General features: G+C 43.6%; 5 protein-coding genes across 6 annotated transcripts; all 5 read left to right on the forward strand.

Moving 5' to 3' along the window:
- Positions 1 to 34,253: 34,253 nt before the first annotated feature.
- Positions 34,254 to 128,786, forward strand: ZMIZ2 (zinc finger MIZ-type containing 2). Of its 2 annotated transcripts, none has more exons than XM_087706253.1 (19): positions 34,254 to 34,630; positions 88,255 to 88,397; positions 89,672 to 89,786; positions 92,142 to 92,344; positions 95,635 to 95,827; positions 97,833 to 98,078; positions 100,068 to 100,247; positions 102,328 to 102,408; positions 104,555 to 104,759; positions 105,679 to 105,820; positions 107,035 to 107,245; positions 108,259 to 108,364; positions 109,735 to 109,892; positions 110,176 to 110,243; positions 110,947 to 111,015; positions 114,237 to 114,484; positions 115,125 to 115,276; positions 121,275 to 121,622; positions 126,782 to 128,786. In XM_087706253.1, the coding sequence occupies exons 2-19, from the start codon at positions 88,348 to 88,350 to the stop codon at positions 126,785 to 126,787; spliced, it is 2,781 nt and encodes a 926-aa protein (XP_087562379.1). In that variant the 5' UTR covers positions 34,254 to 34,630; positions 88,255 to 88,347; the 3' UTR covers positions 126,788 to 128,786. The 2 variants fall into 2 exon arrangements, with proteins under 2 accessions (XP_087562379.1, XP_087562378.1); XM_087706252.1 differs by lacking the exon at positions 126,782 to 128,786 and adding an exon at positions 123,830 to 125,657.
- A 10,366-nt stretch (positions 128,787 to 139,152) lies between these two features.
- On the forward strand, positions 139,153 to 141,945 carry PPIA (peptidylprolyl isomerase A). Its single transcript, XM_014074379.2, has 5 exons — positions 139,153 to 139,354; positions 140,848 to 140,878; positions 140,961 to 141,049; positions 141,260 to 141,432; positions 141,629 to 141,945. The coding sequence occupies exons 1-5, from the start codon at positions 139,286 to 139,288 to the stop codon at positions 141,762 to 141,764; spliced, it is 498 nt and encodes a 165-aa protein (XP_013929854.1). The 5' UTR covers positions 139,153 to 139,285; the 3' UTR covers positions 141,765 to 141,945.
- An 11,121-nt stretch (positions 141,946 to 153,066) lies between these two features.
- Positions 153,067 to 165,119, forward strand: PGAM2 (phosphoglycerate mutase 2). Its single transcript, XM_087706254.1, has 3 exons — positions 153,067 to 153,575; positions 158,027 to 158,207; positions 164,898 to 165,119. The coding sequence occupies exons 1-3, from the start codon at positions 153,162 to 153,164 to the stop codon at positions 165,065 to 165,067; spliced, it is 765 nt and encodes a 254-aa protein (XP_087562380.1). The 5' UTR covers positions 153,067 to 153,161; the 3' UTR covers positions 165,068 to 165,119.
- A 2,552-nt stretch (positions 165,120 to 167,671) lies between these two features.
- On the forward strand, positions 167,672 to 177,402 carry LOC106545144 (melanin-concentrating hormone receptor 1). The gene is made up of 4 exons (XM_014061603.2): positions 167,672 to 167,984; positions 170,468 to 171,243; positions 174,344 to 174,886; positions 176,418 to 177,402. Exons 2-4 carry the CDS (start codon positions 170,732 to 170,734, stop codon positions 176,632 to 176,634), a joined length of 1,272 nt encoding a protein of 423 aa, XP_013917078.2. The 5' UTR covers positions 167,672 to 167,984; positions 170,468 to 170,731; the 3' UTR covers positions 176,635 to 177,402.
- Positions 177,403 to 178,958: 1,556 nt separating this feature from the next.
- On the forward strand, positions 178,959 to 234,161 carry NUDCD3 (NudC domain containing 3). The gene is made up of 6 exons (XM_087706255.1): positions 178,959 to 179,330; positions 180,396 to 180,709; positions 203,688 to 203,820; positions 216,390 to 216,533; positions 231,776 to 231,964; positions 233,635 to 234,161. Exons 1-6 carry the CDS (start codon positions 179,133 to 179,135, stop codon positions 233,743 to 233,745), a joined length of 1,089 nt encoding a protein of 362 aa, XP_087562381.1. The 5' UTR covers positions 178,959 to 179,132; the 3' UTR covers positions 233,746 to 234,161.
- The last annotated feature ends 9,915 nt before the right edge of the window (positions 234,162 to 244,076 follow it).

The raw sequence follows: 244,076 nt of genomic DNA on the forward strand, positions 1-244,076 counted from the left end.
CTAAGGCACATGGCAGGAACCCCAATTTTAGAATTGGGGTTAAATACATGAGCAAGCATTGCAGATGGTTTCTTAACCAGTGGTAGATCTGCACAAATGACTCAGTGTATCGACAATCTGATTTTAACTGATGCTTATATGTACAGCCAGAACATTTTTTTTCTTTCAGGATGACACACATTTGGAGTTCGACCAGCCTTGGCGCCTTCATATAATGCTCACAAAGTAGCAATTATACAATACAGGATGTAGATTAAATTGAGTGGATGGAGTCTTCCCTGGCTGTAGTAGAGCACTAAATTCTTTCAGTTGTCATTCTGGGCAGTAGGTAAAGGATCACGGGCAGCAGTCCAAAATCTCTGGTGAGATTGACCCAGGCATTGTAGAACGCCCATTTTCCAGGGACATTTGTGAGAGTTTCCTCCTTCCTCTGGTGATAGCATTAGTGGCATATCAGGAAGCTTTCAGAGGTCATAGGAAAGTTCTGGCTCTTCCCTTGATGGACTCTCTCTTTTTCTCTTGAAATAACTTTACTCCAAATAGAAACAAAAATTAATAATTTAGATAGAAAAAAAGGGGGAAAGTGAAGAATTTAAAAAAAGAAAAACCCACAGTCCAGAAAGCAAAAGGAATGATTTCCATCTTTCTTTTACAACAGATATAAGTATTTGTACTAAGCTCTTAACCTATGTTTACACCATTATTAGTTTTTTTCCCCTATTACCTACTATGTTTTCCTAGTCCTCAAATCTGTATGTTACCATTTTCACTTTTTTCTGTTCACACAAAAAGCCCTTCCAGAAAGAGCTTACAGTCAACATTAAAATTAGTCAATGTCTTCAATCAAAGCTGTCAATTTCACCATCTTGCTGACTTCATTGACTTCCATTCTTTCTCTGTAATGCCAGATGGGTTGCTTTCTCAAGTGAGGATTGAGAAGCAACTCCAGATCATTTAACTGGAGTTTTCCTGACTATCGGTGAAACTTCCAAAGGCATCCTTGAGGCTCCAGCCAACTTTGGTGCCTAGACTCTTTCCATCTTCGTTACATCTGGGGAATGTTTTAAGGTGGCACCAGGATTGTCTTTCCCAAATTTGAACAAGAGCCTTTTATGATGGTGGTAGCACTGGTTAGAATGCAGTATTGCAAGCTAATTGTGCTGACTGCCGACTGCCAGCATTTTGGCAGTTAGATTCTCACCAGCTCAAGGTTGACTCAGCTTTCCATCCTTCTGAAGTTGGTAAAATGAGGACCTGGATTGTTGGGGACAATAAACTGATTCTGTAAACTGCTTAGAGAGAGCTGTAAATCACTGTGAAATGGTATAGGCCGTAAGTCTAAGTGCTCTGTTTCTCTGTTAACAACCTCTCCAGTACAAAAACTGAAGGTGACTCTCGTACTATCACTCCTCCAATGTTAACCAGCAAAAATCAATGGTAATTAATATAATGTAACGTAAGTTCAATGAAGCCAAGTGGAGACAGATTGAAAAGCTGGAGGTCAATTCAAGGAGCAACTCAAAGACAATAGAGACAATGCTGCAGAGCCAAAGAAATCCCAGAGCCAGGATGCCCTCCGAGAGAAGTCATGATCTCTGGTGATCCTTTGAGTTGCCTCTGAAGGCATTGGGAAGGCTGACACAAGCACACGTCTCAACTCTGACAACACATCAGCGTCTTCTTTTATCACTGACCCATCTGGAACTGTCCCCTCAAGTTTATCATCCGTGAACACTGTGGGCAATGTGACAGCTGGGATATGATTCTGAGGTGCAAAAGGGCAACAGACAGCTTCCCAGGTAAGAGAAGGACAATATGTAAGTTCCTTCCCTACTATTTCACAGCCGTTGGGATCTTCACCAGCTGCACCAAGTGGAGAAACTGGTTGGATGGGGGGGGGGAGGGCAGCCAGAGATTCAACATCCTTAAAGCTGTCAGTTTGGGAACCTGGCACATCCAAGGATAAAGAAAGGTGGTGCAGTAACCCTGTGGTTGCCACGGCAACAGTTCTCCAGCCTGCCTGCCAGAAAGGAAGCAGCAGACTTGTGGCCCGAAGGACAGCACTCCTCTCTTCTCCAACACTGAAAAGAGACCAGTTTCCTCTATTGTTTCTGGGGACACAGGGTTTGCTATCAGTTACCCCAGTGACCATAATCCACCTTCTCAAGTCTCCAACTCCTCAACTCTTTCAAGCTCATGAGAGAGTTGCAGCTTTTGATACATAGGCAGAAGTACTTGTCTGGTCTCTAGCAGGTTCCGGCTGGAAAACCATCACGTCAACCACTCTGGAGATTTGTTACCAGCTGGTTTTAAATTAAACTGGAAGAATGGCTGTGCAAAATAGTCAAGGGTGATTTACTTCAACTTAATCTACCGTACCTGTTCTGACCCCCCTCCTCCTCCGTCCAGGAACGAAAGCCGAGACAAACGTAAATGAGAATGTTTTTTAATAAGTCCACACTCTCATTAGCTGAAAGCCAAATCAACAAAGAGATAAGCACTTTGGCAGCAAGTCCTACAAACCTTGGCAGCAATGCAAACAAACTTTGGCAGCAATCCAGCCTGCCAAGTTTGTTTCTCATTAGTCCCTAACGTTGGCTTCTGCAAGAAGGGCGTGGCACAAGCAGTCTCTTTTATAATCTGGACAGGAGCTTAATGAGCATCAGCTGAGCATAATTACCTCCTGTAATTATGTAGTTGTTCGAGTAGCCCTTCGATGGCGTGCATCCCGGAACAACTCACAGGTGGTTTCTGGATCACTCTCTCTTGTCTCCTCCCCACTGATCCAAGGCTCAGGTGCCACCTGGTGGCCAACCAGTCTCTCTGCGCCCTGCTCGGAGTCGGAACCCTGTCCAGGGTCCTCCACATCCTCCAGGGCCGACTCATAAGGCCCCTCGCTGTCAGAGTCTGGTGGCAGCTCCAACGGCTCCTGCTGGGCCACAACACGTACCTAAGGTTACTAAGGAGCCGTGGTAGTGCAGTGGTTGAAAGCAGGCTAACTCTGCATTCCTATTGCCAGGATTTCAATCCTGAGGGGCTCAAGGATGACTCAGACTTCCCTCCTTCCAAGGTGGGCAAAATGAGGACCCAGATTGTTGGGAGCAATATGCTGACTCTGTAAATTGCTTAGAGAGGGCTGTAAAAGCACTATGAAGCGGGTATATAAGTCTAAGCGTGACCCGTCAAAACCGCGGAGGACAAAATCGCGCTCGACGAAAGCGCGCATGTGACGTCATCACAGCGTGACGAAAAAAATTAAAAATTGAAATAAAATTAAAATTAAAGCAAGCCGATTCACATAGAGGTAAGGGTTAGGGTTAGGGTTAGGGTTAGGGTTAGGTTAAGGGTTAGCGTTAGGTTTAGCGTTACGTTAACGGTTAGGTTTAGGGTTAGATTTAGGGTTAGGTTAAGGGTTAGGTTTAGGGTTAGGTTTAGGGTTAGGTTTGGGGGGGTTAGGGTAAGGTTTTCGCTTTATTTTTACATTTTTCGATCACAGCGCGATGTTTTCGTCGCGCTGTGATGACGTCAAATGTGCGCTTTCGTCGAGCGCGATTTTGTACTCCGCGGTTTTGTGATGGAACCAGTCTAAGTGCCATTGCTATTAATCAATCCAAGCTTTCTGCAGGGATGTCAAAAATTAGGGAGGGCAGCAAGGGTGAAAGACCTTTAATGGTCACCCTGGTGCCTTCAGCATTTGCACAACTTAATAACCCCATTTTTCAAGGAGAAAAGGTTGTATATTTTTGCCCCCACCCACTTTGTGAAGCACAAAAATGGAGGCTGGCAAATCAGGCTTTGACATTTCTGGCCCACTATGACATGTGAAGCAAGTCGTAATATTCCTGTGCTGCTTCCCTATGTTCATTTATAAATATGTTCCTTTTTCCATAGAAAGGATCACAGTGGCTCACAGCCAAATCATCCTCAGTGTTTTCAAGAAGAGAGGGGAGGTACTTTAAAAAATCCAGCTGTACTCAAAGTTGAGTTCATCTGCTATGGTAGGCGTGGGGGAAAATCTCTGTCTCAACTTTTTAGATGCAATTTTGTACCAACTTGAGTTACTTAGACAAAGCTACTTTTTGTACTTGCTCAAAAGCTTTGGGTTTTCTTTCTTTGTTGATCCCCTGAGAATGTAATGGGAAGTATTTCAGAAGAATATGACACATAGCTAATAACTGGGAGCAATTGTTTAGAAAGAGAGGCAATTTCCGTTCAGCATGGGCTGCAATGTAAAGTAGCCACATGGTAGTTCACAGGTTCATTGTGATTCCTTTTGTCCAACGTGTCAGAGAAGGTTCTTCCTTTCAAGGTGATCTTGAGAAAAAATGATCCACCACTGCACTTATGGAAAAAGCAAAGGTAAGCCAACTCCTATTCCTTTTAAGCTTAAAGTAGGGGGGTGTCCAACCGTGGCAACTTTAAGACTTGTGAACTTCAACTCCTAGAATGGACAGCTGGTGAATTCTGGAAGTTGAAATCCACAAGTCTTAATTTTGCCAAGGTAGGGCACCCTAGCTTAGAGCAGTGTTTTTCAACCTTTTTTGTGCAAAGGCACACTTTTTTCATGAAAAAAATCACGAGGCACACCACCATTAGAAAATGTTAAAAAAATTTAACTCTGTGCCTATATTGACTATATATAAAGTATTTTTCCCACGGCACACCTTATACTATGTCACGGCACACTAGTGTGCCACGGCACAGTGGTTGAAAAACACTGGCTTAGAGCACCTAACCTGATGGATCTCCCTCCAGCACCATATTGTCAAGCCCTTCCTATCTTTTGAGGGAAAACTGTTCCTGACTCGGTGCATGCCAGATATGGTGGACTTTGGCTCCCATTATCCCTGGTCAGCCCAGGCAGATGGTATTCCTCACTTGCTTTTAGCACCAGCATGGTTTAGGTGTTGGACTTCACTCTGGAAGACCAAGGTGAAGTCCCTAGTAGGCCATACAGATGGTTAGGTCATCTGGAGGCAGCCTCTCTCAGTCAAACCCAACTCCCAACATTGCTTCTATGGAACTACACTGAGTAGAGAATCTTCCCTGTAGCTCCCCAGAGCTCTGAGAATGTGTGTATGCTTGTGTGTCTGTGCATACACATGTACACCATGAATTAAAAAAAAATAAAGACAAGATAAGGACTCTGTGGATCTCTGTAACTGGCCTCTCCCAGCATTTTTCATCACTTGTCCCACATGCTGGGCTACTGAAGATTGTAATCCAGCAGCTTCTAGAAGGCAATAAACTCACCATTCCTGCTTGAATACCCAGATAAAATTCAGGATGAGTCTGGAAGCATCTTTTTTGATTAACAAATAATATTACAAGGGATAATCTTGTGCTTTCTATTGAAACAAATTAGTCAAAAGGGACTGGATTTTGTTTACCATGGGCTACACGACTGTCCTCCTACAGTAATAGTAAGCTACTGTTCTTAGTTCAAACTGCACTAAGAGTTGGAGTATCTGCACACTATTAAATGGAGTTATAAGTATAATCTTTATTGCCAATTGTACTTAAATACAACGAAATTGGTTATATCTAGGGAATTTAGGTTTATTTGAAAAAGGACCAGCTCAGCATCCTCTTTCTGATGGTGGCAAGCAGATACCCATCAGAAGCTTCGAAGCAAAGCAGGAAGTTAAAAGTTTTCTTTTCATTTCAGAGAAGTTGGTATTTAGAAACTCCTAGAGATCCTACATGGCTATTACAATTGCAACCCACTAAGAGATTCCTCCTCCTTCTCTTCCTCCCTTTAATGTGTCTCCTTCTTTCAAGAAACCAAAGCTAGCAGCTCTCATTTCTTGCAGGCTAGTAGGCACCAGATGGCCCCAGCTGAGTTCCTGCTGTCACTGCTGGGGGCAGCTAGAGCAGCTGTCAGCATACGGGGGAAGCAGCTTTGGAAGGATACTCCTTCAGAAGGTAGCTTCAAGATGACTAAGAGCCCTTGCTTCTGCCTACACGTGGGCTAGGCTTTGATTCAGCCCCTCTGAGTAGATAATGTTTTGCTTTCTCAAGTGGAACAAGTTAACGCAGAGCTGTAGGAGGTGAGAAGAATCAGTGGCAATTAAGACCCATTGCTTGTGTAACTAATGGCCTCTCTTGCTTCCCTGAGGCATGTGAATTGCTTTCACTGTAGAAGGGATTCCTAGTAGCCAACCACAAGAGCAGCCGTGTTCACAAGTGGCATATTGTCCAGGTCCCAGGTCAACCTACTCTGAAAAGGTGGCTTTAATAAGCATGGGAAATGGAGATTTTAAATCAGCCAAGACATATTCCTATAGCACCACAGTAAAGGAATTGAGGACCCCATGTGCATAACAAACCAATAAAGAATATTGGACACTTGAGATACTGTAAAAATCCCATTCAAGTCCACCCTCCACCATGGGTACTCAGGGGGCAATCTTGAGCCAGCACTCTCACTCCAACCTATCCCACATCAGGATAACAAGTAGAGAATGTAGAGTGAGCAGAGCAGAGCAAGCTTTGGGGCCTCAGTCCAATCCATTTACTAGCAGTGGCATCTACATTTTCTTCAGATTAATATATATAGTAGCAATGGCATCTATATTGTCTTCAAAGTAACATATGTAGCAGAAAACATGTTATTTTCAGGATAACAAATAGTATCACTATCTAGGCATCTATATTTTCTTCAGAGTAACAAATTTGTTGCAGTGGCATCATAACAAATAGTATCACTACTTAGGCATTTCTCTGCGTTCCCTATTGTCTCTTTGTATGCTTACTGGGTTTGTCTATATCCTGGGATATAGGACTGAGGGTAGGAAGGATCAAATTCGACTATTAGCTATCCAGCTGCCTCTTCCAGCTGGGATAATACATTGGGGAAACTGAGGGAGATTTGTTTTCCTCCAAAATCCTAGCAATAGCAATAGCAGTTAGACTTATATACCGCTTCATAGGGCTTTCAGCCCTCTCTAAGCGGTTTACAGAGTCAGCATATTGCCCCCAACAACAATCCGGGTCCTCATTTTACCCACCTCGGAAGGATGGAAGGCTGAGTCAACCTTGAGCCGGTGAGATTTGAACAGCCGAACTGCAGTCAGCTGAAGTAGCCTGCAGTGCTGCATTTAACCACTGCGCCACCTCGGCCAGATCTGGTCTATTTTCAAACTTAATTTGCTTTTTCTTCCTCTCCAAAGATTTAAATTGGTCTCATTTAGTTCATATTTATAGGATCATTATGCTGATAGATAGAATCCTGATCCTTTCATATAACTTATATTTATCATTCCATTAGACTGGAAAGAAAAAAGATGAAGGGAAATTCCACCCTGATAAACTACTTTTGAATTCTTGGAGGACAGGTAATAAATAAGACTATCAAACCAGTGAAAAATATCCAGGGGATGTCAGGTAGGGGCTCAAAAGTATTTTTTTTTCAAAAGGCAACTGGACTTTCTTCATTTTTCCTTGAAGACATTTTGCTTTTCACTCAAGAAACTTATTCTGAAGAACTGAAAAGCCTTTTGGATGAGAAGTGAAACAGCTTCAAGGAAAAGTCAAATTTCTCTTGAAAAAGTATATTTGGGAAAACCATGACCTGGATGACTGAGAATCTCCATAAACATCAAGGTTTGGGCTCTTTCAAATATTGGCAAGTGGGTTACCCAAGTAGTTCTGAAACACTCTAATCGGTTCCACCACAAAACCGCGGATGACAAAATCGCGGTCGACGAAAGCACGTATGTGACGTCATCACAGCGCGACGAAAAAGATCGAAAAATGTAAAAATAAAGCTAAAACCTTCCCCTAACCCCCCCAAACCTAACCCTAACCCTAACCCTAAACCTAACCCTTAACCTAACGAAAAACCTAACGCTAACCCTTAACCTAACGCTAAACATAACGCTAACGCTCTAAACCTAACCCTAACCCTTAACCTAACCCTAACCCTAACCCTTAACCTAACGCTTACCTTTATGTGAATCGGCTTGCTGTAATTTAATTTTTATTTCAATTTTTCGATCTTTTTCGTCGCGTTGTGATGACGTCACATACGCGATTTCGTCGACCGCGCTTTTGTGGAACGCGGTTTTGACGGGTTACGCTCTAATCGAGGTTATTATTTTATTTACCACATTCTAAAAAATGATCTTGGAACGCAAAAGAGAGAAATCTCAGAAGAGCAGTTGTGTTTGTACAATATACCCATGCTTAACTTAATTATGGTTTACTCAGTTAATATAATTATCAGGGTTTCACCTAAGATAGTGAACCCATAATCCCATCCTGCACATGAGATTGCACAATACAGTAATCTAAAATGAGGTTGGCTAACTTTGTTAAATAAGAGAGCCAGTTCGGTAGAGTCAAGGATAAAGTGCTGGATTAGAAACTGGGAGATTGTTAGTGGTGCTTTAGGCATGGGAGCTGGCTGGGTGACTTTGAGCCAGTTACTCTCTCTCATTCCTTGGAAGAAGGCAGTGGGAAACCATTTCTAAAAACCTTGCTAAGAAAACTGCTCAGACCTGTCCCTGTAATCTGCAGGAATCAGGGTTGACTTGATGGGCTGTAGTAACAAGAAGGAGTTGTGTTCAGCCAGTAATATGTAGGTGTAATTAGAACTAAATCCTACTGACTTCCACAGTATATATTAGCATGCACAGCTAATGTGCAAGCATAAGTGTATAAGAGTTTTAGATTCCTCTTCCAGTTGTGAATTTCACAGCAGAAAAACCTTAAAGAGATTTTAACATGGGTATTATCATCATCTGTGGCATTTCTGTCCATGCACTGGTTACCGATCAGTCTCCGGATACGCTTCAAGGTGCTAGTTGTAACTTATAAAGCCCTTCATGGTATTGGATCTGGGTACTTGAGAGACCGCCTGCTGCCAATTACCTCCCACAGACCCATTAGATCTCACAGGGTTGGCCTCCTCCGGGTGCCATCTACCAGCCAATGCCACCTGGCTATTACCCGGGGGAGGGCCTTCTCTGTGGCAGCTCCGGCCCTCTGGAATGAACTCCCCACAGGGATTCGGACCCTCACCTCTCTCCAGGCCTTCCGAAAAGCCGTCAAAACCTGGCTTTGCCGGCAGGCCTGGGGGTGATGAGTTCCCTCCCCTCTCGACATGTATGGTTGTGCGACTGTTGTTTACTTTTATTATTTGTATTTTGTCTTTTATGTTCCCCCTTTTTTTCCCCTTTGAATTGTTCGCTGCCCTGAGTCCTCCCGGAGAAGGGCGCCATACAAATAATAAAATACCTAATACCTAATACCTAATTTTTTTCTCACCTCACTATTTACAGTTCTCTTGAGTCTTCTTAACTGTGGGTGTAATTCAGGATTTGTATTTTATCAATTAACAAAGTTGGCTGTAATCTGTAACAATTTATATGCCAATACATTGGTTAATCTTTAAAATTATTCTTTATATTGCCTAAAGTTCATCTGTGCATTTCTTCAGTCATTGGGACCAGAGGTTTTGTCTTCTAAGCTTTTGGACTCGTGCTGGTGCACATCCTCCAGGAACTCTCTGCTGGAATGTGTACAGAGAAGTTCCCAGAGGATGGGCTCCAACAAAAGTCCAGAAGCTCAGAAGGTTAAACCTCTGGTTCAGTGGTGGGTTTCAAAATTTTTTAGAACATCTTCTGTAGGTGTGGCCTGCTTTGTGGGAGTGGTTTGCCAGCCATGTGACTGGGTGGGAGTGGCTTGCCAGCCATGTGACTGGGTGGGCATGGTGAACTTGTAAAATGTGATGAAACTCACTTAACAACACTCTTGCTTAGCAGCCAAAATGTTGGCTCAGAAACTGGCATTTGAAGCACGCAAGTCTTAAAGCTGTCAAGTTACAAGACCCTTGTACCCCTAACCCTTTAGAAAAAAAAACCCAGGGTGTTTAAACTTGACAGCTTTAAGACTTGTGGACTTCAACTCCCAGAATTCCTCCTCTCGCTCTTCATCTTGATGATGTGCGTTCGGGCAAGGGGAGGGAGCTGGAACCAGTTCTAAACAGCACTGTAGATTTGTGGAACCTCTTCTATAGAAGAGGTTAGAACTAGCAGGAAGCCATCCCTGCTCTGGTCCCAATGACCAACCCAGATTAGATTCTTTAACCACTGCTTTATACCACTAAGGTTTCTTTTTATTTACACTTATTGTAACTTGAATATATTTTCATTTAGTTACTTCTAGATTTACTTTCTGGTAAGGGCTAGAAGGAGTAATACGGGAAGATTTTAGCAAGAAATGCCAAATCAAGCAGCGACAAGGGTCAAATCTGAACAAGCAGTAGAGGTTTTTGGTTTTGCTTAGCTCTAATACTTTTTAATTTTTTTTCTCTCTAACAGAGGCTCTTATGTCTAACAACTACCTAACATGTAGAAAATATGCCTATTCTTTCTCGGCTAGCCTTCAAAAACCCACTTTTGGGGAAAGCTAATCTCTATCAAATATTTGGAGGTTGTGAAAATTGAAAGTCATGGTTATTTAGTTTAAGAGACTGTATACAGTATTTGGGTGCCGCAGTTTAGAGCAGATAGGCTATATGTGTGGTTCTGATGTAAGAAATGTCATTCTGGGTTCAGCTCCAAGTAGGGGAAAAAGACACTGAAGACATGGAGGCTGCTTGGAAAGATGATTTATTGGCGGACAGGACCACACGGCTTGAGTCCTGAACAGAAAAGGTGATCACATGCTTCAATGTTGGTGGAGAAGAGAGAAGGGCAGGACTGAGATGCTGAGTCCCTGGTTTTATGCCCTCTCTGGCCTTTGATCTTGAGCTTGTATTCTGATTGGTTGTCAGACTCCCATGGGGCCATTCAGGGGCAACTCTCTAGGCTGCATTTTGAACCCAGGTTTGGTTGAGTTCTCAGATGCCTTGTGGCGAGTTGGGTAAAGGGCCAATATTATCGTGCCTTAATCCCATCTCCCTGGAGCTGAAGGGGAGAACTCTTTATTATGTAAGGTGAACTAGCTTGGCTTTCTTAATGGCCCATTGACAAAGTGGGGATGGGCAGGAAGCTTACAGGGAGCTATTCTGTCTTTTAAAACATGTTTCTTCCTTTTCACACCCAGATAAATATTCTGCCTTTTCAATATTTCCTAGGATATTTCATTTTTCTGGGAGAGGGCTGGGTGATAACTTCCTACAGGTCAAAAGCATAATTGATAGTAATCCAGTTAAAACTAGTTGTTACCATAAATATATGTGATCTCTTATCTTCATGACAAGCCTGTGAAAGTGGTGCAACACACCCTTTGTGTTTCAAGAGAGTACGCTTCTTTTCCCTTAGGGATTTACAGCATCATTCAGGCACAGTTACTATTTTCAAATAAATGACAATTATTTTGGCACCACAATACAAAATCCTTTAAGGACTTAGTGGGGAAACTATCAATATCTAAAACAGAGGTCCATGAAGCTGATCACCCAGCGATCCTTGTGTCTCTGTGTGGAATTATTGTAGCTCAATGTAATTTATTCTTGTCTCTAAATGATAAACAAGCTGGCAAAGGCGACTTGAGAGGGAGAAGGCCCTGAATGTAAAATAATCCTCACCTGGCAAAAAAAGGAAGATTAGACAGCAGCGCAAGCCACTCCTCTGCTGATTTTTCTGCATTTTCTATGTACTTAAAATAACCTTCTCTTTTTAAAAGGTGAATTATCTTGGGGGGAAATCCACCCTTCCTTTTGAGCATTGTTCTGTGTGATGACACTGTAATTGTTATTTTAAAAGGGGGACACCTCCCAGCAAAGAGACAACATTTTAAGGAAGAAAAACTGCAAGTAATGGTTTGGAAAGGCTGATCTCAGATCTCAGATGTGGACAGAACTGTGTTATGGGGCAGAATTTGTGTACGTTCTTCATTTAAAAAACAACAACAGGTACATATGCCAATTGAAGGGGCCTACGCACATTTTTCTTTGCTCTCTACTTCATTTATTTTATTTTATTATATTTTGTTTGTACAAACTTCACATCTTTGCAACACTTTACATTTTTTACATCTTTTTTTTACATCTTTTACATTACATTTTCTTGTAATCATCAGTCCCTCTGGTGTAATCCATCTAAACATTACATTGTACCTTATTAATTTTTGTGTAAGGAACTGACACTGCCTTCTTTGATCTCTCACTATTTTCGGGATTTGTCTCAGAATTTGTATCTCTCTTCCTTTATATATGTTATTTGTTCTTTTCTCACATTCTTATATACTTCATCTCTTACCGATTTTCGAGTAAAGCGTACGTGGATTTCTTTTGGGAGCCTTTGTCTCCTAGCATAATTTGCGTGGATTCAGTACACCTCATCTATGTTCTTTCTTGTTTCTTGTTTGTTTTTTTGTAATATGTTCGCAACATTCTCTGTAATTGTTTCCCCTAAATCCTCCTCCTTTTCTTCTACTATATTTTGAAAGTGCAGAAAGAAGCCAGCTTTTTCTAATTCCAAAAGTACTATTTCCCCCCCAATTGTCTGTTTAGTGTAGCTTTTCATCTACTATATTCTCTTCTTCATTTTTTCTACATTTGTTTCTACTTTTTGAATTTTTTGTTCACTTTTTTATTTTACTTTGTATTTTCCCTGTTCTATCAACTGTTCTTCTAATCTTTGCTCTCTACTTCAAATTGAGGGGTCCTTGCTGCTCTCTGAGCTTGGTTGTTTTCTTGCAGATGTTTCATTACTCCAACTAGGTAATGGACAATAAAACATCTTCAAAAAAACAACAAAGCTCTCATTTAATTCCTGAATTACAAATATTTTCCTTTATTGGTATTTTTAACATCATTATGTGCATTTATACACATTAATTATATTATACAGGAGCCGTGGTGGTGTAGTGGTTAAAATGCAGTATTGAAAGCTAATTCTGCCAACTGCCATGGGCTGACCAGCTCAAGGTTGACTCAGCCTTCCAACCTTCCGAGGCCGATAAAATTAGGACCCAGATTGTTGGGGGCAAGAGGCTCACTCTGTAAATCACTTAGAGAGGAATGTAAAGCACTGTGAAGTTGTATATAAGTCTAAGTGCTATTGCTATATATTTTATATGAGGGCCAACACAATTCTTCCTCACTCAATGGGATCCAGGCAAGCCAAACAGTTGGACATGCCTGACTAAATCATACTCTCTTGTATCAGTGCACTAATGATGTTTCCTAGTTTGGGTAATGAAATGTCCGCAAGAAAATCACCAAGGTCAGAGAGCACCAAGGACCCCTCAGTTCAACCCCAAGCTACAAACATACTCCTTTCTTGCTACAATACTTCAAAGTGGCAGGAAACTGTGCTGATTCTTTTAAGTGATCAGCTTCACAGTCATCCCTTTGGACTACATTTGCCCATTCCCTTAGGGCAGTGTTTCCCAACTTTGGCAAATTTAAATGATGTGGACTTCAACTCCCAGAATTCCATAATACAGCCTTAGGGGAAAGAAAGGGAAGTCCAACACATTGCAATGTATGGAGATACTTTTGCTCAACCCCCCCCCCCAACAACCCTTGTTAGAGTAAGTCCCTGTTATCAAACTGCCAAAGTTCTACCTTATCCAGCATCCAAAGGTGTCCACAGGGAGGAGGCAAAAAAATGTTAAGATAGTAGTCCTCAATCATGGAATTGAACATTTTCTCTCTCTTTTTTTAAAAAAAATGCATTGCATAGTCAAATTTTCATTCTGACAGGGAAGCTATCAGATAGAAGATAGCTCGGCCCACATCAGGAAAATGCACATGGCAAACACTGGGAAACATTTCAGAAGGGACCCTCCCTCCTTGTTTTGTGACCTATAAAGGGGATGGGGAGAGAAAGTAGCATTTGTTCATCTGCACCAGGCTAGAAGCCGGGGGTTTGTGGGGTCTAGTCTTGCCTTAGGGCATGAAAGCCTAAGTGACTTTGGTTGACTTTGGGCCAAATCACCAGGAGCTGTGAGTTGTAGTCTCACCTTAGGTATGAAAGCCAGCTGACTGATTTTGGGCCAATCCCTCCCTCCCTCTCTCTTTCAGAGCTGCCTACTTCACAGGGTTGCTGTTGAGAGGAAAATAGAAAGAGGAAGGGATAGTAGGTATGTTCGCTGCCTTGAGTTATTTATAAAAATAATAAAGGCAGGATAAAAGTAAATCAATAAAGCTGGGTGTGCTTTTTGCAAGGTTGACAGAGAAAGAGATAAAACCTCTCATGGCTGTTCAAGGGGGCTGAAATGAAGAAATGCGGAGGACAAGCAATTACACAAATGCCAATATTTGCATATTGTCTGAACACAAGTGGAGTTCTGTGTTGTCATCAGGCACCTATTATCATTTGAACTTCATTATATCCATGCTGTGGATGCTGCTGAAAGTTTCTTCTCTGTATTTCTTTTCGCAATGGATCATTTTAGAAACCTCTTATCATTTTTCCTTTCTATCATGAGATTGGAGTTGGTTGAATTTAGGCTTCGCTCTTTGGAATAGTACTGGGCAGGAAAGGCTGCTAATGTAGGATATTAGCACCCACCCCTCTCCTAGAATAGTGAATAGTGAACTATTCTAGGAAATATTAAAAAGGCGGAATATTATACCTCCCTGGATGAGAAAAGGAGAAACATGCTCTTGGAAATCAGCCCCCACCTTTATTAATAGCCCCACAAAGACTGGGCCATCCTATCTACAAGACAAAAGGCCTTCAGCACCAGGCTGATAGGATTAGCCCTTATTCAAGATCCAGACCAGGACAAAGCCATTAAGCCACAATAGGAATTGCCCAACACCCTTTCAGACAAAACCCTTTATATTACATCACCCAGCAAGATTAAATGAAGCCTGGAACGCAGACAGCCTACAAGGTTAGCCCCCTGGGAGTCTGGCAACCAATAATACACATTTCTTGCAAGGCCCTGATGAGAGAAATGTCCTTCTGGGTTCGGCTCCAAGTGGGGAAGAAGACACTGGAGACATGGAGGCTGCTAGGAAAGATGGTTTATTGTTGGACAGGGCCACATGGCTTGAGCCCTGACCAGAAAAGGTGATCACATGCTTCAAGGTTGGTGGAGAAGAAGAGAAGGGCTGAGGGAGGGGCTTGCTAGGCTTTTTATAATCTGTTCAGTCCCACCTCTCTGTTTCCTGTTCCTGTGTAAGGAATGTATTCTGATTGGTTGTCAGATTCCCATGGGGCCATGCAGGGGCAACTGATTAGGTTGTGCTTTGAGTCCAAGTTTGAGTTTCCAGATGCCATGTGGTGAGTTTCTGTGGAAGGCTAATCCTTCCTTTGTTATGTAAAGTAGACTAGCTCAGGCTTTAATGGCTCATTGACAAAGGGGAAGGGCAGGAAGCTGCAGGGAGCTACTCTGTCTTTAAAAACATGTTTCTCCCTTTTCACATGTAATATAATATATGTTATATAATATTCTGCCTTTTCAACATTTCCTAGGATATTTCCATTTTTCTAGAAATGAGGGGTGTGTGTGCTAACTTCCTACAGTTGTAGGCAACTTTGGAGGAGCATTGCATATTCTGCCTGGAGCTGCACAAAACAGGGTATGATATAACCCTAACAATAACATCATTACTGGGGCTGTGATGCCATCAAGCCCCCTTTGATGGAGTAATTAAAAGGGGCCCCAAATGCAGCAAGTTAGAGTTACAACAGACTGAAATCAGTGAAGTAAACACAAATCACCATCTTGAGGGAAGCACCACCCAACCTCAGAGTCTAAAATTTCCTAACTGCATCACATTCCCTTGAACCCAGAGGGACGTTAAGCCTGAGGACATACAGTATACACAGGGCAGCCAATTACATTTGCTTTCTCCTGTTGAAAGAAATGTCCTTCTGGGTTCAGCTCCAAGTGGGGAAGAAGACACTGGAGACATGGAGGCTGCTTGGAAAGATGGTTTATTGTTGGACAGGGCCACATGGCTTGAGCCCTGTACAGAAAAGGTGATCACATGTTTCAATGTTGGTGGAGAAGAAGAGAGAAGGGCTGAAGAAGGGGCTTGCTAGGCTTTTTATACCGTTTAGTCCCACCTCTCTGTTTCCTGTTCCTGTGTAAGAAATGTATTCTGACTGGTTGTCAGACTCCCATGGTGCCATGCAGGGGGCTACTCTCTAGGCTGTGATGAGTTCTCAGTTGCCTTGTGGTCAGTTGAGTAATATCCCTTCCCCCTACAGCTGCAGTGAGGAGAAGTCTTTATTATGTAAAGTGGGCTAGCCTGGCCATCTTAATGGCCCATTAGCTGGGGATGGGCAGAAAGCTATAGGCAACTATTCTGTCTTTTGAAACATGTTTCTTTTCACATCCAGAGAAATATTCTGCCTTTTCAATATTCCCTAGGATATTTCATTTTTCTGGGAGAGGGCTGGATGGTAACTTCCCACACTCCTTCCTGCCACGCAATGCTCTAGGCTCTGCTGACCCAAAGATTGTCCCTGTGAAGCTGGGGCAAAGAGGCTCAGCTGTAGAGCCTCTGAAGTCACATGTGGCCCTGTAGAATATAAATTTAACATATGCATTAAAAAGAATTGCAGCTCTCAGATGCCCAACAACTAGCCTTGATTTATACTTAGCATCACTAAGACCTCTTCAGCAAAGGAGGGGGGGGGAGACCAACCAGCTGCAGGGTCACATGTGACTTCACCTAGCATTTGTGGATTTGATTAGGCTGGCCATCTGCACTAGAGATGTTTTGATCCGTTGCTGATTTTTAAAAAAAAACATGGAAGGATGCTGTGAGCCTTCTCCCAGAAATCACGTTTTGATTTTTACCTCCCTAGAGAGTCTGACTGTGGATTATGGGAATTGCAACTGAAGTCCCTGCGAGACTCCGGGCACACTGTCTCCGAAGAGTCCCTGGAGGCTGCCTGTGAGCATTCGCCTCTCCCATCCCACCCATGTGAGCTGGCACGATGTTCTGACTGAAGAAACCAAATCAAGGAGAATTGCTGCCGAGTCACATTTCTCTGACAACAGGGAGAGGAAGGTCAGCCAAGGTGAAAGCTGGCTGCTTCTGCATGCCCTCCCTTTGAATGCCTGAGAAGCCTGCCATGGAAGAGCACATCTGCAGAGAGGTTCATCTCTTCTTTTGCAAACTGCAGATTTTCCCACTCTCAGCCAAAAAGGAGAGGGAGAGACTCCGGGGCTGGAAAGGCACATTGTCTTTAACTTATAGCAGTTCATTTAGTGACAACAGCACTGGGAAAAGTGACTTATGACTGGTTTTCACAAATGCACTTATGACAGTTGCGGGATCTCAGGGTCATATCATCCCCTTTTGCGATCTTTCTGTTGAAAGAAATGTCCTTCTGGGTTCGGCTCCAAGTGGGGAAAACGACACTGGAGACACGGAGGCTGCTTGGAAAGATGGTTTTAATGGTGGACAGGACCACATGGCTTGAGTCCTGAACAGAAAAGGTGATCACATGCTTCAATGTTGGTGGAGAAGAAGAGAAGGAAGGACTGAGATGCTGAGTCCCTGGTTTTATCCCCCTCTAGCCTTTGATCTTGAGTTTGTTTTCTGATTGGTTGTCAGGCTCCCATGGGGCCATGCAGGGGCAACTCTCTAGGCTGCGTTTTGAATCCAGGTTTGGTTGAGTTCTCAGATGCCATGTGGGGAGTTGGGTAAAGGGCCAATATTATCATACCTTAATCCCCCATCACTCTGGAGTTGAAGGGGAGAACTCTTTATTATGTAAAGTGGACTAGCTCAGGCTTTAATGGCCCATTGACAAAAGGGGGGATGGGCAGGAAGCTGCAGGCAGCTATTCTGTCTTTTAAAATATGTTTCTTCCTTTTCACATCCAGAGAAATATTCTGTCCTTTTCAATATTTCCTAGGATATTTCATTTTTCTGGGAGAGGGCTGAGTGATAACTTCCTACATTCCGACAAGCAAAATCAATGGGGAAGCCAGATTCATTTAACAACCAGGTTTCAAACTTATCAATTACAGTGATTCACTTAACAACTGAGGCAAGAAAGGTCATAAAATGGGACAAAAATTACTTTAATGTCTCACTTAACAACAGAAATTTTGGGCTCCCTTCTGGTTGTAAGTCGAGGACTAACTGTACAACTGTGATATACAACTACATAAAAATACAACTATTTTTCACACCTGAGCAGTAACTGGTTTGGCCCTCCTCCCAAAGCTAGGATGGTTTCAGCTTAAGGCCACATGTGAATCTAGCTGTGGCTTGTACATTAGCATGTTGCTCAAGAGTGGCTTATCTAAGAAGCCATGGTTAAGAGCGTGTGAACCAGGTCAGTGCGGTACGATTTATTTCTTCACAAGGCCACACAGATGCCAAATTACTTGCTTTCTCTCTTGCCACTCTCCACTTTCAGCAGCTTTCTCCACCCTGACTCACCGGATCAAGCAGCAGCAATGCCATGTTTCCTTCTCTTTCCTTGGTTCTGCTCTTAGCTCCAGTATCCAAGTCTATGAACACTATCTTGGTATTATTGATCTCCCTTGGTTTTATTGGGACTCTATAGAACAGTTCTTCAGTTGATGGTTTGTGCAAGAGAATTTTAAAGAACCCTCTGAACTGTGAAATCCTCTATGCAGTGGACCATTCCCAGTGGACCAACTGTAACACAGTTTTCAGTCAGACTGACAGAGGGGCCCAGTGAAACCAAAAAAGCATGGAAAAGTCCATAACATTGTCATTTGCAGAGAGCTTGAATCCATGGGGATGTAATACTTCAGCAGTTTCTATGCCTGAAATCTGCTGCCTGTATGAATTTGGAATGCCAGCCTGTAATCTGATCAGGTGATGGGTCCTCACTTTTGGAAGTCATAGGACTGCCAGGAGGTGGTTTCTACCATACAGATCTCTTTACATCTCCTCAATTATGATGGGACAACTTGCCACTTAGGAAAGAGATGGAGAATCTGAAGTCTTCAAGAGGTGATTACGACTTCCCACATCCTCCTATCGCTGGTCATGCCGGTGAGGGTTGATATTCAGTTCTTCTACTGAGAGGCCACCTCGCATTCTGCTTTTGTAAACCATGATTGATTGTTTTGAGAGACCGCCTGCTGCCAATTACCTCCACCAGACCGATTAGATCCCACAGACTAGGCCTCCTCCGAATTCCATCCGCCTGCCTGTGTCGACTGGCGACTACCCGGAGGAGAGCCTTCTCTGTGGCTGCTCCGACCCTCTGGAACGAACTCCCTGTGGAGATTCGCACCCTCACCACCCTCCAGGCCTTCCGCAAAGCCCTTAAAACCTGGCTGTTCCGACAGGCCTGGGGCTAAAGAACCGTTGCTCCTATCTCGAATGGTATGATTGTTGCGTGTTTTTAAATTATGTATTGTTTTGTGTTGTTGTTAATTTGTCTGTATCCCCTTTCCCTGGTTTGAGTTGTGAGCCGCCCTGAGTCCCCCTTCGGGGGGAAAAGGGCGGCATACAAATGAAATAAACATTCAAACATTAAACATTTTGCACATTCAAATCTAACTCAGTGGATCTGATCCATAGCTCAGCATAATCTGCAAAGTAGGTCAGTTTTTTTATTCTATGTCTTATGAGTGGTTTAAGTTTTGCAAATTGCAATACATACGTATTCTATGCCACCCATTTCATGAGCTGCAAGGTGTCTCAGATTTGGACAAGGTGTGGCTTCTTGGCAAAAACACACATTTACTGCTCCTTGTACCTGAAAGGATTAAGGAACATGGACTGAGAAATCCTAGAATCCAGACAAGCTGGATTCCCTTAGAAAAACATTGGGGATCACAACTGTTCAACAAGAAGTTAGAAAATAATATCACATCGCGAGTAATAAACTCCCCCCATGCCGCAAAATCTGACATGGGGAGTACTCACACATTATTCAAAACCCTGTTGTGATTTGTTTGAGATAGATTTAGTGTGCTAGGATGAAGGCAGTCACTGTGACATCTAAATATGTTCCATGAACATAGCCAAGATTCAGGTTTTTTTCCAGCATTGTTATAGTGCACTACATGAGAGTATATGCAGCACAGAATTTAGGCATTTAGAGGACTGATTTTGTTAATAAGAATAAGAAGTGCAAACTTGAGGAGGTAACGAAATCATTGTGAAACAGAAATATCTGAGTGCACACTCAGCTCAGAAATTGCTTTCAAGAAGAAGAACTAGAATTGTGCACAAATCTCTTCACCCAGGGCTATTTTTAAGAAGCAGAAAGGAGGACTTTTCTTTAACTCTATGAAACTCTTGGGAGTTGGGATTTTTTGCTTATAAATTGCAGAAAGATGTTCCTCTTATTCTTGAGGTCCATTCTATCAACATTTTCTTAGCTGCTCATTCATACATTTTCTTAGGAATTCATATTCGCAGCACAAAAGCAGTGTGGATCTAGGACTGGTTCCTAGTCTATTGCAGTGTTTTTCAACCTTGGCAACTTGAAGATGTCCGGACTTCAACTCCCAGAATTCCCCAGCCAGCGAATGCTGGCTGGGGAATTCTGGGAGTTGAAGTCCGGACATCTTCAAGTTGCCAAGGTTGAAAAACACTGGTCTATTGTATGTTTTTTGCGGGCAAAAGCTGAGGTTTATGAATGTTCAGGTCTTGAGTGGAAAACACGCCTTCCAGATAACTTACAAAATAGCATACCTTTTATTTATATTTATAAAAATGCATTGATATTTATCTTCTTTGAGGAGAACGAAGTAATGATCACTTGCTTGCAAACCTTTGTGTTCACATAAAAGCTGCCAATGAACACTAAGCCGAGCCGAGGTGGCGCAGTGGTTAATTGCAGCACTGCAGGCTACTTCAGCTGACTGCAGTTCAGCAGTTCGGCTGTTCAAATCCCACCAGGCTCAAGGTTGACTCAGCCTTCCATCCTTCCGAGGTGGGTAAAATGAGGACCCGGATTGTTGTTGGGGGCAATATGCTGACTCTGTAAACCGCTTAGAGAGGGCTGAAAGCCCTATGAAGCGGTATATAAGTCTAACTGCTATTGCTACTATTGCTAAGGTTGGAGTGAATTGGAATTGTGTGGAGATCATTTGGGGTTCTTCTGAACAAGTTTGAAATGGCAGATGTCTTCTGATTCAAACATCTCTAAGAAGCAAAAGAAGTGCAATAGATGTGACCACAAGGAAGAGGGGGGGGAGTCCAAATTATTTCCCCAAAACACCAGAATTCAAGAAACAATGTTTGAAAAACTAATCAAGGAGAGGGAAGCAACCTGGAATTAAGGAGAGGCTTCCTAACAGTGTGGACAATTAACAGTGTGGAACAACTTGCCTTCGGAAGTTGTAGGTGCTTTATCAGTGGAGTTTTTAAAGAAAAGACTGGACAGCTACCTATCTGAAATGGTATAGGGTCTCTTGCTTGAGCAGAGGGGTGGACTAGAACAGGGCTGGATGCATCACAAGCCATGCCCACGCCCGGTTTAGCGAAAGGGGGGGAATGTCATGATACATCACATAATGCTGCCATGATGATGCAAGTTTGACATCCCTGGACTAGAAGATCTCCCAAGGTCCCTTTTGGGGGGCAAGGATAGTTGATGCGCAAAATATACATTGCAACGCTTATTGCAACGCTTATTGCAAAGCCTCTCAACTATCAAACGACAACCCGGCCTTCACGTGGTGCCCCCCGTTCCCACCAATCGGGCTCTGTCGATCCTTGGGACTGGCGCCCCCTTGGGTATATCCAGCCGAAACAGCTTCCATGGATCGCCATATCCATTCCTTTTTAGGGCTAAACAATATCGGTTGCCTCAATGTGCAAACATTGCTACAAACAGGGAAGCAGGCCCTTCTCGCTAAATTCGTCTAACCACTCTGCGTCACTTCAAACGGAAAGCCGAAGATATAGTCATGCGCCCATTCAATCTTAGCCGAAAATCATATAATAGCGACTGGCTGCACCACCTGACAACCCTAGCCCAGGACCAAAAACAGTGGCGTCAAATTTCCATGGAAGTCGCCTATACCCACGATGGGTGAAGAGGCGTCAAGTACAAGTACAAGTACAAGGTCCCTTTGAGCTGTATTCTGATTGATTGAAGCTGCCAAACAAGGGAGCTAAGTAAGTAATCCCATTCACTGATTTGCAGTCAAGATTGTCTGTTGGACCAACATTTCCTTTGAGTGGGCCTCTGCTAATGTTGCTTGGAAAACCAGTGGGCGGGCATGGTTTCAAAGGAAGAATGTGCAGCCTGCAGTTTCAATGCCATGTTGCCTTTTTGGGGTAGTGCCAAGACACTTCACATCCCTTCCATTTTTGCCCGGGGGAAGATTCATTGGCGAAGCAATGCCTTTATTTTGGAACTGCGGCTTTACATGGCTGGGGTTTTCCGCTGTATGGAAGGAAGAAGAAAAGGCCATGCTTGTTTGAAAGGGGAAAATGCTCTCTGTTCTACAACCAGTTTTTCTGGAATCCAAGAAAAAAAAAATGGGTCACATATTAAGTCATCAAAGTGGCTTGGAAATCCAGACGAACCAGAAAGTCTGTTCCAGATTCTCTGATTTGGAGAGGCAGGTTCATTCCTTCTCTGGGGTGGCCCCCAAACTATGAAGCTGAGCTTCAGTCTGACCTGCAAAGTTTCAGTTCAGCCATGCCCACTACTTTACAGCGGCAAGATGATTCACCTGGGGATTCTAGGCTTCACACAGGAGGGCACCACACAATTTTGTGTACACTGTTGGCTTCAGATTTTGAAGAATTGGGTGAAAAACTCAGATAACTAATCTCTCAAACATGCCCAGCTGAATCTGTACCTGTGGTACATTTGATATTTCCCTCTGTGCCCACTGGGCATCATTATCCTAAGGGAAAGGCAAGGGACACACAGGAGGCAATGCGCTTGTCAACTCTGAAGCTGGCTTGACGGAGGCCATCTTGGAGGCTTCAGCATTGCCACACTGGTGATGAGGGATAGGGAGGGAGGAATAGAAATAGTTGGGGTTTTGTAGCCAAAACAAAATAGTTTTCCCTGAGAACCAAGGACATTCCCACAAGTAGCTGAAGAGAGGAGGAGTGAAGTTTCCAAGCAACCGGACAGCACTTTGATTGGGCCATGTGACTGATTGGTTGGGAGAGGGAGGAAAACGTTTACTTTTAATTAGGTGAAAACCGCGGAAACCTTTAGAGTTGGTTTTAACCAGTCTGTGCCAATATGATATATCCAATAAAACTGTTCTTTTGAGGAATCCACTTGCCTCGGAGTTCTGTTTGCTATGGGTATATTACTTGAAACGGTGACAGCACTTTCTGCAACAGCATCTGGAAAGGGCTTAGGAGATAGTTATATTATGGAGAAATGAGACTAGCAGGGATCTGCAACAAGACACTTATATTTTCACTTCTGCATGGGAACAGGCGCCTTGACTGATTATTGCTGTTACCTCTCTGCCCTTAGTACTAGCACTTAAGATTTATATACCACACACAGTGCTTTACAGCTCTAAGTGGTTTATAGAGACAGCCTATTGCCCCCAACAATCTGGGTCCTCATTTTACCTTGGAAGGATGGAAGGCTGAGTCAACCCTGAGCCAGTGAGAATCGAACTGCTGAACTGCAGGCAGCCGGAGCTAGAAGTAGCCTGCAATACTGCATTCTAACCCGTGCCACCGTTATCTTTAGGAAGATCTTTAGGAAAATCTCTTCTACTAAGGTCCCCCCAAAAGGAAATTAAGGTATGAATTTGCTGCTATTATTAGATTTTACTCTTTGTTACTGTTTAACTTACATTCATATTTGATGGTTACATTTGGCCAGGGGTGGGTTTCAATTTTTGTTTACTACTGGTTCTGTGGGTGTGGCCTAGTTGCGGGCATGGCCTGGCTGTCATGCGGCTGGGTGGGTGTGGCCAGCTTGTAAAATGTGGTGAAACTCACTTAACAAAGCTCTTGCTTAGCTACCAAAATGTTGGGCTCAATTGTGGTCACGTTCTTTCTTTTTCTCTCTTTCTTTCATCCCTCTTTCTTTTTCTTTCTTTGTCTCTCTCTTTTTCTCTCTCACTTCCTTCCTTCCTTTCTCTTTTCTTTCTTTCTCTCTCTCTCCCACACCCACACCCACATACACACACACATACACACGTACCTGGGCTGGGCACATAGACGGAGCCCTTCCTGGGGAGTTATCCTGCGTGGACACGCCTGGCAGCCGCGGCAAAGCACACCCTGCCATTCAGGGGCCCGTTCTCCTGGCCGGATCAACCACGGCAGCACCAATGGACAACAGAATATTCATTCATTCAGTGGCGGGAGAAGGAAGAAAGTGCCCTGGGAGAGCCGGCGGTGCACATGTGCAGCAGCCCCAGAACATCCGCTGGCACCTGCCCTCCTGGAGCACTTCCTTCCTTCTCCCACTGCCGAAACAAAGGATATCCTGCTGTCCTGGAACTGTGCCGTGCAGGACCAATAGGATGGCGGGATGTTCTTTCTTTCTTTCGGCAGCAGGAGAAGGAAGAAAGTGCTCCAGGAGGGCAAGCGGGGGAGGATGCTGCATAAAGGCTGCCTTCCACCTTGGCCCCTGTGCCAGCTACGGGCTCTGAAGCAGCCTACTGACTTCCCACCTGGCCACCTGCCTGCTCTCTTTGCAGATCAGCCCGTCTGAACCGCTGGCATTACTCTGGGAACTTGGCCCATGGAGTCTGGTGCTCCGGGGAAGGGGACTCAACTGCTGCGGCACTGGTGGGTGGGTCGGTGGAGTCCCTCATTCAGGGAGCGGGCCATGCCACACCATGGCACCGCAGAGCCCGTGGCGCTTTTCCTTTGTCCTGGGCGGTGGTACTTCATCTTGCGCTACTCCGGAAACTCGGCTTGTGGAGTCCGGCGGTTCTGTAGCGATGCTCCAGGAGGGCAGCCGGACGTCTGCTGCCAGGCATGGAGGGAGAGAGGCGGGCAAGGCAGCCCTGGAGTGCCTGTTGCTGGGGAGGTGCGGTGATCGTTCGGTGGGGGCTGCATCAGCTTCTCCACTCGCACCATATCCCGCTCCAGCTGACCACACAACTACAAGTGCTGCGACCTCATTTTTACCTGAAGCGCCGCTGCCCAGGCTAAAGGGAAAGTGCCACGGGCTCTGCGGTGGCGTGGACGGGCCTGGCTTGCTCCCTGAGGGAGGCGCTGCCTCCCACCTGCCTTTGACCTCCGCATCTTGCTCCACTTCTTCACCGGCAGGAAGTCTCCTTCCTCTGGAGTGCCGGAATAGTGCCGGTGGTCGGATGGGGTGATCTGCAAAGAGAGCAGGCAGGCAGCCAGGTGGGAAGCCAGTGGGCTGCTTTGCAGCCCAAACCCCCGCAGACCCGGCACAAGAGACACATGGGCCTAGGTGGAAGGCAGCCTTTTCTGCAGCATCCCCCTCCCCTCTTTGAATCCTGCAGCAGGGGGGCTCTGCCTTTCAGAAACAGGACAGGCACATGTGCAGCAGCCCCGGGATGTCCGCTTGCCCTCCCACAGCATCACCATCACCACTGCGGCCCCTCTCATCCCCAGGCCGCGGGGAAGGAGGCGGGGCAGCTAGTTAAGCCACAACTGCCAGACAGATCAGGGGTGCAGCGCTTCAGGCAGGCAAGCTGCTCTGCAGCAGAGACTGGGCGGGGCGAGCAAGCAGTAACTACCGGTTCTGCGACCCAGGCCTACAAATCACTACCGCTTTGACCAAACCAGTCCGAACCGGTAGGAACCCACCTCTGCATTTGCCTTTCAGCAAAAACTCATCACAGCAAACAATGTGTTTGCTTAGAAACTAAATCTGTAATGGACAAGTTCCTTTATGGTCATAAGTCAAGGACTATCTATAGGAATCAGTAAACCTCATGCACCTTCCATTTGGTGAGATGTGAGCAATGGTATATTAGCTTGCATAGAATAGCATGAGCAGTAAAATTCAGTTTTGGGTGACATTTGTGACATATGGATTGAAATGAACTCAACCTGATCCATAGAGTCCTTACCATTAAGCAGAGAATGCTCCATCTGACACAGATACAAGGAAGTCTTGTAATCTCACCCAAATCTTCTTTGTGTTACTAAAAAGCATTATGTGAAAGCACCAAGTGATCAAATCCACAATAGGCACCTGTCAGGTCTAGCAGTCCATGGCAAATAGAAGACCGTGGCTTGGAATAATAAGTGGAAAACCGCATGGATTAACAAATGAAAGAAAGAAAAATTGATATATTGTCTCTCTCTGTGAATCCAAGTGAAAGGGAACATCGTAACTGATCTAAATGAAGATGGGTCTGATCTCGTGAAGTTTATGACTACATGACAGGAAATGAAAGTGCAGGTTTCATTATGAATGAAAGGGCTAAAATTAATGTCAGAAAATAAGAATTTGCTTTTTCGAGGTTGTCATGGAGGTAAATGAAAGTAGGAATCTATTTGTTGGTGATAGTTGCATGTTACACTTCAGTGAACGGTAAGGACGAATTGAACAATTATGCCACACTATAAATTAAAACAGTCAAGGGGGAAATATTTTGTTTGCTGATGTGAATGGATAGGTTAGAACAACACAAGATAGTATTTTAAAAAGTTACTTGGGCTATTGGGAGAACCCCAAAATGTGCAAGGATCTGCTTAATACATTATTTCTGAACATATGATTTAAACATAAACCTATTAACAAATACACATGGTGAAGAATTGAATATCAGTCTAAAAGCATATGACTGTTTATGTTGAATGACTGAAATAATTAGTGAAGGACAGAAAGATGATGAATGTGGACTGATTATTTTTGTAATGTCAAGAAAAGATCTTGGGGAAAACGCAGAAGGAAAAAATAAGGAAGAAACTAGAGAGTGACCACATGAAGACATAGTATGAATTGTATCTGAGAAAGCAGATAGACAATTTACAAACTGAACAGGGATTTAAGAAAAGAGAAGTTACTTGAAACAGAGTGAAATAAATTATGTTAGAGAGAGAGAGAGAGACAGAAATTGCAGAGTTATGCTAAGAGGAAAAATGTAAAGGACTGCTTAATGAAATGATAAAGAGAAAGAAGCTGTAGAAGATAATAATTAATTAGAATGTGAGAATATTGTATACAGTGTGTATGAGAAAAAGATACTTGCAAAGACCATTAGTCATAGAGAACAAGGAAGAGTTAAGATTAACAAACCCACAAAATGCAGGAATGCAAACTTGTGTTGCAAAACCAGAAGATAGTCAAGAATGAATGGCTTTTGGATGAATAAAAGACAAACACAAAAGTGATGGAATATGTTGAAAGCAATTTGGTCAGAAAGAAATATGGTGAAACAGAAAAAAAATATGTTGAAGGAATTTGGTCAGGCACAGAAGATGCATGAAGATTGAATTGCAGAACAAACATGTATCAGACGAGTGAACAGGCTGAGAAGAAGAAAACAGTCAGCGGATGGAGTGAATGACACCCTCAATAAAGGAGAGACAAATAAGTTTAAAGAGAAAAAGACAGTGAATGGTGGATTGTTTGCAAAGATAGAAAAATATGGAGATGCATACTGTAATGAAGATTGTCAGAAATCAGATTTAGAAGCTGGAAAGAAGCTTCTTCAAAATAGTCTCAGTCCTACTTGTGAAAGAGAAGATTTTGTTATAGTCCTACGTTTTATTTTCAGGCAACTAGAATAATAATTAAAAATGTCCAGCATGCAGATTAAACGAACATATTCCATAACACGCTGAACTCTAAACTGACCTGACTGTAAGCCTGTCATGTCATGCAAAACTCATCTGGTTTGATTACTTTATGGTTTGGCACATCATGTGAACTACTGGCTGAAGTAAACCAGGGCTAAGTTAATCGGTGATAAGAGCATGGCACACAATGCCACTGTTTGTCTTCCTAGGAGTGTGATTGAAAGGACAGGACGAGGCAATCTACACACTTAGTGGAAGAAAAGGGCTGCGAATGTGATTAATGGTGATATTTTTGGTGGCTTTGAGTTTGTAGGCATTTTGAGATACTCATCACAGTTGTACTGTTCCCCCACCCCTTTGGTGGTTTTAAGATAAGTCAATCATCCTAGCCTGTTGCACAAAGCAGTCTCAAGAGAATTCTAAGACTGGGAATTGGTTGAATATCCAGAAGGGAAAAATAATAATCTTATTTATCCCAAGCTTTCTTTACAGTATTTCAGGAATATAGATTAGGATCAGGGAATATTGTTCAGCAAGAGGTATAAGGCATATGACCTAAAGATCTACCAGTGGGGGTGGGCTACCTACTTCCTGCCCTTTCTTAGGCAAGTAAGTCTCCTTTTCTGATAACTCTCCCTTACAAAGGCCTTTGATCTCCAACCTCCCCTCCCTGCAAGCCCAGAGAGATTAAATCCTGGATCTTGGAGATAAGTATCAATCAGTAGTCTCACCCCATTGTGTACTTGGTTTCTGTGCCCCAGGGTAAGGGAAGGTTAGCTGCATCCATTCCTCCTTCTCTTCCTATCTTTCTATACAATTGCAGATAGTCCTCAACTTACAATGACACTGATAAAGTGACTTATGACCATTTTCTCACTTATGACCATTGCAGCATCTCCATGGTCACATGATCAGATGTTTGGCAGTTCATTCATATTTCTGATGGTTTCAGTGTCCCGGCGTCATGGGATCCCCTTTTGCGACTACTGTCAAGCAAAGTCAATGGGGGGGGGGAGCCAGATTTGCTGAACAATCGTGTTACTGATTTAACAACTGCAGCAATTCACTTACCAAATTTCTCACTTAACAACAGGAATGTTGGCCTCAATTGTGGTTGTAAGTTGAGGAATAGCTATATTTTCTCTAGTTATGCGCCAGCAGCTCACATATTTTTAGATTCGGCACGTAATCATTTTAAGAAGTCTTTCTCCTCAAGATGATGAAACATGCATAGATTTCCTTGTTGAATCTAGGGCTGCATTTGGAGAAAGCAAATCTGCTCCACAGAAGTATCTCTGCATATAAAACCACCAAACTGCTGCGATAGTACTAACTAGTATTTTGTTTCTATAGAAAAAAAATCCTGGTTCAAGTTTAAGAAATGAATAGCCAACTTATTGCTTACCCAACAGTTAACATGCTTGCCCTCAGTTGAAAAAGAAGCCACTTGATCTTTAGGCAGAAATGTCACTACATTGACTCTTGCCTCAATTTTCTATCAAGAGCGATTGAATTTACTTTACTAGCAAGCTAACCATAAAAAAGTGAGAGTTAGAATATTTTGGACGTGTGATGCAGCACCAGGAAAAACACACCATATTTCACTTAATCCTCCAGGGGAAGATTGAAAGCAAACAAGGTCCAGGCAGAAGAATATCATGGCTTCAAAAAATCTAAGGGACTGGTTTGGACAAAACTCAGCATTACTTTTTCATGTGGCTGTTGATAAAAATAGGATTGCCAACATGATCGCCAACGTTCCATGACAGATATGGCACAAGAAGAAGAAGAAGAGAAGCAAGCTGAGGTGGATGAGCCAAGCCTTGTTCAAGGGTTTAGAGCAGTGTTTTTCAATCTTTGCAACTTTAGCAATAGCAATAGCAGTTAGACTTATATACCGCTTCATAGGGCTTTCAGCCCTCTCTAAGCGGTTTACAGAGTCAGCATATTGCCCACAACAATCCGGGTCCTCATTTTACCCACCTCGGAAGGATGGAAGGCTGAGTCAACCCTGAGCCGGTGAGATTTGAACAGCCAAACTGCAGAACTGCAGTCAGCTGAAGTAGCCTGCAGTGCTGCATTTAACCACTACGCCATCTTGGCTCTCCAACTTTAAGATGTGCGGACTTCAACTCCCAAAATTCCACAGCCAAACAAACTTTTAAGATATGTAAATTTTGACTGGGAGTTTGCTGGCAAGTTTGAAAAATACTGGTTTAGAGAGTCCAAACAGAAAAACAGATAGAAAAAAGAAAAACATTATCATTTGCATGCTAGTTTAGATACCAAGTTTGCAATGGTATCTAAACCTCTGCTCATTATTCCAAGAAATTTACTTTCACTGGGTAAAAAAAAGTAGTAAGTTTCTCCAAACAGACATTTTGCCATTTGGAGGCAGGGTGGAATGCTGTTATGTGAGTTTCATGGGCACCTGCTAAATTATGCTGGTGATGCCACTAAACAGGGCCACTCCCTGCCACCCCAACCTCCAGGCTCCCATCACTTGTCTAGTTGCTTTTTCTTTTTTAATTGTTTTGTTCTTTTCCAGAGGGTGACTCATAAACTTTAAAATATCTTTCTAAATCATCATTTCCAAGACCAGACTTTTAATGCAGCATAGTTGTTCCCTGTACTCCTAATCCAAAGAACTTTTATAAATACATGTAAATTGGGTATCATTTTGTGACTGCAGCCTGGGGGATTATGGGACTTGAAGTCCGGTGCATCTGAATGGCAACTTTTTGGAGAAAAAAAAAAGTCTACTCTCTCCTTCTATGATGCTAGGCAACATTATTGATTGAGAATATGAGTAATCCTTGACGTATGAGCCCAAAATTTCTGTTGCTAAGTGAAACAGTTGTTAAGTGAGTTTGCCCCCTTTTATGAGTCTTCTTGCCACATTTGTTAAGTGAATCACTGCAGATGTTGTTAGTAACCTGGTTGTTAAGTGAATCTGGCTTCCCCATTAGAATAGAATAGAATAGAATTTTATTATTTGTATGCCGCCCTTCTCCGGGAGGACTCAGGGCGGCGAACAATTCAAGGGGAAAAAGGGGAACATAAAAACAAAATACAAATAATAAAAGTAAACAACAGTCGCACAACCATACATGTCGAGAGGGGAGGGAACTCATCACCCCCAGGCCTGCCGGCAAAGCCAGGTTTTGACAGCTTTTTGGAAGGCCTGGAGAGAGGTGAGGGTCCGAATCCCTGCGGGGAGTTCATTCCAGAGGGCCGGAGCTGCCACAGAGAAGGCCCTCCCCCGGGTAATAGCCAGGTGGCATTGGCTGGTAGATGGCACCCGGAGGAGGTCAACCCTGTGAGATCTAATGGGTCTGTGGGAGGTAATTGGCAGCAGGCGGTCTCTCAAGTACCCAGATCCAATACCATGAAGGGCTTTATAAGTTACGACTAGCACCTTGAAGCGTATCCGGAGACTGATCGGTAACCAGTGCAGCTCGCAGAGGATAGGTGTAACGTGGGTGTACCGAGGTGCACCCACAATCGCTCACGCAGCTGCGTTCTGGACGAGTTGAAGTCTCCGAATGCTCTTCAAGGGCTGCCCCATGTAGAGCGCATTGACTTTGCTTGCCAGAAGGTCTCAAAAGGGGACCCTAAGACGCTGCCACTGCCATAAATATGAGTCAGTTGCCAAACACCTGAAGTTTGATCGGATGATCATTGAGACACTGTGATGGTCATGTGAAAAACGGCCATCAGTCACTTTTTTCAGCACTCTTGTGTAGGAAGTTAGCACCCATCTCTCTCCTAGAAAATGAAATATTTTAGAAAATATTAAAAGGGCAGAATATTTCCCCCCAAAGGGAGGCAAAAACTCATTCCCCCCCACCTTTATCCATGAGGAGTCAGAGAAACACATTTTTTAGGCAGGAAAAACATGTTTCTCACTCTTAATAGCTCCCCCCCCCCACCTTTGTCAATGGGCCATTAAAAGGCCCGAGCCAGTCTACTCTACATAACGAAGATAAACCTCATTCAGGCAGACCCATCTGCAACAGAAACTCACCACATGGCATCTGGGAACTCAACCAAGCTTGGGACTCAAAAGACGCACAACCTATAAAATTAACTTAGACCTTCACCCCACCCCTGGGAGTCTGACAAGCAATCAGAGTTCATTTCTTACACAGGAACAGGAAACAGAGAGGTGGGGCCAAACAGAGTATAAAAAAACTCAGGAATTCTCAGCAAGCCCCTTTTCCCTTCTTTTTCTTCATTCAACATGACATGATCCCCCTTTTGACTAGGACTCAAGCCATGTGGTCCTGTCCACCGTTCAAACCATCTTTCCAAATAGCCTCCACGTTTCCAGTGTCTTTTTCCCCACTTGGAGCTGAACCCGGATGGACATTTCTTCCACCAGTTGTAACTTTGAAACGTCACTAAATGAACTGTTGTAACTCGAGGACTACCTGTAATACTTCACAGTGATCAGAATAGCTCTCCATTCCTGGATATAAAATAATAGTGTTCCTGGATAGGAAAGCATCAAGGAAATTTCTAAGCAGCTTCATGGTGCTATACTATTTCAATTCAATAGAATTTGGCTTCCTGAAGAAGTGAGGTAATGCATATTTCAGCCACTGTTGGAAGCTGGCTTTTGAGGACCCTTTGGCTTACTTCAGTGTTTTTCAACCTTGGCAACTTGAAGATGTCTGGACTTCAACTCCCAGAATTCCCCAGCCAGCAAATGCTGGCTGGGGAATTCTGGGAGTTGAAGTCCAGACATCTTCAAGTTGCCAAGGTTGAAAAACACTGGCTTACTTAATACAGCAAGACACCTGCATTCTGGCTTTTTTGGAGAATCACTACCATAATACGTAGGAGTTATGTCAGTCTATGGAAAGAAAGAAAAAACACCCCAGCCTAGTGGCATTTTTGTCAATGAACACGTTTTATTAAAAGCATCAGGTTTTATGTGCTTCACCAAATTCATCCAATGAAACTTACAAAATCTAGTGCTTTTTTAATAAATTCTATTAGTCAGAAAAAGGGATTTGTAACTTTTGACTCTTTCCCCCTTTTGTATAATGGCAACAAAGTTGAAAAAAAGTATTCCTAATGGTATGGATCCTACTGTCTTTTGTGCACTGTCTCTTATATTCTTCCAGTTTTGGAAAGTTTTGATCCCTTAGGTTCTCACACCAACTGCATCCCAGCTTATTGCAATGGGAGAACCTGGTTCTTCGTAAGACCAAATTAAAACCTGCCTTTAAAAAAAATTAAACCACCAATATGAAGCTTCCCAGAATAAGATCTCCCTGATTCTTATTCTGATCCTTTGGTAATATGAGGAATCCTCAGTTGTTACTGAAATTTAACTTGAAATCCTGAAACGATGGGGAAATATTTGTAGCTCTGCTGGGAGATGCTGGTGGCAGTTTGTTCTGCAAGTTTGCTGTTTAGCTTCCAAACATTTCCTTAACTAGGCTAGATAACATCTTCAGTGGTACTTTGGACAAGTGGCTTGTCACATTTTGTCCCACACATATACCGCAATCCTTTTCTAGGCCCCTTTGGCACAAATCAGTTTGTGGCTGAGAACTGTGGGCTGCCTTTCTATTGCAGTTCTGCAGGTCGGCTGTTCAAATCTCACCGGCTCAGGGTTGACTCAGCCTTCCATCCTTCCGAGGTGGGTAAAATGAGGACCCAGATTGTTGTTGAGGGCAATATGCTGACTCTGTAAACCGCTTAGAGAGGGCTGAAAGCCCTATGAAGCGGTATATAAGTCTAACTGCTATTGCTATTGCCTTCATCCTCAACATCAGGGGTGTCCAGCCTTGGCAACTTTAAGACCTGTGGAGTTCAACTCCAGAATTTTGGCTGGGGGATTTGGGGAGTTGAACTCCACAAAGTCTTAAAGTTGCCAAGGCTGAACACCCCTGCTCTACATTAATGGGCAGATTATGGGAGACTGGTACCGTGGGCGCCCGGTTGGAGAAGCACGCCTGATCTGGGTCATCCCTCCCTCCTGGCGGCTCTCTCACGGTAACCCTGCAAAGTCGGCAGATCCGATCCAGTTTAGCGCGCGGCAGGAGAACCTTTGCCGCATCCGAGGGTTGCACCGCGAGCTTTAGACCTCTCCGCTTCGGCCGCTTTACACCAAGGCAGCCAAGCTAGCCCCGTCCCTTCTCTTCCCGGCCCGCCTGGCTGGCTGCTTGCGACGCGAGACTTAAGTCCCTCCCGGGCCGCCTCCAGCCCTAGCACAACGCCCGGGGCTCGCAACGCGCTCCCGGCCAACCCCAAGCGGCCGAAGGGCGGAAGCAGCGCGCCCGGAGCTTCCACGCCCAGCCTGCCTCTTTGCGGAGTGGGGGCTGCAGAGGAAGGCAGGGCGGTAGCCGGCTCTCCTTCGCCCTTTGTCTGCTCTTTCCCTCCGCGCGGCCCGAAGGGAGGTGAGTTCCCGCGGGGGGGCTCCCCCCTCCCCGCCAGCATCTCACGTAGTCGCCGCCGCACGCACGCACGCACGTCACCTGCAATCCGATGCAATAGGTGCAGGGCACCAAGGGAAGCGCTCTCTCACCCCCCCCTCCCTTCCGTCCCTTTCCCTCCTCCTCCTTCTCCTCCCTCCTCCCTCCTCCTCCTCCTCTCGAGCCGGAGCGATAGGAGCTCCATTGCTCTAGTCTAAGCGTCGGCGGAGGGGGGGGGAGGGCGAGGGCGATGAATATTGATGAGGCTGCCCCGGCTCTATTGTGCAATTGGAGCGGCGAGGTGAAGGCGCAGGCAGAATGGAGGTGGGGAGGTGCGCGGTGCTCGTAGGGCTGGCGCTTCAGCCGCAGCAGTAGCCAGGCGCCGCCACCGCCGCCTGCACGGGGGGCTTTGTTTTCAGTCCCGCCCGGCCGTCGCCATCCACCTCGCCCTCCTTCTTCTCCCGTGCCTCGCAGCCAAGGCGGGCGGCCACCATGGAACCGGGACAGAAGCAGCTGTAAAGGGAGAAGCGGAGCCCCCCTCCCCAGCCTCCCGGGGAAGAAGACGACAGAGAGCTAGAGCGGCTCGCTCCCCCCACCCCACACACACCCCGAGGTTCCTCCTCGCTCCGCCACGCAGAGAGCCTCCCCCCCGCTCCGTGAGGTAATTGTCCAGGGCCATTTTAATGTGGCTGCCTGGCCGGACGTCCCCGGGGCTCTTGCGCTGAGGCGCTTGGAAAACGGGGGTGGCGGTCTGGCGAGCGCCAAGCGGGGCGAGACTGAGCGAATGGCCGGGTGGGTTCCCCCTCAGGGAGGGGGGGGAGGCGGTTTTTGTGCCCGCGGGGGGCGGTGCTCCGATTGGGCAGGAGGATCTCTCCCTCTTTTCCCTCATCCGGATTGCATTATTTCTCCTCTTTCCCACCACCGCCACCACCGGCCGCCTTTCTTTGGGTTTGCCCCTTCGGGGTTCCCGGGTGGGCGCTTGGACCGGGAACGGAGCGCCGGGTTTGGCGGCTGCTGCCTTGTCCCCAACCCCTGGCTGAGTTTTGGGGTGGGGGATTGTTTGTGCTGTTCCGGATCTTGTCCGTTGGTTTGGGGGCTTGGAAGCGAAGGTGTGTGCCCCGAAAGAGGCGGCGGCGGGGCGGGGGGGGGCGGGAGAAAGTGAGTCTCCATGGCAACCGAAGCTGCCACCTTGGGGCTGTGTGGTCAGGAAGTTCCCCCTGCCTTTTAACGACGGGGCCGCCCCCCGGCGCGGTTGGGAGGTGGGTGGGGTGGTTGCAAAAGGCACCAGCTGGTGGGCCAGGTGTGTGCCAGGGACCGACCCTTTGGTGGTTATCATTTTGATCTGGGACGGGGGTCATTGAGGGGGGAACATGAAGAGCGGTGTGGCTTGCATCTTCTCTTTTCGTCTAGGAAAGATGCTTTGCTTTGGTGTTGGCCATGGTGCCCCTGGAATGTTGTCTTTTGTTGGGCGAATTGCAATTGTCCTAGAACTGCCGAAAGCGAGCCTAACCGGGGAGAAATACTCAGCATCACCCCCCACCCCCCCTTGGAAGGGATGAAAGTCAAGTATTACTGAGCAGCTCTATCAGGTTGCATTAGCTTTCAAGTTGGTGGAAGGCTTGTGGAAGTCTTCTGCAAGGTTTCAGTCAAATCTGGGGCCTGAAAGCTGGAGTTTCCCAAGCTGAAAAGATGTCCCCTTTCTGAGTCCTGCCCACAACCCGAAGTTCCAGGCTAAAAGAGCATGGCAGGGCCCAAGATAAAGCCATGGGCTCCTTCTGTTCCATTATTTGCTCAATTTCATCTGTTCCGGCTAGTTGAATGCTATCTTGAGATCCTATTCAGAGGTTGTGTGTGTGTGTGTTGGGGGGAGTTCTTGGTGTACTTTTAATTGCATCTTTTTTTTTTTGTATATCCGTTGTACCTTCTCAGCTCTTGTTTTTGAACTTTTAAAATCTGTGTATATTGGTCAGGGTGGCTGAATGCTGCAAATGGAGAGAGAGCAGTTCCTTTTTGCAGCCCATTGCTAACTTGCTTTGTTACTCCTGCTGCCCCCTCTGATTCTAGTGATGCTGCCAGCCTTTTTGTCCTGGAGCTTTTCCAGAAGGTTTGTGGGATGAGCATCCAGTAAAACAACACACACACACACACACACACACACACACACACACAGAGAGAGAGAGAGAGAGAGAGAGGGAGAGAGAGAGAGAGAGAGAAAGAGAGAAAGGACACCTCCCAGGTTATATAAGATGGAGAGGGAGAGTTCCTTATTCTTTCAATTCATTTTACCAGCTTTAGTAGCCCACCTTGCTTCCTGTGTTAAACATCAGAGGTGACTAATCCTCAGGAAAAAAAAATTACTGAACTCAAATAAAATAAAAGCAGTAGTACTGGAACAGAAAAGCTAAAAAGAACGTTGAAAACACAATATCCACTGTCCTGTCCTGTGAACATTTAAGTTTCTCATATATGTGGCCCCTTTAAACTCAGTATTGACTGGGTTAGCCTATCAGCCACAAAGCCAAATTATTTTGGTTTTTTTTTTTTAGATAACCTGCTGTGCAACTTCAGAAATTTTGTTTTATTCACCAAGTCTTCCGACTGAGTGTTGTGTGTGAAGTCATGTAACTGAATCCTACCTAACAAATCATGAAGTAGAGCAGGAATAAACCTCTCAAATGCCTCATATTGACTCTCTTCTCAAGCCCTTTCGCAATCATATTACAGGCCTGGCCACAGATTTATTTGTTTTTAATCTTGCCTCTCTTTTTTTTTTGTGCTACTTTTCAGCCACAGAGATACAAATGGATACCTTAGGCCCCTGCTTAAAAAAAAAAAGCAATCCTTAGAAAACAAAGCAGTTGCAGGCTTCAAATTATCAGGGGTGCCCATCTCTACAATCTCATCAAGTCTCTGGGTGTGTCTCTTTTTGTGACCCCCCCTCCCCTCCCCCAAGATTTCCCATCTTTGAATTAAGGTGTGAAGCCGCTGTCATTCAGATGTGTGGCCTTTTCTGTTCCTTTTGGAAATATCAGGAATTGAACCCAGAGTCTTTTGTGTACAAACCATATGCATTCCCACAGGGTAACAGCCCCTCCTATGAGCAGGACATTGAAAGCAAGGCAGAATTTTCCATCTTCCCAGGTAGGTTGACCACAAAAGCTCTACATTTCTTGTGTAACTCACCAATCTTGGCTCAGATAGCAGTGGGGCATAGGACATGGCTTATTGCCAGGCTGATCTGACAATCTTTGTCTCTCTTTGTCTCTCTCTCTCTCTCTCTCCCCATTCCTCCCCCCTCCCTCCCCCCACTAAGAAAAGTATAAAGATGAAGTTACCCATGTCCTTTGGTGAACATTTGAATGAACAAGGACATTGCAAGGCTAAGAACACTCAGCGGGCTGGTTTGGTAGGTTGGGCAAAGCTTGTCCTGCCTTGTCTTTGAGTGTTTTCCTTGGGTGTATTGCTTTCTTTCAGCATGTTGTTCACTTCTCAAGTGTAATGCAGACCTACCAGGCACTTCTGGATGAGTTCATTCAGATTTCTGCTCCTAGAGAAGAAACCCTTGAGGAATCCAGTGTGCTTAAAACAACAAAGAAGATGGGTCCCCATGTCATGCTCAAAGTGAGGGTTCTGCTTGGTTTGGCACAATGTCTTGGGTTACAACTCACCCAATGCAGCATAGCGTTGGATTATACACGAAACTCTTAGTGTAGTATCAGTCCGTTCAGTTTGGACACCCAGAGAAAGCTAATGGTGGTTCTCTTCTTGTGGTGTGTGGAACAGGCAAGAGGCCTTCAAAAGTCCCCATAGAATAACACCCCTCCTGAAGTATAGGCAGCCCCAGTCTACCTTATGCTGAGGAAGGCAAGTTTAATTTGGTATTAATTACAGTAAGATTTTGGTCTTTAGGTTTGTTTGGGTCATTAAATAGAGCTGATTGTTGTTATTCTTACTTTAATTGTTCAATTTTTAATAGTGTATTGAACTAGAAGCAGTCCTTGGCTTACAACCCCAATTTAGTGCAAAATTTCTGTTGCTAAGCAAGACAGTTGTTAAGTGAATCACAACCCTAATTGAGTGCAAAATTTCTGTTGCTAAGCAAGGCAGTTGTTAAGTGAATCACTTACAACCCCAATTGAGTGCAAAATTTATGTTGCTAAGCAAGGCAGTTGTTGAGTGAATCACTTACAACCCCAATTGAGTGCAAAATTTCTGTTGCTATGCAAGACAGTTGTTGAGTGAATCACTGCAGGTATTAAATTAATAATATGATTGTTAAGTGAACCTGGCTTCCCCACTGCCTTTGCTTAGAAGGAGGTTGCAAAAGGTGATTGCGTGATCCCGGGACACTGCAACCGTCATAAATATGAGTCAGTGGCCAAGTGCCTGAATTTTGATCACATGGCCGTATGGATACTGCAACAGTGTTAAAGTGTGAAAAACAGTCATGAGTCACTTTTTTCAGTGCTGTTGTAACTTCAGGCAATCAGTAAATGAACTGTTGTTAAGTGGAGGGCTACCTGTATTTAGCCCCTGCAAATGGATACGGTGATAGTTTTTCTTTCTATTAGTCCTTCTAATTAGCTAGATATCCCTGATGTGGGTTGCAAAAATTTCCGAGTTTCTTTGATGCATGCCATGTAGTGAGTATTTGGTTGTTAACAGCCTAGGTCTGGTGAGCCTGACTCACGTATGGACTCTGTATGATGCTTTTAACTTTCAAACCTTAAAGAGTATTGTGACATCTCTCTTCTACAAAGTTTGGCCATCAAAACTGGCCCAGTCTGTCCATTTTGATGATTGTTGCTGCTACTAGTTTCATCTCAGCATAGTATGAATGACTTTGGTTGGGAAATATTAATAAGATAAATTCTTTTCAGTTGGATTTGAGCTTGGGAGTTTTCCTTATTTGCAAGTAAATCTTAGGCACTGTATGATGTCCTGGTTCAGATGTTGCTCTGATTTGTGTTTTGTCTTTTTGTTTTGTATGATATGGGAGCCTAGCATAATCCCAGTTTATGGCTGACTGTCCTGTGTGAACTGAAAGCATTTGGGTCCGAGTCTCTATAGTGTTTACAGAAGATTTCCTATTATGGCAAAGGTTTAAGCTTTAGGGTCATTTCTCCTAGATGGAAAGTCATTAATATGACTCCTTTGTTTCCTGACAATCCTCAAGCGATAACCTAAAAGGGTTTGAGATTGGAGATGGTGGAACTATTTCAGGATTGAAATCTGACATTTATTTGTCTTTTAATTATAATTATAAGCATCAGTGTCTTGGGATCAGATGAATGAAACTTCTGTGGCAATGTCTTTCTGTATCCTAACTTGACAACTTCTCCTGTTTTGGTAACTAGAGCTGTTAGGTTGAACAAACAATTGCCAGTGATGCGACAATCAAGCAAGGAGTTGCACACATGAATTTGTGATCCCTCATCCAGATTATTTTGGAAGTGTAAAGGAAGGGAAACTATGCATCCCATCATCTAGTCCATTATTAACAAAGCAGTAGTGTCTAAAAATGAGACCAAGCAAAGCAGTAGAGGTAGTCCTCAACTTACAACAGTTCATTTAGTGACTGTTCAAAGTTACAATGGCACAGAAAAAAAGTGACCATTTTCACAGCTACAGTTTTTGTAGCATCACCATGATCATGTGATGTTTGGCAAGTGATTCATTGTTATGACCATTGCTGTGTGCCAAGGTCATGTGATCACCTTTTGACAAGCAAGGTCAAAGTCAATGGGGAAGCCAGCTTTACTTAACAACTGGGTTGCTAACGTATTAACTGCAGTGATACAACATTTAACAACTGGCAAGAAAGGTTGTAGATTGGAGGAAATCTGACTTTAAAAATGTCTCACTTAAAAACAGAAATGTTGGACTCAGTTGTGGTCATATGTTGAAGACTGCCTGTATTCAGAAATCAAGGGGGGGAAACTAAAACTTATGAACCATGCTAGATAAGTCAACACAACTAAGCCATGATTTGGTTAACTATATTGCTGAATAGAGCATACATTGAGACTGGGTTGTATTGTATTGAGTACTGTATTTTTCTGAGTATAAGACACTTCGAAGTATAAGACGCACCTAGCTTTTGGGGAGGAAAACAAGGGAAAAATAACTGCCTCTGCCTCTCCTTGCAACAAACAGCATAGACAATATACAATATACACTGTTCATAGTGTTATAATTCAGACTATACTTGTACAGACATTGTTAAAATTGATGTGTTTTCTGGAAGTATAGTTATTCTCTGCTATTTAAAAGAATAGCACTTTTAAAACAATAGCTCTTCAGATCAAGCATTTATTTTAAAAAGCTTCATTTTGTTAAATTGTCTAGAATAATAAAGCAGTCTTTTAAAAATAAATTTAATAATTTGGACATTCTATAGGCATTGATCAGCCTATACCTCCTTGCAGCAAACAGCCTGATTAGCACAAAAATAATAATAATCTGCCTCTGCCTCCCAGCAATTTGCCTGGTGGAGCAAACAGCAAGTTTCACTTTCAATTTCTCCCGATCATCAGCTGTTTCAGGCTGCAGGGATTGCTATAGCCTATTGAAGCCTCAGCAAAGAGGTAAATTGCTGAGAGGCAGAGGCCAAAGGGTTGGAGCCAGTAGGTGGGCAGGGCTACATTCAGTGTATAAGACGCACCCAAATTTTCACCCTCTTTTAGGGGGAAAAGGTGCGTCTTATAATCTGAAAAATATGGTAATTGAAAATCAACCCATATTATAGATCGACATGATACAAAAAGCCAACCTTAGTCATACATGGAGTGAATCTGTTAAAATCAGTAAAAATTAAGACAATTGTTTTAATGGATTTGTTGATTAAATCTGAATCCAATACTGTCCATGGATTTGTGGTGATATTGAATCAACTTTCTTAACTAGAATTCCTAGGAATGTGTTGGATGACAAATCCCATAATTCCCAGTTAGCAAGATACTAGCTGATGAAAGTTGCACTGATATTTTGTCAATATGTTTATAATGTGATCAGTTAATGAATAGCCTCTAGAATTCTCGTCTTCAGCTTTGTGTGTGTGTGCGTATGTATGTATGTATGTATGTATGTATGTATGTATGTATATGCCTATTAGTGCCTATTAATCCAACACAAATATGCAACTTTAAATATATATAAAATTTAAAGAATCTTTAAAGAACCAACCTTGCAAGGATAGAATAAATAAGTATTATAGTCTGGAATGTTTGCTGCCCGGCATTAATGCTTTTAAACTTAAAGTTTGAAACCCTATGCTTGATCATGGTTTGATATAATTCAGATATAAAGGGCATTATAAGGCAAGTTATTTGCTGCTTAGTTGGTTCTTGCTTTCATCAACTAGTGGGAGCAGCTGAATAGGTTGATAAGATGTTACATTTGAATCCAGGGCCTTATTCCTTGGCATCTGAACAAGCTATGATAACAATCCAAGAATAAATTTTGGAGTATATGAAGCAATTGGGTTTAGTGAGCTTCCTTGACTATTTTGCCTTTTTACTGACCTCATAAGTAAAAGTGTAGCAATTACTTTAAAAGAATCTTCTGCAACCTGATGCATGTTTTTCATTATGGGTATCTAGTGATAAGGTGGTCTTTAAAAGTGTTTAATCATTTTCATAACACTTTCTATTATAACTCGGTAGATGACACTCTGAGAGGAAGCAAAATGTCTTTCTTGTTCTTAGTGTGATTAAGTGTTGTTCCATACTCCTTAACTTGTAAGAAGATCCTAAGCATATTTATCCAGTAATTTACTAACCACTGTATTCAACAATACTTACTTTCTTGTAAGTACTTTTATAGGCACAGATAAGTTTGCTTGAAAGCCTTTCAAGACAAAGAGGGGAATGTTGTGATCAAAAATGGCTGTTATTAAAGCTGTCATGTGGATTAATTTGCAAAGCATCAGAGACAATCTATTTGGTTAAAAGTCAGGGAAACTGTTTGTTGGAGGATTTGATCTTAGCCTTCTGAAACAAAAGTGTAACCTCTCCAAGTTGTATAGGCTTAGTGCCAAGGTAAACTGTCAACAGCATTTAAACCATGTATCTGTTTATTGGACTATACAACTTTAGTTTACCATAGAGAGATGGTACTTGGAAACCATCTTCTCAAGGGCTGGTCTCTCTTCCTCCCGCCCTCTGTGTGTGTGTGTGTAAGAGAGAGAGAGAGAGGGAGGGAGGGAGGGAGAGAGAAGAAGGGAAAGTAGAAAGCTGTCAAGTGCTGGATTGCTCATCTGACCATATATGGTTTGTTGATCATGTGGTACAGCAGTTGCAGAATGATCTGCTGTTGTTTTTCATAGGAGTTCTTTGGAATAATTAGTTTGTGTCTAGCAGGACTGAGTCAGAAGTCAGGGAGCAGGATTCAGGATTCTCAGAAGACTTGGAGAATGACCTGACTTGATTTCCATGTCTCTTCTTAACAGCAGCTCCTATGAAATTGAGCAAGTAAGTAAACAAGCGTGCTTAGCAGATCAAGCTTCTGTTAAGGACATAAAAGGAAGGCCAGTAAACAACACTGGCAGCTGAGCAGAATGTGTTTTGTTATCTTAATTATGGAGGCCTCCTGGGCCTGATCTGGCAGTCAGCTTTTCTTCTGCCTGTAGGAGAGTTTTCAAACCACCTTTTAAGCACAGCTGTCTTAGAGAAGAAACTTAGAATTTTGAGAAGCAACCTTATCTTAAGTAGCTTTTTTGTTCTTGGTGAACCTTAACTTGTTCGTTTTTGAAAAATCACTTTGGCAAAGTGGAGGTTTATACTTTCAAATATATAGTGAATTTGGCCTGTGAACCAATTTCACTGTATATTTCTGCTCAGTCCTTTTTGTTCCCCTGGAAAATTCTAATCTTTCTCTTTTACTGGACCTGATGGCTGAAACTATTTCTCAGAATGCCTGTTTTAGGCCAGCTGGTTTATGCTTTGAACCTATCTTCAAACCTCATTTTCTTCCACATTCTCTGGGACTACTTGCAGCCCTTTCAAATCTTGATGCTCTTCAGATGGCTTTCCAAGGCCTGTTCCTGGATTGTTATGGGAACCGAAATCTACATACTTCTGTTTTTGATGAACATAGGATGTAAGCTGTCCATCACAAAAGACTGCAAATTTTATACTCTATGACAGGGATGTCAAACTGGCGGCCCATGGGCTGGATGTGTCATACGCAGGCCACAGCCACCCCCGCTCCGCAAAGGTTAAAAAATGATATGTCACGATAAATCAGAGATGAGATCAAGTTTGGCACCAGTGCTCTATGATGATAATGCTATATTAGCAGTGAAATATTTTGGATGCTTCCAACTGAGACATTATTGGAAAGCAACCTTTTTTCCCCACTTGGAGTATATCTTCCATGTCCTACAAAGTTTTCTCAGGGCATCTTCCTTCTTTCTTCATTTTGCATAAAACAATTCATTAAAGAATGATAGACTGAAAGAAGTGAATAAAACTTGCAAAAAAGACAATCAACCAGCCCAAAGGATAAAAAGACTCCCATACTTCTCCACCAGTAATCTGTACTCAGATCAGGTCAACTTCGGACCAGCAATCAAGTAAACAATACCCCAATCAAGAAGAGCTATTAGAAAACAGCCCAACCAAAGAATCCTTAAGACCCCCACCCCCACACAGACAGGCAAGAGACCAGAATATAAACTGACAGCAAACAGCACTCTTTACTAGCATTGATGATGTTACCTAGTTAGGTAATGAAACATCTGCAAGAAAACAAGCAAGCTCAGAGAGCATCAAGGACCTGTCACGTTTTAAATAACTTGCCTATTTTAAAAGTACAGTTGGATGGATGTTATTCATTCCAAAACTATGCTAATGTAGAAATGTTGACAAGGGCATTTTGATGTCACGGACAAAGGATGTGCTCTAGTATTTGCAAGAACAGGGGCTGCAACACTTGCGTTATGATGAACATGTCATCATTTACCATGGACCAAATTGCTAATGGGGATGAGAATATGAGTAAAAGCCTCCCTGAAGCAAATGGGTTGGGGAAAGTAGACTCCGCAATCCATCACATTTCCCTGTGGCTTGAGTCACATATGCACTAAAATATAATCTGGTTTGTTTTATGTTGACCTAGCAATTGTAGATCTCTATTGCTCAACATTGTTGCAAGGTACCCTATGTGAGCATGGCTGTATGAAATTTGGGAGGCTTCCTGGCGGTGCATTGGATCACATCTTCCCACTGGAAAATGGCCAGTTTGATTTATCCAGAATTTACCTGGCCAGTTTGATTTACCCAGAAAAAAACTATAGCAGAGGCCTCTTTATGTAGATGAGGGGTTCTCAAGCTCAAATACACTGCTTCTCAGTGATACCCGTTACTACGGACTGACGTCCTAGAGAATATCCTCTTGATTCCCACCCTGATTGCCTTTTGGAAGCTAGTTAAAATGGAGTGACTTTAGAGCCTTGACCTCATCTAGTTTGGTTATAGTTTGGCTAATGTAAAATCTCAGGTAGTCCTTGACATATGACTATATTGGAACCTGTAAGTAAATTCTCATTTTCAACCTAAAATTCAGTTGTAAATTCCCTTTTTCCAATTGGTTGTAACTTCAGTCACTAAGCCACCAGTCGTAAGTTGAGGACTACATGTATTCTATGTTTTTCGTTGGTAGGTGTATACTTTTATGATTTAATATTTCTTATACATCTTTTGTTGATAGGAAAAAAAAACAGGTAAGAGGCAGGAAACCTTATCTCTTGTCTATCCACCCCCCGCAATTCCCTAGGAATTTGGTGGTGGTCTACCACTTTTGCTGCTACCAGTGATGGCTAAGCAAATCATGAGCGAAAAGCCCATGCTTTTCTCTTGACAAACTTTCCAATCCGTGCAGAGCTTAATAGCTGTTGAATGCTTTTTGCCGTTTCTTTATTTAATATTCCAGTCCTCTTGAAGTTAATTTCATAATGAAGTGCCCATCATAGCCATCTATTTATATGGCTGTCATTCATGCTGTGTTTGCCCATTCACCAGGCAAAATTAAGGGCCATACTGTCAGTGTGAACATTTGAAAAGAAACAATACGATGCTCAAAAAGTGTTGTGCCCAGCTACACCTCATGGCGATGCTCAGCTATTCATTCCAGTCCAGGCATATCCAGTTGCTCATTTTAGCTTATTTAATATGATTGTTGTGAAGAAGATAATGCAAATGGGGAAAAAAACTAAACCTATAATCTTGACCCGAGAGAAAAGACAGGACAAATACTCTGAGATGAATATAGGTTGTGCTGCTGCTGTCTCTTTTCCAGACTCTGCATTGGCCCTGTAGCCTTTTTCATTACTGAATGGAATTACTAGTCAACTCTAACCAAGTTGCTGCTAAAGGCAGAGATGTAGGGACTGATCGCTCAGTTAGCAGTCTCATCTGCCAAAGTTGGGGTATATTTAAAAGGGTTATTCTCTTCTACTCTCAAAGAGGGCCAGTTTGGAGTAGTGGTTGAGGCACCAGGCTAGAAACCAGGAGCCCATGAGTGCTCATGCTGCCTTAGGCATAAAGTCAGTTGGGTGTCCTTGGGCCAGTCACACACTCTCAAACCCAGGAAGAAGAAGGGGGAAAAAACCAGTTCTGAAATCCTGCTAAGAAAATTGCAGGGACTTTTCCAGGCAGTCGCCAAGAGTCAGCACTGACTTGAAGGCACAAACCCACACTCTCCTTTGTAGATGTGGTCTTATTTTCCATGATGTTAGGCATTGGAAGATGTTTTGTATTGCAGATTAATTAACATGGGGTGAGGGGGAAGGAGTGATTCTCTGAGTACTGCGGAGGAGCGCAGCTTTCTCCAATCTCCTGATCTTTTGCAGCTCCTAGAATTTCCTTTTTACAAGCCATGTGGTCAATAAAAGGTAGTCTTTGTACTTTGTTCAAACAAGCTTTCCTTTGCTTCCCTTCCAAGTACTCTAAATTTTGTATTTCTCTGTGTCCGTTATGTTGTTTGGCAAGTCACAAAATCTGTGGGGCCATCTATAGAAAAGTAATATGCCTTATATCTCTTTTCAACTTCTCAAAAATCAGAAATTGTCATCCTAGTACTTGGTAGCATAACTTTGGTCCTATTTGTGCAGGGAACATGAATGTATCTAGAAGATACACGTTGAATTGGCACTTCTGTAAGTATGCCCAGGTTTGCATACAATGAGACAGATTTCTTGAGACTTCCAAAGTAATTGTTTACTTCCTTAAGCTGGTAGGAATGTCTACATTAATTAGGAATTCAACATTCATTATATTGTACAGATTGAACTCTATGCCCCCTACTAATCAAGGAATTGTTAATTAAGAACAAATCTGGGATTGCGATTTGTGGCTTGCCAAGACCCCCAATTTAGATAGCACACAAACTCATTTTTGAATTCTTGGTTAATGAGCTCCTCCCAGTGTTGGAAAAAGATGGGCGGGAGCAAATGGTCACCAGGAACATTGATAGCTTATGAGTGATAAGTCAAAATTATTCATACTTTTGACTTATTTTTGCATGTAAGTAGCATGTTAAATCCCAGTGATAGAGGTACATTCTGTGGACTTGGAGGGGGGATGTGTATGGTTCATAGCCTCTGAGCATCATACTGACAGATATACTCTTGAAAATAGACTGGAATAAAACAAAAAGATGGATAGAAATGAAGTTGATTTAATTTAAATTTAATTAAAAACAAATTAATTACAGAAAGTATAATAACTGTCCATGTAATCCATTGCCTCCCCTTCTATCACAAGAATGATAAATAAGTTGCAACTTCAGGAACGCCCTGAGGGGCTGTACTTCTGCTTTAGATGGAGAGAATCACAGGCTACATCTGAAGCATCTGTAAGAAATTGCTGATTCATAATAATTGTTGTTTTTTTAAACGAAGAATTAAACATGTCCGTTTCCCTTTTTCTTGGGAGGCTGGTGCTGCTACTGCTGCTTGGGGTTTTCCATAGCATCTCTTCCAATGTCACCATTTAACATTGATTTCAATTATCTTCTCTGCTCTACCCATCCAGATATGTGCTTGTTTGGTGAAGATCTGTTTGTATTCAGGATTTTGTGTAGAAAGGTTTCTGGTTTGCAGTGAGCTAGCAGAGATGCTTTGCTAGGTAACATAGTAAAATAACAAGCATATTTTGCTGCCAAGTAACTTAGCACTGGGCAAGAATAAAAACAAAGAGTTTCCAGATAAAACCTGCAACTTATTGTTGATTGGCATCTTACAGGCACCTCTATGAATTATGGGTGGGTATTGTTACAAGTGTGTACCTTCCATTACACCCTTCAAAATCTCCCTCCCAACATTACATAAGTGAGTGAATGACTCTATAGTTCATTTGGTTAACTTGTGATCTTGTTTTGGGACAAATGCCATTGACATTTGTACCAGCTGCAGAACATAGTTGCCACTATGACAACACATCAGCTATTCACTGGGGAATTCTGGGAGTTGAAATTCCCACAGTTTAAACTTGCAAAAGTTGAGAAATACTGTACTACGGTTTTAGTAGAAGAGGGAGAACGTGTTTCTTTATGCACTTGGCAACCAAATCAAAGTGCAATCAGCAGAAGACCTGTGCTGTTACAGGGCAAGATTATTGCCCCAGTGGTGGTTTCACTTGTCCTGCCAAACCAAAATAAACAAACCACATTTTGGCATGTGTTTTGATTTATGACCAAAGAGGAATGTTTGATGGGCAATAACAAAGATATATTTCATTTATTTATCTATCAAATTTGAAAATTGTCTATCTTTCTCACACAGCAACATTGTGCAACTCTTTAGACTTCTTTTGTTAACTTGGGGGCTAAATGGGGTTCATCTTAATAACGAATGCAAATAAAAAAATGCTACCTGGACTTCAAAAGTAATCGGGTCTTGCCTAGTTAGTTATTAGATGAATGCAGGGAATAAAAGAGGTGACCCTCACAGAAATACGCAAGAACCATTCCCTAGGCAAAGGAAATGAAGCAATATTTGGAAGCTGTTCAGGCAGACACTGATTCACTGACGGAGAAGGTACAGCAGTACAATCAAACTTGCAAGATTCTATGTGGTTGTTTTCTTTCTTTTCAGTTCTGTCTGATTCTTGGAGACTGCCTGGAAAAGTCACTGGAGTTTTCTTGGCAAGATTTCAGAAGTCATTTGCCATTGCCTCCTTCCTAGGAATGAGAGAGAGCAGCTAGCCTAAGGTCACCCAACTAACCTCTGGGCCTAAGGCAGAACTTGCACTCATGGTCTCTTAGTTCCTAATCTGATGCCTTATCCCAATCCCTACACCCAACTGGCTCTTGTTGTTAGCACAGCCAATCTCAATAAAGTGTAGTTCTGTTCTGGCAGTGGCAGATCTCAATGAAAGACTGAATAATGTCGGAAGCTAAAGTAGGAAGTTGAGAAAACATCTTGGTGGCCAGATAGGTCTACAGGTTGTCCTGCAACCACAATTGAGCTCAAAATTTCCATTGCTAAGCAAGGCAGTTGTTAAATGAATTTTGCCCCATTTTATGACTTTTTTTAGGAGCACTGTAGCTTGTGTGGTTGAGACCCGAGTGCTGCCGTAGGCGAGGTGAGCTCCTGTCCTTCCCTCCAGCTCCTGCTGGAGACATGAAAGGAGCATCTTTCATGTCTCCAGCAGGGCATCCCCTCCCCCACCATCACAATGGTGATGTGACTGGCTAATCCTTTCAACCCAAAAGCACCTCAGACCTCCTGACATGGGTGTGATGCAAGGACCTTTTTTGCCACAGTTGTTAAGCAAATCACTGTAGTTGTTAAGTGACTCATGTGGTCATTAAGCGCATCTGGCTCCCCCCCCCATTATTGACTTTGCTTGTTGGAAGCCGACTAGGAAGGTTACAAATGGTGATCAGAGTGCCATTGTTTTAAATACATGCCAGTTGCCAAGCGCCTGAAATATAATCGCAAGGTGGCGCAGTGGTTAAATGCAGCACTGCAGGCTACTGCTAGATCAGCAGGTCAGCGGTTCAAATCTCACCGGCTCAGGGTTGACTCAGCCTTCCATCCTTCCGAGGTGGGTAAAATGAGGACCCAGACTGTGGGGGGGCGATATGCTGACTCTGTAAACCGCTTAGAGAGGGCTGAAAGGCCTATGAAGCGGTATATAAGTCTACTGCTATTGCTATTGCACGGCCATGGGTGTGAAAAATGGCCATGTCAGGTTTTTTTCAGTGCTCTTGTAACTCCCAACAGCCACTAAATGAAAGATCCTAAGTGGAGGACTACCTGTATATTGCTGCCAAGGAATCTACGTGGACTTTTCATGTAATCACTAGATCACATGTGAAAACACACACACACACAGACACACACACAGACACACACACACACACACTCTCTGTATCAGTGCTTGAAAGCAAGCAAATATTTCTGCCTTTTACTTCCATTCAGCTTGGGGCCAAAAAACCCCAAGCCTTTAATGGAGGAGGATTTGGCCTTTGAAGGCTTCAGGAATGCTTCCCATTGCGGAAGACAAAGAGCCTGAGGGTAAGGAGGGAGTAATTAGATAGAATTGACTGTGGGGAGAGGGGGGGGAGAGAACTGGCCCTTGCTTAAACCTGGTATTTCTTGCCTAGGGGGAAAAAAGGGACAAGACTTTGCTACCCATTTGGCAGGCGTGGATCAAAGGCGGAAAAGGAAAGAAGGTGGCAAGCAGAGTAAGAGAGGTCCTGCTCAGAACAGGCCAACAGTTAGTTCATCTAGCCTTGTGTTCTGTGTTTCACTGTGACCAGCAAAGTCCTGCAGAAAGGATTGGGTTTCTAGGCTATTTTTATCGTTCCTTTCCACCTTGCATCTGTGCAGAGAACCAGTGGTTGCAGCACACTTCTGCTATTGCTTTCCTGGCAGCTGGTGCCCCCCTTTCAGTTGTCTGCCTGCCATACTGAAGAAGAGAGTAAACAGCTCTCAGTGTTCGAGTAATAAACATAGAGAGCCCTCAAGGGTTGTCCCTTTTAAAGCCACCTAAATGGGTGACCGTCTAGGTCCGTGATGGCACGCAGCACCCTCTCTGTCGGCACGCAAGCTGTCGCCTCAGCTCTGCCGCACATGCGCGCACACCTCCTGTTGGCCAACTGGTTGTTGAGTCTCTGCTGCACATGCGTGGGGGTGGGATTTGTGCAGGGCCTCGTATGTGTGAGGGTTGCATGCGTGATGAGCATGTGCCTGTGGGGAGGCGGGGCGTATGCAGGGGCACATGGGCGCATGTGCAGGGGATGGGGTGAATGCATGGGGGCCATGCATTGCATTTTGGAGCGTCGGACGCACGGGTACGCATTCGCACCTGCATGCACGCATTTTGGGCACTCGGTCTGGAAAAGGTTAGCCATCACTGGTCTAAGGTGGATTCTGTTCTGTGTCTTGCCCAAAAACAAAGAGCTTTTTTTTCCTTTTACCACATCCAAATCTTCTGGATTTTAGATTCACTCGGCTGATCCTGAGTGGTTATGTAGCCAGAAAGGGAGAAAACCTTCTTTGTCTGCATTTTCTAAGCCACCCATGATCTTATATGTCTGTATCCTCTTTCCGCTTCCCTGTTTTTGCCCTCCGCTTAAAAAGTCCCAGACATGTTTTGTCTTTCTTAGCAAGGAGCTTTTCTGGTTGTAATCATTTTAGATGCTCCCTTCTGCCCCCTTTCCAGCCCTGTCCTATTAACTCACATGCAGAGAGATCCAACTAGTAACAAAGCAGGTCTAATACATATTGGCACTGTAGACTTCAGCAAGGCTCCTACTTAAATGCTAAACACTCTGGCAAAGACAGATTGTTCCCTTGTGTTAATCTTAATTTCTTTGATTTTCCTTCCCTAAGGGCCAGTCAGCCTCCCTCATTCCCCCATTTGCTAATATTAGAAGAAAAGTGTTTTGTTGACATCTTGGCTGTCTTTTGTCCTTCCGGTGTGTGTGGCGTTTGTGAGGTCTGTACTCAAACAGAGGCATCATCTCCAGATGCTTCTTAGTGAGTCCTTAATTATCAACCTCTCCTGGACAACTGCCCTCTTCCTTCTTTAAACTGTGTCATACTGAAACTTTTTGTTCTGGTTCCAGGGAACTTGAAAGCTTCTGATTCACTTAAGAACTACCTGACATGAAGTCATGAGTCACACTGGATTTTAAGCTCTTCCCTCTGCCAAATAATTGTGTGGATTTACATTGACTGAGACAGGAGGAAAGAGCGAGTTATCTTACTGTGGCTGAGTAACTTAGCTGAGACATCATCGCCCTGAAATATTTATCTCATCCCTCCAAAGAACTTGCAGTTCTCCTTCTTTATATAACATGTGTCTTCTACCTTCAAGGATCTCATTGTTCTTTCCTTTTTTCCCATTTTAGCCTCAGAACAGGCTTGTGACATTAGATTGACAATATTATGCCAGGCAGATGACGACTGAGTTCACACCTTACAGGAAGCCATAATGTGGTTTATTTGATTTGGAGCTCAATAGGAATCCATCTATTGTGGGCTAGTGAGTCATAGCTTAGTGCACTGCAACTGGCAGCCCGCGGTCCGGATGCGTCATGCACAGGCCACACCCATCCCGGCTCCGCAAAGGCAAAAAAGTTGTGATACATCACGATAGTCACGTGACACAATTGAGTTTGACACCTGTGGCTGTGTTGTTTGAACCCAGTACTGAGGGTTATGGCTGAATAGGAATTTGGAATGTAGGCAGGAAATCCATAACAGGTAGGACTAGGGAGAAGAATTCCTTAGCTATTCGAGCTGAGAAACCTCCTGTTTTAATCCTGGAAGTACCGTAATTCACTTCTAGGTCCATTATATCTCCATGGGTGCTGCTGAACTTTTCATACATTGTGTGATCATGCAAAGCTGTTGCTTAGAGCAGTGTTTTTCAACCACTGTGCCGTGGCACACTAGTGTGCCGTGACATAGTGTAAGGTGTGCCGTGGGAGAATTACTTTATATATAGTCAATATAGGCACAGAGTTAATTTTTTTTAACATTTTCTAATGGTGGTGTGCCTCGTGATTTTTTTCATGAAAAATGTGTGCCTTTGCACAAAAAAGGTTGAAAAACACTGGCTTAGAGGGCTTGGTATATTCAATGCCATCTTCATACAGGAGTCAAAATTCAAAAGCAGGTGTGCAACTCACTGCAGTTTTTGACAGTCTTTCCTTCTTAAGCTTTCTACAGAACATGGAGACTGTGCTGTTCAAAACATGATTCAAAAGAGATGGATTGGCCAAAATTACTACTACTACTACTACTACTACTACTACTACTACTACTACTACTAGCAATAGCAGTTAGACTTATACACCGCTTCATAGGGCTTTCAGCCCTCTCTAAGCGGTTTACAGAGTCAGAATATCGCCCCCAACAACAATCCGGGTCCTCATTTCACCCATCTCGGAAGGATGGAAGGCTGAGTCAACCTTGAGCCGGTGAGATTTGAACCGCCGAACTGCAGATAGCAGTCAGCTGAAGTGGCCTGCAGTACTGCACCCTAACCACTGCGCCACCTCGGCTCTAGGTAACAAGAATGTTTAGCTAATGTGAGACATCCTTATCTTTTTGACTAATCAGGGGAAAACTAATTGTTGATACACCAGAGGTTTCTATGCAGAAAAGCCAGCTCCATCTTCTGTTAATTCATGAGGACATATATGCCTCTTTGCCTCTGCATATGTCTTGCCCTTGATGTGTTTTGTTGGGGTTTCTTTGTTGGGTTTTCAGTTGTGGTTTTGTTTTTCTAAACAGCTTTGAACTTTACCAAAAAAGTTATTTTAGATATTCTGGGCTAAATAGAAGAAAACCTCCAAATACTGCCAGAGTTGTATGAAAACTTTGGAAGCACTGAAAACATGGCATTTTCGATATCTTGAAGTTGGTGGAGCAGCTTCATCTTATAACAGAATAACGGGAGTTGATCTTTGGAGGTCTTCTAATTCAACCCTCTACTCAGTCAGGAGACTATACTATTCTGGACAAATAGTTTGTCCAATCTCTTTTTAAAAACCTCCTGGAGCACTCACAACTTCTGGAGGCAAGTTGTTCCACTGATTTGTTTTCACTCTCAGGAAACTTCTTACTCCTAGGTTAGTTCTCTCCTTGATTAGTTTCCATCCATTGCTTCTTGTTCTGCCTCCAGGTGCTTTGGAGAATAGATTGACCCCCTCTTCTTGTCACTGTTGTGCACAAAGGACATCACAGTGGGGATCGTGACCCGATAAATGCGCGAACGACAAAACCGCAGCGCTAAAACCGCGATGTCAAAAGCGCGCCGACAGAAGTGCGATTTAAGTTAAGGTAAGGTTTAGGGTTAGGTTTAGGTTTAGGGTTTGGTTTAGGGTTTGGTTTAGGGTTAGGGTTACAGCGCACTTCTGTTGGCGCGCTTCTGTCGGCGCACTTCAGCGCTCATTCGTCCGCACGGTTTTGTCGGCGCGGTTTTGTCACCGCGGTTTAGTCAGGCGCGCTTTTGTCGTTCACGCATTTGTGGTGGAACCAGTGGGGATTAGATGTGGATGTTTCCAGTGCTGAGAAATCAGTATTTTGAAAAGTGACTGTGACTTTGGTAGAAATTGGAAAAGCTGTGCTGAATATATGATTTGGACAGCAGCTGTTATTTATTTGCCTACCTTCTTTGACATTGCATACTTCAAAATATTACAAAATCTTCTCTCTTTCAACTCCCTCCCCCCCCTTTTACTTGGAAGAAGAGTGCAGTACCCCATTCCTTGGGGGGATTTCCAAGGCAAAGATTTGTATCATTTCAGGAAGTTAACCACCACCACCCCCCGCCCACAACTTCTTCAAATGTGTCCTTCATGGGTTGCTATGTATGCTGTGGGGAACTTTGAAATCATCTAGTTGGTGGGTTTGTAGTTGATGAGTTTTGGGGGTTTTTTAGAAGCACTTTCAAGCCAATTCACAGGATCAGACACCCTTTCGGGTGGAGTTTTATTTGTTTTCTGACATTTAGGTGGCAAAGTCAACCAAGGAGTGGACCAGGGCTGGGTTTTCCCTCACCCCAGGCACACACTCAGAGCACTCAGTCACGCTCTTTCTTGGTCCCTGCTTACTCACAGACATACAACATGGATTGCAAGGGAATTGTGACATGCAAATGATGTTGACTAATTATTATGGAATTGCTGCAAGTTAGAAGGAAATAGATGTTCTCCCTCTTGGTGGGGGGAATTGACTTCACTCTCCTTCTTTATAAGTAGGAATTCTCTTTTGAGAAAGACGCCCGTTGTTTATCAAGTATTCCCAGCTTTCTAGCAATGGTATGGTGGTGTTTTTGGTTTAGTAACTTTTCTCTTGCCTTTTTTTTAAAAAAAGAAGCAGCATAGTTTACAGTGAGAACAATCAGGAAGAGCTGCTGATATTCTGGGAGAAAAGGGAGGGCAAAGAGTTGAGATGGGAGGCCAGAGATGGGCGGGGAGAAGCTGTGGAGTATCATCTGATCAATTGTGGACTGGGAGGTTTTTGAAAATCTGGGTCAGAGCAGCTCTGAATTCCTCCGGCTGGGGGAAGGGCCCTGCTAACCAGATTAGATTTTGCAGCCAAGATCCGGAACTACGGATTCTTCTCCTTTTAGCCTCCTGTCCTAGAAGAGAGATGGGAATATCCCACATATACAGGTAGTCCTCGACTCATGACCACAATTGAGGCCAAATTTTCTGTTGCTAAGTGCGACATTTGTTAAGTGAGCTTTGCCCCATTTTACAACCTTTCTTACCACCACTGTTAAGGAAATCTCTGCAGTTGTTAAGTTAGTAACATGGCTGCTAAGCCAACGTGGCTTCCCCATTGACTTTGCTTGTTCAGAAGGTCACAGAAGGGGATCTGCAATTGTCATAAATGTGAACCAGTTGCCAAGCGCCTGAATTTTGATTAAGTGACCAGGGGGTGTGCGATGGTCGTAAGAGTGAAAAACAGTTACACATCTCTTTTTCAATGCTGTTTAACTTCAAACAGTCTCTGAACGAATTCCTGTAAGCCGAGGATTACCTGTTATGTCTCTGCAGCACCGTGGCAGCTGATGGACTGCTCCATTGTCAAGAGGCTGTCTGGAAGCCTCTCTTGTCCCTCTCACCAGATCCGTAGCACTTCTTGAACAAATCCGGTCATAATGAAGCCCACAATAAGGTGCTGAAGGCCACCACCCCCTGCAACAGGCTGGGCCAGGACAGAGGAGCGAGATCTGGTCCAGAATTAAATCGATTCCATTCACCTTTCCAGAGGGATGGAAACCAAAGTCATTCAGTGTAGTTAATACGGTTACTCCCTTGTATTTAACCATTTTCACATTCCTCTAGAAGCAAATGTTCAGGGCAACTTTTATAAGTACAAAAGTACTAGATCTGCTTAGGCTTCAGGATCAGCCAAAGCCATGGTAGTGTTACCCTTTGCTGGGTGCTCCAGAAATACTGTAATATCTGTAATCTCAAAGGTAGTCCTTGATTTATAACAGTTCATTTAGTGACTGTTTGAACTTACAATGGCACTTATGACCATTTTTCACATTTACTACCATTGCAGCATCCCTATGGTCACATGATCAAAATTCAGCCGCTTGGGGGGCTGACTTGTATTTATAACGGTTCGCAGTATTCCGTGGTCATAGGATCCCCTTTTGCGACCTTCTGACAAGCACGTCAGTGGGGAAGCCAGATCCACTTAACAACCAAGTTACTAATTTAACAACTGCAGTGATTCACTTAACAATTTTTGCAAGAAAGGTCATATAATGGGGAGGAGGGGAATTCACTTAAGAAATGTCTCACTTTGCAAGAGAAATTTTAGGCTTAATTGGTTTGGGTAATTTGGGAACGATCTTCAGTCACTGACTGAGATGGGTGGCTATAGAAATTGATCAATCCATCCATCCTAACATCCTAATGCAGCCATGTTGGGGTAGGCTAGCTAGCATAAAAGAATGCATATCCTTTTGTGCACAGTTTTCCTGCTATCGTAAAGCCTTCTATTCTTTCCAATATCCATTTCAGTGACTGAATGGTACATTTTGGAGTATTTGGTGGATTGATGGCGCTTCCTCCCCAACCATCATCACAAGTTGACTGGTTTCAGTTTGGCCCATACATTATGCATCAATCAGCAATATGCAAGTCATTGCTCCTGGGTTCTTGCATCTTCCTTGCGTTGAAGGTGGGAAGTCTCAAGTCTCCCCTTTTCACAATTTAGAGGCCAGGTGCCGAAAATAATGTCAGCTCTTTTTAGGGGGAGAAAGGGGGATGGCTCACTCTTGGCATTCCTGAGGCTGATTAGCTTTAGCCCACTGGTCTGTGTCATCCTCTCCCCAGTTGAAAGGCATTGCAGCTGGGGGGGGAGGTTTTATTTGTGTGTGTGTGTGTGTGTGTGTGTGTGTGTGTGTGTGTACATACACATACAGAGGTGACAGTGACTGACAGGGATAAAATGCAAGTAGGCTAGAGTCCCATAAGCCAGTTCCCTTTGCACCCCATAAAATGCATTAAAGAGTGCAGCCAGATGGGTGGGTGGTTGATAGAATCAGTGCCATTCTGAGCAATTTGAGAGCATATTCCCTGGAAAAGAATTCTATAAAAGAGGAAAGCTATCAGGGGAGGCAGGATTGAGTCCTGCTTATCATTTAGGGCTGCTTTCCTTTGATGATGGAAAGGCAGTTAGCGTATGCTCAGAGATAATGGAGCAACACAGCAGCCATTTACCACCTGGAAATGCTACTGGTGCGAAAGCTGTTCGGTAACAATCTGACTCTGTTTCTCAAAGTTGGAATCTTGGTCTTTTCTTTACTTCAGATTCTTCTTCCCCCAACCCGACTTTCTTAGGAACATTCTTGAGAAATTCCTATGCTTATCATCAATTTGGGACAAGGACAATAGGCAAAAAGACGTAGTGCTAAACTATAACTGGGGATGGCAAACTGCTCTAGCTCTATTCACAAAGCTGGCTAGGCTGAATCCTAACAAAACTCTACAATGGCTCAGTAAGTTGCTTGAATTTCTCAGAAGATTCTGGGTGGAGGAAGGCATTTAGGGGTTTTAGCATGCTAAACTGGCCCTGTCACTCAGAAATGAACAGGTAGCAAAGGTGAGAGCAATAGCAATAGCAGTTAGACTTATATACCGCTTCATAGGGCTTTCAGCCCTCTCTAAGCGGTTTACAGAGTCAGCATATCGCGCCACAGTCTGGGTCCTCATTTCACCCACCTCGGAAGGGTGGAAGGCTGAGTCAACCTTGAGCCGGTGAGATTTGAACCGCCGAACTGCAGATAGCAGTCAGCTGAAGTGGCCTGCAGTACTGCACCCTAACCACTGCGCCACCTCGGCAAGGAGCATACACGTAATCCTTGACCTGACAGCCATTTTTTTAGTGACCATTTGAACTTTGACAGCACTGAAAAAAGTGACTGAAGACAGCTTTTCACACCACCGTTGCAGACTAATTAATTATTTTCATCTACTTCTTTATTGGTACAAAACCAATACAAGAGATGGATTAATGGAGCTAGTGTAAAGTGTTTCTAAGGTGTCCATGTTACACCCAACCTCTTTTGTAACTCCAGCCAATCCACCTCTTGTTCTGGCAGCTTTCATGGAGATCAAGGACTTCTTGGCTCCCTTAACCACCTAGTTCCTGTTGGGACAGGTTGAAGCTTGTTTTGGACAATGGGGGAGAACGATTGAAAAACTGTAATGTGAATATACACTGGCCCACAATGCCTTGATTGATTGCCAAGGTGTATCACAGGCAGATATTTTTTATAAGCAGGCTAGGCTGCCAACTATTTGGTACACCCCCCTGATTCGTTCATTCAATGTGTGTGTTTGGTGTGAGGTTTTTTTGGTTCAGGGCAATGATTCGTAATTAATTACTGCTTTGTGCTGATTACATAATGCTTGTTAGAAAAATAAAGAACAGGAATAACTTAATGTTATTAGGACAAGTGATGACTCCCCCTCCCCTTATCTTAACATTATCTTATTTTAAGTGCAAAGGAAATTAAGCAGCTTGAAGAGTGCGGGAAGAGGGAAGTTGGTTGGGAGTAAGGAATTCCAGCTTCTGGATCTTAACATATTTAAAAGAGAGAAAAGGTTAAAGAGATCCAAGTGCAGCTTGCTCAGATGGCAGCAAGAAAGACGGGTTGTAAGTTTGAAGAAACACTGGCTGTTTCTATGAGCAGATAAAAGCCAGCTGTTCTTCACATCTGCCTTCTGCTATCTACCACTTTCTTCCATGTCCCAAGTGCTACATATTTAGATATCCTCAGAATAAATAGAACTCCAATGAGCAGAACCAATGAAATTCAGTTTCACTCAATTTCTCACATACCCAAGCTTGAATTGGCTGCATCTCACTTCTTGCATTTCTTTCTTCTTAAAGCATCCATGAAAAGCCACAAGCATTTTCATAGATGTTTCTCTTAAGGCATACAGTTTAGTACAGTTTTCTTAATACTCCTATTTTTACAAGCCATTTCTCCTCATATAATGCACACCTGTATATAATTTCAGCAGCATCTTTGTTTTGGGTTACTCTTCTAAAGTGTACAATTTTTTGTTTGTATAGAAAAATTCATTTCAAAGTTTGGAAGCTTATAGGCATGGGATGGTAATTGCAGTTGGAAAAAAAATTAGATAAATTTTAGTCAAACCGTGAGTTGAATAAACAACCTTCCTTTTCTAGCACACAGGCAGAGTCTCAGTTACAATTAACCTGGGACTGATTTATAGCTACATCTATGTGAATACCATCCTAACTTCACATGAATATACTTAGCAAACAATGTTAGCAGCCTGGCCAACTTCTACTCACCACTAGCAGCCTGTTACTAGGGAGTTCCTGATTGCTTCCTGTCAGTTACACTCTTTGGACCCATCACTCTGAAAACTCTGCCAGAAGCAACCCTAAATCCAGCAAATTGTGTCTACTGAGCAACTGCCGTGTCTAATTTGCTAATTTCTTTCACAGGTGATCAGCATTTGATAATCTGAAGGATTGCAGGCCTACCTTTTCCATTTATTTCAAAGTCATTCAGAGCTAACTTCTCCCTGGTGAAAAGCCATGGACTCTAATCTGATTCACACATAATGAAGAGAAATGGCCTAATACTTGTTAAAAAGGAAGATAATGTGATGCAGACATAGGTTCTCTCTCTTGTGAGTTCTTGTTTGCTCTTATCTATTAAAAGTAAATACAAGAGAGTCTGATTAAATCAGATATGTACAAACTTTTGGCTTGCCTGGGCTGCACTGAGTGAAGAGGAATTGTCCTGAGCCTCGTATAAAATATACAATATAGTTAATGTATGTAAATGCACACATGATGTTAAAAATGATGTTAAATAAACCAATAAAGGAGAATATTTGTAGCTCAGGGTTGAAATGTGGGGTCTTTGGTGCTCTCTAAGCTTGGTTGTTTCCTTGCAGATGTTTTCATTACTAAACACTGATGATGTTACACAGTTTGCAAGAAAACAACCAAGCTCAGAGAGCACCAAGAACCTCTCAATCGATAAAAGTTTATAATCTTACGGGGCTGCACATTACTTGATGCCTGGGTTAAGCAGTTCAGAAAAAAATAGAATAAGCATTAGAAACACAGTGCAAGTCTAGAACGATATGTCCCCTTTATTTATTTAATTAGTGTTTACTTCGCCTTTATTACTTTATTAAATATTCAAGGCAGCAAGCATCCATAATATTCTTTCCTCTTCCTATTTTCCCCACAAAAAGTCCTGGGAGGTGAATTTAAAACATTAAACTATATTTTTTAGCACAATTCTCTTGAGTAAGCATTGGCATGTTAACTACTGATGGTCAATTAGTTCATCCAGCCCAATAGGTTGGTAGAAGAGGGTGCGATATTAGTCTGATATTGAAGCTAAACTAGCTGCTAGAAACTTAAACATATAGTTGCTTATCTCTTATTCCCTTCTTCCAATTGTGTAAGCCATACACGTTGCAGCCTAATATCAATTGTGACAGATGGAATTCTTCACTTTATTTTATGTCCATTCATGCTGGGCTTTAAGCAAGGCACCCTACTTGTCCATCTCACTTAACACATAACTCAGAAGTTGTAATATACTGTATGTCCATGTGCTCTCTATGTTTACATGAAATCCATGCAGAGTTGGAGTTTCATGTTGAACATTGAAACTCTCCCTTCCTCTGAAATACAGGGACATAAAACCTAGGGAAGGAGAGCTATTGGATGGGAAGAAGGTAAGACATTTTTTACAGATCCTCTACCCCATGTTTTATTGCATGTAATAATATATGCATGGCAGGTCACCCAAGTGTTACAATCCACAGATTCTGAGCTAATGAACGCCAGACAATTACCCTTGAGAACCTAGTCCTGAGAGTTAATATTTTCCTACGATTTGGCATATTAACTGTAGAATATTGACCTCATCAGGACCATCTTAGCCATGACCCTATGACATCAATAAAACTGAGGGAGGAAAATGTCTTTCTAAGTCATCATGTCATAAAATGAACCTGAATGTCAGAGGGAGAGGGAGAGGGAGGAAGAGAGAGACCCCCAATACTGTTCTGTTGAATGAAAGTTATAATATTGGAAGTGATGCAAAGGAAGAATGGCCTTTGTCTATATTCTTTCTTTCTGTCTGTCTGTCTTTCTTTCTTTCTTTCTTTCTTTCTTTCTTTCTTTCTTTCTTTCTTTCTTCCATTTTCTCTGCTACATTAAGAGCTTTCCACCTGTGTAATACTCTTTGTGTTCATAGAGTGAGGATTGAGGCCAATGTAAATGACCTTTTGCATAATAAGCTTGGAACATCAATATCCAAGTTTAGGGTAGACATTAGAACAACACATATAGAAAATTATGAGCAGTAGCTGGCAACTGAGTCTATTACAACTTGGCTTAATGGCAGATCTTAACATGTTAAACTTCTATGGCAGTCTTGGTATGAGTTGTTCCCCCAATGTACATGAGTGTAGGTTGCTGTGAAACCTGCCTATGTTACAGCCTGAGGCACTGACATTAAAGTAGTCTAGAATTCTTAGGCATGTTCACAGTAGATGTAGAAAGGAGGTCAAAGCTGCCCACTTGAGGACCCAAAAAACCATAGATTGGGGGGAAATTGTTGGGCTGGAAGGTGCTGAGCTAAACTTTTTGTTTTGAGGGTTAGGGTTGAGAAATAATAAGCTGGGGGCTTCCTTGCATTTCTTCATCTAAGATCATAGAATTCCAACACAGGAGCTGGCATCTTGTCTACTGGAAAGTTACCAGGATATTTATATGCTGCCATTTAGGTCAAATTTCCCACAATGCCACTGTTTTAAAGTACATTGGGGGATTTTAATTTTACGTTGTTTCCAAGGAAGCTTAAGCACCTTTGTTAAGGAAGGGAATACATCACGCACACACACACAGACACACACACACACACACAGACACAGAGGGGGGGAGGGAGAGGGAGAGAGAGAGAGAGTATTCTCTTCCATCATTTCAGCTTTTTAAAACAGGATGTTATGTTGGGCTTTTCTTTTTGTGCTATAGTAAGAGATTGAGGTTGCAAGACACTCAAAGTACAGGGAATTTGGTACTTTTCTCAGGGGTCTAGCTGAACAACGGCCTAATAAAAGTGGCGTCTCCGTTGAGTTCTGCATGGTGACAGTGGGTGTTGGTGGATCCCAACAACACATACATAGAAGGAGGGATGAAATTACAGGAAGCAGAAAGGAAGGTCAATCTCTATAGTCTTTGATTTTTCTAGGTGTTTAATATCTCAGTGGCTATCAGGGTTACCTCTGGCCTTACCTGTTAACAGGAAACCTCTGCTGTTAACTTACTTGTTTGGAGTACAGGTAGAATGCAGGATCCTATCTTCCATCCTACCCCAAGACAGCAGATGTAGGCAAATGCCTGAACAGAGTTGAGATTGATTGCTGAGCCATAGAAACATAATTAAGCTCCTAATTCAAATTTTTATTATGGGTGATTGTCTTGTGCCAGTCATTTGCTCGTTTTCTTTTGGAAGTCAGAGACTTTCCAGATGCCACTCAATTTGTGTGTGACCCTGAGCAGAATGCAGTGCATGTTGGGGCTTGTAGTTGCCAGAAGCTGGCATCTTGGTACAAAGTGCAGGGAGAACTTTGCAACCTGTTCTTTGTGCGGAGAAGCCACTGGCCACCCTTCTTGCTGGACATGGCAGTTCGCCAGCCGTGCCCTCAGCTGGAACTGGATGTGGCTGTGCCAAGACAAGGGTGACTCCTTGTTCCTGGGATCAGGTGACTTGGCTGCAGCTGTTGCCTGGCTGCCCATTACTGGCGTCATCATTGCTTGTTAAGATAAGGCTCTACTGTTGAGACCAGCCTCTCCACTTAGGAAGTAGAGCGGTGAGACAGGAAAAGACTGGTTGGACATTTGGAAGCATGAGCGTTCCTTCAATCCAGCCCTCCATGCTCATTCTTTGGGGAACAAGACCCGTCTCCTTTCTCCCAAGCTGCAGAGCCAGAGCGATGTTCCAAGTAGTCTTACCAGATTAAGAGGAGAGAAACCGGGAGTTCTGCTCCCACTGAGCCACCCAGGGTGACTTCGGTATTTGCATAGGCTGTTGCTGCTCTGCTCTCACCCAACCTGATGATCTACCTTGTGGATAGCGTTGTTGTTTCTGAGCAGGAGGGAAAAGGAGGAGAGTGAATCATTTATGCCACTCGGAGCTCCTGGGGGAGAAGGTGGAGACGAACATGTAATGCTTCCCTCTCGGCCAGAACTTGTTTGTCACACATTAGGCAGGTCTGGCAGGAAAAAGGCAAAGAGTATATATCCCCTTGCATCTCTGTAAAGACAGGGGCACTTGCAGTAGAAGTATAAAACGACCTTAAATCAAAAGGTTGGATTCTTTCTATTCCTTGCATGTCCGCTTCCTGTACCTTTTACACAATTCCAGATTTCCCAGCTAACCTGGGAGCTGCAGTCTCAATCCGTCCGCCGTGCAATTTTACATGAATTCAGTAATTAAACTCAGATCTAACTCTCTGCCTTTCCACGCTGATGCCTGATGGTGGGGGTGGGGTGGTAGTCCAGTGCGTCTGGAGGCACCGAGTCAGCAGAAAGCCTGCAATTCTTCCAGCAATCCCCCCCCCCTTTCTTCTTTTTTTTTTTTTTTTTGCTGATCCCAACTCTTCCCTATCAAATCCTCCATACTTTTAAAAGAAGTGTGTCATGGTTCCAGCAAGGGCGCAAGAGTTCCTTGATCCCTCGGGGGTTATTGGATCACACCCATTGCTATGAGCCCTCTTTGAAAAAATGTTATTCCCTCCTCTATACAATCATTCATTCCCAAACATGCACAGTGCTGCCCCCACAGCCTTGCTCTCCAGGGCGGAGGACCACCAGGGCCTGGCGCAGGAAGTGGCACCTCTAAGGCACTTCCTGGCCAGTTAACCCTTTCCTCTCATTTTCCCTTCAGGGTAGCGAGCACAGTTTCATACTCTTTTAGCCAGTTTCCCCCAGTAAATCGGTTTCTTGCAGGAGAGAGATGCCAGGGGCGTGTTTTGCCTGTACATGGAATATCCGTTTGCCAATTGCAGTCTGCCAGTGTCATCAAATGTTGCCGTAAAATATATCGGGGACCTTCATGTCTGCATTATAACTTGTTAAAAAGTTGGAAGCATTCTAAAGTAACTTTGTCTCTCAGCAGAACTTAATTACAGAAATCCCATGTACTCCCTTTACTTTGGTGTTCCCCCACAAACTTTGACAACTTTAAGAGATGTGGCCTTCAACAACACATGGTTGGCTTGGAATCTTAGGAGTCCACCTGTCTCAAAGTTGCTAAGTTGAGAAACACTCTTCTACTTAAAAAAAAAAAGGTAGGGAATATTGTCTACCATCAACCAACAATTCTTCAAGCAGAGCCTTGTAATAAAGTCTTGAAGGACTCCATGGAAGGCCAAAAGACGCAACCCTCAACATCCTTTTCAGTTTAGAATGTTGTTAACCCACATCAAGTCAAGGGTTTCATTTCACCAGCTAGGATTTCTTTAGCCAGGGCTCAGCGGGGGAAAAAAAACCACAGTTGGGTGCCTTGCTGACAAAGGTATCTGTCTCCTTGCATAGATGATGGCATCCAGCCTCATTGAGTACTTACTCCAAGCCTAAGCCATAAAAATTGGAAGGTGGTGCATTGCGATGCTGTAGACCCATCTGGCCAGATGGCGCTTTTCTAGCACAAAGGGACAGGGAAGATGGGGAGAAATGGGCTCTTGAAAAGGAGACTTGCTTTTCCTTCAGCCTTTACCCTGCAAAGCTTTCACATCGCCACTCTTGAGGTTAGCACAAACCCACCTTCCAGCAGAGGAAGTCACAGCGGTATTCAAAAAAGGTCTGGAAACTGAGACAAGAACCGGAAACCACCCTAACTCTTAAGAGCCCGTGGGGGTGGTGGGGAGCTGGCTTAAGAGGAGTAAATACAAATAGATGCTTGGAGTAGGAACACAGAGCAACAAGAGTAAGTTTTGTTCAGATCCAAGGCCATTTTGTCCTAGGGAAGAGTTTTTATTTGGAGGTCTTCTCTGCTCTACAAGAACATAATGGGTGGTGTTTATTTTTCGCCAGGCCAGTTTATATGCCCTTTTGTAAAAGTAGGCAGAAATCAAGCACAGGGTTTAGTTTTTCTTGGTTGGATTTAGCTTGGAAAGGATCTCTCTCCCTGTCCCTCTCCCTGTCCCTCTCCCTCCCTCCCTCCCTCTCTCTCTCTCTCTCTCTCTCTCTCTCTCTCTCTGTGTGATTAAATTGAGGAGATTCTTTGCTCCTGGGTACAAACCGCTGCTTAAGGAGCCCATCAACCCCAGCAGTGCTTAGGGACAGAACAGTCTGTTTTTCTTTCTCCACAGAACATATTCAGAGAGAGAGAGAAGGGGTGAGGGAGGCACTCAGCCTTCAGAGAATAAGCGTGAGTACTTGCTGTGTCACACACAGTGCGTTGGCACTAGGCAGGCGGGTGGGGGGCAAGTGCAGCTGGACCCATCACAGTCTTGATGTTTACTGCTAAAATCTGCATTGCTGGACCTCCTCGGCCTTCCCACTGGGCTGGATTAGGAGGGGATCCAACCAACCCAAGGATTCAAAGCAAGCCTAAGGAGAATTTGCTTTCTGATGAGATCTTCATTTAGTCATGTGAATCTGGGATGGTGCCCATGTCAGCCAGCATTAATCCAGCTCTGGCATTGGTAGAGTGAAATGGGTGGGCATTCAAACTATCAGATCTGATTCTTTGCTCAGTGGGAGAAGCCAAGTACAATAAAAGCATTTTTCAGAGATGTCCAGCATCTCCTTTCATAATTGGTTCCGTAATGAAACTGCTCTTATTATTAGGTAATTTATTCTAATATTCAGCCAGAATCTTCTTGTCGTTTAAGGCTGTTATTCTGTGTGTAGCAGTCAGGGACAATAGAGAGGAATCTTGGCTGTTTTACAAGCCGCCCTTTTAGATGCCTGAAATGTATTATTATATCTCCCTTAACCTTTCTATTCAAAGCTAAATATACCCAGTTTCTCAAACCCTCTTTATGGGACTCTTATTTTCTGCATTCTGTACCAGTTTTTCAGACTCCTGGATTTCTGGTGCCCAGTTCTGGTCATAATTCTCAAGGTAAGATCTAAGCAATATAAATGTTGGGAGGAACTGATTATCTTCTGCAATTTAGAAAGTATATTTTAGTTTCACAAATGAAATCCAGATTCCAGCATTGTTCTGCCTAGGCCATGCTTTCTCTGGGTGAGACCTACAGAAATACATGGTTCAGTTATGTTTCAGTCAACACTGCCTAAGTGTTTTGAACATAAGAGGAAGGAAATATGCAATGAGCTGGGCTAACAGGAAGGAATAAAACATTTAGGTCAACGGTAGGGAGTCAGTGGCCCTCCTGATGTTTCAGAACTACAATTCTCAACTGTTCCAGCTGACATGACCAATGGTGAGGGATACTGGGAGGTGTAGTTAGTCTTCCACTCCTAGCCTGGTTACACTTCCCCTTTGAATCATGCTGTATACAGCAGTTTTGAGCAATGAGCATATCCTAAGCCTTTGGGTTTCTTTTTCTTTCTCCTAGCTAGCATTATTCATAAAGAGGACTCATCAGTGTTGCCTCTGTGTCAACTACAGGAAGTCCTAGGCTTACAAAAGTTCATCTAGTGATCAAAGTTACAATGGCACTGAAAGAAGCGATTTATGACCATTTTTCACACTTATGACTGTTGCAGCACTCCATGGAGACATGGTCACATGATCAAAATTCAGAGGCTTGGCAACCGACTCATAGTTATGACGGTCGCAGGTCCCCAGGGATCATGGGATCCCCTTTTGTTGACCTTCTGGCAAGCAAAGTCAACGGGGAAGGCAGATTCACTGAACAGCTGTGTTACCAACTTAACAACAGCAGTGATTCACTTGACGGCTGTGGTGAGAAAGGTCATAAAATGGAGCAAAGCTCACTTAACAAATGTCTCACTTTAGCGACATAAATTTCGGTCTCAATTGCGGTGGTAAGTCGAGGACTACCTGTAGTTGATTTGACAGTTGCATTTTAGGGACAGGAAAGAGCCGAGGTGGCGCAGTGGTTAAATGCAGCACTGCAAGCTACTTCAGCTGACTGCAGTTCAGCAGTTCGGCGGTTCAAATCTCACTGGCTCAGGGTTGATTCAGCCTTCCATCCTTCCGAGGTGGGTAAAACGAGGACCCGGATTGTTGTTGGGGGCAACATGCTGACTCTGTAAACCGCTTAGAGAGGGCTGAAAGCCCTATGAAGCAGTATATAAGTCTAACTGCTATTGCTATTGCTAACTTGAGTTGGGAGATCTCAGGTATGCTTGTCCCTTTTCTTGAGTGATACAAAGAAGGGCAAAGGGGATCTGTCATTGCTGGGAACTAGTCAAACCTTTCATTGCAACATGCAATCCAAGTTTAGGCAAGTCTACCTACTCTAAATTTCCCCGAGGTAGAAGCCAAGCTTGCTGTAAGAAAACATGTGTGGATGGCCACTTTTTAATCAGAGGAATATAGAGTAAGGAATGTTTTTATTTCAGGAATGGGGATTTTTGGTGTTACTTATGGGACAGACCCTGTTTTTTAGATCCTCATCTTCTTAAGACATGGCCTCTGAGGTTTTATGGGACTCTCAAGTAAATGTGTTTTTTTTTCTTTTCTTGCTGGATCATTTCTGGGATCCTCCCTTGCAAAGGATGGGTTAGTCTGCCTCCCATTACTTCTCTGCTATTGCAGAGCCCTCCCCCTCTTTCCTAGAAAACCCTGCATACCAAGTCCAACAGTTTTCCCCAAACTCGGCCTCTCACACCCAACCCTTGCCAGTTGGAACGGATCCAATTAACCCACGAAGCCCTGGAATTGCTTTGTGCTGCTCTATAGGAAAGCTTTGTGGAAGATCTTACAGGACCTCAAAGAGGTCCCTTTGTTCAAATTGGAGCCATTCCATCCAACAAGCAGCCTCCCCAAACACGCAGAAGGCCCGGGGCGGGGGGGGGGGGGAGAAATCACAAATCAAGGACATCCCCCCCTTTCTGCTTATTTGACCAGTGCCAAAATCCAGAGAGCAGGCAATTAGAATTTAGTTGCATGCCATAACCAAGTCCAGATTTAGAAACCCACGTGGGTTTGTTTAGGTATTACCAAAACAGATCTTAATTCATATTTTCCTAAACGTTGTGCCAACCTACATAACAAATGGCAATGGAATCCCTTTTTTTTTTTAAATTTCTGAGAAGGGCCCTGTAGATTAGGTTAGGTTAGGACAGGAGAGAATAGAATAGAAACTTTATTGTCACTTTAAATGTACACTAATCAGCATACATTAAAATGAAATTTGGTGGCATTCAGCTCTCAAAAGACAACCAGTACTTTTGTACAACTGCAGGACTAACAAATTGGGGGCCTCATTGGCAATTTATTTGCCTAACCTTGTCAGGCTAATATTTTAAAATTCTCTTTTCCCGGCAGTTGCTCTAGGCCACTGATGGCAAAACTTCTTCACCTCGGATGCCAAAAGCACTTCCATGCCCACCCACATAATTTAATGCCCCCTGTGCTGTGCCCCCTTGCACGTACATGTGTGACACCCCCCCACTGCCCCACGCATGCGCACACGGCTTTTTTGGAGCCTGGGGAGGGCAAAAACCGCCTACCCTGCCCCCCCCCCCCGGAGGACCTCTGGAGGCTGGAAACGGACCATTTTCTGACTTACGGTGGCCCCGGCAGGTCTGATTTTCGCCCTTCCCAGGCTCAAGAGGCTTTCAAGGAACCTGGGGATGGCAAAAAACAGCCCAACTTACAAACCGGAAGTTCGGGAACTGACTTCCGGCTTGCTCGTTGGGCCCTTTTTCTCCCTCTGGAGGCTTCCCTAAAGAGGGCGAAAAATGGCCGAAAATCAAGGGCTCGCATGCCCTCAGAAATGGCTCTGTGTGCCCGTGGCACGACATAACCGCGAAAGTCAAAAGCGCGCCGACAACACCGCGGCGCTAAAACCGTGATGTCAAAAGCGCGCCGACAACACCGTGCCGACAACACCGCGCCGACTGAAGCGCGATTTAACTTAAGGTAAGGTTTAGGGTTAGGTTTAGGGTTATGTTACAGCGCGCTTCTGTCGGCGCGCTGTTGTCGCGCGGTTTTGACAGCACGGTTTTGTCACCGCGCTTTAGTGACACACGCTTTAGTCGACCGCGGTTTTGTGGTGGAACCCTGTGTGCCACCTGGCGCATATGTGCCATCTCTTTGCCATCATGATTCTAGGCATCTCATAAACATGTTAAAATAAGTCAGTCCAATTGTTATAATCAAAAGGTGAATTTTGAGGAGATTCTGACCCCAGGCAGTGACTGGGTTATTACATTGTCAGTTGTAATGTGTGGGGGTATTTATTTTTCAATCTAGCATGTTTTGTAAGCGATTTGTGTATTGCGATTTGTAAATTCACATTATATGTGAACCTAGCCTCTAGCTGCTTCTTTTGTTGTTGTTTGCTTCTTTGGTGGACCTTGGTTAAACAAAACATTGTTCAACAAGAAATGGGAACTTAGCCTGCGAACAGATATGAGTGGGTTCTGTTTTGACAGCACCATCCAGAAAATAGCTTGCTGCATTTTATCCAGTAATCCATGGTTAAGCCAACTGTGCCCAGTGCAGTGTGAGAATTCAGCCTATAAAACACAGCCCTTGCATTTTCTTGTACAGCTCCTGTGTACAACCCACCTAAACAACCTGTTAATTAGATGAGTCAGAACAGGAGGAGGTGGTGGTGGTAATTCTCACATTGCATTAAATTAATACTTACATGTATTTGTACTTTTGAGTGACCTGAAGAGTACATTGGCAAAGGATTTCAGAAAAGGGAAAAAGCTAAGAGTTTACAGAAGACAAGGAATATTTATCTAGGTGGGGAAAGACTGGGACTGACCCTGGGGAACAGTAGGGTATCATCTGGGACCTCTTCTGAAAACAAACAAAAATCTCTTTATTCCCTAGGTTGGAATCTATTATCCACCTTTGAATATACAATTCAGTTTTTTGCTTAGTGAGTTTCAGAGGCTTAGGATCATACAGTTTCTGCTTTTCCTGCCTGGCTTTTCACTGGTATTTTTTTTAGCAGGTGAGAAAATGAAATAAGGATTCTAAATATCTTCCTGTTGGGTGAATTTCCTCTAGCCAAGAATTAGGTGGTCTCTTCCAACATTTATTTTATAATAGAATTTTGGTTTGTATCTCATAAAAGGGGAGCAATCATAAAACCTGGTTACTAGTAAAGATAAGCTCTCTTGTGAGACACTGGGTGTGCCTAGATTTTTGTGGATTTTGGTCCAAACTGGAGGATCATTTCTGGAATACTGTAGACCTGATAGATCTTCTGTCTCCTATAAGACTTTATCTTGCCTCGCCTTCAACTTAATTAGAACCTAGAGGAGAGAGGCACCTCTAGGTTGCAAATGTCTTCTGGCTTCATTTCTGTTTGTCATCTGAGCCATGGAAGTTTATGAAATGGCTGAATAGATCCCTGAGATCGATAATATATTAGGTAGAAGACTTACCAACAGCAGCTGATCCAGATTGGTGGTATTGATGTTGGAGGAAGTAAGTATTTGGTTCTGGAAGTCTTCTGATGCATCTTGGAATCAAAGGAAATCTTTTAGATACATTGTTTATTCAATGACAGCTAACAAACGTGTTTCTTGACCAGACAGGGGAATTATAGCACTTGGACAAATGACCTTTCCTGGAGTAAGTGTTCTATAATATTAGGGTATCTCACACTCAGTTCAATATAATTGATTTCCAAGTATGTAAATGTGCGTGGGTTGCAACTGTAACAGTTATAAACTATGATCACTTTTGGGTAGGATAATTATCAGGCAGCTTGTAACCTGGACTGGAACTCCTATAGTCCATAAATATTGACCATACTGACTGGAGAACTGTGATCTGAAAGACGGAAAGACCTGAAGAGGGTTGGGTAACCTGCTATATAACATGTTTGGGTTCTAGACTTTATTTTATTAATGAATGAATCCAGGGAATGAGGAAAGTTAATTCATATTGGGATTATTGTCTTGGATGGATGGAGAAAAAAAGAGAGATGCACACATATGGTGGTGCCAGAAAGCTGGAATTTTGGGGAGGTGACAGCTACCTGTGAAAAGGAGTTTACATGGAGGCAGGTTTGTCACATGGGGCTGAGAAATTACATCTCCCCCCAAATTTCCTTCTTCTGCATTCATTCCAGTTGTCCAGATATTTCCTTGCTGTCTGTCTTGTATAGATTACCCAGGTTTTTTTTTAAACCGGTTTTAAGGCCCCATGAAAAGAATGTCTCCTAACTTTTTTCTAAATATTTTATGTCTTAAGATTCTCCATCCTGGAACTAACAGTTGCCAAGAATCCAGTAGTACATAAAACATAAATTTTAACCTAAGTAATTTTTCTTGCAGTGTTTATTCAATGACAGCTAACAAAAAAAGTTAGTTTCTCGACCAGACACGCCAGTTATAGCACTTGGATTTTTTTTCACTCATCCTCCCAAATACCTTTTTTCATTAGAGTCCATTAGGAAGCATTCGTCTGCAGTTTTGTCTAAGTAGTGACAAGAACCTCACCCATTTTTATATCTGTTCCATATGAAAAATCCACACAACTAGGGATAGTACAACAACTGTTTCACTTGCAGAAGTAGATAACCTCCTCCTCCCCCCCTCCTCTTCATAATTAATTTTGGAGTTATTGATACTTAAGGCAATATTTTTGCTGATCTTCTTATTTACTTAATCCACAGTGCCTCCAAGTAAGAGACGTTGGTTTTGGTTTATTGGATTTATATGCTGCCCTTCTCCCAAGGACTCAGGGTGGCGTACAACATTAAAAAACAACAACACATATTACAAAAGTTAAAAAAAATTAAATAGAATATCCCAAACAAACCCAATTAGGATTAACATTTTTTAAAAAAGAAATTCAATTAAAATTAACAATGATCAATAATTTATTTTGTTTTGTTCAGGCCAGGCTGGCTTGCTGGAAAAGTCAACTTTTTAGGGCACGTTGGAAGGACCGGAGGTCAGGGATTATGCGAAGCTCCGGGGGCAGCTCATTCCAGAGGGAAGGCGCTCCCACAGAGAAGGCTCTCCCTCTGGGGGTCGCTAGCCAACACTGGTTGGTTGACGGCACCCTGAGGAGGCCAATTCTGTGGGATCGCACTGGACGGTGGGAGGCTACCGGTGGCAGTAGGTGGTCTCGCAGGTATCCTGGGCCTAAGCCATGGAGCACTTTAAAGGTCATAATTAGTACCTTGACTTTGAGATGGTGGACAGCATTTAAGAATCCCCTGAGGCCATAATTTTTGCAATTCCATGCCAGGAGGTATAACTTGCTATGGATTTATTTAGAAATATTTCTTTAAAAAAACAAACACAGTTGCTGCTTGCAATGGATAAATCCTATGGTTGCACCATGCTTTGGACTACCGTGGAGAAATATGCTTTGGAGAGGTGTTTGTGTATCTACTGAATCTGTCAGAAACACTGTCAAGCAGTGGGATCATAGAATCTTCTTTCATATTTGAAATATTGTATGACCTAAGACAGTGTTTCCTAAACTTGGCAACTGTAAGATGTGTGAACTTCAACTCCCAGGATAGCTGGCTAGGGAATTCTGGGAAGTGAAGTCCACACATTTTATACACTTGCCAACTATAGAAACTCTGTTACTGTAGTAGATGACCTGTGGACGTTATAAGGGACCTGTTTTTTTTTTCCACTTCTTCTCCAGGTTTCAAAAGTCATAGTTTGAATCTCAGCTGCTGTTATGGATTCACTAAATAATTGTGATGGCAGGTTCCATTTTCTCAGCCCCTCCGCCTAAATCCACTATGCTTGCAGTATGGTGGATAGTAGCTTAGTTCACACAATTTACTTAAGAAGTTTGCTTTGTGGCTGAGCCTGTTGTGTGAATCCAGCCAGCTCTGTGGTTTATTCAGCAAACTCTGTTTAAGCATTCTTAGTATCATGGAAGCCCCAGTCAAATTGTCACTTTATAAGATAGTTTGTAGCTCATGGAGACTATGTAATTCTGTATAAAGACAATAGCAAAAATGATGGCAATGATCATATAAATGAAATGCTTTGCACCCCACTTAAAACATACATCTTAAGTGCTATTGCTTTGGATTCTTAAAAGCAAAGTGGTAATCCTGCCTGATGACTGTTCTTAAGTATCTGAAGAGCTGTCAATCAGGAGATTGCTCTTAGCTAATGCTGGAAGATGCTTCCTATTGGTAAGAATAGGAAGACTAGAATAGAATCCACCGAGTATAGAATTGGTGGGACAAATGACCTCAGTAAGAAAAGGCTGGGAGTGTTTCATAAGAAGAAGCTGGAGAGTAGTCTCTCTCCAGGGGCTGGAGGAAGTAGATTCCGAGGAAGGTCTATAGATGGATTTAAGCATGTTTTTCTCCCTCGGATCTGTGCTGGAACATCCATTAAAGCTAAGTGCAGGACGATTCAGAATCACCTGAAAGAAAAAAAAATATTTCCATGCTGCTTATATTCAGATATGAAATTCGCTGCCAGCAATAATGGAAATGCAAGCAAACATGGATGGTTGGTTCATGAAGAAACAGGCTCTCAGTAGCTGGTGAATGGTAGGTTGTTTAATACTTCTTGACTCATAGACAGCTTGATCCAGCAACATGATTCTGATGGTGTAAATTATCTTTGGGATCACAGTTCTTGTGCTGAGTTCTCCTTTCTTATTCCTTAATATTCGTGGCCAAAGAAAGTAACATCATGTATTTCCATCATTATTGTAAAGTAATAAGAATTATATATGTGCCTTCAGCAATGAATGAGCGATCTTAGCAATAAATAAGTTACTTCAGAGCAGAATAGAATACTTCATTGACCACAGAGTAGTCATACTGTATGAGTTGAGGTACAGTATGATTGTATATTATTTGTTTTTGTTTTGTTTTATTGCAAATTTATATGCCGCCCTTTTCCCTGAGGGGACTCAGGGCGGCTTACAACAATAAAGGGAAGGGGGTGCAAGACAAAAACTTAAAAAGAAAAAAAATCGTGATTAAAAGAAATTGGTCATAAAAACACAACATTCACTCAACATTCGGGCGGGGTGAGAGTAATCCTATCCCCAGGCCTGACGGGATAGCCAGTTCTTGAGGGCTGTGCGGAAGGCCTGGACTGTGGTGAGGGTACGGATCTCCACGGGGAGGTTGTTCCATAATGTCGGAGCTGCAACTGAGAAGGCTCTCCTCCGCGTAGTCGCCAGTCGGCACTGACTGGCGGATGGAATTCGGAGGAGGCCTACTCTGTGCGATCTGATGGGACGCAGGGAGGTAATTGGCAGGAGGCGGTCTCTCAAATAGTCAGATCCACTACCATGGAGCGCTTTATAGGTGGTAAGTAAGACCTTGAAGTGCACCCGACGATCAACAGGTAGCCAGCGCAGCTCACGGAGGATTGGTGTTATATGGGCGAACCGTGGTGCGCCCATGATCACTCGCGCGGCCGCGTTCTGGACTAGCTGAAGTCGCCGGATGCTCTTCAAGGGCAGCCCCATGTAGAGCACATTGCAGTATTCCAGCCTAGAGATCACAAGGGCTCGAGTGACTGTTGTGAGAGCCTCCCGGTTCAGGTAGGGTCGCAACTGGCGCACCAGGCGAACCTGGGCAAATGCCCCCCTGGTCACAGCCGACAGATGGTGGTCAAAACTCAGCTGTGGATCCAGGAGGACTCCCAAGTTGCGGACCCTATCTGAGGGGAGTAAATTTTGCCCCCCCAGCCTGATTGATGGGACGTTAACCAAATTTTTGGGAGGAAAACACAACAGCCACTCGGTCTTTTCCGGTTTGAGTACCAGTTTGTTAGCTCTCATCCAGTCTTTAACAGCCTCAAGGCCCCGGTTCATCACGTCCACCGCTTCATTGAGTTGGCACGGGGCGGACAGATACAACTGCGTATCGTCCGCATATTGATGGTACTTAATCCCGTGCCTCCGAATGATCTCGCCCAGCGGTTTCATGTATATGTTAAATAGCAGGGGGGACAGAACCGAACCCTGCGGCACCCCATAGGTTAGGGGCCTCGGGGACGATCTCTCCCTCCCCACCAACACCGACTGCGACCTGTCCGAGAGGTAGGAGGAGAACCACTGTAAAACAGTGCCGCCCACCCCCACCTCCCGCAGTCGTCGCAGAAGGATACCATGGTCGATGGTATCGAAAGCCGCTGAGAGGTCAAGGAGAACCAGGATGGACGCATAGCCTCCATCTCTGGCTCTCCAGAGATCATCGGTCAATGCGACCAAAGCGGTTTCAGTGCTGTAACCGGGCCTGAAGCCAGACTGGAAGGGGTCAAGATAGTTAGCTTCCTCCAAGGTACGCTGAAGCTGTAAGGCCACCACCTTCTCAACAAGCCAGCTCTGCTGGCTGGAGAATTCTGGGAGTTGAAGTCCACAAGTCTTAAAGTTGCCAAGTTTGGGAACCACTGACTTAGGCCATCAGATTTATTTTCAAGTAAATGCACATAGGATCTCAAGACACCTAGGCAAATTGCATTGAGCATATACCAATCCCCCACTGAATTTGGTGGAATACTACTCTGAGTAAACTATGCTCAGGCTTACACTTCTGATTATTGTAGACTTGACTCGTGGCATGAAAAATAGTTCTCTAAGAACTGCGGTTGTGCTCTCCCTGGCCCGTATAAAAGGCAAACCCACTTTAGATTGTATTAAAATTAAGGGAAGGGTTTGTCCTGCAAACAGACCAAGCATAAATCAATAAAGCTGCAAATTCACTGGGGCACAGGAACTGAGCAGAGTGACCTTTTCGTCTTCTGTTGTAAGATTTAAAGAAAGACAGTTGTGACAAAGTCAATGTTATATTTTAAGCCCAGGGCATTTGAGAAAGCCTTCAGCCACCACTGACCAATCTAGGACAATCTATGACAGTATTTCTCAACCTTGGCAACTTGAAGAGTTTGGACTTCAACTCCCAGATTTGCTGTAGCTTTGATTGCCAAGGTTGAGAAACTGATCTAGGAAATCCATGTGTTCTCTCTCTCTCTCTCTCTCTCTCTCTCTCTCTCTCTCTCTCTCTCTCTCTCTCTCTCTCTCTCTCTCTCTCTCTCCTCCCTCCCTCCCTCCCTCCCTCCCTCCCTCCCTCCCTCCCTCCCTCCCCCTCTCCCTCTTTCCCTCTCCCTCTCCTCTTGGACTGTCTCTCATCTGGAATGTCAGTCAACTCCTGCCCATCTCATTCTTGCTTTGAATGTACCGGGTAGCTGTTGCTCCTGGGGGTGGGGGGCTCTCACTTCCTTTTGGATGTCGCTGTCTGGCTACCTGGCTCCCCGCAGCTGGAGCAGGCTGAGCGAGCAGGACGTGCTGTTCCACTGTCTGCCTGATGCTCAGGCTGGAAGGAAAAGGGGGGGTAGAGGTGGAAATGCTGTGACACTGGGTCACCCACAGCAGCGGAGAGCTTTGCATAGGAATCAGATTGCTGGAGGAGGGAGAAGAGACACAGAGAGATACACACACCCTACCCTTTACAGTTGTGCCAAAGATGAACCTGGTGCACATTGTATGTTTCTCTCTTTTTTCCTCTGCCTCTCTCCACAAAATAAAATTCTGTTCTTTAAAGTAACTGTGATTTGTAAATGAAGTTTCAAAGTCAAAATTGTGCTTCTTGGAATTTCCTCTCTTATTCCTCTGTTGTTGACCTAAGAGGCGACCAGTTGCCTCTGGCTACTGAGGCTTCCACTGGGCACCTCCTGAACCATCTGTTGGCCTTTCTAATCTGCTTGACTTTTCACTATTGATTTGCTCTTGAAAAAAAAGAAGCTGGCATACCACAGAGTCAAATGACAGCAGCCTCTGGAATTATCTTGATTTGCAAGAATGTTCCCCGAGCCCAGTAGGCATTCCTGGAAAAGAAAGATGACAAAGGATTGCAGCCCAGAGAGATGGGAAAAGGCATCTCTCCTGCGGGGGGAGAGAAAAGGATTTTAAAAGATTTATAGTGAGGCTCTTGGCAGACTAGGGGGTAGCAGGGGGCAATTAATCAGTTATTTTCTAGAGCAATTGGCATCTGCCAGATTTGTAAATAGGCAACCCTTGTGAGTTGTGACCATGATTCTGACATACAGATAGTCCTCGGCCCACGACCCACAATTGAGTCTAAAATGTGTTGCTAAGTGAGACATTTGTTGGGTTTTGCCCCATTTTATGACCTTGCCATAGTTGTTAAGACCTTGCCATAGTTGTTAAGTGAATCACAGTTGTTCAGTAACATAACTTCCCCATTGGCTTTGTCGGAATGTCATAAAATGTGATCATACGACCCTGCAACAGTATAGCCGTCATAAATATGAGTCAGTTGCCAAGCATCTAAATTTTGATTCCATGCTTGGGGGGGAGGAGGCTGAGGCAGCCACCGTAAATATGGAAAACGGTCATAAGTCACTTTTTCAGTGCCTTTATGACATTATCACTAAACAAACTGTTGTAAGTGGAGGACTACCTGTACTTTAAGAATTGTACTCCAACTCACAAGGTTGCTAAACTCTTGCAAGGAATCTTTGCCAGAGAGAAAAAGCAAACTTGTTCTGCAGCATCTTTTGATGGGTTTCTTGGGGAATAAGCTTCCATACATTTTAGCACCGCATTTGCAGATTTTCTCCAGAGAAGGCTGTGCTTATCCGCATTTCTTTGGATGAAATGGACCCTTACCTGGGACTGTCTTAGTTTGCTCTGTGATCCTGAGAGTCTCCCAAGTTTGCAGCAAAACACAAAATAACAGATAAAATGTATTCAGGGAACAAATTCAGCAGAAATATCTTGTTGCTATGGTTGAAGGCAGTTCAAAAGATCTTGAATGATTTATTGTGCGTCCTTTAGAAGTCATTTGCCAATCTCCTTTCCTTCCCACTTGAATAAAAATAAAGTCCTGCTCAAGAAATCCACCAGATTTTAAAATCCTAGATCTTAGTTAATGATACCAGAAGCATCCTGCAGTCTCACACTTCCAGAATGAAAAATGTTTGAGGGAGGATTAGAGTGTTTTTATAACACCCATAAGCGTGTGTGTTACACTACAATGCTGTTTATGAAATGACCATCCTTGTTCCCTAAACTGAAGTTCTTGTTTCTGCCTGCATAGGTTGTTTCCTGATAAAACCCTAGATTATTCCTCTCTAGAGAAACACCCAAATAAAGGGAAAACAAAGAACAAATAAAGCTTCATTTAATTAAATTAATGGGAGAGAGTGCCAGACTTTGAATACGGAGCTGCTGAGGGCTGTGTAATACTTTGGACTCAAGATATATTTGCCCCAATTAACTCCCTGTTGATTGTGTCCCTCCTCCTGTGGGAAGGGGGAGAGAGATCTAAGCAATTATTTATTGTGAAAAGCATTGTATTGTTTGAGTTAACATGAGATGGCATTTCATTTTGCATTAAGATTGGGAAGATCTACTCCTGTTACCCAAACAGAAGTAGCTCTGCCAAAACATGCAGGGTTAATGAAGTGTCTGCATTCATTGAGCAGAGGAAGACGCAAAAGGGTAAACTAAAGAAACACCAGCCCTGCAAGGTAGAAAAGACTAGGTAACTAAAGTCATGCGTGCTAATATTACTTTTATTTTGCAGTTATAGTCATAGAGACTTCCAAGTCTAAATATGTTTCCCCACTTCCTCCCTTTCTCTTGGTGAGAACTAGGGAGGGTTTTGCCTGGGACATTTATTCAGATTGCAAGTCTCTTCCAGACGCAGGTTCCTTTTTATCTGACTGTAGTCTCGGTTGCAACTCTTCCTCCTGTCCCTGAAAGTCATTCCTTCTGCCCATTACACGAACACAGGGCCTCCTAGCAAGTGCAGAGTGCCACTGTCTCTCTGTGAGATATAATTACTCATGACATGTTTGCAAACAGAATAAGTGAAGAATTAAGTCCCAAAAGGTTAGCTTTCTACTATAACCCAGAGTCAATGAGAATCAGGCAGCACATACTTTGATTAAATTATGATTGGTCATATAGTCAGCCAGATGTTTAGCCTGGATTTGGCATTTTTATCAGCCTATCAAGTCCTTCCCCAGGACCTGAGACAGATAGGTGTTGTTCTTTGATTGTGTTAAAATATTGTCACAAATTGAAAGCTGTTCCAATAAAGCTGCTGTTTGCAATTAGCAATAGCAATAGCAGTTAGACTTATATACCACTTCATAGGGCTTTCAGTCCTCTCTAAGCGGTTTACAGAGTCAGCATATCGCCCCCGACAGTCTGGGTCCTCATTTCACCCACCTTGGAAGGATGGAAGGCTGAGTCAACCTTGAGCCGGTGAGATTTGAACCACTGAACTGCAGATAGCAGTCAGTGGCCTGCAGTACTGCACTCTAACCACTGCGCCATCTCGGCTCTTACTAATTGGCTGATAAGAGATTTTGCCAACGCATATGGTACTCAAGTGGTGCTCTGGTTGTTTTGGGATTGCACCCAGGGAGCCTATGAATGTTGGTACTACCTTTCCTTTATTTTGCCAATTATTATTATTCATCCAGGAATGATATTAAGTTGGTGGCCTTCAGAAGGAAAGTCCCATTCCCACTCTCCACCTTGTGAGAGCAGAAGACTTAAAGGTCTCCATGCTTTGTACTGGTTTTCTGCCAGTCCCCACTGGCAAATGATAAGAAGACACTTTTTGATGATCCTTATTAAATTTTTTCAACCTTGTGGCAGATTAAATGGTGTTTTAATTACAATATACATTATCTGAAAAGTTGCAGGCAGTGCAAAGTAAACTAGAAAAATGAACTATTCTGTACTTCAGAACAAATTCAAGTGAACAAATGCTGCTAAGGGGAACAATAAGCCAGGAGCAGTTAGAGTGGTTTGCTATCCACGTAACAAAGTCCATGCCTCCAGTCTGCTTTTTGTCTTCCTTTGCCCACTGAGATGGATTCTTTGACTCATCTTCCACATTTGAAGATATTACAGGTAACCTTCAACTTACAAACCACAATTGGCCCATGGTTTCAGCTGCTAAGCTAAGTGGTTGTTAAATGAGTTATTTTATTACCTTTATTGCCACGGTTGTTAAGTGAATCACATGGTCATTAAGCAAATTTGGCTTCCCCCATTGACTTTGTTGGAAGCCAACTGCAAAGGTTACAAATTGTGATCACGTGAACTCAGGATGCTGTAACTTTCGTAGTTACATCCAGCTGCCAACACCAAAAGTTTGATTACAAGACCATGGGGAAATGCTGTGATGGACAGAAGTGTGAGGACCAGTTGTAAGTTACTTTTTTTTCAGTGCCACTGTAACTTTAGTCACTAAATGAATGATTGTAAATCAAGGACTACCTGTAGCTATTTGCACCTTTTATACCAGGTTTTCTAAATGAAAATCACTTCTCCACTTACAATCTTGCTAAAGGTTTGTAAGATTTGCAATTTGTTAAATGTTTAAATGCTACCAGTCTCAGATTTAGATAACACACTCAGCCAGTATTCCCCAACCTGGATGTCTAGAAAAAGGAACTCCCATAGTACCCAACCAGAATGGTCTTTGGGTTTAACACATCTGACGGAGATGTCCTTGAAGAACAAGTGATGGTAATTGTTGGGAAAACATGAACTTAACCCCGGAAAATAGGAAGGTGCAAGAAAGAAGCTCAAAATTGTCCCGGCTTGATTGATTCTCTTTGGTGTAAGATGGAGGGATATCAGGGATATCAGATTTGTAAGATTCTGTTGTTATAGATTTTATTAATAAATATCCTTCTTATATTTCTTATGGTGCCTATTTCCTGATCTGGCTTACTCCTAAAGATTGACAGAGTCCAAGAAAGATTCTAACTGAGCAGAATTGGCCTCTTGTTCATTTGTTCACTGTGTATACACAAGAGTGGGCTGTTTTACTCCAGATTATATTACAATTGCCTGATCTGAATTGAAAAAATCCGAAGAGCCTCTAGATAGCAGCAAATTGCAACTGTTTGCTGCCATCTAGTGGTCATCTGCATTTTTGCAAGCATTTGGCCTTTTTACCTTTATAAAAGTATTTCCTCTTGTTGCATCTCCTTGTGACTAAAGGAAAACAAGAGAAGTAATAGTGTAATAGAGATTTTGTTTTAAAGAGGGGAGGGATTGAATATGATGCTGTTTGAATACAAATCCGAAGTCCCTTCGTGTTTAGGTCAGCTTCCACCACTTAATTTAGGAGATAAACATGAAAAATATAACCTGTACCCACCTCAACCCTTGTTTGCTGTTTTTAGATGCCTTTCTTAGAACTAACTAAAAGGCTATAGAAATTCTTTGAATTTAGAAGAATATTTAGCGTACTCTATCAGATGTCGACTTTCCCATCAGTTTCTGTTTCTGCTTTTCATAAAATGTGAGTAACAAAGAGATTAATATTTTTTTTTCAAGTATGCATATCTTTTTAACCTGCATATCCTTTGGATAATGACCTGGTTGGTACTCCTTCAGGCCAGGAGTGGAGGGGGGGAGGAAGATTAATTTATTTAACAGCTGCTGGTGGGGGGGAGACAACTTATACTCCCCTGCTCTGCCCCCCCCCCATGCTTGCACAGCTAGCTAAGACTGCCAATTCATTTTGAAACCACTTGTGGGATGCATAGACTTGCTTTGTTCTGCAAAAGAAGCATTGTTTCTTTATCGTAATTGGAAGAGTTCTTAATTTTTTTGGGTGGTGTGTGTGTGTGAACTCAAAGTTTAGGTTTAATTTAAAAAGAGATGCTTCCCCCATTGATTTTGCTAGCTGGAAGGCCATGGGGAAGATCACAAATGGCGATCCCATGATCCTGGGAGGCAGCAACCTTTATAAATACTTGCTAAGTGTCTGAGTTTTGATCTCGTGTCCATGGAAATGGTGTGGTGGTTGTAAGCTCAAGGATGAGTGGTAAGTCACTTTTTTCAGTGCTATTATTGTAAGTTTTAACGGGCACTAAATGGATAGCTATAAGTCAAAGACTATCTGTAATGGAAGGCTGCAGTCTCAGTATTATTTTAGGAAGGGAAGAAAATAGCTCCCTCAAAAATAGGAAAAATGTATCTTGCCCAAATGTAGTATCCCACTGCTGTGGGGGGTCATAGACTTGCAATTAGATCAAACAAATAATTAGAATAGCCCCACTATTGCAGCCATCTTCTCCCAAAGGACAAGTGTGGTTATTACCTTTTCCAGAATGTCTGCAGATTTTAAGAGTGGCTTGTCTCATTTAATCATCATTAGGGTAAAGCTTGTCCCTCTCAAGGAGATAAACATGATCACCCATTAACGTTCAAAGTTAGTGGGGGGGGGGATTAAGGAAGAGGAGCTGGTTTTATTTAAAATCAAAATTGACATCTAGAGCCGAGGTGGCGCAGTGGTTAAATGCAGCACTGCAGGCTACTTCAGTTGACTGCAGTTCTGCAGTTCGGCTGTTCAAATCTCATCGGCTCAAGGTTGACTCAGCCTTCCGTCCTTCCAAGGTGGGTAAAATGAGGACCCGGATTGTTGGGGGGCTGACTCTGTAAACCGCTTAGAGAGGGCTGAAAGCCCTATGAAGCGGTATATAAGTCTAACTGCTATTGCTAACTTCACCAGGGGCAAAAGCATTACGCGTTTGGTGGGTGGAAGAGGTAGACTCAGAGAATATGTCAAACTTTTACATTCTGAAGTGTAGAGCTGCCACCCACTGTCCCCAATATGGCGTTTTTTGTGGGTTTATGGTAGTTGTGGTCTCACACCTCACACAGGCACCAAGGTGGCAAATCTGTACTGTATTATTATAACTGGGGAAATTATCAGAAATGACCAGTTTCTTCTCTCCTCGGCTGTTGTTTAAGTATTCATAGGCGGAGTCCTTTGTGTTCTCTGAATCTGATGGCTTGTTTGCAGATGTTTCACTATCCAACTAGGTAACATCATCGATGTCCACTGATGACCTTACCTAGTTGAGTAACAAAACAAATGTTTGCAAACAAACAGCCAAGCTCAAAGATAACCCAAGAACTCCACAATTCAACCCCGGGTTACATTTATTCTTTAGAGCAGTGGTTCCCAAACTTGGCAACTTTAAGACTTGTGGACTTCAACTCCCAGAGTTCTCCAGCCAGCAGAACTCTGCTGGCTGGAGAATTCTGGGAGTTGAAGTCCACAAGTCTTAAAGTTGCCAAGTTTTGGAACCACTGCTTTAGAGGTGTTTATACCTTCCCTTCCTCTCTTCCCCTCTTTTTCATTAACTGTTTATAGTGGGAAAGTATCTCTGTAGCTTCCTATGAAAACATTGGAAGGATCTCCCTGTAGACCCGGATGCTCCACTCATTTCACCCCTTTGTCCTAGACCCCTAATTGTCCCTGTTTCCCCCCCCCCCCCCCGCTCGTTGCCTCTGCTCTTGCTGTGTTCTCTGCCCTTCCCTTTCACACACCGCATGAGTGTTTCTGTATTCCCCTTCTTGGCACACCTTCCCACACTGCACTGCAAAAGCAGCAGCCTTTTCTTTTTTCTTCTTGAAATGCACAGAAGAGCAGTTAGAAGACTTTGTGGCCAGTTCCAGATGAGGCAATGGCTTTGTCTGAGGGAAATGGGGTTTTCAACTGGCAGTTGGAAGCTATCAGATTGTATGTTTTGGTTAGCTGAGAAATGAGCCCTTTTTTTTCCCCCTTCATCCTCCTCCCTTGCCCGTTTCCTCCCCACAAGCAAAACTTTCTTCCCAGCTGCTATCACATGTTTTATGGGGAAGGGTCACACCTTCCTCAGACTCTCTCCCCCCCCTTTCTGCAAGCATTGACCCTACGTTCGCAAAATCTCTAGCCTTGCTGGTGAGGGATTATGGAAACTGAAGGCCAGCATATCTGCAGGGCAATGTTTTTTTTGGGGGGGAAAAACACCACATGAGATTTAAGTCCCTTTTTTTTCACCCTACATATCTAAGTGAGAGGTTTTTTTCCTTTTCTGTCTGACACTCTTTTAGTAGCTAATTCATTTTGGGGTTAAGCATGGTTTCCTTCTGAAGAAGCTGTCCGTGTGTGTGTGTGTGTGTGTGTGTGTGTGTGTGTGTGTGTGTGTTTTCATTGTTCAGAGTCTCCTAGCAATATATAGAGCAGAGGATCTGTTACAGGAACAAGAGGAGAAGGATATCTTCAGTTGCAGCAAATCTTATTCTCTTAGGCTCAACGTGCTTTGGTTTAGGATGCAGCAAGATAAATAAATAACCGATAGCTTTCGAAATAGTTAATAAGAACAGTAAAAGATTACCGGTAATGGGAAGGAAAAAAAGCCAGAAAACTAAACTAATCCAGAAGGAAAATATGTCCTTGTTTAAATTGGGTGTCCCAGCTGATCAGAGGTATACAGGCAAAGGAGGATGGCCTGCTTTTCTCCGTCACCTAACACGGAAATCCTCCTTTTTGTTTCTTCTGCCCGTCCCTTGTTGAAAAGCATACTAGCAAGTAGTACTTTAGGGCAACGATGGCCCTTTTATGACCTGTGGACTTCAACTCCCAGAATTATTGAGTCAGCATGAACATGGATGGCTGCATTTTGCATTCTACTGAGCATATATTTTCCAAAATAATGTCCTTGAGATGTGTGAGCCTCATGGACATGAAGGACTGGGGGGAAATGGGCCACGTGGTATACTGGGGTTTCTTCTTCTTTTTCTGTGGGTCTTCCCCACCCAGCCATTATTCCCTGAAATGATTACTAAGAATTATGCAATAGGAAGAATTATAAGAAGACTGTTTTAAAGTCCAACCTTGGCAACTTTAAGACTTGTGGACTTCAATTCTCAGAATTCCAGAGCCACCATGGTTAGTTAAAGTCCCCAGATCACAAAGGGGCCACAATTGCCATGTCCTGCATTATGGCATGTTACCAAGGCTTCTGTGTGCCCTTATGGATGGTAACACTGATCTAGGAAACTGCAGTCATGTCAAGCAGGCATCTCCATCTTTGTAGCATCAGCACAGGATTGCAGTTCAGTGGATTAGCCACACTAAAGGGGAATATACAAATAATAGCACTATAGCAATAGCACTTAAGACTTATATACTGCTTCATAATGCTTTACAGCCCTCTCCACGCAGTTTACAACATCCCTTTATTGCCCCCAAAAATCTGAGCTCTCATTTTACCAACCTTGGAAGGATGGAAGGACGAGTCAACCTTGACCAGACAGGATCAATCCTCTGGCGGTTCAGCATAATTAGCTTGCAATACTGTATTCTAACCGCTGCGCTACCATGGCTCCTGTAATCCTGACCACAAATAGGGACCAGAATTTTCATTGCAAAGCAAGGCGGTTGCTAAGCGAATCATGCCTGATTTTATAAACTTTTTTTTGCCACAGTTGTTAAGTGAATCACTGCAACTGAGTGAATAATTGCACAGTCGTTAAATGAATCCAGCGTCCTCGTTGACTTTTACTGGTCAACTGAGATGGTCACAAATATCAATCACATGACCCCGGGATCCTGTAACCATCGTAAATACATGCCTGTTGCCAAATTTTGATCACATGACAGTCGGAATGCTGTGATGGTTGTAAGTCTGAGGACCAGCCATAAGTCACTTAGTGCTGTTGTAAATTCAAATGGTTGTTAAACCAACAGTCGTAATTTGAGGACCACTTGTACTTCTCGTCAAGCACCATGGTCCTTGTTCCACCAGGCACTCCGATGCTGTTAAAACTAATAGAAATACCTCTTCTATGTGGATTTATATTTTTCCCTAACCATCAACCTGTTAAAAGGCAGTCCAGAACACAACTGGCTGAAGTTTGTTCCAGATGTTCTTAAGAATTGTGTCCCCCCTGCCCCCCCACAATTGATCTTTGATTTACGCCCAATGGGACATCAGTGGGAGCTGATCAGTGTGTCAATGAGACTCACTCAGCCAAAAAAAAGTCCTACAGCCTTACTTTGCTCTAAAAGCAGTGAGAAATCTTTTCTGCAGGATGTGTTTCTATTCTGTTCTTTCTACCTCCTGCTTCACAACATCATAATCCCTCTTTTGGGGGGAGGCTGTTTTGGTTCCTTTCCTCTCAAGATGAAAAAGCCAGTAAAGAAAATGACTGAATAAAAAAAAAACCAAACTACTGTTGAGAATCAGTGTGCTCACACATAATGTGTGATCTTAGGGAGGCATGCTAAATATCCAAGTTCCATGTGTTTCCTCAATAACTCATCCATCAAAATTTGACTTCGATATAACTATCAGTTTGAGGTTATATCTCATGTTCTTGATTTTTGCTTAATATTGAAAACATTGCCCTCTGGAACCTGGTTCACACAGCTTAGTGGCATGGTGGTTAGAATGCATTATTGCAGGCTGATTCCGCTGACTTCCAGCAGTTCGATCCTGACTGGCTCAAGAGTGACTCAGCCTTCTATTCTTCCGAGGTCGGTAAAACGAGGACCCAGATTGTTGGGGGCAAAGATGCTGAGACTGTAAACTGCTTGGAGAGGCTGCAAAGCACTGTGAATCAGTATATAAGTCTAAGTGCTATTCTGCAAAGGATGAGTAATAGGAAGAATTGTGGGGGGCGTGGCGTGGCGTTTCTCTCCCTAAATTTTACTTTACTCTTGAAGAGCAGGTTGGGGGTGGGGAGGAGGGGCTGGAAACATAGGGTTTCCCATGGTTCCTCCCCAAAGCTAGGTGGAGTTAATTAGATCTGCCTGGGCATGTTTTCTGTACTATTCTTACTATGTCATTCCCACTATCTAGACAATCTGGGAGGCTGGCGTGGGGGGGAAACAGCAGAAGAAAGAGATGCCTGTTTCCTAGAGTCTGGTCAAGGAGATTGGGCTTATTCTAGATCAGTGTTTCTCAACCTTGGCCACTTGAAGATGTCTGGACTTCAACTCCCAGAATTCCCCAGCCAGCGAATGCTGGCTGGGGAATTCTGGGAGTTGAAGTCCGGACATCTTCAAGTGGCCAAGGTTGAGAAACACTGATCTAGATCATCCTCCTCCTCCTCCTCCTCCTCCTCCTCCTCCTCCTCCTCCTCCTCCTCCTCCTCCTCCTCCTCCTCCTCCTCCTCCACCGTCTCTTTCCCAGCAGTCTCTTCTCTCTTTCTTAACATATTAAACAACTCTTTGTTACCCATGTAAAGCTAAGGGTTCTTATTTCCCGTAAAACCCACTATTTTATTCTGACTTACCACCCCAATCCTGAACGTTGAGGCAGCTCTCTTTTCTGCAGCCATACAGACTTCGCTTTACAAGATGCTCTAACCTCATGGGGTGGTTTACAAACAGCTCGTTGTCTATACCCAAATGTCTAGGTTTGCATCTTAGCTTGCACACCCTAAGTCATAATCAGACCAAGTTTGACCCCCATGAGGGCTGGGCATGTTGTGTGAACTCAGCTGCTATTTTTTAATGATAGAATGGACAACTTGTGATCCTTTGGAGGTTTCTGCTCCCAGGTTCCCTCACCAGTGACCATGTTATCTAGCCAGCACTGTTGGAGATAACAGTTCAGCATCATCTATGTATGGAAAACAGGTTGCGAAATCTTGACTATCGAGTGGATAAAACTGCTTTTCGTGGTGTCCCTCCCGTGAATAGTGTCTTCTTCTGTTTGGCTCCGTGATCACAAGGAATGTGTTGGCACTTTCAGGTTCCAAGGGCCAGATAGATGATCAGGTAGAGTGAGGGATGTGCATTCTTGAGTGGGTCCGGAAGCTGTGGGCAACACAGAGTTAATCTGGTGTAACTAGGCCAGCTCGACAGCTTGCTCCTGCCAGGACCTTGTTTTGCCATATCTGGGCAGTACGCCAAGTTCCTTCTGGCCGCTGTATAAAGTTGACGTAGTCAGAGCCGAAAACCTATGCTAAACAAATGGGGCCACTTCCCCTCAGGAAAACTAGGGGGGGGGGGAGAGCCACAGACAAATCATTGTGGAAGAGAAGACACGAGAGGTGTGCATTTGGCTTCTTACCTGCACTGCCTAGAAATTAAACATGGCATCTTGGAAAGGGGCGGGGAGATGTTTTCTGCTTCAGAACAAAAGAGCTCAAAGTCGTTGGGTTGACTGGGTGCCAGCTCTGCCACCCACTCCTGGCCTTGACTCTGTTGGAGGAGAAGAGGGTATCTGAGGACACAAAGGGAACCAGGGAGGGAGGCCCTATCATCAAGGCCAAGAGAGCACATGTTTTGAGAGAGGAGCTCTGTATATTGGCATGTGTCTTGGGACAGTCAGCTCCACCCAGCCACTTTGGTTTGGAGAAGTTGCCACTTGAGGGATCAGTCATAAATTATAAGCAAGGGTGTTGACCTTGGTGGAGGTAAAGCTCAAGTATCTTCATTTGGGCACTTTGGCCTGGTCTCCACCTTCCTCAGTCCCACTTTCTTTGCAAGTGTGTTGAGAAGATAAAATGGATGGTGGTGGTGGTGGGAGAAATCTCACCCTCTGGACTATGACAAAAGGCATGGTTTGGCTACTTCATGCACCCAATTGCTCGGCTAGAACCCTGGGTAGATGTTGCCCATGGGTTCATCACAGTTTTTTCCCAACCCGCATAGCTTCCAGAAATATGGGTATGGGCACCTCAAGTCCCAGAATTTCCCACCAGCATGGGAATTGCAGAAGGCCACATCTCTGGAAGCTTTCCCAGGTTGGGAAATACTCTGCATAATTCTGGGACCCACAGTCCGACTTCGAATGAGAAACTTCCTGTGTTTCTGTGCAGCTGCTAACATCTTGTTTCCTGCCTGCTTCCCTCTAGTTTTTATCTGCTGCTGTGACATCTGAGAGGCAGTGACCGGTCTCCCTGCGTGGCCTTGGATCCTGCACCCAGCCCCTTCACCTCCCTGTAGCCAATGACCCACATGAACCCAATGAAACAATCGCTCCCACCCACCCCGCATGGGTGAGTATGATACAGCTTGCCTCCTCTGTCAGCTTTCTTCCCATGCCTCTTCTCATCTGGATCCTGTAGGTTTGCTGTTTGACAACTTTTGTAATGTGGGCTCAGGGCTCAGCATCCCGGCCTCTTTCCTTTCGTTAAGGCCTCCAGCCCTGAGGGTTGTAAAAAGGCTGGAAAATACAATGGGGCTCTTGGGTGGAATGCAGAGTTCCCCATCCCTGAGTGAGCAGCAATTCTTGTTTTCCATTCGAAGTAACCACCTAATAAAAGGAAAGGGGGCACATGCAGTCCTCAAATTGCAGCCGCAATTGGAACCAGAATTACTGTTGCTAAGCAGACGTGCCCAATTTTGCAGTTGTTAAGCGAATCACTGCAGCTGTTAAATCAGTCGTGCAATTGTTAAGCGAATCGAGCTCTCCCCCCCCCCCACTTTGACTTTGCTTGTTGGAAGTCAGCTGAGAAAGTAACCAGTGGTGATCATGTGACCCCAATGATCACATGACCACCCCCAGGATGCTGCAACTATCATAAATACACATTGGTTGCCAAGCACCTGAATTTTGGTCACATGACTGTGGGAGGCCTGCAGTGGCTGTAAGAGGACTGGTTGAAGTCATTGTAACTTCACACAGCGGCTAAACGAAGGGTTGTAAGTTGAGGACTACCTGTGCGGTGCACTTTCAATTGGCCTTTAAGGAGATGAGCAGTGTCATAGCGTAGGGATAAACCAGAATCCATTGCAGTTCTTTGAAATTTGGGGTGAGGGAATGGCTGGTTTAAGCTGCAGACTGGATACTTCAAGGTACTGAAAGAAGGGGACCATAAAATGGGCAGGCGGCAAAATAGGGCGTGGAGGGGTGCTGCTTACCTCCTAGGATCTGCCCCACCCTTACCTATGAATCCTAAGGTTCCTCTCCTCCACAGGGTTTAGCGGCTGCCCTGTAGTAAGCCTGTAAGTGCACAGAGCAAGAGTCAGCAGAGGTTCAGGAAGACACACATCCCCTCAAAACTGCCTGCAAATTCCTCTGCAATTTTGCTGTCTTCCTCCTGCCTGGAATTTGCTGAAAACGGAGGCTTCGTTTTATGATCACGACCCATAACTATGTAGCAATCCTATATATATATATTTTAATCTGCTCAGGAGGGTTTGCTTGCTGTTTCCTCAGATCCAGTTGCAAATTCCACCCGTTTCCCCCTGCGCCCCTTCTCTGAACACTTCCCCAGAGGTTCCTAATTGCTGACATGGCACATCATCCGTGTGTTGTTTTGTTCTCTAGTGATGGTTCATATGCCTACGAGTCAGTTCCTTGGCAACAGAATACCAATCAGCCTGCAGGATCTCTCTCGGTGGTAACCACTGTTTGGGGCGTCAGCAACACATCCCAAAGCCAGGTACCTTTGCAGTCTTCAAAAGGGGGTGGGTGGGAAGAGGACGGACGGTGGGTGAGTGGGTGGGGAGTGGATACCAGGCACCCAGTTCAACCCCCTGTCAAATTTTGCTGAAGTAAGAGCCTGGAGCAGATGTCCCTGGACCATTCTTTTCTACAGGGGGTAAATCAGATAATTGATTTTCACTTAAAATTATATTTGAGCTGCCCTTAAAATTCCCACTCTAAGCTTCATGCAACTCCGTGCAGCAATACATAGAAAAAAAAGTGAGTTTTCACAATCCAAATCTTCTTTCTTTCCAGTGGAGGGTTTTCTCCCCCCCATAAATACTCTTTTCCTCAAAAAGGCACCTTCAATCCTGCAGATAAAGAGGAGGGCAGTGAAAGGAACTTCCCCATCTCTGCTGAAAGGAAGACCGGGAATGAGTCGTCTACATAACAAAATTCCCAGTGGGCCCTTCTGCCAACCCTGTTCAGTTTGATCCATGAGGTTCCATGTTAGCAGAGAGAGCTGGTAGATAATCTACCAAGAATCACACAAGGGACTTTCCCTGCCAAGCCCCACCCCACCCCAATTCCAGATACAAAACAGATTTAAAAAAAAGGGAGAGAGAGAGAGAGAGAGAGAAAGTTTGCTTCCAGGTCTAGTACCAGTCTTTCCACATAAATATTTTATTTTTGTTTATCTAAAACTCATCTACTTGAGCTTGAGGTCTATCTTCTGGTACATTTCAGTCTTCAACTGTTTTGCAAGGAAAGAGGCCATACTATGCAAAGTGAAAGTTTCCAAAGGAAGTAGCTATGTTAATTTGTTACAGTAAAGGCAAACTGGCATTTAGCATTTTAGACTAATTAGTTTTCACAGTTTCATTTTGGTAAAGCCAGAAGCTCAATCCACAAAACAAACTGAAAACATTTGTGGCTTAGGAGGAGATAAAAAAAATTATTTGTTTATAAAAGCGAGCTTAAAGGCGAGCAAGCAATATGTAAAATGAACCATGTATAATTCCAGCTCTGTACCTTGCAAATTTTACAATTTAAACTAATAACACAATTCTAAGCATTCCCTCCACATTCAGTAGGTCTCCTTCACACTTAAAAGCAGTAAAAATTGCCACCGTGAATGTGCTTTCCTGGGAAATGAGTTTCTTCAAATTCATTTGGGACATGTGTCTGAACAGGCCTGAGTTGAATGTTGATTCAACATCGTTCATTAAATGTATATTCTACTTTTCCTCCAGAAGCATAAAGCTGCATTTTAGTAGCTCTTCCTTCCATTTTTCCCTACAACAAGGCTGTGAAGTAGGCTTCGTTGTGAGATAATGTCTGGGCTAAAATCCTGCAGTAAACTGAGAATGGACTTCATTGGGCTTAACCCAACTCCTTGATTTATATTACTCTGATTCTTTTTCTGACATCTGCTGGTGAGATATTAGACTGACCAGGAATTACCAAACATTCTCCACCAAAGTCTCATCTGATGAGGAAGAGATGTTGGACGTTTCACAAGCAACACAATTGCCTCTTTCAGCTTTGAGGCCTTGCAGGGAAGAAAAAGTCTTCACATGTTTGCTTTTGGGGGGGGGGCTGTTTAAATGGAATTGGATCTCAAAATTACCCGAGACTCATCTGATTTCAAATGAAAGGAATTCAGAGAAATAAGATTTGTAAAAGTCAGAGTAATGTAAATTAAGGTGTTGGGTTAAACCCAAAGAAGTTCTTCTGAAAAAAGTCAGGAAGCACAACCTTCCTGACAGTTTTCCTAGTTGTTTTCAGGGTTCCACTCTTTACTGATATTTAACTTAACAATAGAAGATATTTGTTATTTACTCCAGATTAAATAGCCTGAGCAATTCCAAAGTTTGAGGTTTGGTAGACACGTTGGCCGCAGGTATTTGGCTAGGATGGGCCATTCCTAATTTTTCTTTGTCCTATAATTTTATGTGGTTTTTTTAAAAGCTCAAAGAAGCTCCCTGTTTTCCCCTCCCCATTCCCCCATACACACCATACTTTTAGGCGTTGCAAGCCTGAATTTACTTAGCCTACAAAGAAATGAAAGAGAAATCCAGTTGACCTCTAGTGCTTCTTGCAGCAAGTTGCTGAGATTCTCTAAGCAAAAGAATTGTCAGTCCTCCTCATATATCTGGGTGTTGATAGATGCATTGTGCAGAGGAAACTGATGGGACTGGATGTAAACTCAGTTCTGATACAAAAGGAATTTCTGGACCTAGAAACCTGATTCTTTTAACTGTCTGGATTCGGATCTCCTATCTCATTCCTCTTCACATTTGCTGGACCACAAATAGATCCTTGCACTGATGATCTAGTTGAACTCTTTCGCCTCCCTTTACCTTTGCAGGTTTTTGGAAACCCCATGGGTCCTGGAGGAAACACGGCTGGCAATCCCATGATGCCCAGCGTGGCCAGCAGTGGCTCTGGCATGAACTCACCACAATTTATGGGACAGCAGCCTTTCCCTGAGGGTTCCACAGGCAAAGGTTACGTGCAACCTGGGATGTACAGTCGCAATTCGTACCCCGGAGGGCCAGGCTTCACCACAAGGTAGGTCACGGCTGGCAAATTGGACCAGCAGATATGGAACCTTTGACGGGAAGTTATTAACAAATTGTTAATTTGTTGAAACAATCACAGTGAGTAGAAGTCACACAACACATGATGCCCCTAGCTTACCTTGGATGAGTTACACAACATGATGTCCTGCTAGGATTTCATCTGGTTGATTGTTCTTGGAACTACTAGTGTGCAATCAACTAAACAAGTGATTGTGCACTGAAGAGAGATGGTTCATTGGTGGCGTTTTTCTCTTCCTGCGGTGCTTTTCATTGAGCTGTGGATTACCCATTTGTGTTTTATTTCTTTGTTTGGTGCTCACTTCAAAACTGATGGTCTTCTTGAAGGCAGTAAATTTGGTTATAATCTGAAAAGATAAATGTTCCTAGCAAACAAACTGAAAAGAGGCTTCTCAGGAGGTCCTCTGTGCACATCTACAAGGGAGAGAGATCTTCCCCTTGTAGGAAAGTTTCTCATATCTCATCCTCTCTCCTGCATGGAGACTTTAGCTCCAATCAGCATTTTTCAACACCAGCAGTTTAGTTAAATCAGGGAGCAGTGCTATGCCTGTCTAGGAATTAATCCTCCTCAACAGCTTATTTTTGAACAAAATCATATAGCACTACATTGTTGATTAAACATTCACCCATTCAATGATTGTCATATCTGGGGCTCGGAAGGAACTTCTCCCTGCTTCTCTCACTCATATCTGGCAAAAGACGGCCTTCTTAAAGAGTTCACCTCATTGGAGCCACACACTCCTTATTTGAGTTTTCTCGTTTTACATTTCTAAGCTGCTGTGCCTCAACGAAGCCAGAGAATGAAATTCCCAATTGCTTTTCAGAATTTAATATTCTCTATTACACATGCTCAATAATTGCCCAACCTTGTCTATAAAAGCTGTCTAAAGATGCTAAAGATAGAAGTCTTGTGGTGTTCCAGCCTTCATAATTTGACAAACGTACCTGTGGTGCAGCCTTCAAAAATTACTTTTGATGCACCCTGGTTACATCATAGACTTGGCTCAAAGACTCCTGGAGGACATGCCATTCCATGCAGTTCCATGTACAGTGGAACTTGGTATTCATTGTTAATTGGTTCCGGGAGGCATGTTGACTACTAAAAATGATGAGGGCCAAAAAAAAAAAAAAACCATGCAACTAATATGTGACCCCTTGTTTTGGCTGGAAAGAATAGTGAGTCATGAGGTAGCCGACAATGACAGCTTCCAGCTTGTGCATCAAGAACCAAACAAACAAGTATTGGGACAATTTTTTTGCACCAAAATGCATCAAGTACCAAATCCGACAACTTTTAGAAGAGTTGAGTAATGAGGTGCCCCTATATTTGTTTTCCTCTGGCTGGTTTGGTGTGGTTTCTGACCGACCATGAATTCACAGAGCTTAGGGGCAGAGCATAGGGGAGTACTAGGGTTAAGCAAATAGAGGCTCCTTTGCAGGAGTTGCAGGAATATTTCCTGCGATTTGTAAACCAGAGTTTGTGTGGCTAAGCAAACCATGGGTTAGTGGGAACCCATTCTGAGAATCTACCCAGCTACTCACCTCTGTCTATTCTTTCTTTCTTTCTTTCTTTCTTTCTTTCTTTCTTTCTTTCTTTCTTTCTTTCTTTCTTTCTTTCTTTTTTCCCTGGAATCCTAAAAGAGTTATAACATTCCTTCTTTAATGATTCCATATAATTAGTGAATCAACCCCATGTGCAGTGAGAGGAGGAGAGTCACCAGAGAGATAGGAAGAGATGAGCTTGTTAGTGATTGCACCCAGAGTCAGCCCCTTTCTGCTATGCCTATTGCCAAGTCAGTGGGCAAAGGGCGTGTAGGTGTGATTTACTTATTTATTTATTTATTTATTTATTTATTTAGTTAGTTAGTTAGTTAGTTAGTTAGTTTATTTGTATGCTGCCCTTCTCTGGGAGGGACTCAGGGCAGCGAACAACTCAGAGGGGGAAAAGGGAACATAAAACACAATACACATGGTTAAAATGAACAAGAATCATACAGCCATACAGGTCGAGAGGGGAGGGGAACTCATCAACCCCAGGACTGCCGGCACAGCCAGGTTTTGACGGCTTTCCGGAAGGCCTGGAGAGACGGGGAGTTCATTCCAAAGGGCCGGAGCTGCCACAGAGAAGGCCTTCCCACGGGTGGTAGCCAGGTGGCATTGGCTGGTGGAAGGAACCCATAGGAGGCCGACCCTGTGTGATCTAACAGGTCTTTGGGAGGTAATTGGCAGCAGGCGGTCTCTCAAGTACCCAGGTCCAATACCATGAAGGGCTTTATAAGTTACGACTAGCACTTTGAAGCGTATCCGGAGACCGATCGGTAGCCAGTGCAGCTCGTGGAGGATAAGTGTAACGTGGGTGTACTGAGGTGCAGCCACAATCGCTCGCGCGGCTGCATTCTGGACGAGTTGAAGTCTCCGAATACTCTTCAAGGGCTGCCCCATGTAGAGCGCATGCCATCTCATAATCACAGGTCTGGCTGCCTAATCTCCCAGACATTTTACTTGTACATCGTCATCTTTCCTTACCTCAGTGGGCATCCCAGCTCCTTCCACTGCGTGGAAGCTGAAGATACAATGGGACTTCTTACTGCATCTCCAAAATATTTTACCAGGACGTAGAAATCCACCCTGCCATTAGCATCTGAGGAATTGGGTTTGGCAACCAGCATCTGGGAGCCTAGAAAGAAGCATGCTTTCTCCGTCTCTCCCTTTTTAATGCTGAGCATCCCACATCTTAATTATATTTCTTGATTTCCTGTGATCTTTTACTTGCCCCACGCATGCACGCATATCTGTCCAACCACAGTGCAAAACAACAAAAGAAGTTATCCCAATGTCTGCAGTTATAATTTGGACAGGAATCTCAGAAGCTGAGAGCGATGTAGTTTATGACCAATGTATTTGAGATTAAAATATTCGTAGCCAGTTAAAAAAAAAAACAGGACACAATGCTTGCCCTTCTCTCTGTTCCATTCACGTTTCCTAAATGACACAATTCCTGTACTTGTTTTTCCTCCACTTAGCAGCAGTTCTGAGATCCCTTAATTCAGGGGTCTGTGGACCAGCACCAGTCTGCAGCATGCCAGCAACCAGGCCGTGCAAACAAGCAAAGCCCCATCCACAGGATACAGGCAGCATGCAAACCCACGCCTTCTCCAGACTGCGGGATGGTGGGGAGGATTTCCAATACTAGATTGTGGCCATCATTAGAGTGTATCATGAGCATGTGCCATCTGGCTATAAACCCTGTCTTTTCTCTAGTTATGCAGGGAGCCCAAACGGCCCAGGGGGAATGGGCATTCCTTCTCATACTGGGAGACCCCCGTCAGACTTCACCCAAGCAGCCGCTGCAGCCGCTGTAGCAGCTGCGGCTGCTACAGCCACGGCCACGGCCACAGCCACAGTTGCTGCCTTGCAAGAAAAGCAGAGCCAGGAGCTGAGTCAGTACGGAGCGGTAAGCTGAGCATGCTTGTTTAATGTGGGGTAAGAGTGATGGAAAGTGCTAACCAGATGGAAGAAGAGACACATGATGGGGGAGATGTGCCATCTATTTATACTTTGTGATACAAATCCAAGAGGCAGAATTATGAAGCGTTCAGTAGCACCTACCCAAAGATGGTGCCACTTCAGAAAGTCAAGGAATCACACGCAGCCAGTCCACAAGTCACAGGTTGTCCATTCCTGGAATACTCAATGAGCATAAACTCTCTCCTCCTCTTTCCGTTCTCTGGCCAGAATATGGGTTGAAGTCAAATAATGAAATTGTGTGAATAATACAGGGCAGCAGGGCTGTGTGGTTTTTTTGGAAGTAACTGAGGAGTTCCTGTCACCATGAACAATGAACAGAATAAGAGTTGGGAGGGACCTTGGACTGTATACCATTTCAGACAAGCGACTGAACAGTCTCTTCTTTAAAGCTTGCAATGATGGAGCATCCACAGCTTTAGAAGGCAAATTAGGAGGTAGATTTCTTCTCTTTTCCTGCAGAGATTAGACACAGGGGTGAAAGCCATAGTGAGAGCCATTAGGTAGAAGGAAATTTCATTCGACGTATCCATAGAGAGATGTTCAGCCGAGAGATGATATTCCCTCTCATGCTTAGAAAATCAGGTCTTTGTAGTCATCTGCAAGCAAGTCAGGATCACGGCATTCTATAACGTTGATCAAGGTGATCTTCAAACTTTCTATATGGCTCCCTGTGAACATCTGAAGCCCGGCTGCACAAGTGTCAACTCTTCCAGTTTATTGTTTGTTTTGACCGGCAACTTACGCTACATCCCAAACTATTTCTCCTTGGCTTTTATTTGGCTTTTATCTTCCTTTACTGAAGTGCCAGAGATCTTTTGTGTACGATTGGACACAGGGTCATTCTTTGGATCTAGCCTTCAGCAGCAGCTTCAGGGCATGGGCTGTGCACATAACAAGGAGACAACCACTGGTCTATCAAAGCTAGCATAGCCGATGTAGAAAAATAATAAATCCTGGTAGTCAGAATACACAAAAAGGAAGGGTCATTAGCTGTTTGGCCCCAAATCTACGCATCAAAATGAGGGGCCTGGTAGTTGTTCACTGTGAAATGAGCAGAGTCAACTTTGCGAAGTGTTAGAGTTGAAACAATTGTGAGCCCAAAGTGAGGAACCTGCAAATGAGACTGTTATGGCTGACAATTGATGTGCCATTTCGTGTGTCTGCCTGGTGCTGAATGCCAGCTGAATTATTGTTATAGTTTATAGTTTTATTGATTTGTATGCCGCCCAGTCCCGAAGGACTCCGGGCGGCTTACAGTAAAACAAGGGAGGGGGAATAATACACAAACAACATTAAAATATATAACAATCACAATCCTCCGGGGGGCTGGATATATCGAGAGCCCCCCGGCCTGCTGGAGCAGCCAGGACTTAACAGCTTTGCGGAAGGCCGGGAGGGTAGTAAGGGTCCAGATCTCCACGGGGAGATCGTTCCAGAGGGCTGGCGCTGCAACAGAGAAGGCTCTCCCCCGGGGAGTTGCCAGCCGACATTGGCTGGCAGATGGAATCCGGAGGAGACCTAACCTGTGTGATCGAATCGGTCTATGGGAGGTGATCGGCAGGAGGCGGTCTCTCAGGTACCCAGATCCGATGCCATGAAGGGCTTTATAGGTAACGACCAGCGCCTTGAAGCGGATCCGGAGACTAATGGGTAATCAGTGCAGCTCACGGAGGATAGGTGTAACGTGGGTGTACCTGGGTGCACCCACAATCGCTCGCGCGGCTGCGTTCTGGACCAGCTGGAGTCTTCCAACACTCTTCAAGGGCAGCCCCATGTAGAGCGCATTACAATAATCCAGAATTGAATAGAAACATTAGAACTGTGACTACTGTAACATCCAGCATGGTGTAGTTGAGCCTACATACCCATTTCCCTAAATCTAGCTTTGGGTAGGATCCTATTTAACTTCTTCCCCTTTTCTTTTCCTGCAGATGAGTGCTGGGCAGCCTTTCAACAATCAATTCCTCCCTCATTCGGGGCCTCGAGGACCAACCGGGATGAATCCAGCCAACATGTTGAACGCCTCCGGGATGTCACCCATGAACATAAACACAGCGAGGAGTCCCGCAATGAGCGCCCTGTACGCTGGGCAGAGGATGCCACAGCATGGCTACCCTACCCCACCACAAGGCCAGCAGATACCCCGGCAAAGTGTCAAGAGGACTTACTCCAACGAGGTGTGTATCAAAGGTGGAAGGGTTTTTGGAGCTCAAGCTTTGGAGCCTAAAGTTACAACCTGCATCCTTTGCCAAGGAGTGTCAGTTTCCCACACATCTGAATGTCATTCCATTGTGCTGTCATTCTAGAATGTCTAACCAACCTGACCTTTGAGGACTGGGCATACAATTCCAGTATGCCAAGGGTGAGAGGACAGGAGCGGGGTGATTGTGTTTGAGAAAGTAAAATCGCTGAAGCAGCCTAAGACAAATAGAAGACTTATTCACAAAAAGAAGTAGTGAAGGAATAGGAGTTACACTAGAATTAAGGAAGAGTGGTGTAGTAAACAGTGAATACTAGCTTTTGAGTACTTGTGGGTGTGTTGCCTAGAGACCAGGTCACAGAGCACAGACTTTGCAGAAACTAGTCAAAATCTCCCAACATCCAGCTACAAGGGCTCAGTCGAATGAAAAGGAAAGGATAAGGCGGAACAGGAAGGGAAGGAACCTGGGATTCTTCCTACCCAAAATTATAGCAGTCCTCGACTTACAACAGTGGCATTTAGTCACTGTTCAAAGTTACAACAGCACGGGAAAAAGTGACTGATGACCATTCTTCACAGTTACAACCTTTGCAGCATCCCCATGGCCATGGGATCAAAATTCAGGTGCTTGGCAACTGACTCATATATATGACAGTCCCGTGTCCCAGGGCCATGTGGATCCCCTTTTACGACCTTCTGGCAAGCAAAGTCAACGGGGAAGCCAGATTCACTTAACAAACTAACGTAACAACTGCAGCGATTTACTTAACAACCATGACAAGAAAGGTCGTAAAATGGGGCAAAACTCACTTAACAAGTGTCTCACTTTAACAACAGAAATGTTTGACTCGCTTGTGGTTGAGAGCTACTTGTACTCCCAGTTTTGGAGCTCACTAACCTGGGCTCCAACCATAAAAGAATCCGTGGCATCAAAATAGCAAGAGATAAACCGAAAGAGCGAATCCCAGGAAAGGATGTTAGAATTATTAAGTATGTTGGGCATTCTGGGCTCCCTCCTGAAACATTGATAACTGCCAATTTCCTGGGTCTGAAGATTTCATTCAGGCTAAAAATGAGTGAAAAAGCGTGACCCGTCAAAACCGCGCTCGACTAAGCCGCGCCCGATTAAACCGCGTCGCTGACGTCATCAACAGGGCGACAACAGCCAGCGCGGAGAAAGAAGGGCGCTTTAAATAGCGCTTTGAAAGCAAGCCGATTCAACTTAAGGTAAGGGTTAGGTTAAGGGTTAGGTTTAGGGTTAGGTTTAGGGGGGTTAGGTTTAGGTTTAGGGGTTAATTTTAGGTTTAGGGTTTACAGCGTGCTTCTGTCTCCGCGCTGTTGTCGCCCTGTTGATGACGTCAGTGACGCGGTTTAGTCGAGCGCGGTTTTGTGGTGGAACCGTGAAAAAGAGCCTAGCAGTTAACATTCTTGGTCTGATTGGGCTACAATTAGGAAACTTGTTAGTCTCTTAACTGGCTGAAGCGGTGCCCTTGCTGAGTCGTTTAGTCTCACTGACAGTACCCCGATACAAGATGGCAGAGACCACACCTGCCACCCTCCAATCAAATCTAGAAAAGAAATTAACGCCAGGAGATGTGGGGGCATCCAGCAGAGTTCCCCATAACGTTTCAGCACAGAGGTGAGCCATTTGCAAGCTACCCAGGCCCCCACCCCACCCCACCCCAGCATTTATCTGAGGCTCCCAGAGCCAGGGAAGATTGGGTGGGACAAACATTTTTCCAGGATTTGATGGGCTATGGGGCCAGTGGACAGCAGAGACACAAGACACCCTTAAACCACTCCCAGTTGACTTTCCCAGGAGGTGCCTAAACTCACTGAAACCTTGATGTGCTTCTTGTTAATCCCTTCCTCGATTTATTACTTTGAAAGCAGTTTACAGATTTAGGCAACGTCAATGTATGTGACTATCACTCAGCTGCCTTTTTTTTTTCTGGATCTCTTCCAGGGTTATCCAGGACAACAGTATATGCAAGGTGGCCAGTATCCCTCTCAAGCCGGACAGTATGCCACGAATGTGCCTCAGCCATCTGCTCCATCCCCCTCCTATCCTGGTCACCGGTTGCCACTGCAACAGGGAATGAGCCATTATCTCTCTGCCTCCAGTACTAGCGGCCCATACTATAAGGTACTCCGTTGCTATGGTAACAAGCTGTACCAGATTCTCAGTGAAGGTGAAAGAGACCTACAGACATTCATTCTGTAAGGAGAGAAAGCAGATTCCTAATGGAATGATGAATGCATCAAGAGAGCATCTCCCTAAGGAAGGAGGGAGATATATCTATATTTCCGCTGGCTTCTCGCTATTATTCTGATGATTTTGTAAGGAAAGCCACCCTCCCTCCTGGATGGCCTTCAGATGTGGGATCTTCAGCTCCCAAAATTCCGGGCAATGATCTTGGAGAATTCTAAAGCGGGAAGCTCACAATCCCGAAAATAGTCAGTTGGGGGAAAGAGTGGCTTTAAGGTCCTAATAAAATATTATGTTCTAATCCTCAGCTAGAAGTCGTAAGAACAACTCTTCCCAACCAGAGTCAGTGCAGGTTGATTGAATAATTTCACAGGGCAGAAGAAAATGTTCTCTCCAGGTTATACAGCAAGCCAGCAATAAAGGGGAAAAAAAAACCCACATTGTTTCTTGGGACTTAAGCCAATGCAGTCAATTGTGCCTGGGGAAACTGGATCTAGATCCGTTTTCTGTTAGTTCACTTAACCCCATCTCACACCTCTTGAATCTTCAAGTTGTGCTGAAGTATAATTTAGGGTTGTTGTTTTTTGTCTGGTTTACTGCACTGTATGAATCTAGCCTTTTGTCATTTGAAACCTTGGTTGCAGCTTAGTACGACCGTCCTCAGTCTGGCTCTCTTTCAAATAGATTTGATTTCCCTTCTCCAAATCCATAGCCAGCATAGTCTTTCGGTAGAAAAGCTGCATCCCTCTGCAGAGGACCCTGTTGGGCAAGGCTATCTTTCCATACTGTGCGAGCCCAACTAAGGTACACATTGGTGTATTGCAGTGTTTCTCAACCTTGGCAACTTGAAGATGTCTGGACTTCAATTCCCAGAATGCTGGCTGGGGAATTCTGGGAGTTGAAGTCCAGACATCTTCAAGTTGCCAAGGTTGAGAAACACTGGTGTATTGTATAGATGCAGATGAATGGATGTTTCTTTAGTACAGTCTCAGTCCAATAGAACAATAATGCTATAGTATATACTGTACAGGTAGTCCTTTATTTACAACTATTAGTTTAGTGACTGAAGTTACAATGGCACTAAAAAAAGTTACTTAAACAGGTCGTCACAGTTACACCACCACATCCTCCCATAGTCACATGATCAAAATTCAGGCACTTGGCAATTAGTATATGCTAACAATGGTTATTTACAATCTTCCCAGCTGTTTTTGTTTTTTTTTTGAGCAAAATCGATAAGGGAAGCCAGATTAATTTACAGGCCATTTCATATCAGTGATTCGCTTAAAACTGAAGACAAAAAAAGATTTTAAAATCGGGTGCAACTCACTAAATAGCCTTGCTTAGCAGTGGAGATTTTGGCCTCAATTGTGATCATAAGTTGAGGACTGCCTGTACTAAGAACAAGAGTTACATAAACATAATATGGGTGGAAGGTCTCTAAATCAGACCTGAGAGAAAATTCTATAATGGTTAGGCAATTCCAAGGTGCTGAGATGTTTAGCTGGCTGCATGCTCCACTCGCTTCCCTTTTGTTAGGGACTTGATTCATCTTGTTTGCTGTTCAGTGTCCTGTATTCAACATTTAAGAAGCACACAACTTGTAGAATTGGCTCCTAACAATAGTTCATGCACATCAAACTCTTTGGACAGAGATTTCAAGTCAACAGTTCAATGCAGCTAAGCCCGCTTTGGGGCTGAAGAAAATTGATTAAAAAATTACTAGCAGGGGTAGTAATTACTCTTGGGATAAAATGAGGCTAGAATTATGCCCTGCTTAGTATCCTTTGAAGCAACATTTCTCAACTTTGGCACCTTTAAGATATGTGGGCTTCACCTCCCATGCTGGCTGGGGAATCCTGGGACTTGAAGTCCATCCATCTTAAAGTTGCGAAAGTTGAGAAGTACTGCTTTGGAATCAAGGTGGAATGGAATTGGATTGACGGATAACTCCTGCCTTGGGAATCAGGGCCCAGATTACTCTAGTAACAAATGTTTTTGACTTTTCTCTTTCTAGCCTACTGATCAGTTCAATGGTCAAAATGCCAATTTTAATGGTGGAAACTTCAATACCTATGGACAAGCTACTATGAATGGGGTGAGTTCTATTGTTTGCTCCTGATGAGGCTTTCTAAGGTATTTGGCAATAATGTAGCACCGTGGTGGCACAGTGGTTAGAATGCAGTATTGCAGGCTAACTCTGCTGACTGCCAGCAGTTCGATCCTGACGGGGCTCGAGGCTGACTCAGCCTTCCATCCTACTAGTAAAACGACGGCCTAGATAGTGGGGGACAATATGCTGATTCTGTAAACTGTTTCGAGAGGTCTGTAAAGCACTGTGGAGCAGTACATAAGTGTTATTGCTAGATTCCAGGTGTTACCTCTCTGCTGTATTTCCACAACTTCTGAAGGCAAACTGTTCCACTGATTGGATTTCAGGATGGCTTATTCATAGGTTTTTCCATAGAGTCACAAAGTTCTTCCACCTAGAAGATACCTTCACACTTTCCCTCATTCGTGCATTTCTCTTTCCTTTTGCACACACACAAAAAAATGACACATTGGGTCATTTTTCTTGTATCCTAAACAGAATTGAAGCAAATGGTGCATCATGTAAGCAAGACTTTGGCTTTGCGTATTTTTATATTAGCTTAGAATTACCATCCACCTCTTGCTGGGTTCATTTCTTGATTGGCATCTTTTCCATTCTTATCCCACTTAAAAAAAAAACGGAGAAACACTTTTGCTGAGTTAAAGAAAGGGCATAATGTGTTAACAAGAGGTTGCACTCACTTGCATCTTTTTGCAAGGTTATTTTTGTCCATTTTTAATACTTTTCTCCTGGGCCCAGACACAAGGAGTTAGCTCCTGTTCCCCATTATGGGTTAGAGTTGCCCTTTTCACTCAAAAGAGAATGATGTTATATTTTAACTTCCGAGAGCCTCCCCATGGTGTGGCCAAAGTTGGGTGTATTTTTCTGTTTTTAACTGGGAAAAAATGGACATTTGTGTGTGGGGGGGGATTGGAATATATGCAGCAAGGGAGATGGTTTTCACATGGTAAAAAGCACAGCCTGATACCAGATTTTACAGTCCCCAAAATAAGATACAGGTGTAAACTTTCTCTCTCATCTACAAGAGAGTAGTTTCTAGTGCTTTTCATAAAGTAGGAGAGGGAAAAGGCAAGACGTTGCACATTGATTGAAGTATAAATAGAACTCTTATTTGGTACACAGAGATCACAATGTGACTGACAGTAAATCAGGAAGTCTTGCATCCTTTACGTCCGTGTTTGCACCCACTGCCAGTTCAGCTTGAGAAGGCTGACATGCAATATTTTTAAGGTGGTCTATAAAGGTAAAAGGAAATGGTTGCTTCTGTAAAACAAATGGCCCATTCATAGGTGGTTGAGGACTAGCAAAAAATGAGAACAGGCCGACCACCACAGACTACAATAGAAAAGTCCGAAAGAGGAAACCAGCCATGTAAAAACAAACTAGGTTCTGCTCACTATTGTGAGTGAATGAAACACTGCTTTGATCTTGCATTGAGAGTTAACATTATTTGACCAGTCCTTGCACGCAAGATTGCAAGAATTGATACTTTAAACTTTAAAACTTTAACTTTTGCAACTTTAAGACCTGTGGACTTCAACTCCTGGCTAGGGAATTTTGGGAGCTGAAGCCCACAAGTCTTAAAGTTGTCAAGGTTGGACCCCCCCCGCCCCCCCGCTTTAAACAGTTTTCCTATAATTCTTCCTATTGCATAATTCTAAGTGCATGTAGTCCTCGACTTACAACAGTTCATTTAGCGACTCTTCAAATTTACAATGAGAAAGGTGAAGCCAGATTCACTTACCAACCGTGTTACTTAACAACAAATGTCTTACCAACATTAATGTTGGGCTCAATTGTGGTCACAAGTTGAGGACTATTTGTAATCCTTTTGGGCAATAATAGTTGGGTGAGGGAGACCCACAAAAAAAAAAAAGGCGAGGAAGCCTCAGCACACAGTCCTGCTGATTTCCCCCCCACTCCTTTTGTATCCATGAGCTCATCTCAAGGATGTTAGTTTGGAAAATATGCACTCAGTAAAATGTAAAATGTCTTTTTCCTGGTTCAATATTCAGAGGACTTTCAACTTGAACTCCACTGTGTAAAGTTTTGGGATTATTTTTACTAGAAAGTGGGCTGAAGGTTCATAAGAGTTGATAACGTCTGAGTTATAATTCTGTTCTCTTTTTAGCCGGGAAGATCTATGCCTGGTTATCCAAGCTCTCCTTTACCTGGTAACCCCACACCTCCGATGACCCCTGGAAGTAATATCCCTCCCTACATGTCCCCAGGACAGGATGTGAAGTCACCATTCCTTCCAGACATCAAACCTAATATGAATTCTCTGCATCCTTCTCCATCTCCCAACATGGGTTCTTTGCATCCTTCTCCATCTGGTAAGTCTTAGACGCTGAGAAAGCCCTTCCAATCTGGCTGGTTTATGGGTTCTCCCAGCTAAAGAGGGTATGAGACATCATTTAGTAATGACAATTCACTGGTTAATTGATTTACTCCATTTACAATATTTGTAGATCATCTCAGTTGTGAAACTTGGGGGTAGCACACAATAAGATAAGAAAACCAACATAGCATTCAAGTGGCAAAGCTTTTCTTGACTGTACCACTTCCGTTTTGCAAAACACACACATTTTTTTTTAGCAAGAAAAAAATCATTCAGGACGTCTCCCTCATTATTTTTTTAAGGAGCAAAGGCACCTTTCCACAAAAGATATTTGAAAAACGAGGCACCCAGTTCACACAGGTGTGTCTGTACAACGCACCCCTCAACTCAAAATGGTTGAGTCCTGGAGAGAAATTTCCCCTCTGGATTCTACATATTGGCTGGGCTCTCCGGACCAAGATTTGAATTTGGGACCACTTGCAGAGCAATGGAATTTTGGGGGCGAGGCGTGTTCCGTGGCAGTTAAGGAATGGCAGTTTGATGCTGGGGGAGGGGGAAAATCTTGAGAGACTTCCTTAACTTGCAGTGGGAATAGAAAGGAGAGCGAATGCCAAAATCCGTTTCCCAAATGCTTGCAGAATTCAACAGAATTAGGGGGAGGAAAGGAAACGACAGCCCTGGTGGAGTCACGGCAGAAGCCAGGCCTGTTCTTCACCCCACCTGCGGCACTTTCCCACCTGGCTGCCCCTTGCCATGCCCCACGGCCCAGCCAATCTCTTACTACGTCCCCTGTTGCTGGGTCAGCCTGGCTCCCTCCACGCCTGCCTTGGCTCCTCTGCCCCATATCATCCCTGCACCTATGGCTGTGCACCTCCCGCTCATGATCAGCCCACTCTCTTTTCTTGTCCCACCAGGAAACCCTTGCGATGAGTTGCGTTTGACCTTCCCTGTAAGGGATGGTGTAGTGTTGGAGCCTTTCCGCCTCCAGCACAACTTGGCGGTCAGCAACCACGTCTTCCAGCTCCGGGACTCTGTTTACAAGACCCTGATGCTCAGGTGAGACCCTGTGATGATTTCCCTAAGTCCATGCTATTAAGTAAACGTATCACCTTGTTCCTTCTCTAGCCTAGAATTGGCTTCTGCCGCCCTGATCGTTAAGTAATAGGCAGCTTTTGAAAGATAGTCGAAAGCTGAATCCAGAATACTTTTTTTAGTGGTGAGCTGGGAGCAGGGGATAAACTAGAACTTACTCCATTCATTGCTTTTGAGCCCACATTGGAACAATGTAAAAGAGCAAAGCTCTGAACTGTGTTATTTGCCTCCTAACGTCAACAGTTCTGAAAACCACAAAAGGTTCTTTGAACGGGACCTATTTATGATCTCAAGTCCACCTTTCTGTACAGTAGCATATTTCTCTCCCCCCCCCCCTGTTGTTTCTACAGCGTTGGTCCATATCTTCTCTCAGGAGAACTCTGAGAATCATCCAGTTCACCTTTAGGTGGAACATTTTAATTGGCTGTTTTTGCAAAAAGCAGCAACAGGTTCTGCTTTATTCTGAGTCTCTGGGCTGTACCTGGCAATCATTTGAACTCCGTTAGATGCTCTTTCCCAGATAGATGAAAGTTCTGGGAAGAGATGAAAATATTCTGGAGGGGAAAAAAAAAACCAATAATGCAAGTGAGGTTATTCAAGGATTTGCTTTGACAGCTGAGAAACAGTGGAGGAAAAGCAGTAGCGAATCGAAGGGAAAACAGCAGTAGCTATCAGCTAGTTGTTAACGGCTTCATTTCAGTTTATTTGTTGAATTTATGTCCTGTCCATTTTCATACATCTTAACCGATGAAGAAGGAACTTCCCTTAGCTGGGAAAAACAACGTTTTCCCTGTCTCTTTAGGGAAGTGTTTCTCACCACTGGCAAATTAAAGGTGAGAGGAGTCCAACTCCCAGAATTCTCAGCAATTGCCATGCATTCCCAGGGAGAACTCTACAATAGGGTTGAGGAACTCTGCTGTTGAGCCACTACAGTTCTCAGCACCCATCGCTTTTGGCAGTGTTCTTCTCTAGGGCTGTTGGGAATTACACTCCAGCAACACAGTTCTCAGCAGGAATTGAGGACCACAGGTTCACGGCCAAAAGAGATGGGACGAGAGACCATACCAGAGTTTCCTCCCATTGTAAAGTTCTTATATCCCAGGGTCTCCATGCCTTCTCCGAGGCACCATGAGTATTTTCTTTAGAAAGGCATTTTGTGGTTCCTCTCTGCTTCTCAGGCCTGACTTAGAGCTGCAGTTTAAATGCTACCATCACGAGGACCGACAAATGAACACCAACTGGCCAGCCTCAGTCCAGGTCAGCGTGAATGCCACCCCTCTGACCATCGAGCGGGGAGACAACAAGACTTCACACAAACCCCTCTACCTGAAGCAGGTCTGCCAGCCCGGCAGGAACACCATCCAGATCACAGTCACGGCTTGCTGCTGTGTAAGTTCAACTTCTGTTTGTTTGGGGGCTGGTCGTTAGAGTGAAGACGGCAGCTTCTCCGAGCCTCTGTTTTGCTGTGATGGGTATTGATACTCCAGGCTGCTTCGTAACAGGTGGCCATCTGGTTCTCCATTGCTGTTTGTCCTAATTCCCCAAATTCCTGTATCGGCTTTTTCCAATTTGAGGTCTGTTGTGTAGGTGGAAACGGCTACTCTCAAATTCCTTTAGGATACAGAATTCTACAGGACTGCAGTCCCAGCATACTCAGAGGGCCCCAGATCAGGGCCTTCTCTTGGCCGGATGCATTCTGCCTCTTAAGTCCACACTAGTGCAGGAAGTCCAGGATAAAGGGGATGTTTCCTCTTATTTTAAGCCAACTTGAGTTACCTTTGTCATTCCTTGCAGCAGCAAATTCACAAGTGGGTTGTGCGTTACACATGATACCATTTCCTTGTGGAGCAGCTTTTCATTACTATTTTCATTGATTGATCCCGGGGTTCAAATACCCACTTCTCTTTGTTCAGAAGGGCCTTTTTGTCTGTGTGTCAGGCTTGTCCCAACTTGGACATTTAGGAAAGACCTTCAAACTCCCATTTCGTTGAAGTGAAGGGTTCAACATAGTCAAGCAGCTACAGCATAAGCAAAGCTGAATCTGATGATATTGTCATGCAAAGCCCACCCTTTTCCCATCTCCCTGGCCCTTCCCCCCTTGACCAGTCCATCAACGTCCAATCGTATTTCTCCAATGTTTTGGAAACAGCTTTGGAGTTTGGCACCTCTTTGATAGAGTTTTGCATTCTGCTCTCATAGCTCCATCCTTGATCAGCCAGGTCATTCCAGATTGACACCTCTGGTTCCTGCCACCCTGTCACCCCTTCCTCCTTACTTCCCTCCTCCCTCTGTTTTATGGCGGGAAGCAAGACATGCCGAAGATGGCACATCTGACACTGCTTTGTCATGCAATACAACCGGTGAGTGTGCTTAGCCCTGGTGACTTCTCTTCTTTCTTTCAGTCCCACCTTTTTGTCCTGCAATTGGTGCACAGGCCTTCGGTCCGGTCCGTCTTGCAAGGCTTGATCAAGAAGAGGCTGCTGCCGGCTGAGCACTGCATCACCAAAAGTGAGTATCTCTGCTCTTTGACATCTTTCCCCACTTGTAAAATCTGGCCAAAGAGACAGAACTGCCTGGCCCAGGAGAGTCAAAGCCACCAGCAGAATTCCTGCAGAGTTCCATTGGGCTGGGATCAGAGATGCATGACACAAATGTATAGCTCAGGAGAAGGGTGGGAAATCTCCATGCTTCCCTTAAGTCAGGGAAGACCCAATGAGAATGCGCCGGATTGGATAAGGCTGTTCTGAAGACCACACCAGAGAGTGTAGAGCAGGGGTGTCCAACCTGACAGCTTTAAAACTTGTACACTTCAATTCCCAGAATTCGCCGAGCTGCTAAGCAAATCTGACTTCCCTCATTGACTTTGCTTGCCTGGGGAAGTCGCAAATGGAGATCATGACCCTGGGATGCTGCAGCCATCGTAAATACTTAGTGGTAGCCAAGTGTCCGAATTTTGATAATGTGACCACAGGGACACTATGACGATTGTAAGTGTGAGGTCATAAATAACATTTTCCAGCACTTCCTAACTTTGAATAAATGTCTGCAAGTCAAAGGCTACCTGTAAGGAGGGCCAAATTATCAGATGGGTCAGGGAATCTCTTATTATTGTTAGCTGAGGTTGGAATACTGTGTGTCAGGTTAGACCCGTGATTGTGAACCTGTGGCACGCAGAGCCATTTCTGAGGGCACACGAGGAGTTGCCCTGTCGGCTCCAGTGCACCTGCGCCTGCTGGCCAGCTGATTTCAGCTGGCTGTTTTTGAGGCGTTTTTTTGTCCTCCAGAGGCTTCAGCAAAGCCTCCTGAAGCCTCCAGAGGGTAAAAAACAGCCCAACATGCAAACTGGAAGTTGGAAAATGGTCCATTTGTGGCCTCAGAGGGCTTCCGGGGGCGGGGGGAGGCCATTTTCTCCCTCCCCAGGCTCCTAGAAAGCTTCCGGAGCCTGGGGAGGGCAAAAAACAGGTCCTCCATGCCACTGCACACCAAAAGTGGGGTGAGAGCAGGGGGGGCACATGCACGTGCGTGAGGGGTCATGCAAGCATGTGCGGGGGGGAGGGTGCACACACGCACAGCTCCCCCTCCCCCCCGTGATGGCTAACCTAACGAAAAGGTTAGCCATCACTGGGTTACAGCATGGGCAATTTGTAGAGGTGGGAAAAGCCAAAACTTTGGCTTTCAAAGCAATAAGAAAAGGCCTCCCGTGTCCTGATTTCAACCCTTTCCCAATTCTGCTGGCCATCACCGCTCCCAGCCCACTGAGTTGCGTAGAAACATAGAAGCAGAAAAGTGACATCATAAAAAGTCCCAGTGGTCTTTCAGATCTGCCCTTGGTCCATTGGGTCTGCATTGACACCTCATTTTCCGCTTTCCATCCTTAGTCAAAAGGAACTTCAGCAGCGGCACAATCCCCGGGACTCCGGGTCCAAATGGCGAAGATGGTGTGGAGCAGACGGCCATTAAGGTGTCTCTGAAGTGCCCCATTACTTTTCGGAGAATCCAGCTTCCCGCCAGGGGTCACGACTGCCGGCACATACAGGTGAGTCTCTGATCAGCTCCGAAGTCTTGCTACCCTCTGGCCAACAGAGAAGGGTAGGATCAGAGACCTGCAGCAAGAATGAACTGCCAAAAAAAAGGAGATGGGCGGTTGAAGGAAGAGAGGGAGAAAACCCCAATCATTGGTTCTTGTGGAAGGGGAAGCTTTCAGGGGATCCAGTACAGGTTGGGTTAGGGTTAGGACAGTTGCCCTTGTCCCCAAAGCCTTTGGAGTTGTTTTCTAATGCCTTTTGCCCAATGGAGTCCTGCTTTCTTTCTCTCCGCAGTGCTTCGACTTGGAATCCTATCTGCAGCTAAATTGTGAAAGGGGAACGTGGAGATGTCCTGTTTGCAAGTGAGCATCTATATCGGAGGCGGCTGTGGCAAAAACAAAGACATTTGGGATATTAAATCCAAGAAAGGACTTTTGTTAGGAAAGCAGCATACAAGAGAAAAAACCTCTGTGATCGTTTTTCCCAACCTTGGGAACTTTAAGATGCATGGACTTCAATGCCAGCTAGGGAATTCCGGGAGTTGAAGCCCACACATCTTAAGGTTCCCAAGGTTGGGAGGAAATGCTGTGGATTTTTTTCTGTAGCTGTTTATTGTGGCCAGTCTGGGGTGGACACTTCTTAAAACAAGATCTAAAAGCAATAGTTCTTCCATTCCTCTTCAGTGGCACAGCTGTCACAGGGCTACTGGGCTGAAGTCAAGAGCTGCCGACAAAACAGAACACTTTAAGGTTGGCAGTTGACTGACAGCAGCACCAAGGCCCAGCATTAATTCTTGGGCTGGGCTCTACCTCCCGACAAAGTCCCGAGGGGATACGAGTCTGTCCCAAGATCCTGGCCCTTTTTACAATTATAATCAGGTGTCTGGCAGACTATATACTCAGTTATTGTTGTTTTTGCCTTTAAAAACTTCCACAGCCAAAAGTTGCACCCACCCCCACCTCCCTCCTCTATAAGGTTTATGCTTTGAAATTTTGCAGCTGCAGCCTGTCAGAGCATTGCATATGGTTACTCCCACCCACTCTTATTTCTTCTTCTTTCACTCAGTAAAACAGCCTTGTTGGAAGGGCTTGAAGTGGACCAGTACATGTTGGGAATCCTGATTTACATTCAAAAGTAAGTTTCTTGGATTTGCTGATTTTTATTTCACTCTTGTGAAAGAGTAAAAAGAAATGGGATTGGCCAGGTATGGTGATGCTGTTTTATGGCCACCAGGGGGTAGGCAAGGGCTATCACCCACCCACCCTAACTCATAGGTGTTTCTTTCACTGTGATGTTTGAGATTAGTTGAAACCTAAGATTTTAGGAGAGAAATAGAATCTCTGAAGGGTAATCAGTTGTTCTGGAGATGGGATTGGTCAGAAGGAGGTAGACCAGCCGATGTTAGAAAGAAGGCCTTTGAGAAGGTCAAGTGCCACTCTCAACCCATAACAGAGGTCAAACGGGGTTCAGATCCCTGCCTGGGATTCCCTAGAGCAGCAAGACACCTTCACAAGGTTGTTGTGAGGTTATTATGAGTTCCTGGAGGGGGAGGGGTCACTATGCAGCTGCTTTTTGTGCCTTGATGCTGGTCATCCTCATAGCAAAGTTGAGGGAGATGCCATCGCAAACGGTCCCTTTGAGCAGATCTGAATTAGACACAAACCCCCAACTCTCCCTTCTTGTCTACATGGTAGCTGAACCACATGTGAACTAGTTGCACCCTATTCAAGTATTTGCTTTCCTTCACTTGGCCTCCTTCCACATCTTTTCCTGTCTCTTCCCCCACCTCACACACCCCATTCTCTGTGAGCTACCCCAAGAAACTGGCAGTTAAACATAATCCAATCAACACGCTTTAAGAGGGTAACTCTTCAATCCTTGGGGGCTGGTTGGTTATACTAATGTTCTTCCACTTCCCTGTTTTCAATCAAGAGTATTTAGCCAGATGCTAGCCAGCTTCTCTTTCCCCAACCGGGGTTGTCCAGGAATGCATAGCAAGTGCATCTAACATGCAAGACTTCCTTCCCATCATTTGAGGGCCTCCTGTTCCTTCCCTCCCCCCACCCCTAGCTGAACAAAAGACTGCATTGCTCTGCATGAAGGAGAAGGGACGAGATACAGCCAGAGAAGGCTCCAAGGCAAGGCAGCCTCCTATCTTTGTGTATGATTCCCTTCCATGGCTTTAGCAAGGACAAACATCATTGGGGAGACCTCGGTATTTGCAAGCTGTTTGAGAATTGCAGGAGTCCAAGCGAACACTCTGACTGCTCTCTGAATGTTGCATTGCATCAGTCCAAAAAAGAGATGGCCAGGCTACAGTTAAAGCAGACTGTTTTGGAAGTGGTTGTCCTTCCTCTGAAGACTGTAGCCTGGGAAAGCTCCTTTGCATCCCATTGTGCCTGGACTGGGATTGGCAAGCAGCCAATTGCACAATCAGTTAACTGAGGGATGCCCTCCTTTTCATTCAAGTGCTTGAGTGCTACTTAGCACGTCAGCTGTGATCAGCACTGAACTCACCTACCTTGATAATACAGGTAGTCTTGGACTTAACAACCAAAGTGGGAGCTGGAATTTCCATTGCTAAACAAAGCAGTTGTTACATGAATCGTGCCTGATTTTAGAATCTTTTTTTGGCTGTGATTGTTAAGCAAATGACTGCAGTTGGTAGCAAATCATGTGATTGTTAAAGCAAACCTGGCTTCCCTCCATTGACTTTGCTTGTAAGAGGCCATCTGGGAAAGTGATGAATGGTGATTATTTGTGATTACCAGTCAACCACTGCCCAGATTTTAATCATGCGGCCATGAGGATGCTGGAACAAGAAGTCACTTTTTCCAATGTCATAATTTTAAACTGGCGCTAAACGAACCGTTGTGAGTTGAGGACTACCTGTACTTATCCATACAATGGGTTGCATCGTATTTGGACTACTCTGAAGGACTTGAGGAGGGGAGGCTAAGCTCAAAGAGAAATCAGATCTTTCCATTGCAGCATAATATTTCATCCTCCATGCTGCTGGCTCCCTTATTTCCCCTAGAGTCACAGTTCCTCCTTTGAATTCCCATAATATTGTCAGGCTTCTGTTTTTTAGAACAGTGCTGGTAGAAAGAAAGGCTTCTCCAAGGAAGTCCATCTGATGGCCGCCCCATGGAACACACTAGAGCAGCGATGGCAAACCTTTTTTGGCTTGCATGCCATAAGTGGGCGGAGCGGGGGGGGTGTCGTGTGCGGGCGTGCCGCACCCATAATGCAATGTGCAACCCCCCAGTGCGCATGCGTGCACTACAGGCACGACCCCTATTTTTTTGCATGCTTTTTTCGCCCTCCCCAGGCATCAGAGGCTTTATAGGAGCCTGGGGAGGGCAAAAACAGTCCCCCGGAAGCCCTCTGGAGGCTTCAGGGACCTTCAGGAGGTTTCCCTGAAGCCTCCGGAGCAATCAGAACAACCTCCGAGCAAACTGGAAGTCCGGTTTGCCCGTAGGGCTGGTTTTTTGCGCTCCAGAGGCTTCAGGGAAGCTCATGAAGCCTCCAGAGAGCCTCTGGGGGGGGGGAGGCTCTTTTCGCCCTCTCCAGGCTCCCATAAAGCCTCTGGAGTCAGGGGAGGGCGAAAAATGGCTTTTAAAAAGGGTGAACTCATGCTCACGCTGGCCAGCTGACAGAGCAGCACCCCAGATGCCCTGACAAATGGGTCCGCGTGCCACCTGTGGCATACGTGCCACAGGTTCGCCATCACTGCATTAGAGCTTGTTCCATGGGTGGAGTAACAGTAGCACTCCTATGAGCTATTCTTTGCCTAATAATGCAATCAGCTTACATTCTTTTTCAATGAAGAATAGAACAAGCAGGGCACTGTATTCTGCAGTGTGTTTTTCCAAATGAAATAATGTCTCTTGGTGAGCAAAACAACATTGCTAAGAACAGGGGCAACTATCCATGTAGCCCCAGAAATGTAAACTGGAAGCCCCTCAACATCAACCCCTAAATCTTTGTGAGGCCTTTTTACCACTGGTTTGCAGAAGTTAGACATCAGCTCAAAGCCATTTAGAGATTTTCTTTCTTAAGAGCCCTTTGGGATTGTTTATTTTCCTTTTCTATTTTCCCTTTTCATCCTTTTGGGCTGGACAATAGCCTCATAGCCGAAATAATGAAGGATCCCACCTAGTGGTCTCATGATCAAGAAGCCCTTGTAGAGGCCTAAAATTCTAGGGTTGGAGGAGGCCATGTGAGTCATTGAGCCCAACCCCGTGCTCATCCCAGCATGCTTTATGACATGTGAATAACTGGGTGGTTGTATAAATCCATCGTGTGTGGGGGGCCAGGGTCGAGTGTCATGTGCAAACATCCCATTTACCCAGCTCCGAATATGAAGAGATCACCATCGACCCGACGTGCAGCTGGAAGCCGGTCCCAATCAAACCTGACATCCACATCAAGGAGGAACAGGACGGGCCTGTGCTGAAGCGTTGCCGTACCATGAGCCCCACCCACATGGTGATGCCCAGCGTCATGGAGATGATCGCAGCTCTGGGACCGGGTCCCTCACCATTTGGATCTTTGCAGTCCTCTTCTGCTGGTGGTGGCACCAACGATTACACCAACCAAAGTGAGTCAGCCTCTGAGTCCTTGTGGGGGGAGAGGGGGAAAGACCCAGATCTTGAGGGACAGCAGAAGCACTTAGATTTATATACCGCTTCATAGTTCTTTTATAGCCTTCTCTAAGCGATTTACAGAGTCAGCCTATTGCCCCCAACAATCTGGATCCCCATTTTACTCACCTCAGAAGGTTGGAAGGCTGAGTCAACCTTGAGCCGGTCAGGATCGAACTGGCTGTGGCAGAGTTTGCCTGCAATACTGGACTCCAACTACTGCGCCACCATGGCTCTAGAGAGGGATATAGTCTTCTCCTCCAAGAGAGAGAGAGAGAGAGAGAGAGCCTTCCTTTAGACCTCACTGGGATCTCATGGATCTACTTTGTGTATGGTGCATGATCACCATTGAAAGGCACAAGTGTTACATTTCTGTTATCAAGAAACAAGATACACCCATAATTGGTGCTTAACCATTGCAGGGGATTAGTATGAATTCTATTGATATGATGACTTGCTTGGTCCCTGCCCTACTTACCTCCCTAGTTTATCTTACATGGGGTTAGAACTAACTTTCATTCACAACATTCATATATATGTACAAGCCTTTTCTGAAAGATAACTTTCCTCCCTGACTACTACTATTTGTTCTTTCAGATTCAACCTTTTCTGGAACTTACTCAGATTCATTCCCCACTGTGAACCCCGGCACCCCGACGTTAAATGAATTCAACCCTGGGCCTCCTCCCATCTCCTACCAATCTGACATTCCGGGCAGCCTGCTGACCCCCGAAAAGCCAACTGGACAGGTCAGTGAGACGTTCTTCCTGAAAAATATTGGGAAATGGTCCTTGTAAATGGGCTATGGGGGGTAACCGGTCTACAACTGTTCTTCCTCCTGGGATCTTCACTTTGTAATGGACAGTTCCTCTTGGTCTTCTTGAACAGGTACATAAAATTCCTCTCCCATTTCCTCTTCATGATAGGCAACAGTCCTAGCATTGGATTTTGATAAGATTCCATAGCTTCCAGAATTTACATTGCAGATCCTTGAAAGATTTTGTGGCAGTGTCTTAAATCTGGGAAGTTGGGCAGCAAACGATGCTCTGTGGAGGTTTTCTCCTGACCCATTTAAAAACTCTTCATAAAAACCTCACCAGCAACATCATGATCAGTTACTTGCCAAGCCCTCCCATTTCTATAGCTTCTGGCTATGAAGTGGCAATTTTCATAAAACTCCCATCATGCATTTATCGGCTGCGTGTGAATACAGGAACAGGACTGTATTCTTTGGGTGATTTTCCGCACCAGCTGCCAGGAGGCCTTGTAAAGGCAGCTGAACAAATGGCCTCTTTCTCCCCTATGACGGTACAGGCTTTTCCCCAGCCTTACGAGGAGAATCCTCAAGAGAACATCCACAGAAAGCATTCTCTCGGGAGTCAGCAAGGCAGGGATGATCAGACAGCTTGCTCTGCTATGCGAGGCACTTAAAAACAAAGAGAAAGAAAGAAAACACAATATCTTATTCCGATCCACTTTTGTAGCAAGAGCATCTCATTTGAGTTCTAAGCTTCTTCCGTAGTCTTCACTCTGCAGAATATCCGTCCTCAACCTCAGATCCTTGAAATGTATATTGGTTTGTACCACCCATCTTATCCCCAAGCATGGCCATTCATGGGAATTGTAGTCCAACATCTGGAGAAGTCCTGAGAAAACAGCTGTTGAGTTCGCAGACACCAAGCAGCTGCACTTGTCAAAAGTGGATTCAAAATAGATATGTCAGGAAGAGATGAAGAATTAATACTAAAGGTTTGGTGTTTAAGCAACTAAAAGAGACTAGTGAGACATTTCCCCCTTTCCTATAAATGTTGTTTTGGTGAAACTGACTTTACTATAATCTGAGAAAAGAGCTGTATACAAAAAAAGAGAGGAAGAGCCAGGCTGGGATAGATTATTGCTCCATCTAATCAAAAACTCATATGTCATCGTGACAGGAAGTGGTGTTTATTAGAAGCTTCAGTGATATCATTCATTAGGGCCATGATGTCATCACACAGGTGATGCAAGCTGCTTAATTTGCATCAGTCACCTAAGTGTCATTTGCACAGCAGCAACACAACATAACATAGGAATACAATCAAGATCAAGGCAGGTCCTAATACCACTCTATAAAGCCTTAGACCTCACCTAGAATACTGCATCCAGTTTTGGTCACCACACTATAAAAGAGATGTTGAGACTCTAGAAAAAGTGCAGAGAAGAGTGTTGTGGCCCACCAGCAGCAGATTCGGACAGTGAGGAGGTTGGGGAGGAACCTGGGCCAGTTCCAGAGTCTGGGGAAGCCTCTGATGAGGGCTCTGTGTCGGAGGCATAGGGGGAGGGGGCAGAACCATATGCCAGACATCAGCTGCCTTCAGAGTCAGACATCAGTGAGGCAGACGAACAACTGGATCCTGTTCCCAGTGTGTGCATGCACAGAGTTGCCAGACGAAGGGAGCAGTTAAAGAACAGGGGTTGACTTGGGAGTAAGGCCACAGGTGGACAATGAATGACCCTTCCCAGAGGAAATAAATGAGAAGCAAAGATATCAGCCTGTCAGTTATCCAAGCCAGATAAAGTTTGTGTCTGTAAATCCTCCCTTAAAAGACTTTGCTGGATATGAATGAGCAGAATTCACAGTAAATTAGTAAAAGGGGTTTTTGTTGGTTCAAGGCGTTTGCTTCATGCTGTTGGGAAGCCTAGGTCAGAACAAAGAGCAACTAAGCTGATTAGGGAACTGGAAGCTAAAACATACAATGGATGGTTGCAGGAACTGGGCATGGCTAGTCTAGTAAAGAGAAGGACCAGGGGAGACAAGATAGCAGTGTTCCAATATTTGAGGGGCTGCCACAGAGAGGAAGGGGGCCAAGCTATTTTCCAAAGCACCTGAAGGCCAGACAAGGAATAATGGATGGAAACTGAACAAGGAGAGATTCAACCCATTTTCTGACAGTGAGAACAATCAACCAATGGAACAGAAGTTGCCTTAAGAAGTTGTGGGAGCTTTCAAGAAGAGACTGGACTGTCAGAAATGGTGTAGGGTCCCCTGCTTGGGCGGGAGGTTGGACTAGATGACCTACAAGGTCCTTTCCAACTCTATTATTCTGTTATATGTTGTGTCATCACTTTCCCACACCTATAAAGAAGTTGACTGTTATGCACGCAGCACACCAACATACAGATAATCCTCAACTTAGGATCACAAGTGAACCCAACATTTCTGTTATTAACTGAGACATTTGTCAAGTCACACTTAACCGCAGTGGTGAAGTGAACCACTGCAGCTGAGAAGTTAGTAACCCCATTGTTAAGTGAATCTGGCTTCCCCATCGACTTTGCTTGTCAGAAGGTCACCCCGAAGGGGATCGCATGACCTTGGGACACAGCATTGGTCGTAAATATGAATCAGTTGCCGAGCGTCTGAGTTTTGATCACTGGAATGGTGATTCCGGTTACATGATTGTGGGGATGCTGCAAAGGTCGTAACTGAAAAATGGTCTAAGTCAGTGTTTCTCAACCTTGGCAACTTGAAGATGTCCGGACTTCAACTCCCAGAATTCCCCAGCCAGCATCCGCTGGCTGGGGAATTCTGGGAGTTGAAGTCCAGACATCTTCAAGTTGCCAAGGTTGAGAAACATTGGTCTAAGTCACATTTTCCAGTGCTGATGATCACTAAATGAACTGTTGTAAGTCGAGGATTACTTGTACTTTTGCTTTTTAATACCTTACAAAAAGTGTCCCCTCCAAGGCACATCCTTTCTCTCCGAGCGGCTTGTCTCTCCTTTTAGTGTACAAAGCAATGAATGCGGGGAAAGCCTCTCATGCCTTCTTGTGTCTGCTTTGAATCAAGCTGACCTCCAGCTCTGGCATCATCATGGCAAAGAGAAGAAAATGTCCCAGCCTTCATTTTTTCTGCACTAAGGGTTTTTCCTCTCTCAGCATCCTTATCACGAAGTCCCTGCCCTGCCTTGCACAGGAGAGAGAAAATCCAGCCAGCTACCAGTAGGTGGCTCCACAAGAGTCACAAGAGCATAGAAAATACAAAAAAAAATCTAAAACTCCACATCACCTCAGTTATTGTCCACAATGACTGACAGCCAGTCAATGGAGTTTTTAACCTGTTCTGCGGGACAGCCTATTCCCCAAAGCACCGGAGGGCAGGACAAGAAGTAACAGTTGGAAGCTTACCAAAGAGCGATCCAACCAAGAACTAAGGTTCCTGACAATGAGAACAATTAACCAGTGGAACAGAAGCTGCCTTCAGAGGTTGCGGTTGCTGCAATGCTGGAGGTTTTTAAGAAGGGATTGGACAACCATTTGTCTGAAATGGTAGAGGGTCTCCCGCTTAAGCAGGGGGTTGACTAGATGACCTCCAAATTCTCTTCCACCTGTGTTATTCTATAAGTAGGACCACTCTCCAGTCCATGAACATTGGCCTGCAAAGTGAGCCTTGATCATCAAGCTACAATCTTGTCCCTTCTGCCCCCCTCAAGCCCAGGATTCAACGACAAAGATTTATTGGGTTCAGGCTTTACCCTCTGCAGGGTGCCCCAATTGAGTTATCAGCTGGGTAGCAAAACTCTCAGCTAAGGCTGAGAGCTAATCCAGACTCAAGGCTCTACAGGGGTGCTGGGTGTGACTGGATCTCAGCACCACTTGAAGAATTGGCACATTGGCTGTTGTGATGTATCACTTCCGCTCTTACTAAGCAGCTAATTCCCAATGCTGTCATGCACAACTGTGGGAGATCCACATTTTGCATGGCGCAAACTGTCTTTCTTGGGGCCAGTTCTGCTCATTGTGTCACCAGCAGATTTCCTCTGCGTGGGATTCCAGGGTGGAGAAATGAATATCGAAACAAGCCAAAACACCCCCCCCCCCAAATCACCCAAAGTTCCATGTGATTCAATGCATCAAAGAAGCCTGGTGCTAAAAACATTCCCTTAAGAATAGCAAGTTTGAAAGACTGGCACTCCTCAGCCTACTCTGTGTAATTTTGAGGAGAATTTAATTTCAGGCAGCCCACTGAGCTAGGAAGGGAAGAAAAGAGGGGGACTATTTGCTTCATCAGCAGGGGGGGGGGGGGCTCGTCAGATTATCTCCAGGGGAAGGTGCTTTCTGCCAAAAAAAAAATGTCTTTTGCGCCTCTGCCAGAGACGGTGAGGCAGTTCCTCTTTCAGGCGACAGAAGTACTGAAGCCGTTTGATGCTGGAAGAAGTGCTAGGTAAACATTTCCTAGACGTGGGTTATTTGTGTGTGTATGTTTGTGTGAGTCTGCACCTTGTTAAGGTGATGGATGAAAGCATATCCCAGTCAGAGTAAGGCACTGCAACAGAACCAGAAATAAATCTCTGCAGTGCAGGAATGATGCCCAACATCCTGAAGAAGCTTAGGTAACTTGCACGGTGGAATGGAGTGCGAGGGTGACCTTGAAGGGACAATGGGAAGAGATGCTCCTAGAAAACAGATAAGAGAGGAAGGATCCCCCCCCCCCAGTGGATTAGTGGTAAGGAGAAGAAACTTAGAAAAGGATCAAACAGTGAAAAGTGAAGGATGGGAAATGTGCACCTTCGGACTTGCTGGATACGGTAGTCTTACAATAAAGTAGAATTAGTTTATTTGGTCATGTTTTCTGTCTGGATGACCAGGAAAGTTGATACGCCTCCATCCTTGTGGCTAACACGAGACATGTCTACAGCTGGATGCTTATTTTGCTCTGAGCCAGAATGTGTAGCATAGTCCTCAACTTACGACCACAATTGAGCCCAAAATACGTGCTGCTGAATGAGAAATTTGTTAAGTGGGTTTTGCCACATTTTATGACTTTCCTTGCCACAGTTGTTAAGTGAATCAATGCAGTTGTTAAATTAGTAACATGGTTGTTAAGTGAACCTGGCTTCCCCATGGACTTTACTTGTCAGGTCATAAAAAGGGGATCGCATGACCTGGGGACACAGCACCCGTCATAAATACAAAACCAATTGCCAAGCCTCTGAATGTAAATCATATAACTACGGGGATGCTGCAAGGGTCATAAGTGTGAAAAATGGTCTAAAGTCCCTTTTTTCAGTCCCGCTGTAACTTCAAATGGTCACTAAGCAAACTGTTGTAAGTCGAGAACTATCTGTATTTGGCTTGTGTGATGAGAGAGCCTGATTTATTTTATTGTATTTATTTATTTGCCACCCATCTTACCACAGGGTAACTCTAGGTGGCTCACAGGTACCTAAAAGCTAAAACATAAAAAGTTAAAAACAAACATTAAAACACGTGAGGTGGGGGGGGGGACTCCTATTACTCAATCAACCACCCCCATTGACTGGGCCCCAACCCTCCTGTCTTCTCATAAGGGCCTGAAGACCTGAGTCGGCCTGGAGGCCCAGTGGGGGCCCAGCGCAATGGGGTGGTTGATTGAGTAATAAGAGACACCCCCCCCCCTCTGGCCCTGCCCTCCTCATGTGTCCTTGGTGTTAATGTTTGTTTGTAACTTTTTTCCGTTTTAAATTTAATGTAACTGTAAGCTGCCCGGAGGAAATCCACCGTTGTTGATCATTGAGGCTGGTGTACAGACCCAACCAAGTCAACAAAAGACTTGTCTTAGCACTACATGCGGGGGGGGGGGAGGCTCTCCTGGGACGGTGCACAGGGTGGGATGGGAGAACATTGGGGGGTGAAGGGGCCTGCACCACAGAAAGGGTCTGCATTGTGGCAGCTCTGCCCGCCCTCCTGTTTCTCAGCAGTTTTGCTTTCCTTTTTTTGCAATTGCAGATGCCTCCATCAAACAGGATGGATCCTTCTTCACACAATCCCATGCAACAGGGCCTAAATAACCCCAACCTCGGCAATCAGCCAGGCCAGCAGCAACAGCAGCAGCAACAACAGCAGCAGCAACAGCAGCAGCAGCAACAGCAGCAGCAGCAGCAGCAACAGCAGCAGCAACAGCAGCAACAGCAGCTCCACCATCGGAATCCCTCTCTTCCTCCCCCACCATCACGCCAGGCACCGGGACAGTCAGGCACTGGAGGCCCAGCACATGGAGGGGAGCTGCCTTTCAATCCTGGTCCTGGGATGGGAGGGCCACCTGGGCCTGTGGATGGGCCTGAACCTTCTCTTGACGTAAGTAGCATGGGGCTATCCCTCCTAAGCTCACCTTCCCCTCTTTTTCTGGATATGCCCGAAGCTCCAAATTCCCTCTCCCTCCCCCAGCTGCGCCCATGTGTAGCAATACAACTGGTGTGATGTACCTCAAGACAACTGGACATCAGAAGGTCTCCCAAGAGGCACACAAAGTGGAGGGAAGGGACCCAATATGCTGCCTTGCCAGCATATTCTCCTCTGCTCCCTCATTGTTGAATGGTACTATGTAAATCTTAGTGGCTTGTTAGGAAGGCTAGAAGCTTCCACAAAAATTGGCCACCTGGGGGAACATCCCTTTCGAGTTTCTCCATCTCCCAGGTCATGTTTGTCCCAAAGGTGCTTTTTCAAGAGGCAACGGAACTTCGTTTTTCTTTGAAGAAGCTTCTGGAACTCAGGATGGAAAGATTTATATTCCTTGCAGGCATTTGCATTCTTTTTATCTTTCCATTCCCTACCATCCCGTGGGAGCTAAAGAAGCTTCTTGGATGAGAAGTGAAATGTCTTCAAAGAAAAACAAGAAAGTCCAATTGCCTCTTGAAAAAAGCACCTTTGGGACCCACATGGGGGAGCAGACTAAGGAATGAGATACACTTAAGTCTCTACAAGGTCTGTTTAGCACCTGGAGCCACACCAGGGGTGGATTCCTGCCAGTTCTAACCTCTTCTATAGAAGAGGTTCCACAAATCTACAGTGCCGTTTAGAACCGGTTCCAGCTGCCTCCCCTGCCCGTCTGCACATCATCAAGATGAGGAGCGAGAGGAATTCTGGGAGTTGAAGTCCACAAGTCTTAAAGCTGTCAAGTTTTGGGGGGGGGTTTCTAAAGGGTTAGGGGTGCAAGGGTCTTGTAACTTGACAGTTTTAAGACTTGCGTGCTTCAAATGCCAGAGCTTCTGAGCCAACATTTTGGTTGCTAAGCAAGAGTGTTGTTAAGTGAGTTTCACCACATTTTACAAGTTGGCCACGCCCACCCAGTCACATGGCTGGCAAGCCACTCCCACCTGGTCACATGGCTGGCAAGCCACTCCCACCCGGTCACATGGCAGTAAGCTACTCCCAGAAGGCAAGCCACACCTACAGAAGAGGTTCTAAAAAATTTTTGAAACCCACCACTGAGCTACACCCACGTACAAAATAAATCTTTGAAAAATTCAATAGTTCTTGTTAGTTTGGGAAGCAGAAAGGGCTTGTTTGCCCACCTTATCTCGCAGGTAGTGCAAAGACCTTTCCCTGCAGACTCAGGGCAACATTGCCATGGTTAGGCCATGGCCTATTTAAAAAGACAGTTAATATTTATGCCTTTCTTTCTGCCATAGGCTTTTAATATAATTGCATCCAATTTAAAATGCAAGTCAAATAATAAAACCAGACATACGAGAATGAAAAAGATAGTAATCCACACAAGACTTGCATCAAGGTCACCAGATGGGAAACATGATGGTGTGGTAATACTATTAATAGTCCAACGGAAGCCCATCGTCTTCACCTTTGGTCAGAAAAGGGAGAAATGGGTGTAATCTTTGGAAGAGGGCATTCTAGCACATTATTATTATTTAGCGCAGTGGTTCCCAAACTTGGCAACTTTAAGATTTGTGGACTTCAACTCCCAGAATTCTCCAGCCAGCTGGGAGTTGAAGTCCACAAGTCTTAAAGTTGCCAAGTTTGGGAACCACTGATTTAGCGCATGGCAATGATAAATTAGCCAGGAAACTACAAGGCTAATACAGAGTAGTAGGTGCCTGCCTTATTATTCAGCATAACTCCCTCACAGAGAGGTCCCATCCCACATGTTGGCTACTTCCGTATATTGTCTTTGTCACTTATCAATGGCAGACAGACCCACATCCGACAGTCAAGGCAGAAAAACAAGAGTTTGATTTAAATATTGTTTATATTGGTGCTGAGGGTTCAGTCCCAGAATTACAGGTCTCCATTAAGGTGAAGTGCAAAGGCAAGAGAGCCTCAACTTGGCCGTTAGAAGGTGACACCCTCAGATTTCTCCTGTGGGGATGGTCTCAATCTTTCTCCAGGTCTCTTGCTTGAGGCTTTCATGTCCTTCCCCCCACACCCACCCCAATATCATTTTTCTTGATTGTGTATGATTTTGAACCTGCAACCTGGTCAGGTTTGTGATGTTCTACCACCATAGAGCTAGCAAATAACCCTGATTATCTCTGTCTTGTCCTCAGCTTCTTCCTGAGCTGACAAATCCAGATGAGCTGCTGTCCTACCTGGGCCCCCCTGACCTTCCCAATAATAGCAACGATGATCTGCTCTCTTTGTTTGAGAACAATTGAAGCCTCCCCAGATGGAACCCTGGCATCATGCTCCACCTGCCATGTTCTCTCTCTCTCTTTCTCTCTCTCTCTCTCTCTCTCTCTCTCTCTCTCTCTCACACACACACACACACACACACACACACACACACTTTCACTTACAATTTATCCCGTAGCTTCCCAGGCTGTCATCAAGAGAGAGACCTTGCCTTGTATCCCGGTGGTAGCCATGAAGCCCTGCTAGTGAATCAGTGCGCGGGACCTTGGCCAGGCAGCCATCTCCTTTTGCTAGGATTGCCTCTTCTCTGTAAAAGGGCTCCCATGGGAGACTAGGAAGGCTTGTTTTACTTGTTTTGAGAAATCCTTCCAGCCCAGGAGAGATGGCGCTGCTGCTGCTGTTGATGGGGACTGAAAAACGGCTTTTTATCATGTTACTGAGGCCAGATCAGGTAGAGGGCATTGTCTTGCTTCTAATAATATTCCCAAGATAGCTCTACAGCCAGGGCAGGAAGAAACGCATCTGGTTAGCCTTTGGAAATGTGACTAGAATTGACAACTCCCATCATGTGCATCATTCTTGATAACTTGAGATGAGTATGTCTGCCTGATCATCTGAAGCTATGGAATGAAACTGACACCTGACACTTCATCCACTTTCCTCGTGGATTTTAAAGAACAAATCCCAAGGAACATCGGAGCTCTGCTACATCTAGAGAAAGCAGATCAAGCTTGCCTGCTCTTATCTGTCCCTGGATCTGGAGCCCTCCTTCCCATGAGCTACAGTAGTTCTCCCTGTCCATCCTCTACAGCCTTGATATGGACAGAGCAGCAGTTCCCCATGTGGTTTCCAGCATCGTGGTGAGAGCATCCTCAAATTCAGATGAGCAACCTGCCCGCTGTCTCTCTCTTCAAAAGGAGGCTATTCCCCGCAGAAGGACCCCAGGCAAATTCCAGTTAGGAAATCTTCCCGTGACTTCCTGCTGACTGTGAAAGTGAAGAAACGCATCTCTGACTGAAAGAACCAAAGGTTCCTCAGATATAGCCTGACAGATCGCCTCCGTCAGTTGATGGATCCATCTACAAGCACAACAATGTACATAATGTAGAAACACTAAAAGAAACAAACAAAAAAGAAGAAGCGAGGGTGGGAGGAAGCGAAAGTGGGAGGGATGGGAAAGAAAATGTTTTAAAAACTCATCACACTTGTTGTATAGTCTCATGGGGCTCCCCAGGCATGGGGCAAAAGGTCCTCTGTATAAATGTGCATAAGCTTCCTAGATTGTAATATAGACCATTCCACATGAGACAGAGTGCACCATCCAGAGACGTGATGCTTTTAGCCATAGCCGGGGCTTGTCCCTTGCATTTGATCTGTGGGGATCCCGCCAAAGGAGAGTCTGGATGCTGAGATTTTACTCATTTTAATCCCGAGCCCCCGAAAGTTAAGTGGCAAACGAGACAAATCCCAAAACTTAAGTTTTAAAATACGTGTGTGTGTTGGCCTTCCGTTCCCTTCCATCCCGCCCAGGAACCTACTTTGGTTAAGGGTTGCACTTGGGATGGTGGTGAAGAGATCCCAGGTGTGATCTGTCTGTGAAAAAATCAAAGCCATTGTTTGTGGCCAGGTTTCCTGAGCCAGGGAATCCCTGAGTCCCAAGTGCTGACAGCTCTGTTGACTTTCGTGTATCTTGTTTCATTATTGCTATATATTAAAGGATTCTTTTTGGTGGGGCTCACCAAATATCTTTTGTGGGCCGTTGACTTTCAGGTTTGATTGCTTGCAGCCTTGAGGAGTAAAAGGGGGTGGGGAGGGCAGATCACACGGTGAGTTATTTTCTCCTCCTAGAATATAGGAACTCATTTCTTGAAGAGACAAGTCAATGACCAACCCAAGGCCAAAAAATATTAAAATTGGCAACCATGTCACAGAAACCAAAGAATGACTAGGAGCATAATTTTGATTAGGATATAACTACAATAATTTGTGTGGTTGGAGATGGTCCGTTGTCGCAAGAGGCAAAATTAACCTTGAGGGCAATAGAATACAAGCACTGTAGAGAATACAACTTTGGAAGCAGAGAAATATTTGGGGGCCATGCTAAAAGATTAAAAAGATGGTGGAGGCTGAAAGGGTGCCACCCCCCCCCCATAAATAGCTATTTAAAAAATCTCTCCCTCTCTAAAACTGATCGATGCTTCTCCTCTTTTAAGAGAACCTGGTATTCTTATATGTTCCCAGCAAAAACATGAATCTTATCTCTTCTAGGCGTTTGTGCTAGAATTCAGTAAACCTTGGCCGATTTTCATTCAAATCTGAGTGATGGAGAAAAGGAAACTCGGCTACACTCTCCTATTACTATTATCAGAATCACCCTACATGAAGCACCCCAAATCAGCTACTATCCTACCAAATTGGAGGTTGCGGACATCTCAGAGGCAGACAGGGTGCTGGGATTGTCATGCATGTCCAGGTTAAGCCTCTATGTTAAGTTGTAGGACTTTGTGCACAACAAGGAAATAAATTACTGCAGTGTTAGTTGTCCTGGTATGCTAAGGAGAACGGAAAGTTACAATACTTCTCCAAAAAAAAAGAGAGAAGGGAACATGTCACAAGTAGCACTGCCTCCTTTGTACTAAAGAAAGTCCATCAATCAGTGATATATAGCCCAAGTTTTGATGGCCCCAGAATAATTTCTAAAGTCTGCTGCAATTAGAGATTTTTGCAACTTCGGGAAGCATGTTGATGGCACTGGACCAGTGATTATAATGGCAGTGCCTAGTGAGCTGGATCTTGATGTAGCTAGAGACAACTATTAAAATTACTGAGATTTTGGTCATGTCTAACTAAACTCCTATTAATTTCAGGTATGACTGAATCTGGATCTAGCCTTCCTGTGGGCATGCATGTTCCTGTCCCTTTCAAGTCTAGGAAATCTACCCTACAGGTTTCCTTTGAAGTAGTCCAAAAAGTTAAGAATGACTGAATGAAGAATAATTGACGCCTTTGAACTGTAGTACTGGTGTACATTATTGTGTATACCATGGATGGCCAGAGTAACTAACAGAGGTGGTTAAATTGTTTAAAACCAGACACATCACTCTAAGCTAAAATCATAAGGCTACGTCTGAGTTACTTTGGCCATGTCATGCCTGCAAATTCATTGAAGAAGGCAATGATGCTAGGAATGGTTGGTGGAAAAAGAAGAAGAGTCAAGCAAAGAACTTGCTGGCTTGATAACATCAAACCTGATACAAAGATGAACATCCAACAACTGAAAGCTGCTGTGCTTCACAAGGTCCCATGAACAACACTTGCCTATAAAGTCACCAAGAGTCGGACACAACTAAATGGTTAAAAGAACAATTCCAAAAGAGGAGAGCTTTTAGCAAGTTGAATCTCATTCCTAGACCAAGTCCCAGAGTTCAGCGGTCAGACACTTTGAAGTCGTCCTGGTGCTGGATGTTAGAAGAGTCTGAAGGTGCCCTGCATAATGGGAGAAGGGTCACTGGTGCAGCACCCGTATCAAGGTTCGATCCCCCATCTCCAGTTCAGCAGATTAGGTTGCGAAATGCATTTGTCTGACATTTTGGAATGTCTCTGCCACTTTTTATAGGCAGTAGTTGGGATAGATGGAATTACAACCGGTCTGGTAGACTGCAGGTTCCTAGTAGTCTAGGAGAAAGTCCAGGGTTAAATATACTCAAGGCTATTTCTAAGTAAAAGAGAGAGAGGGAAATCGGGCAATAGACGACCGGAATTCCTGAATCCCAGATGGTCTCCAGGAAATGGAGGAAATTTCAAAAATCAAAACTTTGGGAAGGGAACACAGTATGAAAATTTTCCTGGAGCGTTATCCAACAAGAGAGATTTGAAAGGCGCTTGTTTTGTACCCCAAGAAAAGTTTTGGAAGGAACAAAAATAAACTAAAGGCAGTTCTTGCTTACAAAACAATCTACCGCAAAGCTCAAGGAAGGCTTTTAGAACAAAGTGGAGAAATCATTAAGGGCTAAAGAGATCTTGATTGCTTAGAATTAAATCTCCAAAAGGAAGTGTGAGACAGACAGAACAGAATCTACTCAACATAAAACTAACAAAATATAGGAAGCACAATAGAATGTATAATTGTCAGCAAGGACATCATTCTTCCGGATGATTTTGCCTGGGGATGTTAATGATGTCAGGTCCTTTATACTGAACTTATGCAGATTACTGGGAAAAGGAGACAGCCAAGATGCCACCTTTAAAAAAAAATAGCAAGTCTTAGAAATAAATTGATTGAGCCTCCCTCTCGTGATATATAGAAAATTAATGCTAAGGATGATAAGAATTCCCCTACAATTTACAATTAGGTAGTTCTGCAGATTCTGAATGTCCTCCCCAGGCCCTTCAGACGTCCCTTATCACCAACGCATGCCCAAAGGAATACCCCATTCAGCACTTTTCTTGATTTACAGACCATGAGTGAAAGCAAGAAGAGGTCATTTTGATTGATAACTCATAGCTCATGAGTTCAGTATCCAGGTAAGACCATTGCTAGGAATCACATGCCAGCAATTATGTAGGCCTACTGGTTTTCACCAATTAATAATGTACTAGATTATAATATATTATTCAGAATATGGCTCTTTTTTCTTTCTGCATTGCCAAGTATTTGTTCTACTGATCACCACTATCACCCCAGGGAGCATCCCAATAAACATATTATGGGTTATCAGCACACCAGGAAGCCTGAGCTCAATTTTATCCTAAGACCGCCATACATTTTTTTTCTTTGGCAGCTCTGAATTGTCAGAAAAAAACGTCTGTATAAATGTTGCTGCACGGTTGTCATCCTTTTCTCACTAGATTATAATAAATAACTGAAACTCAGCTTAACTCAAGGTTATTCCAGGTGAAGAACACAACTGACCTTTGATTTTGAAGCGGGCCATAATGAAATGAAGACATGGTGGGAGGGGGTGGGGGGAGTGAAACTGAAAGAAACTGGTCCATTTTTACCCACAAAATAATCCATCACTTATTACCATTGGTTTTAATTCTTATTCATTCTTTCTCTGGAGAGATATAATTGGGTTCATTTATTACTTGGTTGACACAGACACATGCATGCCCCATTGGGCATGTAAACAAATCCCACAATAAAGAACTATTTTCTCATATTCTCAGCATCCAGAAACTTCTGACAAGGAATAACATAGGTTAATGAATGGCTGAACATCTCTCTCTTCCTGCTATTCCCTCCAATGGCATTTCACTGGCAGAAATAAAAGCATAAACCAGCCTCCCTCAACCCCGCCTCCATCCCAATCGTACTCTGGATGTGCTGAGCAACAATTCTCAGAATCTCCATGTATGGCCAATGGGAGTCATAATTCAGCACATCTGAAGATAACCATGCATAGCAATTACATTCCTGGAGAGGACAATGCAACAGACCAAACCACTCTGAAATCTTCTAGCTCAAGCAGGAGACCCTATATACCATTTCAGACAAATGGCTATCCTTGAAAACCTCCAGTAATGGGGCACCTACAACTTCTGGAGGAAAGCTGTTCCACATATTAATTGTTCTGTCGGGAAATATTTTCTTAGTTCTACCAATAGGTTGGAGCAGCTCTCTTTGATATTCTCGCCTTAATTCTAGGTTGGTTCTCTCCTTGACTAGTTTCCATCCATTGCTTTTCCTGCCTTCAGATGGAAAAATTAGGTTCAATTTCTTCTGTCCCACAAGCCCTATTTGGCTCTTATTTCCCTATTCTAATTTGCCATCCTGGTAGCTGCCACTGGCTGTGGAGCATGTTATCCCTGATGGAGTTATTTGAGCAATGGCGTCCTGCAAGTACGCAACTAATTCAGTTTTCTGACCTTCCTAGCCCTGAAAAACACAGGTGCTGCAGATTCAAATTAATGACAAGTCTGATCTAAAAAAGATTAATTGCTCACACAATGGCTGAGTTTTGTAGAGAGTCTCAGTCATCCAGGTCACGGTTGTCCCAAAGGTGCTTTTTCAGCAGGCAACTGAAGAAGCTTCTAGGATGAGAAGCGAAACATCTTCAAAGAAAAAACAAGGAAGTCCAGTTTCCTCCTGAAAAAGCATCTTTCAGACAATGGCTGAGTTCAGACATTCCACTCTATCCATTTTTTTTTTAATGCAAGGCAGTTTAATACAAAAACAGTAGTTGACAGGATTTGCACATCATACTAAGTGCTAAAGGATGATTTAGAAACCAAAATGATCCGTTTTTCACACTGCATGCTAAATCAAATCACATTAAAGCTTAGCACAATGTGGAAATGCAATTAGATGTTTCAACACTCTGGTTCAGGGTGTGGACGTTTTTCTGGATAGCCATCCTGTGTTCTGAAGTGTTCCGAAGATTGGTCTGAGCTCAAATTCATTCTGAAAGCTTCAAGGAATCCATTTTAGCCACAGAAGGTTGAACACTCCTGAAATTTTCACACAGCCCCACTTGAAAAGTGTTCCCTGGAGATCAAGTTGAAGTACTTCCTGGGTCTGCAACTAAGAAGCATAATGCGATCTTGGCAGCTGTTGGGTGAATTAAATCAGGAGCTCGTGCTTTGCATAGCAGGGAGGCTGAGCGTGTCTGACAGTTGCGCCAAAAGTTCCCCGGGGAACAGATGGCTCTTGCTCAGCTTCCAGTGACAGGTACAGGACAGCAAAAGAAGGGGGAAGATGAGGGAACAGGTGGGGCCTCAAGGTCTAATCCCCAAGGATTATTCTAGAATCTCTCCCAAGAAATCCATCTTGCTGGAAGAACTTGCGGCTCTTCAGTGTTAGGCGTAAGCATAACAAGCACACCGGCACTGCTTTTCCTTGACTTCATAATTAGTGTGAAGACAGTGGCGCAACCTCCTTGGCGGCTATTTGGAGCATCTCTAGAGGCAGTCGAGGAGATGCATCAGGCTGCGTTTCCTGCCAGTCAGAATTGCAATCCTACCTGGGAATGGGTGGGGGTGGGAGAAATTGCCCCAAGGAGGGATTTAATGCGCTCAACTTTGGTGTTGGCTTCCAAAGCAAAAACTATAAATATTTTTCACTGGTGGGGTGGGGGTGGCTGATAATTTTCCTTTTTCTGAGTTCAATTTTTTGATTGGATTAACTTTCTTGGTTTATTCCCTCAACCTCTTATACATTGCAACTGTTTAATTCTGTTGCAAGAGTAGACCAAATCTTCTCTTGCCTGGCTTTTTGGGGTAGCCTTCTACCGATTAAGTGGGTTTATAACATATATCTGAAGATTTGTTTCTGCAGCCATTTTCAGCTGAAAAAGAAATGAGTTGATAAAAATAATCTATTGCACCTTCCAGTCTTAAGGATAGTACAATCTTACAGAGAAAACTGCTTTTGGTCACGTCAGCTGAGGATGGGAGGTTGCATCGCAGCTGGTTATCATTTCGTTCTCCATCATTTGGTACTTGAGAAGGCTCTGTTGGCCAAACAATCCCATTCAATGGCAAACCATTCCTTTTAACTGCAGAAAACTGAGTGTAAGGGATTTTGTAACTATAGCAAGTGTTTGCACTAATGAAATAGTTTCCCAAGTTGCAGGTGTGGTAGATAGATATACTTAGTTAGGGGAGCAGCAGCAATAAAAAGCTACCCAGGAGGAATAGAGCCGAGGTGGCGCAGTGGTTAGAGTGCTGTACTGCAGCCACTTCAGCTGACTGTTATCTGCAGTTCAGCGGTTCAAATCTCACCGGCTCAGGGTTGACTCAGCCTTCCATCCTTCCGAGGTGGGTAAAATGAGGACCCGGATTGTTGTTGGGGGCAATATGCTGACTCTGTAAACCGCTTAGAGAGGGCTAAAAGCCCTATGAAGCGGTATATAAGTCTAACTGCTATTGCTATTGCTATAATATCCTGTAAAAGTGGTTCTACACTTATGACCATTATTGAGCCCTACATTTTTGTTGTTAAGTGAAACAGCTGTTATGTAAGTTTTACTCCATTTTACGATCTTCCTTGCTACCGTTGTTAAGTGAATCACTGCTGTTGTTAAGTTAGTAACACAGATATTAAGTGAATCTGGCTTCCCTATTGACTTTGCTTGTCAGAAGCTCACAAAAGGTGATTAGATGAGCCCAAGATACTGCCACCTCCTTAAATATGAGCCAGTAGCCAAGCATCTGAATTTTTGAACAAGGGACCATGGGGGTACTGCCACAGATGTAAGTGAAAAATGGTCATAAATCACTTTTTTCAGTGGTGGTGTAACTTTGAACGGTCACTAAACAATCTGGTTGTAAATCAAGGACTACCTGTACATTCCAGGCTTCTGATAAGCATGGGCCAATTGATGCAGCTTCAAAGTGTCCTTTATTCTTATTTTTTCCTCACAATCTAGGTTCGCCTTGTGGCCTGCAGGCCAGTTGCGTCACACACTGGCCACGCCCACCCCCGGTTTAGTGAAAGGGGGGGAGTTGTGATATGTCACGTGACGTGTCATCGTGAGTTTGACACCCTGTCATAGGGTTTAAAAGACCAAATGGAATTTAAATGGCACATTTGAGCAGATTCTAATCATCGTTCGCTTGTAAGACGCCTTTCCGCGTGAAATGCCTATTGAAACCCCCCATTTTGTGCTATCCAAGGAAAGCCATAAAGGTACCCACAGGAAGCACCACCTGCCAGTTAGCTTCTAACCAGGCGTCCCAGGGGGTCCTCGGGCTGCTGACAAAGCTTTTAACATTTCTCACACATCTTACCACTTTAGCTAATTAAATACAGAGCTGCCCGGAGCAGGGCCAACCAATGAATGCCCTTGTTTTGCAGCCGTGGGCTTGCACATGGAGATGATTAATGCTGATGCTGTTTGTGCTGCTAGAGATTGAAAAACGCTCTGCGGGCAGACAGAGGCTTCCCTGGCCATAGTCATTATATTTTCTTCAAATCTGTAGGGGAACAGAGATCCAAGCAGCATGGGCTGCATCCTGAATAGGTCAACTCAGAGCAGAGCAGAGCATGGCTTAGTCTGATGACCAAACATCCTCACTGCACTGCCCTCGATACTCTCAACATGTAGGGTTCTGCTAAACGAGGACGAAAGATGTCGTCTCCTCATGGCCGAGCTGCTTTGAGGCATTCCTGGACAGTGCTTTATGGACACTCATGTGTGCTCCAGATAGTTTTGCCCTTTTGAATCTAGTACATCGTGGACCGTGATTTGGACCCTCACCCATCTGTTAAGGGAAGTGCTAAAACAGACCATTTTGTAACAATCTCTAAATATGCTCAGCGTCCCAAAAATATGGGGATCTCTGCATTAACCCTAGTAATCTTTCCTCTTTCCAAATCTGGTCTTTTTTTGCTACAGTAGTAGAAGTCCAAATCTTTTTAACCTCTCACAAAGCTTACTCCTATGTTAACTATATGACTATCCTGTTGTTGTCATTCTTTTTCCCCTAGTTCAGTTTTCTCTGGTCTGGGGCCATTCACATAAATGGAAAACCACAAGTTGGAGGGGAATTCTAAGATTTGTGGGGCCACACATCCGATAGCAACAAGTTTGTTTAATAAGATAACAGATGTGGCCACCCAACTATGTCGGAAGTAAAACCCCAACTACAAAACTCAATAAACACTCACTCCCATGATGAGAATAATCAAACCATTTGATGAGCACTGTAGCATCTCCAGGGCCTTTTGAGAAAATATCAAGGTGGGGGCCAATCTTATAGTAATAGCAATAGCAGTTAGACTTATATACCGCTTCATAGGGCTTTCAGCCCTCTCTAAGCGGTTTACAGAGTCAGCATATCGCCCCCACAGTCTGGGTCCTCATTTCACCCACCTCGGGAGGATGGAAGGCTGAGTCAACCCTGAGCTGGTGAGATTTGAACAGCCGAACTGCAGAACTGTAGTCAGCTGAAGTAGCCTGCAGTGCTGCATTTAACCACTGCGCCACCTCGGCTCTTCTTATCTCTGTAGGATGGTGTTCCACAAGGAGGAAGCCCTTATTCTTGGTCCCACTAAATGGACCTCCTTAGTAGTGGAGATCCTAAAACTGTACAGCCTTGATTTAAAAGCTTGGTTGCTCTTAATGATGATTAAAGGCCTGGAGGCTAACATATATGAAGAAGTGTTGGAGGATTTGGGTTTAGCTAGTCTAAAGGGTTCAGTGGCTAAGACACTGAGCTTGTTGATCAGAAAGGTCGGCAGTTTAGCGGTTCAAATCCTTTGCGCCACGTAATGGAGTGAGCTCCTATTACTTGTCCCAGCTTCTGCCAACCTAGCAGTTCGAAAGCACGTAAAAATGCAAGTAGAAAAATAGGGTGGGAAAGTAACAGGTTTCTGTGCGCCTTCGGTGTTTAGTCATGCCGGCCATATAACCACAGAGACAGCGCTGGCTCTTTGGCTTTGAAACAGAGATGAGTACTGCCCCCTAGAGTCGGGAACAACTAGCACATATGTGCGAGGGGAACCTTTACCTTTAGTCTAGAGAAAAGAAGAACTATGAGGGAGGGGTCATGATAGCAATATTCCAGTATTTGAGGGGCTGCTACAAAGAAGAGGGGGTCAAATTATTTTCCAAAGCGCCAGAGGGCAGGACAAGAAACAACGGATGGAAACTAATCAAGGAGAGAAGCAACCTGGAATTGGGGAGAAACTTCCTAACAGTGAGGACAATTAACCAGTGGAACGACTTGCTTTCAGACATTGTGGGTGCTTCATCACTGGAGGTTTTTAAGGAGAGACTGGACTGTCATTTGTCTGAGATGGTATAGGTTCTCCTGCTTCCAGTTCAGCAGGGGGCTGAACTAGAAGACCTCCAAGGTCTCTTCCAGCTCTATTCTGATTCTGATTCTTACATTCTGATTAAAAAGATCTCATTCTAAAGCAAATAATAATATGGAAACAGAAATCAAAGAACAATCCAGAAAGTCAAAGACAGGCAAAGGTATATCTTACTTAGATCTGCTTATACCACATGCTATGACTACCCTAAATGGACACATGATGTAAAAATCCATGCAAATAAAGTGATCCTTGGGGATTCACACAATGAGGAGGAAGAGGCAAGGCACACACAGTCAGCAGCCAAAGCATGTACAATCTTTTTATCATGTCGTTGCTAAATAAAAACAGTTATCATTGAGTTGGCAACTCATTGCATGTAAAAAAACACAAGATCTTATCCAACATCTTGTTTTCTTGCAACTTGAAAAAATTAAAGAGTCGATGGGATAAATTATTGTACTGGAAGGACAAAACGTGAAGCACTTTAGCAAATCTGACAAGGCAGCTTCCAGGGCCAGGATTTAGAATCCGTATTATTGGGCATTTGTGAAGGTCCAACTTTTAGAAGGGAAGTTGATGTTTAGTGGCACTGGCTTTGATCCATCGCACTCTCTTTGTGATGATTGCTTATGCACAGGCCTACTAAGTATAGGAGCTGGTGTATTAGCAACAGGCCTCATTTATCTTGACCTTTCCTCTTGGGTATTTAGGAGGGCTGGGCACATATAAGTTAAGATCATTGTGATAAAAGGATATTTTATAGCTAAGGTGCAAATGCCTTAGTGTTGCAAAGCACTTTCCCTTAGCATCTTGATCCTTTTCTCAAATGCCCATGAATGTAAGTCTACATGCCATGTGATCAGTGACAAAATAGCCGTATTGTCACTTTAAAGCAGTGTTTCTCAACGTTGGCAACTTGAAGATGTCCGGACTTCAACTCCCAGAATTCCCCAGCCAGCGGATGCTGGCTGGGGAATTCTGGGAGTTGAAGTCCGGACATCTTCAAGTTGCCAACGTTGAGAAACACTGCTTTAAAGAAAATAACTGGGGGGGGGGGGGTTAACTGTAAACGTTTGCTTCACTCCTGGAGCATGGCAGATAAATCGAATATTTTCCCCTTTCTAGTTCCTGATTTCTGACATGAGACAAGATAAATCAACCCAAGTAGTAGTGTTGTTTATTTGATTGATGCTTCCTTGTCAAATGTCAGAATTTTAGATATGTTCTTGCTTGAAGTAACAAATCCACTCCATTATGGCATGACTTGATCCTTTAGTTTTTAAAGAGGAAGAATAAATTGAAATTATTTCCTGGGTATGGGAAATCCTAATCCTAATTTCAGGATATAACAGTGCTTACCATTTGAAATAAGGGAGCCAGTGACCAAGTTTCTATTGGAGGAAAGTCAGCACTTTTTGCATCCATATAAACATTATTTCCTGCCTTATTTATTAAGCTAAAATGCAAGGGGAAGGGGGATTAAGGATACTTGAATTGCTAGACCTGGAACTAAAAGAGCAATGAAGTCGTAGGGTGGGGGGGGGCAGGCAAGAAAAAGGCCAAAGTCCACTTCACAACCATCCAGGAGAATGTCCAAGTGCACCTAGGATAGGGCTACTAAAGAAGCAAGATTAACAAGAATTCTGTTCCCAACTGGGATTATTAATCTTAAAAGTTTCCAACCAACTCCACAAAGTTTCCCAATATGCATTTAGCTTCTGGCAGCTTGTGGAATTGAAGGAACCTCAGGTATTGTTGCTGAAACTAACTAGGTTTGTTTCAAGGTACAAGAAGGCATTTTTATCAGTTTCAGGTTGATACTCATGCTAGTCATTCTTCCTACTTCAAGGATCACAAAAGCACCCTTTACTCCACTTTTGCAGTTTAAGCAGCTGATTGCTTAAGGCTTTTCTCCAAATGTTTACCATACTTACATTGAAAAAGATTCCTTCAGAAGGGAGTGCTTCTAAAAAAAAATTTAAAAAGTGAAAACTGTTTTGAGATCAAAAATCTTGATCTCAAAATTGCCAGAACCACAGCAAATGAAGCTAAAAGATTTTAGTTTTCATCTAAACCACCTACTCATCTGAATCCATATTAATGGTCTGATATTTGAAGGATATCTGTTAAGAACATACAGATAGTCCTTGACTTACAACCAATCATTTAGTGACCATTTGAAATTAAAGGATATTGAAAAAGAGAGATTTATGACCAATCCTTGCACTGTCACAGTATGCTCATGGTCCTATGTTCAACATTCAGGCGCTTAGAAACCCACATGTATCTATGACGATTAAAGCATTGTGAAGTCACCAGATTATTATGCGGCCTTCCCAGCTGGGTTCCAACAAGCAAAGTCAATGGGGAAGCTGGATTTGCTTTACAACCATGGGACGAAAAGTCATAAAATCAGGTGCATCTCCTTTAACCACTTTACTTAGCAACAGAAATTCTGGCCCCAATTGTGGATCATAAATTGAGGACTATTTATATCTAGGCAGAACCCTCATAAATTGGACCTAGAACAGGTTTGGAAATTTCAGCCACTAGGTTATCATTAGATTCTTTGGAGTCCGTCCCTGCTGAGCCTTCCTTAAGCAAGTGCCTGTCTCACAACTGAAGCTTTAGCTGGTCACACATTTGTATACTGTGTCTAAATTCACTCCAGAGAAGCAGCATGATTTCTGTGCTTCCTTTTAGTGGAACAGGCTGAAGGACTCTGGACTGTGATTCCCAATATGTTATCTTTTACCCAATAGCAATAGCAATAGCAGTTAGACTTATATACCGCTTCATAGGGCTTTCAGCCCTCTCTAAGCGGTTTACAGAGTCAGCATATTGCCCCCACAGTCTGGGTCCTCATTTCACCCACCTCGGAAGGATGGAAGGCTGAGTCAACCCTGAGCCGGTGAGATTTGAACCGCCGAACTGCAGATAACAGTCAGCTGAAGTGGCTGCAGTACAGCACTCTAACCACTCTGCCACCTTGGCTCTTACCCAAAGTAGTCCTTGCAGAGAGATGGCAGAATAAATTTGGCATCTTTTTGTAATTTGGAACCAATGGCTTATCTATTGCTGTTAACCCACATGCCAGTTGCTATTACTATAACTCAAGTTACATCTAATACTATGTATCAGGATATAAATCTGGTACCTACTGAAGGGGGAGAAAAAGAATAATAAAAGGCACTGATTCCAAATCATTTTGATATGCTGCAAATTATGACCAATTCAACTAATGAGGCACTTAATTCATTTTTTCTGAGCAGTTTGTTCTAAATTTATTAGATTGCCATGCAAAGTGTAAAGATTACAATTGGGGGTGGGGTGGGGGAATCCTAGATCAGCCAGAATGATGCTGTAAAACAGCCATTCATTGTGAACAGATTTGACAACTTTTGTGGCTTAATCCACTTAACAGACTATAGAGGTGGCACTGTGTAATTTTCTCTACTCCTGGAGAATGGGAATTTTAATTATTATTTTATTAAGGGGAAACATTACCCAACCTCAATGGAATCAAAGCCAGAGGGTGTCAGTATGCCCATAGCAGTCATTCTGAATCAAATCCTGACTCAGCTAATTTGCACTCATAATTAATTTTGCACCAAGGGCTTGGTTACAATCGGGGCTAGTTCCTCAATTGAACCCTACTCCACAGGGTAGTTTGTGGGATTAAAAGAGAGAGAGAGAGGGAGGGAGGGAGAGAGGGAGGGAGGGAGGGAGGGAGGGAGAAAGAGAGAGAGAGGGAGGGAGGGAGAGAGAGGGAGGGGGAGAGAGAGAAAGAGAGAGAGAGGGAGAGAGAGAGAGGGAGGGAGAGAGAGAGAGAGAGAGCCTTTTGAATCCCTTGAAGAAGAAAAAAAGGGTGGTGTCAAATAAATCAGCTTCCTTGGCCTGGATTCGGCACACAGGCTGCTTTCCTAGGCCTGGTCGCAGATCCCAAACCCTCGCGTGTTCCTCGCCCTAGTTTTCCTAATTAAAGGTTTGCTTTTCATGCCTCTCTTGTCCCCTTCAGGGCATCTCCCCATTTCGGCTGCAACTCGTGTGCCAACCCAGCTCAAGACAGATTTCTCTCTCAGACAATGGATGCGCGCTCAATTAAAAAAAAAGGCAATGAAATTAATGGCAAACAAGCAATTCCTTCAGGAAATAATTTTAAGGAGAAATCCGCCCCCCCCCCAACGGCTACAGCCCCTCCTCCTTCCAGCCATCCTTCTCCTTTACTCAACGCATCCTGATACCGCGCATGCGCTACGTGCTTACCTTTCTACAGTTCCCGCCTCTCGTTAAGGCCACACCCTTACATTGAGGCGCGGGAGGCGTCGGGCCCGCCTCTGCCCGTCAAGAAGCGCCCGGATTAGCCGGCGCTCCTTTCATTTCGCCATCCTGCCTTTATTGTGATTGGCGGAAGGTCGCGTGAGGGAAAGTCCGGACGGAGGGGAGGGGGCGTCGTCTATATAAGAGCTGCGAACAGGCGCTTTCCTTCCCGCTGCGCCGCGTTCGCTGGTGTGGACCTGTGGTTGCTGGTCCTTGTCTGTGACTGGTGCCGCTTTTTTTTTTACAAAAAACCCTTACGTTTCGTTCACGCGGTGCGTTTCCCCCAGCTATGGCTAACCCTCGCGTGTTTTTCGATATTACCGCCGACGGACAGCCCCTTGGGCGCATCACCTTCGAGGTAGGGAGGCGGGAAAAAGACAAAAAGACCGTCTCGGTGGGAAAAGCACGATCTGAGGCGGACGCGCCGCCATTTCCTGTCGGGGTGGGAGCGCGGGGGCCATTTTGGGACTTCGCTGAATGCAACGGGAGGGGAGGAAGCAGAAACAGGCGGGTGAGGGTGGGGGAGAGAAAAAATGCAGGCACCTCACTGCCTCGCCGGAGGGGCTGCGCGCGCACCTGAGCGGTGTGGGAGGAGGGAGGGAGGAAGCGGGAGCGCGCACGCGCGAGCCGTTGCCGCCTCCACGTGGCCGCCGCCCTCTTCTTGCTTCCCTCCCGTGCTTCGGAAATGGAGGCTCGGCGGGACTTTTAATGGAGCCGCGCGATCCTCCTTCCGTTTGGGATTTCCTTCTCTGCTTCTGCACTGTTCCAGCTGCGCTTAACCGCGCCCCACCCTCCCATGCAGCGAGGGAAGGGAGTGCCCACGATGCGGGAAGAGGGGATGGCTCCTTTCGCCTCTTAATCGCTTTTCTCCTATTACGGGGGGGAGAAGCACTTCCCTCCCATGGGATGTTTGCTTCTTCACTCTGCCCGGACAAAACGAGCAAGGAAGCGCTCTAGTGTAGATCTAGATATTAGCAGAGAGGTATCGAGCCGGGTCACGACTTTTTGAGACGTCATCTTGTCTAGAGTTTGTACGGGGAGAGCAAAAAAAGCAAGCCTCAAAAATAAAAGCTAGCAGGGGGTAGTTTATATACTTTAACCCATCTCTGTATAGTGTTCTGTACCAAGATGAATGGAGATGGGTGAGCTTTGGTTAATTTCTATGGCTTGGAAGGCTTGCTTCCTTGTTACTGGGAGAATCCGCAGTCCATTCCTGGAGCAGTTCTTTATTCCTTTTGTATTACATTTGTATGGTTAAAAAGCCATAAATGAAGAGAGAAATTCTAGGTAACTTGTAAAGGAAAAACCGTTGTGAATGTAACTTAAATTTGCCCTCTGTTAGGAGAACTTTTAAACTGATTCCTCCGAATAAAATTCTTGTATGCTGAAAACTTATAACCTCCAAATATTACAGGAAGGACATTTAAGTTTTTCAATACAAATTGCTGTGCTTTGGAAAATTTGCTTCTCTGAGCAAGGGTCTATATTACTAGGGTTGACAATGTAATTAGAATTCCACAAATATAGTTTTCTCTTGGTACCTGCCTGAGGTCTGGTAGATCCAAAAAATGATTGGATATAATTTGGATTTCCCCATATTTGCACTTTTGAAAGTGCACACACATTATTTTCTACTCACCACCCTGTTTTCTGGTAGTAGGCCAATAAACCATTTGCTTGTATTTCTCAATCTAAGTGAAATGCACCAATACACTTATTGATCATAGTTCCTTAGTGCAAAGTATATAAGATTAGTTAATGGAGAGAATACTTCTACATTCGTTGGAGAAATATGTGCACTTTAGTGTAGCAATGAATTGCATTAACTATTGTCTCACTTTTGTTCTACAGCTGTTTGCAGACACAGTTCCAAAGACAGCAGGTTGGTATAGAAATATTTATTGGCATGTTGATTTCAATTTATATATTGTCAAAGATCTAAACAAATTCTGCAATTTCTTTAGAAAATTTCCGTGTGTTGAGCACTGGGGAGAAAGGTTTCGGTTACAAGGGATCATGCTTTCACAGAGTCATTCCTGGATTCATGTGTCAGGTATATAGCTCCATCAATTTAGTAGCATGTGTTATGATCGGTGTATGTTCTTAGTTGCTTGAGAAGCCTTGTCATTAATGTGATAGCAAGTGGTTTTAAAGTCTCTCCGATGGATTTTCACCTAGCCATCTTGGCTGGAGGTAATGAAAAACAATGGGGAAAGCCTGTCTAAATTGATGTTTCAGCTGTACTTGGGATGTGTTTCTGCAGGGTGGTGACTTTACCCGCCATAATGGAACAGGCGGTAAATCTATTTATGGTGAGAAGTTTGCCGATGAGAACTTCATACTCAAGCACACAGGCTCTGGCATTTTATCTATGGCGAATGCTGGTCCCAATACAAATGGGTCCCAGTTCTTCATCTGCACCGAGAAAACTGAATGGTAAGTAAATCTTGGTTTGAGATTGAATTGGTTCACTTGACTTGTTTAAGTTTTAGAGAATTGTCTGAAGTTGCACAAGTAACCATCAGTGTAATTCCTGCTAAAATAGCTGTTGCCATGCTCTGAATGCTGACAGGATATTCGTTTGTGGGATTGCAGATTGTATTTACCATAGTATTCATCTCTACTTCCTTAGGTTGGATGGGAAACACGTGGTCTTTGGCCAAGTCAGAGAGGGAATGGACATTGTGAGGAAAATAGAGAGCTTTGGCTCAAAGAATGGCAAACCAAGCAAGAAGGTCATCATCTCCGATTGTGGAGATTTGAAATAACATTCTTGTTGTCTTAACAAATCGACCATTCCTTCTGTAGCTGGGGTTAGTCCCCTCTGAATCTTTATGCTCCTGACTTACTGCTGCGTTTCTATTGGGTTTCAATTTGTGCTCCCTCACAAGTCCAGCTGGACTGAAGACAAATTTGTTTTCAAAATGAAATAAAACAAGTTAAACCATGTGCTGATTTTGTGTTTTCTTCCTGCAGGCAAAAGCTCACACTAGCAAATCTGATGAATTATGCCAAGAGCATAGCAAATATTAGATATTGGGGATAGACTACAAGCTGAGCAATAGGAGATAAAACACAGTTTTATGCCTGGTGTTCTGGAGGGCTTCTAACCACATGGCTATAGAGTGCTCTGTGTCAGTTTACTAAAGCAAATCCTTGCTCTGCTGATACACAAATAAGTGAAAATTTGAACTGATTTAAGATACTGGCTGTGAGAGATTCCAATTCACACTTGGGACAGGCATTATGAAATGGGATGCACTTCTGTAATTAGGCTGGTTAAGCTGCATATCTTAGAAACAAGAATTAAAGTTGAAACAGTGCTGTCCCAAAAGTTTGATGTATTGAACAAGCAAATGAGAAACAAGCTTTTCCTCATAAAGTATCCATTAGTGGATTTCTGCCTGGATCTCAAAAACAGACCAGTAGCTTAGCAAGTGATTGGCTTCAAATGATTTTGATTTTTGCTGAGATTGTGGGTGCACACACTACACTGCTGGCTTCTTTCCTTGGTTGAAATATTTCTAAATGCCACATTCTGCGATAACTCAGGCTACATTCCCACATCTAGTCCACAATTGTTTGCCTGGTTGACTTCCCAAGCATGACATTCCTGCAGAGATCCATTGTAAGTCGTCTTAAGAGGTATAAAAGGGATTTCTTTACCCAGTATGCTTTTTACTTAGGGCAAGCTCTATGTAATGGCTCCCACTTAGGTTAATGCTACCACCAGCCTGTCTTCAGATCTGTCTTACAAGGACTACAGTGGTGCCAGGAGTAATAACTGACTAGAGGTCATAAAAGAATGTACACAAGAATAAAATCTGGATTGCTTTATCATTTGTCTTCTAAAACCTGGTTTCATAACGTCAGCATAACAGGACTGGTTAATTGGCTGTGTTCCACTGAGATCCTCTTGGTCCTGTCAGTGCCTTGTTAAATTTATTGGGTGGAATCCAATTTTGCTACACCAGGTTTCCAAAGAGTTCAGTGTGAAGGATAGTTTGATAGGGCAGCATGTTGAACAGTGCAGTCCTAAGAATAGTGCAAAGTCCAGATGCGGAAAATCAATGTATAATTTGCAAATAAGTGCATTTCGCATTTTCCATTTTTGCTAATATTGCAGGATATTGGTGATACTCTCAATAGGCAGAGCTTTTGCTAGTGATTAATGTTTAGATGTACCAACCTCAGGGTTTTTCATTGAAAAATGCAGAGTTGAGATTCATTTCTTTTAGTCTTGCAATAACTATAAGGCAGGGGTGTCAAATTAGTACAGGCCAGATGCATCACATGCTGGCCATCCCCCCCCCCCCCAATTTTAACAAGGGGCTACATTAGGTGAAGACAATGTGACATCACGAGTTTCACACTCTTGCTATAGGTGTTCAATATTTCTTTCCTGATCATGACTGCAAGCTCAGAAGATGTCATACAAGAGAAATACTGTGAGATTCATTTAAACTGTTTTGACTTCAAACTGTCTTGCCTTCAATTAGCAAATGCCATTAGATAAGGTTTGCAATTTAATTTTTACAAAGCAAGATCAACAAATGTTAGCTTTAGGAACCTGGCATACATTCACACAACTCCAGTCGCTCAGGGGCTATAGGACTTTGAAAAGCTAAGGTCAGCACTTGCAAATTTGGTACCAAAAAACATCTTTCCCTGCATTTATTTATGAGGAGATACCTACAATTTGATTTGCAATTTGGAAAAAAGAAAATCTCTTCCACCCTCCCCACCTTATCTAAACAAATAACTGAAAATGCAGTTACCATTCAGGCTATTTTAGAGAACAAGCTGCTATGAACCTTCAACTCTTAATACTGTTCATGGGAAAAATTCCTGTGAAGTTATTTCAGCCTCAAATGCCATTCAGAATGTTACTCAATTTCTAACCAAATGACTGGGCAGCATACAATTCTAAAATTATAAAACAAACATTAAAGCACATCATCCATAGTTCAAACAGTAATGATTAATCAACTAATAGTGAAGCCAAGCCCTTGACAGTTAAAAATGCTTGAACATATATACCCCTTAAATATGAGCCATGGCAGCACAGTGGTTACAATTACAGTACCGCAAGCTACTTCTGATTGCCACCTGCCAGCAGTTTGGCCATTCCAGTCTCACCGGCTCAAGGTTAATTTGGATTTCCATGGTAGATAAAATGACCCAGATTGTTGGAGGCAATATGCTGACTCTGTAAACCGTTTAGAGCTGTAAAGAGCTGTGAAGCGGTATATAAGTCTTAAGTGCTTTTGCTATTGCTAAATTCTTGAGTTCTCATAAAGTTGTCTCCTTCCCCTAGACAGATACAGACTTAATTTTCTTCAGCAAGAAAAGAATTGGCATGAGGTAGGCATCCTTTCTCTGGCTCTGAGGCTTCTTCATTCTGTCCTCTGGCAGGTCAGTTCTTGCAGGCTTAAATCTGTCCATCCAAAACAGTGCAGCCACTGGATCCTCTCAGTGCAATTCATTTTCTCATGTTCTACTTCATTATTTTATTTTTCTACTTTACTTTGTAAGCTGCCTACAGTTGCTCCACGTGAGACAGATGATAAATAAATGTAACAAACATAAGAGAATAATGGAGGGGTGAAGATAACAGAATTCTCAAAATGTGGCAATCCAGCCTTGCAACGTTTGGAAGGATTTTGCATTTAAAGCACTTGTGAAGGTCTGCAGGAGACAGATCTACCTTTATAAAATTAAACCAATTCCATTGTATTTATTTTGTACAATGACAATAAAGACTGTACTATAGGGATCGGAACATAACTTGAAGATCCCTAGGGAAGATTGAATGCTCCACATCACAGCGTTATCACAGCTGTATTGGCAGCAGCCTGCAATACAGTTTTGCAGTAAGACCTCCTAGTTCAATTCCTATGCTTATCTTGGCTACTGCTGGAAAGGAAGAATGCAGCTAGGAGGGGCATTTATGTCTTCCAGCAGAAAGCAACTGTCCTTGTAAGGGGGGGGGGGGAAATCAACCAAGCCCAGCAGAATGTCCTGGTTTCCCCCCAATCTGTCCATCAGAGGTTGTCCAGGATCTTTGATACTGGAGTAAGGGCAGCAGAAGATAGCATGCCTGTCGCTTCGCCCCACATTTCAAACTGCCTACTCATAACTCCAAATCGGAAAAGGGAGCAATCATCCCCAGCTAGCATGGCCAGGCAGACGGGAATTGTAGTCCCAACATACCAGCCTCAATGTGATGAAATGGAAACATAAGATTAGACCATCCACCCTCCCCTGCCCCTCCGGGAAGAAGAGTTTCCCGCGTTGTAAAGGGAAAGGGATCTGCTAAGGCATCTCTAGGAGTTCCCGCAGGCCGATCGGTCCCCGTAGAGATCCCATCCCAGCGGGATCCCTTGAGTGCTCTTGCTGCAACAAAGCGTGTCTGGCGCCGTTTCCCCCTCTTGCTCGGGAGAAGCCTCGCAGTTTTGCAGCCGCGCGGCTGAAACCGCCGCAATGCAACACAAGCGGAGCCCGGGAAGTGGGGAGGGGGGAGAAGGCAGGGATGTCCGTCGCCCGCCTCTCCGCAGCCCTGGTCGGAGCCCCAAATGGCGGCTTTTGGGCCCTGCCTCGCTTCCGTGCCAGGACGTGACCGCCAGGCTAGCCGAGCAGGACGCTTGCAAAAGCAGCCGAGCCGTGCAGCGCGGAGAAAAAGCCCTCCCCGCTCCCATCTTGCAGCCACGCCAGCCGCCCTTTCTTGCAGAAACCGAGCAAAGCCCTCGGGGGAAGAAGACGGAGCCGGCTCTCTGCTGACTCACTGGACCCTGTGGGCGGGCGAGGCCGCCGGGAAGAACCCAACCCCAAGTGGGGCAGTGGAAATCTACAGCGCCCTTTCCGGCTTTTCCGAGCCAGGCTTCGTTCCCGCCCAGCCTTCAATCCCGCAGGCTCTCGCCGCCGCAGCGCCCGCTCGCCTGCTCGCAATGGTTTCGCTCCCAGCGCGCCCCCTAGCGGCTCTGGAAAGCCAAAGACGGCGCTTGCGAGTTTGGTACCAAAAATGACATCTTTCCCCGCGTTTGTGGAACGCTACCATTCGACTCATGGTTTGGGGAAAAACAATCTCTTCCCCATTTCTACTCTCAAGGTTTTTTGAGAACTTGCAATCCGCCAGCCGAGATTGGATATACAATCAACCCCCCGCCCTCTGGTAGGGTACCAATAATGCGATTTTTTTTCTGGATTTTGGGAAGGAACAAGATACTCAAAGTTTTGTAGGAAACCCCCGCCACCATGAAATATTTTGGGGATATTAAGAGACAGAATATTCCATTTCCCTAAAGGGAGAATGGAGAAACATGCTCTTAAAGGCAGAAAGCAGCCCCAATTTCCTGTGTAGTAAAATAGCTTCCAGTAGATGCCTGAGATCTTTAGAGATGGATATTTTATGCCTATTAAGAAATGCAGGCCAGCCTATTCACAAACAAAACATCTTCAGCCACAGCTCTCCCAGGCTGGGATTACAATTTAGATTCTGCACACAAATTCTAAGAACAGGACATGAGTTTTAGGACATGATAGGATTAACCCACCACCATTGAAATAGCAAGAGACATAAAAAAGCCCCTTCATTGCACAACAACAGTTCAAACTTCAAAGTCACAGAAACCTATAAAGATCCATCCACGCATTCAACCAATTTGTCAGCTGTCCCAGAACTGCATGCTGTGGTTGGTTCTGCTCATCAATAAACAGAGTCCTTTCTAATCAGCCTTGCATTTTATTTTCACTGCCTTTCTCCCTGCCCTGCTTGGAACCAGACCAGATTTTTCTTCCATCAGTTTCCTCTGGAAAGATCCCAAAAAATTGCTACCTAAAATCAAATCCTCAAATCTCATCGGGCTGTGAATTACAAAATAGCCCACTGAGGCACCTATCCCCGACAAGAATAGCAAGAATGTTCAAGAATAAATCGGAAAAGTGTTGGAAATGTCATCAGATACTGGGTTCATATGTGGTGGACATGCATAGAAGCTAAAAGATATTGTACTAAAATCCACACAGTTGAAAAAAATGACACAAAAACATATAGACTTTAAACCGGAGATTTTTTTATTGGGAATCATACCAGAAACATACAATAGAGAATTGAAATACTTGATTGTAAATGTGTTAACAGCAGCTAGAATTGTATTTGCTAAAAATTGGAAAAATGAGAAAATGCCAACGCAGGAGGAAGTTATTCACAAAATAATGGAATGTGCTGAAATGAGTAAATTGACATTTGAAAGTAGAGAACAGGAAGATAAACAATTTTATGATATATGGGATCTATTTTATCAGTGGTTAGATTAAAAAAACATGGAAATGAAAGATGTTAGAGAATGTTATAAATATAAGAATAATAGAATGATATAGAATACAATATAAAGATATATTATTATTGGAAAGATTTAAGATGATGTAATGAATTGTTATAATATAAATGAATCCAATTTCTAGAATATCTTGTTTAAAATGAAGGAGTGAGACACAATGATAATGTATAAAAATATATTTGATCTGATAATATGCAATTTCATATAAATTATAAGTGATGACTATGGGAAGGATGCACAATAACCTTATAACCAATTGACACACTGTATGTAATTGAAGATTTGGATTTGGATTTATTCGACTTGTATGCCACCCTATTCCCAAAGGGACTCAGGGCGGCTGAAGAAAAGCCAAGGGGAGGGGAACAAATACAAAAGTAAGACAAAAATAAGACAACAATACAAACAATTTAAAAAACACAACAAGCACAACCAATTCGAGTAGGGGTGGGACTCAACAACCCCAGGCCTGCTGGGACAGCCAGGTCTTAACGGCTATACGGAAGGCCCGAAGGGTGGCGAGGGTCCGAATCTCCACGGGGAGATCGTTCCAGATGACTTTATGTTTTATGTTTTGTTTGTTTATGTTTGTCTAAAAATAAAATTTTTCTTTTAAAGAAAACAACAACAGCCCACTGAGAAGGAAAGATGTATGCTTGTTGTTAAAATTGAACTATGTGGTATTCATAACGAAATGGAATTGTCAGCCTGGAAGACTGTGAGGGGTGTTTCTTGCTTCTCATACTAACTGGCTGGGAATTCTGGGAGCTGGAGTTACAATACATTCAGAGAGTATTAGGTTGAGGAAAGCTGATCATCAGATGGACATATGGGCCTAATTTGTGTTTAAAACAGGCTGGGTTCACCAAATGCAAAACCATTCAAATACGCTGTCATTTAGCATTCTGTGTGTCACAATCTCACCTGCAATAAGTTTGCTTGTTTCAAGAAATCCTCTGGAAGACTTTTGCAGATGTTGCCTTCTTAAATCCATAAGCATGTTTTGCCACTTTGCAAAAAATCCCTTCGAGGGAACAGGGCCCAATATTTTAGCTTCTACTCAGAGGTGGGTTCCTACCAGTTCGCACCTATTCTGTAGAACCGGTTCGTCAAATCTACCGAACCGGTTAGAAGAGGTTCCACCAGTGGACCCGGAAAGCAGGCCACACCTACAGAAGAGGTTCCAAAGTTTTTGGAAACCCACCACTGGTCCTTGGATATGATTATTCTACACTATCATGCTCATATTTATAAAACTCAGTGCCTCTGTGAAAGGTAAGGATGACTACTGCATTTGTGGTACAATCAGAACATTGCGTGTGTTGAAGTTGTTTTAACGCAAACCAAAGATGCCTTTTAAAAAACAAGTTTACATCATATTCTTATGCATGCCAGTGCTGTGTGTGAGGTAATTTAAGGTGGTTCTGACAATTGTCGTCGGCATCTTCATATCCGGTCACATGGGCGGCAAGCCACTCCCATCTGGTCACATGGGCGGCAAGCCACTCCCATCTGGTCACATGGGTGGCAAGCCACTCCTACAAAGGAGGCCACACCCACAGAGTAGGTTCAAACAATTTTTGAAACCCACCACTGCTTCTACTCCACTCAGTGTTAACCACTGGCCAGGCTGAGCACCCGATTCAATTCCTGAAGACATATGGGTAGGAGAGCTTGTGGAGGGCTGGGAGGGAGCTTGCTTGGAAGGTTACCTGGCAAACAGGATTCTTTCTGAAATGCATGTTTTTACCTGCTCTTAAACCTCAAAAGATTCCAACATGGTCTACTGAAACCAGTACAAACAATGACATGCTAACAGTAAACATAGAATTCCAACTGAAAAATGACAAATCCTAAATGTTTGCTTTGAAATCCAGTGTAAACAATATTAGAAGGTACGAAGAGAAAAAAAATTGCCACCAGGAAGTGAAAATAACAGAATGCTGGTGGATGAAGATACTGCAACTGACATAATCCTGGGAAGCCACTGAATGGAAGTTCAGTTAGACTATGGATACCATGTTCCTCCCCAAAATAAGACAGGGTCTTATTTTCTTTTGACCCTCCTGAAATAAGCGCTTGGCCTTATTTTGGGGGAGGTTGTATTATTTTTGAGGTGCAGGGGGCAATGAGAGTGGTCATCTCATGGCTGCTGCTGTGTTGCAATATTTTCAGGGAGGACTTATTTTCAGGGGAAGGGCTTATTTTAGCACATGCGCTCAAAAGCCATAATTGGGCTTATTATCCGGGGAGGTCTTATTTTCAGGGAAACGGGGTAAAATTCCAGTAGTCCTTCTGGGGTCCACTTCCTGACCTGACCTACCTCAAAGGGCTTTCAATTTCTGGAGCCCCAGAAAAGTGGGTACCTGAAGCCCTTGGCTTTGGTCCATAATGAAGCAGCCCTGTCCCTTGGAAATGTTTATGACCTGGTTTGATTGGTATTTGCATGTTGTGATGTGATTGGTTCAAGAAGAGTTAGCCATAGATTCTGGATTTGAGCAGGTAAGAAGCATGTGAGATTATATATCATTTATGCTGATAAATAAATAATAATATTTGGGCATACCAGGGGTTATGACACTACAAACACACACACAAACACACACACACACAAATACACACACACACACACACACACACACATATGTGTGTGTGTGTGTGTGTGTGTTTTAAATTTGTGCTGATAAATAAATAAAGGGAGACTAGTATAGATCTATTTCAAGCTATTTAGCTCTCATCAGCTAGCCATACCCTTACTGGGATTTGAACCTGGGCTATATTACATACTAGGCAGACTTCTTAGCCATTAGGCCACAGGCTCTTATCCATTATCAGCGAAGCCAGGGTGAAAGGTATCTATTAGATTTTTACAACCCCTGGTAAGCCCCAATTATGGGAGGAAGCTAACTGCTTCCATCATCTGTCAATCGGCTCATCACAAGAGTCCATCACGACAGAAACCCAATATTAGAATATATATTAGAAATACAATATATATATATATATTGTAGAAAGATGTGTAGCTAATACTGTAATCCAAAGAGGAAGCTTCAGAAAAAGGAGTAAGTCTGAAGTCTTACATTACTGTACTTAGGTTCCCCTGATCAGATATTTCTCCTGTGAAGATTACAGAATTGTCCATGCCCTTTCCTGGCCTCCAAGGAAGCAGCTTTCCTCAAACCTAATGCTTTTTCCATGGGTTGGATCTCAGTTTCCATAATTCCCAGACATATTTTTTTTTTGGCAAAGAAAGTAGAAGTCCAGCACATTTAGAGGGCTAATTCAATAAAACCTTCTGACTGTGACCCACAATGCCACCTGGTGGTCCAAATGAAGGCATTCTAGATTTTTATGTTTATGTTACTGCAGCTTTTGTTTTTCTTTCTCTAATGGTGATTTAACTCACTAAAGAAGCCAAGTTACACCACCCTTTTCACTTCCCAGTGGCTCAGTGGCCTTTCTGTGTTGCATATCCACAGAGCAGAAGTGCCAATTATACAGAAGTGAGGGGGGGGGGTGTTAAAGTCTTGCTGCTCTTGTATCTTTAGTTTTTAGCTCAGACCAGTGGTGAGATTCAAATAATTTAACAACCAGTTCTCTGCCCTAATGATTTCTTCCAACAGCCACTTCACCAAACTGCTCAGAAAATTAACAACCGGTTTTCCTGAAGTGATGCGAACTGGCTGAATCCCACCACTGGCTCAGACCCTGATGTATTTTTAATAAGATCCAACCTTAATCCATAGATCATCTCAAGATTTTCTGTATTGTGGGGAGCCAGCTGTTCTGATTTACCAGTCTTAGTTTTGAGTTGAATGGGTTTGGGGAACCAATGTCATTTTTTTTTCTATGCTAGCCTGCTCCCTGAATATTTTAGAGGTGAAGTAAGCAGTGAGATGCAGTGAGATTTATGGCTGGTGAGGCAAAAGGAAAGAAAGCGGCTTTTGCCCGCCCCGCCGCTATGTCCGACATAGGCGTCCCACTCTCCAAATGGCTTGCCTTTACATTAGCTCTTGCCTGCCATCATGAAAATGTAAAAATATAAAAGGAAAAAGGCAAGAGCTGCTGAGGTCAGGCTGGGTTAGCTGCTGCCAGAGTCCCCAATGGATGACTCTGCTTAACTGTTTTAAAAAGCCTCTTTAAAAAATGCCCTCTACAGGAGGAGGCAAGAGAACCACGTGCCTCATCGACATAAGGAATTTTTCAGCTTTTAACCCTTGCTTAACTCTGCTCGAGTGATCATAAAGTCAGACTAAATGAGGCACGTGGTTCTCCCGCCTCTTCCTGTAGAGGGCACTTTTTAGAGGCTTTTTTAAACAGTTAAGCACTAAGCCAGTGATGGGCAACCTTTTTGGCGTGGTGTGTCAAAAATCGGCAAAAAATCGAGCATAACTCGCGTTGTGTGTCACTTCAACAAAAACATAATTTTGCGCAATTTATAGTTTAAACTACAAAAATGTATAATGGCGCTCACAGTTCCCGTTGGCACTCGCTGTTCCCTGCTGTGGTGCGGTCGTAACCGACTGTCCCAGGAGTAGACTCTCTGTGCCGGCCTGACTGGAGAGAGGCGCGCACTGTTCCCGCGCTCCTCTCCTGCGGGTCCTCCCTCGCCGCGCTGATGACATGTGAGCGCACGGCACGCACGCCTTACCAGCAGCCCCTGCGCTCAGAAAGGGGCGGCGGCGATACAGTAAGTGAGTGTGGGCGGGGGAGATCACATGTCCCGCCCCCCCCCCGTTCCTCCAGCACAGATTCTTTCATCCTCGGCAGCCGTGCAGGAGCCGAGGATGAATCGCATGAAATCCTGTGCGTGTCACCCCAAATGGCTACGTGTGTCAGCACTGACACGCGTGTCATAGGTTCGCCATCACTGCACTAAGCAGAGTCATCCACTGTGACTCTGGCAGCAACTACCTCAGCCTTTTTCCTTTTAAATTTTGTTTTCTTTTCATGATGACAGTGGTGAGGCTCTGCCTCTCCTGCCTCCCCTGACTGCACGTCACTGGAAGTAAGCAATAAGAAAGAAGAGCAGCTAAGATTTTTAATAACTTCCTGCCTTTGATTTTCTGCCTAAAATTCTTTAAACTTTTATTTGGGCCATGGATCCTTCTTAATGTGGAAGATCTTACAGGAATCATGGTGCAAGAGGGGGGGGAAAAGGACTTCCCAAAGGGGCTTTTTCAAAAGGCAACTGGACTTTCTTGGTCTTTTTTCCTTCAAAACGTTTTGCTTCGCATCCAGGAAACTTCTTCAGTTTTGTTCATCAGTTCAGTTCTTCCTCTGAGAACTGAGCTTTTTGGATGAGAAGAGAAACATTTGAAAGGGAAGAAACAAGACATAAACTCTCCGTTCATCCCCCATGGGCCTTTCTGCTTGGCTCCTAAGCCTGGGTGATAAAGTGGCAGTTAAGAAAGGGGAGATTCCTGGCAGTTCCCAATTGCTCACAGAGCTGGGGGTGGTGATGAAGTTCTCACCATCCCGTTTCTATCTTTCATTTGTAGCCAGAGGCCTCTGATCAGAAACTTCTTAGCCTCTGCCAAGTCTTCTGCTATTTCTGGCCTACTCAGGAGAAGAAGTTATCTTCTTGCTATTTTTAATCAGGAAGCTTTAGCCAGAATGGGAGAGCTGCCCTTCCGTCAGCATGAATGGCTCCGAAGATGGAGCTGCTTGGTCAGGAGGGGAGAGATGGGCAGGGCAGAGCAGAAGACCTGTATAAATAGCATCAAAACTGTCATTCTCGGTGTGGGTAGCTCCAGGCAGCAGCCAAATTCGTCCTTCGGTGCTGGCTCCTTGCTGAGGCCGACGGTGTTTGTTTCCTCCAGAACAATGCCAACCCACCGCCTCGTGATTGTGCGCCACGGCGAGAGTACTTGGAACCAGGAGAACCGTTTCTGCGGCTGGTTCGATGCTGAGCTGAGTGAAAAGGGGAAGGAGGAGGCCAAGCGGGGAGCCCAGGCCATCAAGGAAGCAGGCTATGAGTTTGATTGTTTCTACACCTCGGTACTGAAGCGAGCCATCCGCACCCTCTGGTACATCATGGATGGCTGCGACCAGATGTGGGTTCCTGTCATACGCACCTGGCGCCTGAACGAGCGGCACTACGGGGGTCTGACAGGCCTCAACAAGGCTGAGACCGCAGCCAAGCATGGGGAAGAGCAGGTCAAAATCTGGAGGCGATCTTATGACATTCCACCTCCCCCCATGGATGAAAGCCACCCTTTTTATAAAGTCATCAGCAAGGTCAGTGGCCGCGCAACGTTTGACAGAGGACTAACAGGCGGTGGGCATTGGGGCTGTCAATAAGGCTGTGGAGATGTGGATTCAAATATAGGTAGGTAGTCCTAGACTTATGACGAGTCCAGGCTGTCTCTTGTTAAGCGAGACATTTGTAAGGCTGTGGTTTGCCTCGTTTTTCGCCCTTTCTTGCCTCGGTTCTTAAGTGAATCATTGGCGTTGATAAATTAGTAACCTGCTCGTTAAGCAAACCTGGCTTCCCCGTTGACTTTGCTTGTCAAAAGGCTGCAAAAAGGGATCGCATGACCTTGGGGCATAGCAATGGTCATAAGTATGAACCAATTGCCAAGTATCTGAATTTTGATCCCGTGATCATAAGGGTGAAAAAAAACGTTCACAAGTCACTTTCCAATGTCGTAGCTTTGACTGGTCACTAAATGAACTGTCGCGAGGACTACCTGTACCTCATTTGTAGGAAGCTTGAGGGTCAAGGGTGACCTTGACTCTCAGTCTTCCTTCCTTCATCTAATTCTCAACAAGGATGTGCGGAATAAGTTATATTGAAGGGAGGGAAAAGCTGTTTTGCTGCCTTGTTTTTTGGGGGGAGGAATATTGGAAATGTGAGTAGCAAAAAGCTTATCGGCTGTTAACAACGTATTTAAAGGAAAACCTCCTTATGTCCCTGCATTAAAGATCTTCCATCTGGGTTGAATACTGTGCAAGGAACACAGGAGGGGGGGGGAGGCTCTGCAAAGGAAACTCCACCTTAAAAATTAAAACGTCTAAGGTTTCAGATAATCCTCTGACCTATAATATGCTTGGATGGGTTTGGCTTGCTGGGCTATGGGAGAAGTTAAGCTGGGTGAGGTTTAGTAAATAAACCATGGCTTGCTGGAAGACAATTTTCAGAGTAATTAATTCAGATTCTTCATCAGTGCGGGATGAGATGATTGTCTGATGATCCCTCCAGCAAAGAAGCCAGCATTTTCTGATATTTTTACATTAGGAATGAAGAAGTAGGAATCTTGAATATGGGATCTGTTATGCCCTTCTCCTCCTCTTCCTCCTCTTCCCCCTTCCCCTCTTATCTATTTCCTTGTCCTCTTCCTCCTCCTCCCACCCCAGTCTCTTTCCCAACAGTACTTCCTTAATACAGTACCTTAGGCAATTCTTAGCTCTCTATGTAAAAGGTAAGGGTCCTTCTTACACCCCCACAGCTCTACAGTCATTTTTCAAAAATGGAACTGAGACCACTGGGAATTGTTTGGGACCCGCAGAAAAGAAATACCTGCAATAAGTTTGAGACAGAATCCTAAATCATGAGGAAATGATTTCCTTTTAAAAAAAATATTTTTTAATTTCCATTTTCACAACATACAATCACATGTATACTATACGTAGCCAGTATCATAGAGTAACAAATAATGATCACATCAGTTCCTCTTGTCATCAACACCCCAAAAATAAAATAAAAACCCATTATTATCTCTTCTGCTCTCCATACACCTCCCTCTTCTACCTCTCTCCTACTTCCTATCTTCCCTCCATCATCCCTTCCCACTCTACTTCCCCTTCCCCTCTCCCTCTCCTCTCCCTACATTCCACTCCTCCCTATCCTCATCCTCCCCCCCTCACCCTCTCTCCTATCCCTCTCTTCCCATCTTTCTCTCTACATTCCACTCCTCCTTATCCTCCTCATCTTCCCCCCTCTCCCCTCCCTCTCTTCCCATCTCCCCTCTATTTCCCACTCTTCCTTTCATGTATTTCCGCTTCTGAGCAAACTCCAGTCTATGTTGATAGTATTTATACTTCCACAACAATAAACTTAACATATCGTAGTTATAAAGAAAAAATAAGAGAAAACAGTATACATGTGCAATCATATTACATTAAAGTCTAACACCCCTTGTAAAACCTCCCTACCCCCTACCCTCCCCCCAACCCCCCCCCCCCAGCCTTCCCTCCCCCGACTTCCCAAAACCCATACACGGTATAAATCTTTAACAAAACAGTCTAAAATATATTGGAAAAAAGAGTAAAAAAAAATGATTACTTCTTTACATTGAGCTTAGCTCCTCCTTGCTAAATTTGATTTGATTTGATTTGATTTGTTTATTATTTATAGGCCGCCCTTTTCCCTGAGGGGACTCAGGGCGGCTTACAATTTATAGGGAGGGGAATACAAGACAAGACATGAGACAATACATAAGTAAAATAGAACACAACATTCATTCATCATTCGGTTGGGGACGGATTAGAATCTTTATCCCCAGGCCTGACGGGATAGCCAGATCTTGAGGGCTGTGCGGAAGGTCTGGAGGGTGGTGAGGGTGCGAATCTCCACAGGGAGATCGTTCCAAAGGGTCGGAGCTACTACTGAAAAGGCTCTCCTCCGCGTAGTTGCCAGTCGACACTGACTGGCGGATGGAACTCGGAGGAGGCCTAATCTGTGTGATCTAACAGGTCGTGATCTAAATGAGGAAATGATTTCCAATCCAGCTTTGCCTGGAATTTTGACTAGCGAAAGGAGGTGGGAATCTAAAGGCCAACACTAAAGGTTTCCTTCATTGCACTAAGATATAATTTCCCTACACTTCAGCATAATTTGCAGTGGTTACTTGAATGAATCATATTGCTCTGGGTTCACTTATCAGTCTAAACCATCAACCATGTTTTCTAAGCCATAACACAATTAAACCATGGTGTAATTTAATGAAACATGTAAAGTTAGTCTACAAGCAGTTAAGGATGCTTCTTTAGTTCTTTAGAGGCTACTTTGCAAAGCCCAATAGCCCTTACCTCCAACTAGAGAGGTAATTGCAAACAGAATGGAAAAAGCAGATAGAAGATTAAAAAATCCTATTTTTAAAATAGATAGTATTAAACATCTATGACCTCACACCTGTCTTAATTTAATTTAACCATTTAATTAATTTTACTTTATTTAATAATTCAGTATTGAAGATACAGCTTTCCCTTTTCAGTGTGTGAGAGCTGATGCCAAGACATTTGTTAATTTTAAGCTGTTACGTTTTAAGGATCAGCCAATTAATCCTCAAAGAATATTTATTATTTTTGCTACAAAAGACTAACAAAGGAACTGTCTGGAAATTATTCAAATGCTATTAGTCATAATAAAAGAAGCGGAAGAGATCAAGTGGTTTCTCTGATGCTCCAGAATATATTATTCTAAAATGTCACACAAATAGTTTGCTTTTTCTGCTATTCATCAGCATTTCGCTACCCCGTAGTTCATCAAAATACCCACACAAGTGCAAATGTTTTTCCCCCCCACCTTCCAAAGATGCATTCCACATATTGGGGAAAAACTAAGAATCAGAAAGTGCAACAGTCTCCTACGCTGATATTTCATTGTGCTATTTTTCAACAATATCTAAAAAATACCTACCATGTGCCATAGTTTCAAGTACCAAACTAAGATGGACAGACCAGGATTTGAAGTACATTGGAAGTTCCCCAATATGACCCATGACTGGCTGGGGTGACCAAGTTAAGGAAGGCTGTAATGTGCATTTTGCCCACTGAGACATCAGGGCATGATGCTCATCTCCGTTTTTTAGCACAGGGAGCGAAGCGTTGTCTAAAGAAACTTCCATGGTCATATAGCCAGCAAGACATCATGAAACATGGAACGCATTTACCTTCCTACCGAATTGGTACCTATTTATCTACTTACATTTTCATGTTTTAGAATTACCAGGTGGGAAGGAGATGGAGCAGGAATAGGAGCTCACCCCGTCATGGAGCACTTGGGTCTAAAACTCGGGCTTTCAGCTTTCCAGCTGACAAGTTCAGCTTCTTAACCACTGAGTCATTGCACCCCCACCTCTCTCTATAGATAGAGAGACAGACAGACAGACAGACAGATATAGAGAGATAGCGAGATAGATAGATAGATAGATAGATAGATAGATAGATAGATAGATAGATAGATAGATAGATAGATAGATAAAAATCATATATAGAGACACAACGGACAGGGAAACACATTTAGCTCTTTATATATATATTGGTTTTCATACATACATGCAACATACATATATTTCATTTATATATATACACACACATATACACACACAGGAAAACCAGTATATTTTAAATATATATATTCAAAAAAACCAAAAACAAAAGATAAATAAGAACAAAAAGATCAAGAAAAGCAGAAGATGCAAAAAGACAAAGAAATGAAAAAGTAAGAGTAGCAGAAAAATAATGCTTCCAACTTTCTTCACGACAACATCAATTTTAAGAAGTAGATCAAACTCCGCATAAAGTGAAGGATCAAGAATAAAGAATAGAATCGATGTATTGCTGCTTTACTCCTCATCCCTCTTTTCCTCCAAGAACTCATTCCCAATCTCCAAGGCAGACCCAAACCTTCCTAATCTCCCCCTTCTCAGCTCTAACCATTGTCTTCTGTCTTTTGAACCACACAGGAACGAAGGTACGCAGGACTGAAGCCTGGGGAACTGCCAGCCTGCGAGAGCTTGAAAGATACCATTGCCCGGGCCTTGCCCTTCTGGAATGATGAGATTGCACCCATGATCAAAAAGGGTAACCGGGTACTCATTGCTGCCCATGGCAACAGCCTCCGGGGGATTGTCAAGCACTTGGAAGGTAAGGACCACCATGCATCACCCAGCTCTGTGCATAATCATATCATCCATCTATTATGTATGTTGATATATTTTTCCATCCCTCTTGCCTCACGGAATGTCTTTCTTTGGATGGGGGTGGAGAAGTAGAAGCCATTAAGCCAGGTCCATTCATTTTTTCAAAAAGAATTTAAGTATTTTGATTAGGAAAAAAGCACCTTTTGATTTCACTTCAAGCTCTTTTACTAAGGCCTCCAGATCAACCAAGTCACGGTTGAGCCATTATGGGAATTGGTAGGTTTAATGAGCACGCAGATCCAGCTAGCTGTAGTTTGCTAAGCAAAGCATGACTTAGCATGATACACAAAGACGAATCTTTCCCGTGCTCTTCTAAACTGAACTGAATCAGGGAGCTACTGAAAAGAGAGAGAAAAAGGTGCTCGGACACGTAGACCCCATAGGGGGTCATACAAGTTAGGTCCCAGCACTTTAAGTTATGCAATTTTGGTTGACTGGACCGACCAACCAGGTTTCCTAAGAGAGTTGCTGTCAGGCCAGGGCACCAAAGGACAGCTGAGTGTGGACTTCATAAAGGAGTATATCACTTACAGGTGACCTTTAGATGGGCAGAGCATCAAATTTGTGGCTTCTCCGATATGTACTTAGGTTCCTTGAATCTTGATAACTTACGTCTGCCTTCTTGGGCCATCCTAATCTTTCTGCAGGATCTTCTATAGGAAGCATTTTGCTGCAACACAGTATTTACCAGCTTAACAGAATGATGGTTATACACCATTAGTACGCCTTGAGAGCCAACAAGCACATCTGGCATGGAGTTCTCACCTAGTAGTTGCCACGTCTGTCCTTAAAATGATTGTCATGATGGACAAGGCCAATTACTAAACTTACTTATCACAAGGCACAGTGGAAAGATTATTTTTTTATCCTCTCTACTCTAGCATTCAAACCAGTGGTGGGGTTGCTGCCAGTTTGGACTGATTCACCGGAACTGGCAGTTCTGAGCACTGGCTGCCAACGCTATCCGGTCCTAGATATCTCGCTTTCCGGCTCGCTCGCCCCGTCCCGCAGCCTGACGTAGCAGGTGTGCAGGAAGCTGCCCCCATCGAAAAAGCCTTGTTTTAGGCGTTGCATGCAACTGTGAAGCAGGCGTGCGCGCACACTCACATTTTCGGTGAACTGGTTGTTAAAGTATGTGCAGCCCACCTCTGATTCAAACCTTCCTTCCTTCCTTCCTTCCTTCCTTCCTTCCTTCCTTCCTTCCTTCCTTCCTCCCCTTCCCCTCCCCTTCCATCTATCAACACCCTCTTTCTGTAGCAATGATCCTGGAAAAGCTGCTACCAAGCCTGAGTTGTGGTTCAAAATGAATTGAATACAATTTGACACGCTGTCCACTGAAGGTTGTGTTGCTATTTCCAGTCTGGTGTCACATTACAAAAGTTAAAAGGGCAGCTGGGAGGTTTTTGCCTCCCAATTAAAAGTTAAAAGGGCAGCTGTGAGGTTTTCTCATCCTTGGCTCTCACTAATAGCATTTCGGTCTCCCCCGACTTCTGCCCCTGTTCTCCTAACATCTCCAAAGTTGTGAATGTTGCAAAGGTACTTCTCAGAAATAAGGAGGGAGGTGAGACATCATTTGCTTTGGCTCAAACGAGCGCTCCAATTCTTTCCAAAATTCTGCTAATGTCCTTCACTGGTAGCTACTGAGATGCTTCATAAGGATTCTCATATCTAGATTGCAGAAATCCTGACCACCATTTGTTGCTGTTGTTGAGTTGCTTCATGACTCCATGGACCACAGCACGCCAGGGCCCTCCTGTCCTCCACTGCCTCCCAGAGTTTGCCCAAATTCATGTTCATTGCATTGATGACACTATCTAACCATCCCATCCTCTGCTGTCCCCTTCTCCTTCTGCCTTCCCTCTTTCCCAACATCAGGGTCTTTCCCAATGTACCTGTTAGGGGATATCTCCGTTGGGAGACAGAAAGTAGCGCAGCTGAATGTACAGCTATAGAGAAAGAATGTTGCTAGTAGAAACACATGAATAGAGTTTCAAACACTTCTAGTAAAAACAAGTAGCTTTACTACTGATAATTGCTTCAAAAGCAGTGATAGTAGATATTAGTCCAAACACAATTCAAAGAACAAACAATAGCCTACAGTCGCAGTTCACATTCCAGTCATCAAGTCATCAAGCATAGGACAAGCAGAGAGAGAGAGTGAGTTCTCTTGACTCCTTCTTATAGTAAAGTTAATTACAGCTGTTAAGTACATCCACTCATTTAAAGCAACGATGACCATTTGTTGTTGTATATAGATATATATTGCCTACCCAACACTAGGAGTATACTCCCAACAGTACCTCTCTTTTCTCATTAGGTGGCTAAAGTATTTGAGCTTCAGCTTCAGTATCTGTTCTTCCAAAGAACAGTCAGGGTGGATTCCCTTTAGGATTGAATAATTTGATCTCCTTGCAGTCCAAGGGACTCTCAAGAGTCTTCTCCAGCATCAGACCACTACTGGACAGTAGCTAGGGAATATCTATCACCTTTGCTTCTATCTGGGCAAATAGTTCCAACAAAAACTACAAGAGGCTGCTTGGGTTTCCTCGTTGCTTCTGGGGTGATGACTTCATCCAATTATTAGCTGCTCCAAAAGCTTCTCTCATCCCACTCTGAACCCTCCGGCCCGGTTTTGGCCTTTCTTGGTTCATAGATTGTACTCCTCGTTGAGTCCTTTTGTAATTGCTTGTCAAATGAATTGCTTTCAATGGTTTATAACCTCAAACTGACGGAGAGGGATGGAGTTAAAAACAAGCTACGTGAAGATGCAATCTGTTTAGACACTGGCCTATTGTGACATGTAGCAATTTACCCCATTTCCCCAAAAATAAGACTTCCCCTGATAATAAGCCCAATCAGGCTTTTGAGCGCATGCGCTGAAATAAGGCCTCCCTTGAAAATAAGTCCCCTCCGAAAATATTGCATCACAGCAGCAGCCACAAGGTGGCCACGCTTGCCTCCTCCTGCACCTCAAAAATAATAAGACCTAATAATAAATACGGGACTAAGAAATTCCAGTTAGCCTATGCTTAAGATCAGAAATGATTTAAACTGTCAAAAGTCAGTTCAGTAAGAAGAAGCTAAGGTCAATCTAGAATGTCATTAATTTCTTTATTTCTTTTTTCTCAATAGATTTTAGACTGTGTTAGTTAAAAATCCATACCGTGTACGGGTTCTGGGAAGTCGGGGGGGGGAAGGAGGAGGGGGGGTGGGGGGGTGGAGGGAGGGAGGGTCACACACAACAAAAAAAATGTACTTCAATGTCTTAATGACTGACAAATGATGACATATTTGTGTTTTTTTTAAAGAAAAATAAAAAAGTTCTGTTTTAAAAAATAATAAGACCTCCCTGAAAATAAGACCAAGTTTTCATTTCAGGAGGTTAAAAGAAAACAAGACCCTGTCTTATTTTGGGGAAAATATGGTAGCAATCAGGAATTTAATAAAAGTGTGTGAAGAAATGGAAAATTGGGTGTCTGTGAAAAGAACTACTCTGTTCTTCACCCATCCAATCATATGAATAAAAGGCATTTTTATCTCTTGGGAAACCATTTATTTAGTTTTAGATAATAGCAGAGGACGTGCTTGTTTATCTTGACATTTGCAGAGGCAACAAGGGCCCTAGGACCAAACTCTCTTCAAATGAGTTATTGCATGAATTAAGACATTTATCATGGTGATAAATGCTTTGAAGTGTTGTACGGTTAATCACTGCATTTTCCTTACTTTTACGGTTTGATCTGGTCCTGTTACCCACTGTAAATTTAGATTTAGATTTAGATTTTTCCTTTATTTGTATGCCGCCCTTTTCCCTGGGGGGACTCAGGGCGGCTCACAATTCAAAAAGGGAGGGGGGGGGGAAAGACAAACAGTATTCCAATATGGAAACAATACAACATATTAAAAGAGAGCACAACAGTCACACAATTCGAGTGGGGTTAGAATCTTAACCCCAGGCCAGCCGGGACAGCCAGATCTTTAAAGCGGCGCGGAAGGACTGGAGGGTGGTGAGGGTCCGAATCTCCACGGGGAGTTCGTTCCAGAGGGTCGGAGCAGCCACCGAGAAGGCTCTCCTCCGGGTAGTTGCCAGTTTGCACTGGCTAGTACAGTGATGGCGAACCTATGACACGCGTGTCAGTGCTGACACGCGTAGCCATTTGGGGTGACACGCACAGGATTTCATGCGATTCATCCTCGGCTCCTGCACGGCCGCCGAGGATGAAAGAATCTGTGCTGGAGGAACGGGGGGGGGCGGGACGTGTGATCTCCCCCACCCACACTCACTTACTGTATCGCCGCCGCCCCTTTCTGAGCACAGGGACTGCTGGTAAGGCGTGCGTGCCGTGCGCACACACGTCATCAGCGCGGCGAGGGAGGACCCGCAGGAGAGGAGCGCGGGAACAGTGCGCTGTTTATTTATGAAAGGCTCTACAAATTTAAACTCTGCAAGTTTGAGCATTGCTCACTCCATAGCTCAGCATGCAAAAGCGCTTAATGAGGGAGAATTTATTAAAGAAACTCTCCTAAGATGTGCGCCAGTTCTATTTCACGATATGCAGAATAAAGATGCAATTATTAAGAGAATATCTGAGTTCTCTTGGGGCGGGCTGGAGCGGCATGTTGATGAGGACGTGGAGCTGGAAGCAGCCGACTCCACAGCCCTGGTTCATGGCACCCCAAACAAGTTCAATAATATCAAGGGCAACATACAAAATCGACTGATGAACAAAGAAGTTACTAAGCAGGTATATTAAATAATTTGTTTTTCGTTTATTAAATACAATTATATATTGCAATTATACATTTTTGTAGTTTAAACTATAAATTGCGCAAAATTATGTTTTTGTCGAAGTGACACACAACGCGAGTTATGCTCGGTTTTTTGCCGATTTTTGACACACCACGCCAAAAAGGTTGCCCATCACTGGGCTAGTAGATGGAATTCGGAGGAGGCCTAATCGATGCGATCGTATCGGTCTAGTGGAGGTAATTGGCAGTAGGCGGTCTCTCAAATACCCAGGCCCACTACCATGAAGGGCTTTATAGGTGATAAGTAGCACCTTGAAGCGCACCCGGAGATCGACAGGCAGCCAGTGCAGCTCGCGGAGGATAGGTGTAACGTGGGTGAAGCGAGGTGCACCCACAATCGCTCGCGCGGCTGCATTCTGGAGTTCTTTTGTAAGTTCTTTTTTTATTGTAAGAATTCCCGCCCCCCTCCAGAAACCAATCTGGATTTCTTGAGAGAAAGAGCCATTTCTAGAGGCAAAAAACAAACAAACATCACCCTTCCTTTACTGGGTCCACAGAGAATAAACTTTTAATTCCTTGCAACCAAGCCTTCTTCATCTATAGATTTAAAATGGAAAGGAGAAAGTTACAAGTAGTCTTTGACTTACAGTTCATTTAATGACCGTTTGAAGTTATAATAGCACTGAAAAAAGGGATTTATGACCATTTTTCACACTTACAGCCATTGCAACACCTCCATGTTCATGTGATAAAAATTTGGATGCATGGCAACTGACTCATATTTATGATTGCTGCAGTGTCCCAGAGTGATGTGATCCGCTCTTGTGATCTTCTGAGGAGCAAAGTCAAGGGGCAGATTCACTTAACAACCCTGCCATTGCAGGGATTCACTTAACAATTGAGTCAAGGAAGGTCATAAAATGGGGCAAAATTGATATAGCTGTGTCGCTTAGCAACATCAATTTTGGACTCCAGGAGGAGCCAACATTGCGACAATATGGACCAGCGGTCTCGATGCTCTGAGACCGCAGCCAATACTTTTGCCACTGGGTGGTCCAAGCGGACCTAAACCGTCCTGAAGAGATGGTGAACAGGAAGAATACGTCTTGCTGACCTCAGGGATATCGCAAAATCCCCGAAAGAAGCAAGAGAAGTTCTTCAAGCTGGTGACAAAAAATTTAGTGTTAGTGGAGGATTTTAGAAATAGTAATTGAAAGGCCAGTGTGTGGTTATGTATTAAATTTTGGTATATTTTATGATGAAGGACGCTTAAACAATTATAGTCAAATGAAAATGGAGATATGATGATGATGATAGGTAGGAATATTTGAGTTAAAATACTTAAGTTAATATGAATTATGTTTGTTGACTGTGGAAGAGATGCACGAAAGTCTTTTTGTAACCAACTGATACACTTTCTATAGCTTGTAAAGAAGGATGTTGTGTTTGTTTTAAATTAAAAATTTAAAAAAATATTTAAAAAATAAATAAATGTTGGACTCAATTGTGGTCTTAAGTTGAGGACTATCTTTTTACTTTTTTTACTTTTGCCTTTATTTGTATGCCGCCCTTTTCCCTAAGGGGACTCAGGGCGGCTCACAATTCAAAAGGGAGGGGAAAACAACAAACAATAAACAATACAGCATATTAAAAGAGAAAAACGCAACAATCACACCATTCGAGTGGGGCTATAATCTTAACCCCAGGCCAGCCAGGACAGCCAGATCTTTACAGCAGCGCGGAAGGATTGGAGGGTGGTGAGGGTCCGAATCTCCACGGGGAGTTCGTTCCTATCTGTAGTTAGTTGGCTTGGTCTTGTTGTTGACTTCAGTGTAGAAGACTTCTGCGGGTGATTATCTGACCTGGCTCCATTGTTTCTGCACAGGGATGTCTGATGCGGCCATCATGGAACTCAATCTTCCAACTGGGATTCCCATTGTGTACGAATTGGATGACAACCTGAAGCCTACCAAGCCCATGCAGTTCTTGGGTGATGAAGAGACCGTGAGGAAGGCCATGGAAGCGGTGGCAGCACAGGGCAAGGTCAAAAAGTGAGAAGAACAGCAAAAGGGCATTGGTGAAATTAAAAAGAAATGTGAAAATCCCACTTGTGTGAGTGAGATCTTTTATGTTCAGGAATGGCACAAGGGTGAAGACCATTGGGGTTAAAAAATGGGGTCCTCCTTGTTTTAGCCTTCCTGTTGTTAACAATAGGGGTTTTCATACTAGAGTCCTTCAACATTGCTGAGACCTGGATCAAACACTGCTTCCCCCCTATCAGCTGGCATCAAAACATGTTCCACAGAAAAACCAATGTCTGTGCAACTCAACTGCAGATCTTGGGGGGGGGGGGGCTTTAAGGCATCAAAGTTAAGTTTGTGGGGCGATACTGATAACAGGTCTGGAGGCTAAATCTTATGATGAACAATTGAGGGAACTGGGTATGTCTAGCCTATCAAAGAGGAGGATTGGGGGGGGCATGATAACTTGAGTACTTGAGGGTCTCTCACAGAGGAGATGGACCTATTCTCCTCTAAAGCACCTGAGGGCAGGACAAGAAGCAACTGGTGGAAGATTGTTAAGGAGAGACCCAACCTACGATAAGGAGAAATCAGTGGAAAAGCTTGCCTCCCAGACTTGTGGATGTTCTATCACTGGAGGTTTCAAAATAGACCAAATAATCATTTGGCCAGGATGATCTAAGGTCTCCTTCCTTGAACAAGGGCTGGACTAGAACGTGACCCGTCAAAAGCGCGTTCCACAAAAGCGCGGACGACGAAATCGCGTATGTGACGTCATCACAACGCGACAAAAAAGATAAAAAAATTGAAATAAAAATTAAATTACAGCAAGCCGATTCACATAAAGGTAAGGGTTAGGTTAAGGGTTAGGGTTAGGGTTAGGTTAAGGGTTAGGGTTAAGGTTAGGTTTAGAGCGTTAGCGTTACGTTTAGCGTTAGGTTAAGGGTTAGCGTTAGGTTTTTCGTTACGTTAAGGGTTAGGTTTAGGGTTAGGTTTAGGGTTAGGTTAAGGGTTAGGGTTAGGTTTGGGGGGGTTAGGGTAAGGTTTTGGCTTTATTTTTACATTTTTCGATCTTTTTCGTCGCGCTGTGATGACGTCACATACGCGCTTTCGTCGACCGCGATTTTGTCGTCCGCGGTTTTGTGGTGGAACCGGACTAGAAGACCTCTGTGGTTTCTTTCAACCCCATGATTCTGTGTTCTCTCCAGCTCCATCACCCCACTCCCCACCTCATACACCAAGCACAGGGAACCTATATTTCACAATCACAAAATACCAAAAGTTTGGAGGAGGTCTTCCTCCCTTGCCAGTCAACTAGGGGTTTAGCAAACCATGATTACAAGCAATTCCTACAGTTCTGGCAGGCGAGGAGATTGGAAACATGATTCAGATTGGCAGCTGTTTCAGAGAAACCCACCACATGGTCTCATTTCTGGTGTGCAAATACAGTATGTGTATGTGCAGTTAGAGGGGGAATAAAGAATGCATTAAGCCATGGGTGCTTCCTGGTACTGACAACGCTGTGAGGAGAAGCATCCAGAAAATATTAGGTGGAAAAGAACAGTATTTAATTTACAATGGAGTGTGGGTGTTTTTTCTATCAGCGATTAGTAAGGTTGTACTTTATTTACACTGCTGTATTAGGAAACTGCCTTAGTCATTGTATAAGCTAATTTTATCTTAACCCCACCAAAATAAAACCCATTTCAATGTTAGTCCTGTCATTCCCAGTATGCTTTATAACATGGCTCTCAAATGCCATCCAATCTGACCTTAAGCTAAACACAGCTCTGTGTTCCTTCTATTGTTTCACCTCTAATTGTTCTGGAATAGTCACTGTGGGGTTCTTGGTGGTTTCTTGCAAACGTTTCATTACCAAACTAGATAACATAATCAGTGCCAAGAACCCCACAGTTTAACCCTGAGCTATAAATATTCTCTTCTATTGAACTAGTTATATATATTTTGTAGAAGGATAGGATATTAACTTGTTTCAACTCCTACTTTCCTTATGTGGATGCATTGCCTAAGTTTTGAAAGCTATTTTGGAAGACCACCTACATTTCGTCCAATTATGTAAATGCAGTAGGCTGTTCTGCTTTAAGATACTAAGAATGTAGAACCAGAGATAGAAGAAAAGGCAACTAACAAACATACACATTCAAAGTTCACCCCTGAAGGATCGTTATGTCTAGATTTTAAGATCATACAGTTACTTACACAATCTCCCCCACAGTTTGACTTTGGACACACAGAATGTTCCTTAAGCCATGGTTTGGCACTCTGGCTGATCACACCCTGATGGTCAATGCAGCTGATCTTCCTTGCTGCCCTAAGAAGAATGAATGGTCAAAGAGAAGGAGCAGGAATGGAGGGCAGGGGAGCCTGGGCTGACCATCCAGCCTCCCTTCCTCCCCCACCCCAGAGGTTTCCACATCTGGCCTGCAGAACTCCAAAGCACCTTTAGAGGGCTGCAAAGAAAAAAAAAAGAATTCTCTTTGGTGCCCCCTAATGGTCGCTCAGGATCGCGCACATAATTGCCGGTGCGGGTTTGGGCGTGGCTGGGCGGCGAGGCGACCCCTCCCCTTCGCTCCTGTGTGCATGCCGCGTGTTAGAAGGCTGGCGCTTCACACAAAGGTGGACAACGCGCGATTCTTTTTTCAAACGAAGCCGAGAGGGCGGAAAGAGAGACGGCATGACGGGGACTGCATGATGATTAAAACCAAGGCAGCCAAGGAAGATCATCCCCCACCCCACCCCGTCCTGGGAAGAAAGACGGGGGGAGTCAAATTCGGAGCAGGGGGCCAGCAAAACCCCGCGAGCGAGAATGACGGCGCGCACAGGTGAAGCAGGAGAGCCGGCCGAAGGCTCTGCGCCTTCCCACGCTCAGTTGCGCCCACCCGTGTCTGCAGCAACAGCGGCTCTTGGGACAGCGCGGCGGAGAGCCGGCGGTAAATTCTCTGCGATGGAGCCGGGAAGGGAAGGCAAGAGAAGGCGGGAGATTTCGGAGGGAGGACTCGGCTACTGCGGGATATAATTCCTCGCGGGAGCGGACGCGCGTCGTCGTCTTCGTCGGCGCCTCTCTTCTTCCGAAAGGAAAGCGGAGCGAGGCCGCTTTGCTGGGTGGGAATGGCGGGGACACCCGCCTTGCTTAGCGTCCGTCTCTGGCCCCGCCTAAGCAGCCCCGCCGCCAGGAGTGGGGCAGGGCAGGGGGCTTGTGATCGCCTGCTGGCAGCTGTAGCTGCCGTCGCCAGATGTGTGACTGTGGAGGGAGGGAGAAGTCCGGCAGCGATTCTCCCGTCTAACCTCTGTCATCCCAAGGCACCAGCGGCGGCTCTCAGACTTCAGCTATGGGGTAACCCAAGCAAGGGAGGGAGACATTTCAGGAGCCATTTCCGTCGAGATGAATGGGGCCTTTTGAACAGACTGGGATTCCTGGGGAGAAAAGAGCTTTTGGTTGTGGAGCAGAATGGGGGTGCTGCATCTGAACTGGGGAGACTTGGGTTCGGCTCCTCCTCAACCATGGAAGTCAGCAGTGGGAGTTTGGGTCTCTCCTTCTTTGCCAACCCCACATCTCTCAAGAGAGGAGGGGCGTTGTGGGGAAACTCTTGAGTTGTTAGAGGACAGATGTAAAGCAAACACCATCTAGTGTTTAGATCAGTGCTTCTTAATCCCTTTTTGCTCAAAAGACCCTTCCCAACCTTTAAAACTTGTGGGGATTCCTAAAAAAATTTGCTTGTTTGTATGGGTTAGATCAGGGGTCAGCAAACTGCGGCTCTGGAGCCGTATGTGGCTCTTTCCTCCCTCTGCTGCGGCTCTGTCACCAGTCAGCGCCACAATTTTGAGAGGAGCTTCGGGGGGGGGGGGGAAGAGAAGCACAGTGGGCCAGGAGAAGACTCTATGGCAAGGGGAGGCTTTTCCAGTTGTCTCCACAATTGATAGGGCTTTCAGTTATGACAGGTAGAGGAAAAAGTACGCCGCGCTAGGAGGAGACTCTATGGTGGGGGAACTGAACTTCCCGTCAGCTCCAGAATTGAACAGGGGGCTTCCGGTTAGGACCTTTTGTGTTTCTTGATGTTTTCTTTTCTGTGGGAAATGGGTCCAAATGGCTCTTGGAGTTTTTAGGTTTGCTGGCCCCTGGGTTAGATTAATTAATATTTACCATGTTAAAATTTTAAATTGATGATTCATAAGATATTTTTTGAACTAACAATGTTCAATAAATAAAATAACAACGTTAAACACTTAAGAAAACCTGTATTATTAAACAAATAAACATGTAACAAGAAAAAGTAACAAAACAAAAAAGGGTAAAATACAGGTAGTCCTCAGTTTACAACAGTTTGTTTAGTGACCATTCAGTTACAATGCCACTGAAAAAAGTGACTTAAGACCATTTTTCATACTTATGACCCATCGTCATGCGATTTTTACATCCAGATGCTTGACAACTGGTTCATATTTATGACCGTTGCCAGGGTCATGTGATCCCCTTTTGCAAACTTCTGACAAGCAAAGTCAATGGGGAAACCAGATTCACTTAACAACGGTGTTATTAACTTAACAACTGCTGGAAGAAAAGTCGTAAAAGGGGGCAAAACTCACTTAACAAATTTCTCGCATGACAACATAAATTTGGGGCTCAATTGTGGTTGTAAGTCAAAGACTACCTGTACTTTGGGAATAGTCATTCAATCAACTGGGGGTGTTGCCAGAAATGAGAAATAGGGATTTACCCAATTGTATGAAACTTGGAGTTATATTTTGCCTGGGGCTTGTCCATGTGTAACATCTGGATCAATTGCAGCTTTAATATTGAGTGCAAATGCAGGTTGATAATGGTGATGAATGTTAGGTTCCAGAAAAGGATAGCAGCCTTAATGTACTCTTGGTCCTTAGGAGCTACCCCTATAGATGCATGGGACTACAACCTCCATTGCCCTCAGCCAACATGGTTGATGCATCTGCTGGTTGGAAGGCAGTGGTTAGGGTGCAGTACTGCAGGCCACTTCAGCTGACTGTTATCTGCAGTTCAGCGGTTCTAATCTCACCGGCTCAAGGTTGACTCAGCCTTCCATCCTTCCGAGGTGGGTGAAATGAGGACCCAGACTGTGGGGGTGATATGCTGACTCTGTAAACCGCTTAGAGAGGGCTGAAAGCCCTATGAAGCGGTATATAAGTCTAACTGCTATTGCTTTTGCTATTATGGCTATAACCCACACATCTGAAAGTTACTTGGTTGGGAAAGGCTGGTTAACTTTTGGGAATTGGGAAAATAATTTGTTTCCAGAACTGTCTATTCAACCCAGTTGCTTCAGCTCCTCTCCCTTCTCTTCTCCTCTGACACAAGAAGAGTTTCTGGCTGATACATTTATATTTTATTGTTTATTTCATGTGGAAGAAACTAACCCAGGGACTTTGATTTCCTCCTAAGGGAGAATACCCGAGCATCCAAAAGAACGGAAGCAAGAAGCACGACAGTTCCTCCTCCAAGAACTCTAGGTACTGATCTGGGACAGAGGTACAGGATGGACATCCCAGCTTCCGGGACAAATATAAGCTTCTATCAGAAAGTCAGGCTACATTCGCTTTTTGGAAACATTCCTTGCTGCTGTTTCTGAAGCTGTGCCTGAATGACTTGTAAGAGTTAAATAGAGATGAAGTCTTTTTTGGGGTCCAAAAACATCTTCTCCTCCCCATGCTCCTTTTGAGTGGCCATACTGAAGCTACCTTGACTGCCAAGTCCCTTGCCATGGGGGTTTTGCTAAACAGAAACGGTGACTTTCCCCTTGGGGTCAACATTTCATCTGGAACTCCTACACCACTTGTAGCCAACCACTCTCTGAAGCACAGTGAACTGGTGCAGTCATATTCAGAGGGCAGCCAGGGGGATGACAGCTCTCCGGGTCCAGCAGTTTCCTTAGTGCTTCCCATCATCTATGCCTTCATCTGTGCCTCGGGTGTCCTGGCCAATGGGCTGGTGATCTCAGTGGTCCTGGGCTGCAAACGGAAGGTTGTATCGGACATCTACATTCTGAACTTGGCCTTGGCTGATCTTCTCTTCCTGCTTGGCATGCCTCTCATCATCCACCAGCTTCTCCAGGAGCAAGGCTGGGTATTCGGGGACTTCCTGTGTTGGGCTGCAACTACTATTGATCTCAATAACCAGTTCAGCAGTGTGGCTATCATCACTCTGCTCTGCATAGACAGGTAAGGGCTAACCTAGGTTGGAAGGAAGAGGGTGGGGTGGGTGGGGCTCAAACCTTTCCCCCCAGAGAGGTAGAACATCTGGAGTCAGCAGCCACCTGTGAGGAATGGTTATAAGTCACTTTTTTTCAGTGCTGTTATAATTTTGCTCGCTAAACGAATGGTGGTAATTGAGGACTCTTGCCATCAACTACAATTGAGACCAGAATTTCTGTTGCTAAGCAAGGTGCTGATTTTACAACCTTTTTGCCATAGTTGTTAAGTCAATCATGCAGTTGTTGAGTTTGAGTTGAGTTGAGTTGAGTTTATTGGTCTTGTATGCCGCCCATTCCCGAAGGACTCCGGGCGGCTTACAATAAACAAGGGAAGGGGATAAATAAACAAAACAACACTTTAAAATACACAACATTCACAGTTACCGTGGGGCTGGATATTTCACAAGCCCCCCCCCCCCCCCCGACCTGCTGGAGCAGCCAGGACTTGGTGGCTTTGCGGAAGGCCGGGAGGGTAGTAAGGGTCCGGATCTCCATGGGGAGGTCATTCCAAAGGGCTGGAGCTGCAACAGAGAAGGCTCTCCCCCGGGGAGTCGCCAGCCGACATTGGCTGGCAGATGGAATCCGGAGGAGACCTAACCCGTGAGATCTAATCGGTCTATGGGAGGTAATCGGCAGGAGGCGGTCTCTCAGGTACCCAGGTCCGATGCCATGTAGGGCTTTATAGGTGACGACCAGCACCTTGAAGCGGGTCCGGTTAAAGGAATCCAGCTCCCCACGTTGACTTTGCTTGTTGGAAGCAGGCCGGGAAGATCACAAGTGGGAATCACATGGCCCAGAGATGCTGCAACCATCATCAATACATGCCAGCAGCCAAGTGCCTGGATTTTTGATCATGTGACATGAGAACACTGCAATGGTCATAAGGAAATGGTTGTAAATCACTCTTTCAGTGCTGCTGTAGCTTCAAATGGTCCAGTGGTGGGTTTCAAAAATTGTTCGAACCTACTCTGTGGGTGTGGCCTCCTTTGTGGGAGTGGCTTGCCGCCCATGTGACTGGATGGGAGTGGCTTGCCGCCCATGTGACCGGATATGAAGATGCCGACGACACTTGTCAGAACCACCTTAAATTACCTCACACACAGCACAGGCATGCATAAGAATATGATGTAAACTTGTTTTTTAAAAGGCATGTTTGGTTTGCGTTAAAACAACTTCAACACACGCAATGTTCTGATTGCACCACAAACACAGTAGTCATCCTCACCTTTCACAGAGGCACTGAGTTTTATAAATATGAGCGTGATAGTGTAGAATAATCATATCCAAGGACCAGTGGTGGGTTTTAAAAAATTTTGGACCTCTTCTGTAGGTGTGGCCTGCTTTCTGGGTCCACTGGTGGAACCTCTTCTAACCGGTTCGGTAGATTTGACGAACTGGTTCTACCGAATAGGTGCGAACTGGTAGGAACCCACCTCTGAAATGGTCACTAAACAAATAGTTATAAGTTGAGGACTACCTGTATATCTTGGATCAGGTCCTTCCAGAAGGTCAGTCTTGCATAGCATTAGCCAACCTTCCTCTGTCCTTCGGCAGCAACCAAGTGGAGGAGACAGGAAATGTTCTTGCTGGTGAGAGGAATAGAATTAGGGAATGCTGGCATGTCTTACCAGCAACATAAATCACATTTTCACAAACGTGTGGTTCTTGAAGCTCTTTAGCACCCTCAATATGATGTGTTTTGGGGAAGGGAGCTGACGGGAAAGTTTCTGACAGTTTTCAGAGGAGCAGTCGGTGTCAGAAGAAGAAGGGAAACATGCAGGGAGGTGGGGGCTGCTAAGTGGGACCATCATCTCAGTTTAATCATTGCGAACTGTTACCAGATTTCCAGGTGTGGGAAAGAGAGTGTATTGTTTTTACAGAATTATAAGAAGACATGCTGGCCTGTGAGGAAAATACACTGTATATGTTTCTAATCTCATGAGCTAGGCTGAAGCTTTAGAATTGTATATAAGGAAGGCCTCTGCTATGCTAAAAACCAGCCTGAACCAGAATGTGCCGATATGATAGTTAATGTAGAGACAACCCCTAGAAACTAGGATCATAAAAGGTAATTTGTAAATAAGGGCAGGGGTGATAGAATTAGAGTGGTGGGATATGTAATCAGGGGCGGAGATAATGTATTCATTTTAGATACTTTGGATAGGTAGTGACTACATGATTACTAAGCCAATGAGGAAAAGATGGGTAATGACACTAGAGATTATAAAGCAAATGCATTGGTGATTTAGGGTGTGTACACTTGTACCTGCGTTTCCGTGATCTACCATCTTTGCAAAGTGAAGAATAAAATTACCTGTCGGGCCTGCAGCGGTTCCTTTAAGAATCTTTGGCCTGCCACACTCTCTCTTCTAGCTTCATCTTTAGTATGCCTTTTCATTAAGGGGGGGGGGAATAGCAAGGGGTGGAATGTGTTGTTTTCAAAACAAAAAAAGTCTTTTTAGAAGCTCAAGGTTATTCTTTGTCTCTGCACCTCGACACCTGACCGGAACCAGCCGGGTGGAGATGCCAGCATGGAAGAAGAAGATTGGACCATGTGATGGATTTGTGGGTGTGGGGACAAGATCATGAACTTTCAACTGGGTGGGAATCCTAAGTAACTTCCAGAATTGGGATTCCACAGATGTGCCAAGATGTCTGACTTATTAAATCGGAACTTTAAGGATCGTTTTGCCTTGGACTCTGATTTAATTCTGCATGATACTTGAAAACGCTGACATTACCATTGTTTTCTCTTGGAAGTTTTGGCTGGTAATTGTCTATTTCAAAACTAGACAACGAATCCCCAGGGTTTTATATAAGCATTTCCCCAGCTTTATTTGAAAATATCAGAGATTGAATCCGGAACTCAAGCAGGCCTCTAGACCAGTTTCTCAACCCTTACAACTCTCTGCTATCTCCAACTTTGGTCTCATGAACTGCCCTGTAGAAAATGCATGTAGGCATGCAGGTAATCACAAAGGATGAGTTTTCTTATACCATCTATATGTTTGTAGTATATATTTAGTTGTGTTTTCTATAAGTGATGAGCCTTCATGTCTCTTCTCCAGATACGTAGCCGTGGTGTACTCATCTACCATTGCCCAGAGGCGGAACTTGCGTTGCACAGCGATGATCAATGTTGGCATATGGGTTGGAAGCTTGATCCTGGCTACTCCCGCTATGCTGTACACCCGGATATTTTGGGACAACAAGACGGAGATCTGCCTTATAGACTTGCCAGGCCCCCATAGCGTATACTGGTACACTCTCTATCAATCCTTCATAGCATTCCTCCTGCCTTTGCTGGTCATTACGGTGTTGTATTCTTTGACTCTGCAACATCTATTCCGTGCCATGCGCCGTGTGCATCGGAAGGCATCCGCCCGCAGCCAGAAGGTGACTCGCATGGCGTTCACAATCATCGTGGCCTTCTTCATTTGCTGGACACCCTATCATGTGCTGCAGCTGGTTAATCTGACAGCCGCTCCTTCAGCAACCTTCTTCTACTTGTACCAAGCTACTATTTGTCTCAGCTATGCCCACAGTTGCATCAGTCCCATTCTTGTGATTTTCTGCACTGAGTTTTTCCAGGAGAAGATGGCCCAGTCCAGGTGGGGACAAAGAACTGGAGGTGTCCTGGTGGCACAGCTCACTAGATGGTCTCTGGGTCATGATAGAATGGCTAATCTTCCCTCCAGTAATGAGGGATTGCAGCTATCATAATATTCCTCCCCAGATCATCCCTTCCTATACTGGGAATTATAGGTGCCATCATTCAATGCTTCTGGAAGGTGCAGGTTGACTGTTCTTTCTAGAAATTGATTTATGTATTGTGGAAAACTTCCAAAACAGCAATAGCAGTTAGACGTACAGTGCTGTACGGTGCTTTACAGTTCTCTCTCAACAATTTAGAGAGTCAGTATACTGCCCCCAACAATCTGGGTCCTCATTTTACCAACCTCATAAGGATGGAAACCTGAGTCAGCCTTGAGCTGGTGAGAATCGAACTGCCAAACTGCTGGCAGTCGGCAGTAAGCAGAAGTACTGCATTTTTGGAGTATAAGATGCACCTTTCCCCCCCAAAAGAGGGTGAAAATGTGGGTGCGTCTTATACACTGAATGTAGCCCCACCCACCCAACCCTTTGGCCTCTGCCTTCCAGCAATTTACCTCTTTGCAGCAATAGACTATAGCTTCAATAGACTATAGCAATCCCTGCAGCCTGAAACAGCTGATGATCTGGAGAAATTGAAAGTGAAACTTGCTGTTTGCTCCATGAGACAAATTGCTGGGAGCCAGAGGCAGATTTTTTTTCTTGTGCTAATCAGGCTGTTTGCTGCAAGGAGGTAAGTCAACAACAGTGGTGGGTTGCAGGCAGTATGCCCCGGTCAGGTGTACTGGTGCCTGCCCGGAGCACCGGGTACCGTTCTGGTACGGTGCTCTGGAGGGCCCACCCACCTGCCCGTTGTCCTTACCTATATATTTGAACTCTTCAGCATTTCTGCACACATGCACAGTGCGTACGGCGCCTGCGCAATGTTCCACCAAGCAGCTGGAGCGTCATGGAGGTGTTGCTGGAGGGTAGGATGCATGCGTGTGCTGCGCGCATTCATGTGGTGGACGCTGGGCCCCAATGCACCGTAGCGCTTGCAACGGGATCTGGAACCCACCACTGGTCAACATTTATAAATGCCCATAGAATGTTCAAATTATTAAACTTATTTTTTAAGGACTGCTTTATTATTATTCTAGACAACTTAACAAAATGAAGAAGCTTTTTAAAATAAATGCTTGATCTGAAGAGGCCCAGCGCTATTGTTTTAAAAAGTGCTATTCTTTTAAATAGCAGAGAATAACTATACTTCCAGAAAGCACATCAATTTTAACAGCATCTGTACAAGTATAGTCTGAAATATCACAGTACAGTGTATATTGTCTGCGCTGTTCGCTGTTTGTTGCAAGGAGGCAAATTGCTGCAGATATTTTTCTCTTGTTTTCCTACCAAAAGCTAGGTGCATCTTATACTTCAGAGCATCTTATACTCCGAAAAATATGGTAGCCCGCAGTATTGCATTCTAATCACTGCACCACCATAGTTCTTATAAATAAATGTGATAAGTTGATACATTCTCTTTTTTCATAGGTACTGCAAGTGTCTCACCAGGTGGACAACAATACGGGAACATCTTTCTTTTTCTACTGCAGAAATCTCAGCTACCATGTATAGTCCACAAGTGAGCCAATCTGTATCTCCATGCAGCCATCATCACTTTGGAATAGAAGTACCTTTACGTTCCATGAATGAGACTTCAAGCTACAGTATGGCTGTCAGTGGGCATGGGGAGTGTAAGAGATCTTAAGATTGCCCTGTATGAGAATTGCTTATTTGGATGTAAACTGAGGGTATTTTTCCTGAAAATAAATGGTGCTTTTCATATGGTCTTCATATATGAACACACAAGAAAGTCGCTGTTGTGATGAGGAATCATATGAAGAGAAGGCAAAATGGACGATTGGATCCTTGAATTCAAAAGGTACAGGGGCACTTTGAGATAATGAACTCCAATAATTGTATTCTATCAATATGTTGACTGCCCACTCATGGAACCTATAATACTCTCAACACATCTTTCTTATATGTTGTTCTTCCAAAAGTGATTTTCCACTCTCTTAGGGCTTTTCTGACAGACTTTCCAGGCAGTCAATTTTTCCATGTCTTGCTGAATATGTCTTTTCAAGCTGAGATACCAGGTTTTTTTTACTCGTTCCCTGAAGAAATAGGCTACTTACAGTTGCAAAGAACTTTCCTGGCTGCCTTGTAAAACTGAATTTGTGAAGTTAACGTAGCTGAGTTTTCTAAGATCAGGTTAGAAAATTGAAAACCTGTGAGAACAATGCTACTGGTTGCCAAAAACACAGTGCTGTTTAGCATCTTTTATGTTTCTCACAATTGAATATATTTTAGAAAATTAATGCTGCTGTTATTTGCACATGAAACCAGTTCCAGTGTAACTCCTTCTTCCTACTCAGTGCAAAATCTGTTAATGTAGGATGCAAATGCACATTTCTCAGAGATGAGCAACCATTGTCTATCCGACGGAAGAATTTATTACCTCCCAAGTTCATCCTGTCTAATTTAGAGATCTAAAGACCTTGAAAACTTACATATGATTTGGTGATTTGATTAATAAAGGTGCCATTCTAAAACAGACCATGGAATTTTTCTTATAATTAATATGGATATCTTTATTTTTTGTGTGTGTCTGGGTGAGAAATGAAATTCTAAGGATATTATACTAGGAAGTCAAAGGATCAAACCGTAAGATAAAATCTAAAAAAATATTAGCTTTATACATGCCTTTCCTCCAATTCCCACACAGTAGTTGATAGATCAGCATTTATCAGCTTCAAGTACATTAAGATAGGTGGATTTCAGCTCCCAGTATTCCCCTACCAGCATGCTTTAATTGGGATGGACTTCAACTCCCTTGCTAGCATGCTGGAGGGGGAATTCTGGGAGTTGAAATCCACACATCATACAACCCCCTACATTGGGAAATATTGATCTAACTCAGCAGGGCTGTCGTCTGCACCTCCTTCCACATTTTCTTAATTCAGTCATAGAGATGCCAAGCAGAAAAGAGCTTCCAGCAAGCTGGGTGCTCAAATTGGGGGAAAATACTTTTTGGCAGAGGTTTGCTCTCCGAGTTTGTTTCAATTTAGTTTCTGACAGTTTTGTTACCAGATTAGGTAACATAATCAGCAGGATTTTTTTATCCTATTCTCCTAAACCTATAAATGTCGTGTGTCAGAATAGTAAACCAGACGACCAATCAACGAGAACCAATCAGCTGCTCTGAATTTAAATATAGCTCCAAAGAACAACTAATCACACAACCAACTGACCAAACTGGCACAGAAGACATTTATAAGCTAATAGGACAAGAAAATCTTACTGAGGATACCTAGTCTGGTAATGAAAGGTTCAGAAACTAAATAGAAACAAGCTTGGAAAGCAAAACACTGCCAAAATCTAAAACCAGAGCGACAGGTGTTTTCAATTATTTCAAAAAAATTTTCCTGGGGTTGTGTATCCTCCTGGAAAAGTATGCAACTTTGGGAAAAGCGGCACATCTGATCAATAGACATGGGCCCCTTGTCCTGACTCGATCCCTATCGCTGCCAAGACCTCCTTTTTGTTCTTCCATTCCTAAACTTTTCAACCAACTCTTGCAACTAACCAATGAAGGAGAATATTTGTAGCTCAGGGTCGAAATGAGGGCTTCTTGGTGCCCTCTGAGATGGGTGATTTTTTTTTTGAGACGTTTCATTATCCAACTAGGTAACCTCATCAGTGCTCAGCATTGATTATGTTTACCTAGTTTTGATAATGACACGCTCTTAAGAAAACCACCAAGCTCAGAGAGTACCAAGGAGCTCTCTTGCAAATAAGGCCTTCCTGGAAACGACTATTTAACAACATTCGCGTGGGAAGGGGAGGAGGACCCCTAAAACAGCCCGAGGACCCCCCTCCCCTTTTTTTGTGTGTCTAAAAGCGCTTCCTTCTAACGCTCAGCCAACCCGCAGAGTGGGGCGGAGGAAAACTTTTTAGCTGGAACGGTAGCGCGCGCTCAACCGGAAGATGCTCGGGGAAACGTTCGGGAACAGGACCGGAAGGGGCGTGTCGGTCACGTGATCGCATTGCCCTTAGGGTTAGGGTTGCCCTGACAGCAGAATCGCCTTCGCGGGTTCAATCGGGCAAGGCGGCGGCGGGGGTCTCGTCGGGCATCTCTTGCCTTTTTCCCGGGAAAGGCGAGCGGGGCCTCCGCGTCGGACTCCTTTTGTCCCCGCCGGCCTCATGGAGCGCTCCGTGGCCATGACGGACATGTACGACCAGGCTTTGCTGGGGATTTTGCAGCATGTGGGCAACGTCGAGGAGTTCCTGAACATCCTCTTCGGCTTCCTCTACCGCAAGACCGACTTCTACCGGCTGTTGATGCAGCCCTCGGACCGGCTGGGCTTCCCGCCCGGCTTGGCCAAGAGGATGGCCGTTCGGGTAAGCCTGGCTGGGTCCCTCTCCTCCCTCCCCGCCGGCCGGTTCTCCTTTGGACGCCCCGATTTTGTCCTCTCCTGCCCGCTGTTTTAGGTAGCCTCTCAAATCAAGCCCCCGGGACGGCCCCGTGTAGTAGGCCAGGCAGAGAGAGCTGAAGTGGGGTGAGGAACTTAGTGGTTCAAACAGGTTGCGGGAACCGGGCTGTTAAACCGTGAAATGGTTAGTTGGTTTGGATTGGGCACATGGTAAGAAGACAGTCCGAGATTCAGAAATTGTGGGTGCTCCAACACTGGAGGCTTTTAAGAAGAGATTTGTTTGAAATGGTCTCCTGCTCCAGCAGAGAGTTGGACTAGAAGACCTCCAAGACCCTTTCCAACTCTATTATTCTATATTCAGGTTGGAGCATAGGTTTTTAACCTATCTTTAATAGTGTTAGCTACCCCGAGTCTTGTATTTCAGATCAGTCGGTTGCTCTATAAATCTAATATATAAAAAATGTGGCCTGGCTAATAGCTACTGCTGGGTTCATAGTATGCTACATGAAAATGGATTGTACTATACAATATAGGGCAAACTGAGGCAGTTAAGACTTAAGTGCAGACCATGGCTTGGGATAGTGCATATAGCAAAAACTGGCTATTGTCAGCATGATTTATGCTGAATACAATAAATGTTTAGATCCAAGTATGTTTATGAAATAGCAGTATCAAGTTATGAGTAGAAAGAGATTCTTCAGGGTAGCTAATTTGGTGTTTGGGAAGTGCAATTATTTTTATTTAGTTTGATGCCTGTTACTAATCTCTTACTCTGCATTTTTCTTTAAATCCAAATAACTCAATTTTCTTTGTCCATAATGGACTTTGCCCCTCCTTCACACTCCCTATAAAATATACTGGATTCACTCCTTATGACTAGGCAAGTGGATAAATACTTGTTCTTAGAGCTGATCTGACACATAGAGCAATACTGTTATCTCCTTGAAATTGAAATGCAGTGTGCTAGCTAATCTCTAGTGATGGTCTGTAAGTTAATTATTGGGTTGCTGCTTGATTGCTGCATCACTTTCAGGCATTCAAAACCTTTGAACATCTGGCCCGCCAAGATGATGAGAAAAGACAGCAAGAAATTGAGGAGAAGTTGAAGAAAAGAGAGGCGGACATGGTGGCTGCAGGAGAGAAAACAAATGTGCCTTCTGCCATTGAGGAGGTTGAAATCACCTCGGCAGTGGAGCAGGACTCTGGACTGGAAAGTGGAAAGGCTGCAGATGCAGAGGAGCCTGTGAAAGCAGAAGAAACCGTTGAAGCACAAGTTGCTGATACAACAGCAGAACTGCCAGCATCTGTTGCTGCCCCTGTAGAAAGTGAACAAACAGAATTCCCCAGGTGAGTGGCTCTAGTGGTGCTTGGACCACATCAAAGAGTTAGTGACAAAGTGCAGCCGTAGTGACCTAGTAAACTTGGGATAGATTTGCCTTTGCTAAAGAGGAAAGACAATTAGAGAAATGCATGTTGGTGAACAAGCTATGGTCTTGCTGCTTTAAGTGACTGATTATGTACCATTGTGGTAGTTTTATATTAAAATGCTCAGTACTTCCTACCTTTGGGTTTTTCTGACCATGTGTTTTTTGTGGGAATTCTATTAATGGAGCTTAATCTATGCAGTAGCAGTCTCTGAATGGCAAAAACAGATGGCAGCAGTCACAGTCTTGGAAATCTGCCTTTTATCTACAGTAGTCAGACTCTGTTCATCTAATCCAGAATAAGGTATTCTAATTTGGCAAGCCTTTCTTTCAATTCCATTTAATTTTTGTATTGCGCTCCTGATTTTTAAAGTTTTCCATTTGCTATTACATCCATCCCTAGCTTCTGAGATACTATTTACATATTGGGTTTTTATTTCTACAAATACATAGTGACAAAACTGGAAAGCTGTTATACACATTTAAAGGCAATGTATAAGAGATACGTCAGTAATAATGGGGGAGATTAGCATTGAGAAGCCATCATGTGACAAATACACTTGCCTGGTAACTGCTTAAAATTGCTGTTCTAACCATATATATAATAAAGTTAGCCTCTCAAAAGTAGCAAGTGTTGTAAGTATTGAGATGTATAGCTATAAATCATGTGATTTAGTATATAACTATTCCACAATTCATGGGGCTGACAACTACTTTAGACATGTTAAGTCACCTGACTCTCTGTCACTTTGTTTTCCTTGGCTTGCAGGATTTTGGGGCACTATTAAGAGGGGAGTAGATATCATCTACAGTGTCTGTTGATGGGACACACCCCATTATATGGCTGAGATTTTATGGTTCACAAATCTCAAATCCTGTACTTGGAACAAAAGGCATGGCAAGACAAAGTCACTACTTTACTACAATGTTCTTGCTTACATTCAGTTGTTCAACCTCTTTTATGTAATCGGAGGTTTGATGATAATCTGGCTCTTCTGGTGATTTTTAAAAACTAATAAAATGTATAATACTACGTGAATGAACAATAAAGGTAACATTGGCTTTAAGTCAATGTTTAATTTATTGTGTTAATACTACCGTACTGACTTATTATCAAATTGAAGTAATGAGACATTTTGATGTCTGGAACAATTCCTTGAATATGCATTCTCACTCTTTCCTGCTTAATGCAGGTAATATCAAATGGCCTTTTTAAAAAAAATCCAAGTTTCAAATAGACAGTAGAATAATTTACATTGTGATGTCACTTTATAAATGTCTTTCTATCACATTATCACTTTATTGGATGCATATAAAATTGTTCTGAAGATTGCGCAGATTTCTTAGAATACTGGTATTTAAAACAGCCATTTCCCCAATTAAGTTGGAAAACACAACTAGCCAAAAGCCTGTTTAGCTGAAATTCCATTCTTTAGCATCCAAGCACTATTCTACACTAGAAATGTTTAAAAGGGTTATGTGATTGTAGTATTGTACTAAGTGTGGTGAGATCAAGATTTGTTAATTCACCCTTACCCTGGCAGCTCACTGTGTGATTTTGAATTGGTCACTTTCTCTGAACACAGACTACCAGAGAAGGTGGTTGTTTCAAGAAAAGATTGGAGAAAAGAGCCACTTGAAATGAATATAGGTAAAACAGTTCTTGAAGTGACACATATACCTGGAGGTAAAATGGACTTTGAAATGTCTGTAAAACTGTAAAGAAGAGATGTTGCTACAGGAACTGGTTTTCTAATCAGAGAGGGTGCAGCATTTTTGATCTGGAACCATGCTTTTAATTTAGTTGTCAAAAGCACAACAAGATGGCTTCCACATTTTGATTTGGCTATTGCCTTAACCTGAAAAACAGTTTGGAATAGTAGCTTTACAATCTGTTTTCCAGAAAGTAGAACTCTTCAAAGGGTTGGCATTTCAAAAGGAAACTTATATATCGGAGAAAGTGATAGTAAGACAAAGAAAGCAAGATCTGAAGATTCCGTGCAAAACCGGTAGGTTAAAAGGGATAGAGACCCCTCCCCTCAGTCCAATGCAGGGCAAGCTAATCCCCAGATGTGACATTGTTTTGAGAAGTTCAGGCTGTGAAGGTGATAAGCTGTTCTCAGGCATCAACAGATGTCCCTCTAGCTATTCCCTCCCCCTTACATTCCCAAGAAGGTAAATCAAAGTACAGGATAGGCATGCAAGAGGAAAAAGGTTATAAAGTGAGGAATGCATCCAGGCTTCCCTACCAGAATGGCAATGTCCCGACATCCAATTCTGAGTTTTGGACCACCAGTTCTGAGTCTGTGGTGGGTTCAGGCATGGGGACTGGCATGCCTGACCCTTCTGCCATGGCTAGAAAAGATTCTATGATTCTATGGCTAGGATTAGTTCAAGAAATTTTTTCTATGTATTATGATTTTTTTAGTTCAATTCGCTTTTTGGCCACTAGGGTGCGTTGCAAAGCTTTGTAAATGTAGGCGCAGTTCACAAGTCAGCCACTAGAGTGCGTTGCGATAGAGATCTATGGGACCTGACATGTTGTATATTTCAATGAAGTTTATAAATTAACAGTACAGATTTCATGAAAAGTTAGGCTAGTACAATATGTGATTATCTCTTGCCAAAGCACTCATGGTCAGGATTTTTTGATGACTACATAAATGATCTTCGCTACATACATCTCAGAATTATAGTACCTTTGCAATGCCTCCACTTGGTGGTGTCAGTGTCCACTTAATGCATCTTCAAATGCATATTAAAGTACTGTATCTTTAAACTCTTCTAAGCTTCCCTCTAGACATTCAATCTAAAAGCTTGGCTGATAAGATGCTATGAATAATGTATTTTATGGACACAAATTGATGGAAATTGAGATACAGTGTGATCTCCATCTGTTTAGCTGAAGGTAGTAAGTCTCAGTGATGAAAAACAGGAAATAGTTAATAAATAAAGGAGGGAATCTTGCCTCTTCCAATGTTGTTCTTGTCACTTTGGAAGCGTTAAACAAAATTGCTCATTATTTATGTCAAGTTCTAGTCCAAATCAAGTCTATATTAAGTGAAAAGTTATGCATGATTAATGAAAGCAAATGCCATTAAGCTGGGAGATACATGGACATCGTTCAGAATTGTTTGCATTTTATCTTTTTCAGTATTTGAGATACATTTATCTTTTTAGATTAACCCCAATATATGATATATTGCAGTAAAGTAAAACTTGATGATTTTTATCTTTCTACTGGAGATGAGATATTTATGGAGAGTTTTCCCAAATATTTTATGACTTTAAGAAGGACAATGAATATCTGTTTTTGTGGAATATTCCACCCTTTCAAAATAACTGATAATATGGTATGAAGTGACATTCTTAGGAGCAGCAGGAGTGGGCAGGATAGCAAATGCTGCACTCAGCGACTGTGGGCTTGACATGCAAAATCTGAGTATGTATTGCAAATCCTGGAGCTGCAAGTCAGCATAAAGCTGTACTCGGCAACATGGAGAATATTTGTAGCTCAGGGCTGAAATGAGGCGGTCCTTGGTGCTCTCTGAGCTTCGTTGTTTTCTTGCAGACATTTCATTACTCAAACTAGGTAACCTCATCAGTGCATTGGGTAATGAAACGCCTGCAAGAAAACAACCAAGATGAGAGAGCACCAAGGACCTCCTACTCTTTGGTAGCTTTTGAAAACTAAACACTGTTTTCCTCTTTTTTGGTTCTGCATTGGACAGCGAGCTCCAACTCAAAAGAGCTTGGCGTTTCATTTTATTTACCCTTCCAACACTGTATGCCAACTTTGGTAATACGGAATCAGTACCATTCTTTCTACTGTTTCTGCTTCTCATACTATAATGTAATGCTTGAGTATGTTAATTAAGTAATGCTGAGGGTTATGGAATCCAATGTGACAATAGGTAAATTTCAGTTGCTGAGCCCCATTAATTTGATTTAACCCTCTGCACCATCCTTCATGGCAACAGACAGCCAGTGGTCCCCATGTCTCCCAAGTTCTGAACAATGAGAGGGAAGAGTTGTCTGTTTCATTGCCATCTGGTTGGCGCGGAGCTGCTCTTTACACCCGTTCTTCTGGGCTCAGATATTTCCATCTGTTTTGACAAGTAGTTCTCTTCATTCTCTATGTCTGAGCTCATCTGCTTTTTATTTTGAGTGCCCGCCTTCTCACTTAGCCCACTTATAGACTTGATTCTGCATACATTTGCCTGGCGGTATTTAAAATAAAGTTGCATGTGCCGCTGAGCTTCCTGCCTTCTTATTTCTATTTATGTTCCTTGACACGGATTCTGAATTTTTATTTTTATATTTAATATACATAGTTGATTTCCCCCACTTGTTCTTTTTGTTGGCACAGCCAACACTTGGGAAGAAAGCCCTCTTACGTGATAAATAGACCTGGCCTGGAATTAATAGATTGTGAGGAAATCTTGGACAGAAAATTGAATAAGTGGTAGAATAAATTTGTATTTAATTTAGAAAATCGGAACTTACTTTGGCATTAAATTGAAAATACTCTTAAAAACTTGTCTGTCAAACGTAGGCTCTGAAACTGTAGCAGCTAACCTCCCTCCCCACTTTTAAACTAATCAGTCGTCCATTTCACATGAACTTCATATTTATTGGAATTTTTTTTACATTCAGAGCAGCAAACATAAATACTCTTTCCTTCTCCCATTGGAAGAGTTGGGAGTACAAGACTCCCTTGAAGTTCTTGGAAATAAAAATAAATAAAATTGCAGCACTAAATGGGACGTGGTAGAAGTAATAGATGTCTCTGAAGGCAAGCCAGGGCTAATGATAGCAATCATCATTATAGCCACAAGGGATTGTTTGCAAGTAGAGCTCATTTGAGCTCTTCTCTGTGGCAGGAAAGAATAAGGAGCAGTTGATAGATTGAGCAAAAGTAGGTTACATTGGTAGAGTAGAATTAATACACCTGTGAGACCTATTTATGACTTGCTTCCCCAAAGATTTGCCTGCCTTGAAGTTTCCTGTGACCCAGAAGTTAATGGTCCCCCCTCCCCCCCCAGTTTGATTACTTGAATTCAAGGACATAGTTCTAGTCTTGTAGTAGGTTCTCAGATTGAAGAGAATCAATTGAGTTTAATTCTTCCCGTTTTGTGGTGTTGGAAAGAACACACAGCATGAGGGTATACTTTTTCTGTGACTTTTGCTTAGTTCTTCCTATTAAGTCTCTCGCACACATTATCTGTTAGGAACATGATGGCAAGGCATATTTCCGTAACACATTTTTCATGTTGTGTTGTTGAAATAGGCATGCTCCTGATTTTGGGCGTAGAACCATGGTTCGTTATGCTTTCAAACGTGTGTGAATTTCAGCCTGTAAATGTTGTAGGCTTGGGACTTTGTAGGGTACACCCCATTGCCCCAAAGATTGGTCAGCAGACTTAGGTATTTCACTTGTCCCAATAAAATTGAAATTGTATGGTGTCTTGGGATCTGTCTACCATTTTTGGTGGATTATTTTGGCAGTTTCTCTTACGTTACATTTGTAATCATGAGACCTTTACAGTGGTTGCAGAATCACAACCAGCTCTTCCACTTGTCAAAGGATAGATCTTTAGTCAGATGCAGATTTCAAAATGCAACTGTAATCATGTCTTTGGTCTCGTGTTATGTTGTTTGGTTTGGGAGTTGGGAATGAGGACACGAAAACCACCTGAAGCACAGGTTGAATTTACATTGATATTTCCCCTGCTGGCTGCTTCATTTAACCGAGACACACTTTTGGCTGTAAGCAAGAGGAAAAAATGCAAATGGCTTCAATAAAAAAATGACTTCTTTGTTTACAATTGACACTTACTAAAATGGTGAAACTTGTAGAATCCTCACCCAGAAGAGCCCCAATCCTGTCGTTGCAATATTGTGGCTTTGGAAGGGGTAATGCAAGTTACTTCCTGTTGTGCACAGTTTAGGTTTGTCTAGGCTTGAAAAGGCTTGCCTTGAAATTAGAGCGGGCAGAAAATGCATGTCTTCCTTAGGCAGTCAAATGGTTATTTTCCTTCTAATATATTCTGCACAACTCTCCCCAACAGCTTTTGCGTGTAGCCATTGAGTGCTCCATTAAGTTCCCAAGCGCTGCTTCCTGAATGCAGCAGGTCTTTCTGCTTTTAGCCTTAATGTCTTAAAAGAAGTAAACTTCAGTATCCTGTCAGGGATCTCCTGGAGCTGCTTTGTCTACTAATACTTGCATTTTAATTCCTTCGATATCAGAAAAGGTATCTTGCTGCAAGCCCCACCATAAATAACTCTTAGTAGCTCGCATTACTCCAACTTGAATGTTGGATAAAAGACTTGTATTTCTTCTGTCCAGAAATTTTATTGATTTAAAGTGATCATTTTAAACATATGTAAAAGACTTTGTGCAAATATGGTGCTCTCCTGTATGTAGGACATGCTAGCACTGGTAAAATGTATTGGTAAATAAATCACCCACCTGCTTTATAAGTCTGACATAGTTGGTTGTGTAATGTAGGTTGGCATTTATGCCAATTTCAGGAAACTTTTCTCAGTTTTGAATTTGTTGTTTCAAGAATGCTTACCTCATTCTTTCTGAAGGGTATTTCGGGCTGGGAAAGGCTGCTAAAGATTACATGTAGTCCTCGATTTACAGCAGTTCATTTAGTGACCTCTTCTGACCCCCCCCCCCCCCGGTTCCACACCAAAGCACACTCTGAGCCAAAGATAAGTTACGGCATTTAATTAACAGACAGACAGGTCCTTGGCAGCAAACCGGCACAGATAAGCCCTGGCAGCAATCCAGCCTGCCAAGCTCACAATCATGTTCTCCAACATTAGTTCCTGCGTTGACTTCTGCAAGAGGGGCATGTGCACAAGCAGCCCTTTTATAGTCTGGAGAGGAGCCTAATCACCACCAGCTGAGTGCAATTACCTCCTGTAACTGCACAACTGTTCCTTACGCCTATTAGCTCTTCGGTGCCAGGCATCCAGGAACAACTCACTGCTGGCATCCGGCTCACTCTCCCTTGTCTTCTCCCCACTGGTCCAAGGCTCAGGTGCCTCCTGGTGGCCAACCAGCCTCTCTATGCCCTGCTCGGAGTCGGAACCCTGTCCAGGGTCCTCCACATCCTCCAGAGCCGACTCAGAGGGCCCCTCTCTGTCGGAGTCTGGTGGCAGCTCCAACGGCTCCTGCTGGGCCACAATAGTGACCATTCAAAGTTGCAGCAGCACTGAAAACAGTAACATATGACCATTTTTCACACATGACAATTTCAGCATCCTCAGGGTCATATGATCAAAATTCAGACACTTAATAACTGACTCATATTTATGACAGTTGCAGTGTCCCGGGGTCATGTGATCATCTTTTATGACCTTCTGACAAGCACAGTCAATGGGGAAGCCAGCCATATTACTAACTTAGTAACTGCAGTCATTCCCTTCACAATTGTGGCAAGAAAGGTCGTAAAATGGGACAAAACTCACTTAACAAATGTCTCACTTAGCAACAGAAATGTTGGGCTCAATTGTGGTCGCAAGTGTCAAGGACTACCTGTACTTTGGGAATAGTCATTCAATCCACTGGGTGAAGAGTTCTTAGAAGCTCAGAAGCTTGCATAAGGCTTGTAAACCTTTGGTTGGCTCAATAAAGCTGTCTTAATCGGGAGTTTAATTTGTTGGAAAGAAAATACTTGTTTGGGAAAGTGGAACCCTGAAATGCAGGATTTCAGCCAGATCTAGTTGATGCTGAGATGCTCCTAAAACCCAAGCACTTTGGGTTCATTAATATTTATGAAGAGGCTGTTGGGTGTATCCAACTTTTTAATGAAATCTGCCTTATGCAACTGGTAGGGGCAATATCTCAAGGTCATACTAGGCGTACTTTGTGGAAGCATCAGTTTTCCAGTGGAGGAAGAACAATTAGGAAATAATTGAGAAAATATCTTGTCATTTGTTAGATTTTGATCCTGATGTTGCTCCAATACGAAGAAGAAATGTGACAAGTGGGATACTGGTCAGTGAACAAGAGATGAGATTTAGCAGGGGAAACTTGCTAACCAGCCAGCAATTCTTTCCTTTTAGAAAACAATTTTAATTGTATGGGTTGTCAATAACCAGCTCTTCCCAATGTGTTTTGTGCCATGCTATGAGCAAAGCTAATTCCTCTTTAAACAGATAAAGCTCATTGCCAACTTGGAGCATTTTATAATAAGTCAATTATGTACTACTACATTGCATTGAATCCCTCTGTAATTTTGTTGGGGGACCATGTTTTAATATGAGGCAGGAAAAACATCATCCACTTTGTTTACACTGGGTATAGTTTTGCTCAATGTATGTATTTATTTTAAAGTGTTTATAACCTATTTGTTATAGGAGAATCTATGTGGGGTATAAACTAATTGATTTCTGTCACATGTCCTCTCCCCAAAACTATTTTATCGAAAATACTTAAGCTTTCCGTAGGAGATGGTGCTTCCTCATTCATTTTGATAATTAAAAAAATAATTTTCCAATTCTGCGATTACAGGATCTATTTTGAAATGCAGTAAAATTGTAAATAGGACTACATTGTAAACTTGATTAGATTTTTTTTAGGCCAAGTGTTTTGAAATCTCAGCTAGATTTAGGACTTGTGGCTCTGATAAGATTTCTAAGTTAGGCCATCACCATGTGGCACAGTGGTGGGATTCAAATTTTTCTGCTACCGGTTCTGTGGGCGTGGCTTGGTAGGCATGGTGTGGCTTGGTGGGCGTAGCAGGGGAAGGTTACTGCAAAATCCCCATTCCCTCCCGATCAGCTGGGACTCGGGAGGCAGAGAATAGATGGGGGTGGGGCCAGCCAGAGGTGGCATTTACCAGTTAACCGAACTACTCAAAATTTCCACTATCGGTTCTCCAGAACTGGTCAGAACCTGATGTGGCATCTAGTTTGAGCCAACAATCAACTTAGTAATGTAATTTTTCCTTGGTTCAAGGCTTTCAGTTTATGAGGGGTTTTTTTTGTATGTGTGTATGTGTTGCACAAACTGAACATTATTGAAAGTGTTCAGTGATGGAAGTGTTAAGACACAACCACTATCCCTCCAGATAGTGACCCCCTTTTTTCCCCTTTTCCACTGATTCAGAAGAAGAACTTGCATTCTTTTCTGGCTCATGGCTGATTAAGGATGCTCTCCTCTTCGCCCCTGGTTATTCTTCTGATTACCAGTAGATGGCAATAGCCCACCCTTTTATGAGATCTGTGTTGCTTTAATTTGTAACTCACTGCTTCTAAAGTGACTCAGATTTCAAAGAGCAGCAGTGTTTACCCTAACATACCTAAGCTTTTATGGACCAGAGTCCCTTTAGCAAATACATAGCATATCTATGTAATTAGCTGTGTACATAGGGAAAAAAACAGATTAGAACAAACAAAATAAATTGAGTCTTAACAGACAAATGGTCATGTTACTCTGTGGCACAAATCTCCTTTCAAACAGAGTCATGGCTTTATGCATGTAAGTGGGTTTTGGTACTTTGATATCTGTGAGATAAAATAGGAAAGAATTACAACTAGAGAAGAGAATTTAGTTGCTGGTTAAGAACCTTTTAAGCAGATTTTATATAAGTACAGTGATTTCTGTGCTTAGAGGTGAAGTGTCTAAAATGGGATGTTCATCCTTGGCAACTTTTAAGACCTGTGGACTTCAACTCCCAGAATTCCCCAGCCAACATGGCTGGCTGGGGAATTCTGAAAGTTGAAGTCCACAGGTCTTAAGTTACTGTTGGACACTGTTGGCCTAAAAGTAATGAAAAAAATAAAAGAAACTTGCTTAGGGATATAACTTTAAAATACTATTTAAATTAGAAGCTGAAATTACACAGTCCAGCTTCACCAATCAGGTGTCCTCTGGATATACATATATGGACTGCAGCTAGCATAACCTTTTGGACTTTTTATCTGTGCAAAATGTATATTGCCAGATTGAGGTTAGCTGTTCGGGGAGGGGAGCTATTTTTATATTTTGCTATTTCACCCCGAAGCGATGTTGTATGTAATTCAAAATCCTAATTTCCAGAGTCTTGAGAAATCTCAACTTTATTTTTTTCTATCTATGTAATCATAGAAAATAGTGCTAAACCTTCCAGTGATTTTGTATCGGTCTGATTGGTTGTTTTATTTAAGAGGGTCACCTGCCCAAGTTTGGGAATTCTTTCATACTGTAATAAAGAAAATAGAAGAAGAAAAGTACTTGTTGTGAGGTTTTGGGTAATAGATTATGCATGAGGAAAGGTACAAGCAGTGCTCAACTTACAACCACAATTCAGCCCACAATCAGACATTTATGAGTTTTGCCCCATTTTATGTTAAGTGAATCATTACAGCTGTTAAGTTAGTAACATGGTTGTAAAGTGAATCTGGCTTCCTCATTGAATTTGCTTATCAAAAGGTTGCAGAAAGGAATCAAATGATTCTGGGACACTGCAACTATCATAAATATGAACCAGTTGCCAAGCATCCAAATTTTGATTATGTGACTGTAGGGATGCTTACAAGGGTCCTAAGTATGAAAGGCAGTTATAAGCAGGGGTGGGTTTCAACCGGTTCGCGGTGGTCCCCGCGAACAAGTTGGTCGGCGAACCCGGAAGTAAGTAACTTCTGGGAAGGGCGAAGGGCCCACCCGCCCGCCCGCGCTCCTTACCGGTCTTTGAAGGCTTCTGCGCTTCCACGCAGGCGCATGGCACATACAGCGCCTGCGCGATTCTCCGCGAGCAGCTGGATGGCACATACAGCTCCTGCGCGAGTCTCCGTGAGCAGCTGGAGCATCGCGCAGGCGCTAAGACGCATGCATGAACTGCGCACGTGCATGAGGACACCACCGGCCCTGTTCCAACCGAACCAATTGGAACGGGATTAACAACCCACCCCGGTCATAAGTCACTTTTTTCAGTGCTGTTGTAACTTTGAACAGTCACTAAACGAACTGTTATAAGTCCAGGACTACCTGTAAGATGGGAGTGGCAAAGGATGCAATTGTCTTTTCCTCTGATTACTGAAAAGCACTCTTAGGACTCTTACCAGATGCTCAGGATATACATAGATTCATACATTTTATAGTCTTGAGCCCAGAGCAGCTATAAATATGATTTAAAAAAGAAGATGTGAGGGATGAAATTGGGAGGAATCAGCTAGACAAATGAACCTGTCTGAACAAGGTTTGCTTTGGGATTTGCAGTAGGATCTTTCTCTTCAATCAGGTAAAAAAACCCATCAGACACGTCTATGGAGATTCTCAGCCATCCATGTCCTGGTTGTCCTAAAGGTGCTTTTAATTCAAGAGGCAACTGGACTTTCTTGTTTTCCTTTGAAGATGTTTCACTTGCCTCATCCAAGAAGCTTCTTTAGCTGTGATGATGGGAATGGAAGAACTTATACTCCTTGCAGATAGCTGGTCATTCGCATTCTTTTAGAGAGCCATCAAAGTCACCTGATTTTGAACAAAGAAGACTGCTGGTTTGAAAGAGAGGTCAAAGAGGCCATTTATGTCCAAATTGAACTCTCTCAACAAAAGGGAAGGGATAGGATATCATCTACCTCCAGTCTACAACCCAGTCCTCTTTCAAACCAGCAGTCTTCTTTGTCCAAAATCAGGTGACCTTGATGACTCTCTAAAAGAATGCAAATGACCAGCTATCTTCAAGGAGTATAAATTCTTCCATTCCCATCAGAGCTAAACATATTCGATTTTGGACAAAGAAGACTGCTGGTTTGAAAGAGGGGTCAAAGAGGCCATTTATGTCCAAATTGAGCAGCCCTCTCTCAACAAAGGGGAAGGGATAGGATATCATCTACCTCCAGTCTACAACCCAGTCCTTTCAACCGTTCCAAGAAGGAGCAACACCCATTTGCACTATTCAGGTGACCCCATGACACAGATAAACCCCCAGCTGGCCTTAATGACCTGCTAAAAGAATGCAAATGACCAGCTGTCCACAAGGAGTATAAATCCTTCCATTCCCCACCATCCAGTCAGAGCTGAAGAAGCTTCTTGGATGAGAAGCGAAAGGTCTTCAAAGAAATATAAGAAAGTCCAGTTGCCTCTTGGGAAAAAAAACAGCTTTGGGATCCAGCGGACACATTATCGTTCCTGTAGGTATATGGAGGAGAATTTCATGTAGACCCAGGCTTTTATATTCACGTAGATTAGTATGTAGTTTGGTAGAGACAAATGGAACTACATGTCAGCGTTCCAAATACCATGCAGAATTAAATCAGAGTTGAAGGCAAAACTATACTTAAAGTTCCAATTTAATAAGACAGGCATGTTGACATCGTGCTGTTGGATTCCAACTCCGGAAGTTACATCGGAATCCCACCCAGTTAAAAGTTCATGATCTTATCCCCACACCCACACAGTCCATCACATGGTCCAATCTCCTTCTTCCACACTGGCGTCTACGCCCAACTGCTTCCAGTCAGGTGTGAAGGTGCAGAGACAAAGGATGACCTTGACTTCTAGTAAAGAATGAAAATAATACATTCCACGATCCTACTCCTTCTATTCCCCCCTCCCATCGACTATACTAATGAAACAGCATAATGAAATAAGAGAAAGTGTGGCAGGCCAAAATTCTAAAAGGAATATAAATGCAGGCCTGACACTACAGTAACTGCCCCTTTTATTCCCAGTGTTGGGAGGAAGATCCTCAAAGCCTTGCATAGAAACTAAATCTTTCTTCCAGCTTGTACAATTTTTTGTAGGCTGCTATGAACCTTTCGGCCTTTTCTTTTATCTGTTTAGAGGCATAGCCTCAGGTTTTAAAAAACTCTAGGTGCTTTATACTTAATAGCATCCCTGTCTTGAACTTAATTTGGGAGGGGAATCTTCTCGCTTGAGGTACTTATTATCACAGTACCGTTCGTGTATCAATGCAAGCATTGCCTGTAAATTCTTCATATCATCTTCACTGTATTTCCCAGTTGTCGCATTGGATTTAAATGATGATCCTGAAAAGCAACTTAGTCTTGGGCATTTTTTCAGCCCTGGGCAACTGTTAAGCGAATGCTCGAATCCAAAAGAGGGCCACGATGTGCAGGAGGCCCCTAATTCAATTTCTGCACCCTCCGGTTAAAATAATTTTGTATCGGTCGCTAGGAGAAGCTCTGATGTTGGGGAAAGCAGAAAGATGTAGAAGAAGATCAGCAGCAAGGTGGATGGACTCCGTTATAATGGCAGTGAAGGCTCTGTTGTAAGAGTTGAAAGACCAGTCAGAGAGAGATCATCATGAAAAATAATGCACATAATCACTAGGAGAGTTTTTGTGACCCCCGACAAGCGACCAAGTACTGAATAGAGCAGAATGGAACAGAACATTTCATTGTCACTTTACATGTACTTGGTTTAGTTAGTTAATAGCTTAGTTATAGCAATAGCAATAGCAATAGCAGTTAGACTTATATACCGCTTCATAGGGCTTTCAGCCCTCTCTAAGCGGTTTACAGAGTCAGCATATTGCCCCCACAGTCTGGGTCCTCATTTCACCCACCTCGGAAGGATGGAAGGCTGAATCAACCTTGAGCCAGTGAGATTAGAACCGCTGAACTGCAGATAACAGTCAGCTGAAGTGGCCTGCAGTACTGCACCCTAACCACTGCGCCACCTCGGCTCAGTTAGCAGGCAAATGTTCGGTTCTGTCAATGTCGTCTCACTTTTTCTCCCTTTTTTTTAAACTTAAGACTCAAGTTGTGTGTGTTTTTAAAAAAGAAAAAAAACAGAACATCTTACCCCCAAAATTTTGGTGATTATGAACAATCAATAGCAATAACATTTAGATTTATATACTGCTTCACAGTGCTTTACAGCCCTCTCTAAGCAGTTTACAGAGTCTGCATGTTGCCCCCAGCAGTCTGGTTTTTACTGACCTCCAAAGGATGGAGTCAACCGTGAAACGGTGAAAATCAAATTTCCGGCAATCAGCAGAATTAGCCTGCAGTACTGAATTCTAACCACTGCGCCACCATGGCTCTTCTTTACTTTAGAATGTCAGTATCAAATATATATCAAATGAGAACATTACATAGGGTTTTTTTTAGATAAGAATCCTTAGATGTTTTCTATCATATATCCTATCTGGCATTAAATTAGGCATTATTACATTAAGGCGAATTAAACCCCAGATTTTAATGTTGAATCTTGATAGACAGCCAGCATTTCCATGTATCACCACCCAGTTCTTCTTGCAGAGGAAAGGAGATAATTATCCATGCTCAAGACAAAAACAAAACATCAGGGAAGCAGTGGTTGAATCTCTTCCTAGATTTTGACCAGTGTTTAGGAAACTGCAAGAAATTATATTTGCTCGCTGAACATGTAAAGACTGAGCAGGCTCCTGGAAAGATTTCCCCACACTTTTCTAGGTTCGGGGACAGTGTGGCAACTGTTCTTCAATCTATTAAGTTAAGAAATCAGCTCTCTAGTGATGAATGGAGTAGTCTATTTGCAGATCCTTGGTAGAAGAAGAAATAGGAATACATACATAACATACAGCTGCATTGATGTTGATAGGAGTTGATTTCTTCATGATTATCTTTTTAATGATTTCACTTTCCCCTTAAAGACACACCCGTGTGCAAATAAAACAAGGCAAAGTAGAGGGCTCCTTCTGTCGGCTAAGCACGACCAAAACCCATCCCTTTATTTAAAAGCTTATTTTTTCCCCACTGTCTCCCACAATGTTACTTCCACAGGGTTTATAGCTACCGTTGTAATGCTCTGTTCCCATTTAGCAACCCAGCTTTGCTAATAGTTCAAGTGCTAGGACTTAACTTGGTTTGCTTCTTCTTTGTTCTTTGAATCTCCATTTTTTGAGTTTCCCTAAACTCCAAGGCTTTTGTATTGAACAGATTTGTGTTTCGGAGGGCGAAAGGGAGGGAAGGCACAACAAGCTGATATCTGCTTATGTGGATAAACAGGGGTCAGAAAATAAAAATTGGTCTCCTGAATTGTTTTTTTTTTTTGTTTTGTTTTGTTTTGTTAAGGCCATCATTTTTTTCAGGTAACTGCCAGGAAAAGTATGCAAACCCACTTTGAAAAAACCAGCGTTGTGTTATGGAGGAACAAAATGTCTGAACCTGAAGATAAAATTTGAGTATATGTTTGGTTTTTTAAGAGGTCTAATTTCAGCATTAACACTGTCTGTAGCCGTAAATAAAACACAGATTCAGATGAACTAAAAATTAACTACTGATCATAGTCAAGAAAATTTTTCTTTAATCTGATCCCAGTCATTGCAATTTGCTGCTTAGCATTGGCCGATGTCATACTCTAAAAGTCACAATCAATCTCATTATTTTTTTTAAATAAGATTCACATTCTGCCAATGTCAGCTTTGAAAACTATTTGGGGGCACATCATATTTATGGGAATTACATGGCTGCCCATCTTATACATAATAATCCTAAGTGGTTCACAACATTCAATTAAAAAAAGAAAGATAATAACAGTCCGCCTTGCAAACAACACATACTCCATCATAATGCCACAACATCCCATCAATTCCCTAGCTCTCATCCTAGCCCAATGCTTGGGGGGAAGAGGGGTCTTTGCTTGGGGGAAGAGCCAGGTCTTCATGGTCTTCTGGAAGGTTAAAAGGAATGGAAGTCCTTCTTATGAATCAGAAAACAATGTATTTAGAAGGCCAAATGAATCCAGCACCCAGCACTCCATGAATTCATTTATATTTCAGCCTTGTAAAAATGTTCTTTCTCAATGGAATATTGAACCATGCCCAAGTAATTGTGGAGCCTGGGGGTAATCTGTAGCTCCTGTGGGGCAGACCAGGTCTCTTCATTAAGACATTCTAGAAATTGCTCCAGAATCATTTAGGGTTTTCTGTGGTCTTCCTTCTTTCCTTCCTTGTCCAGAGGAGAAAACCTCTTTTCATCTTTTGAGAAGTTAATTACTTCAGCCATGAATGGGCCTGCAATAAGTGTTCTTTTTCATTTCAAAGAGCGTGGGCCTGTCCAATGTACCCCCTATAGAGCAGAAAATAAAATATGGGGGCTTTTGAGGATTTATGAGTCAAAACTATCAGAACTGACCCTGAAAATCTAGAGCTAGCAGATACAAAGGACAGGTCTATCACAAGCCCTTCAGCAGAGAAACTTCAATGTTTAACATTTCTGAAGTTTCTCTATTCGGTTATATGAATATTAACCAATTTCATGCTCTTGAAGTTCTATTTGTTGTCCCATTATATTTACCGGAGGGCAGGGGGGATGGAAAGAGAAAGATTTGTATTTAATGCAAGCATCATATTTTCCCTCTGCTTTCCTGTTTTATTTGTCGTCCAATTTGGCTCACGAAATCTCCAAGCATTTTAGGAAGCTGGGATCAGCAAGGTTTGTTCTGTGTTGCCATAACGACCGTCTCCATGGAAATGATGATCCAATGAGAGAACTTTTGTAGACTCCGTTATGGCCTCTTCTTTATTTTTGCACCATTACAGAACCTGTTTTTTTTTTGTGGTGGTTTGATTGATTGTTTTGATAAATGTTGATAGCCAGCAGCAGGGCTTCTGGTCCAGGTCACCCACTTCTCTTCTGCTTCTGCTTCTCCCCCCTCCTTTTTTTTTTTTTTTGAAATTGCTTTAAACAAGCAAAGGTGAAGCACCACATTGCAACGTGAACGGCAGTGTTGCCGATGGCTCCGTACTTCCTGCCAACCAGGAAGAGAGTGGGAGAGTTCACAATCTGGCACTCTGCCTTGGACAGCTTTGAAAAAGCTAGAGATCAGCTGTCTGTCTTGCAAGGCTATCTGAGGCTTGACGCTGGCAAGGAATATTTCCCTGTACTTAACTGCAAGCCAGAAAGGGAGGGTGAATCTGCCAGATTTTATTTCACAACTGAAAAGTGGACCACAGGATTCCTTCCACATGCATTTTGTCCTCGTGCTGCTAGAGTTCCCCAAGAGAAGATTACATTGCGATGTTTCATCTCGGCTATAGTGAAGTTGTGTGTATGATAGGAGCGATTGAGGAAGAAATAATTTTGTACAGAGTATGATTTCCTCCCTGAGGAACTTCGTTAAGAAGATTATCAATTTGTCTTGTCTCCTAGATAATATAAAAACACCTCTAATTCTGTCGTTTACCAATCTGCAGAATAAATATAATTCAGAATTCAGTCTCCATCTGAGGTTTCTTAACACTTCTGGATATCTCACAAGCAAATTATGTTGAAGAGGCTTTCATGTTGATATTGCTTCATCGAAGTAATGCTGCCTTTGAGCCAGTAGCTCCCTTACCAACCATGTTTGAGATGCTAAATAATTTGACATTTTTCTAGATTGACCTTACGTGACTTAGCATCCGACTGAATATATCATCTGATTGGGGAAGCTGCTACAGAAATGCATAATAAAAATGATTCTTATTCTCAGTGTTCAGAAGTGTGTCGTTACTTCTGGAGCAAAAAAAAACATACCAACCCACAGACTTATTTAGAGGAATTGCAAAGTTTATAGAAAGTTTTTAGTTTTTTTTTTTTTTTTTTAGTTAATCTTGAGTACAGGTAGTCCTCGATTTACAACCACAATTGAACTCAAAATTTCTCTTGCTAAGTGAAACATTGCTTAAGTGAATTTTGCTCCATTTTATGCTCTTTCTTGCCACAGTTGTTAAGTGAATCACTGCAGTTGTTAAGTGAGTAACCCATTAGCGAAATGAATCTGGCTTCCCTATTGACTTTGCTTATCAGAAGATTGCAAAAGGGAATCACATGACCTCTGGACACTGCAACCATCATAAATATGAGTCAGTTGCCAAGCATCTAAATGTTCAACATATGACCATGGGGATATGGCAACCATCATGAGTGTGAAAAATGGTTTTAACCCACTTTTTTAGTGCCGTTGTAACTTTGAATGGTCACAAAGTGAACTGTCACTGTTTTCCACATGACCATCGCAGCATCCTCATGGCCACATGATCAGAGTTCAGATCAGGGGTGAAATTCAGCAGGTTCTGACAGGTTCTGGAGAACCGGTAGCGGAAATTTTGAGTACTTCAGGGAACCGGCAAATACCACCTCTGGCTGCCCCCAGAGTGGGGAAGAGAATGGAGATTTTGCATTATCCTTCCCCTGCCACGCCCACAAAGCCACGCCCATAGAAGCGGTAGCAAAAAAAAATTGAATTTTGCCACTGATTGAGACACTTGGCAACCGACTCATATTTATGACGGTTGCAGTGTCCCAGGGTCATGGGCTTAACTTTCTTGACCTTCTCACAAGCGAAGTCAATGAGGAAGCCAGATTACCTTAACAAGTGTTTATAGGTTGGTTTTATAGGTTTTATTGACATTTGTAGGCCGCCCTTTTCCCTGAGGGGACTCAGGGCGGCTCACAGAAAACCAAGGGAGGGGGAATACAACATTAAGACGACAACATATAATAAAATCAACACCATACATTCAATATTCGGGCGGGGTAACGGTCCTTATCCCCAGGCCTGACGGGCGAGCCAGTTCTTCAAGGCTGTGCGGAAGGCTTGGACGGTGGAGAGGGTACGAATCTCCACGGGGAGCTCGTTCCAAAGGGTCGGGGCGACTGCTGAAGAGGCCCTCCTCCTTGTAGTTGCCAGCCGACACTGGCTGGCCGATGGAATGCGGAGGAGGCCCAGTCTATGCGATCTTATAGGTCGTAGGGAGGTAATCGGCAGAAGGCGGTCTCTCAAGTATCCAGATCCACTGCCATGTAGGGCTTTATGGGTGAGTAAAAGCACCTTGAAGCGCATCCGGAGATCGACAGGTAGCCAGCGCAGCTCGCGGAGGATAGGTGTTATGCGGGTGAATCGGGGTGCACCCGCGATCACTCGCGCGGCCGCGTTCTGCACTAACTGAAGTCGCCGGATGCTCCTCAAGGGCAGCCCCATGTAGAGCACATTGCAGTATTCCAGCCTAGAGAGCACAAGGGCCCGAGTGACTGTTGTGAGTGCCTCCCGGTTCAGGTAGGGTCGCAACTGGCGCACCAGGCGTACCTGGGCGAGTTAGTGTGCTACTAACTTAAACAACAGTTAACAACTCTGATAAGAAAGATTGTACAATGGGGCAAAATTCACTTATGTCCAATTTAGCAATATAAATTTTGGGCTCAATAATGATCGTAAGTTGAGGACTACCTGTGTCGTATGCTAGAAGCTTTTCACTCCCTGTATGCTGGAGCCCTCTGATCTGTCACCTGTCAATTTAATTGAATGGCCCTTCATTTTAATACTGTAGGTGGGGAAAATCCCCCCCTCCCATTTATTTGATTGCCCCTTAACGGAAAGGGCTTGGTCTCTTTAGCCTTTTTTCAAGGGATGAGGATTAATCTGTGATAATTTTAGTTTCCCTCTTCAAACTACTTTTTTTAAAAAGATGATTGCACACTGTATTCTAACCATGTTTGAACCATTCTGCTATTATCCTTTTTTTTCTTAATCTTGACAATCTATTTCTTTCGGTATTGCAGAAAAATGAATTGAACTTTTAATAATTTTTAATAAACTTACTCCTATAACAAACAACCCTCTTGGGCATTAGAAGCCAATCAACCTTGGTCAGTATAGATGCAACCTCTATGCATTTTATATTTCATATTAACTTCAGCCTGTCACGAGAGGTTAACTGAGTTAACGGTTTTCAGCAGACGGTTTGAACATCTTCACCCGCTGTTTGAGCATAGAGTGTCCTGATCATTTTAGGGATAAGCAGTGCCTAAACACACTTACTTATAAGTGTGAATTCCTGTCCTCGGTGATTATTATGAAAAACTGAAAGATTGAGCTAATTCTTATACTTTACTGTTTTCGCCCTCCCCAGGCTTCTATAAAGCCTCTGGAGCCTGGGGAGGGAGAAAAAAGCATGCAAAAAATGTGGGGGTTGTGCCTGTCATGCGCTCATGCGCACTGGGTGTGTGTCGCACATTGCATTATGGGTGCGGCATGCCCGTGCACGATCCCCCTGCGCTCCCCCAGCTTATGGCACGCTGGACAAAAAAAGGTTCGCCATTGCTGCTTTACAACTTCAGTTCTCTTTGTTTAAGATCCCTTTTTATCTGGCTCCCTGGCTTGCATTTCTGTACAAACATGGATAACTTTTAATTCCATTGTGTTTATTTCTGTTAGAAGCAACAAAATAAAATACTTGCTTGACATTTCAGATAAATTGGGCTGGATTTCTTGTTAATTTGATCTTAATATTGAACTAAGATCAACATCAACATACACTATATTGCCAAAAGTATTCGCTCACCCATCCACATAATCAGAATCAGGTGTTCCAATCACTTCCATGGCCACAGGTGTATAAAATCAAGTACCTAGGCATGCAGACTGTTTTTACAAACATTTGTGAAAGAATGGGTGGCTCTCAGGAGCTCAGTGAATTCCAGTGTGGAACTGTGATAGGATGACACCTGTGCAACAAATCCAGTCATGTCGCTCCTAAATATTCCACAGTCAACTGTCGGCTGTATTATAAGAACCTGGAAGTGTTTGGGAACGACAGCAACCCAGCCACTAAGTGGTAGGCCACGTAAACAGGTCCAAGATCAGTGTGTGACCTCACAAATGCGCTTCTGGAAGAATGGTCAAAAATTCCCATAAACACACTCCCGAACCTTGTGGACAGCCTTCCCAGAAGAGTTGAAGCTGTTATACCTGCAAAGGGTGGACCGACATCATATTGAACCCTATGGATTAGGAATGGGAGGTCACTCACAGTAAGTTCATATGCGAGTAAAGGCAGGTGAGCGAACACTTTTGGCGATATAGTGTATATTGTTTCTAACTGATGTTCTGACTACTGTCTAGAATTGCACCAAAGTATTTCTACCTAATTCCATTCTAATTTATCTTGAAGTACATAGCTTTTTCTCATCCAGAGGCCTGGCCACCACTGGAGTTTGCCATTCTTTTTTTTTTAATCTACAATAAATCTGCAGTGACTAAGATTATTTTTAAATTTTATAATCTGATAACATTTTACTTGCCTTTTTTTTACTGTTTTGCTTCTTAATGCTTCCTTTCCCTCTCATTTTCTTTCTCTGATATTTCACAAATTCTCCTCACTGGGTATACATGAAAGTATGCATGCAAATATTACTTGCTATCTAAACTCTGCTCAGTCCCTTAATTTGAAGATCACTTGAGAACTTGTAGGACGTAAATGTAATATTTTTCATTAAAATAGGCAGTAGGATAATAAACAAATGCACTAACTTATATTTGGTTTCCAGTGAGAATTGATGTATAATCACACAGATCCCTGAATCTAGACAGAAACAAAAGGAAATTCCCACTTTAAATATTGCTCAGGTATAATTTATGTAAGTGGCTTATTTTTTTTTTTCCTGAGCAGTTCAACACCCACAGTTCTTTTGCATTAACCAAGCTAATTTCTTTTCAAAATGTTTGACGTTTTAGTTTTGGTAAGCTGAAAAGTGGTTATATACTTCTCTTAGGGAATTTTATACTTTCAGACTTTTCTGTTAATGTAGCCTTACAATAAAGTAGAATTAGCACATCTGGTCGTGTTTCCTGTCTGATCTTCCCGTGAACACTGATGTCAATCTTGCAAGTCTGAAAATACAAATCTACCTTTTAGTCTGAGAGCTTAAGGAAGGGAGTCTCTTCTAAGACTCTTTCTCTGCGCCTTTATGCAGCTGCGGGCTTTGCCCTCTCTTATCCGGCCATTCCCTAGGTGGGTCTATGACAACTCACCCTGGCCAACTAACTGCAGGAAAACTTTCTGAGGGACAAGAGTTACATTAATATGAAGAATGGTGGAATCAAATTATTAAAGAAAGGATGCCAAAGGAGGGACAAAATGAAATGTGAATGACAAAAATTAAAAGATTTTTTAAATTATTTTGAATAATGAATTGTCCCTCAGCAAGTTGTCCCATGACAAGTTGGCCATGGTGAGTTGTCCCATTCTGTCCATAGGCAGCATCTCTTCACCCTATTCCTCAAGAATGTTCTCACAAATCCATTATTGGAAGCTAAGGCTACTTCTCTATCCCAGGGATGATCCAGACCAAGGAAAGTGTGCCTGGATTTTGCAGTGACTCAGAAAAGGCAGGACTTCTGCCATTGTGCTAATTCAGCAAATTTAAATAGTAGAATTAAATACAAATGTCATATACAGGAAAAAGAAAAAAAAACTGAGGGGAAAGTTAGTTTTCCACTCAAAATTTTTGTAGGTTTGGGGGGGTTCCATTGTCTCATCCTGTCCTCATGTTACGATTCTACCTTTGGGAAAGAAGAGATTTCTCTCCCATGTTACTAAGTCTGACTGTATTACCCTTTTGTTATGCTATTTTTAACTTTTCCTTTTGTCTTGGAGGCTGCCCAGAACTAGACAAGATTTCTGTATGTAGAGGAGGTAGGGTGGGGAAGATAGTGAAGTTGAATAACCTAAAGAGACATAGCCACCTTCTGAATAAAGACAGTTATTTCTATCTAGAATAATCAATTTCTGTTATTTGTTGCTTTCTGCCACAAAATAATATCAAAACTTATTTCTGGGAAAGCTCCATAGTCCATTTTAAGCTGGCACATCAGCCAGCCTTATGGAACTCGATGTAGACTAGCTTCTTCACCTTGGATCTATTGGAATAAAGTTCTGAATTTTGCCTGTAGCCAGTAAAATTCGGCTGCCTAATAATCCTGAGAGTCAAAAGCCAATAATGTGTCAGGTGTATAGAAGGCTGGATATAAATCGTCATCTAAAGGTGATAATAGGAGCAAGAGTTACATCTTGGGAAAGGTTTTGGTAAAGGTGGACTGAAGCCCTCCTAGAATTGGTATATTCCTTATAAGGGTTATTGCTGTTCTTATGTCGATCCAATTGACATTCATTTTTTTCTCTATTTTTCCTTAGGAAACAGGAACAATTCCAGGCAAATTCTGACAGTTATAATGGAGCTGTGCGAGAGAACTACACTTGGTCTCAGGACTATAGCGACCTGGAAATTAAAGTTCCAGTACCCAAACATATTCTGAAAGGCAGACAGGTAATGAGAGTATGAGAAGTTTTTTGGCCCACTGGCTGACAGAGTCCCCGCCTTTCCTAGTAAAATGTCCAATGTAGCTCTCCTTAGAATTCTTCCCTTGCTGCTTTCATGGTTAAGAATAATGATGCTATCCTACAGCAGTCCAAACTCGCAGAATGCTGCAGCCGTTTTCAATCATCCTCCATCATTAAGCAAGTCTGGATTGCCATTAGCCAGATTAAAAGCCCTGCATGGTAGTGGATCTGGATACTTGAGAGACCGCCTCCTGCCAATTACCTCCCTGCGACCAATTAGATCTCACTGATTGGGCCTCCTCCGTATTCCATCGGCCAGCCAATGCCGGCTGGCAACTACAAGGAGGAGGGCCTTCTCAGTAGTAGCCCCGACCCTTTGGAACGAACTCCCCGTGGAGATTCGCACCCTCACCACCGTCCAGGCCTTCCGCACAGCCTTGAAGAACTGGCTAGCCCGTCAGGCCTGGGGACAAGGATAGTTGCCCCTCCCGAATGATGAATGTATGTTGCTTATTACTTTTATTATATGTGTCTATGTCATTGTTGTATTTCCCCTCCCTGATTTTATGTGAGCCGCCCTGAGTCCCCTCAGGGAAAAGGGCGGCCTACAAATGTTAATAAAATCTAAAATCTAAATCTAAATCTAAAATGTAAAGGGAAAACCACAGGTATATTGATGGCATAATATCACAGGTCCCAACTCCTGGTCTCCTCAGTTAGAAAAGATCTAGATAGCTCCTGGGATGCCAGTTTGTGGAGATTGTGTTGTCAAAATTTGGAAAAAAAACCTCCTTTCACTTTTAAATTAAAATTGCAATGAGGAGGTCCAGTGGGCTTAATGCTGCTAGTGTGTTTCCCTGAAAATAAGACCCAGTCTTATATTTTGGGGGTTCCAAAATAAGCACTAGGGCTTATTTATGGGGAATGTCTTATTTTTCCCCATGTATGGGAGGCCTACTTCTACTTGCTTGCAGCTGCAATGAGGCAATGGGACCACGATGGGGGTGGTGGAGCTAACTGGCTCACCTCATGGCCCCCGCAGCCAAGCCATCCACACCCGGACCCCTGCCTTGCCTCGTACCGGCAGCTCCAGCAACCCCATCCAGCAAGACCCTGTGTGATTGCTGGCCCACTTCTGCTTCCTCGCAGCTGCAACGAAGCAGGAGGCCGAGTGATGCACCAATGAGGTGGTATGTGTATGTGGAACTTCGTGCCCCACACCTGCTTACCTCAGGGCCCTCGCGGCCAGGCCATCCACGCCTAACACTAACCCACCCCGCTAGGCAACCACAAGGCCAAACCCTAACACTCCCCTCAGGGCGGAATTCAAGGTTTAGAGAGTTATAACGATGTTCCAGAAGGTGACATGACTGAATTTCTTGTGACTCCATTTCCTATAGAGCCATTGGCCCCAATCTCTCATGTCTAGCAATAGAGGTCTCCTTAAAAGAGCACTTCTTGTTCCTGTAGCCTGCTCATAGTACATTGGTGACGCAGGTGTCAGTGATTTTATCCCATGGATTTTTCACCCAAGTTATGATCTCTGGCCGGCTAAGCTTCACAAAGTTTTCACACTGATTTCCCTCCATTGTAGTCATCGATTTCCATGTGCAAGTGGTCCTTGAATGGTTTGTTCATTGCAATATGAAGAGTCTGGAGACAGGCAGTCATTCCTGCAGGGATCATCATTTGATCTATTTTTCTCTCTGCAAGGAACTTCTTCATGTCTTTCGCGCAGCGAGTGCTGGCTGAATCCCAAACTAGCAGCCCTCTTTGGCCACCTCACAAAACAGGTGGCAGCATTCAATTGACCCACTTCCTTAGAACTGCTTTTGTGCACCAGGCTCTTTTTGGTTTCAAGAACATAAATGCCTGAAAACACGTTCAATCTTATCTTTCCTGCCCTTAGTGATGATTAGAGGTGGAGCTTTGTTTCCATCCGGACAAATAAAGGTAACATGTGTACTTCCATAAGCAGTGGAGGGAATGTAGGTTGACGAGGCACCCCTCTGATTAATTGCTTTTTGAGATCCTTGGTCCATAAGCACTGCAGTTTCATCTCTAGCAATCATGTTTGAGAGTTGTTATTTTAGAAAAGTCGATGCCATCAACCAAAGACTTGAATGCAAGTGCATGTTTAATAAGTTTAGCATCTTCCAGTTTAAACAGTGTCGTCGATCTTCTTAGAGACAGTTCATATCGATGAAGGAAGCCATCCGGTGTTGGGATGCTTTGAATTCTTCTGGGGATATCTCTAACTATGGTACCATTACAAGGGCATATGCTTGAAGGCCAGCCGTGCACACAACCAAAGACTTTGCTCTCTTGTCAGCGATCCATTCACAGATGTTGTGTCTTCCAGTTCAGGAAATAATGGTTGCTGATCTGCGCTTCTTAGCTTTTCCCTTGTCCTCCTGTTGACGGAGGTTACCATACTCTGCTCGCTATTTTCAGACCAGATCCAACTTCTTCTCTTTGCAGCAAGCCATAAAATTCTTGCCCCAAGGGTCCTCCACGATTCCTTTCCTGAACTTGATGGAATAGCTCTTTCTTTTCCCCATAATCTTGCCTTGGGGTCAAAATGTAATTCTCTTTACATCTACCATTAAATCAGGGGTGTCAAACGAATTTCATTGAGGGTTAGGGTTAGGGGTGGGTGGCCTGGCTGCGGAGGACCTGAGAGAAGCTGGTGCAGGACACGTGGGGAACTCTATCCCTCCCCTCCCCTCCCCTCGTGGCCACGGCACCACTTTGCTGCTTGGCCTCCTACTCTGTTGCAGCTGTGAACAAGTAGAAGAAGAGCCGAGGTGGCGCAGTGGTTAGAGTGCAGTACTGCAGGCCACTTCAGCTGACTGCTATCTGCAGTTTGGCGGTTCAAATCTCTCCGGTTCAAGGTTGACTCAGCCTTCCATCCTTCCGAGGTGGGTGAAATGAGGACCCAGACTGTGGGGGCGATATGCTGACTTTGTAAACCACTTAGAGAGGGCTGAAAGCCATATGAAGCGGTATATAAATCTAACTGCTATTGCTATTACTAAGTGGGCCGGTGGCCACATGGGTTCTTGGTGGACAGAGCTGTTGGTGTTGCCGCCACAAGGGAGGTGTCAGGGGGTGGATGGCCTGTCTGTGGGGGCCCTGAGGTAAGCCGGTATGGGGCACATGCCTTGCTTCGTGGCCACAGCACCAGTGTGCCCCTCGGCCTTCTCCGTTGCGCCCGCGAGGAAGCAGAAGTGGGCTGGCGGCCACATGGGCTCCTGCTGGACATGGCTGCCAATGCTGCCACCACAAAGCAGATGTGAGGGCATGGATGTCTTCTGCCTCGCCTCACCTCACCTTGTGAGGTGCACGAGCAACGAGCTGGCTGCGCAGGCTCTTAAGTACGGCTTACTTGGGGAGTAGGGCTTATATTGGATGCAGCTGTAAAAACCAGGCTAGGGCTTATTTTTGGGAAACACAGTGGTTGCTATTAAAGCACTCTGAAACCCCTGAAACATTTTTAAAAATGGGTCAAAACTGCTCCCTCCAGCATCAGCCCTTCAAAGTAGGCCAAGTTGAGTAAACAGACATAGCAGGGAGGCCAGGAATTATCTTTACTATAGCGAGTAAGAGGTAGAGGACCTTGGAGATGGCGTTGAAGGGAATATTCAGCAACTGTTATAGAAACAAAAACAGAAGCATTCCTGAAGCCTGGGGAAAGGAGGCAGCAGCATTAGAAGGAGCCTCAGGTTGGTTGCTCCCTGACTTAAAGGGACCTAAGAGGGAGGAAGATAAAACACAAGCAGACTTGCAAGATTTCTATTCTAAGAGCCGAGGTGGCGCAGTGGTTAGGGTGCAGTACTGCAGGCCACATCAGCTGACTGTTATCTGCAGTTCAGCGGTTCAAATCTCACCGGCTCAAGGTTGACTCAGCCTTCCATCCTTCCGAGGTGGGTGAAATGAGGACCCGGATTGTTGTTGGGGGCAATATGCTGACTCTGTAAACTGCTTAGAGAGGGCTGAAAGCCCTATGAAGCGGTATATAAGTCTAACTGCTATTGCTATTGCTATATCCTACAGTATCTCCATAGTCATCTTCTGGAGTCAATTTCCTCATCTGGTCTACCTTGTAAGGTTGACAGTGGCATAACATAATTTTGAAAGTCAAGTTTAACTCTATCCCATAGTATACCAAATAAAATAAAGGTAGGGTTATTATTAGAGTTAGTTTGAGTTTCCTTCTCACCCTTCCCACTGCATGTGAAATGCAGAAAAATGATATGCAGATTTATGATGGTTGCCAAAAAACCAAAAAACAAAAACAACCCCCCACCAGGAAAGATATCTTTAGGACTCATTTTCTCCAGCATAACTACACAGTCTTTGATTTAGCTTTCTGTCTTTACTCAGATCCAATCTTTTAATGTGTAAAGTGAATTGAAAATCTTAATTTTGATTTGCAGTTCCTATCCATGAAAAAGTAATAGAATGAGCATCTCTGTTTGGGTGGAGACTCCTTGCACAGGAACATCAACCAAATACTTCTTTCGCCCGGCTGCTGTTAAAACTGATATAATCAACACAGAGCAAACATTGTGTAAACAATCTCATTGATTTCGACTAGATTTTCCTGAGGGATGTGATTTTACCAGGATGCCTTTTCTATACTTTTCTGAATAGGAAATTTTATGTGGTTTAACAGGATGCCTTTTCTAGGACTATGCTTTGCGGAGTTAAATATTGGTTGTTGCTAGATCTGCTTCTTCTGCCACCGAAGTGGCTTGTAAGATGGTTGAAGTCTGTTCATAAAGCATGTAGCAGAGGTGGGGAATCTGTTCTGACACACCCCCCCCTCCGTACACCAAGGCACTCCAAGACAAGATTACTGCTAGATGATTTATTCACAGTAAATTAACACACCGACAATACTTTGGCAGCAATCCAGACTTCCAAGATAAGAAATACGAGAGCTTCTCCAGCGTTAGTATATCAGTTGAATCCTGCAAACAGCCTCCTCCCAAAGTCTTTCCTTATATACTCTCTTGGGAGGAGCCTAATTACAACCACCTGGGTCCAATTATCTTCTGTATCTGCGTAGATGCTCTTGGCGTTTATCTGCCCGCCTTTGTTTGGCATCTGGGACCACCTCCTGTAGCTCCTCCCCACTGCTCCAAGGCCTGACCTCAGGGACCAACTCCCTTTGGCTTTCACCACTGCTCCATGCCTCAGGCGTCTCCTGGTGGCCAACCAGCCTCTCTAGTCCCTGCTCAGAGTCGGAACCCTGTCCAGGATCCTCCACAACTTCCAGAGCCAACTCATAGGACCCCTCGCTGTCGGAGTCTGTTTGCAGCTCCAACAGCTCCTGCTGGGCCACAACAGGAATCTATCATCTGGCTTTGTGGATTGGCGACTCAAAAGAGAAAGGAGTTAGGCTGGATTCTGGTGACTCCTATTTTGGAGGGACTGTTTGATTCCTCATTATGTTACTTTGCCCCCAGACTTCTGCTCCAGAGCTATAAGCAGTCTTCATTCCATGACTTTGCAGTGACAGAAGACAATCATGCTTAGATTGGGAGTTCTCTGGAAAGGAAACATGTTTTCCCTGAAGTCTTTCTCATGTTTGCTTAATAGCCAAACAAGGTGGAATCTGGGAGTCGCCATACAGTTCAAAGGAATAGGCTAGAATGGGGACTTGAAAAATAACATCCCCAAGAAGGCACAATCAATCTACTTTCATGGTTGTTTTTTTTAACCAAGGGAATGATATCTCTCTGTGTGTGATGTCACCAAGGAGACATTCTTCGCTTGAAGGAGCCTCCCCCTCCCCCAATTTGCAATACCTTTCCTCACCCTTCTCCATCTTCCTACCCTTTCCTTATTTCTCTTTTCCAAGCAACAGAGGGATGCAGTTGATCTCTTATCAGTCTACAGAGCTCTGTTACAGTCCTCTTATGGAGGGGGAGAGGAAAGATGTATGCAGGGAGAGGCAATGTAGTGACCGGAATGGTTAGAGTGTGGTCTTTTTTGTTCAGATTTCCCGATATCGGAAACGCTGCTAGAGCAAGAAAGCCATGGGTAGGCATTCCCCCCCCCCCCCCCCCCCATGTGTAAAGTGATTTGTTTTTCTTCCCTTGTGATTCAGGGCAGATGAATCAAGCATTCCCTCTTGGTACATCTGCTTCAGTTCCCATTAGCTCCCTATCAGAATTGTGAGAGTGTCAGCTGCCACACACAGGGCAACACAACACGGCTGCTTAGCAGAGGAATTGGTACCTACAAAGGTGTTTGCAGCAACACTCACCGGCTTCAGAATGGTGGGTGGGAATTGGGAAGGCAAACCAGCCTCTTTTTTACCTGCATTCATTGCATGCGATACTTATTAAAACAAGCAGATTTTGATTGCCCAGGTGCTCACCATTTTGAAGCCAGCCATATTGATTTATTTGTGTCCCACCTTTATCATTTTTTACAAATAAGGTAGCGAACATATCCAGCACCCCTTCCTATTCCTATTTTCCCCGCAACCCTGTGAGGTGAGTTGGGATGAGAGAGAGTGAAGGGCCCAGGGTCACCCAGCTGACTTTCCTGTCTAAAATGGAACTACAACTCATCATTTCCTGCTTTCTAACCTGTGCTTTAATCACTAGGCAGCACTTTCTCTCCTACACATCCTAAGAACAGGTAGCAGAAAAACCTGTATTGTGTTCTTTCACCTCCAGCTTAATTGAAGAAACTGTTGCTTCTGTTTTCCACAAGCTACATTTTCTTGATATATCCCAACTGGGACAAGGTAGAATAATCGGGAGTGCCAAATTAATGTAGTGGTTAAGGCAGCAGGATAGAAATCGGGAGCCTTGCCTTAGGCACAAAGCCAACTGGGTGTCCTTGGGCCAGTCACTCCCTCTCTACCCTAAGGAGGCAGTGGCAAACCACTTGGCAAAAATCTTGCCAATAAAATTGCTTGCCCGGGCAATTAGCAGGAGTTGAACTGACTTGAAGGCGTACACCAAAAAAGGGGTATCTTATGTAGAGATTAAAAAACACATTTTTTCTTAAATTATAATTAATCACAATGCTGGTTCAGAACAACCCAAGTTAATTGAAAGTAAGACCCAAGACTTTCAAATCAGTTGTGTCTGTGCCAGAAGAGAAGGGCGAAAGGGCAAGTATATAAACCTGTTCTGACCCCCACCTTGTCCGTTCAGAAACGAAAGCCAAACAGAACGTTCAAAGGAATGTTTTTTATCAGTCCCGGCTCTTGCTGGCTGCGAGCCCAAAATAAACACAAATAATTAGCGCTGGCAAAAAGTCCTAATAGCTCTGGCAGAAAGTCACACCAAAATGCAAACCCGGCTTCTCTTATCTCAAAACCACTTATCCAAGTTGGCTTCTCTTAGTTAGTAAACGCGAACAAGAACCATCACTCGAACAGGAACGGAATGGAACGTTGACTTCTGCAACCAGGGCATGGCACCAGCAGTCTCTTTATACATAGGCGAGGATCCCAATGAGCAACAGCTGCTCGCAATCATCTCCTTTGTCCTTTACGCTGAGTAGACCTAAGCCTGCTTGCCTCCTGATACAACTCCCAAATACTTTCAGGAACATTCCCTTTGATCCAATGCTCTGCCGCCACTTGGTGGCCAACCAGTCTCTCCTCGCCCTGCTCGGCGTCGACACCCTGTCCAGGGTCCTCTACCTCCTCCAAGGCCAACTCATAAGACCCCTGGCTGTCGGAGTCTGGCAGCAGCTCCAACGGCTCCTGCTGGGCCACAACACAAACCCAAGGTTATGCATTTAACATTCAGCTGAGGTTAACCTCTAGCATTATTTGTGAGCTGGAACAGATAGATTATCCAAGGGTCAGCCTCCCGTGTATCAAGATCAAGATCAAGTGTTCCCCACAAATTCTTTATAGTTGTCAATTATTGCTCGTTCCCACTCGGTGGGGCATATCGCCTCCGAACGTGAAGCTTCATTAAATGGTCTTAGGCAATACTTATTTATAGCCCTTCCTCTATAAATTTATCTACTCTTGAAATTTAAAGCAGTCTAAACAATTGGTCTTCTTGTGGCAGAAGATGCCATAAATTGTGCGCTGTATGAAAAACTGTTTTTCTTTAAAGCTTTCGGGAAAACGTCAGCCAAGAAAACTGAAAAAGGGGCTGCTTGCAAAGCAGGAGTTTTTCCTTACATCGTGAATTTAGAAACTGCTGTCCAAGCTACAGCTTGGAGGGTTGTCCCCTATATCGTAACCAGATTTAGCTTCTCACACCAAGGATTTTAACCTTGATCTCCATAATGTTCCAGAGTCATAATGGCTATTTGTTTTTCCTGCTATACGGGTAGTTCTTGACTTATAACTGTAATTAACCCTGGAATTGTGGCTGTATGTTGTTGTGGTTTCTAAGTGGGCCACATGTCAGCCTATTTGCAGTGGCCATTAAATAAACACAGCAATCATTGAGTGAATCCGTTTTATACAATGGCGGGTTTTTTTTGCTGGAAACCGGAAAGAAACACTGGAGCCCCTTGCAAAAAAATTGAAAATCCCAATCACATACCTGCAGGATACTGCAGGTTAGGTAAGCTCCCCGTTGGGAGAGCAAGTACGTTCAGCGAAGCGTTGTGAGAGTTGTGTTGGAGAACACACAAACCAGAATACAGAGACACTGCAGTTTAAATAGGCTTTTACTTTCGTGGAAATAGAGGTATCAGAGTCCATCAAACAGTCCAAGTCATACACAGTTAAGAAAGTCAGCCATCAATGTCTTTCAGTTAAGGGATAATCCAAATAACATAGTCCAGCATCATATAATCAGTTCGCTACACAAAGTTTGCTAACAGTTGCAAAATTTACAATAGCTCACGGCACTCAGATTAGATCAGCCCAGTATCTAACGAACAGAGAGAGAGCTAACAGTCGTTCTGGCTCCCTCTTATGGCCGATTGAGGAAAACAGCAACCAATCTCATTTTACAGTATGGTTTAAAGCAGGGGTAGTCAACCTTTTTATACCTACCGCCCACTTTTGTATCTCTGTTAGTAGTAAAATTTTCTAACCGCCCACCGGTTTCACAGTAATGGTGATTTATAAAGTAGGGAAGTAACTTTACTTTATAACATTCATAAAGCAGAGTTACAACAAACCCCTACAGCCCACCATGAAAGCTGGAATGCCCACTAGTGGGCAGTAGGGACCAGGTTGACTACCACTGGTTTAAAGAAACAGGTACAACATTGTTACATGATTTATATATTGCCAACCCAACCGTTAGAATTATATTCCTAACACTGCAAATGGTCACAAATGCAAGCTGGTTGCCAAACACCCGAAATGCAGCCATGTGACCATGGTATGTGTGTGTTTGCAGCTGTCAGAACGTCAAAATTGGGCTGTAAATACTTTTTTGAACAATCCTTTTGTCATTTCAAATGGTTGCTAAGTGATAGGTCATTAAGTGAGGACTATCTGTAATGTTAGCCTTTTCCTAGTGCCCCTGGGGTTTTATTTGGACGAATTCTGTGAGATGGGAGAACAGGGGAACCTGGCATGCTGTGGTCCATGGGACTGTGAAGAGTTGGGCATGAGTGAACCACAACAAATCTGTGATTTGGGAGCAGTGGCAATTTGTTTCTCCTTGCCTAGTGCAACATCTTGAGGATGGGTGAGTTGGGCTTTTCCCCCCGATCTCAACCTTTTTAATGAACAGCACAAAGAAGCAGTGATGGTGTCTACCACCCTTGCAATCCACAGTTGGACCAATATTGTAGTCACTTAATCTTATTTCCTTATTTCACTCTTTCTTTTCTCATCGGCTGAAGCACGGTGCAGTTTTGCCAAGAAAGACTAATCCTCGTCATCAGAAACAAAACCAGAAAAAATGGTTTTTGTTTAGCCGATGTAGGATACCGAAATTAAATTGATTTAACATTGGCCATGTTTAAACATGGCTTATTCTAAGATGTGCATCTTCCTAGCTCACTACAACTCGTTCTGCTGTGAACTTCCTCTTCCTCCTATTATTAAGTTGCAATTTGGGGCTACTCAGTTTCTGGAGTATGTTGAATTATTCACATATAATTAGCAGTCCATACAGGTCATTATTTCTGCTTGCTTCCATCCTTTATGGTAGCTGTTGTGGCCCAGCAGGAGCTGTTGGAGCTGCCACCAGACTCCGACAGCGAGGGGCCCTATGAGTCGGCTCTGGAGGATGTGGAGGACCCTGGACAGGGTTCCGACTCCAAGCAGGGCACAGAGAGGCTGGTTGGCCACCAGGAGGCGCCTGAGCCTTGGACCAGTGGGGAGGAGACAAGAGAGTGTGATCCGGACGTCATGAATTGGAGCAGTGGGGAGGAGACAAGGGAGTTGTTCCTGGATGCTCGGCATTGAAAAGCTAATAGGCGTAAGGAGCAGTTTACACAGTTACAGGAGATAATTGCACTCAGCTGGTGGTAATTAGGCTCCTCTCAAGACTATAAAAGGAATGCTTGTGCACACGCCCCTTTTGCAGGAGTCAACGCATTCATTAAAGTTGGAGAACTTTTGTGGCTAGCTTGGCAGGCTGGATTGCTGCCAAGGCTTGTCTGTGCTGGTTTGCTGCCAAGGACCTGTCTGTCTGTTAATGAATTCCTTGCAGTATCTTTGGCTCGGCATGCTTTGGTGTAGGACGAGGGGGGTCAGAACAGGTAGCCATCTCAGGACAATGAAAGTTGGAGGGAATCTTTGTTTTTAAAGATCTGTTTTGCTGAGCATTAAAGGAGTTGGTTAATGAAAGATTACTACTATAGACTTAATGGAATAATACTTTGTGGATTGATAACTGTTATTTGCCCAGCATTAGAACTGAGTGATTCCCCGAAAATAAGACAGGGTCTTATTTTCTTTTTACACACAAAATATGGCTTGGGCCTTATTATGAGGGGAGGGTTTATTGTTTTGGGGTTGCCGGGCGGCTGCTCTCTTGTGAGCGGGCTCCCAAAGAGCTGGGCACAGCCTCATGGGCGAATGGCTGTGTTGCGCTGTCGCAGCAGCCATGAAGCGGCCATGCTCACGAGCAGCAACCTGGCAAACCACCTTTCCAGCCATGCTGAGCACCATTTACTGACCTAGGGGTATCGCCAACCTGCGTGAGCAACTGTTCGTCACGGCCCAGCTCCCGCGGCTTGGCACATTCAAAATGCCAGTGAATGGCGCTCCGCACAGCTGGAGAGAGGGGTTATGGGAGGGGCTGTTCCGTTCTCGCTCACGTGCCTCCCAGCCTCACGATGCCCTGGCACAGCTCTCCCTGCAGACCCAGGGCACCACCGCCGCCACCACCCCAGCAGGGCTTTTTCGGCGACTTCCAAACTGAGTCTTCTGGCAATGGTCGCTCTGGGCGTATGCTCTATGGTTGTACGCTCAGCTGACAGGCCAGCCCACAACCATAGAGCATACGCCCAGAGCAGCCATTGCCGGAAGACTCAGTTTGGAAGCTGCCAAAAAAGCCATGCTGGGATGGCAGCGACAGCAGCGGAGGTGCCCTGGCTCTGCAAGGAGAGCTGGGCCAGGGTATCGTGAGGCTGGGAGGCGTGCGAGCGGGAGTGGAACAGCCGCTCGCGCAACCCTTTCTCCAGCCATGCAGAGCACCATTCACTGGCATTTCTAAGGCGCCAAGCCCCGAGAGCCAGGCGGCGGCCAACAGGCCTTCTTCAATCCTAACCGGTTCAATCAGTATAAAAGGAAGATGGGAGTCGGGAGTTGAGCACAAGCTGGAGGAGGGTTCCATTATCTGAATCCCACTGGACTTCACAGCACTTACTTCAGGGTAAACATGTGTACAATTACATTGTAAAATAACATTTAAATAATGAATAATGCCGGGAGCACTTAACAACAGGAACCTCAACGACAATAACAAGGAAAAAAACATGGTGCTCAACGGCTAAATGTCTGCTTTCAGATGCTTGCTTGTTTACAAGATGAAGACCAGTTCTGAGAAAATGGCTCAGTAATGCTGAGTTACTCCTAGTTTTGGGACAACAAAGGAATAACCTTTTAATGTTGCTAGTGCTACGTCTTCCTCCTGGAAGCAGTGAGGTACCTATACCATGCGCCTGACTGCATATGTCCTATAATTGCTGCTGCTGATTTGTATGAGGAGCCTGACTTCCCCATGGAGGGAGCAGCTCGCGGTAAAAGGATTAGCCTTCCACCTTTTCCCCTATGAACCCTGGACTGTGTCCTGTGAAAGAACAGCTAGTCTACCTGCTTGTTTTCATTTTCCATTTCAACCTTGTTTTGAAAAGGATCCTATACTAGGCCTATGTAGTCTTTTCTGTCTTCTGCTAAAAAGACACACAAGTCAGTCCCATACAACCTGTTCCATTCCTCATTTATTAATAATCCTTTTATATCTTGTAGAACCTGTGGACTTGGCAAGGTAATAAAGGCTAGCAGTCTATAAATTAGAAATTTGAAAGTGTGATGTTTCCTTTGTACTGCACGGCCTTTGTGTTCTAATCTTTTGCTGTAACCCTGAAAGCACTACTAAGGGATGAATCACCTTGCTAATTCATTTTTCTGTGCTTCTTTTTCAGGTTTCGGTGGACATCAACAGTAGTTCAATCCATGTGTCAGTGGTGGAGGGAAGTGAACACCAAGTGCTCATGGAAGGTGCCCTTACCCACAAGATCAACACAGAGACCTCTGTCTGGAGTTTAGAACCTGGGAATTGTATTCTGGTAAGGACTACATCATCATTTCCTTTCAATGTCCTTGTACCAGGGGTGGGTTCCTGCCAGTTCTAACCTCTTCTATACAAGAGGTTCCACAAATCTACAGTGCTGTTTAGAACCAGTTCCAGCTCCCCCCCTCCCATCCGCACATCATCAAGATGAAGAGCGAGAGGAGGAATTCTGGGAGTTGAAGTCCACAAGTCTTAAAGCTGTCAAGTTTGAACACCCCTGGGTTTTTTCCCTAAAGGGTTAGGGGTGCGAGGGTCTTGTAACTTGACAGCTATAAGACTTGGACACTTCAATGCCAGAGTTCCTGAGCCAACATGACTGTGTGAGGAGGAATTCTGGGAGTCTAACTGCATATACAACTCTACAGTTTTGCTTTTAATGTTTGATATTCTTTGCTATGAGGCTTTTCCATGCGCTCTGTCATCAAGACACTAACCAGACCTGAAATGTTATCCTTTAACAGAAGTGCTTCATCTTGAGGTTTCAGATCATGTTCTTCCTTTTACGTTAAAAGACCGATACAGACTTTTAACTTCTGCTTCTTATGTCAATTTTTTTTTATTACTGGTCTGTTTCTCCTTCCCTTTCTTTTCTCTAGGGCCCTGTAGCTCTTTAAACGGCCTCAGGCTTCTCTGTCCCTCATCCTTACTCTTCTGTTGATGTCTGCATAGAAAATGGGAGCTGGGGAGGACCCTGTATTCACTCTGGAATCCTTGGTGGAATCATAAAATAAGGGAGAATCTTTAGATGTCTGAAAGAGGTGGAGGATTGAAAAATTAACTCTTTCCAAGTGCAAAAAATTCTCTGCTTGGATATACAGGTGGTTCTCAACTTACGGCCACAATTGAGCTCAAGATTTATGTTGCTAAGTGAGAAATTTGTTAAGTGCGTTTGGCCAATTTTATCACTTTTCTTCCGCGTTTGTTAAGTGAATCAATGAAGTTGTTAAATTAGTAATACAGTTGTTAAATAAATCTGGTTTCCCCATTGCTTGTCAGAAGGTCGCAAAAGGTGATCACATGACCCAAGGACACGGCAACTGTCATAAATGCGAGTCAGTTGCCAAGCATCTGAATATAAACCACTTGATCATGGGGATGCTGCAACTGGGATAAGCATGAAAAATGGCCCTAAGTCCCTTTTACCAGTGCCGTTGTAACTTCAAACAGTCCCTAAGTGAACTCTTGTAAGTTGAGGACTACCTGTAGTTTATTACAAGCATAGGGAGTTGCTGTATCCTAAGTCCAACCCAATCAGGAGTGGGTTAGGGTTAGGGAAGAATTAGGAAAAAGAGAAATACAACTAAGCCAAGGTTAAAATAACTATTCTGTTCAATTTCACACCCTTAATTTGAGTAGGGATTGAGAGAGATGATTTGGAGCGTTGAGTTCATGGATAAGATTCTCTCAAGCAGGCGGATTTGAAGGAGTGGGCAGAAAGATTTGTGGCACTTTGAAAGTTGTTTTTGGAGTTATTTGCATGGTTAAGAGACAGAAAAGTTGCTTCTGCTTTGCATTTGAGCTCACCACACCTTCCTTTAGATTTGGATTGCGTGCGATATGCTGAGCCAAAACTTACATGGCACGAGAATTAAATTAGAATCAAAAAATGGTTAAGGCAGGGTGGTTTGTGGAAGGCTGGCCTAGTTTAATCATAGCTTTGTGACCCCATTGCTGACCAGATTTGTGGATGGGTAATGCTAATTGAAGATTATCTTACTTTTTCGGCCTCCAGATATAAGGATAGGAGTCAGGGGTGATTGCAGAATGGAACTGTTCCAGCCATAACATCTCTTTTGCTCCATTTATTATGGGTGGTTGCACCAGTCAGCCCAATATTTAGAGTAGATTTGGCATTTTTTCCACCTATCAAATCTTTCCCAAGGACCTGAGGTAGGCAGATATTAAAGGTATTGTTACAGGATGTAAGCTATTCCAAATAAAGCTGCCTTTTGTAACTGACTGGTGGTGATTTTGTGTTAATGGTGTTCCTGTTGCTCCAAATGCTTTGGGGTTACACTCAAGACTCCACTATTATCTGTACTACCTTTGCTTTCTTTTGTCACAGTTCTATTTTTAGGTGGTTTTATATTTTGTGATTTTTCTCCAGTTTCTTCCTTTTCTTTTCTGCTGTCTCCAAGTATTGCAGTATCCACTTCTTTGTCTTTCTTATCAACAGTTTTTTTATTATTATATTGCAAACAAGAATATACAGCCTCAGTCTTCTCTGCATGGGGCTGTGTCCTTAGTTGGATTACTAAAGATGAACCAACAAAGTAGCTGATCAAATTTAGCTTCAGCATGCTACAAAAATACACTCTTGGAGTTCTGGCATGCTATGTTATTTCTTAGACATACAGCTCACTGCTGCAAATTTTGCTGGAGGTGAAAGCTTTCGTGCTCTACTGTATTAATAAATTTAGATTTAATCAGCAATCGTTGATGCTGAAGGCAGGTTCTGCAGCAGTTTTAACCCGCTGTTGTTAGCTCTAGTGTTGGCTGTGGGTGTGAGAATTAGGCTAAGTCTTACCTAACTCTGGTGCTTGATTTTTATCCTGATGAAATGAAGGTCTGCACTGTGGGAGTTGAAGTCCATATACCTGGAAGTGGCCCAGGTTTGGAAATCCTGCATTGGGGTGTGGGTGTGCTCAATTCAGTTGGGATTTCTGTAGTTTTAAGGGGGGGGGGGGCAGAAAACTATCCAACTTGTTGCTTGTCAACGAGGAGATTCGTTTGCAGTGGATGGGCTGGATAAAATAGCAAGGAGTTGGCTGCCAGTTAAATTAGGGCAATAGCAATAGCAATAGCAGTAGACTTATATACCGCTTCATAGGCCTTTCAGGCCTCTCTAAGCGGTTTACAGAGAGTCAGCATATTGCCCCCAACAATCTGGGTCCTCATTTTACCCACCTCGGAAGGATGGAAGGCTGAGTCAACCCTGAGCCGGTGAGATTTGAACCGCTGACCTGCTGATCTAGCAGTAGCCTGCAGTGCTGCATTTAACCACTGCGCCACCTTGGCAAAATGTGATTAGAGGGGAAATGGCCAAAAAAGGCTCTGAAATAGATAATCTAGAAAGATCTTACTTGGGGGTGTATTGCTTTTAAGAAGCCATGCATACAATTAAAAAGTTAAAAACACTTCTTGATACTGGGGAAAAAAAAAAGAAATGAAGGTCTGCACTGTGATAAAAACACTATGGAGACCTGAACATAAGTCCTTACAGATTTGATGTACTTATACTTTAGTACTTATAATGTAGTATATACTTATACTAAATTTCTAGATCAAATTTGGTCAGCTTTAAGAACGATCTCAGGTAGTATGGATTAGGCTGCAGATGCTGGTTTATGTCAGAAAAGAAAAATAAGGGGCCCCGACCCAATGGAACGATCTCCCCGTGGAGCTTCGTACCCTCACCACCCTCTAGACCTTCCGCAGAGCCCTTAGAACCTGGCTATCCCGTCAGGCCTGGGGCTAAAGATTGTAACCCGCCCGAATGGTATGAATGTTGTGTTTTAATCATGTACTGTCTTATATGTAAAAGTCTGTCCCCCCCCCTTCCTTTTGATTGTGGGCCGCCCTGAGTCCCCCCAGGGAAAAGGGCGGCATACAAATAAATAAACAGAAAACAGTAATATTCCTGACCAATCACATTTGAAAGTCTCTCTGTAATGCGAAGCAAGTTGATTGAAGTCTTTAAAATCTTGACCTTTAAACTTATTTTCAGATCTAGGCATTTAACAGTTTGTTTCAGTGAAATGAATAGTTTTTAGCAAAGCATTGTAGAAGGATGAGGGGATCCCTCTACCCTGGGGAAGGATTTTATCCAATTACATTTAGCAATGCATTATCAAGATGATATCTTCCAGTGACGTTACCTATATATTATTGGTGACTGCTCAAGCGTTCTTGTGATGTGCTGGTAGCATTATCTGCCAGTGAATATGTGCCTGCCATGCATTTAAATGAAGCTTCCTGGAAGATAGATAATTTACTCAGACTTGGCTTCTATTGTAGACTCCTCATTACTGGAACACTTTAGGAGTTGAACATAGGAAATTGTTGTGGCCAGCAGGAGCCGTTGGAGCTGCCACCAGACTCCGAGAGCGTCGGCTCTGGAGGATGTGAAGGACCCTGGACAGGGTTCCGACTCCGAGCAGGGCGCAGAGAGGCTGGTTGGCCACCAGGAGGCGCCTGAGCATTGGAGCAGTGGGGAGGAGCCAGGGGAGTTGTTCCTGGATGCCCGGCACCAAAGAGCTGATAGGCGTAAGGAACAGTTGCGGAGTTACAGGAGATAATTGCACTCAGCTGGTGGTAATTAGGCTCCTCTCAAGACTATAAGAGGACTGCTTGTGCACACACCCTGTTGCAGGAGTCAACGCATTGACTAAAAGTTGGAGAACTTTTGTAACTAGCTTGGCAGGCTGGATTGCTGCCAAGGCTTGTCTGTGCTGGATTGCTGCCAAGGCTGGTCTGTGCTGGTTTGCTGCCAGGGACCTATCTGTCTGCTAATAAATTCCTTAAAGTATCTTTGACTCGGCGTGCTTTGGTGTGGGACGAGGGGGGTCAGAACAGGAAATTCAGTAAAAGCTTGGCATATATGGGGACACTCCTAACATTTTTAGGAGGCTACTACCTGTGTAAAAGAAATCTCAAAAAAGATATTTAAATGGGATGACATAAAACAGTGGCCAAAATGTCTGCATCCTAAATATTTATTTGTGTGGTTTAATCAAGGGATTAAAGTTTCTAATACAGGTAGTTCTCAACTACCAATACCAATTGAGCCCAAAATTTCTGTTGCTAACTGAGAAGTTTGTTAAGGGCATTTTGCTCCATTTTATGATCTTTCTTTTCACAGTTGTTAAATGAATCATTGCAGTTGATAAGTTAGCAGTCTGGTTGTTAAGTAAATCTGGCTTACCCATTGACTTTGCTTGTTAAAAAGTTGCAAAAGGGAATCACATGACCTTGGCACACAGCAATGGTCATAACTATGAATCAGTTCCAAACATCTGAATTTGGATCACAGGACATAAGTGTGAAAAACGATCATAGGTTTCTTTTTTCAGTGCCCTTGTAACTTTAAACGGTCACTAAACAAACTGTTGTAAGTTGAGGACTATCTGTAGTTCTTCAGGGAGCTATTACTAATTTCCAGCCAATTTCAAGTTCAGGAAAACTGATTTAATATCTTAACTATCTATTTCCTTTATCTTACCTCCTTACCACTCTCCTTTAATCCTAGAGGGCTCCTGCTTCCTTTGGAAGATCACTTACCAATTGTTAGTTTTGCCCTGGCCTTTTCAATAGTTTGTACACATTTCCACATTTTTTTTTTATTTTCAGTTCTATAAGGTCTACCAACTTGTGTTTTTAAAGAATGGACTTACCATATTTTTCGGAGTATAAGACGCATCTTTTTCCCTCAAAAAAACAGGCTGAAAATCTGGGTGTGTCATACACTGAATACAGCATTTTTTGCCTCCCAAAACCCTGCCCCCTTTACCAAAATAGCCATACATAGCCTTTACATAGCCATACCTAGCCTTCAGGCTAGGAGGCTTATAGAGTGCTCCTGGGGGCTGGGGAGGGCAGAAATGAGCAAAAAACAGGCCGTTTTTTACTCAATTTTGCCCCCCCCCCAGTCCCCAGGAGCACTCTATAAGCCTCCTAAAGACTATTCATGCCCTTTTTTTGAAAAAAGATGGGCCCATTTTTGCAAAAAATGGACCATTTTTGGGAGGTTTGCAGAGTGCAAAAACTTTTTTAATTTGCCTCTTCAAAACCTTGGTGTGTCTTATACTACAGTGCGTCTTATACTCCAAAAAATATGATAACCTGATGTTTACTTTTTGGCTGAAGCTCACTATTTCAATAGCACTTCAAGAATATGCTGAAAACGTACTTTTAAAACACAAATCAAATGAAACCAGTTCAGTGACACATGGTGGTGCTCTCCCTGGTCAATCCACACCTCCTTTCTTCCATCTGGTGGATTTCTTTATCCAGGATTAATTGTTGGAAGAACAGACCATCCTGCCAGGCTGGAAACAATTCTGTAATTTTATTCACCCATCTCCCGCTCCTGGGTTCTAAGGTGAGATTTGAAGTGGCATATTTCGCACAAGACACCAGAGATCATGAGTGTGATCCTGTAACTCACGGGTGTCAAACTTGATTCCGTCACATGATATATCATGACGCACTGCGATGTTTTTTTCCCTTTGCGGAGCCGGGGTAGGCGTGGTTTGCATGTGATGCGCCCGGCCCATGGGCTGCCAGTTTGACCCCGCTGTTGTAATTAATTGGAATATCTTTATGCCTGATTTTTACTGCATTTGATCATTAAACATTATGTTGTTAATAAAACTTTTCTCTGCAGAAACAGCTAAGCAGCCAAAAATGGGACTTTTTCAAGAGGCAACTGGACTTTCTGGTTTTTTTTTTTCTTTGAAGATGTTTCACTTTTCATCCAAGAAGCTTCTTCAGCTGTGACTAGATGGTGGGGAATGGAAGGATTTATATTCCTTGAAGACAGCTGGTCATTTGCACTGGGTGGCCTTAAGTCAGTGTTTCTCAACCTTGGCAACTTGAAGATGTCTGGACTTCAATTCCCAGAATTCCCCAGCCAGCATTTGCTGGCTGGGGAATTCTGGGACTTGAAGTCCAGACATCTTCAAGTTGCCAAGGTTGAGAAACACTGACTTAAGTCTCTCTCTCTCTCTCTCTCTCTCTCTCTCTCTCTCTCTCTCTCTCTCTCTCTCTCTCTCTCTCTCTCTCCTCCCTCCCTCCCTCCCTCCCTCCCTCCCTCCCTCCCTCTCTCTCTCTCTCTCTCTCTCTCTCTCTCAGCCCAACTCATCTCATAGGGTTGTTGTGCGGGAAATAGGTAGATGAAATTGCGTTGGATATGTTCGCTGCCTTGAGTTATTTGCAAAAATACCAAAGGTGAAGAGCCGAGGTGGCGCAGTGGTTAAATGCAGCACTGCAGGCTATTTCAGCTGACTGCAGTTCTGCAGTTTGGCTGTTCAAATCTCACCGGCTCAGAGTTGACTCAGCCTTCCATCCTTCCGAGGTGGGTAAAATGAGGACCCGGATTGTTGTTGGGGGCAATATGCTGACTCTGTAAACCGCTTAGAGAGGGCTGAAAGCCCTATGAAGCGGTATATGTCTAACTGCTATTGCTATATAAATTAATACAATTAATTCCTTTTCCCTCCATTGCAAAGTAGTCCTGGTGCTGCTTTCCGAAACGGCAAAAACTCTTGGTGGAAGGAAGGGATACATAAGTGATACAAATCAAACATAAGGAAGTGATACATAAGTGATACAAATCAAACATATCTCAGGAGGAAAGTATAGTTTTGAATTCTTTAATATTGTTCTTCAAAGTCAGCCACTTGGAAGAGTGGTATTACTTCTCTGGTCTCTGGATCACATGCACTTCCCCCAAACCCCTGGCCTCATCGGTAATATTGCTCTGTGTGACCCTTCTCCATTACCCTAGTTAGTATGAGAACAGGACTAAAATAGATTCACAGGAGCTGTTTTTAGAACCCGTTCTGGGTGCTGGGCTGAACCATTTCTGTTTCTCCGTTTACTAACTCACAGTAGCAAGCTGCTTGGCTTTTTTTCAACAAACACTCCATTGTTGCTTTTTTGATGGACAATTCTAACATGTTTATGTTTTTGGAGAGAGACTCCAAAGGCAAAAGTGGTGAGAATCCTCATAATCACAACGTATTGAATGAATAATTGATTTTTAGTGGGAAATACAGTATAAGGCTGGAATCTTGTCAAGCCGTTGCCTTGGAAATTCATAAACAGTGTGTCACATTACTTGACATCTTTAGGAACTTGTCTCATGCTTACTATATGTCTGCTTCAAAGGAGTGGATTGGACAGGATGCTCATGGGCAGGATTCGCGAACAGAAAATGTTATCTGCAAGTTTTGCAGGGGAGGATTTATAATATCCTATGAAATGCGGAAATCAGAAACACACATTTGAGAAAATCTCTGCAGAGGCTTTTGGCTGATGTTTGCCTGGCTCACTTGTAATCTTGGCATTGTGTGCACATAATCCTCGACTTACAATAGTTAGTGGCCGTTCAAAGTTATAACAGCATTGGAAAAAAAAAATGACTTAGGGCCGTTTTTCACACGACTGTTGCAGCACCCCCCACGATCACATGCTCAAAATTCAGGCCCGTGGTCACTGACTCATATTTATGACGGTTGCAGTGTCCTGGGGTCATGTGATCACCTTTGTAACCTTCTGACAAGCAAAGCCCACGGGGAAGCCAAATTCACTTAACAACCGTGTTGCTAACGTAACAGCTGCAGTAATTCACTTAACAACTGTGGCGAGAAAGGTCGTACAATAGGGCACTTAACTCACTTAACAAATGTCTCCCTTAAGAACAGAAATTTTCGGCTCAATTGTGCTCGTAAGTCAAGGATTTCCCTGAATTCTACCTGCTTTTTGCAGGCTCCAATTCAGTTGAATTCTTCCCTCCCCTGTAATCTGTAGTTCGGTTTACAAAAGTGTTATAAGTGTGTATCTGTATGTGTTGGGCTGCTTGTAATAGCAAATAATGACATGCACGATAGATGAGAAAACAACCCAATGCTCACGTTAGAGTAATAGCACTATGAAAATGATCAAAGATGTCAGAGTACTCTGGAATGTCTTTTTTTAAAAATGTTTAAAGAAAATATACGATCAATTGAAGAGACTGGGAGAGGTGAGGCAAAAAAGAAATGGAAACTTAGCATTTAAGAGCCGAGGTGGCGCAGTGGTTAAATGCAGCACTGCAGGCTACTTCAGCTGACGGCAGTTCTGCAGTTTGGCTGTTCAAATCTCACCGGCTCAGAGTTGACTCAGCCTTCCATCCTTCCGAGGTGGGTAAAATGAGGACCCGGATTGTTGGGGGCAATATGCTGACTCTGTAAACCGCTTAGAGAGGGCTGAAAGCCCTATGAAGCGGTATATAAGTCTAACTGCTGTTGCTATTGCTATTGCTATTTGATCAGAACTGTATTCCAGTACAGACTATAGCACAGGAATCTCTATTAAGACGGGGATCTTTTTTAGGGTAGGGCTTACATTTTAACGTAGTATCAGAAGTAGAAATTGAACAATTATTAATACTGAAAGAAATAATTTATATACTTTCGATGTAAGCTATGCTCATATTATATCCTAAATATGTTCCATTTAGTTTCAGAGTTAGATCCCCGCGTTTCTTTTTTCAGGGCCGTAGAAAAATCTCCATTTATATTCTCATGTGGCTTTTCTCAGCCTTATGCAAATGCTGAGCCTAATGCTGCAAAACTCAAAGAAGTTCATTGATTACAAAATGGTTGGTTCTGTTTTGTCTGGGAAGACCAGATTAAATCAATTGTTTTGCAAATTTTCATCCATTTCTAATTATTAGAAGAAGTCCAACTTGAATATTAGCTAGGTGGTGGAGATCAAGTCCAGGTCCCTTCTATTAAACGTTGTTATGTTGTTGGACCGAGGAAGCATACCTTCCTTGGTTCCCCCCTTCCCCCCCCTCTCCTCCCGAGATATGGACGGCACTCATTCTCCTGGGTCTGATTTCAGGCCTGGGGTTAATGTGCTCGAGAGGCACCTGTTTGTGTAGGCTGTCTCATGTTGTATTATGTTTTGAACTGTTTTGCTCATGTATTGGATATTGTAGTTAGCCAGAGTGTCCTGGTGTGTGGGCAGGCTAAATAAATAAATATAAACAAAGCAACCTACACACCTGCACCTGCTCCTTCAGATGTTTAAAGAATACCTTCTTAAATGCTTAAAACTAAATATTTCTTTTTTTTTTTTTTAGTAAATATGTTTTATTTTCATTTCATACAGTCACATATATACTGTGCATAACCGGGGCCATATAACATTGAGCAATAAACACAGCCATCCTTGTCAACAATACTCCCCAAAATACAAACCCAATATACCACTTCAACCCTTCATACACCCTTTCTTTCACCCCCCTCCAACTTTCCTTTCTCCCCTCCAACATTCCCCTCTACCCTACTTCCCCTCCCCCTCTATCACTCCTCTCTCCCAATACACTCCCTCCCTTCCATCTCACCCTCCCTCTGATCCTCTCTCCCACCCTCTCTACCCCTCTTTCTTCTTTCCCTCTGCTCCTCCTTTCGGTGTATTTCTACTATCTATCAATATATTCAGCTTCCTATTTTTACACTAGAATTAAAAAAGCAACAGTATACAAGTGCAACCATGTTACTTTAAAATCTAGCACATACTATATTTCCCCCCTAGGACCCCACCTCCCTCCCCCCCCCCCGACTTCCCAGAGCCCGTACACGGTATAGCTTTTTATCAAACACAGTCTAAAATATGCTTAAAACTGAGAGAGGAAGCAGTTAGACAGATCTAAGGGTGCGAGATGAAAACGGAAGAGTTTTAAAAAACGAGGCTTGTGCCATTTGTGCTGCAGATGGGATGGCGTATTATTTGATTGGGATGGTAATAGTACCAGTCTGATTTTTTTCATAGTGTGGCATTGCCAACTTCTCCTCTTGATGGGTCTTTTTTTTTCCTTCCTTCCATTCAATCATGTCCGATACTCAGAGACTGCCTGGACCAGTTCCTACAGTTTGCTTGTCAGAGGTTTTCCAAAAGTTTTTCATTGCCTCCTTCCTAGGCTGAAAGAAGGTGACTGGCCCAGGGGCTTTGTGCCTAAGGCGGAACTAGAACTTGGGGTCTAGCCCAAGTTGCCTTAATCACGAGATTCAACTGGATTGACACTCTTAACATTATCAGTTGTTGTGTGCTTTAATAATAAGCCTGAAACTACTGCAGTAGTTTGTGGCACTGTGATTAGAAAGCAGTATTGCAAGGTAACTGATCATTGCCAGGAGTTCAATCTTGACCAGCTCAAGGTTGACTCATCCTTCCATCCTTCCGAGGTGGGTAAAATGAGGACCCAAATTGTTGGGGACAATAGGCTGAATCTGTAAGCTGCTTAGAGAGGATTATAAAGCACTATGAAGTAGTATATGTCAAAGTGCTATTGCTATTGCTACTGTAAGTTTTTTTGAATATAGGAGAGTAGAGCCAAGTCTGTTTTATGGTGAATTGTTTTCATTCTAGGTACTAGAAATGACTCGCAGACATGAAATTTGATAGGGTATAAATCAAGTTAATACTTAGGTGAAATGTATTGTGGCAACTTATATTTGATGAGTCAGATAGCATTTCTTGTATGGAATTTGAATTTTGAAAAAAAAATATTGCTCTACCAAATTCAGTAAAACACAGCATTGCTCCAAATGACCTACTACGTTTTTAAAACCATGAAGTGCTACAGGGAGAGGAAGATGAAACCATTAGGGATTGCTGTTGTAAGTGTGAAAACGATCATGTCACTTTTTTCAGTGCCGCTGTAACTTCGAACGGTCCCTTAATGAGCTTTTGTAAGTCGAAGAATACCTGTACCTTTTGCTTAATTGAGCTCACCAGATGTTTAAGAAAAACTGGGCGAGGGAGCAGCCAGCTTAAAGCCCATTGAAAAGAGTCGAGGTATACACAATTATCATGCTGGGTGAATGCAGAGCCAACTCACCAGAGAATAGGGAAAACAGGAAAATGGATCTGTGACCTGAAGTGCAATTGCTTTCTGAATCTCTAGTGGTCTTCAGTGATAAGCCCTGCATTTTTTTAAATTGTGGGTGCTCCAGAAATTGTCATCAATTTCTAGAAAGTACCTATTTCTTCAACCTCATTTTTATTTCCGTTTTCATGGGTTGAATTCATACGATAGGTAAAAGGTAACGGTTGCATACGTGTGCTAGTTGTTCCTGACTCTAGGGGGCGGTGCTCTTCTCTGTTTCAAAGCCAAAGAGCCAGCGCTGTCTGAAGACGTCTCTGTGGTCATGTGGCTGGCATGATTAAATGCCAAAGGCACATGGAAGACTTACCTTCCCACCAAAGGTGGTTCCTATTTTTCTACTTGCATTTTTACATGCTTTCAAACTACTAGGTTGGCAGAAGCTGGGACACGTAGCAGAAGCTCACTTCATTACGCAACACTAGGGATTTCAGCCGCCGAACTGTTGATCGACAAGCTCAGCGTCTTAGCCACTGAGCCACCATGTTCCTTCATATGATATATTAAGCTATAAATTGTGGCTTACTAACCATAGTGGCTGAATTCATACATGCCTAACTTTCTAAAATGGCGCATTCCCCTTCTCTTTTTGACAACTGGAAGCCTTCTGATTCAATGTTTGTGTTATATGGCTCGAGATGTATCTTCATCTTCATTTACATGGGGAAAGTAGTAATAAAGGCAGTTCTATAGAGTTCATCAAGCCTGAATATTTTGAACAAAAAGTGTAAACTTGTGGGATTGCACCAGGAACATTCTGCAAACAATAATGTTTTGAGAAGCAAACTATGGCCCTAATTTTCATGAGAAACAGTTCTCCCCTTACTTTATGTTTCCTTTTAAATTCTACAGATGTCAGGCCTGCAGTGGTTCCTTTAAGAATCTTTGGCCTGCCACACTCTCATTAAGGGGGGGGGGAATAGCAAGGGGTAGAATGTGTTGTTTTCAAAATAAAAAAAAATCCTTTCTAGAAGCTCAAAGTCATCTTTTGTCTCTGCACCTTTGCACCTGACCGGAAGCAGTTGGGTGTAGGTGCTAGCGTGGAAGAAGATTGGACCATGTGATGGATTGCGGGTGTGGGGACAAGATTTAACTGGGTGAGATTCTGATGTAATTTCCAGAATTGGGATTCCATAGCAATGTGCTAAGATGTCTCCTTTATTAAATTGGAACTTTAAGGAAAGTTTTGCCTTGGACTCTGATTTAATTCTACATGATACTTGGAACGCTGACAACAGACTTATGATTCTGCTATGCATTAAGCTCTCTGAAAACTTGAGTTTCAACCTGGCACTTGAACAAAGTTATCATCTTTTCTAATGTTCATTAAACGATGTGCTCATCAATAATAATTTCTCCTTCTTGCCGCCAGTGGTATTTGTGACTTCTTGGTTTCTCCCCACATCCTCCCAAAGAGCAACTCTCTCTTTCTTGCCATATTGCAAAACAGGCCTGTTTCTTTAATAATTGTATTAGTGGTCACAGAATAGAATCTTCTCCTATAGTTGCCCATTAACTATGCAGTCTGTTACACATGAAGAATGGAGATTGAATTTGTAGCTCCCTCCTCCCCCTTCAATCCCTCCTCCTCTTGTTCGCTTTAGTCAAACCAAGTTTAAACCAAAGTTTCTTTCTATATTGTGGATATATGAATCTCCTTTTTTGGTGTATGCAAACCGATTCACTTCATGAGGATGGCTTATCTTAATTTTCCATTCAAGATGTGGAATGTGATACTGAAGGGTTGTTGCTGCTGTTGTTTTTACATTACACATCCATTAATTTTATCTTTTTTTAAAAAAAAAAGAGAGCCAACACATGCGAAGGAACTCGATTCCTTCTTGTGCCTTATCTGCCTTCATCTATGTTAATCTAAGTAGTCTAAGGAAATTGTTTTCCCATTCTATTGTTTCATAAACATTTCTATGATGTGGGTATGTTTACTGTCCCAGCTGAAAAAAGAGGATTTGAAAAATTACTCAATAGGAGAGACATTTCAATTATAAATCCCATTGAGGAAACCTTTTTTATATTGACGGCTGCATTCTTTTGGATGTATTCGATAAAAGGCTGCATGTTGGTTTATGATGAAGCATCAGAGCTTGGCAGAATAACTGAATAACAACAGTGGAAGGGACCTTGGAGGCCTTCTAGTCCAACCCCTTGCTCAAGCAGGAGACTATACCATTTCAAACAAATGGCTATCCGGTCTCTTCTTAAAATCCTCCAGTGTTGGAGCACTCACAACTTCTGGAGACAAGTCATTCCACTGATTAGTTATTCTAATAGCCAAAAAAATCCTCCCTAGTTCTAAGATGGTTCTCTCCCTGATTAGTTTCCACCCATTGCTCCTTGTTCTGTCCTCAGGTGCTTTGGAGAATAGGTTGACCCCCTCTTCTTTGTGGCTGCCCCTGAGATATTGGAAGACTGCTATCATGTCACCCCTAGTCCTTCTTTTCATTAAACTAGACATACCCAGTTCCTGCAACCGTTCTTTGTATGTTTTGGCCTCCAGTCCCCTCTGTTCTTTTTAATATTCCCTTTCCTAGTCTATAAAATAGGAACCATCCTACAATATCAGAGGTGTCAAACTCAAGGCCCTTGGGCTGGATCTGGCCTGCTGGGTGCTTAGATGTGGCCCTGAGGGCCATCCTGGAAACAGCAAAGGACCAGACACTGATCTACAACCTGGTGGAAGCTGGCAACCTGCTGGAGGAGGCCGTGGCAGCTGAAAACGGAGCTTGGGAGGGGCGCCTGTGGCCCTTCTGAGCTCCATTTTCACTGGCAGAGTGCTAGCGAAACAAACTACCAGCAAAAGTGGCATTTGATCACAGGGTAAGGAGGCATCAAGAAATGTTTTCCCTTTTGCATTTGCATTTCCGTACCCAACCCGGCTTCCTGAGGTCAGACACCACCTTGATGTGGCCCTCAATGAAATTGAGTTTTGACACCTCTGTACAAGATGAAACTTCTACAGGGCACCAGGTTGAAGAAAGCTGTTCCACCATCTCAGGCTGTAATGAGTTTAGAGTTTAGAGTTTTATTTCATTTGTATGCCGCCCTTTTCCCTAAGGGGACTCAGGGCGGCTCACAACTCAAAAAGGGAAGGGGGGATACAGACAGTTTAACAACAACACAAAACAATACATGGTTAAAAAGCACAACAATCATACCATTCGAGATAGGGGCAGCGAATCTTTAGCCCCAGGCCTGTCGGAACAGCCAGGTCTTAAGGGCTATGCGGAAGGCCTGAAGGGTGGTGAGGCTTCGAATCTCCACGGGGAGCTCGTTCCAGAGGGTCGGAGCAGCCACAGAGAAGGCTCTCCTCCGGGTAGTCGCCAGTCGACACTGGCCGGCGGATGGAATTCGGAGGAGGCTTAGTCTGTGGGATCTAATTGGTCTAGTGGAGGTAATTGGCAGTAGGCGGTCTCTCAAGTACCCAAGTCCAATACCAAGTAGGGCTTTATAAGTGACGACTAGCGCCTTGAAGCGTATCCTGGCTGCAGCACCAAGGACCTCCATCTCTTGGATTGTGACTAGCTGCTTCAATCCCAGCTAACGTTGCCTGTGTCTTTTCCTAGATTAACCTCAGCAAAGTAGGTGAATACTGGTGGAGTGCCGTTTTGGAAGGAGAAGAACAGATCGACATCGATAAAATCAACAAGGAGCGCTCCATGGCCACGGTGGACGAAGAGGAACATGCAGTGCTGGACAGGCTGTCTTTTGATTATCATCAGAAGCTTCAAGGCAAACCCCAGAGCCATGAAATGGTACGTTTCATAACCCTCCACTGCCCTATGCTAACGTGGAAAAACAATTACGGTTTGCAGATTGTTCCTTGTTGCTATTGGAGATGGTTGTTTTCTTTTTTTTTCTTTTTTTTTAAAAAAAAGCTTAGTATTGGGTCTTACCATTATAGGTTGAGTTTTTTTAGCTGAACCGCGAAATAAAATGGATATTTGGCAGTATTCTTTCTTAAAGGGCTATTAGAAGGTAAACCCCATTCACAGCTGTCTATGCGAATTACCATGATGTATCCATCTTTCACCCTGCAAACTAGATGAATTCATCAATCAAACAAGGCCTTTTGTAGGAGCTAAGCATTGATTCATCTTGGTTAATTAAAAAATGTTTAAAAAACAACCACCTGTAAATGCAGGAACACTCCCCAGCATAACCTATAGATCAGTGGTTCTCAACCTGTGGGTCGCGACCCCTTTGGGGGTCGAACGACCGACCCTTTCACAGGGGTCGCCTAAGACCATCGGAAAACACATATTTTCGAAAAAACTACGGAAAACATAAAATAATTTTATGGTTGGGGGTCACCACAACATGAGGAACTGTATTAAAGAGTCGCGGCATTAGGAAGGTTGAGACCCACTGCTCTAGATACAAGATCCCATTCACATTATATACCGAAAGTAACAATGTTCTCCTGTACTTTCACCCTAAACCATAATGTATTATGATGGGAATAAACTTTATGTCTCCTTGATCCTTTACGCTGTGCGCTTCCTGGTGTAGCGGCAAATTCATATCTATTTTGGTTTCCATTAAATGTGACTTGCCGTATTGGCCAATCGGTACTACTGTACTATTCAACTTCCAGATATGCTTTATCAAACCGTTGCCATCAACTATTAAGAATAACCACAGTTTAGGAAGAGGGAGGAATACCTTGTCTATTCCAACCTGCACTTTCTCAATGTATTGAACCTTCAACTTCCAAAATTCCCAACCATCACGATCAAAAGCCGAGGTGGCGCAGTGGTTAGAGTGCAACACTGCAGGCTACTTCAGCTGACTGCAGTTCTGCAGTTCGGCTGTTCAAATCTCACCGGCTCAAGGTTGACTCAGCCTTCCATCCTTCCGAGGTGGGTAAAGTGAGGACCCGGATTGTTGTTGGGGGCAATATGCTGACTCTGTAAACCGCTTAAGAGAGGGCTGAAAGCCCTATGAAGCGGTATATAAGTCTAACTGCTATTGCTATTGCTAAAAGCATCTTCAATGTGGGCTGACATTGGCTTGAATTGATTTGGTTTCCTCAAATATTTTAGATATCTATTTGCAATCCCTTCAAAAATGCCTGACCTATAATTTAAACCAGGGGTGTCCAATGTCGGCAACTTTTAAGACCTGTGGATTTCAACTCCCCTAATTCTCCGGACAGCCCTGATTTTAAGTATGGGCATTATTTATTTATTTGTTTGATTTTTGTCAATCGTTTACAAGATAATAGGTATAAAAATAATCATGAGTATGAATGAAACGGGTACGAATAAATAGGGATAGTTAGGACAGGGATGGTAGGCACGATGGCGCACTGTTGGGCACTGGGGCACTTTATTGCGCGTTTGTTTGTTTGTTTATTGCGCATTGGGCCGCCCTGGCAAGGATAAATTCATCTCTCGAGCTTTTGTCTCTGCCCTGTTTTCAGAAAGTCCACGAGATGCTGAAGAAGGGCTGGGATGCCGAAGGCTCTCCATTCCGAGGGCAGAAGTTTGATCCTTCCATGTTCAACATCTCTCCGGGAAACATGCATTTTTGATAGTGGCAGCAAGTGAGGAGGAGGAGGAGGAGGAGAACATCGTGGCCTTCATCCTTGGCACAAACCCGATGCTACTGCCAGACTCTTGCATCCGGTGCTAGAAGGGTCTCTTGTTATCCCTGCTTGTTTCTTTTGGGGGGCTTGTTTGTAAAACGGCAAGGTTGTTAAAAAAAAAAAAAGAGGATTGGCATGTGTGGGCTTGCTTTTGGGGAGGGGGCAGAGAGGGAATCGAAGCGGGAACGTGGGTGTAAGTCCTTCCCTTTAGCTCCAGGTTGGTGCTTTTGATATTTATGTGGGGGAAGCCTAGCGAAAGCAGCATTACGCACTGTGTCACCACGGCAACCAGCAGCTGCTGGTAGCATTTCCTTGTATCCTTAATGGATTCATTTGTTGCTTGGGGGGGGGAGGGTGGGGGGGGAGAAAAGGAGAGCTTGGTTGAAGGTATTCCTCCTCCCCTTTTCAGAAATAGATGCAGCTGGGTGAAATGGTGACAACTTCTCGCTGGCTTCCTTGAAACCACCTCCTGTGTGTGTGTGCGTGTGTGTGTGTTTCTGTGTCTTGTCTCCCCACTCTCCAGCTTTTAGGGAACCCAAATGCAAGTGTGCTGGGCAGCAACAGTCCCTAGACAATCTGCAATCAGTGTCGTTTGAGCGTGATCTCAATTGTGGGTTTGGTCCTCGGGAGCCAAGGGGTGGGAGGGGGACGTTGGAGAATCAGGCAAGTCTGTGGAAAGGAGCCAGTCCGGAAGGCGAACACTTGCACCAGCGTTTCTATGATGGCCCACGAAGCCTGGCCAGTACGAAAGAGTGGGGGGACGGGGGACACACTTCCAGGTTCTTCATGCTGTGGTTTTGCTTGTGTTTTGTGATTTAGAGATCACAGAACCCCAGAAAACTGCAGCTCTTTCCCTCTGTGTCTCTCTCCTCCCCCTCCTCTCCCTCTCCTTTTCCCCTCCCTCCCTCCCTCTCCTTCTCCCCTCCCTCCCTCTCCTTCTCCCCCTCCCTCCCTCCCTCCCTCTCCTTCTCCCCCCCTTCCTCTCCTTTTCCCCCTCCCTCCCTCCCTCTCCTTCTTCCCTCCCTCCCTCTCCTTCTTCCCTCCCTCCCTCTCCTCCCCTCCCTCCCTCCCTCTCCTTCTCCCCTCCCTCCCTTCTTCTCCTTCTCCCCCTCCCTCCCTCTCCTTCTCCCCCTCCCCACCCCCTCTCCAAATGCTCTAGCCAAGAAGCTTTCTGAGCTCATGGCCCCATTGTCCTCATTTCCCCACCTATGATTATATGAAGTGCATAATTGTATTTTATGCATTCCTGGTATTTTTATCAACAGGGGATGGGGTAATCAGGACCTCATGACAGAGGTTTTAAGAGCCCTTTTTGTACAGAGCGGTCCCAACAAAATTAGCCTCCCTCCCCCCAGCTGCTATTTGCCCCAGAAAGAAAACTGCTATTAAGGCCAATGGTAATTTTCTTCCTAGGGCAGAGCAATTTCCATATGTATGTATGTATGCATGCATGCATGTGGCCATTGTGATTATCTTCTTTATAACTATTTTTTTTAAAAAAAATAATACCAAACAAGGAAAAGTCTCCCTCCTGTAGCTGGATAGGCTAGATCCTTTTAGGGACCTTTTAACTAGTTCCACCCTTGTGCCCTTACGTAAGAACTCTCTGCTGTGTACATAATAAGAAACAGCTATACACAAAAAAGGAAATAAGGAGACGGTACATTTCCATTTGTCCATTTATAACAAAAGCCCCCACCGCGTCAAAATATTAAAAACACATTTTAAGGGAGTTGAATCTGCAAACAGGCTTCTCAGAAACTAAAATAGTTGCCCTGAAAAAGGGGTGTGTGTGTGTCCATGGATAGAATACATCCTGTTTGGGGGCTCAGTTTCCCTGAGGGAATTATAATTCTGACAACAAAGCCCATATAACAACGGCAGAGTCTAATTTCACAGAAGATGTGTCACTCTGTGACAGCTGGGCCCAGAATTGACAAAAAGATTTGCTTTTTCAGGGGTGATCTTGTCATTTTCCAGCGAGCTGAAAGACAATTGAAGAAAAGAAAAAATAAAATGAGGATGTCACGTATGGAACCAGAAAGCAAAATGGATGTAGGAAACGTGGGTTACATGTTGGAAACATGTTGGTTGTTACCTGTATCATTTTAGAATGTGACTGAGTGAAATATTGAAACTGCACAAAATATCCCATTAAAACATAAGACTGGCTTAGAAACAAATGCATTCACTAGGTCTGTCTCTGTGTGTAAGTTGGCTAATGGGCCATCTATGGTTTGATTCACCAACCTTACCATGACATGCAAAAGTAGGTTTCCAATAAGAAATGAGAGAACATAGCCATGGTTTATTTTTAGTGTATTAACAGCATCATTCCTGAATTCTGCTAGCAGATGAAGCCAGGGCCATCTTGTTGGCTATACGTTCATGATGAGAGAGACAATGAACTGTGGAATCACCTCTTATGGCTAACAGCAGGGGTGTCAAACTCATGTCGTCATGGCGGTGTCACAAGATGTATCAGGACTTTTTTCCCCCTTTGCTAAACTGGGTGTGGTCAGCACGTGACGCAACCGGCCCATGGGCCGGGCGTTTGACAGCCCTGGCTTATTGGAACAGATGTTGAATCTCCCGGTGGTTGAAGTAGAGAGAATATTGGTCCTTGGATTGCTCCGATTTTTGCAGTGGGGAAGCATTTTATCCCCTTTTGGGAAACATAGTTAAGTGCTCACCATTATAGAAGGCTTTATAGAGTATGAGCTTTGGGAAGTGACCTAGACAAGAGCTTGGCAATCCATTCACAAGAGACAGAGTGCTGTGGCCATAATGGCAAGGCAATACCCAAGAACCATTACCTTGGCAGAGAGCAGCCACTCTGCTACATGCTTTCTGGTGTATTACATGCCCTGAGGCCAGCAGCTGCCATGCCACAAATGCAATGATTGAAGCAGGCAAACGTTCAGCTGTGATGTGATGGGCAGGGCTGGAATCCCAGGCTCACATGTGCAAGACGAAAGCTCCTTTGATATGGGCCTGCACTTGCTTCAGAAGATGGTAGCATCAGCTGCCACTGGAAACAGATAATGCATTTTGTTCAATAGTAACCATTCCTCTGCAATCCAATTTCTGAGGAAAGGAAGACCAGTATGTTGGTTGTAGAAAGTAGGCCTGGGTGATTTTGCACTGTCTGGATTTTTAAATATATTTTTTTTTCTGCAAGAAATGAGTTTTTAACATTATAGCCATTCTCTGTAGGTCCTAACTCATGTATTCCATCCATTATATTCCATGGCCCTTATAGGTTTCCTGGATGCACAGATGAATGCCAGAGTCCCAAACAGCACTCAGTGTTAGACCAGCTTCCTTTAAGCAATCAGTATAATTAACAGTATATTTGTTGTTCTAGTGCCTATTTTTTTTCTCCCTTAAAGGAAAAGAGTTAAAGAGTTGAGGGCTCAACTGCCAGTAAGTGCTTCTCTGTTTTTACATAATTTATTTTTTCTAAAGCACCTAAAATCAACCACGGAGCGGCTTTGAGGTTTATCCAAAGTGCTGTGGGTGGTTCCTAGGGGCCTATTATTCTGAAGAACTTCACAAGACCTGCTACTGATTAGTATTTTGTCCCCTGTCCACCCACACATTTCATTGTTGAAAAACAGCCCCTGGATCTTAGAAATAATGTTTGTGAGTTTGAATTTCTGTAGAAATGCATCACTTCTGGTTCCAGTGTGTTTGAGGGTGACTCTTTAACAAGCCTGAAGTAGGATAATTCAAAAGAGGGGACTGTTCTCTGTAGGAGAAATGCGTCCTCCTCCTTTTAGAAATAAAAACTCCTGGGTTCATTTCACTAAACAAAGCAATCCAACAGCTTGGTTACATTTCCAGCTAAGAAAAAAAAACACCCCAGGAATTAGCTGGGCTGATCATTTTGGTGAGTCTGTATAATGGCTGTTCACAGAACGTAAATTATCAAACTTTTCCCAAGAATAGCTTGTCACTGTATAGATTTGTAGCAGTACATTTTGGCAAAATAGGAACAGGAGAGGACATACTAAAAAAACCTCAATGATAATATCAATTTGATTTTAGTCCTGCAGGTATTCTAGGAAGGAGATAATATGAAAGCAGAAGATATCCTGTCCCACAGAATATCTTCTGCCCAAATAATGCACAATTATTGAATCAGAAGTAGGGTGGGGAAGTGGGAAAGAATCTAAGGTATGCAACGAAAGCGAAGCCTTGGAAGAAATGTGATTTTATTTTTTAATAGATCTAATCTTCAACCCAACAACAGTATTGTATAGAGTCAGGTCACTTGGCATTCATTTGGTTTGAGATTGCACTGAACTCCGGCCTAGCTTTCTTCTAAAAGAAGATAGCCTCTAGGATATTTAGATTTTAGAAGAAATGCCTCTGCTTATTCTGCATCCATTCTGTGTTTTGAATGGACATGCTTGCTTTCTTTCCTCGTCAAATCAACAAAGGGACATCCAGACCAAGCCTGTACAGAGCAACTCTTTCCAGCTTCCTACAGCCCTCTAGTTCTCCATTGCAGCCTCTGTTAAATTCAGTTCTGTGTGCTCTCACTGAAAACATGATGCAGAAGAATGGTTGTTAAACACTTAGCACTTAGCCTATAATGCAACACTGCCACAAATTGGGTATGCTTGGAGGAAGCTTATTTCTGATTTTGCTTTATTTTGTTTTTACTTCTTCCATAGAAAAAGGGTAATGTTTTTAGACTGTTGTTGAGGGCACCCTGTTACCTTTTGATTGACCCTTCTGTGGGAGTGCTGTTGCCATCCAAGATTTAAGAAAAGAGATGTGGTGCCTCAGATTATCCAGTTAGCATGTTCTCTTCCATCTATCTGCTTGCAATAAAAAGGGTGTTTTTTTGCAAGCAATGTCATGTCAGAAACATAATTCCAAATAACATTTTTCTCATTTGGCCAATTCTCATTCTCTCTCACCCCCCTCCTCTCTCTCCTTCCCTCCCTCCCTCCCTCCCTCCCTCCTGTTGAACTTGGTGTTATCTATGGATGATGGCAGGTAGGTACGATTCAAGAGAACTTGTTTTGTGCACCCTAACAATTGGAGACATTGAGATAAAATCTGGGAAATTCTGCTTTGTTCCTAATCTGTGGGATCCAATCCTGCTCGGTTTGGCTGCATAAGATCCAGTATGTAAAGAACTAAAAACTAAAGTTATACAAGCCTTATATGACTTATAAAGATGCAGTACTTCAAACAATTGCTACTTCTCTGCCTCACCAGCTTTGATGACGGACTTCCATAATCCAATTAAATATTTCAACAGATCTATTGGTGAACTGTTTTTAAGATACTGGCAATCTATTTTTTTTTACAGTTGTTAACAGAAATTGTGATTGTTTTAACCAAGATCTATCTGTCAAAATGCAAAAACAATAGCATAAATCAACAATTGCAAAAAACAATATTGGAAGTGAATAACATTCTCATATAAAATTATCTAGGTATTGTATTAATGTCATAGGTACTTTATAAAGTAATTAGCTTTATCGCCCTCATCTCTCCAAACAGTCAAAAGTGCTGATAATATTGTTAAATTAACTTTAAACAGCTTCAACAACACTTCTAAATAAAGGAGCTTATAATATTGTGAATATGTAGGTTTGACCTTCATAACACACAAGCCACAGTTCATTTGACCATAGTTTACTAAGGGAATAAAACTGACAGGGCTTACCCAATTTACAAATCCATAAGCCCCGGTTTGCAAAGTATATTTATAATTTCAGTTTCTAAGGCCGCCCACTCACCAACGACTGAACAATTTGGGATTAAAAACGGCACTACATTAAAAGCATTGAAAATACATTGTGCTTTAATGCAACATGTGAGCCAGGCTCTTGGTTCATCTCTCAGTTCAGAAGAAGTGTTAGAAATATTAAGCAAGGACAAGTGAGAAAATAAGCGAACACATCCGTTTTGTGTCAAAAATGAAGAGAGAGGAGGCAGGAAAGTGATTCAAACACACCAATTTTGACCTAATTTTCTAGAAGGCCTTGCTTTTAAGACTATCCCAACAAGCTTATTTGTCCCTCAAAGCATACATGAAATAAAAGCATGCCTTTCATACTAAGGTTAATTTCATTGGACATAGGGAGAATGAGCTACTTTCTAAAATGGAGTTCTATAAAAACAGCATTCTGAACTAAGTTCTGTATATACCGGAGAGATAAGGACCTGGTTTGGATGACAGATCATACTAAGGTTTAACCATGTTTAATTATTAACAACTGGCAGGGTTTATATTGTATGCTACCCTTAGACATGATTTGCAAAATGTAATCCTGGGTTTTACCCAAACCAAGCCACATTATGGCTTAGCATCCTACGTGAATTGGACCTTGAATTCATGGAAATGGTCCTTCGAAACACCAAAACCTAGACACGTTGGAAGCATTCAGTTTGCTTTGGAAAGCGGGAAGGGTGGAGAGGTAAGGGAGGATATCATTTCCCTCACTGACTGAAAAGGGGAAAGAATTGTTCCCACAGGCTTTCTCTCCCCCCCCCCCACCAAATGAAATGGGAAGGATCATTTCTCACATTCAGCCTGTGCTTTGCCACCCTAGCTAGCTTACACCCAGCTGTACCGCTACTTCCCAGAGCCTTGCATGATGATAACTCCTTTATGGTTAGAATAAAAATATCTGTTAGCAACATGCAGCCCCCACATACGCCCACGGTGCCCATGGCAACAGGCAGACATGGGCAGGCAACGATACTGGGGGGACTTAGTTTGCATGGGCTCAGAGGGTGCCATCATCTGCTTTGAAGAAATCTAAAACTCAGGGATCCATTCTCCGCTCCTGCTTTATGCTCTGCAGGGCGGGTTCAAAGAGAATTGACTCCACTTTCCCAAGGAGTGCTGTGAGCCGTGGGATGGTCCAACTCGCAATTCCCTATCCCCCCCTGCCTTATACTGCGTATCATCTTTGAGCATCAGCGTAAGATGCTTCGCAAAAGTGAGGACCCATGCTCCTGCCTATTGTGCAATGCCTTTGTCTCCTGGCCTCCTCATGAAAGCTCTAGCAAGGTGGCCTGGCCAGGTAAAGGATAGTCATTTATTTAACCGACTGAGGCCAAGCTTGGACTCCCATTGACTGTTTCAGAAAGCAAAACAAAGCAGCAATACTGATTTGCTGGCTAATTTTCCATCCTGGCTCTTTGGCTGATTTGAAAAGCATATTGATTTTGTTTTATGAATGAATTGTCCAGAGCTGTTGGCTCTGTAAACACCTTTCAACTGTTCGTTTGTGGTCTGGGCTGTACAGTATAAAGGAACTTAAGAAGCTACTTTAGAAGGATCAAGCTATTATTCCAGCTCGGCTAATATTGAGCACTTACCAGCAGCAGTTGTCCAGCAGCTGTCAGTGGGGAATGCTTCCATCATCTGAGGCCTGATCTGTTCATCTGGAGATGAAGATTGCATTTGGCACCTTCCGTAGCATAATGCTACCGTTCCTTGATTGGATGAGTTCCCAATCTTGCTGCAGAAACCCATGGGAACAAGCCGGGGTCTTATTTATGGTTGTACCAATAATCTCTGCCACATGCTGATTTATTTTCTTGGTTTGTTTTAGAGCCTCTTATGCAGATCACTCTAAGAAATGAGATCCTTCTCAAGGGCAGGGACATCTCATAAAATCTGAAAAATCTGCCCTTTGCTTGGTGGTATGGAGTGGATCAGAGCTCTGGTATTAATTTCTAGGTCTGGCTACCAACATGATATGACCTAGTTGTGTTGGTTAACATGCCTTGTGTTAGCAAGTTATCCCAAAGGTGCTTCTTCAAAAGGCAACTGTTTTTACTTGAAGACGCTTCACTTCTCATCCAAGAAGCTTCTTTAGAACTGACCTGGATGACTGAGAATCTCCATAGACAGCAAGTTATGTGAACCAAGGTTTATGGGTTAGTAGAGGGAACCTGTAACTCATACCATGACTGATGAAAGCTGGGTGTTTGCTTCACTGCATTTGAAGGTAAAACACATGCAAATGTAAGCAAATGGGGAGTTAAGTAGGGTTTTTACTAGGTATATGTACTGACTTTACAGTGGTAGAGACTAACTTGATTCTGCACCTAATAACTGCAGCAAGACTGTTGGTGGCGCAATACTGGAAGAAGGAAGACTTGCCTACAATCCAAGAATGGACTTTGAAAGTCACAAACTTAGCCGAGATGGCTAAAATAGCGGCATATCTTAAAGATCACTCAAATGAGAGATATAAACGAGACTGGAAAAAATGGATTGACTATATACAAAATAAATACGGGACCAAGAAATTCCAGTTAGCCTATGCTTAAGATCAGAAATGATTGAAACTGTTTAAAGTTAGTTCAGTAAGAAGAAGCTAAGGTCAATGTAGAATGTCATTAATTTCTTTATTTCTTTTTTCTCAATAGATTTTAGACTGTGTTAGTTAAAAATCCATACCGTGTACGGGTTCTGGGAAGTCGGGGGGGGGAGGAGGAGGGGGGTTGGGGGGTGGAGGGAGGGAGGGGCATACAAAAAAAATTGTACTTCAATGTTTTAATGATTGACGAATGATGAAATATTTGTGTTTTTTAAAAGAAATAAAACCTTTAAAAAAAAAAGTAGGGTTCTTGACTAAGTAAAGATACCTTTCTGGCTTAACTTATGGTGCAAGCTCTCGCCCTCACCTATAAAGTGTGGAATGAATGAGCATGTATCACTTCCCTTGCCTTGAACATCAGAGTCCTCATTTTGCTCATATTACAGTTCATGTTAGTTCTGTTGATCCTATGAAATGTAGTCATTGAACAAGCCACAAAATACTGACGTGGACTTCCACTTCAGGTTTGAGTCAATCAAACATGCTCTCATCCAAGGTCTATCGTTGTGGGTGTAAGGAATCTTGATTGCTGAACCCACTCAGAATGTTTAAATGTTGCACACATTTTCAAACAATGGCTGCCAAACAGTTGCTTCCATGAGATGCTAAAAATGATCCCTGCCACCTGAAGGGCACCCATAGAAGGGTGGGCTTTAAAAAAAAATTAAGTTGGCACCTACAACCATCTGATTGAATCCCTATCAGTGGTGAATGCCATCTTAATATGCATATGTAGTCTTCTTGTGGTGGGGGGAGGGCTACTACAATCATCCAATTGTACTTGCCATCTTGATTTGTTTGACCAGCTTTGTGGGATATGTCTGCCTGCAGTCCCTTCTCTAGACAAGGGCAAAAAAGCATGTTGTTCCATTTCCATTTACTTTTGCATTTTTAAATTTTTTATAGGCAGGTGGGAACATTTCCAAAGTGTTGGGATGTAGAAAATAGTCTCATTTTTCTAAGAGACTTGTCAGGTCTCCATGGGCCTGACAAACTCTTGGGAGTAAAAGTGTTGCTGAAGGCATCTGCTTTGCTTTGAAGCAAATCGGCTCCCATTAAATAATGTTTTCATGAAAAGAATATTTTTGTCAGGAGGAGAAAACTTCATGGCAACCCTTTCCTTCCTGATCCATATCCTGCCTGTCTCCAAAATATCTCCTGCTGTCATGAAGTTTTACGATTCCTTCTTGAACTGCTTAATCTTCCTTCCACTCTCTGTTTTTCTAAAATATTATTGTACTTCTGTAGACCTTGAGGTTTTCCTGGCTACATATCATTTTCTTCATTCTGAAGGTGCTTTGACATAATAGAGTCAATCCTCAAAGAATGGTTGAGTTGAGTATTTGAGGCTAAAATAGAGCTGGCTCTATGCCATCCTGTATGGCAAACGCATGATTCCATGTCCTAAGCAATTCCAGTGACTTAATAAACCATGTTTCACCTATGGACTGGCTGCTCTGTGGAATCACCTGAGCAGCTACTGAAATCTAACTTTGTGACTCAAGACACACAGAGAGAGACCATCTATCTATCATCTGTCAATCTGATTTGTCTGTGGACTCATCTTAGAACACAACTCTGGCAGTGGTGAGATTCAAAAAGTTTTACCACCAGTTTTGTGGGTGTGGCTTGGTGGGCGTGGCAGGAGAAGAATACTGTAAAATCCCCATTCCCTCCAGATCAGCTGGGACTCAGGAGGCAGAGAATAGATGGGGATGTGGTCAGTCACAGGTAGTATTTACCAGTTCTCGGAACTACTCAAAATTTCTGCTACCGGTTCTCCACAACTGGTCAGAACCTGCTGAATACCCACCTCTGAACTCTGGGCAGCTAACAACACAACCCATAAAACCAAGGGCATACATGAATTCAGTTCATGTGAATAGTTTTATAAGAGTCAGTGCTCGTATTCAA

The sequence above is a fragment of the Thamnophis sirtalis genome, unplaced genomic scaffold (assembly GCF_051295495.1).
Source record: "Thamnophis sirtalis isolate CommonGarterSnake01/CBP01778 unplaced genomic scaffold, rThaSir2_p1.2 scaffold_2, whole genome shotgun sequence".
In the NCBI taxonomy this organism is placed as follows: domain Eukaryota; kingdom Metazoa; phylum Chordata; class Lepidosauria; order Squamata; family Natricidae; genus Thamnophis; species Thamnophis sirtalis.

What these genes read in the sequence shown, in the direction of transcription:
- ZMIZ2 (XM_087706252.1), top strand. Translation starts at nt 88,348, where the DNA reads ATGACCCACATGAACCCAATGAAACAATCGCTCCCACCCACCCCGCAT. An exon ending in CAGTCACGGCTTGCTGCTGT is followed by an intron (nt 107,246 to 108,258) that starts GTAAGTTCAACT and finishes TCTTTCTTTCAG; the next exon opens with TCCCACCTTTTTGTCCTGCA. An exon ending in CCGAAAAGCCAACTGGACAG is followed by an intron (nt 115,277 to 121,274) that starts GTCAGTGAGACG and finishes TTGCAATTGCAG; the next exon opens with ATGCCTCCATCAAACAGGAT.
- PPIA (XM_014074379.2), top strand. Translation starts at nt 139,286, where the DNA reads ATGGCTAACCCTCGCGTGTTTTTCGATATTACCGCCGACGGACAGCCC. An exon ending in TTGGGCGCATCACCTTCGAG is followed by an intron (nt 139,355 to 140,847) that starts GTAGGGAGGCGG and finishes TTTGTTCTACAG; the next exon opens with CTGTTTGCAGACACAGTTCC. An exon ending in TGCACCGAGAAAACTGAATG is followed by an intron (nt 141,433 to 141,628) that starts GTAAGTAAATCT and finishes CTACTTCCTTAG; the next exon opens with GTTGGATGGGAAACACGTGG.
- PGAM2 (XM_087706254.1), top strand. Translation starts at nt 153,162, where the DNA reads ATGCCAACCCACCGCCTCGTGATTGTGCGCCACGGCGAGAGTACTTGG. An exon ending in TTTATAAAGTCATCAGCAAG is followed by an intron (nt 153,576 to 158,026) that starts GTCAGTGGCCGC and finishes TGAACCACACAG; the next exon opens with GAACGAAGGTACGCAGGACT. An exon ending in GATTGTCAAGCACTTGGAAG is followed by an intron (nt 158,208 to 164,897) that starts GTAAGGACCACC and finishes GTTTCTGCACAG; the next exon opens with GGATGTCTGATGCGGCCATC.
- LOC106545144 (XM_014061603.2), top strand. Translation starts at nt 170,732, where the DNA reads ATGCTCCTTTTGAGTGGCCATACTGAAGCTACCTTGACTGCCAAGTCC. An exon ending in ACTCTGCTCTGCATAGACAG is followed by an intron (nt 171,244 to 174,343) that starts GTAAGGGCTAAC and finishes TCTCTTCTCCAG; the next exon opens with ATACGTAGCCGTGGTGTACT. An exon ending in GAGAAGATGGCCCAGTCCAG is followed by an intron (nt 174,887 to 176,417) that starts GTGGGGACAAAG and finishes CTTTTTTCATAG; the next exon opens with GTACTGCAAGTGTCTCACCA.
- NUDCD3 (XM_087706255.1), top strand. Translation starts at nt 179,133, where the DNA reads ATGGAGCGCTCCGTGGCCATGACGGACATGTACGACCAGGCTTTGCTG. An exon ending in AACCTGGGAATTGTATTCTG is followed by an intron (nt 216,534 to 231,775) that starts GTAAGGACTACA and finishes GTCTTTTCCTAG; the next exon opens with ATTAACCTCAGCAAAGTAGG. An exon ending in AACCCCAGAGCCATGAAATG is followed by an intron (nt 231,965 to 233,634) that starts GTACGTTTCATA and finishes CCCTGTTTTCAG; the next exon opens with AAAGTCCACGAGATGCTGAA.